The sequence below is a fragment of the Bos mutus genome, chromosome 21 (assembly GCF_027580195.1).
Source record: "Bos mutus isolate GX-2022 chromosome 21, NWIPB_WYAK_1.1, whole genome shotgun sequence".
NCBI lineage: Eukaryota > Metazoa > Chordata > Mammalia > Artiodactyla > Bovidae > Bos > Bos mutus.
The window spans coordinates 20,210,342-20,489,910 of record NC_091637.1 but is presented as its reverse complement, the minus strand read 5'-3'; the positions used below and the strand labels follow the sequence as shown (position 1 = coordinate 20,489,910).

At 49.0% G+C, this 279,569-nt stretch overlaps 11 protein-coding genes and 4 non-coding genes across 50 annotated transcripts in view; 8 read left to right on the top strand and 7 right to left on the bottom strand.

Annotated features, from left to right (window-relative positions):
* MAN2A2 (mannosidase alpha class 2A member 2) overlaps positions 1–15,958 on the top strand; it is a 22,990-nt gene extending 7,032 nt beyond the window's left edge. For 6 of the 9 annotated variants that reach the window (XM_070358303.1, XM_070358304.1, XM_070358300.1 and 3 more), the window contains 17 exons: positions 310–496; positions 2,546–2,723; positions 3,029–3,231; positions 3,419–3,601; positions 3,774–3,888; positions 4,117–4,184; positions 4,310–4,475; positions 4,965–5,201; positions 5,429–5,551; positions 5,794–5,908; positions 6,111–6,268; positions 6,444–6,585; positions 8,087–8,220; positions 8,530–8,604; positions 10,007–10,201; positions 10,402–10,512; positions 11,245–15,958. In XM_070358303.1, the coding sequence (XP_070214404.1) occupies positions 310–496; positions 2,546–2,723; positions 3,029–3,231; positions 3,419–3,601; positions 3,774–3,888; positions 4,117–4,184; positions 4,310–4,475; positions 4,965–5,201; positions 5,429–5,551; positions 5,794–5,908; positions 6,111–6,268; positions 6,444–6,585; positions 8,087–8,220; positions 8,530–8,604; positions 10,007–10,201; positions 10,402–10,512; positions 11,245–11,397 (2,543 nt within the window). In that variant the 3' untranslated portion in view covers positions 11,398–15,958. The remainder of the gene's footprint in view (positions 1–309; positions 497–2,545; positions 2,724–3,028; positions 3,232–3,418; positions 3,602–3,773; positions 3,889–4,116; positions 4,185–4,309; positions 4,476–4,964; positions 5,202–5,428; positions 5,552–5,793; positions 5,909–6,110; positions 6,269–6,443; positions 6,586–8,086; positions 8,221–8,529; positions 8,605–10,006; positions 10,202–10,401; positions 10,513–11,244) is intronic. The other 3 variants (XM_070358306.1, XM_070358307.1, XM_070358308.1) reach the window with 3 other exon arrangements.
* Positions 10,607–21,436, bottom strand: HDDC3 (HD domain containing 3). Of its 3 annotated transcripts, none has more exons than XM_070358313.1 (4): positions 21,273–21,436; positions 20,897–20,952; positions 20,488–20,790; positions 10,607–10,748 (listed from the first exon to the last, which is right to left on the bottom strand). In XM_070358313.1, the coding sequence occupies exons 1-4, from the start codon at positions 21,382–21,384 to the stop codon at positions 10,671–10,673; spliced, it is 549 nt and encodes a 182-aa protein (XP_070214414.1). In that variant the 5' UTR covers positions 21,385–21,436; the 3' UTR covers positions 10,607–10,670. The 3 variants fall into 3 exon arrangements, with proteins under 3 accessions (XP_070214414.1, XP_014333540.1, XP_005895226.1); XM_014478054.2 differs by lacking the exon at positions 10,607–10,748 and adding an exon at positions 19,796–20,252; XM_005895164.2 differs by lacking the exon at positions 10,607–10,748 and adding an exon at positions 19,796–20,252 and having other exon boundaries at positions 20,550–20,790; positions 21,273–21,430.
* A 3,274-nt stretch (positions 21,437–24,710) lies between these two features.
* UNC45A (unc-45 myosin chaperone A) lies at positions 24,711–39,498 on the top strand. Of its 5 annotated transcripts, none has more exons than XM_070358310.1 (20): positions 24,711–24,846; positions 25,081–25,242; positions 25,429–25,465; positions 25,748–25,923; positions 27,862–27,954; positions 28,440–28,607; positions 29,748–29,916; positions 30,174–30,344; positions 31,407–31,578; positions 32,859–33,159; positions 34,346–34,440; positions 34,678–34,819; positions 35,195–35,335; positions 35,825–35,952; positions 36,143–36,209; positions 36,622–36,735; positions 36,936–37,051; positions 38,348–38,465; positions 38,570–38,630; positions 38,881–39,498. In XM_070358310.1, exons 1-20 carry the CDS (start codon positions 24,841–24,843, stop codon positions 39,243–39,245), a joined length of 2,802 nt encoding a protein of 933 aa, XP_070214411.1. In that variant the 5' UTR covers positions 24,711–24,840; the 3' UTR covers positions 39,246–39,498. The 5 variants fall into 5 exon arrangements, with proteins under 5 accessions (XP_070214411.1, XP_070214410.1, XP_070214412.1 ...); XM_070358309.1 differs by having other exon boundaries at positions 24,795–24,891; XM_005895165.3 differs by having other exon boundaries at positions 24,796–24,891; positions 38,570–38,725.
* Positions 39,499–41,140: 1,642 nt separating this feature from the next.
* On the top strand, positions 41,141–53,091 carry RCCD1 (RCC1 domain containing 1). 8 transcript variants are annotated; one of them, XM_070358291.1, is made up of 9 exons: positions 41,141–41,466; positions 42,826–43,117; positions 43,200–43,584; positions 43,764–43,885; positions 46,251–46,346; positions 47,012–47,182; positions 47,812–47,841; positions 48,359–48,444; positions 52,286–53,091. In XM_070358291.1, the coding sequence occupies exons 2-9, from the start codon at positions 42,943–42,945 to the stop codon at positions 52,409–52,411; spliced, it is 1,191 nt and encodes a 396-aa protein (XP_070214392.1). In that variant the 5' UTR covers positions 41,141–41,466; positions 42,826–42,942; the 3' UTR covers positions 52,412–53,091. The 8 variants fall into 8 exon arrangements, with proteins under 8 accessions (XP_070214392.1, XP_070214397.1, XP_070214394.1 ...); XM_070358296.1 differs by having other exon boundaries at positions 47,012–47,196; positions 52,286–52,403; XM_070358293.1 differs by lacking the exon at positions 48,359–48,444 and having other exon boundaries at positions 47,012–47,196.
* Positions 53,092–55,872: 2,781 nt separating this feature from the next.
* PRC1 (protein regulator of cytokinesis 1) lies at positions 55,873–78,892 on the bottom strand. 11 transcript variants are annotated; one of them, XM_005895160.3, is made up of 15 exons: positions 78,734–78,892; positions 71,521–71,653; positions 71,055–71,177; positions 69,140–69,373; positions 68,377–68,547; positions 67,778–67,927; positions 66,735–66,882; positions 65,810–65,946; positions 63,156–63,251; positions 61,889–62,035; positions 61,583–61,690; positions 60,239–60,349; positions 58,990–59,166; positions 58,623–58,664; positions 55,873–56,894 (listed from the first exon to the last, which is right to left on the bottom strand). In XM_005895160.3, the coding sequence occupies exons 1-15, from the start codon at positions 78,742–78,744 to the stop codon at positions 56,823–56,825; spliced, it is 1,860 nt and encodes a 619-aa protein (XP_005895222.1). In that variant the 5' UTR covers positions 78,745–78,892; the 3' UTR covers positions 55,873–56,822. The 11 variants fall into 11 exon arrangements, with proteins under 11 accessions (XP_005895222.1, XP_070214383.1, XP_070214382.1 ...); XM_070358282.1 differs by having other exon boundaries at positions 55,873–56,340; XM_070358281.1 differs by having other exon boundaries at positions 58,623–58,661.
* Positions 64,843–64,947, bottom strand: LOC138984540 (U6 spliceosomal RNA). Its single transcript, XR_011461825.1, has one exon. It is a non-coding gene; the product is annotated as a U6 spliceosomal RNA (small nuclear RNA).
* On the top strand, positions 67,326–67,398 carry TRNAG-CCC (transfer RNA glycine (anticodon CCC)). The gene has a single exon. It is a non-coding gene; the product is annotated as a tRNA-Gly (tRNA).
* Positions 78,893–82,311: 3,419 nt separating the features above from the next.
* On the bottom strand, positions 82,312–108,510 carry VPS33B (VPS33B late endosome and lysosome associated). 2 transcript variants are annotated; one of them, XM_070358280.1, is made up of 24 exons: positions 108,439–108,503; positions 108,028–108,329; positions 105,622–105,702; positions 105,196–105,257; positions 103,491–103,540; positions 103,229–103,296; positions 92,561–92,606; positions 91,417–91,511; positions 91,019–91,123; positions 90,573–90,669; positions 90,269–90,346; positions 89,543–89,616; positions 89,166–89,252; positions 88,904–88,994; positions 88,417–88,491; positions 88,121–88,185; positions 87,951–88,005; positions 85,601–85,647; positions 84,868–85,000; positions 84,170–84,243; positions 83,429–83,530; positions 83,201–83,276; positions 82,969–83,085; positions 82,312–82,674 (listed from the first exon to the last, which is right to left on the bottom strand). In XM_070358280.1, the coding sequence occupies exons 2-24, from the start codon at positions 108,121–108,123 to the stop codon at positions 82,595–82,597; spliced, it is 1,854 nt and encodes a 617-aa protein (XP_070214381.1). In that variant the 5' UTR covers positions 108,124–108,329; positions 108,439–108,503; the 3' UTR covers positions 82,312–82,594. The 2 variants fall into 2 exon arrangements, with proteins under 2 accessions (XP_070214381.1, XP_005895218.1); XM_005895156.3 differs by having other exon boundaries at positions 108,028–108,510.
* Positions 108,511–114,182: 5,672 nt separating this feature from the next.
* NGRN (neugrin, neurite outgrowth associated) lies at positions 114,183–120,599 on the bottom strand. Its single transcript, XM_005895155.3, has 3 exons — positions 120,013–120,599; positions 119,524–119,634; positions 114,183–115,235 (listed from the first exon to the last, which is right to left on the bottom strand). The coding sequence occupies exons 1-3, from the start codon at positions 120,450–120,452 to the stop codon at positions 114,647–114,649; spliced, it is 1,140 nt and encodes a 379-aa protein (XP_005895217.2). The 5' UTR covers positions 120,453–120,599; the 3' UTR covers positions 114,183–114,646.
* A 629-nt stretch (positions 120,600–121,228) lies between these two features.
* GDPGP1 (GDP-D-glucose phosphorylase 1) lies at positions 121,229–133,713 on the bottom strand. 3 transcript variants are annotated; one of them, XR_011461632.1, is made up of 5 exons: positions 133,316–133,713; positions 127,154–127,210; positions 124,387–125,668; positions 121,771–122,041; positions 121,229–121,555 (listed from the first exon to the last, which is right to left on the bottom strand). XR_011461632.1 is itself a non-coding variant. In XM_070358278.1 (3 exons), exon 3 carries the CDS (start codon positions 125,657–125,659, stop codon positions 124,502–124,504), a length of 1,158 nt encoding a protein of 385 aa, XP_070214379.1. In that variant the 5' UTR covers positions 125,660–125,668; positions 127,154–127,210; positions 133,316–133,713; the 3' UTR covers positions 123,819–124,501. The 3 variants fall into 3 exon arrangements, 1 of the variants encoding a protein (XP_070214379.1); XR_011461633.1 differs by lacking the exon at positions 121,771–122,041; XM_070358278.1 differs by lacking the exons at positions 121,229–121,555; positions 121,771–122,041 and having other exon boundaries at positions 123,819–125,668.
* Positions 133,714–133,880: 167 nt separating this feature from the next.
* CIB1 (calcium and integrin binding 1) lies at positions 133,881–137,084 on the top strand. The gene is made up of 7 exons (XM_005895153.3): positions 133,881–134,075; positions 134,218–134,252; positions 135,290–135,398; positions 136,023–136,173; positions 136,310–136,428; positions 136,511–136,599; positions 136,830–137,084. Exons 1-7 carry the CDS (start codon positions 134,025–134,027, stop codon positions 136,849–136,851), a joined length of 576 nt encoding a protein of 191 aa, XP_005895215.1. The 5' UTR covers positions 133,881–134,024; the 3' UTR covers positions 136,852–137,084.
* A 995-nt stretch (positions 137,085–138,079) lies between these two features.
* Positions 138,080–236,549, bottom strand: SEMA4B (semaphorin 4B). Of its 2 annotated transcripts, XM_070358276.1 has the most exons (20): positions 234,732–236,549; positions 231,085–231,452; positions 219,011–221,915; positions 218,543–218,793; positions 203,048–217,037; positions 202,359–202,466; positions 165,519–165,792; positions 149,837–150,000; positions 149,522–149,584; positions 147,450–147,548; positions 146,676–146,787; positions 146,340–146,453; positions 146,046–146,197; positions 144,459–144,640; positions 144,200–144,350; positions 142,722–142,932; positions 142,520–142,635; positions 142,125–142,291; positions 140,135–140,214; positions 138,080–139,860 (listed from the first exon to the last, which is right to left on the bottom strand). In XM_070358276.1, the coding sequence occupies exons 5-20, from the start codon at positions 203,066–203,068 to the stop codon at positions 139,130–139,132; spliced, it is 2,745 nt and encodes a 914-aa protein (XP_070214377.1). In that variant the 5' UTR covers positions 203,069–217,037; positions 218,543–218,793; positions 219,011–221,915; positions 231,085–231,452; positions 234,732–236,549; the 3' UTR covers positions 138,080–139,129. The 2 variants fall into 2 exon arrangements, with proteins under 2 accessions (XP_070214377.1, XP_070214378.1); XM_070358277.1 differs by lacking the exons at positions 202,359–202,466; positions 203,048–217,037; positions 218,543–218,793; ... (1 more) ...; positions 231,085–231,452; positions 234,732–236,549 and adding an exon at positions 182,235–182,393 and having other exon boundaries at positions 138,151–139,860.
* On the top strand, positions 213,768–214,115 carry LOC102287711 (large ribosomal subunit protein eL30). Its single transcript, XR_011461634.1, has one exon. It is a non-coding gene; the product is annotated as a large ribosomal subunit protein eL30 (transcript).
* A 9,743-nt stretch (positions 236,550–246,292) lies between the features above and the next one.
* On the top strand, positions 246,293–246,365 carry TRNAE-CUC (transfer RNA glutamic acid (anticodon CUC)). Its single transcript has one exon. It is a non-coding gene; the product is annotated as a tRNA-Glu (tRNA).
* A 13,510-nt stretch (positions 246,366–259,875) lies between these two features.
* Positions 259,876–276,053, top strand: IDH2 (isocitrate dehydrogenase (NADP(+)) 2). Its single transcript, XM_070358275.1, has 11 exons — positions 259,876–260,098; positions 268,433–268,524; positions 269,915–270,080; positions 270,573–270,733; positions 270,825–270,968; positions 271,820–271,956; positions 272,138–272,289; positions 274,632–274,744; positions 274,917–275,014; positions 275,089–275,181; positions 275,805–276,053. Exons 1-11 carry the CDS (start codon positions 259,984–259,986, stop codon positions 275,890–275,892), a joined length of 1,359 nt encoding a protein of 452 aa, XP_070214376.1. The 5' UTR covers positions 259,876–259,983; the 3' UTR covers positions 275,893–276,053.
* Positions 276,054–279,569: the final 3,516 nt, after the last annotated feature.

Sequence of the window (279,569 nt, the reverse complement as noted above, 5' to 3'; positions counted from 1 at the left end):
AGTTCTCCTGGGGGAAGGTCAGGGGTTTGAGAAATAAGACCCACCAGTCCTTCAGAGCACTGGTGTAGACCATCAGAAGCGCTCGCCTTCAGGTTAGGTAGGGGATTGCATTGATATCTCTGGCCGCTGTGGAGCCTATCTGTCCCACGGAGGAGCCATGGGCTCCCCTACCCTCCTTGGTCCTGACCCTGGCCAGCATATCCTCGCAGCCTTGAGTGTACTTCCTGCCTTTAGCTGGAGTAGTTACCTCCCCCGCCGGCTTCCCTGAGCCCAGCTCCACGACCTGACTCTTTGGCGTGTCTTCTGTAGACTCGGACGCCAGCACAGACATCTTCTGCCACATGATGCCTTTCTACAGCTACGATGTCCCCCATACGTGTGGCCCGGATCCAAAGATCTGCTGCCAGTTCGATTTCAAGCGCTTGCCTGGTGGGCGGATCAGCTGCCCTTGGAAGGTGCCGCCCCGGGCTATCACGGAGGCCAATGTGGCCGAGAGGTACTTGCTCCCTGCCCTGGACTGGGTGTGGTGGTGCCGTTCTCCCTGTGCAGACATGTCTGGGCTGTGCTGCAAGGCAGGCTTCAGGTTTCACATTCATAAAATGGGGGCAGGGTCTGTTGGTGAATTCAGGCCCACAGCCCTTGCAGTGACAATTCTTTTAGTAGTTTTTCCTGAAAAACCAGAGTGGCTGTAAGGTACCACCTTTTCCAGAAGGGTTTTATTTTCCCAAATGAGCGTGTTTTCCAGTGTCCTCATAAACTAATGCTGGAGCCAGTGGACTGCCTCAGAGGCAAATGATTCTCAGATTAGTGCAGCGCCTTCCAACCTTCAGCCTGCTGTGCCTTCGTTAAGCTCAGGCCTCCTGCCTTGGCTTGAAGTCAGCCAGGTTCCTCAGGCTCTGTGCACCTGGAATCTCATTCAGATGCACATTCTGTCCTGCCCCACAGAAAACAGACCCCTTTGAGAAAATCCTTGGGGACCCCTAAAAATGTTGCTGAAATGGCTTCCCTAGGAAAAGGTGGGTTAAGAGAGAGCTAAACAATGATTCAGCCAGAACTGGACTGGCCTTAAGAATGTAACCAGTTGAACTGGTTTTTGTGTTGCAACACTCCAGTTTCCATGACGTCCAAGAGGTGAAACATGTGACCAAAAGCAAAAGAAAGTAGTCTTTTGTTTCTAGAATCCAAAAATCTAAATGCTGCTTCCAAGTAAAACCCTTGGGCTTTTAAGGCACACTTTTTCTTGGAGCAGCAGCTGTGATCTAAGGCTAGGCAAGGTTTACAGAGCAAGTCATGGGAGATAGCCTCATTTTCTCCTTTAACAGGCTTACAGGGCTGATAAATTAGGGGAAGGTGGTATTTGAGGAGTCCTTCCTTGAGAACAAGATGGCAAAGAACAAACTGGACCAAGTACATTAGTGGCTGGTTGAAGTGTGACACCCGTGACATGCCACTCACCAGACTTGTCTGAAAAGAGCGGTGTTAATGCAACAGGGCTGTTTTGCTATTGATTATGTTAGTGATTGGGATGAGAAAGAAAATGACACATTTATATATAGTTACTACTATGTGCCAGGCACTGTTCTAAGTGTTTAACAAATATCAATTCAGTTCATTTTAAATCTCACAGTACTGTGATAGTGGGCACTGATGATAGGCAGTTTCCTCATTTGATGGAAACTGAGGCCCAGGAGAGGTTCAGTGAGTTGCCCGAGGTTGCACAGCTGGCGTTGGTGTCATCCGGCCCCCGGGTCTGGGCTCTTCACTCTGGGGCTGTGCCGCATCACTGACTGGTGACAAAGTAAATCTGGAGTGTCAGATCCCAGAAGATCTCAAGAGGTTGAGATGTGGGCTGAATCCAACCAGATAAGACTTCTGTTAACATTAGATATAACTGTAAGGTTCTACCCTTAGCGTCCGTAAACAGGATAGGAAAGTTCAGGATGAGAAAAGGTCTTGCTGGGCCACACGCACAGAAAACATGATCCCTAACGTCAGCATGGTGGGGTGAGCGTGGGGGCTGCCAAACACGCCTGTGTGAACACACGGCCACTCTGGCCATACCGGGAGTGTGGCCTGCCTTCCCCTGGACGTGCGTGGTCAGTACTGGGCCCTGCACTCCGGGTTCCTGGATGATGGGCTACTCAGAGACCTGCCGGTGAGTGGATTCCCAGCTGCTCTGTAGGAACTAGAGAGACGAAAGAGTGGGGATGGAAGAGCAGGGACTGCAGAGCCTGATGAGGAAGCCCAGGGGAACCCTCGCACATCTTGATTGTCTGAAGGACCGACATGGGCATGGAGGATTGACTTGTTCTGTGCAGTGTCCAGGGCAGAACTGGAGCCAGGGAACTGAAGCCCTGCCTCTGGAAGAACTCTCTAGTTGCCCAGAGAACCCCAGGCTCCCTGGGGCTGGGTTTCCCACCCACGAGCCGAGTGAGTCCGTGATGGGTGTATGAGGGGGCGCCTCTCGGGCGGGCGCCTCTCGGGCTGGCTTCCCTCAGGATCCGGGTGAGGCTCCGCATGAGCCGGTTCCCCTCCCCACCTGCAGGGCAGGCCTGCTCCTGGACCAGTACAGGAAGAAGTCCCGGCTCTTCCGGAGCAATGTGCTCCTGGTGCCGCTGGGCGATGACTTCCGCTACGACAAGCCCCAGGAGTGGGACGCCCAGTTCTTCAACTACCAGCGGCTCTTCGACTTCCTCAACAGCAAGCCTGACCTCCACGTGCAGGTGTGAAGGGACACTGAGCTGGGGAGGGGGCCTTGGCGGGGCTGCAGCCCAGCCCTTCCTGTGAGGTCTCCTGCTCCCCAATACCACTCCAGAGCAGGGGCACATTCGCAATTCTTGGGTGTGTTTTTCCTTTTTTGTCACAATTCTTTCCCAGGCTCCCCAGCTTCTGTGAGGTCCAGGCCAGGTCCAGGGACTGCCCTCTGCATAGACCAGATTGCTCCCCCTCACCCCCAGCTGTGGCACGGGGAGCCAGAATTCCCAATAGACTCTGGAGCTGATGGAAGGGGGTTTTGGGGTCCCCACAGGCCCAGTTTGGCACCCTCTCCGACTATTTTGACGCTCTATACAAGAGGACAGGGGTGGAGCCGGGGGCCCGGCCTCCAGGTTTCCCTGTGCTGAGCGGGGATTTCTTCTCCTACGCGGACCGGGAGGACCACTACTGGACAGGCTATTACACTTCACGGCCTTTCTACAAGAACCTGGACCGCGTCCTGGAAGCACACCTGCGGTGAGACGCCGCTTCCAGGCTGGAGGGAGAAGGGTTCAAGGAGGGGCTGGATTGGCTGAGCAGGGACGCGAAGGGCATGGAGACCAGGACACAGAGAAGGGGAGGAAGGAAGAGGCGTGGGGCTTGCAGAGCGAGGGTGGGCCCAGGCGAGCTGTGTGGCATGAGGCCAACTTGTCTGTCTGGGCAGGGGCGCAGAGATCCTGTACAGCCTGGCTGTGGCTCACGCCCGCCGCTCTGGACTGGCCAGCCAGTTCCCGCTCTCGAACTTCGCCCTTCTGACGGACGCTCGGCGCACACTGGGGCTCTTCCAGCACCACGACGCCATCACAGGCACGGCCAAGGAGGCCGTTGTGGTGGACTATGGGGTCAGGTGGGAGTCCCCTCCTCTTCCCCATCCACTCTGTGCCACTGCCCACCATCCCCAATATGAGGATGCACCCGGTGGTCCGTGGGCTGGCCTGCTGGGGGCTCACCCTGCTGGCTGGTGGACAGTCTCTCGGTGGTCACCTCTCCCCTGGTCCCTCTCCTGCCCATCCTCCCAGGCTTCTGCGCTCCCTTGTCAGCCTGAAGCAGGTCATCATGAACGCAGCTCACTACCTGGTGCTGGGGGACAAGAAGACCTACCACTTTGACCCAGAGGTGCCCTTCCTGCAGATGGTGAGCCCCGCTCCTGCATCTGCCCGAGGGGACCTCTGGTGTGCGGCCTGGGCCGAGAGCTGTGGTGCAAGGGCCTGGCTCTTCTTTTCCCTCCCTGTCCTGGGGTGAAGGATCCCTGCCCAGCACAGCCGCTGGTCCCCATCAGGACAGGTTGGGGCCTGGGGAGGCAAGTCTCTGAGTCAGGTTGAGCCATGCAATGGTTCTCCCCTCCCCCTGACTTAATTCCAGGATGACACCCGCTTAAATCACGACGCCCTTCCAGAGCGCACAGTGATCCAGCTGGAATCTTCACCCAGGTGAGCCTGGCTCTCCACCCCTCCCAGCTGCCGCTGCACTCTGAGGGATTCCTGGCCTGGCCGTGTTCCTGCTCCTGTTCCCCCAGAGCAGGGGCCTCCTGGGTGAGCCTGCCTTCTGCTCACAGGTATGTGGTGCTGTTCAACCCATTGGAGCAGGAGCGGCTCAGCGTGGTGTCCCTGCTGGTGAGCTCACCCCGGGTGCGTGTGCTTTCGGAGGAGGGTCAGCCCCTGGCCGTGCAGGTCAGCGCGCACTGGAGCTCTGCCACCGACATGGTCCCTGACGTCTATCAGGTGAGGGGGGCTCGGCATGTGGGGCCCCGCCACAGCCCTCTCTGCTGATCCTCGGCCTCTCCCCGGGGCCTCAGGCTGTCTCTTAACACTGGCTTCCCAACTTCCTGCTCGCAGCCTTCTTACTCCCCATGTTGGGGGCTGGCGTCTTGAGGAGAGGAGTTGCCTGGAGTTTGGTCACTCCTGGGGTTTGGGTCTGTCCTTGAAAGGAAGGTGACGTTTGCTGTAGTGTGACAGTAGGAAGGACACAGTTACGTTGTCCCATTATTCATTCATTCAGCAGATTTTTCTTGAAATCTTACGTGTGGTTACCATTTTGTGATTTTCCGAGTATCATTGGAGACTCATGAAAGTCTGGATGAGGTGCAAGTCGCCTCACCTGCCCTTTGAGAGGTGACAAAGGCCCCCCGCAGTGGGTGCAGGATTTGCTTGGGCTCTTAGGCCAGAACCTCAGTCCCGTGTCCGAGGCCATCAGCCCTCCCGTGCCCACAGGTATCTGTGCCTGTCCGCCTGCCAGCGCTGGGTCTTGGCGTGCTGCAGCTGCAGCAGGGCCTGGACGGGCCCCGCACGCTGCCCTCCTCCGTGCGCGTCTACCTACACGGGCGGCCGCTGTCTGTCAGCAGGAATGAGGCATTCCCTCTCCGTGTCATTGACTCGGGCACCAGTGACTTCGCCCTCAGCAACCGCTACATGCAGGTCTGGTTCTCAGGCCTTACCGGGCTCCTCAAGGTAAAGGGCCAGGGGCTGGGCGCTGGAGCGGGTCACGCGAGCTGCCTCCGGCCCGTGAGCACTGCCACCTGGCTGGCGGTGGACCTGGGAGGGGGCAGTGCCGGCCCCGAGCCAACAGCACAGGGAAGCAGCGCTGGGCTCCTTGGGGAGGTTCGTCCGTGCCCTCCCAGGGGGCAGGCCTGATGTGCTGGTGTGGGGCCAGGGGTCAGGGCTGTGTTTCTTGGCAGAGTGTCCGAAGGGTGGATGAGGAGCAGGAACAGCGGGTGGACATGGAGTTCCTCGTCTATGGCACCCGCTCGTCCAAAGACAAGAGTGGAGCCTACCTCTTTCTGCCTGACGGCGAGGCCAAGGTACCCTGAGGACACCCCACAAACCCCAGGGGTCCCTGGGAGGCTTCACGAGCCAGGGCACCTCACCCACTGCCCCCATGGGGGGCAGGGGTCCGAGGAGCGCCACCCGGGGCTTGGGCCTGGCTCGGCCGGGGTCTCAGCCCAGAGCCTGCTGGCCACAAGTCCTGCTGCTTGACGCCGGCCGGCTCCTCCCTGTTTTGCTCTCGTGCCGGGGATTCAGCTGCCCCCTGCTCTTTCCTCAGCCCTACGTCCCCAGGGACCCACCCGTGCTGCGCGTCACAGAAGGCCCTTTCTTCTCAGAGGTGGTTGCCTGCTACGAGCACGTTCACCAGGTGGTCCGGCTGTATAACCTGCCGGGTGAGCCCCACAGACGGGGAGCATGGGGAGGAAGGTGTGGCTCCACGGGCTGTGACGCGCTCTTGCTCCTGCCCGCTGTCTGTGTCTGTTCGCACATTTGTCCCCAGAAAGCACGTTGTTTAGCTTTCTTGGAGTAGAGCTTGGCCGCAAGTGCTGGGACTCGCCTGGGGCACCCTCTCTGGCTGTGGCTCACTCCTCTCAGCCTCTCTCTCTGTCCTGCACCCAGGGGTGGAGGGGCTGTCCCTGGATGTGTCGTCCTTGGTGGACATCCGCGACTACGTCAACAAGGAGCTGGCCCTGCGCATTCGCACGGACATCAACAGCCAGGGCATCTTCTTCACGGACCTCAACGGCTTTCAGGTGACACCTCAGGCCTGGGGCCCAGAGACCCCACGGAGCACAGAGCTTGACAGTGTTTAATGGCTGCATCACAGGCCCTGGCGGGCGATCTGCTCTGATAGAGAAGGAGGAATCCGAGCATGGTGGGGGCCCAAAGGGGGCCGGAACGCCCCTGATCGGCTGGCCTCGCCCGCAGGTGCAGCCCCGACGGTATCTGAAGAAGCTGCCCCTGCAGGCCAACTTCTACCCCATGCCCGTCATGGCCTACCTCCAGGACGCCCAGAACCGCCTCACGCTGCACACGGCCCAGGCCCTGGGCGTCTCCAGCCTCCACGATGGTGAGTGGAGCAGGCGCTGTGTGTGTGGTGGGAGAGGTGCAGAGGGCAAGCTTGAGAAGCCCATCCCTGCCCCCGAGGCCTGTCCCCTCGTGGGCCTCTCCCTCTCCCAGTCAGCCACAGGCCCAGTGGGGGGTGACAGGAAGGCAGTTGCCTGCTGTCGCCCCCTCTCCCCGCTGCCGGCAGCTGTTGGGGTGACGGGAGGGGGTGGCCTGTTGGATCCCCTCCAGAAGCAGCAGGCACTGAGGGGGATCGTCAGCTGAAGTGGGTGTGCGCCTTCTCCTGGGAGGGCCAGGGTAGGTACAGGCGGAACAGTGTCTTCAGGGTTAGGATGAATTATTCAGCAGAAGAGAAGAATGTGTCCTGTCTTTCTGCTAGCCGTCATTAAAAGACAATGACCAAAAAGAGAGAAGGGTGGTCTCGAGAATCAGAAGGAGGACTGAGAGGACCGACCTGGAGCCGGCCACCCGGGCAGCGCAGGCGGCTCCTGTGTCCTGGGGTGAAGCGAACAGTCGGCACTTGGGGCCTTCCAAGGCCGTCAGGCTGGCCACCTTTGGGCTGGAACGTTTGGCAGGGCTGAGCCAAGGGGGCTGAGCCAGGGATGCCCGATCCAGGCTCTGCGGGGCCTGCAGCGAGCACGGTGGGGACCTGGCGCCCTGCTGGAAGGCCTGTGCTGCTGCTGCCCCTTTGCCCACGGTCACCCGGGTTGTAAGACTCCTCACTCAGCCGAGTGTCCCGCCTCAGTGCCCCTGCCCTTTTGGAAAACGGTGCGCTCACAGTGGCGGTTTTACATGCAAGGGATCTGTTTTAGGATTGGGGGTGTCTTTCTGTGGTTGCTCAGGGTAAAAACCAAGGAGGCACAGAAGTTAGGAAGGGGATACCGGAGGACAAGTAGAGCTCTGTATGGGCTCCCCTCAAGAGAGTCTTGAAAAAAAAGGTGCTGGAAAAAAATCCTCGTTCCCACATATGTACGCTTTGAGCCCTTCCCCCAGGCATATTTTTAAAGGAAAGGAGAGGTGGTCGATCACCTGCTGTTTGACTGTCCTCTCGCTCCCTCCTTTGACGGATGTGGTGGACAGAGTTGGGGTCTGTCCTGCGTAGAACCACGGTGGGAAGCATGTATTCTAGTCACAGCAAAATCTGCCCAACCTGACAAAGCCTGGCCCGGGGCAGGGTCTCTGCAGCAGCTTCCCCTGGCGGTTGATAGGGTTTTGTGGTTGCTGCTTACTTTGTTGTATGTAGGCAGCCCAGAGACGGGTCCTTGCCTGGGCACCCAGACTGGCCCCACTCCTGGGCCACGGAACACACACAGGCAGCGAGCCGCCAGGGTCACAGCCCTTCCCTCGGCCCCTTCCAGCTCCCAGTTTCTTGGCTGCTTTGTTCCCTGAATGACTCGCCTTCCAGCCAGGCTTTCTCCTTGGGCCTTGGGTGGGCTGCTTCCAGAGGCTGGCATCTGCTTGGGGTCGAGGGAGGTAGGCTGGGGGCTCACAGTGAACTCCCCTAGGCCAGCTAGAGGTGATCTTGGACCGGAGACTGATGCAGGATGACAACCGGGGCCTCGGCCAAGGGCTCAAGGACAACAAGAGAACCTGCAACCACTTCCGCCTCCTGTTAGAACGGCGAACCCCAGGCAGGGAGGTGAGTTCTGGGCCTCCCCCTGGGACCCAGGTCAGGCTAGGCCCGTGGGTGGCTCTGGGTTCCAGCCCCAGCCTGGGAGCCTCCTCGAGGCACGCAGATGTAGCCAGAGTAGGGTCTGATCCCAGGTCGGCGGGAAGTGAGTCTGACGCTCTGCTGCTCCATCTCACGCAGCCTGGCACCTCCCTCTCCATAGCTCCCTGTCGTCTGTGCCTCCTCGTGCTCATCTCTCACCTTCCCACCCGCCCCTGTGTCCTCTTCCCCTCTTTGTTGCTGCCCCAATCATCTCACGGCTTTCTTTGCCCCCACCAGCCTGGCTTTTTCTCCAAACTGGCAGCCATGTTTAGGGGCTTGATCTTTCACAGCAGCAGGAACAGGAACCGAGAGGTAAGGGCCAGTGATGCGGTGTCACACTAGCCTTAGTGATGTGTAGCTGGAGTTGGAATCCCTGGTGGCAGAGCCTGCTGCCCAATCCCCCATCTGGGGCTTGGTCACTCACTCGTCAAATAGCTGCTGGGCTCTCGCTGTGCTGTGAGGGCTGAGAGGGCAGCAAATGCATACAATACTGACTCTGCACTCTAGGAATTGACTCGTGAGTAGGGGTGGGGGATGAGCTGTGTGTGTGCTTATTAAAAGTAGAAAATGGGTATGTCCCCGGGTCCTGAGGAATGAGAGAACATAGTGGAATCCAGGACAGCTTCCTGGAGGAGGTGTCATCCATGAGCATCTCTGATGAGTGGGGGGTCCGCCCTACACATTTGAACCAAGGCACAGGGTGGGAGGCAAGAAAGAATGTGAAGGGTAAGAGCTGTGAATTCACTCAGTTGGATCAGAGCCACCTGTCCGGTGTGACAGCCACTAGCCATGTGCGGCCATTTAAATGTATTCAAAACCAAATATAATAGCAGGTTCAGTTCTTCATTCAGACTAGTCATATTCCAAGGGGTACCTGCTGTGCTAGTGCAGATGTAGCGTATTTCCATGACTGCAAAAAGTTCTAGTGGCCAGTGTGGGCTGCCATGGAGGGTGGTTTGGGGCAGACAAAACAGGCCTGGAGTGCCTGGTGAAGGCTTTGGACTTCCTCCTGGAGGCCAGTAGGCACCTGAGCTGAAGGAATGCTATTCGGACTCTGCTCGAGGCGTATCACTCCCGCAGTGGGGGCCCGGGTGGGTCTTCAGGGTGGCTGCTTCGAGGCTGTTGACACAGGAAGCAGTGTCGTTGGCTTGAACTGAGCCCTGGGAGGGAGGAACCTGGAGGTGGCTGTGAGGGCCCTGCCAAGGGGTAGTGGAGGTCGTGTCTGAGGGAAGGGTGAGATTTGGACAACAGGAAAGAGACGCTAAGAACATGAATTTAGAAAGCTGAGCTCAGGCCTGTGAGTGTGACGTCCCCGTCAGCTGACCAAGGAGTGGGGACCGCTGGGTTCAAGCATCAGGGTGGGTCGAGCTTGAAACTGGGGTCGCCCCAGAGGCTTTCTGCATCAGAGGCCCAGCCTCCATGGTGAAGTGTCCATCTGTCTGTCTTCCCTTCTCCTCTCTACTCTGAGAATCTCCATGGTAGGAGACATTGCTGATGGGAGCATGAGGAAGCAAAAAGCCCCCAGAGTTAGAGGTGCGGTGGCCTAGTGAGGTCACGCGTCCTAAGCTGCGTGAGGCAGGAAGCAACTGTGCTTGAAGGGTTCTGGAGTCAGGCACCCCATGTACCCAGACACGTCAGGGACGCTCTCTGCAAAGGAGCGTCCTTCCCCTCCCCCGGTGCCGCGCCCTCAGCCAGACCTTGGCCCGTCCTGCAGGTCCGCGAGGCCGCCTCTGCAAGCTTCCCGTCCCTCCTCAGCCACCTGACCTCCATGTACCTGAACACCCCTGTGCTCGCCCTGCCCGTGGCCAGGAGGCAGGCCCCTGGCCCCGCTCTGCGCTCTTTTTACCCTCTGGCCTCCTCACTGCCCTGTGACTTCCACCTGCTCAACCTGCGGACGCTCCAGGCCGAGGTGAGTGTCCGGTTCAGCGCTGGATCTTCTGAGTGGACCTTGCCTCTCATCCAGACTCCTCTCCATCCAACCCTGCCTTCCTGGCAGAGGTGCTGCCCCACCTGTGAGCCCTGCAGAGACCCCTCCCCACCCCCACACCCATGCCCCCACACCCACACACACGCGCACACACATGCACTGCCCCGTGTGTCTGTCACCAGGAGGATGGCTTGCCCTCGGCAGAAACCGCGCTCCTCTTACACCGCAAGGGTTTTGACTGTGGCCTTGAGGCCAAGAACTTGGGTTTCAACTGCACCACCAGCCAAGGCAAGGTGAGCAGGGCCCTGGTGTGGGAAGGGAGCAGAGGGCAGGGAAACAGCACCAGGCACAAAGGGCAGAGAGCTCGTTGAGGCAGGCAGCTAGTGGGGAAGTGGGCAGGGTTAACGCTGGGACTTCATGGAGAGAAGGGGGAGAAGCTGGTGACGTGTTTTCAAAGCCTCTGAGGCCTGGCAGGGGCAGTTCCAGACGAGGTGTCCAGGTAGACAGCTTTGGTTCCATGTGTATGAACCTGCGTTCAGCAAACAGAAACACCAGGAGTTAAAAACCAAAAGCCATCGTACTCTAGTCATTGTTTAAGCCAGCAAAGACTAGCACTGATCAATGCATCTGCATGCTGGTGCCAGTGACTGAGAGGTAAATCAAGACATGGTCCCTGCTGGGATTCCCCTGGCAGTCCAGTAGTTAGGTCTCAGCACTTTCCCTCCTGTGGGCCAGGTTCAACCCCTGGTTGGGAAACTAAGATCCTGCAAAGCCTCGCATGGTATGGGAAGAAAAAGAAAAGATAAAGTCCTTGTCGTCAGAGACCACACAGCTCAGTGCAGCAGTTCCCACCCTGAGGTCCACAGGGGTTCCAGGGTTCCGCAGACTGAGTGCACGTGTAGGCACTTGCTGTGTGTGGAGGGGCCCATGCTGAAGTGAGGGTCACACAGGTCACGCAGAGGAAGAGCAGCAGCACGTGGCGGGTCAGCTCCCAGCACTGCCCTGCGCCTTCTCCCTCCCCACAGGTGGCCCTGGGCAGCCTCTTCCACGGCCTGGACGTGGTTTTCCTGCAGCCAACCTCCTTGACCCTGCTGTACCCTCTGGCCTCGCCCTCCAATAGCACTGACGTCTACGTGGAGCCCATGGAGATCACCACCTTTCGCCTCCGCTTGGGCTAGGTCTCCTTGTGGCCTGAAGGGAAATTTCATCCATGGAGACTGACCTCCTCACATGAGATCGGGTTGGACAAGCCACACCCGGTATCCTGTCCCGATCTACCTCTCAGAACCACGACAGACTGGGCTCTGCCCTCATTTTCCCTTTATTGTTGCTTCTGTGCAGGGGGGCAGCCCGCAGGCCCAGTGTTGGGTGGATAGGTAGGGCAGCGCCGCTGAAATGCAGCGGTGAAGGCCCTTGCTCAGAGGGGCCAGTGCCGGCCTCTGCTTTGGGGGGGTGTGTGTCCACTTCACGGGGCACCGGCTCAGGCACCCACCTTCTCCCCCAAATGGGATGGAAGAGAAGCAGGGGAGGCTGAGTGGGCCAGAGTCTGGCATCAGGCTCACGGTGGCCAGCAGCTGACTCTAGGGGAGTCCCGTAGTTGTGTAAGGATACATGTCCTGATGTGACGAGCAGGAGCAGAGCGACACCAGGAGGAGGGGCTGGGGACCAAGGGGTAGCCGTCGGGTGGAGGAGTAGATGGAATGGCTGTTTGTGTGACGGCTCCTTTCTGAAGTGCTCCCTGAGCCGCACACCCTGGCCAGGGGCTGCCGTGTGGCAGGAAGGACTCATGACTGTCATGGCTGCAGGGCATAAGACACTTCAGGTACCAAAACCCCCATCTCAGACTGGGCACTTGGTCTGCGTGTTGATTTGTGGGGTGAGGGAGGGGCCACTCCGCTTGACTCCTCTTTGGTTCCTGCATGCTGTCTACCACTCTCCCCAGGAGCCACTTCCTATCACAGGGGCGTTTGATCCAGCACATTTCCTTTCCCTGGAAAGAAAGTGAAGCTTCCAACTTGAGAAGGCTTTCAACATCATCCTTGCAGGCCTGAAGCTTCTCCATCACATCCTTCTACAGAAGTCTTTGCGGGGAACTAGGAAGACATAGACTAAATTAGGAAGCACCGTGGCTGCTTGTCAGCTTTCATTGCAGCTTTGATTATTAGAGAAAAATTTATGATAGTTTCTACAGATGCTGAAACAATATTTGGTAAAATTTAAAATCTATCCCTTATTAAACAATATTTGGTAAAATTTAAAATCCATCCCTTGTTAAACTCTTAGTAAGTTAAAGATTAGGAAGAAACATCCTAACCTAGATAAAGGGTGTCTCCATCTGAAACCCACAGTCAGTGGCATTCTAAAGACCCAACCACCACAGACATTCCCAGTGAAGTCAGAGATTCGCCAAGGCCATACAGTTCCTTAGCCGTGTTCTGGCACTACTAACCCCTGCAGTGTGGCAGATAGGAGCGGTGAGCAAAAGTTCCAAAGTAGCCATCCAATACAATCCGAGAGGATCAACTCAAGACCTTAATAGAGCATTCTGTATGTCGACTCAAACGATGCATGTTACATTTCTGTAAAGATTCTGGTTTTCTGCAGATCATCCCATAAATTCGATGCATTCCAGTGAGATTAGATACTTTTTGGAATTTGACAGGTTCCAAAATTGTCAACATCTGTTGGATCATAGAAAAAGCAAGAGAATTCCAGAAAAACATCTGCTTCATTGACTACACTAAAACCTTTGACTGCGTGGATCATAACAAACTGTGGAAAATTCTTAAAGAGATGGGAATACCAGACCACCTTACCTGCCTCCTAAGAAACCTGTATGAAGGTCAAGAAACAACAGTTAGAACCAGACATGGAACAATGGACTGGTTTAAAAATGGGTATATATTGTCCCTGCTTATTTAACTTATATACAGAATACATCATGCAAAATGCCGGGCTGGATGGAGCACAAGCTGGAATCAAGATTTCTGGGAGAAATGTCAGTAACCTCAGATATGCAGATGACACCACCCTTATGGCAGAAAGGGAAGAGGAACTAAAGAGCCTCTTGACAAAGGTGAAAAAGGAGAGTGAAAAAGCCGGCTTAAAACTCAGCATTCAAAAAACTAAGATCATGGCATCCAGCCCCATTGCTTCATGGGAAGTAGATGGGGAAACAATGGAAACAGTGACAGACTTTATTTTCTTGGGCTCCAAAATCACTGTGGATGGTGACTGCAGCCATGAAATTAAAAGATGCTTGCTTCTTGGAAAGAAAAGCTATGACAAACCTAGTCAGCGTATTAAAAAGCAGAGATATTACTTTGCTGACAAAGGTCTGTATAGTCAAAGCTATGGTTTTTCCAGCAGTCATTTATGAATTGTAAGAGTTGGACCATAAAGAAGGCTAAGCGCTGAAGAATTGATGCTTTTGAACTGTGATATTGGAGAAAACTCTTGAGAGTTCCTTGGACAGCAGGGAGATCAAACCAGTCAGTCCTAAAGGAAATCAAACCTTGAATATTCTTTGGAAGGACTGATGCTGAAGCTCCAATACTTTGGCCACCTGATGCAAAGAGCTGATTCATTGGAAAAGACCCTAATGCTAGGAAAGATTGAAGGCAGGAGAAGGGGATGACAGAGGTTGAGATGGTTGACTGGTATCACTGACTCAATGGACATGAGTTTGAGCAAGCTCTGGGAGATGGTGAAGGACAGGGAAGCTGACATGCTGCAGTCCATGGGGTCGCAAAGAGTCGGATATGACTTACCGACTGAACGACAACAGCATTCATTTGGAAGAGTAAATGTGTGAGACTACTAAAAATTCTGAATGATCAGAGGGTGGCTGGGGCAGTGGTGCTGGGTAAAAGGCACTAGATTTCCCCGGGGGGCTCTGGGGTAGGATCAGACCGCTGGAACCAAAGGGAGAGCCCAGCATCAGACCCAGGTGTAAGGGACTCAGTACAGGATAGAGGAGTATTTTAAGTGGGGAAAAAAAGATGGATTATTTAATACAGACTACAATAACTGCCTATCTGTTAAAACAGGAGCTCTCTACCTCACAGTTTACACAAAAAGTAGCACCAGAGGGAAAAAACAAAAAATTGAACTCCGGAATTACTGAGGAAAATATAGGATATTTTTATATTCCAGTGTGGAAAGGTCTTTTCTGAACAGAAAACTTGAAAGCTATAATAAGGGAAAAGATAAACAGATTTTACCACCAAAAATACGTGTAAAGTTTGTTTATGATGGAAACCACCAAGTTAAAACACAAATGACTGGGAGAAAATATTTGCAGCACTTCAAAACTTGGTGTGTACGATCACTTCGGGAGAATAACTTGCTTGGAGCTCCTTAGAGCAAGTCATGGGGCCTACTAAGCAGTGACCAGCTGAGTTTTTCTGGGTCACCCAGGGTCATTGCTGCCCGGCCAGGCCACGTGGCATCCTGTGTCACAGTGAAAGAATGAAGATTATCAGAGAATGTGACACATTCTGTGTCACACAAAGAATGAAGTGCTGAGCAGAGTGCCTGGTACATTTAATACAGTGAAGTCGCTCAGTCGTGTCCAACTCTTTGCGACCCCATGGACTGTGGCCCACCAGGCTCCTCCATCCATGGGATTTTCCAGGCAAGAGTACTGGAGTGGGGTGCCATTTCCTTCTCCAGGAGATTTTCCCAACCAAGGGATTGAACCTGGGTCTCCTGCATTGTAGGCAGACACTTTACTGTCTGAGTCACCAGGGAAGTGCTCAGTAAATATGAGCTACAATCATGTTCATTAAGGATGCTAAGCAATTACATTATAGCTGGTGTCATTTACTAGTATAACTTGTAATCCGGTTTTAAGGGAGAACCTGTGAACCCCCTAGGAAATTAGTAAAATAAAGGCTATTCTCTTTGGAGGTATTAGATGTGCAAAGAGGTTATTCATCTGCCAGGGACTGAAGTGTTCATTCCTACATGCTGGCCTCTTAGAACCCCATAAGGCAGCGTTGCTCAAGGTGTGGTCCACAATCCCCAGAATTACTTGCTGAAAATCCAGCTGCCCGGCCTGTGCTGGCGGGGCTGCTCCTTCAGCCGGCACACTGGAGGGGCATCTCTACAGCAGAGCCACGGGTCCCTGAGACTGACTTGTGACAAGAACAAGAAACAAAACCCTCCCTCAGCGCACAGGAGGAGAAACAGATTCCTTGGCACAGCCTGTTGAACCAATCTCTGGGAGGAGGGACCAAAGAATCCACACTTACAACAAGCTCCCAGGTGAGTCTGCTGCACTTATAACTTGAAAAAGGGCCTGCTCTTTTAAGGCTAGCAGTAACCCTTTCCCATGGAGCTCTGGCCCTGAGGCCTCACAATTCTGAGGGTTACATCAAAACCAGAACCAGATCCCTAATGTATACTTGAGGAAGTGTTTGCAGTTCAGGAAGGTGGATTACTTGTGCTTGATTGAAATTTTTTTAATATACTTTTCAGCTTCCATTTCTTAAAGGATACTAAATTTTACACATACTTTGATCCCATTTGTTTAAAGTATTACCGCTGTATGGACTCATAATTGTACCATCTTTGTTCTGACAGATTTCCCTTTATGGTATGTGGTAGAAAAAAATGATGCCTCTTTTGCCCTTTGTAGTAGAATGCACATTTCCAGTTCAGAAATAGTTAAAATATGTATGTAAGTAATCCAGTTTATAAAATGTGATGTTCAGAATACAACAGCCTTGTTAGAAACCATGGGATTAAGAGTTGGTCTCTTTCCTAGGTTAGATTAATACCTGGACTTTGCTGGTGGTCCAGTGGTTAAAACTTGTGCTTCCACTGCAAGGGGTCCAGGTTTGATCCCTGGTCAGGGAGCCAAGATCCTGTGTGCCATGTAGCACGACAGGAAAAAAGATCAGTGCCTGGAATTATGAATGTAAGGGCATTAACCCATAAATCATACTCTGGAATTGGAAAGAACTTGGAGATCATTGTGTCAATATAATTTGATAACCTAATGTTTAACTTCTAATTAATATTTCTCAGTGTTTTATTTTTTAAAAAATTAACCAGGGACCTTAGGAGTAAGGGAGAATTTGGGAGGAAACAGAGCCCCGGGGGCAGATACCATTTACCCATGAGCCTGCTTTCAATGCAGGATCCTCTGTTAAGGAATACGGGATTTCTCTTCAATTACAAACATGTATGATGTCCCAGAAAGGCATGTAGAGCTCATTTAGTCCAACCCTCTCATTTTACAAATAAGCTGAGCCCCACAGAAGTTACATGAACTCCCCCATGCCAGTGGCAGAGCCAATTCAGTGTTCTTTCCAGTATACAATATCAATGCCAGGCTGTTACACGAATCTATTTTCAGTTAAATAAAACACATTAAAAAAAAAAAAAACAGAGCCAGGACATGAGAGAAACAACTTCAATCACCGGGAATGGATAGGATTCTATTCCTCTCTAACTCTCTACCCATGGAGAACCATTCTGTTTCCAGGAAGAAAGGAGGACTAATGTGGCCAGCTGGAACCATGACGAGAACAGCTGACTTACTGGGTCCCTCCTGCACAGGGTGGGCAGGCCACACTGCACTCTGATTCGGCTTGCCTAGGGGATGAGTTTAACCTGTGTGGAGAGAGTGACATCCTTACCCTGAAATTCACCTGCATACCACACTGTCTGTCACCGTGTTTAACTAATGATGCCCATGCACTCAGGAAGGAAATCATAGTGTGAGTGGTAGGAATGAGGCTTCCCATCCCAAAGAGATCTTTGAACTAAATTTTTGCTTTTCCCTAACAAAAAATGTGTACGAAGAACAAACACTGCAAGGAGCAATTCTCACAGGAAAAAAACATGATAGAGGACAGACTAGATCCTTCTTCACACCAAGCCTCAATTTTACTTAGGGTCAGAGGGAAATTGATCGTAACAGTTGCCAGGACCAAGTGATTCTGCAAAGAGTGTCCATCCATTTTTGGCTCCTGATTTAGACCTTGCTAGTGGAGAACAAACTTGAACTGAAAGAACTCTGAAATTAGGTAGAGTAGGCACAGGAAACAGTGACAGACTTTATTTTCCTGGGCTCCAATATCACTGTGGATGGTGACTGCAGTCATGAAATTAAAAGGTGCTCTTTGGAAGAAAAGCTATGACAAACCTAGACAGCATATTAAAAAGCAGAGACATTACTTGGCCAACCAAGGTTCATATACTTAAAGCTATGGTTTTTTCAGTAGTCATGTACGAATGTGAGAGTTGGACCATAAAGAAGGCTGAGCGCCAAAGAATTGATGCTTTTCAACAGTGGTGTTGGAGAAGATTCTTGAGAGTCCCTTGGACTGCAAGGAGATCAAACCAGTCAATCCTAAAGGAAATCAATCCTGAATATTCATTGGATTGATGTTGAAGCTGAAGCTCCAATACTTTCGCCACCTCATGCAAAAAGCTTACTCATTGAAAAAGACCCTGATGCTGGGAAAGATTGAGAGGAGGAGGAGAAGGGGACGACAGAGGAGGAGATGGATGGCATCACCAGCTCAATGGACATGAGTTTGAGCAAGCTCCGGGAGATGGTGAAGGACAGGGAAGCCTGGCACGCTGCAGTCCGTGGGGTTGCAAAGGCATCTGAGACTAAGCGACTGAACAACAACGAGGCACAGGAAGCCTATGTGGGAGTAGGAATGAGGCTTCCTTGGCATTTGGAACACGACAGGGTTGAAGATGGAAGCAATAGCATTCAGCATGGAGGCCTGAGAGGCTCACTGATGGAGGAAAGACAGGTTTCCTTTGTCAGAATGCCTGGGGATGTGCATTCAAACTGAATGAGTAGACACTTGTCCTGCTACCCCCTCAACTAGTGCCTCAGATTGCTAAATATTAAAAATGTAAAAGCATAGTCATACTCAAAAGGCAATCTTCTTTGACTAAGAATGGAGAGAACAGCTACAGCCATGAACAGAAGATGAGGCCATGCAGATCCAGAGAAATGGAGTCCAGTTAAGGACAGATCCTTGGAGGGGCCAGGAATCTCTGTTGACCTAATTCCAGGCTAGAAGTAAAATTGTTTTTTGTTTTGGCTATGCTGCAAGGCTTATGGGATTTTTAGTTCCCCAACCAGGCATTCAACCCAGGCACTTGGCAATGAGAGCACAGAGTCTTAACCACTGGACTGCGTGGAAGGTCCCCAGACACATTCCTAGCCCAGCAAAAGCCAAAGTAAGCATACAAGTACATCATGAAGCTCTCTATCATCAAAGATTTAAGGTAGTGATGTATTAACATTAATTTCCTGATGTCGATGGTTGTACTTTGGTTTCTATAGACTATTTTTGCTTGCCTTGGGTGTTTGTTGCTGCTCGAAGGCTTTCTCTAGTTGTGGCAAGCAGGGGCTACTGTTCGTTGTAGTGTGCAGGCTTCTCATTGTGGGGGCTTACGGAGCACAGGCTCTAGGCGTGCGCAGGCTTCAGTAGCTGCAATGTGTGAGCTCAGTGGTTGCAGTGTGCAGGCCCTAGGGCGTGGGGATAGTAGTTGCACCACACCTTGTGGAGTCTTCCTGGACCATGGATCGAACCCTTGTACCCTGCCTTGACAGGCAGACTCTTCACCACTGAGCCACCAGGGAAGTCCTAGCATGGTTGGAGTTAACCTCAAATTGTGGTCAATCTTGTTTGGTTAAAAAAGGCCCATGGTGGCAAAAAGAGGGATTCTGGTCTTGATCTTGACACTACTCCTCTGTTTAATCATTAACAGGTCTTCTCACCTCTCTGAGCTTCGTATTTCATCTTTGTAAAATGAGAATAATCCCTACCCTGCCTATCTCATCCAGTTATTATAAAGAACAGATTAGGAAACACATGTGAAAAGAAAACATCGATCACCTTGTGACCACAAAGTGGCCTTTGACCAAGCAACCCTCCTCACTCCCACAAGTGTACCCGTTTAGAGTGGACTAATAACTCTCAGCTGCTCAGCAGCGATCAACACCACTTCACTTGATCCCTTCAGGTGGATGCCTCAAAAAGCTCTGCTCCTTCTCCCAGACCCTGACGGGCTCCAAGGGTTGGTCAGTTCCTGGGGCACCCAGAAGTTCCTGTCGCTTAGCAACGAAAGGAATCAGAGATGGGATGGTGGTGAGACAGGATGGGGTGCCAACCGCAGCAGGTTTCTGTGGCAACCTGGGGTATGAGGGACCCTCCCCCTCACAGGCCCTATCACGTTGCTGCTGGGGACTCTGCTGAGCCCAGCAAGACCTGCCAGTAAGCAGGGTGGCACTTCTTTCCAATACATATGTCAATACACACGTCAACTTCTTTCCCACCCGACTTCCTCAGCGAGGAAGCCTACCAATTTTGGAGCATCTACGTGTCAGGCATGTCACCTAGCTCAACCCTGATAATTATACAACCTATCCCACTGATAAGGAAACCAAGCTCCAAGGGGTTCAGGCCCTCAACCTGAGGGACCTGTCCCGGAGGGCACACAGTTGGAACCCTGCCCTACTGAAGGGCAGATATCTCCTCCCGACACACACACATCGGTTCCCCACTGGGGAGGCTGGAGGAGGAGCAGCAGCAACTCGAAGCTTTATCCAAATGTTTTATTTTGCATAATGACTTTCAGACCAGCGTTTATAGATAAGCCTAAGTCCCTGAGGGGCCAGAGATCCCACCGTGCAAAACAGACAGACCCAAGGCCTGAAGAGGGGCAGTGAATGCATTAGAAATACATGGGGCACATCATCCCACAATCTGGGGCTCAGTTAGTAGATCTTCAGACTCAGAAAAGACACGTGTATTTGGTCTCTAATATCTGTGCTGAGAGAACCAGGGAGGGAGCTTGGGAGGCATGGAAAGGCTGAAGTATGCATCTTCTCTGGCCTGGGAAACGATGGCTCCAAGTACCACTCAGAGTGTCAGCCCCCGCTCCTTAAACAGCTGCCTTAGAGCCTCTTCCAGCTGTCGGTTTGTTCCCTGGAGCCCCTTCACCACCTGTGCCGCCCACTCGAAGTATTCTTGGACTCGGTGTTCAGTCCATCCTGCATAAGAGTGGACAGAAAACCGCTCATGTTGATATCCAGGACTGCCCTGGATTTTGCCCACTTCCTGAGGGGCTTGGCGCAGGGCCTTGAGTTCTGATGGATTTGTGCTGAAAACTTCCCCTTGGCCCAGCTTCTGTATTTCTACTGTATGAAAGATCAGAGGGGTCTACTAAGATTAGTCTAGGGAATTAACAAGAACACTTGGGCTTTTATTCCAGGGGAACTGACCAACCTGTGCCTTCAGAAGATGGATACCCCTCCTTTTTCCCTCAGAGCAGGTGGGGGAGAGCGTACCCTCTGGGGTGCAGCGATTCAGGTCCCTCAGATTGTACAGCTTATCTGCCAGCTTCACCAGTTTAGCTCCGGGGCTGCTCTGGGGTGCGTGCTCCACCTGCAGCCGCTTTCTCTCCAGCTTGGGCAGAGTCTTGTCATCTGTCACCTCCTCCACCAGGCGCCGCACTTGGTCCCCAAAGTGCAGCTCCACCTCATCCAGGGTAGTGTCTGTGTCCTCCACTGTGTCATGGAGCAGGGCTGCCTGTGGACAGGCCCCCACTCAATCCTGGGACGCCTGCCACGGGTGCCCGAAGCTGATTGGGGCCCCTGATCCCCAGCCCAGCCTCCTAGCAGAGGAGGAAAGTTACCTGTAATACCACAATGTCAGTGATCCCCGCCTCGTGGGTCAGGATCCGAGCCACACCTGACGGGGCAAAGCAGGAAGTCAGGAGCGGGTTCAGGGCCGCGTGATGTGGGTTCTGCAGAGCCAGAGGTGGCCGCCCCTCACTAGCGGGGTGACCTTGGGCAAGTCCTTTACTCTTTTTTTTTTTTTTGGATGTCCACTGTACACAGGGAACAGCCATGCCGACCGCCCCAGGTCGCTGTGAGTCTTAAACACGAACTGTGCCTGGCACAAAGCTAGGTACCCACTAGGTGCCCGAGGAGCTGCACGCCCTCCGCGTTCCCTTCCCGGTCCCCAACCCCTGGAGGCTACAGCCGTGGCTCCCCCGGCGGAGCGCCCACCGATAGGGTGGTTGATGTAGGGGGTCCCTTCGGGGTCTTTCCGCCGCTGCCGTTGGTGCTTGCGGGCCGCGAAGTCAGCAGCCTCCAGGAGCTGGGCCACCTCGGAGCCCATCGTGCAGGTGGGGCGGGTACCTTAGGTCCCAGGCGCCCGGGGAGCGTGGACCCAGCGTCCACAGCGCCCCCTGGCGCCGCGGAGGTCCGGGAGGTGGTGGAGTCTGGTCCGACGGGTTCTTCCGGGTCTGATGGGTGGGCCTTGGGTGTAGGAAGCTGCTGCCCACAGCTTCGCAGCTGCTAGTTAAGTGTGCTTTGCGGAGGGTGCATGAAGAATATGGCCTGGCTCTCTGGGAGCCCGCAGCCTAGGCGAAGGAGGAAAACAGACAAGAAGACAGTGGCCTCACTGTGTCCGGAGCAGGAAGGCGCAGAGGACTGTCCTAACTTGGTGGGAGAGCAAATCACTTAGCCTCTGGGCGAGAGACAACTTCTCTGGGGAGGACCCTCTCCCGCCATGAAAAGACAATTTTCAAGCTGCCAATGCTCTGAACATTCTCAAAGTGCTCTAAAAATCGTTCTCCCTGCAAGAATGGCCTGGTTGCTATGGGCAAAGCAGCCTCACACTAGGACCCAGAAGACCCCTGGGGTCTGCTGCTGCTGCTGCTAAGTCGCTTCAGTCGTGTCCGACTCTGTGCGACCCCATAGACAGCCCACCAGGCTCCCCCATCCCTGGGATTCTCCAGGCAAGAACACTGGAGTGGGTTGCTATTTCCTTCTCCAAGGCATGAAAGTGAAAAGTGAAAGTGAAGTCGCTCAGTCGTGTCCGACTCTTAGCCACCCCATGGACCGCAGCCTACCAGGCCCCTCTATCCATGGGATTTTCCAGGCAAGAGTGCTGGAGTGGGGTGCCATCACCTTTTCTGCTGCTGGGGTCTGACCTGGAAATTGGAGCTTACAGTGGAGCCTCGGTGATGGTTTCAGATAGACTCCCAGGCCGCAGTGCTGTTTCTGCAGGAACTGTTTTCTTTGCTCTCAGGTGCCAGGAACAAAATCTGCATGTCTTTCTTGTGCCGCGAGGGTTCCTACTTCAGTCCCCAGGCACTGCTGTGGGCCCTGGGCTTATGAGCGCTGTCACTGTTGTTCTGAGAGCATGACGTTGTCAGGCCTCAGTAGACGCTACAACAACACCGCACTGTGGACTGGTGGCCTCTGGTCTTTTGGAGAAATCCCCTGTCTCAGCAGACAGTATCTATGAAGTATGAGGTTTGCTGAGACCGGAAGACCCTGGAAGAACTGTCCCTGTGAAGTGGAGTTGGCTGATTGCTAAGTTTACTCCAGTTGATTAGCAGCTTTTGTACTTTGGCTGGTAGCTGGGGCCCATGAGGACTCAGGGGACAAGTTAATGAGAGCGCTCGCGCTTGCTTTTCAGCTAGTCTTGGTGGTTGCCACGATGCAGAAGTTAGAGAGGGAAGCCCCAAACGCTGGAAACAAGGTCTCTGGGGCCTGAAATGGAACAAGCTGAATCCCCATAGCTTCCATGGCAGCCTGAAAGTTAAGAGTGGGTGGAGAGAAACATATCTGGCTCTAGGCTAGTGGCTTGACTTGGCTCATTCCTCATTCGGCCCTCCAGCCGTCTGAGCCTTTTCCCCTTCAGCTCAGAGAACCTTAGGCAGCATGGAGCCACAATCCCCATGTTTTTCAACAGAAGATAGAAACTCAAGTCACTTTCATCTCTCGCTAGAGGTCTGTGACAGAGAAGCTTCAGGTTTGTGTTAATGGTGCTTTAATTTTTATTTCCTTACTGTCTGCATCTGTGGCTTAAAAATAGAGCTGTTAGGGTTTCTAGGACCAGGGCCGAGGTGGAAGTGGAGGTGACCTCTCATGGGCTTCCAGAGGCGGTCAGGCTCTCTGCTGACAGGCTTGTCAGCGGGGCTACTGCTGTTCTTCAGCTGGATGATGCCTGCTCAGCCGGCCTCCCTCTCAGGTACAGCGCTCTCCTCTGCCCACCACCCCCTCCGGTACTTACTGTTTTAGCAGGTATAGGCTACTCTGGGGAGCTGGTGAGGAGAGAGAAAGCCTGCCTTTCTGATAATAGTTGGCCCCTTTTACTCTCCAAAAGGGATGAGTGGGATGTGGGTAGATCACTCCTACCTGTCTCCAGCCCCCCTCGCCCGTCCCTTCAGCTTTGGCCCACCACCCCCACCTGTGCCAGACCACCTGGGATGCTGACGGCCATCGCTACCCGGGTTTCTTCTGCCCTCGGCTCTCTGACACTCCGGAGGAAGCCTACTGCTGCCACACGCAGGCTGCAGGGGGCTTCTGCTGCACTCTGGCTGAATTTGAGGCCTTGAACCAGGTCAATCTGTCTGCCCTTCGGCCTCCTCCCATCTTCAGGTGAGAACGCCAACCCCAGAGCCCTGGAACGCTGACAGGGTGTTCCAGTATCTTGGACTCTGTTCCTAATTTCTGGGGTGGGAGGCTTGTAGTTTACAGATCTCAAACATAAAATCACCTAAATACATGATTACAAAACAATCTGTGAAGGAAAAGTTCAGGGGGCTGTGAGAATCGGTAACAGGGAGTCACTGTAGGCGTTGTGTGGTAGGTGGGGTTGGACGGGTGTCAATACTGAAAGGAGTATCTGGAGCAATCATGTATTATCAGTTCAGTCGCTCATTCGTGTCCGACTCTTTGCGACCGCATGGACTGCAGCACGCCAGGCGAGCTTGCTCAAACTCATGTCCATCGATGCCATCCAACCATTTCATCCTCTATTGTCCCCTTCTTATCCTGCCTTCAATCTTTCCCAGCATGAGGGTCTTTTCCAATGAGTCAGTTCTTCGCATCAGGTGGCCAAAGTATTGGGAGTTTCAGCTTCAGCATCAGTCCGTCCAGTGATCAGTCCGTCCAGTGAATATTCAGGACTGATTTCCTTCACGATTGACTGGTTGGATCTCCCTGCAGACGGGGTTTGATCAAACATGTATTATCGTCGGGGTTTTCAATCCTGAATCTGTCCGTGAATGACTTCAGGGTACCTGTGAGCTCCCTGAATTTGTATTTACACGTTCTGCACTTTTCTGGGTAGCTTTCTCCAGACTCTCGGGGGCTCTGTAACGCACATGAAGCGGCGAGAACGACTGGGGCCTGCATCCTGATACCCTCCTATCTCTCACAGGGGTCCGGGCCCGCTCCTAGCGCTGAGCCTTTACAGCCTGCTGCTCGTGGCCCTGATGACTGCAGACCTTGTGCATTTCTGCCGCGTTCGGGGCCGGGGCCGGGGCCAATGCCGAGACCTGAGCCCCAGCAGCGACCGGCGTCCCTCTAGGTCCTCCACCGCGCGCCCCCTGCAGGTCTCGGCGGGAACAGACTAAGCGCGCCCGGGGCTTCTTTGCGTCTGCGGACCGGGGCCGAGCACCGCCCCGCGCCTGGCGCGCCCTCTCCTTGGCCCCGCCCGTTCCCCGCCCCCGGCCTCTGACGCAAGACTGGGGCGGGGCAGCCGGCGGCGGATTCCCGAGCCTCCACCCACCCTACTTCAGAGACTGCGCCTGCGCGCGCCCGGGACGTCTGTGGCGCGATGACTGTGAGTGGTCCAGGGAACCCCGAGCCCCAGTCGGTCGGCCCCGGGGTGCGTACCCATTTACCCATCCCCCTGGGCTATCTCCACTTCTCACCTGCTCGGGCGATTGCCGGGCCGCCTCCTCCCTCTCAGTTTGGCCCTCCATGGGACTCGCCCACGACCCTCAGCGTCCTCTCCCAGTAGCTCCGCGACTCACCCTGAGCCCACCTGCGACGTTTCCACGCGTTCCCTCCACAGGCTAGCTCAGTGGAACAGCTGCGGAAGGATGGCAACGAGCTGTTCAAATGCGGGGACTACGAAGGTGCCTTGACGGCCTACACGCAAGCCCTGGGTCTGGGCGCAACGCCCCAGGACCAGGCCATTCTGCATCGGAACCGGGCGGCCTGCCACCTCAAGCTGGTGAGGGAGCCGGCTGCTCTTCCCCTCGCCTGCCCGGGCCTCTTTTGCCCACCCCGCCGGTGCTCGGGCCCCCACACTTGTCACATGGCCTTTGGGCCTTTAGGTGACTCGAGAACAACCCTGTTGCCCAGTTTTGCCCGAAAAAGGAGATGACCAGCAACTCAAGCCCTGTTCTTTCTGTTTCAGGAAGATTACGAGAAAGCAGAAACAGAGGCAACCAAAGGTAGGGGAATGAGGGCACTTGGGTGGAGCCGTGGGGCTTCTGGGGTGGGCAACCCTCACTTTTTCCTTTTCTTTTCACCCCTAAAACACATCTGCCTCCTTTTTTCTCTTCCACTTCCCTGGGCATCTCCTTTTCTGCAGCTACTCTGACCTTTTCTGAGGCTGAAATACTGAGCCCCACATCCGTACCCCCACCTTCCTCTAGCCCTCGAGATCTTTCCCTACTGCTCTTGCTGGAGATGGTGGCCTCTCGGGTGCTGACAGAGCTCCTGTTTGTGCTCAGCCATCGAAAAGGACGGCGGGGACATCAAAGCACTTTACCGAAGGAGCCAAGCCCTAGAGAAACTGGGCCGCCTCGACCAGGCCGTCCTTGATCTGCAGAGATGTGTGAGCCTGGAGCCCAAGAACAAAGTTTTCCAGGAGGCCCTGCGGAACATCGCGGGCCAGATTCAGGAGAAGGTATGTGAGTAACTGGGAGAGCAAGGCATTGACCAGTGGTAGAGGGGCACTGTAAAGTGGATCTGGAGCAAAGGTATAATCACATATCTCTGAAGAGGGGCTACTGATGGCAAATGACCTTATAGAAGGATGCACAACCTTGTCAGTGGTTGCGAAAAAGCACATTGAAAGAACAGCAAGGTGCTATTCTTTTCAGTGATCTGTTTGGCAAACATTTTTTAACGTTAAAAAAAAAATGTATGTTTATTTTTGGCTGCTTTGGGTTTTAGTTGCCGCACGCAGGATCTTTGATGCATTGTATGGGCTTCTCTCTATTGGTGCGTGGACTCCAGAGTGGGCGGGCTCAGTAGTTGTACGTGGGCTTAATTGCCACTCTGCATGTGAGATCATAGTCCCCTGACTAGGGATCAAATCCATGTCCCCTGCATTGGAAGGCAGATTCTTAACCACTCGCCACTGGGGAAGCCCCATGTGGCAGACATTTTAAAGTTCGTACACATTGCTAGAACGAGGGAGACAGACAGTTATAGGGTGAGGTTGGGGGGATCGTGGGCTTTTTCATGACTGCTTCCAGCTCCTTTGGGAGTCCTTTAGTACATCTGTCAAATTTGAGCATATACTGTGATTCAGTATGTTTTCTTTTTGCTGTCTTCCCTAGAGAAGCTTCGTCCATGTATGCAAGCAGGTGTGTGTATGTTTGTTTCAGCCTCGTTCGTCGTAATGAAAAATTGGAACTTGCCAAAATGCCCAGCAATAGGGGAACGGCTAAACAGATTGAGTCACATCCTTATTACAGATACCTACGTGTAGTTATTGAGAATAGGCAGGTGGTCATGCAAGGACGTGGAAAGCGGACAGTGTGACATCATCTATGTTAAAACAATCCCCCGTATGTGCACCCAAAATAATACCATGTTTTTTTCCATGGGTACACTTGGGTATGTCATTACAAAGGAAAATCTTTTAAAAGAGAGACATCACAGTGATAACAGTGTGACTGCTAGGGAGAGGAACGGGCTTGCAGGGGCTTTTCAAAAGAGATTTTGCTTCACCTGTTCATTTTTTAAAATAAAGAGACGATGTTTGTATGATTCACATATTTAAAAATTGAGAAGAGAATCTAAAGAGCATCATTAACTATTTTCAAGTTGGAATTAGCCTGACAATTAGGTGTTAATATGCTGACCCAGTGGAAGCAAGTAATATGACGGCAGACACCTTATCAAAAGATTGAGACCTGGGGAAGCAAATTATTTTCCTCTCAGCGTCAGCTCTGTTTGATCTGCAGGGGCTGCCTGGAGCTCTGTGTTGAGAAGGATTAGGAAGCAGGTTGCCTGGGCCTAGGAGGGGACGGATCGGTGGTGTCTGCCATGGATGCAGGAGGGGCAGTGGGACACACGGGTTAGGCATGTGCGCTATCCACGCCCAGAACCCCGGGGAAGGAAAAGGCCTAGGATGAGGTTGGTCATCAGGTTATTTTAAAAATCCATCAAAAAGAGAGTCCTTGACCTAAACAGAGTATCAGCAACTTCATCATGACTTGCTGGCTCCCTTGCAGGAGGTATAAATGCCGATTCAGTGCCATGGGCTGTGCACCCGGACTGCCACACAATGCATGGCCCCCTGGGAGTGGGTTTTCTTGTGGCTAACAGGACGCCACCCTTCTGAATGGCACTGCCTTCAGCATCGGCACCACTCCCTGCTGCCCAAGGAGGAAACAGCTCAGAGAAGGAAATAGCCCAGGGAAATTTGGGAGAGGCTGCCAGGCGAGTCTCTTCCTGCCCAAGGTAGCTGGGTGCGAGACCTGGGCCCAGACATCCATACTGTGCCCTCTGGAGTCAGGAGCCAGGCCTGGGGAGGAGCTGGAGAGAACAAAGAGGAAATGAGTTATCTGGGCCCAAGAGGCATTTGCTCCCATGCTTTGCTGGTTTGTCGTAGGTGAGATACATGTCCTCAACGGATGCCAAAGTGGAGCAGATGTTTCAGATACTATTGGACCCACAAGAAAAGGGCACCGAGAAAAAGCAAAAGGTAGAGATCTGGGCGAGTGGGGCGGAACTCCCCTAGTGCTGCCCAGCCCTCCCTGTGTGTGTGTGATGGCCAGGAGCCCCTGCTGGCCTGGTCTGCTGGCACGTCACTCCTTAGGTGGTGCCGCTGGGCTCCCAGAGCCTGAGTGGGGGCGCAGAGGGCCTGGGGCCTCAGTGTGGGCCACGGAGAGGGAGCCGGTGTCCCTGGAGCACCTACTGGTGCTCAGGTCTCATACCAAGAGCCAGGTGCACAGAGGCGTCTGAGTCACAGACTCTGCCTTTCAGGCTTTGCCAGGGACTTAAGACTCCATTTATGCTAACCATCAACTCCCAGAGCGAGCTCTTCCCTCTGCCTCCAGAGGGGGAAGCTGATGTTCAGAGTGGTGAAGTTCATGGCCAAGGCCCCCGAGCTCAGGGGCAGCAGTGAGGTTCAGGTGGTCTTTTCTCTCCGTGCCGTGTTTGTGTCATGATGTGCTTCCTTTGACGCAGGCATCTCAGAACCTCGTGGTGCTGGCCCGGGAGGATGCTGGAGCCGAGAAGATCTTCCGGAGCAACGGGGTTCAGCTCTTGCAGCGCCTGCTGGACATGGGAGAGCCCGATCTGATGCTGGCAGCCCTGCGTACCCTAGTCGGCATTTGCTCTGAGCACCAGTCACGGGTGGGTGTGGCGGAGGGTCTAGCTACTGTCTCTGACAGTCTGTCTGTCCATCCACTCACGTGGGCTCTTAGTTCCCTGACCAGGGATTGAAGCTGTGCCCCCTGCATTGGAACCACAGAGTCTTAACCACTGGACCCCCAGGGAAGTCCCATAGCTCTCAACTTACAAGGCAAAGTATAAGGAGACACATAACAAGAGAGACAACATTAAAATGACAAAAAGACCAACATGATTTGGGACAAAGTGAGGCCAAGAAAGAGTGTAAGCAGCCCGGGGACACCCTGAACATGTGCATCAGAAGGCTCACAAGTGTCGCCCTCGGCTCTTCTCAGAGGTGCCTGGTCACTGATGCCCTCCTTGTCCGTGTGGTAAAAGCACGCTGCTTGCAAAGAACAGGGCACCTGTCCTTCCCTCGCCACCAGGCTGGCATTTTGCTTGGACAGGGGTCCTCACAGTGTGTGACGTGGTGGGTCATGTGACCCACAGCGTCTTCACCATCGAGTCAGTGACCGGATATGCAGGGCAGGACCCTGAGATGGTTCTTCGTGGAGACTGTGGGTGTCCCACACACATGGTTCAGCCAGCACAGCCCTGTCCCAGGCTGGTGTCAGCAAGTCCCTGCTCTGGCTCTTGCCTGCACCAGCTGGACTCGGGGAACAAGGACTTGACCCTCAGTAAATTTTAGAGGAGCCCACAGTTCTAGATCAGGGGTGGAAATGTGAAACATTCTGTGAAAACTAGTCAGGCCAAGATCGGGCTCTGTTTCTGGGTCTCCCAGAACTAAAACTGGTAAAAGCACGTGAATTCTGCCCACCTCCTGCAGCCTTCCTGGGATCCCTTTGGGATCTTAGTTTCCCGATCAGGGATTGAACCAATACCCCTTGCAGTGGATACTCGGAGTCTCAACCACTGGACCGCCAGGGAGGTCCCTGGAGTGTTTTCTTTAGGAAGCCCTCCCAACAAGAGAATCCGGGTGTCACCCAGGTCTCACCCTCAGGCAGACCCACTGTGCCTTCTCGGGGAGCTGCTCTTTCCACTCACGTTTTCTCCCCTCTGACCACCCTCTGCGACCCCCAGTTAGGAATCACTGAAGCTGCCCTTTGCCAACTGGAAGCTCTGTCCACCTCTCTCCCCCACCAGACAGTGGCCACCCTGAGCGTGCTGGGAACCCGGCGGGTGGTCTCCATGCTGGGCGTGGAAAACCAGGCCGTGTCCCTGGCTGCCTGCCACCTGCTGCAGGTTATGTTCGATGCCCTCAAGGAAGGTGTCAAGAAGGGCTTCCGCGGCAAAGAAGGCGCCATCATCGTGGGTGAGTCAGTGGAAGCCGGTCTGTGTCCTGTGGGTATTGATGTCTTTGGGGGGAGCAGCCAAGCTGGCTGCACCTGCAGTTTGTTCGGGAGAAAGGCTTGTTGACGGTATCTCACTCTAGGTTCTAAGGACCTGGGGCACCTCTGGGGTAGGCTAGAAACCAGCACCCAGCTGCAGGTCCCCTCGCCCTACCAGGGAAGTTCAGAGTCAGACGGGGCTGGGCCACTGCAGAGCCAGTGAATGTCTTCCTGTTGCCAGATCCCGCCCGGGAGCTGAAGGTCCTCATCAGTAACCTCCTGGAGCTCCTGACGGAGGTGGGGGTCTCGGGCCAAGGCCGAGACAATGCCCTGACCCTCCTGATTAAAGTGGTGCCCCGGAAGTCTCCCAAGGACCCCAACAACAGCCTTACCCTCTGGGTTATCGACCAAGGTAGGTGACAGAGTTTGAAAAAGAGAAAGGTACTTCCCTGGCAGTCCCATGGTTAGGACTCTGCACTTTTACTGCCGAGGGCCTGGGTTTAATCCGTGGTTGGGCAACAATGATCCCATGTGGATCCCACGTGGCACAGCATATACATAAGTAAATAAATAGAAATACAGATAGATAGGGCTTCCCTGGTGGCTCAGATGGTAAAGAATCCTCTTGCCGATGCAGGAGACATGGTTCAGTCTCTGGGTTGGGAAGATCCCCTGGAGAAGGGAATGGCAACCCACTCCAGTATTCTTGCCTGGAGAATCTCATGCACAGAGGAGCCTAGTGGGCTACAGTCCTTGGTCCTTAAGAGTTGGACACGACTGAGCAACTCACAGTTATTGGCCATATGCTTATAGGTAGGTAAATAAATAGACCAAGCATATGTGTGGCATGCTGCTCGGATGGCTGGGCCTGCGCGACCCCAGGAACGACTGCACCCAGCACGTGTGTCTGCGCCGAAGCCACATGTGCCCCGTGCTGGACGCTTCAGCCGTGTGCGTGTGTACCCGCCCACACGTTGAGCAGGCCCGTGAGCAAGTTAACAGGGAGGCTGGGCCAGCTTTCTGTGTCAAGTTCTTTTCATTGCGTGTGTGTTACTTCTGTACACGGGGGGAAAATTCTTACAGTTTAATATAGAAGTTCACACTTCTCCTTTCCCTAAAGAAGTATAAGGAAAGGTTGGCAGAGTCCCAGTGTGAGCATGCCTGTTGGGGGCTCATCTTTGCTTGTTATCCCAATGATCCTATGAGGCATGAGGTTATTTTCCCTGCAGTTTTGCAGCTGTGAGGAACCTCCCAGCTCCAGAGCATCCAGCTCCACAGGCAGGGCCAGCCCACAGGCCTTAAGTTCTGAGGTCCTTTGCTGACCCCAGACCTGCCCTCCCGCAGACAGCGGGTCTGCCAGCCCGATTCTGTGAGCCTGCCTGTACCCTGTGAGCTCGTGCGAGCCGAGACCTCTTCCCTTTGCCCATTGGGATTGGAACTCGTGTTCTGCTGTCTGAATAGGGTGTCTTTTCAGGTCTGAAGAAGATCCTGGAGGTGGGGGGCTCTGTGCAGGACCCTCCTGGGGAGCTCACAGTGACGGCAAACAGCCGCATGAGTGCCTCCATTCTGCTCAGCAAGCTTTTCGATGACCTGAAGTGTGATGCCGAGAGGGAGAATTTCCACCGACTCTGTGAAAACTACATCAAGTAAGGGAGCCCTCCTGTAGCCAGGGCTCCCTCGAGAGCGCTGACTCTTTGGGGAGAAACAGCAGTGAAAGGTTTCCCATCAGAGAAACGGCCTTGGGGAGGACTTGTGAGAGTCAGAGCGGTCCCAAGGGTCACTTGTTGTTTCAGAGTCCCTCTGTAGGGATGTTCTTTCTTATTTATTTATACACTGCTTAGCGTATCAGATGGAGAAGGCAATGGCACCCAAGTCCAGTACTCTTGCCTGGAAAATCCCATGGATGGAGGACCCTGGTAGACTGCAGTCCATGGGGTCGTGAAGAGTCGGACACGACTGAGCGACTTCACTTTCACTTTTCACTTTCATGCATTGGAGAAGGAAATGGCAACCCACTCCAGTGTTCTTGCCTGGAGAATCCCAGGGATGGGGGAGCCTGGGGGGCTGCCGTCTCTGGGGTCGCACTCTTAGCACTCACGCAGAGTCCGACACGACTGAAGCAAGTTAGCAGCAGTAGCAGTAGCGTATCAGATCTATTCACCGACCAGGGCTCAAACCCATTCCCCTTGCTGTGGAAGCACAGTCTTAATTACTGGACCGCCAGAGAAGTCCCCAAGGATATTCTTTCTTATGTCAGTTCTCCTCCAGTGCAGCTGGCTCATTGCTAAAGAATCTGCCGGCCAGTGCAAGAGATGAAAGAGACACAGGTTCAATCCCTGGGTCAGGCAGATCTCCTGGAATAGGGAATGGCAGCCCACTCCAGTATTCTTGTCTGGAGAATCCCATGCACAGAGGAGCCTGGCGGGCTAGGTCCATGGGGTCACAGAGAGTTGGACACGACTGAACACACACAAGCTCTCAAGCTGTCTAGTGCAGCTGGTGTCCTCTAGCACGTGGCGTGCACTGAGCACACGCTGTGTGTCCATCCTGACACACCGGTGCTGCTTCACAGTCCTCACCCTTAAGGGCTGACAGCTAGGAGCAGACTGATGGTGACAAGTTATGGAGCGAGTGGCCCAAGTTCGGACCTCAGTGACCACAGGGAAGGAGACAGGGTGGCGTGGGTGACAGCCACCTGCGTTAGATGGCAGGTCATTGGGGGTGGGGATGGGGCTCAAATGAAAGCCTGGATGAAGAACCCCGGTGGCTGCCGTCCAGAGGGGTGGTGTCCTGGTCTTCCCGCTGGCAGCTTTTCTTGCTGTTGTTGCCCACATCCTGCAGATGCCTGGCCAGTGGAGGAGGCGGAGGGAAGGGCAGTCTCTTTGTGCTGGCTGTGATGCAACAGCTGCCACCCTGTGCCCCGCAGGAGCTGGTTTGAGGGCCACGGGCTGGCCGGGAAGCTTCGGGCCATCCAGACAGTGTCCTGCCTCCTGCAGGGCCCATGTGACGCCGGCAACCGGGCCCTGGAGCTGAATGGCGTCATGGAGAGTGTGATCGCCCTGTGCGCCTCGGAGCAGGAGGAGGAGCAGCTGGTGGCCGTGGAGACCCTGATCCACGCAGCCGGCAAGGCCAAGCGGGCCTCATTCATCACAGCCAACGGCGTCTCACTGCTGAAAGATCTGTACAAGCGCAGCGAGAAGGACAGCATCCGCATCCGGGCACTGGTGGTGAGACGGGCAGGCCTGGGCTGAGCCAGCAGGCAGCCAGGCAGGGGGCCCTGGCTGGCCCGTGTCTCACAGTACAGCCTCAGCACATGCTTGGCGAAAATGGGGGATGTGCAGGGCCTTGTCAAAGGGCCTCCCTGATCACTCACGACAGTAAAAAAATCTGCCTGCAATGTGGGAGATCTGGGTTCCACCCCTGGGTTGAGAAAGTCCCATGGAGAAGGGAATGGCAACCCACTCCAGTATTCTTGCTTGGAGAATCCCATGGACAGAGGAGCCTGGTGGGCTACAGTCCATGGAGTTGCAGAGTTGGACACAACTGAGCAATTTTCACTTTCAGGGCCTTGTCAAGGCCAGAGCAGGGCCCTGGCTTCTCCTGGGGAGGAGGAGGAGGTGAGGCTTGGACAGAGAGGACCTCTAAGAATGCAGGGCAGCCTGGGCTGCCCACTGTGGGCGGTGGGAGCGGCTCTAGGAGGAGTTTGGAGGACACTCTAGGCCAGGCAGGTCCGGGGTCTGTGTGAACAGGCTGGGCTTCCAGGCAGCCCCCAGAGCTGGTGGTCTAGGGAACACCTGACCCCTGTGTGCCTGTTGCAGCCCTGCCCCTGGAGGAAGCCGGTCCTCCTCTTTGGGGCACCTCGTCCTGGGTTTCTCCCTCCCATGGGGGTCCTGGCCTTGGCTGAGGCACCTGTCTTCTCCCCACACATATCTTAGCTCTGCCCGTCAAGAGCTTCCTTGGTGTGAGGTGGGAAGGAATAGAGCAAGGCGGGGGTGGGGCCCGGGCCAGCATGTGGTCAGCATGTCAGTCTCTCCCAGATGCTCTCACGTGGCCACCCTAGCAGCTGGTTCTGTGGCTTCCCAGGTGGCACTAGTGGTGAAGAATCCGCCTGCCAGTGCAGGAGACATAAGATACGTGGGTTCAGTCCCTGGGCTGGGAGGATCCCCTGGAGGAGGGCGTGGCAACCAACTCCAGTATTCTTGCTTGGAGAGTCCCATGGACAGAGGAGCCTGGCAGGTTGCAGTCCATAGGGTCGCAGAGGGTCAGACACGACTGAAGCGACAGCACAGCACAGTCCAGCTGGTAGCCTGGTGGGGGTGTGCCTGGCCTCCAGGGAGCCTGGCAGAGTGCTGGGGGGAGCCCTGCCCTGCCTCCGTCCCTTGGCCAACAGCTGGTTCTCAACCTCTCTTGCAGGGGCTCTGTAAGCTCGGCTCGGCCGGAGGGACTGACTTTAGCATGAAGCAGTTTGCCGAAGGCTCCACTCTCAAGCTGGCCAAGCAGTGTCGAAAGTGAGTGATTTAGCATGGCCGTGGCTCCGTGCCTCCTGGCCAGACCTCAAGAGAAGAGGGGAATCCTCACTGCCCTGTCCTCCCCAGGCAGACCCTCCATGTGAACTGCTTCCACATGTGGTGGGGATGCCCCAACCACTGGCTTTTCCTCCCTGGGTCCTGGGGTGCCCCTCCTACCACTCCCCCCGCCACCCCCCTGCCCGTTCTGGTAGTCATCAGTGCCCTGCATGCCCCCAGGTGGCTGTGCAATGACCAGATGGACGTGGGCACGCGGCGCTGGGCAGTGGAGGGCCTGGCCTACCTCACCTTCGATGCTGATGTGAAGGAAGAGTTTGTGGAGGATGCAGCTGCTCTGAAGGCTCTGTTCCAGCTCAGCAAGGTAGCCCCTGGGTTCCTGCAGTCGTCCAGGGATGCTGACTAGGATTAGAGCCCAAAGGGCTTTCTTGGCAGGTGTGGCCAGCGGCGTTTGTGACAGGGGGCTGGTAGCCCGAGTGACTGCCCTGTGTGGCCTGGGTCTTCTGACCTGCACCAGTGGTTCAGCAAGGGAGCTCTCTTAGGAGGAGTCGGGGAGGTCAAGTGCATGAGCTCCCAAAGTCAGGGCCACCCTGGGGCCGGGGAGGTGCCCGGATTCATCCTGGTGCCCAGGGGGCCCAGCCGAGGGTAGAACTGGGAGCCTGGGCAGCGCTGACCCCGGTCCTGCTCTGCCCCTGGGCTGGCCGCTGACGGCCCGTCTGCCCCCCGCCCCCCCCGGCAGTCCGAGGAGAGGTCGGTGCTCTTCGCGGTGGCCTCGGCGCTGGTGAATTGCACCAACAGCTATGACTACGAGGAGCCGGACCCCAAGATGGTGGAGCTGGCCAAGTATGCCAAGCAGCACGTGCCCGAGCAGCACCCCAAGGTGAGGGGGCCCCAGCGGTATGGGGGCCCGTTGACCTGAGGCATCCACAGCAGATGCACTTCTGTTTAAGCAGGTTTCTTTCTCTTTTAATCTTTTTTTAACTTAATTTATGTATTTATGTTTGGCAGCACTGGGTCTTTGTCGCTGCCCGGGCTTTTCTCTAGCTGCGGTGAGCAGGGGCTACTCTCGAGTTGCCGTGTGCAGGCTTCTCGCTGCGGTGGCTTCTCTTATTGCAGAGCACCGGCTCCAGAGCTCAGGCTCGGTAGTTGCGGCGCACGGGCTTAGTTTCCTGCAGCATGTGGGATCTTCCCAGACCAGGGATTGAACCTGTGTCCCTTGCATCGGCAGGTGGCTTCTTAACCACCAGACCGCCAGGGAAGTCCTCTTTCCCTTTGTTGTCATGCCCATCAACATGTGTCGTGAGAAGGGTTCCCCCTTTCCCCTGCCTGATCGGCTGAGGTCCCTCTGATCAGCTGCCTCCTTCCCCAGGACAAGCCGAGTTTCGTGCGGGCTCGGGTGAAGAAGCTGCTGGCGGCCGGTGTGGTGTCGGCCATGACGTGCATGGTGAAGACCGAGAGCCCTGTGCTGACCAGTTCCTGCAGGGAGCTGCTCTCCAGGTGAGCCTGCCCCCTGCCCGTCAGCCTCCCCGCTGCCGATGAAACTACAGAGGGAGCCTTCGCTGGTGCAGTGGGCTCCTGGAGCCAGAGGGGCCACCCACCTGGCAGTCCGCCTTTGCTGCTCCCGGGAGTGGAAGGTCTGCCCGCCAGAGCCGCGGCCCGCCCGCCCAGCCCGGCACTCTCCCCGCAGGGTCTTCCTGGCTTTGGTGGAAGAGGTCGAGGACCGTGGCACTGTGGTTGCTCAGGGAGGGGGCAAGGTAAGCTGGCTCAGACTCCTTCAGGATGGGCCGTAAAACATGACTCAGTGGCTGCCACAGCAGAGCTCGGTGTTGGATGGGGACAGAGAAGTGTCATTAGCAGCCAGCAGGAATGTCTTCCTGACACGTGAGTGATGCTGAAGGGCCCTGGACTTTGTGCCTACAAGGCTCTGAGGGCTCCTGTGTCATTGACCTTCATGGCCCCGTGCCTGGCACAGTCCATGTCTAGCCCTTAATAAGTGTTTCCAGAAGCGTCTGGGTAGCTTGCTGGGAGGCCTAGGAAGTGAGAGGGTGTGAGTGGGCGTGTGGTCAAGCCCCGGGAGAGAGACGGGAGAGGCGAGGGCGGCACAGTCAGGGCCTCGGGCCTCACGGTCCTGGCTGCACCCTGGGTGCTGATGGGCCCGTCCCACAGGCTCTGCTCCCACTGGCTCTGGAAGGCACCGACGTGGGGCAGACGAAAGCAGCCCAGGCTCTCGCCAAGCTCACCATCACCTCCAACCCAGAGATGACCTTTCCGGGCGAGCGGGTGCGTGTCTTCCTGCCCCAGCCCCGGCCTGTCCTCCACCCCCTCAGTGGGCCCTCCTAGCCTTTGAGTCGGGCTGTGGCTCCTCCGCGGGGCCTTGGGGGGGGTGTGGGCGACCTCTCGGGGACTGGACTCCCATTTGCAGGGCCGGTGGGGTCGGGAGAGCCGGGGCAGGTAGCCCTGATGCATGGGTGCATATGCAGATCTACGAGGTGGTCCGGCCCCTCATCTCCCTGTTGCACCTCAACTGCTCCGGCCTGCAGAACTTCGAGGCGCTCATGGCTCTAACAAACCTGGCGGGGATCAGCGAGAGGCTCCGGTGAGGTCCACGGGGATGCGGGACCTGGGCAGGGCACCGTGGTTTAGACCATTTACAGTTTTTTTTTTTGTTATTGTTATTCATTTACTTACTTTGTTTTTGGCTGTACTGGGCCTAGTTGCTGCACACTGGCTTTCTGTAGTTGCGGTCAGTGGGGCCACTCCTCATTTCGGTGCACAGGCCTCTCTTTGTGTTAGCTTCTCTTGTAGCAGAGCACAGGCCCTAGGGGCCCTGGCACAGGCTTCAGTAGTTGTGGCACGTGGGCTTATAGTTGCTTCTCAGCATGTGGGATCTTCCCGGACCAGGGATCAAACCCATGTCCCCAGCATGGCAGGCAGATTCTTATCCACTGGACCACCAGGGAAGTCCAGCACTTTAGTTTGGAGAGTACTCCTCAGCTACTTATTTTCCAGACAGGCCGAGAGGCATGACTTGTACAGTGTTCTGCGAGAGGGCAAGGACCTAGGCCGTAAGAGTGCAGGCCCTGGTGTCAGACCAGCTGGGTTCAAATCCTGGCTTTACTGGTTGTTAGTGTGTAACCTCTCAAGTAACTTAATCCCCCTGTGCCTTAGTTTCCCCCTCTGTGAAATGGAATGGTTATATACCTATCTCATGGAGTAGCAGTGGGGAGGATTAAATGAGAAAATACAGGTAAAAGCATTGACTACCTAGATGCCTGACTCCCAGCAGTGTGTCCAAGCAATACGTATTAGCCACGTCACTAATGGTGAGACTATTCAGTCTCAGTCTCCTCTTCTGCAAAATAGTGGTGATAATCACACGAGCACCTTTACCATAGGACTGTGGTGAGGATTTCTTTTTAAATATTTATTATTTGGCTGCGCCAGGTCGTAGTTGCAGCATGCAGGATCTTAAGTTATGGCATAGGAGATCTAGTTCCCTGACCAGGGATGGAGCCTGGACCTCCTGCATTGGGAGCATGGAGTCTTAGCCACTGGACTGCCAGGGAAGTCCCTGCGGTGAGGATTAAGTAAGATCGTCCAAGTGCTGGGTCAGGGTGAGTGCTCAAACGTTAGATGTTAGCATCGCCATCATCACCCCCAGGTCTCCTAACTCCTAGTTAAGAGCATTTTTCCAAGGTCCCGCGTGCTGTCTCCTCGGCCAGGTTAGAAGACTGGAAACCACTGCCCGGTGGCTTCAAACCTGCACAGGGCAGTCTCTGCATATTGCCTAGGGAGATCCTTGGCCCGAGTCTTGTTGTATGGGGAAGCGGGGCTGGGAGTGACGGATGCAAACGCTCTGGTGATGCCGACGCTTCCGCCCTTGGCCCCGCAGGCAGAAGATCCTGAAGGAGAAGGCCGTGCCCATGATCGAGGGCTACATGTTTGAGGAGCACGAGATGCTCCGCCGGGCGGCCACGGAGTGCATGTGTAACTTGGCCATGAGCAAGGAGGTGAGGGCTGGTCCAGGCGGTCACACCAGGCAGGCATGCAGGAGTATCTGGCCCGGCTGGGCTCTGCCCCATCTGACTTGGTCCCTCCCCGCTTCTGGCCACAGGTGCAGGATCTCTTTGAAGCCACGGGAAACGACCGGCTGAAGCTGCTGGTGCTGTACAGCGGTGAGGATGACGAGCTGCTGCGGCGGGCGGCCGCCGGGGGCCTGGCTATGCTCACCTCCATGCGGCCCTCGCTCTGCAGCCGCATCCCCCAAGTGGTCAGTGCCTCTTCTTGGTGGAGCCGGGGGAGGTGGGCCAGGAACCCCCAGCCTGCTGGTGGTTGGTTGGTGAAAGGCAGCCCCAGGGTGTGTGGGTAGTGTTCGCTGCCGGGGTTCCCTACTGCTCCGTGGTCACACTGCCCTGTTTCTGGCAGACCACACACTGGCTGGAGATCCTGCAGGCTCTGCTTCTGAGCCCCAGCCAGGAGTTGCAGCACCGGGGTGCTGTGGTGGTGCTGAACATGGTGGAGGCCTCGAGGGAGATCGCCAGCACCCTGATGGAGAGCGAGGTGCTGGAGATCCTGTCGGTGCTAGCCAAGGACGAGGAGACCCCGGTCACCAGGGCGGCCACAGCTTGTCTGGGGAAAGCTGTGGAATATGGGCTTATCAAACCCAGCCAGGACGGAAAATGAGGGCCTGCCTCAAGCACACGCTACCCATTGCCGCACAAGGAGCAGGACAGACTGGCTGGTGGGGCTGGGATGCAAACGCCTGGCCTCTCCTCCCGGCTGCCCTTTGATGTCCTCTGTTCTGAGTCAGGGAGCATGTTCACAGCCCTGCGCTCCCAGCACAGCCTCCGGGCGCACGCAGCAGGACACTTTTTCCTGTACTACTAAGACAGCTGGGAATGGGGACGGCTTGTCCTAATTCACCCTGTGGGTTCCTGGCATTGGGAAGGACACAGCAAGCAGCCTCACCAGCTACAAGCATCACCCGAACCTGCTAGCAAGACTACTTCTGATCCTCTAATAAAAGCTTGTGGAGGGATTTCATTGTTGTCCAGTGGTTAAGACTCTTGTGTTTTCAATGCAGGTTCGATCCCTGGTCAGAGAACTAAGGTCCCATGTGCCAGTGTGGCCAAAAAAATAAAAGTGCATGGAACTCAAGTATGTGCTCTGTCAGCGGGCAGGGATGGCTGGCAGTGGGCCAGAGTATGGAGCAGGAGCTGGGCATGACTGAGTAGTATGGGCAGCTTTACAGCAGCACAGCCACCTTTAGGGAAGGGATCAAATGGATTCCTACCCCAGGTCCACTGAGTTGCTTATCCCTGTTAGAGGGTCAAAGGGTAAACACTGGGGGAGCAAATCAGTATTTAGTCACATGGATATAAATGCATTCAGTTCAGTCGCTCAGTCTTGTCCACCTCTTTGTGATCCCATGGACTACAGCACACCAGGCCTCCCTGTCCATCACCAACTCCCAGAGTTTACTCAAATTCGTCCATTGAGTCAGTGATGCCATCCAACCATCTCATTCTCTGTCCCCTTCTCCTCCTCCCTTCAATCTTTCCCAGCGTCAGGGTCTTTTCCAGTGAGTCAAATTTTTGCATCAGGTGGCCAGAGTGTCGGAGTTTCAGCTTCAGCATCAGTCCTTGCAATGAATATTCAGGACTGATTTCCTTTTGGATGGACTGGTTGGATCTCCTTGCAGTCCAGGTCTCTCCAAGAGTCTTCTCCAGCACCACAGTTCAAAAGCATCAATTCTTCGGTGGTCAGGTTTTTTTTATAGTTCAACACTCACATCCATACATGACTACTGGAAAAACCGTAGCTTGGACTAGACGGACCTTTGTTGGCAAAGTAATGTCTCTGCTTTTTAATACGCTGTCTAGGTTGGTCACAGCTTTTCTTCTAAGGAGCAAGGCTTTCATGGCTGCAGTCACCGTCTGCAGTGATTTTGGAGCCCCCCAAAATAGTCTTGTCACTGTTTCCATTGCTTCCCCATCTGTTCGCCATGAAGTGATGGGACGGGATGCCATGATGTTAGTTTTCTGAATGTTGAGTTTTAAACCAACTTTTTCACTCCTCTTTCACTTTCATCAAGAGGCTCTTTAGTTATTTGCTTTCTTGGAGAGGGTGTGGAGAAAAGGGAACCCTCTTACACTGTTGGTGGGAATGCAAACTAGTACAGCCACTATGGAGAACAGTGTGGAGATTCCTTAAAAAACTGGAAATAGAACTGCCTTATGATCCAGCAATCCCACTGCTGGGCATACACACTGAGGAAATTCTTCACAGAGCTAGAACAAATAATTTCACAATTTGTATGGAAATACAAAAAACCTCAAATAGTTATTTGCTTTCTGCCAGTGGGTGGTGTCATCCACATATCTGAGCTAATAGGCCTTTCAATACTTCTGCCTTTGTACTGAGAGTTCTCAACGGCCTCCAGTCAGGGAGAACTCGGGATCTAGGGTTGGGAAAACCCTGAAGAGAATCCCCGTAGCTGAGCCGGGTTGGAGCTGGCCACCGCAGGTACCCCTACCTGGCTGGACGGATGGTCCCAGAGCGCCTGCTTCCGCTCTGCGGGCCAAGCCCAGCTTGACTCTCATTGGCTCATGGAGGTAAGTGACAGACTCCAGAGCCAATGGCTGGTAAAAGCTGCCCGCCGCCCGCCTAGTACGACCGAGGCACGTTGGACAGCAGACCCACGCGAGTTAGAAGCGAGCTACCGCCCGCCCCAGACTAAAAAAAAGGGCTGGCAGCACTCGTCCCTCGGGTCGCTCGTAGCCGACCCCTTAGTTCTTTGTGAGTGTCCCCCAGATGCTTCTAATACGGGCTCCGCGGCCCCTGCGAGCTTGCGGGGGGCGGGACCATCTGGTCCAAGCTCCGTTTCGAGCCACGCCCACCGGCGGTTTGGCCCACTCCCCGCCCGGGGCCGCCTCGGCGTAGCGGAGGCCTCGGGACCGGTTCGACCGAGTTAGGACTGAACAGGCCGCGGCCGGAGTTGCCCGAACCCAGGTGAGCACGTCCAAGGCCGCCCGCCCTGCGCGGGGAGGTCACGCCGCTCTCCGGCGATTGGCCCCGGGGAGGCTTCCGAAGCCAATGGGCGCTTGGCTCAGGGCGCGGCTCTTCAAACCTTTCCTCCGGCTGCCAGCCGAGTCCTGGTCCGGCTGTCGACCGGTTCCTGGTGGCTGCCCTGCCTCCCGGCCTTTCCTCCCTCTAGACGACCCATCGGATCGAGCTGCCTGAGGGGGTGGAGGACACAGGGTCGGGATTAAGGTCAGAGGCCTTCTTGGGGTGGGATTGGCCCAGAAGGGGTAGGAGCCCAGGCCTGGGTCAAGGAGAGACTGCAGGATCTGGCTTCAAAGAGTTAAAAATGCCAACGATATTCTGATTAAGCCGAACATGCTGTACGCAGAAAGGGCATCACCGTGTCACTTGACTCTGTCTCCCCATTTATGCGTGAGGGCCTTGAAAGCAGACAGCGGTGCTTCTCATTGACTTAGAATAAGGGATCAATGCAGTCCATGGGGTCCATAGGGTCGCAGAGTCTGACATGACTTAGCGACTGAACGACGACAAAAAGGATCAATAAATGCGTGTGAGATGAATAAATGAGTAGACAAGGTCCAGTTGAAATTGTGTTTACATAGGTCCCTAAAAATCCAGTGACCATTTTTAAAAAACTTTTATCCACTCTCAGATACTGGATTTAATAAGCTGACACTGTGTGCTTACCACGCTGTGTGCCAGCATTTTAAACTTTTATTTGTATCTGTTCATAGCAATTCCAAGGGTAGGTACAAACATCACCCTCCCCTGCTGCCCAGCTTTGTACAACTGAAGAAACTGAACTGGACTGAGAAGAGCTCAAGTCAATTGGCTAAGGACACAGGCGCTGCTAGCTGCAGAGGCAAACTTGTGAGCCCTGGAACCGGTCCTGCCCCTTCCAGGGCATTGCCTTTGCCTTTCACTGGTGGGAAATGATGCATCTTGAGTTCAGCCTTCTGCCCCTCTCGGTGCTGTTACCTGCTTGTGTAAGGGTCAGTTTCTCTGAGTCTCCACTGTCAAACGGAGACAATTCTAGTTCCCAGGATTACATGGGATAATGTGTCTGACATTGGGAATTTGGAGTGGGAGGGACTCAGATTCCTAGTCCGATGCCTAAAGGAGAGGCTATTTAACTACCTAGTGCCCACTTTGTGGGACAGTGAATATGCTTGAGTCAAAAGGGAGGGACAGGGAAAGGGCCCCACTTACACAGCTCCGAATCGTTCTAAGTCTGGTAAGGACGCCCGCTCAGCGAACGTCGGTGGAATGCACGTCGTGTGCCTCTGTGGTTAGGAGGGTGGTTTTCCCCCCTTTTTCCCCCGTAAGGCAGCTGCAGCGTCTCGCAAGGGCTCGTCTGGAACAATCTCTCCGGATTCTTGCCCTAACCCTCCGTCTCGCCGGCCGCGCCAGCCAGGTCGCAGCCAGCCGAGGGCGCTGCGGGGCATGGACGAGGAGCGTCGCGGGACCTGGTTCGGCTTCGGTTTCTGCGGCTTCGGGCAGGCGCTGGGCTCGGGGCTGGGGCGGCAGGTACACAGCCCCGAGCCGCTGAGGACGCCGGGCGGCAGCCTCGACGTCTGCCGCGTGAGCGCGAGCTGGAGCTACACAGCCTTCGTGACCCGTGAGCGCCCCCTCCGTCCCCGCCCCCGGCCACCGGCGCATGCCGCCCCCTCCGTCCCCAGCCCGCTCTCCGCCCTCCGCAGGTGGAGGCCGGGTGCAGCTGTCGGGCGCAGCGGGCGGCACGGCGGACGGATGCACGGATGCGTGGGCGTCGGAGGAGCTCCTGGTGCTGCTGCGCGCGGGGCCGGGAGCCGGGGCGGAACTGCAGGCCTGGGCGCCCGGTTCGGCAATGCGTGGGGACCCCCTCTGGTCCCAGGCCGTGCAGGAGGCGGAACACGGACCCAGCCGTGATGAGACCCAGGCGGGGCTGCTGCCGCTGCTGCCCTGCGCTCGTGCCTACGTGAGCCCGCGGCCGCCCTTCTACCGGCCTCTGGCCCCCACGCTGCGGGCGCGTCGGCTGGAGCTGGGCGCCGAGCACGCGTTGCTGCTGGACGCCGCGGGCCAGGTATTCTCCTGGGGCGCAGGCAGGTGAGTGGGGTTGGCCAGGTGGGCCTGCTGGACTTTTGCTGGGATGCCGGGGTTGAGGGTTCGGTAAATGTGACCTCGGAGTGGGAGGTCAGCATACAGGTGGCTGGAGGGAGTGATTGGGCAAGGACAGGGAGGAGACCTCTTGGTGTGACTAGCTGACTGGGACCTCCTTTGCTCAGGCATGGACAGCTGGGCCACGGGACCCTGGAGGCAGAGCCAGAGCCCAGGCTGTTGGAGGCGCTGCAAGGCTTACGCATGGCTGAAGTCGCCGCAGGTGGCTGGCATTCTGTGTGCCTGAGTGGTGAGTGACCTAGGGCTTTTCCAAAACCAGCTCAGGGTCTCGCAGGTGCCAAACCTTCCTCCTCCTCTCCCCATCTGATGGGTGGCCTAGCCAGGCCTCCTTCCAAGCTCATCCCGCATCCATCAGCCCAGTCATTCCTGACTCCCAAATGCCTCAGATTCAGCACCTGCCCCCCGCCCCCTCATCACCACCCTCATAATCTGGACTGTTGGCAGTTGTTTCCCGTCTTCTGGTCTCACTACCCCTCCCATCCATCTGCCTCCATCCAGGGCTGTCATTTTGGTCCCCAAGGGAGAATGGGGGCGTGAGGGGCAGCCGAGACAAGGAGGATGGAGAAGAAAGGTAGCAGCTGCCCAGGTGGCCGTAATGCATGGCACAGGGTGGACACTGGGAGGCCCACCCGGAAGAGGATGGTGGTCAGTGTGAGCTCTGGTGGTGTCGTGGCTGGTCACCCAGGATGGGAATGAGCGTCCCTTGAGACTGTGTTCACCCCTCTGGCAGGAGATCCAAGTGCAGCTGATAGCTAGGCTGTGGGATGGGGCTGGTGGCAGATGATTTTTACAAGGATCTGCATCAGGGGCTCTGGCCACTACTTAATATTGTTACTGACCAGGTCGGGCCGCACAGCCAGCCAAACACTGAGACACCAAGGTTGATAGCCAAGAGTTTATTCACAAGGCAGCCAAGCGAGGAGACAGGAGAATAAGCCCCCAGTCTGCCACCTTGAAGGGTTTGGGTTATTTATGGCATAAGCCAGGTGGTCTTAGGCATGGAGAAAGGTGATTGGAGGTAGGGAAGAAGGTGAGGTAATCAGTGTTATGAGCAGACATACCTGAGTCAACATGGTTCTGCAGATTTCAAAGTGGAGGCGCTTTGGGACTTCCCTGGCAGTCCAGTGGTTAGGACACGGAGCTTTCACTGCTGGGTTCAATCCCTGGTCAGGGAACTAAGATCCCACAAGCCATGCAGGCAGCGGGAAAAAAAAGGAGGCAATTAGCATGATCTGAGGGTGGAGTTTTCCAGCCTTCTGATATCAGAATTCCACTCACTGGCCATGTGCACAGGCCCAGTTTTAGGGTCAGTGGTCCCATTTAGTCTCCAGCTGGCTTTTGCTGGGCAGGCGCTGACTCCAAGTTCCTGTGAGACAGCTGGGTTGCATGAAACTGTATGCAATTAAAGGGAAAAATAGAAAAATAGCCAAAGTGAACTTAATGAAGGCACTTTACAAGCAAAGGGGTTTTAATAGTGTGTTCCTCATCTGTTCTCCAAGGAAAGTTCAAGAATTTCTCCTTAGTTATCACCTTCTGTTAACTCCGTGGGGCATGGTTTCACTCGGGATCTTTAAAAATGACTTAGGCCTGCATTCTCCCCTGCCTGTGCTAATGGGCCTGGGTTGGCAGCCAGGCTTGAGAACTGCTGGGCAGGAGGAAAGAGACGAGAGGATCGGAAAGTGAGTGCAATGGGAGTCTCACACTGAGATCCAAAAGGAGTCTGAGGCCTCGGTGTCGTGTGGTTGGAGCACTGACGCTTCAGACCAGACCTCCTAGGTTGACACCAGCATCACTCTGCCCCTCGTGATCTTGGGCAAAACACCTCACCGCTCAAGCTTCTCTGGAGTAAAGTGGGGACGTGCTGCTTCAAACACTGGCACGGATTAAACACTTGAAAAAATCAGCTACTGCAGTTAGTGAGTTTTTAGCGTTAGGGCTCCTGCTCCAGCCAGCAAACTGTACGGTGTTGTGGGAGGGGGCAGGCGATGTTGAGAGCTTCTAGAGGCCTTCAGGGTGGGGCAGGGTGAAATGGGTCAGCTGTGCGGCGACAGATGGAAACCGACCTTTTGGTGATAAGCGAACTGTAGTGCATACAGATGTCAAAATACACGCAGTGTTGTGTACATGAAACTTATACAGAAAGTTTCATGCTGTGTCAGTTAAATCAGTGCTGTGTCAATTTAAAAAACACATTTTTTTAAAAAGGTCTTCAGGACCGGTGATGGGTAGGATTGAAGAAAGGAGCCTGGGCTCACTGGATGTGAAAGATACTAAGGAACTTCCAGGGACTCATTTCCAAATTGCATGTTGGGGGTGGGGGCTGGGAATTAACAACAAAGGGGAAAAGTGACCCTGGAGAGGAAAGCCTAGTAAGAGGTGTCCTTTAAGAATAGGGTGACCGGATGCACTCAAGGGGGAAAGGCCCTGCTGAGACAAGGAAGCTGCTGGGCCCTGGGGAGGTACTTAATCTGGAACGCTGACCTGGGTGCGACAGGCAAGTGTTGTCTCTCGGGAGCCGCACTCCTACAGGGAATGTGGATGGATGCAGGGGTGATCTGAGTCTGTTTAATGGGACCCTATTCTCTCTGTCTCAGAGACAGGAGATATTTATATCTGGGGCTGGAATGAATCAGGGCAGCTGGCCCTGCCTACTAAGAGCCTGGCAGAAGATGGAAAGACAACTGCAGAAGGTGAGGGTCAGTTTTGTTAAAAATTTATTTTACTGAAGTACAGTTGATTTGCAGTGTTGTGTTACCTTGTGCTGTATGGCCACGTGATTCAGTTATACCTACGCATACATTTTTTTAATATTCAGTTTATCACAGGATATTGAGTATAGTTCCCTGTGCTATAGATTAGGACCTTATTGTATTTTCCATTCAATATATAATAGTTTGCATCTGCTAACTCCAAACTCCCAGTCCATCCCTCCCCTACCCCCTCCTCCTTGGCAACCACAAATCTGTTGGTGAGAGTCAGTTGTTGATTTCCACACATTTCTGTCATTCCTGCCTCCTGGCCATAGGCCGGCTTGAGAGCTACAGGGCTCAGAAGGGGTATGTGATATCCTTGGGACCCCAGGACACACTGAAGGACTCTGAGCCCCTTATGAGAGGGAGCACGGCAAGGCTGATGCCAGTGTCCTCACGGCTCACCCCACAAGCCTGTCAGCTCCAGCACTTCCCAGGGAATTCGGAGTTGAAAGGGACAGCTTTGGAGCTAGAGTAGGGGCTTCAGCTATTCTGTGTATGAATGAGGTTTATTATTTTGATTACTTTTTACAATCGAGGTGTAGATCAGGTCTCAGTGAGTGTTCACCATCATCATCATCATAACTCTTACTGCTTCTCTGAAGCCTCAGGACTGGAAGAAGATGGTTCCGAAGTGAAGAGAGGCTCTGCGGGTGAGGATGGAGCCCCCGCCCCCTTCATAGCGGTCCAGCCATTCCCAGCTTTACTGGACCTCAGCCCGGGCTCAGAAGCAGTCAAGGTCAGCTGCGGATCCCGGCACACAGCAGTGCTGACAAGTGAGTGGGGCCAGGTAGGCTGGTTCAGGATGGAGCAGGAAGCCCCCTCCGCCCACTGTCTAGCTGGCGGCTGCAGGAAAGGGTGTGGTCACTTAAAAGACTAGCAGCCTCACTCCCTGGGGCCTTTCACAGAGGCTACCCAGCCTGTCAGGCCCCCAAGGTTCTTCTGGAGGGAGGCTAGTGTTTGCCAGCCTTGCATCGGATGAGGGTCTGCCCAACCCTGCTCCTGAGACTCCAAATTTAGCTGTGAGTCATAGCCGTTGGGCATATAGGAAGGTGAACTTTTTCAGTCTGGATCCTTTACCACCCCAAACGCGACCAGCCCGTGTGCATGCCGCGTGCTAAGTCGCTTCAGCTGTGTCCGACTCTTTTGCGACTCTCTTTGAGACTGTAGCCTGCCAGGCTACTCTGTCCATGGGATTCTCTGGACAGAGGAGTGGGTTGCCATGCCCTTCTCCAGGGGATCTTCCTGACATGTGACTATTGTTAAAAAATGAGAGGGAATGTGTTGGTCTGCCAAGCAAATTGCACGACGACCACAGTGAGCTGGCTGTGGGTTGTGGCAGGCTGAGCTGGACTCATGCCCTGTCAGCGTGGCAACAGCCCCTTTACTGTCCTTTCGGTTGCAGGAACGGGGGAGCTCTACACCTGGGGCTGGGGTAAGTAAAGGGTCTGCTTTTGTGATGCTTAAACTAAGGGGAGGAAAAGACCTGCAGGTAGCGGGCAGGTGACAACAGCAGTGAAGCGAAGCGGAAGCAGGGGTCTCAGTCTCAGCACGCCCGCTGGACTGAAAAGCCATCTGTTCCCTTCTCTGGAACAGATCTAGGCACACTCAGGGCAGAGCTCAGAGAACCAGGAGGTATCAGCATTTCCCATCTACCTTTCTGAAAAAGTATGTATCCCCAGGGAATGTTTCGCCAGCATCTCTGAGACCTATTTTGCTCTGGCCCTGGGAAGAGAAAAAGGTAGAATGGAAATCTCTGGGCATCTGAGCTTAGGAGCAGGGAGCCTGGAGGATTTGCCTGGCTGTATGGTGCTGGTCTGAACTCACGGAGCAGACAGCAGCAGAGTCGTGGCCTAAGCCCAGCCCTTCGGTCGATGGGCTGATTTTCCTTCCTGGAGGGGAGAAGTCACAGGGCCCAGCAGAAGATGGCAAAGAGGCTCATTTCACTTTAGGTAAATATGGACAGCTTGGCCACAAGGACACAACCACTTTGGACCGGCCCTGCCGTGTGGAGTACTTTGTAGATAAGCAACTCCAAGTAAGAACTGTGAGCTGTGGGCCCTGGAATACCTACGTGTATGCTGTGGAGAAAGAGAAGAGCTGACCTATGGATAAGGGCATAAAAGAACAGTAGAGTGGAAAATTATTCAGCCAACACCTGTGAAACTCGCCACAGGGCAAGGAAAACCACTGCCACACCCAGAGGCCTCTGCTTTGCCCCTCCCGCTCATAGCCCTCTTGCTCCACCTTAGAGCAGGCAGCATCTTCAACTGTCCCCCCATTAGAAACACCTGGAGGGAACTCCCTGGTGGTCCAGTGGTTAGGACTCTGCGTTTTTCACTGCTGAGGGAGTAGATTCAGTCCCTGGTCAGAGAACTAAGATTCCACAGGCTGCAGGGTTTGGTGTGCCCCACACTCCCAGAAAAAAAAACACCTGGAGATTTGTAACTGGATGCCTAGAGATGCATCATGAAGAGAAAGTGAAAGTCGCTCAGTCATGTCCAACTCTTTCAACCCCATGGACTATACAGTCCATGGAACTCTCTAGGCCTAAATACTGGAGTGGGTAGCCTTTCCCTTCTCCAGGGGATCGTCCCAACCCAGGGATCGAACCCAGGTCTCCCACATTGCAGGCAGATTCGTTACCAGCTGAGCCAGGGCCGGGATCATAGACATGATGAAATCGTGAACTTAAGGGTGTGGAACATAGACGTGGGTAGATTTTTAAAGGGCTTCCCTAGTGGCTAAGACAGTAAAGAGTCTGCCTGCAATGCAGGAGACCTGGGTTGAATCCCTCCCTGGGTCAGGAAGATTCCCTTGAGAAGGGATGGCAACACGCTCCAGTATTCTTGCCAAGCTGCCCCATCCCAGATGATTTTTGAGGTAGTGCTAAGACTGGGAACCGCTAGAGGTCATCTTTTGTTATTCATTTGAACTGTTTTCCCTTTGAATCTTACCATTCCATGTATACCTCTTTATACAGTAAAATTTGTCTGCTTTTGAACTTTAGGTAAATAGTCACTCTGTGTATATTCTTTTATGTCTTTTTTCATCAGCACTGTAAGATTCATCTGTGGTACCCTACAGCTCATTCACTTTCACTCCGTTACATGAATTATACCTCAAGTTTATATATTCTCTTGTTGATACTAATTTCTTTTTTCTTACTGAGTTAAAACACAAATAACAAAAAATTTATTATCTTAATCATTTGCAGCCGTCAACACCATCCAGTCCCATCTCTCCTCATCTTTTAAGTCTGAAACTCTACAGCTATTAAATAACTCCTCGTTCTCCGCAACCCCTGACAACTATCGTTATACCTTTTGTCTCTCTTTGTGATCTTGACTACTCTACCTAATGTAAGTGGAATCATAACAGTATTTGTCTTTTTGTGACTGGCTTATTATCAGTTAGCATAATGCCCTCAGGGATCATCCATGTTGTAGCATACTGCACAATTTCCTTCCTTTCTAGGCCTTATTAATGTTCCATTGTATGTATAGGCACTACTTTATCCAGTCATTGGTTGATGGACACTTGGGTGGCTTTCATATTTTAACTGTTGCGAATAATGCTACTCTAAACATGGATTTACAAATACCTCTTTAAGACTCTGCCTTTAATTCTTTTGGATATATACCCTAAAGTGGAATCACTGAGTCATATGGTAATTCCATTTTTAATTTTTTGAGGAGCCTGCATTATTGTTTTACACAGTGGCTTTTAACATTTTACAACCCCACCAATAAATAGTGCACAAGGGTTCCAATTTCTCCATATCCTTACCCAATACTTTTTTTGCTTTTTTAAAAAAATGTGTTATGTACTTTTGGCTGCGCTGGGTCTTCATCGCTGTATGTGGGTTTGCTCCAGTTGTGGTGAGCAGGGACCGCTCTCGTTACGGCGTGTGGGCTTGTTGCCGTGGTTTCTCTTGTACAGGTTGGGCTCAGCAGCTGTGGCGCAGGGGCTTAGTTGCTCCTCAGCATGTGGAATCTTCCCAGACCAGGGATCCAACTGTGTCCCCTGTGTTGGTAGGTGAATCCTCATCTATTGGACCACCAGGGAAGTCCAATTTTTTGCTTTTTTGACAGTAGCCATCCTAATGAGTATAAAGTTATCTCATTGTAATTTTGATTGGCTATTTCCCTAAAGATTAGTGATGTTAAGTATCTTTTCATGTGCTTATTGACTATTTACATATCTTTTTTGGAGAAATGTCTATTCAGGTCCTTTGCCCATTTTGAATCAGGTTTTGGGTGTGTGTTGTTTTAGGAGTTCTCTATATATTCTAGGTATTAATACCTATCAGACTGATTTGGAAATATTTTCTCCCATTCTGTTGGTTGCTTTTTCACTCTGTTGATAGTGTCTCTTTTGCGTAAATATTTGTTTTTCGGTTGCATCGGGTCTTAGTTGTGGCTGCTGGGCTCAGTAGTTCGGTGCATGGGCTCCAGTTGTCTTGACACATGGGCTTAGCTGCTCTGTGACATGTGGGATCTCAGTTCCCAGACCAGGGATCAAACCTGTGTCCTCTGCATTGCTTTAAATTTTCATGAAGTCCAATTTATGTTTTTTTTTGTTGCTTATGCCTTTGGTGTCATGTCTAAGAAATTATTGCCAAATTCAGGGTCTTGAAGCTTTTGTTCTATGTTTTTCTAATACTTTAATTTTTTAGGTCTTATATTTAGGTCCTTGATCCATTTTGAGTTAAATTTTTATATACGGTGACAGGTAAGGGTCAAACTTCATCCTTTTGTATGTGGATATCCAGTTTTCCCAGCACCATTTATTGAAAAGACTGTCCATTCTCCAGTGAATGGCCTTGGCACCCTTGTCAAAAATCATCTGCTTATATATTCAAGGGTTTATTTCTGGGCTTTCTATTCTATTCCTTTGATCTATATGTCTGTCTCTTTTATGTCAACACTGGCTTGATTACTATAACTTTGCAGTAGGTTTTGAATCTAGAATGTGTGAGTCCTATAGTTTTGTTCTTTTTCAAAGTTGTTTTGCCTGTTTGGGGTTCCTTGAGATCCCATGAGTTATAGGGCTTTTCTATTTCTGCATAAAGGTTCTTGAGATTTTAGGGATTGCTAGAATCTATAGATTGTTTTGGGTGCTACTGATATTTTAACAATATTAAGTCTTACTGATGCTGAAGCTGAAACTCCAATACTTTGGCCATCTCATGCAAAGAGTTGACACATTGGAAAAGACCCTGATGCTGGGAGGGATTGGGGGCAGGAGGAGAAGGGCACGACAGAGGATGAGATGGCTGGATGGCATCACCGAATGGATGCACATGAGTTTGGGTGAACTCCAGGAGTTGGTGATGGACAGGGAGGCCTGGCGTGCTGTGATTCATGGGGTCGCAAAGAGTAGGACACGACTGAGCGACTGAACTGAATCCATGATCATGGGATGTGTTTCCATTTATTTATGTCTATAACTTCTTTCAGCAGTGTTTTGTACTGGGTTGGCCAAAAAGTTTTTTTTTTTTTTTTGTAACATCTTATGGAAAAACTCAAATGTGCTTTTTGGCTAACCCAACAGTCTTCATCATACATGTCTTTCACCTCCTTGGTCAATTCAGTTCAGTCACTCAGTCGTGTCCAATTTTTTGTGACCCTATGGACTGCAGCACGCCAGTTCTCCCTGTCTATCACCAACTCCCGGAGCCAGCTCAAACTCATGTCCATCAAGTCGGTAATGCCATTCCACCATCTCATCCTCTGTCGTCCCCTTCTCCTCTCACCTTCAATCTTTCCCAGCATCAGGGTCTTTTCAAATGAGTCAGTTCTTCGCATCAGGTGGCCAAAGTATTGGAGTCTCAGCATCAGTCCTTCCAGTGAATATTCAGGACTGATTTCCTTTAGGATGAACTGGATGGATCTCCTTGCAGTCCAAGGAACTCTCAAGAGTCTTCTCCAACACCAGTTCAAAAGCATCAATTCTTCAGCGCTCATCTTTCTTTACAGTCCAACTCTCACATCCATACATGACTACTGGAAAAACCATAGCTTCGACTAGATGGACCTTTGTTGGCAAGGTAATGTCTCTGCTTTTTAATATGTTGTCTAGGTTGGCCATAGCTTTTTTTCCAACGACCAAGTGTCTTTTAATTTCATAGCTGTAGTCACCGTCTGTAGTGATTTTGGAACTCCCCCAAAATAAAGTCTGTCACTGTTTCCCCATCTATTTGCCATGAAGTGGTGGGACCAGATGCCATGATCTTAGTTTTCTGAATGTTGAGTTTTAAGCCAACTTTTTTACTTTCCTCTTTCACTTTGATCAAGAGGCTCTTTAGTTCTTCGCTTTCTGCCATAAGGGTGGTGTCATCTGTATATCTGAGGTTATTGATATTTCTCCCAGCAGTCTTGATTCCAACTTGTGCTTCATCCAGTCCAGCATTTCTCATAATGTACTCTGCATATAATTAAATAAGCAGGGTGAGAATATACAGCTTTGATGCACTCCTTTCCTGATTTAGAACTAGTCTGTTGTTCCATGTCCATTTCTTTTTTTTTTTTTTTTTTTATTTATCACATCAAGAGTTTTATTGCAAAATGGGACCTTTGTTCTTATCTAGTAAATCCATGTCAAAGGATAAGCCAGGATTTAGATACATATGTAAGCCATCTCTTTAAGCATCTCTTTCACTTCACATTAGAACATATATCTGGAATTTACTGTTGCAAGTCTCAACTGTGCTTATCATGATAGTGATTAAAACTGGAAGACAAAAAAACCCCCAAACCCTGATGTCATACCGATACCTGCTATTTATATTCAGTCTTCTTGTTTGGAACAAAAGGTAAAGAATTCACAAATATCACCATCAAAGCATCTGTTTCAAACCAGACATCAGCCTTCAGCTTTTGAAATATCTTTCTGATTGAGCAAAGAGCAGCTGAAGATATATGTCAGTCGCTTCTCTTCCAGGAGAATCTGGCGGAATGACTCTACCCCAGGGCTTCTCTGTGCTGAATTTGAGTGGGCAGCAAAAAGAAGAGCAGCCTTTCCAGTCCAAGTCATGGAGGCAAAGTATAGAGAAGAGACATCCACATTTCAACAGGGAAGGTGACCAGATAAGAGAAGTAGGACTACCCCACTCCAGGAGACAATGCAGAAATACTTGCCAAATCCCGAGTTCAGCATTTTGTTTTCTTTTTGAGATGAATATAAAAGCACCTAAATGGCAAGGAAACTGTTCTTCCTCGCACGGGCCGGCAGAAGCACTCCAGCGCCCGGGGGCCGGCCTGCCCCCTGGCCCAAAGGCCAGATAGCCTCAAAGAGCCTCACTCCGCCATCTTCGCTCCTTCTCAAGTCCGCCAACTCTGCCTCCATGTCCATTTCTAACTGTTGCTTTCTTGACCTGCAAGAGGCAGGTAAGATGGTCTGGTATTCCCATCTCTTGAAGATTTTTCCACAGTTTGTTGTGATCCACACAGTCAAAGGCTTTGGCATAGTCAATAAAGCAGAAATAGATGTTTTTCTGGAACTCTTTTTTTCAGTGATCCAACAGATATTGGCAATTTGATCTCTGGTTCCTCTGCCTTTTCTAAATCCAGCTTGAACATTAGGAAGTTCACGGTTAAAATACTGTTGAAGCCTGACTTGGAGAATGTTGAGCATTACTTTGTTAGCATGTGACACGAGTGCAATTGTGCGGTAGTTTGAGCATTCTCTGGCATTGGAATGAAAACTGACCTTTTCCAGCCCTGGCCACTGCTGAGTTTTTCAGATTTGCTGGCATATTGAGTGCAGCACTTGGACAACATCATCTTTTAGGATTTGAAATAGCTCAACTCAAATTCTAATCACCTCCACTAGATTTGTTCGTAGTGATGCTTCCCAAGGCCCACTTGACTTCGCATTCTAGGATGTCTGGCTCTAGGAGAGTGATCACACCATTGTGATTATCTGGGTCATGAAGATCTTTTTTGTATAGTTCTTCTGTGTATTCTTGCCACCTCTTAATATCTTCTGCTTCTGTTAGGTCCATACCATTTCTGTCTTTCCCTGAGCCCATCTTTGCATGAAATGTTCCCTTGGTATCTCTATAATTTTCTTGAAGAGATCTCTAGTCTTTCCCAGTCTATTGTTTTCCTCTGTTTCTTTGCACTGATCACTGAGGAAGGCTTTTTTATCTCTCCTTGCTATTCTTTGGAACTCTGCAATTAACCTCCTTGGTTAATTGCCAAGTATTTTAGTCTTTTTGACTAAATTTTCCTCATTTTTTCCCTCATTTTTCTTTAGTGAGTTTAGCAAGTTGTAGGATACAAGAGCAATATACAAAAATCAACTATATATGTAGCCAAGTAACAACCAGAAATTCGAATTAAAAGATACCATTTACAATAGCATCAAGATATGAAATACTTAGGGATAAATCTGACAAAGATGTGAAATATTTGTACGCATGACCTATAAAATACTGCTGAGAGAAATTAAAGAAAACAGAAATAAATGGAGAGAGATGCCTTGTTTGTGGGTTATTAGTTCTCCCCAAGTTGGTCTACAGGTTCAATGCAATGCCAGTAAAAATTCTACCAGATTTTTCTGTAGAAATTGACAAGCTTTTTCCCCTAAAACTCATACAAAAATGCAAAGGACCTATAACAGAGAAAATGATGTTAAAAAACACAAAGTTGGAAAGTTAACTTTACCTGATTTTAAGAATTCATATAAATCCTCGTAGTCATTAGAACAGACAGATCAGTGGAACAGAAACTTACAGGAGAAAGTTTAGCTTTTCAGCTAATGGTGCTGGACAACTGGGTACTGTATGAAAAAGAATGAACTCAATAGGTACTTCACCAGAGAAGGTAAGAATGATCACAGAGAAGCATGTGAAAAGATGTTAAACAGAATTTTTTTTTAAAAAATGTTAAACACCATCATTAGGAAAATGCACATTACAACCACATTGAGATACCATTTCACAGCTACTAAAATGGCTAAAATCATAAAGACCATACCAAGTGTCACAGAAGATGTGAAGAAACTGGAACCTTAATACATCATGAGAATGTGAAATAAGCCAACCACTTTGGAAATCAGACTGGCAGTTTCTTAAAAAGTTAAACATACACCTACCATATGTAAGATCCAGCCATTTCACTCCTAGGTATTTACCCAAAGGAAAATACAGCTGTACACAGAGACTAGCAATGAAAACTTGGGAGTTAGGCTTTTTATTTCTCTCAGGAAACTTTTTCTCAGGACAAGAGATGCTCTTAATTTAGAAACACTCAAAGTAAAAATCATGCTCCTGACTAAAAATTTCTTGTATGTTCTTTTAGTTGTTTTTCAGACAAAAACCAACCAAAAAGTGATTGGGAAACAATGAAAACACCACTACAATATATGTTTCTGAAATATAAGTATACATTTTAATTTAAGAATATATTTTAAAATCAGTACATGTATACGCATGACTAACAGACCAAATCCACACCTGTAAGCTTCCAAGAACCATTTACTGTGCTGACAGTAGTAGGGTACAGGCAGAGGGAGAATAAATAATAGTGCTTCGGGGAGCGCAGTAGTGATCAATAGGGTAGGTGAAGAAGGAGCCTCATCGTGGACGCTACGGCAGGAATAACTCCCCAGGACTGACGTGCAAAGTTCCAGGTCTCCACGACAGGAACAGGAACAGCCCAACCCACCAAACAGCCTCCCTACTTGGCTATGAAGTGCAGAGAGTGGAGGGACTCAGGCACAGGGGCGCAGGGATGGGGGAACTGGACCCAGAAGTTCAGACAAGCATGTGTGTTCACACACCACCCCCGACCCACAGCATCACCCCACATGACAAAACTACACGACTGAACAAAGGCGCTCCCAGCCTCCCTGTCACCTCTTTGGCAGTGAGTCAGGCCATCCCAACTTCTGACACACAGACATCTTCATCAGGAGGAAGGCTGTCCTGTGTGGTGGGGACAGGCCTTTAGGTGAGAGCAAAGCTATTGAAGCTGTAGCGTTAATTGAACATCCCTAAACAAAAAAGATGTTAATTGCTAATTGTAAGTGTACAGACAAAAAACTGCTTCATGTCCCATACCCCAAGGATGGACACAGTCATTTTCCTACTCAAAGGTGAAATATAACAAGCCCTTGATCATGCTTCAGCAAGTACAGTTATGGGGCAGGAAAAGAAATTAAGTTCCATATGCTAAAATTTACACTTACTGCTATGAACTAAGTTTTAATGTATTTCTTGAGTCAAAACCAAATGTCTGAAGACGCACTAAGCTTATGACTTTCACCTGTAACTCATTCACTTCTCTAAGTTAGACTCATGGTAATGGAACATGTCCAGGCTTTCAAGCATCTAAACTGAAGAAATATTAAAGCCACCCTGTATAATTAGGCACAGAAAACTTCAGAGGGGTGACTGATCAGGGCTTCTCAGGACTGGATGTTGGTTGAATTGAGGATTCGGGAAGCAGCATCAGATTTGGAAGCCTTTGAAAGTTCGCGCTGTTGAAAAATAAATAACATCAATGGCAGTACTGCCCCCTCTCATGCATGCCCTGCCCTGGTGAGTAAGCACGAGTGAATGTCAGCACACAGCCCTCTGAGGGCGTTTCTCTAAGATGGTGGGCCCTAGCCCAGCACAGGCTGTGTTAGGAATCCAAGGGAAGGGAATGCTTAGTCACAGACTAAGCAGGTGCGTATTTGCCCCTTGATCGCTTTCCTCAGCCAGTCCATTTTGTTAAAACCTCACAGGAGAGAAATCCCTTAGACTTCACCAAGTACCCTGAGTTGTCAAGCTAGATAGGCAACAAATTTTGTTCTTTTGAGCCCTTTATGAAACAACGGGCCAGAGTGTATATCTACCAATCCCTGGGGCTGAGGGCCTGTTAACCTGCTGGTGATTTCATCTCGTGCTGGAGCACATGGTACTAAAGCAGAAGACAAAGCATGGCTGGCCAGTGAGAAAGGACAGGTGTTAGTAGAGGTTAGTCTACTGGCTTCAGTGCTGCCTGGTGGAGCCCACAGCCACACCAGCCCAAACCAGGAGAGCCTGCCTGACTGAGCCAAAGACAGCTATGTGTAAGCACCAAGTGGATGAAGCGGGGCTGGCTGAGCAAACAGGAAGGAGAAAGCTGGACTTTGTGGCCCGCAGTCAGCTACCCACAGTGACAAGTACCCACTTCTGTAGGTAGAACCACAACAGTCAAGTACTTGATAGGGACTTCTCTGGTAGATCAGTGGTGAAGACAGCTTGAGGTTCAATCCCTGGTTGGGGAACTAAGATCCTACATGCCACACAGCATAGCCAAAATAATAATAAAACAACTCTTAAAAAAAAAAAATAACTTGACAAAAGTGAAAGAATATAAAGTGAGCTTCAGAGCTCAAAATGAGCTGTAGCCTTGGGCAGCTGTCACATTCTCTATTACTGCAGTAAGACAGTTGATGCCCTAGGCTTTCACTCAATATCCCCCACAATGGTGAAGGACAGCCTCGCCTCTCAATAGTTAGATACTCAGGGAAAAAAGAACACATCACTAAGGAGAGGGCACTGCAGTTAAGTGTTGGTAAAAGTGAAGTAAGTTACTAGGAGCTGAAGAGCATTGTGGAGGAAAAATAACTTTCTTCCAGTGCCTCCTATGTGCTTTAGCAGCTCAGTGTGGTAGAAATAGGCAAAGGCAAAGAAATGAGCATGGGCTAGCTCAGAGCAGACAGAAAGTTGGCAGTGCAGCTCTGAGGGGTTAGTAAGACATACTCCAGGAAATAATCAGCACACAGGCCAAAAACCTTGTAGGCAGCACACAGCTGGGGCTCCCCTCCCCACGTGATAGGGCCTTTCCTTTCTAGCACACTGGAGGCCCTTAATGTCACAACTGGGGAGGGTGGAAATTCTCTGTTGTGAAATAACAGGATAAAAAAACTTTGCCTAACTTTAGATGGGGCTGAGAATCCAAGTCTGAACAAGTTAATCAGCAGGTTAGTCTGTTTAGTCAGTCTGTTGGGAACTTAACCCAGATATTTACTATTTTTAGTATTAGGGATTTAGTATTAGTATTTAGTATTTGTATTAGGGATTCCTGCTTCCTTTGTTAAAAAAAAAAAAAAAATCTTATGATAATACAGCTGAGATTATTGGTTAGTGCAGCCCTGTGCCCACATGGGAATGAAGCCAGCAGATGACAGATCAGCTTGGAAAAGGGACATGGGACATGCAGGGGTTGCCATACAGACCTGAAGCCCAACAGTGGAGCTGTCAGAGAGGGACGGATCCTTCTAAGAACAAAGAATTAAGACAATTACCAAGACTCCACCAAGAGAGCACCAGGGCAGTGATTAGAAAGGTTACCTCCTGCAGCCAGGGAATGGTATTTCTTAAGCAGAAGGATCCAGGTTAAATGTCTGGTTGCTGCTGCCATCTTTCTTCCTGTATACCACCCTTAAACCACCCCCACTTCATGCCATGGTCATGTCAGGAAAGGGATTCTCAGCCTCCAAAGATCTGTCCGAACTAACAGCCTGGGTGCCCCTGGGGAGATACCCCCTCTGCCCCAACTGTGTGCTCCCCAGGGACTGGTAGATACTAGAAAAGGTGAATTACCGCAAACTCAGAATAGGTGCTGGCAACAGAATTAATGCTGAAGTTGCGCCGTGGGGGGGCCGAGTCAGGGTACCCACCGCTGAGGATGCTGCCATTGAGCTCCAGGTTCTCCTTGTTGGCTCCATGCTTGACGGCACGGGGTGTTTTTTTCCCCGAACAGGTGGAAGTGATGACTGGCTGTAGAGAAAAGAAAGATCCTTCAATGTATCACCCTTATAATGACTACACATACACAAATTATCAAAGGCTGACAGACACTGTCTTTATTCATGTGTCTGTAATCCTATTCTTCTGGTTTAACAAATACAGATTCCCAATGATCTGCAGAACCCTTATCTTGAGCATAGTCTGTAGAATACTTGAAAGACTGAACACGTTTTAGCACACACTCCTCACCCCTCTCCTGGGGTGAGAGTTCCTGTCTGCACCTAGTCATCCAATGTCACTGGGCTGGAACCCACATGCAGGGACCTCACACAGGATCACTGAAGACCAGGCTTTCAATGGAAATTTCAGTTTCTCAGCCATCCCAGTGCTTCCCACAACATTAGTCAGGGCTCAGGATGACCATTCTCTCCTCTTCTCTCATTTAGTCTTTGAGAGACTAGTTAGCTTCCATCTGTTAACTCTCAGCATCTCAATGATAATTGGATACAAGGACCTTAGAAACTGGAACAAGTAGGTGGGGCCTTGTGTGGCTGACCCACACTGACTCCTTTATGTCAGCTCCACCTTAGGCCTGCAGTCCCACCCTCTCCCGGTCCTGCATGACTGACCTTCAACCTACACACAAGGAATGTGCCCAAGCCAGACAAAGTCCCTATCAAGTCTGACCCTTGCCTTCACCTGATACGAAAACTGAAGAATGCCTTTTGTTGAGGCAGGTGATTGGTGGTCTCGAGACCCTGGGAGAAGGAAGACTGCACAGTGCCTATCAGTACAGACGCGCTGCTCCTAGATGTGTCCTACAGATGTGTCTACATCTTAAGCTTTGGCCTCTGTACCCCTTTCAGTGCTTGAGTGCAGATGCAAATGCCTCTGGGTCACTGTCCTCAGATCCTGCCTGTATGTAAATTACCCATAGTAAACTTCATAATTGCACTTTATGAAGCTACCTGCTTTGTTTTTCGGTCTCAAAGCTCCTTCTCAGTCCAGAGGAAAGTATTCAGTATCTCTGCCTCCCAACAGACCCTGGAGTGCATAGGTCGGGCCGGTGTTGCAGATGTGCTTGTACACAGAGCATACTGACCTTGCTGCCAGAAGGTGGAAGTCGAGACACAGGAGAGCGGTAGACTGTCCCCGAAAAGACAGGCCGAATGCTGCTGTTGGCCGTAGCATTGGACATGGTGGTAGTGTTCAGCTAGAACAAGACACAAGATTACTGACGTGAGACAACGTGCTGAGTAACCCATCCTTACACTACAGAGGAGTGAGGACGGGAAGCAGTCTAGAAAAGTGTTCAGTGTTGCATCCAGCAGGTGGAACTATAAAATGGGACAACCATTTTGTTTCGAAAAGTTAAACAGGCAACTATCCTAAGACCCAGCCATGTCACTCTTGGGTATTTACCCAAGAGAAATAAAAGCATATATCCATACAAAGACTTACACATAAATATTTACAGGAGCTTTATTTGTAGTAGCCAGAAAACTAGAAATAAGCTAAATATCCATCAACACAGGCAACTAGATAAGCAAACTGTGGTATATACATCCAGTGGAATACTGTTCAACAATAAAAAGAGTAACCTACTGACATAACACAGATGAAAAAAATCAGACACAGAAGTATACACACTGTGTGAATCTATTTCTACAAAATGTTAGAAAATGCAAATTAATCAATAGTACTGAGCGAACAAAGCTGTAGTTGCCAGGAGCTGTGGGGGATGGGTACAAAAAGCAGAGAATATAAAAGGGCAAAAGGAAACTTTGGGTGTGATGGGTAAAAATTTATAATATGTTCTAAAAATTTCATCACATTATTTTCCTAATAAAAAATTAAGTACCTAATATCAAACAATAGGGAACTAGTTTAATAAATGACAGAATGTCAAAAAAATAGAATATACCAGCTAATAATGAGCATATTTATAGAAAGTTTAATTCTCTGAAAAAGAAATCAAAATTATATATTCTGTGATCTCTGTTTTATGAAAATACACTATTTTAAAAACCTTTTTATAAAAGCAGGAAAACCACCAAATATTCTCATTGGTGCTTCTGGAGTTACACACTATAGGTGATTTTTTAAAAAACATTTTATATGTTATAAAGTATGAGTTGAGGAGCAAAGAGGAAAATAGCACTCCATTTATTAAAGAAAAGGTTTAAAAAAAAGAAGGATGGAAGGAAGGAAAGGACGGACTCCCTGGTTTCCTGCTCTAGAGGTTAAGGAACATTAGCTATTCTATTTGCCAAGCATGAAAGTCTTACTTCACACAGTGCCATGGTCACTTGTTGGAATTACAGAATGAACCTCTGAAGGTTTTCATCATTACAGACTGTTGGCAGCTGCCGGCACCCTGAGTTTAATCCGGGACTCAACATCTGACACACATTAGAGCCCAGCAGCTCAGGCAGCTCCGCGTTACCTTGCGCACTTTGCCTGGAGTGCTGGGTGTCGGTCCTCGCCGCTTGGGTGTTCGCGGAGTACTGCCGTAGAGCATCTCTGTCTCTGTCTGCTTCTTGTTCTTTAGTTGCTATGTGAAAGTCAGGGGCAAGAGTGATAAATCCCAGAAGGAAAACAGCTCTGGGATGGGAGCAGAGGAAGGGCCAAAAGTACAACGCTAAAAGAGCTGCCACGAGCTGCGACTTCTTTAGCCAACCTAGAGCCCTGGCAGAGACTGTGGGCCGCTCCCTCATTGCTCTTCCCCAATTCCCAAGTTGGGTTCACTTACTCGTTCCTGCTTGGCTCTCTCTTTCTCCAATTGGTGCATCTCCCACTGTTCTGTTACATACTCCATGAATTTCTGCCCATTCACCACAAATGCCTTTGAATGCTCTCGTTCCCACATTTCAATCCTTGCTTTCAACTCCTCTTCCAACTGAGACCAGAAACAAGGACATGTTAATTACATCAAATCTTTGGTGTGAAACCTAAAAGAAATGATTCTCCCAAAGAACGCCTCTTACCCACTCAGAGTATCATTAGCCTGACTTCAGGTAGCTGGACCCATATGGGAACAGGCCAGAGTGGCCAGAAATCAGTCCGAGCATGGTTCATTCATAATACACTTGAAGGTGGGAAAAAGTGAGAACCCAGAGCCTGCCCACTAAAGTTCTGGTGCTGGAAGCTGGAGGCAGCACTGGGGGAACCTGCAACATTAAGCAGGCAGTGTTCACAGAGCAGCACTAGCTAGGCTGCAGCCTGGGATCCACCCTTTACTGGCTCGGAAGAGGTGGGCCAGGTACTTAAGTGCTTAGTCCCTCAGTTTGCTCATCTGTAAAAATGGAAATAATAATACCAACCTCTTAAGGATGTTGTGACAATTAAGTGAATTAATAAATGGAAAGCACTCTAAGACAGTATCTGGCACTTAATTCAATAAATGTTAACTATTATTATTAAAATAGAGAACAGTAATGAAGTCCAAAGCACTTTCTCAAAAGGTCACCTTGTGTTATGGGCTCAATTGTGCCCCCTGCCAAATTCATATGCTGATGTCCTAATCCCCAGTACCTCAGAACATGACTTTATTTTAACACAGATGTAATTAAGTTAAAATGAGGTCATAAGGGCGAGTCCTAATCCAACATGACTGCAGCTTTGTAAGAAAATTTAAACATACACACATACAGTAGGAGGACTGTGTGGAGATACAGGGAGAAGATAACTGTGTGGAGGCAGGAAAGAAGCCTCGGAAAACCAGCCCTGCTGACACCTTGATCTCAGACTTCTAGCCTCCAGGACTGAGAAGATGAATTTCTGTTGTTTAAGCCACCTAGTCTCTGGTACTCTGTTGTGGCAGTCCTAAAAACATAATAAAACTTGATATTCAGTTATCAAGGAATACTTGAAACTAGCAGAGCCAGCACGTACTTACTATCCTTGCCTAACCTTTGGAAGAGAATACAGTTTGGGGGCAAAATGATTCAAAGCAAGGGATATACAAAAAGTGAGATATTTTGTAGCCACGCACCAAACATTCTCAGCAACAGTATTACCTTAGGGAGTGTTTTTTGGAGCTTGGCTCTCTGCTTTTCCTCTTTTAGAAGATTTCCTCCACGATTTGTAAATCGACTTGGATCTGAAGCTTTTCTCTGTGAAAAACACATTTTAATTAGACTAAATGCCTGACAGTCAGTCACTTCTGCTAGAATCCATGCTCTCATAAATGGATGCATACTTGTAAGGAGACTTCCGAGTTTTCATCCCCACCCACTCTGAGCAGTGAGACATGGTGGCTTTCTAAGGCAGGGAGTGGGGTGTGACTACTCCCGGGGAGATGCAAGGTCAAACACTGGGGTGCAGGAAAACTACTGTTTCCTTTTCCATCTAAAAAGTAAGACAGGCTTTCATATTTACTGCACAATGTCACTGGCTCCTTTCCTTGGTTCAGAGGTCACCAAAGGGAAATGGGGGGTGCGGGGGGACAAGCAGGAGGTCTACACTCAGAGGGCTTGCTGGTGACTCCCCAACTTGCCCACTCCCACTGTATTAAGACAACACAGCTTAAATGTGCTCAGTGAAAGGGTTTACAGATCATGTGATTTTTATTAAATTAACCCTCACAAAATGGACAAAAAATATAAAATGTTAGGCTTCTTATTCTTTTTAACTTTTCTGTTTTTAGTTACGTTCTACAATATATCAGAATAGTAATGTAAGTTTATAATTTATAAATACAAATTAGGTGAATACACTAAAAAACAGGGCAGATAATCAAAAAAGTTTAGAAACAGTCTTGACAATTTGGGGACCAAACTGATAAATTCTATTTCCTTTCCAGGCTGTTTGATTAGTGACTTTCTATAAGCATATCTAAAAGGAATGGTAATTAGTTTCTTATTTTTCCTTAAACATTGCCATGTAAACAAGGGTTGCATATTTGGTTCTTTACTAGCTTTATATATATATATTTAAATTATATACTTGATTTACAATATTGTATAAGTTTCAGGTGTACAACACAGTGATTCACAATTTGTAAAGGTCATACTCCATTTATAGTTATTATAAAATATTGGCTATGCTCTACAGTGTTCCATGCTGTACAATGTATCCCAGTGGCTTAGTTATTTTATACATAGTAGTTGTACTTCTTAATCCCCTACTCCTGAATAGTCCCAGTTTCCCCCTCCCCACTGGTAACCATTAGTTTGTTTCTATGTCTGTGAGTCTGTTTTTTTGTTATATTATATGTATTAGTTTATTTTCTAGATTCCACATATGAGTGGTATCTTACAATAGTCATCTTTTTCTCTGAGTTATTTTACTAAGTGTAATACCCTATAGGTCCATCCAAGTTGTTGCCAGTGGCAAAATATTCTTTTTTATGGTTGAGCTCTTGACTTTCACTCCTCCTCCTCCTTGCTTTCTACCAGAAGTAAGGAGGAATGGAGGCCTAGAACACCTGCTTTTAAACAGCTGTGTGATCTCACGCAGTTTTCTCTACTTTTTTTTTGGGGGGGGGGTTGGTAAATGGTTTTAATGTTTAACAGCAGGCCAGCTGTGGAGGACAAGATCCCCCAAGGCCCCAGCCCTTCTCCCATGATGGCCTGGGACCTGTGTGTGCTGGCCAGCCCCGTGCCTGCCCTGACCCTGCGGCCCACCAGTCCTAGGGAGGGTGGGAGAGGAAAGTGGGGAGCCGGGAGTTCAGCCTGGAAAGTTCAGGGAAGCAAACACAGGGGCAAAAATATGGAACGCTTCATGAATTTGCGTGTCATCCTTGCGCAGGGGCCATGCTAATCTTCTTTGTCGTTCCAATTTTAGTATATGTGCTGCCGAAGCAAGCACAGTTTTCTCTACTTCTGAGTCCTACTTTCCTGCCTATAAACTTGGAGTTAAACTCCGGATTTGCTAAAGGGCTGTTCCAGCTCTATCAGGACTGGTTGGACCTGAGAATAAATCTCATGAATTTCATGCCTGAGGTGTCTCACTTGCCTCAACCCGATCCCAGCTCTGAACTCTAAATGCTCTAAGGGAACCTATTCATGCTGTCTATCAGAACAAAAGGAATACAGAGTACACAAATGTGCCCCAATAACCAGGCAATTTTCTAAGATAATAGCAAAAGTTTGAACAGTACAGAATGTTAGTTACCCGCCCCTACATCCACTCTTCTCTCCTTCCTTAGAAACAGACCCTGGATTTACCTACGGTAGCAGTTCTCCCAGCCTCGCCAGTAGCTGGTGTGGCATTTAAGTGGCGGTGCTATGAAGAGAGCCTGGGAAAGGCTCTCAGAGGGTGGGAGCAGTGCCTTTTGCGCTCCCGCCTTCACACGCTGTGTGAAACGCTGTGGTGGGAGCTCCAGAACCACCGTGGACCTGAGCTTAGACCCACCCCTCAGCAGTGGAGGAGCTATGAACTGGAGAAGCCTGGGACCCCACAGACTATAGAACGGCTATACCTGCCTTGCACTGCCTACCTCTAGACTTCCTTTATGCAAGAAACTTCAGCCTTATTGAAGGAATTAATTTGGGGTTTTTCTCTTACATGTTTCTAAGCTTGACAAATACAGATGGATTAGCAGTAAATTACAGATGTAATGATAAAACCTGGTAAACAGCAAAGGAAACAGGCTCTGACTCCACGCAGAGGATGCTTTCTTAACACTACACTGTACTCTAAGGAAAACAGACAAAAAGTAGGGCAGTACCTCAAACTCTAAGAAAAGCCTCCAACTCTCTTCCCACTTCTGGACACCTTCAAAGAGTTCTTTGTGAACCTCATAGTAGTTTCTTAACCGCACGATCTCGGCATCATGGAGCTGGAGCAGATTTTCTGTGTAGTCCTCTGCAAGATACAGGCCCAGTAGTTTTAAGAAATCCCTCCAGTGTTTAGTATCCCAATTCACTAATCCCTCATCCCCCTAAAATGGAAGCAGAGTTTTCCCCCTGACAGTAAAAGTGATACACGAGTAATTGTATGCTATAGATAATAAAAGCCAGGTTTGTCACCATCAGCCGGAAGGACTGGAGACTGACTAAGGTGTAGAATAATATGACTAAGATTCTCAAAACTTCTGTCATCTTTTGCCTTGTCTTACGTTTCTTTCATATTCTTTCTTTTCATGCTGCCCAATAGAGGGCTGAGTCACAGAAAATGTCCAGAAATGTGGAATTCAGTAAAGACAGCAGCATCTTTATATTCAGTTCAGACCAGAATTCCGTTGGGCTCTTGGGGGCATACTCCTGGGCTCAAAAGTGGGCTCTGCCGTTGACCTGCTGTGTGTCTCTGGGTTAAGCTGTGCAACATTTATGTGCCTCAGTGTCCTTCCTCATCCCTTAACATGAGTATTAAGTGAGATAATCCTGTTAAGAGTCTGACTTTGCACCTGGCAGCAGAGTAAGCACCTGATAAACCTGAGCTTCACACCTACAGGCAGTCCACAGAGTTATGCTGCTTCAGAGATCCCTCATTTCCCAATAGCATTTGCAAATGCTTATTTGAACAGGAATGGCAATTTATGCTGAATGGCTTGGAAATGTATGCCTCTGTTCCAGAGGAAATACTTCCCAGTGAATGTCTGCATGTAAAACACAAGTGAGCAGCCACATGAAGAGCGACACTTCTATACGAACCAGAGTAGTAAGCAGCGAAAGCCTGTCTCTGCTCCTGGCTATAAAAACACCTGTCCCAGTACTGAGCCACCTCCACTCGGATTGCCTCAATCACTTTCTTCATGTTTTGCATTTTCAGTTCTTCCAACCGATCCACTTCTAATTGCAGCTAAAACAAAAAGACCTGTTAAAAGTGCTTGTCATATTTGTATATTTATGTAAATTTGCAAAATATTTTCCCCCTTTTTAATAAAGTGAAGTGAAAGTTGCTCAGTTGCGTCCAACTCTTTGCGACCCCATGGACTACAGTCCATGGAATTCTCCAGGCCAGAATACTGGAGTGGGTAGCCTTTCCCTTTTCCAGGGGATCTTCCCAACCCAGGGATAGAACCCAGGTCTCCCACATTGTAGGCAGATTCTTTACCAGCTGAGCCATAAGGAAAGCCCTTTTTAATAAAATTACAACACAAAACCACAGTGGCAAGTCAACACTCTATAACAATGATATCCTAGGAGCCAGAAATCTAAGAAACATACACAAAAAATAACAGATGATCAGGCTACTGCCACCCTTTTCTGATGCTTGTCTTAAAAACAGGCTCACTCAGGATTTCCTTGATGGTCTAGTGGCTAAGACTCTGCGCTCCCAATGCAGGGGGCCCAGGTTCAATCCCTGGTCAGGGAACTAGATCCTGCATGAAACTAAGACCTGATGCAGCCAAATAAATAAATGTTAAAAAAAGAAAGAAAAAAACAGGTTCACGCAAGGCAGAAGCTGGTCAAGACATCAGTGAGTGCTCATGCTCAGTCGCTCAGTTGTCTGTAACTCTTTGCGACTCCATGGACTACGTAGCCCACCAGGCTCCTCTGTCCATGGGATTTCCCAGGCAAGAATACCAGACTGGGTTGCCACTTCCTATTCCAAGGGATCTTCCTGACCCAGGGATTGAACCCACATCTCCTGCACTGGCAGGTGGATTCTTTACCACTGAGCCACTAGGGAAGCCCCAGAGATATCACACTTGACACCAAAAAGCTGACCCAGTGCCCTTAGGGTTCCTTACCGCTTTCCGGACCTTGGCCTTCGACCCAGTCATAACCGTGGCCACAGCTTCTCTTTCTTCTGCAGGTATTTGCAACCTATCCCAGAGCTCTCGTATCTGAGCACGCAGCCCCTCACACACTGCTTCATTTTGTGATTTTCGCACTTCCAGCTGTAGCAAGGAAAGCCAGTGGTTACAGCAATGACAGCAGCAGAGAGAAAGCCCTCTGGCTTCCCACAAAGATACATCTTTACCCCCATGGAGAAGTCCTTTCACAAGACTGTGAAGAGCTTTTTCATGACTTCTGAAAACAAACTATAAGGCTGTCATTATGGTAGTAGGGTCTCAGATCTCCAAAATTAGGATTTAAATTTTAACTAAAAAAAAAAAATTTTTTTTTCAGTCAAACACTAATTCAAATATCTTAGTTTTTCACCCAAATCCTGAATTTCATATTCTTAGAACTACATATAAATTAAGGTTTTTGTTTAAAAAAAAATATTCAAGGTTGTATTTCATATAATACTCTCTTTATCTTAAAGGAAAAAACCGCAAGTTTTTTTTTTCCCCAAATTGCTGGATACTGTGGAGATCCCAGGCCATAATCTGAGCAACATTACCTGCCGGAGCAACTTCTGTAGTGTTGCAATATTTTCCAGAGATAAACAGAAGGCTTCTTCATCTTCACACACCACGTCTCTTTCAAAGCTTGTGTCTGGCGTGTGCTCTAATTCCTCCATACACAGTATGATCTGTCTCTTTATGTTAACAAACTCCTCACGCCTAGATGCCTATGAAAGAAGATGATTATAAGATACCTGGAGGAAAGTCAAATGACTTCTAGGACATATGAATGTTGACATAAAGCTATGACAAACCTAGACAGAATATTAAAAAACAAAGATATCACTTTGTTGACAAAGGTCCATATAATCAAAGCTATGGTCTTTCCAGTAGTCATGTACGGGTATGAGAGTTGGACTATAAAGGATGAGAACCGAAGAATTGATGCTTTTACACTGTGGTGCTGGAGAAGACTCTTGGGACTGCAAGATCAAACTACTCAATCCTAAAGGATATCAGTCCTGAATATTCATTGGAAGGACTGATGCTGAAACTGAAGCTCCTAATATTTTGGCCACTTGATGCAAAGAGCCGATTCATTGGAAAAGACCCTGATGCTGGGAAAAATTGAAGGCAGGAGGAGAAGGGGGCGACAGAGGATGAGATGGTTACACAGCATCACTGACTCAATGAACATGAATTTGAACAAACTGCAGGAGATACTGCAGGACAGGGAAGCCTGGTGTGCTGCAGTCCATGGGGTCACAAAGAGTTACACGCTACTTGGCAAACTGAACAGAAACACCAATGTTAGCATACTTTTGTTTCCCTCAAAGTTGCCACGTGTTGTCTAAACTGGTTCAGCTCTTCTAAGCTGGGAACTGAGGTGCTGTCGATTTCATAATGGGGCATGCAAAGAATTTCACACAGTTCTTGATCTTGTTCTTGAAGAATTTTCAGTTCTTGTTTTCTTTCCTTTTTCTGTTTCCTCCTCAGTTCCACCTGAGTGCGCAAATCCTTTTCTAGTTGCAAGATGGTTGTCTCTCCTTCTTCCTGTAGGAGACAATGTACCACTGTTAAGGTGCCAAGTGGATTTCTTCAGAGGAGGAGAAAGACGATGAAAAAAAAAGACTAGGATGACAGACTTTTAGTTAAACTTACAAATAAGTTAACTTATTTGTTAACCTAACAGAATATGGCACAGAGAGGGCCCCCTAACAAGGTTCCCCAATAAGGGAAGGTGCCAGGGCAATTTTACCAGAGGTAAAAATGGTTGAAAACCTTGCTTTGAGTTAGCTATGGTTATTTAGCTCCTAACTAAATGTTTATCCCAATAGTCCTAAGAACATCATTTAACCATCCCAATAATCAAAGGTTATCACTTAACCAATAAAAATCCATTTGTACTCCTTGCTCTACTCCTGATAAGCAGAAGAAAAAAGTGGCAGTTATATGTCCTATAAATTTTATTCAACATTAAACTAGGAATTGTCATATAATTTAAGGGAGATGTACTACTGAATACCTAACTTCTCATCCAATTTCATATCAAAAGTTAAAAAAAAAAAAAAAGACTAAAGAAGGAATCTCAAAAAACAACAAAATTCTGTACAGCAATTATCCTTCAATTAAAAAATAAAAAGGACTCTCTGTTCAAAATCAATGTATTTATGCCATTTGTGTTGATATCCAAGTCTGCCTGATTGCTCACGGCTACAAGATATTAATTATCCTTAACTCTTTAAACACAGTGTCCTCCTCCGAGGCTGCCTCCATCTAGATCCCCAAGCAGTTCTTTCTGTAACAGGGAGAGGGGCCTGAGACCTTACTGGCACCACATCAGCCCCCTGTGTGCTGTCCCTGCACCCACCTCTATTCCAGTTACCTTCCCAACCCTCACATTTGTCTTCACTTTCATGATCCCAACACTGATTTTACTGGTTCTAACCAGGGCAATGTTTCGGGGTCCCTCTGTCATTGACGTCATGCTTGCTGGTGTCTGCGTTCATGTCTGACTCGTGCTGGAGCACGGGACAGCAAACTCTCAGCAAGAAACACAGATGAGCATCCCTGGGTTTGACCTCACTCTCCTGATATTCCTACTATGGAAATACTTCTTCTCACGTGGCCACTCTAGCTGGTTCAGTGGTGTGCAGCTTTCAAGTATGAAAAAATCCACAAAGGCAGGTTTTGGGGGTAACTTTCCCTTATATCACTCATCACTTTTGTTTCTTAAGTAGCTCTTCACCTTCATGCATTGGAGAAGGAAATGGCAACCCACTCCAGTGTTCTTGCCTGGAGAATCCCAGGGACGGGGGAGCGTGGTGGGCTGCCGTCTATGGGGTCGCACAGTCAGACACGACTGAAGCGACTTAGCAGCAGCAGCAGCTCTTTTCATTTTCTTTCAAAGAAAGAATGGAATGATATCATCTATTCCTCTTTTAACTAAGCTCAGAGTTAAAAAAATTTTTATGTCCTACTAATTGATAGGAATAGGAAATTTGTTTTTGACTAAAACATTGCAACACTTAGGTGTTTCACCTCTCAACAGGGCAACTTATTTATATAAGTGAAAAAATGGCTTTGCTGGAACCAAGTAACTAGGCAACATGTTCCACCCATTTCTTATGTCCAGTATCAGCCCTACAAGGAAACTTTCCACCTGGAGCTCCAAATCAAAGTTTTTCCCTAAGTCTCAGACCCAAACAGGATCCCCTGACACCCTGCCACATACATGAAAAGGCTCGACATTTAACTCGCTGCACAGAGTATTCAGCTCTTTTTGACAGACGGCTATGCTTTTGATAAGTCTCTCCTTCAGGCTTTCCTCTTCAGCAATCATCATATCCAGGAGGTCCTATGAGAGAGAAAACAGTCCTATAAAAGTTTTGGGTTTTCCCCCATTAACGTCAAACAACACTAAAAACCTCACAGTTTCAAAATTTTAAGAAAGGACTTAAAAAAAACCAGGACTTCCCTGGTGGTCCGGTGGTTAAGACTCCATACTCCCAGTGCAGAGGACCCAGGTTCAATCCTTGGTCCGGGAACTAGGATCCCCATGGCTTGGCCAAAACAAACATGCAAACAAAACCACGAGGAGCCTGTGACACCCTAGCGTTGCTTCTATATGCTATTTTAGATGAGACACCAATGTCCTTACCCCCGTCCCACTGCAGAGAGGCCAGTGCTACTAAACTCACCTTGATGTGCTTCTTTACAACCTCAGTTCTTTGTAACCGCTGGTCCTCTGGAATGCCAATCAATTCCCATATTTCCCGAAGGTGATTCAGGGCTTTCTGGAGACATACTATGGACTCCTCTGCCAGCACCTCACTAAAAAGCAAAAGAGAAGCCAGCTACCTGAGCCACTGCCTCCAGTCTAAAAACTGTATTTACAGAAACTAAAACTAGTTTCTCAGTGGGCTCAAGGCTAAAAAAATTGGAAATAAGCATTCAACTTAATTCATCTTTAACTAGTCCCCTATCCTTCCCCCCACAAACACCACAACCCTGGAAAAGCAAAATCCAGTATCATGTTACATTGTAGAAATCCAGTCTTACACTGTGTAAATTCAATCTTTTGAATAATATTCAGAATCTGGACTTCAATCGATGATTCTATCTACGGCAGTATAGTATGGAAAAACAGACAAAAATGTCAGCTCCTATAAAACAGCTGGAAGTTTATTGCAAATTTGTTATTCATCTTTTTCCCTTCCAGTTTTATTAAGCTATAATTAATATACAGCACTGTATAAGTTTAAGGTATACAGCACAATGACTTGATTTATATACATCATGAAGTGTTACCATAATAAGTTTAGTAAACATCTATCATTTCATATAGGTAAAATATTAAAGAAATTTAAAAATTATTTTTCTTACGACTAGAACTCAGTATTACTCTTTAACAACTTTAATAAATAACACACAGTGGTGCCAATTATATTGATCATGTACATTACATCCCTATTACTTATCTTAAAACTGATTTATCTGGACTTCTGTGGTGGTCCATTGGTTAAAAATGTGATTGCCAATACAGGGGAGATGGGTTTGGTCCCTGCTCTGGAAGGATTCCACATGCCATGGGGCAACTTAGTCTGTGCACCACAACTACTGAGCCCATGCACCCCAGAGCCCGCACTTTGCAACAGAGAAGCCACTGCAATGAGAAGTCTGTGCACTGCAATTAGAGAGTAGCCCCAGCTCACAGCAACTAGAGAAAGCCCACGTAGCAACAAAGACCCAATATAGCCAAAAATACATTAATGAAATACAAATTTTTTAAAATCCTGACTTATCTTATAACCTTCTGACTGCCCTCATCCAATTCTTCCTTCCCCCTACCCCCAGACTGGTAAGATAAAACTAATCTCTTTTTCTCTGAACTTGCTTGTTTCTGAAATATAATTGACCTATCAGTTCAGTTCAGTTGCTCAGTCGTGTCCAACTCTTTGCGACTCCATGAATTGCAGCACACCAGGCCTCCCTGAACATAACCCCCGGAGTTCACTCAGACTCACGTCCATTGAGTCAGTGATGCCATCCAGCCGTCTCATCCTCTGTCGTCTCCTTCTCCTCCTGCCCCCAATCCCTCCCAGCATCAAGTCTTTTCCAATGAGTCAACTCTTCGCATGAGGTGGCCAAAGTACTGGAGTTTCAGTTTTAGCATCATTCCTTCCAAAGAAATCCCAAGACTGATCTCCTTCAGAATGGACTGGTTGGATCTCCTTGCAGTCCAAGGGACTCTCAAGAGTCTTCTCCAACACCACAGTTCAAAAGCATCCATTCTTCAGCACTCAGCCTTCTTCACAGTCCAACTCTCACATCCATACATGACCACTGGAAAAACCATAGCCTTGACTAAACGGACCTTTGTTGGTAAAGTAATGTCTCTTCTTTTGAGTATGCTATCTAGGTTGGTCATAACTTTCCTTCCAAGGAGTAAACGTCTTTTAATTTCATGTCTGCAGTCACCATCTGCAGTGATTTTGGAGCCCCCAAAAATAAAGTCTGACACTGTTTCCACTGTTTCCCCATCTATTTCCCATGAAGTGATGGGACCGGATGCCATGATCTTCGTTTTCTGAATGTTGAGCTTTAAGCCAACTTTTTCACTCTCCACTTTCACTTTTCATCAAGAGGCTTTTTAGTTCCTCTTCACTTTCTGCCATAAGGGTGGTGTCATCTGCATATCTGAGGTTATTGATATTTCTCCCAGCAATCTTGATTCCAGCTTGTGTTTCTTCTAGTCCAGCGTTTCTCATGATGTACTCTGCATATAAGTTAAATAAGCAGGGTGACAATATACAGCCTTGACGTACTCCTTTTCCTATTTGGAACCAGTCTGTTGTTCCATGTCCGGTTCTAACTGTTGCTTCCTGACCTGCATACAGATTTCTCAAGAGGCAGGTCAGGTGGTCTGGTATTCCCATCTCTTTCAGAATTTTCCACAGTTTATTGTGATCCACACAGTCAAAGGCTTTGGCATAGTCAACAAAGCAGAAATAGATGTTTTTCTGGAACTCTCTGGCTTTTCCCATGATCCAGTGGATGTTGGCAATTTGATCTCTGGTTCCTCTGCCTTTTCTAAAACCAGCTTGAACATCGGGTAGTTCACGGTTCACGTATTGCTGAAACCTGGCTTGGAGAATTTTGAGCATTACTTTACTAGCATTACTTTACTAGTGAGATGAGAGCAATTGTGCGGTAGTTTGAGCATTCTTTGGCATTGCCTTTCTTTGGGATTGGAATGAAAACTGACCTTTTCCAGTCCTGTGGCCACTGCTGAGTTTTCCAAATTTGCTGGCATATTGAGTGCAGCACTTTCAAAGCATCATCTTTCAGGACTACTGGAATCTGGAATTCCATCACCATCTACTGGAATTCCATCACCTCCACTAGCTTTGTTCGTAATGATGCTTTCTAAGGCCCACCTGACTTCACATTCCAGGATGTCTGGCTCTAGCACTATGTTAGTTGCTGCTAGAGCACAGAGTGAATATTAGTGAACACATTTCTATACATTTCAAACTTATCACCAGAATAAGTCTAGCTACAATAGGTCACCATACAAGATATTACCTAATTCTTGACTACATTCTGCACACTATCCATCTCATACCTGTAACTCATTTATTTTGTAACTGGAAGTTTGTATTTTTCTTTTTTTTAATTTGGCTGCACTGGGTCTGTGTTGCTGTGGGATCTTCATTGCTGCCTGCAGGATCTTTTCATTGTGGCATATGGGATCTCAGTTCCCTGACCAGGAATCAAACCCACATCCCCTGAATTGCAAGGCAGATTCTTAACCACTGGACGGCCAGGGAAGTCCCTGATAGTTCTATATTTAATTTTTTGAGAGATCGCCAACTGTTTTCCATAGTGGCTACTCCATTTACATCCCCACCAACAGTGCACAAGGGTTCCCTTTTCCCAGTATCCTTGCCAATTCATGTTATCTGTTATCTTTAATAAAAGTGATTCTGACAGTTGTGAGGTGAATATTTCATTGTGGTTCTGATCTGCATTTCCCTTTTGATTAGTGATGTTAAGCATCTTTTCATGTGCCCATTGACCATCTGTATGTCTTCCTTGGAAAAATGTCTATTCAGATCCTCTACCCGTTTTTAGTTAAGGGTGTTTGTTTTCTTAATGTTGAGTTGTGTACATTCTTTATATATTTTGGATATTAACCCCTGATCAGTGTTGATGAGTATATAGAAAAGCCAGAACTTTTACACACTACTGGTTGGAGTGAATTAGTACACCACCTTGAGACTGTTGGCAGTATCTGCTACAGTTAAACTCTGGATGTGCTTTGCTACCAATCAGCCAGGAGGCCTGGAACAAGTCACTGAAGCTTTTCTGTGCAAGAAATGAGGCTAGAGGCTCTCACTGGCCCCCTCTCTGTTACAGCATATTCAGGGTTTCTAAATCACCAGCCTAGATCTCCAGGAACATCAGTTTCTCCATAGTTTTAATATACTTATTTCCAAGACATTTTTCTAGCCAAGAAATCCCAATGTAAAGGTTTCCTGTTCTAGTTGCAGAAAAGCTTTTGCACAGATACTAGCTGCCTATACCAGATGGCAATATCAATAACACACATAATAAAGAGTGTTTAAAAGAATTTATTGGGACTTCCTTGGTGGTCCAGTGGTTAAGAATCTGCCTGCCAATGCAGGAGACATGGGTTCAATTCCTGCTCTGGGAAGATTCCACATGCCTGGGGCAACTAAGCCTATGCGTCACCACCACTGAGCTCATACTCTAGAGCCTGTGCTCTGCAACAAGAGAAGACACTGCAATAAGAAGTCCAGGCACTGTGTACACCGCAACTAGAGAAACAGCCACAAAGACCCAGCACAGCCAAAAATTAATTAATAAAAAAAAAATGAAAAGAAAACCTACAGAATGGGAGAAAATATTTGCAAATGATGTGACAGACAAGGGCTTAATCTCCAAAATACACAAACAGCTCATACAACAATAAAAAAAAGAGGAACAACCCAATCAAAAAATGCACAGAAGACCTTAATAGACATTTACCCAAAGAAGACATACAGATGGCCAGTAGGCACATGAAAAGATTCTCAGCATCACTAATTAGTAGAGAAATGCAAATCAAAACCATAATGAGGTACCACCTCATAACTGGTCAGAACAGCCATCATTAAAAGTCTACAAACAACAAACGCTGGAGAAGATGTGAAGAGAACCCTCCTACCCCACTGGAGGGAATGTAAGTTGGTGCTGCCTCTATGGAGAACAGTTTGGAGGTTCCTCAAAAAAAAAAAAATGGAGTTGCCATATGATCCAGCAATTCTACTCCTGGGCACATACCCAGACTAAACTATAATTTGAAAATACATGCATCCCTAGTGTTCACAGCACTGCTATTTACAATAGTGGGAAACAACCTAAATGTCCATCAACAGACGAATGGATAAAGAAGGTGTGGTGTGTATATATATTATATACATATATATATGTGTGTGTATATATATATATATATATACACATTGTCTATATATACAATGGAATATTACTCAGCCATAAGAAAGAAAATAATGCCATTTGCAGCAACACAAATGGACCTAGAGAGATTATCATAAGTGAAGTAAATCAGAAAGACAGACAAATACCACATGCTATCAAGAATCTCGGAGAAGGCAGTGGCACCCCACTCCAGCCTGGAAAATCCCATGGATGGAGGAGCCTGGTAGGCTGCAGGCCATGGGGTCGCTAAGAGTCAGAAACGACTGAGCGACTTCACTTTCACTTTTCACTTTCATGCACTGGAGAAGGAAATGGCAGCCCACTCCAGTGTTCTTGCCTGGAGAATCCCAGGGACAGGGGAGCCTGGTGGGCTGCCGTCTATGGGGCCGCACAGAGTCGGACATGACTGAAGCGACTTAGCAGCAGCATCAAGAATCTAAAATGTGACACACGACAGACTCAAAGATATAGAGAACCTATTTGCGGTTGCCAAGGGAGAAGGAAGGATTGGGAGTTTGGGATTAGCAGATTCAAATTATATAGCACACAGAACTATATTCAATACCCTGGGAATAAACCATAATGGAAAAGAATATATTTATAACTGAATCACTTTGCTATACAGCAGAAATTAACACAACATTGTAAATCAATTGTATTTCAATAAAACTTTAAAAGTAAATTAAAAGCATAAAAAATGTAAAAAAAATTATCATGGTACAATTATGTACTGCCTTGCTAATTGGATTCAGGTAATTCCTGAAAAGGTGCAAATTTGAGATTTTTTTCTTATACTACATCATTTGAAAAACTGAGGGTGCTTACAAGAATATCATTCAAGAATACAGAGGTTGAACGGGGCCAATTTTTCCAGTCTGGAGACTCTTAAGTCACTAGCCCAGAAGATATCCTACATGGCCCTTTAAATGATTTCCTACCTTCTGGCAGCGTTCCACTGATCTACCTCCTATTTTTTTTTTTCTAAATAGCCCTCTAGAAAAGCTTGTTAAGCTCCTCTGTACAATCTGCTTCAGAAATCAAGCCAATAGTTAATTCAGTGACCATTCTGATAACCATATTTTTCAGGCGTATTTCTCATAGTCTTCTTTAAATATGAATACTTGAAACCAGATTACCTGAAATTCTGGTTTTGTTAGCATAGTAATTCCAGTTGTTAGATCTGTCAGGCTGGAACCAAAGTTAATTGATAACTTTTCCTTCCCCATCATTCACTTTCTTGAAAGCAGTAGATGCCTGAACAATCCAAAAACTGCTAATGGACTGGGGAGTAAGAGTCTTCTGTAAAATGTCGTTTAAAATTTTACCAGTCTTCAGAATGTGTCATTAGCTGAAACACAGAGCAGCTTAACTGTGCTCTCTTTTAAATAAGAAGTTATTTGTCATCCACAACCTGACACCCAATATTTGTCTTCCAGTGGTACCAGTGATTTGTACTCCATTCCCATTCTCCCAAGGACAAGTATTTGAAAAAGAACCTTCAGAATCAGTAACCATGGAAGGAAGAGCCTTACAAAGCCATACATTAACCAGTTTGACCAATAACTACGAATTATTTAATAATGAATTATCACAATGGTTCATTCACTACTTTCAGAAAATAAGGTTAACATCTGTATCACTTTTAACACAAAAATCCTAGCCCTGGCATTGTTTTCATTTTAGTGATGAGCAAACTGACATTCAACATCATTGCCCAAAGTTACAAGGCAGGTAAGAGGCGGAGTGATGAGTCTGGTCGCAATTTCAATTCGGACACCCCTTCCCGCCCACCCCCCTTCTCCCTCAATGCCTGAAAAGTTGCTAAAACGACCGGACAAGTATTCCTTAATTGGGAGTTTTCTGAACTTGCAAGAAAACCAAGCTATGTTTCCAATTCGAGTAAAGTATTAACACTGCAACCCTGAGACACTGAAATGCAACGCTAAATTTAAAACTTGACAGCTTTATTGAAACCCTAACCACAAAAAACTCAGGACATACATAAAACAAGCCGTCGGTTCCAATAAGCAGCACCTGAGACGCTAGGCGGGCGGAGAGGGTGGGGCTCCCGGACTCCAGCTCCGACGCCGCGGGCCCGACCGCCCTCCCCACCTCGCCGCTGATCCCGGGCCCCTGCGCTCGGCCCACTCGGGGCGGCTGGACCTGCGGGGGCCGGAGGCCGCCGGGGAAAGGGTGCGTCAGGTCTGGCCTCCCCGCCGCCAGCGGCCCGCGGCCCTTGCCCTGGCTCACAGCTTCCCAGCGGAGCCCGGCCGCTCCCGGCCTCACTCGGGCGCGGCTGACAGGACGCCCCGACCCCGGGTGGAGGGTGGCCCCTCGGACCCCGCACCGCCCCGCACCCAGAAGGGGAGTCGCTCCCTCCCGCGCCCCCTCGACGCCCCCCACATGCACCTTCTCCTCATGACGGACGCTCCAAGCGGGCGGGCGTCTAGGCCCCCGACCTTCTCCACGCGGGCCGATCGCAGCAACCCCCAGCAAGCACCAGCGGCGTCTCCAGCTCGCAGCTGCGCGAGCCGTTAGCCCTCGGCAGAATTTCAAACCGAACCGGAGGCGGTATAAGCCCCGCGATTGGTGCCCCGTCCCGTCGCTCCTCGAGAAGCCCCGCCCTCACCCCGCCCACCGGCGCGCCGCGGTTTGGGGCGGGGGGGCCTGCGCACAGGGCGCGGTTTTCAAAGGGCGCGTCTCTGCCTAGAGACCGCCGAGTCTCCCGGTCTCCCTGGCTTGGTGCGTTTAAAACGCCTTGCCGCCCTCGGCCGGCCGGGTGACGACAGCAGGAGTCACAGAAAAGCCTGGCGCCTTAATATCTTTCCCTCGCTCTTTCAGGCAGCAGTCCTGAAGACCGAGCTTTGGTGGCCGTTTCCCCAGATAGAGGAAAGCAGGACCTAAAGGGGAGAGGGAGGGACGTTGGACCTTGCTCTCCGGCCGGTGCTTTTCTAGTGATCTCATTTAATCTTCTCAACCATCCTGCTTTTGTTGTTCATTGGAGAAGGAAATGGCAACCCACTCCAGTGTTCTTGCCTGGAGAATCCCAGGGACAGGGGAGCCTGGTGGGCTGCCGTCTATGGGGTCGCCCAGAGTCGGACATGACTGAAGCGACTTAGCAGCAGCAGCAGTCGCTAAGTAGTGTACGACTCTGCGACCCCAATGGACTGTGGCCTGCCAGGCTTCTCTGTCCATGGGATCCAACCTGCCTCTCCAGCACTGGCAGGCGGATCCGTTACCACTGAACCACCTGGGAAGCCCAACCATCCTGCTAGGTAAACACCGCCGTTCTACAGAAGGAAGTATCTCTAAAAGGTTTGTGATTTCCCAGGTAACGATTGGTATATAAATGAGATTACCTGGATCGTGGTTTTCTTTAAAACTACATGGGTTTATATAATTGTCCCGTGAAAAATTAAAGACTCAAAACTCGACAAAGTTGCTTGCAGCTGTGTGCTGTGCTCACTTGAGTGTGTCCGACTCCCTGCTACCACATGGAATGTAGCCTGCTAGGCTCCTCTGTCTGTAGGGATTCTCCAGGCAAGAATACTGTAGTGGGTTTCCATGCCCTCCTCCAGGGGATCTTCCCAGCTCAGGGATCGAACCCAGTTCTCCAGCATTGAAGGCAGATTCTTTACTATCTGAGCCACCAGGGAAGCACTTAATGCTTACATATCACTTTTTCATGGTTGTGTAATATATGGTCATGTAGATTCATGAAATTCAACTCTTTTACAGTTGATGAATATTTAGGTGTCATTTGTATAAATAAATGTTTTCATACCTCAATCTCAGCATCTTGCATTCTTTCTTAGGGTTAGTTCCTAGAAGTGTAATTACTTTATGCTCCCTCTTCAGACAGGTTGTATTTATTAATTTGCCCTCACCACCAAGGCATCCTCGCTGGAAGAATACCTTCCTTAAACTCAGCAGCATGGAGTACTGCTGTCATTGTGACATTGCTTTGCTTGATAAGAATAGTTGCTTGCTTGATAATAACGGAAATTGCACATTTCCCCCATGTTTATTGGCCAACAGTGGTGTCTGTGAATTCTCTTCATTTGCCTTTTCCCTGAAAGAAAAGTAAAGGATGCTTGTTTGCTTAACCTTCATGACTGTTTTTTTTTCACTTTCAGAAGAACTTCACTGCCGTTTTCAACGTCCTTTAACTTGTTAGCCGTGCGCCAAACATTCGCACCACTGGGTGGCCTACAGGCACCACTCTTGCTCTCTTTGTTGATCAAGTTGAGAGTTTTCCAGAAAGCATCAAAAACTTGTGATCTTCAGACAGGTGGCCAGGGTTGTAAGTTTCCAGAGATAAGACCATTTTGCTATCATGTGCTTTACACTAGTTCTGAAGCTAACAAAGTCATAGAACCGTTGGAAGATAATTCAGGGCATATACTCAGCATGTAAAATGCTTTGAAATGTATGTATACAGAAGGATCATATTATAGTCCTAGTGAACTGCACTGTCCTAGAATTTAAGTGCAATGCACTGCCACCGTTTATTCACTTGGCCATAGTTTGTTTTTCTGACTGTGTAATTCTTTTTACAAACTAACAGTCCTGTCAGCAGTGTCTTTGATCTTGCACACTAGTTTGGTGTAACACTGTCAAGCTTCTAGCTGGATACTTGAGGTATGCATTTTCCTTGGAATTTCAACATAGCATTGTCATTTTCCTGTGGAAAGAATACTTTTGATGACCTAACAACACAGGTTTGGGTCTTCTTCTTTTTTTTTTTAATATTTATTTATTTGGCTGCGTTGGGTTTCAGTTGACAGACACGGGATCTTTCATTCTGGCATAACTCTAGTTATGCGCATTTAGTTGCTCTGAGGTATGTAGGATCTTGGTTCCCTGACCAAGGATTGAACCTGTATCCCCTGCATTGCAGGGCGGACTCTTAACCACTGGACCACCAGGGAAGTCCCTGGATCTTTCTTTTAAGAAGTGGCAGCACTGTGGATTGGGGAACAGACTGGAGGCGAAGTAAATGGCAGGGACAGTTTTGCAAAAAGCCCGGGTCAAAACAAGTACATCTGCCATGGGGATGGTGAAGAGAAATGATCTAGAAGCATTTAGAAATAATAGGTAGGGGGACCAGCTGAATGTGGTGGATAAAAAGAAAAAAAAAAATCTAAGGTCAAGGATATAATTTCTTGCATGAACAAAACTAGGGCAGATGATGAGAATGTCAATTAGGGAAACAGGAAGAGGGGCAGGTTTAGGGGCCCCACGTGGAGACATGAAGCTCAGCTTGAGAGTTTATTTTAGATGTGCTGAATTTCAACTGCCCATGGAATGGTCATGTTGGAAATAATAGCGTGAAGTTCAGCAGTGAGACAAAAGCTTGGGATGGGCAAGCGGATAACAACAAAAGACAGTGAAGGAGATGGCAACAAAGGAGGATCCACAGACAGAGGAAACAAAAGAGATGGAAATACAGCCTAGGAGACTCAGGAGGACAAAATTATCATGGAAGCCTTACAAGAAGGAAAAGCGGATTAACAGTGAGATCAAGTTAGAAGACAACCACTAATAGATGGTGGTTAGAGTTCACCATTTTCAAAGGGTGAAGGGAAAGAGAGGCCCTTAGAATTAGCACTTACAGGGGCACTAGTGGCCTTTAGAGGAGCACAGTGCCTAAAACTGCTCTAAAGGGGGACACAATCTTTCCTTCTGCAATAAGAAACCGAAGGCTTAAAATTCAAGCGCCTCCTTATGTTGAAACAACAGCAAACTCATTTTTCCTAAAATACAATGAGTCACAGAATTTTAGAATTGGAAGGGTGCTTACTGATCATCTAATCCCTGTTTTATGATTGAGGAAAGTGAATTACAGGGCAAGTTTCAAGGAAGAAACAGAACAGGCCCAGAGAAACTACCCAGTCCCAGCCGTGGAGCACGCGAAGCTGCTATATAAAGCCCCCTCTACCTCCCCCCGATAAACTGTGGAAGTGCCTGTCCAGAACTAAACATAATACATTGAGAGTAGAGGCTTTATTTACAGTGATACTCAAAGAGGATTTAGAAAAAGATCCTCCTTATCTTATTAGCAGGGGCTGTACTTCATGAACAAAAAAAAACATCCTGGGGGCAGGAGGTGAACTCTCTCCTCAGGTTCTCTAGATCCCAAGTGAGTTCCCTGCCCCCCAGCTCTTAGGAGGGTGGTTGGTAGACATCTTCTTAGCAGCTGCGAGTCAGACTCCTGCATCCCACTGAGGAACACGTCCAGGGAAGACATCAACACTGGCAGGGAAAATTTCAGGCTTTCACCTCGCTCATGGCCTCCATGAGGCGGGCACTGTTGGTGACTGCTGTCGTCAGAAAAATGAACCTGTACCCTAAGGAGTAAAAGCGCCACGAAACGTGACCGAGGGCAGATTTGAGCCCCCGACACCAGCCATGTGGGGCCCCTCCAGTTCCACAGCCGGGCTGGGTCAGAGCACCAGTCTGTAGTCACAGGTGCACCAGCACCACACTCTCGGGCCCAGCAACTTGCCATGCTGGGTGGAACAGGGCTCCCTGCTGTTCGGCCCCCAGCAAGACGGCAGCAGGTGGTACCCAGAGGCCTGTAAAGAAGCCTTTCTGACGTCTCTGCCCTTGGCCCCCCAGATCCCATGGAGGCCTGTTCTCACCTTTCTCTCTGCCCAGGAACCGGAGGGCTGAGATCTCAGAGAACGTGCAGCCACCCAAGAACACCACCAAGATGAGGCGCAGGGACTCGCTGGAGGCCTTGTCGTCCTTGGTCATGTCTGCAAAGACCGGACCAGCCTCGGCTCTTCACTGGCCACGCAGGCTCGTACTGGGTGGTGCCTCGCACCCTCCCCTTGTCTCACCCGCCCCCACTGGGCAAGGAAGGCCATGCACCTGTGAAGGCCAGCTCACTGCAGTTGAGCAGCCGCACCACTTCGTCCAGGCCCTGCCAGCCCCGCCGCTCCAGCACCTGGGAAGGCACAAGCGCTAGTTTCAAGTCCAGCGGCAGCCAGACTGTCACGTTTCTTGCTAGCTGCTCGGGTAGTTACAAGCTGGGCCAGGCCAGGGACGAAGAGAAAGCAGAGAGCATGAAGTATGAATGGGAGGGGGCCACGTTCTCACCTGCTCGATGATTCGGCAGCTGAGGGGCACGTACGCACCGCTGAACACGTACGCCATGTCACGCGGCACTTTCAGGTCATACTCGCCATCCACGCGTGGGATCTGGAGGGTAAAGGGGAACACAGGAGGCGAATGGCAACTCGGCCTTCCAGTCCTTTACCGAGTCAGAGCAAAGTGGTGTACCCCTAAGAGCAGTTCTTACTTCAACTAAAGGGAGAAGCAGCAATAGCCTTGCGGGGGCGGGGAAAGACTCCATAGTCAAAGATGGAAGCTGTTCAGTACCTGCCAGTTCTGCTGAATGAGGGCCCGTGTGCCCTGGCAAGAGTGCCCCTTTGTGACCCTCCAGCAGCGACATGGGACACGCCTGTCACTGAAGCGGCACTTGGCACATTCTCTGATACTCACAGGTATGTGTTACATGTTTACTAAATGAATGAACCTTTGTGTCTTGTCTCATTATTAAACTCATGCTATAATGCTACCAAACAAAAGAATCTTCTTCCTTTAATTTTTAGTTTTTGGCTGCATTTTGGTAGCATGTGGGAACTTAGCTCTCTGACCAGGGACTGAACCCACACCTCTGCTTTAGAAGCATGGAGTCTGAACCACTGAACCACCAGGGAAGTTCCCAAACAAAAGGATCTTTATAAAAACAAAGTAACAGAAAGGGTTTTGTGGGCTCAAAGTACTCCACAAAGGACTGAACCCACTGCCTCCCCTAGCCACTCCTGATCCACATACCAAATTCAGCTTCTTACTGATGGCTCGGAAATTGCTTCTCTTGGCCAGGGAACTGAAGGCATCAGTAATCTTTCCTGGGAAAGAAATCTGTGCTGGGTTTTATCTAAGGTTTATGGATTAAATTTATGCTGCCGTGGGTGATACCATTCAGGAAGTGACAGGACCGCCTCTCCTCAAAGAGCAGGACCTATCACACCTCCTCAAAGCAGATCACCTACAGTTCCCTGAAACCCATCAAGACATGCAAGACCTTTCTCTCCCCACCCACAGTCTTCCTCCTTCTATAGGGCACCAACCCTCTACTAAATGCAATCTACAGGGTGAGCTACAGTTTACTGGTTAAGGGTGTGGCCTTTGGAGTCAAACCTGACTGACTGAGGGGCCCTGAACAAGTCACTTAACCTCCCTCTGCCTCAGTTTCCACATGTGTAAAATGGAGATAATACAACTTACCATGGAGAAGGTTTGGGAGGATTACATGAAAAAGTGTATCTAAAAGGCTTAGCACATCAGTGTTTACTAACTGGAAGCTGTTCTAACGGGAAAGCAGGAGGAGTGGCGGTAAGGGCAGTGACAGTAAGGAATTGCCTTCTCCTCCCTCAGCTCATTCTCTCCTTGGCCAGCATGCTCCGCATGTTGAGAGAAGAGGCACCAAGGGCCAGTGGGGGCAGAAGGGGCTACCTGCGCTCCCTGCTCACCTGCGGCCTTGTCCGTCACCAGCTTGCTCACTTTACTCTCCACGGCCGTGAGGGTGTCTCCCGGGGCCTGCTCTGTTAGGAGCCCAGCTCGCCGCAGGTTGGAGAAGGTCAGCAGGTGCTCGGGGCCATAGCTCTGAACAAAATGCAATTCAGCTCTCTACCAAGCATCCACCAAGGGCCTAGCCCTGTGAGGTGATACGGAGGTGGGCGAGAGGAGGATTATGTGTTCTGTGTCCTGAGAAGCCCACACTTGTTTGTGGGGAAGAATTTTTTTTTTTTTTCAGTTGGGGGATAACTGCTTTACAGTGCTGTGCTGGGGAAGTCACATCGGAAATAACCAAATACCAAACAGACAATAAAAGCAGCACGAAACAATTAAAGAACACAGAAAATTATGGATGGGAGGAGGTGGGGAAGGCTTCACAGAGGAGGCAGGACTTCAGAAGGACCTGGAAGGAAAGCTGTATAGATGCCTCATAAGGAGCTGAAGTGAGAGTCCAAGGCCAAGAACTCACCACTGGTTCCAACAGCTGAACTGTTCAAATTCCCTCCCGCACTAGCCACATAAAGCGGGGAGCAGAGTGAAATGAGGGCAGTGGGAAGGGTGTCTGTGCTGGGAGGGAGGCCGCATGGGAACAGAAGGGTAACCAGGACCGGAAAGGGGCTATTTCTTCTTCAACTCTTTCAAAAATGTCCATCGAATTCCCTCAAGAACACATTCTCCTGGCCTTACCTGCAGGTACTGGGTTTTCAGGGATCGGTAATCCTTGGGGATCAAACCTGAGGGTAAGAAAGGTAAAGGTTCAGGAGCCAGTTGAGGTGTCCTAACGTGTACAGCCAAACCCACCAATCAACAAACCCTCCTCCCCGCAGGAAAAAAACACAAACCCTAATGAGAAGGATGTTCAAGCTGGTTTTAGAAAAGGCAGAGGAACCAGAGATCAAATTGCCAACATCCTCTGGATCATGGGAAAAGCAAGAGAGTTCCAGAAAAACATCTATTTCTGCTTTGTTGACTATGCCAAAGCCTTTGACTGTGTGGATCACAATAAACTGTGGAAAATTCTGAAAGAGATGGGAATACCAGACCACCTGACCTGCCTCTTGAGAAATCTGTATACAGGTCAGGAAGCAACAGTTAGAACCGGACATGGAACAACAGACTGGTTCCAAGTAGGAAAAGGAGTACGTCAAGGCTGTATATTGTCACCCTGCTTGTTTAACTTATATGCAGAGTACATCATGAGAAACGCTGGGCTGGAAGAAGCACAAGCTGGAATCAAGATTGCCGGGAGAAATATTAATCACCTCAGATATGCAGATGACACCACCCTTCTGGCAGAAAGTGAAGAGGAACTAAAAAGCCTCTTGATGAAAGTGAAACAGGAGAGTGAAAAAGTTGGCTTAAAGCTCAACAGTCAGAAAACGAAGATCATGGCATCCGGTCCCATCACTTCATGGGAAATAGATGGGGAAACAGTGGAAACAGTGTCAGACTTTATTTTTTTAGGCTCCAAAATCACTGCAGGTGGTGATTGCATCCATGAAATTAAAAGATGCTTACTCCTTGGAAGGAAAGTTATGACCAACCTAGATAGCATATTCAAAAGCAGAGACATTACTTTGCCAACAAAAGTCCATATAGTCAAGGCTATGGTTTTTCCAGTGGTCATGTGTGAATGTGAGAGTTGGACTGTGAAGAAAGCTGAGCACTGAAGAATTGATGCTGTTGAACTGTGGTGTTGGAGAAGACTCTTGAGAGTCCCTTGGACTGCAAGGAGATCCAACCAGTCCATCCTAAAGGAGATCAGTCCTGGGTGTTCATTGGAAGGACTGATGCTGAAGCTGAAACTCCAATACTTTGGCCACCTCATGAGAAGAGCTGACTCACTGGAAAAGACCCTGATACTGGGAGGGACTGGGGGCAGGAGGAGAAGGGGATGACAGAGGATGAGATGGCTGGATGGCATCACCGACTCTATTGGCATGAGTTTGGGTGAACTCCAGGAGTTGGTGATGGACAGGGAGGCCTGCCGTGCTGCGATTCATGGGGTCACAAAGAGTCGGACATGACTGCACAACCGAACTGAACTGAGTGAGAAGGAAGGAGTTGGACTTGATATTAACTTTGCATCCTGTGTAGTCAATTCTAAATTGACTCCTCAACTGAAGCCTGCTTTTTGAAAGATAAAGCCTGGATCTGAGGGTTCCAAGAAAGAGCCCTGGAGAAGGGATACTGACAAATGCCAATTTCATCCATGGGGGTCGGGGAGGGGAATGCAAGCACAGGGAGAAGGGCCTTCCTGTGTGTGTTTCCCTGGCTAGGGGCCAGTCCTCCCAGGAATTGCTTAACAGCAAGTGAGGAATGGGAGAAGTGTCCACATGGGTTCCCAAAGTGCAACAGGGAACTCTTAGATGTAAGAGGAAATGGGCTTCCAACTACAATAAGGGGATTTAGAATAAGCAAATGACTTCTTTGGGTAAAAGCAACCTTAAAGAATATTTGCTGAGACTTCGCTGGTGGTCCAGTGGTTAGGAACGCACCTGCCAATGCAGGGGGCACACGCTGTGAAGCAAGTAAGCCCGTGTGCCACAACAAGAGCACCCTGCGGCAACAAAGACCCAGTGCAGCCAAAAATAAACAAATTTTAAAAATATTTGTAAACTGGAAGACTTCAAAACTCAGAACAATTTGCCATGAAAAGCTGCAGAATCCGAGCTTCTAAAATGCTTATGAAATTGGTTTTTCCTGAACTGTATCTTGATTATGAAATCGTGTTGAGGGTAGGAGGCCAGATGGAATAATGAGAGACATGCTGCTCAGCTCTGCCCTTGACAGTCCTACGATGGGACAGGCCTTATTGCAGAGAAGAGGACGAGATGCAGACCTCCTTAGGGCCGGAACAATAAATCACCTTAATGACCTGGGGATGTTTCACCCCAAACAAAAACCTGCTTTATTACAGGGGATAGAATCCATGAGATTACAGGGGAATGTTGTCTGCTAGGACATTTCTTTCTTTCAAAATGACTTTTTCTGTCCCTAAGGTACAGCTTTTCAACCTATGGTCCCTGGGACTCACCATTCTCCGTGATGGACAAAAGGCACATAAGACGGAGGCTTTCTATGGGTGACACCTGCACAGGAAGAAAGAGTCAGGGGGAATTCGAGTTTTGTAACACGCGTTCTCTCTTCTTCCTCTGCTTGGGCCCCACCGCTCCCTGCTCCCTGCTCCGCGCCGCCCCGCCTCACCTGCCGGTCTATGTGCTCTTCAATGTAGCTGGTGCTCTCCCGGATGTTGAACCCCTCCAGCAGCGCTGCAAGGAATCAGAGGAGAGCCTGTTACTGGGGGAGTGGCTCAGCTTGTTGCCATCTATGCTAACGGGCATCTGTCTCTCCATCTCTTTCTCCATCCTTTTTGGGGTGGGTTAAGGGGCCCCCAGAACTTCTAGCAGGAGCCAGCATTGGACAGTGCCAAAGAGCATCTTTTCAGGGTGGGCTGGGGCTGGGAGTCCAGGAAGCGGAAGCAGGAGAGGTAGCCAAGTCACCATGCTCAGTCTTGATGAGCTCCTGGAAGTCCTGCTTGGTTTTCTTCTTCATGATGGATTCACAGGCCCCGATATCTGCAGACGGGACAAAAGGGGAGCTGACACATTCCTGTTTCTGGAAGGAGGTCTCTTTACTGTTCAGGAGAATAAAAACTTCTTCAGGCAAAGTGCAGGAGCACTTCTTCCCATTTCGGGGCAAATAAGAGCACTATTCGGGACTTCCTTGGTGGACCAGTGGCTAACACTCCCAACACAGGGGAGCCCAGGCTCGACCCTTGGTCAGGGAACTAGATCCCACATGCCGCCATAAGGTCAGTACAGCCAAATAAATAAATAATTTTTTAAAAAAGCAACCAGAAACACTGATATTATTAAAATAATTTTTTTTTTTAAAAAAAGCACTATTTGATACATGAATGGGATCTCCTCCCAGAGGCAGAGCTCCTCTGCAGCCCTCCCCTCACCCTGGCCTCAAGCTGAAACATACGGAGGCTCAGCAGGCGGTGCTCCTGTTTCAGCCCCTTGAGCTCCTGGGACACAAAGTTCTTCATCTGCTTGATGTCCATGCCTCTCCGGCGCTGTGGGGACATGCCGGAGAGGTCAGGCCTTCTGCCCTCACACAGGAGTGACCACTGCCCACCCGCAGGTCCCCCCGCAACCCCCGCCCCATAGTAGCATCAGGGGCGTCAGCAGCAGCAGCCTGGGGAGCCACCGAGGGAACAGACAGAGGCCCCAGGTGGGAGCCTCACATCATACTGGGCCTGCAGGTTCCGGGCCTTCTGGCTCAGGAAGCCGAAGACATTGGAGAAGTGCTCGTTCCGGATCTCATTAAACACCTGTGAGGGGAATGCGACAGGAACAGATGACTGCACAGACTCAGACCTCCCGTCTTCCTGCCTCCTCCGCGCAGTGACAGCACAGGGCGCGCGCTCAGCGGTTCTAGCAGAGAAAGCTGAGCCGGTTTCGATGAGGATGTGTCAGATCCCTGCTGTGTGCCCTGGGGTGCCCTCTCAGCTGGCGGGATGGCCCTCCCTCCAGGGACTCGGCCTCCCCTCCCAGCACGGGGGCCCGCAGCCTCGTGGTGGCAGCAGCCCGGGAAATCGTCTGCGGGCATCTGCGTCCTCACCTTGTCCTCAGCATTGAGCAGCACCTTCAGGCTCTTGTCAGAGGACGTGACTTCCGGGCCAAAGTCAACACTCCCTTTAAGAACAGAGGGGACAGCTCTGAGGATCTCCAAGGAGCCTTCCTTCCCCACCCTTTCCTGAACTGCCATGAAAGGTGTCCCCAGGACTTCCCTGGCAGTCCAGTGGTTAGAGCTCTGGTTGGGTCCACTGCCAGGGCCTGGGTTCGATCTCTGGTCAGGCAACTAAGATCCCACAAGCAAGGCAAAAAAAAAATGAGTTAAAGGTCCCCCAAACTATCTGGGGACTTCCCTGGTGGCCCATGGAGTAGGAAATGGCTACCCACTCCAGTATCCTTGCCTGGAAAATTGCATGGACAGAGGAGCCTGGCAGGCTACAGCCCATGGGGTTGCAAAGAGTCGGACATGACTGAGCACACACTGGTGGCTCAGTGGTAAAGAATCCACCTGCTGGTGCAGGAGATACGGGTTCGATCCCTGATCCAGGAGGATTCCCTAGAAGAGGAAATGGCAACCCACTCCAGAATTCTTGCTTGGGAAATCCCATAGACAGAGAAGTCTGGTGGGCTACAGTCCACGTGGTCATAAAGGAGTCGGACTTTGCAACAAAACCACAACAAACCATTTGGAAGCCAGCACTTCACTCTGAGTCCTCCCCAGGGGAGGCCCAAGGAGTCGAGCACACCCCTGTCTCGCCGAGATGCCACTTACCACACTTGATGCGGAAGGTGTCATCCACCAGGCCCTCGTAAACCACCTGGGAGCAAAGTGCCGTCACGAAGTCCACGTCTGGAATCGAGATCCCCGACCGTGAGGGTCTTCCTCGACTCAGCCTACCACCCAGTTAGCTCAGTGTCCGTGGGGCCCAAGTGCCCACGCCCTCCCTCCCCCAGGTCAATGCTGGCATTCACAGCCACCGCTGGAGGATTCCAACTGTGCCACCGTGTCTGCTATATTTCCGATATTCCCATGTCTTCTCGGGTCCATGAAGAGAGGAGCGCTGAGCACAGCTCACCTCTGTCCAGGAGAAAGATATGTCCAATTTCTGGCCTTCGGCCCTTGGTTTCACCATCCTCCTCCTCTTCCAGTCTCTTCCACAGTTCATACGACATCTGCTAGGGCCCAACACGTCCTCAGTCTTGAGTCCAGGTCCCTTCTGCAGCCCCACACTTATAGAACCCAACCCGTTCCATGCAATCCTTCTCCTTGACCCCAAGGAACATCTGTTCCCATCCCTCCCCATCCTTCCCCACAGCAGTGAAAGAATCTCACTGCCCCCAAATATTTAGGAATGCTACCCAGGGGTGTCCTGCTGTTCTGTTAGCCACATGAGTTCTCTGCTCTGGGGACCTCTTCTGGGGCAACAAAAGCCTATACATCACATCACAGATGCCCTCAAATAATCCTTAGTGGGCAGAAAGTGGGTGAAATATGGGCTATCTGGGCAACAGAACTGCTCACCTTGGCACACCTGCCAATTCCATAGCAGTTGGGGAAGGGTCCATACAGGGTGCTGAGGAGGTGCAAAGCTTGCGCCAGAGTGTTGATCCAACGCTGATCTCCTTCCTGCAGGGACCACGTGGGCCACAAAGCTATAGACAACCTGACAGATTCATGTGGAAAGGGGCGAGGCCTAGAAGCCCCGGAGCAGAAGGGCAGGGTCTCGGCAATGCTTCAGAAGGTTCATTTTCATTGGCCCCAAAGGAAGCCTTGTGAATATCAGTCAGCAGCATTCCACCTCCAAATCAGTATCACTCATGATACATGAGATGAGCTGGAAGAAGGTTGAATCCATAGCCCAGAGGACCCCATGTTTGTCCCCACTCACTGATGCCAAGACCCGAGTGCCCTGCACTCACCAGGAAGTAGTCCCTAAAAAACTCTGGTAGTTCCATGCTCAACAGATCCACATCAAGAGGCAAGAGAGAGAAGGCCCATTCATCACAGCTCACATCTGTGGGTACAGAGAGCATCAGCCTTCCTGCCAAAGGCACGAGGCTCCACATGAAGAGGGAAGGCCCACCACAGTCGTGGGAGACTTCCCGAGGGCCTGCCCCACTGCCTCAGGTACTGCACTAAGCACGGGATGCTCAGAGATGAGTAAGATACAGTCTCTGCCCGGAAGGGGCTCACAGGCTGATAAGGAGAGGACGTGTGTGTGTAACAGCCTGTAATACAATGTGATAAGTGGTGTGTTTCCATTAGAGTGCCGACCAAGAGTGCCGATGAAACACTTATTTATCTATGCATCATCTGACAGCACTGACTGAAAGCTGCGCACGTACAGGCACTAGGCTAGGGGATACTGGGGACACGCTCCTAACTTCTGCAGCTTACAGTCAAGTGGGAGGGTGCACAGCCGATAAACAGGATTCCAGGTGCAGGCTCCAAAGAGGAAACAGCAACCTAAGAGTGCAAACAGCTCAAGGATCTAACCCCAACTACGGATATAAGACTTCCCTAAAGTGACATTTAGGCTTAGAATTCAAGTATGATTCAGGTAAGCAAAGAAGCTGTAGGGTGAGGAATATTCTAGGCAACGGGAACAGATGTGTGAAGTCCCCATGGCTGGAGGGCGGTGACTCAGGAGAGAGGAGCACAGGTGATGAGTCTAAAGGGCAGGAAGGGGCCAGACCGCGGAGGTGCAGGAGGCCACACTGAGGGCGCTGGGCTTTATTCCGAGCAGGATTTCCTGCAGGAAGGACTGGGGACCAGGTCTGTGTTGCACACAGAGGAGGGAAGGCACACGGTTTCCTTGTGGGGGTCTTGGGAGGGAAGGAAGAGAGCACGGGTGATTTCCAACCACACCCCTCAGGATCCCTTCCATACTCTCCCACTCGTGGTCTAAGCTGGGGTCCTTCTTCCCACTCTAAGGACACTCTCCTCCTGCCAGGCCAATGGGAATGAGACAGCGAGCGAAAAGGAGGAGATACGGCAGGGGGCAACCCTCAGGGCCTTCTCCCACACATCCTCCCCCTTCCACTCACACCCATCTCCTCTCACCTCCATAGACGCCCTCTTCCTCAAGCACCATCTCACACGCATAAAACTGAAAGACAAGGGGAGCTGATTAGTAACCCCCTTCTCTGTTCTTTCCATTTCTCTGGATTCCTCTGTGGTCACTGATGAGGACCACAGTTACTGAATCCAGTGAAAAAGACAGGAGAACCCAGACTTTTAGATCTAGAAAGGACCACTGGAATCATCCGGCCTAACATTGTTTCCTTTCCATCCATTTTATCTATTTATTAAGTCAATTGCTCTTTTCTCCTTGATTGACTGGAAAAGCTTTACAAAGGAGAGAGTATTCAGCTGTCATGGAAGGGTGAGTGCCGCAGGTGGAGCTCAGAAAAGGGTGTGACAGTACTATAGATACAGAGGGGGAGGAGCAGGTGGAGGTAAAGAGCAGTGGGGCGGAGAGGGGAAGGAAGGAGCTCTGCTTAGGACATGTCCATGGGACCTCTGCAGACACCAGGGGGAGGTCTGGACAGACAGCCTTGGGGTTCACGGCACATACATTACATTTAAACTAGGTAGTTTGTTCAAAAGAACACAAAGAAGAGAGCTAAGGACAAGACTCTAGGGCACAAAAATTCAGAGTACACAGTCCAGGACCTTCCAGAGAAGACCAAGACAGAATCCACAGAGGCGGGAACAGAGAAACTAGCGCCTCTAAATAGCACCTCTAAAGGCAGAGGTTCAAGGAAGAATGGGCAGCCATCTCCAACACCAGAGATGTTAGGCAGAAGAGCCCGACACAGACATCACTGGGTTTGTGAAGAATTATCCGCTACCACTGCTTCTGCTTCCTCACACCCACCTTCATCTTTTTATCTAGATGCCCTAGATCTCTGTGGTCAAATCCAGTGATGTCTGTGTCAGGCTCCCAATGCAGGGGGCCCAGGTTCGATCCCTGGTCAAGGATCTGGATCCCACACGCATCAACTACAGATGCAGCATGCCACAACCAAGACCCTGCCCAGCCAGATAAATAAAAACTGAAATCGGGGGCGGTCCTAAGATGGCAGAGGAATAGCATGGGGAGACCACTTTCTCCCCCACAAATTCATCAAAAGAACATTTCAATGCTGAGTAAATTCCACAAAACAACTTCTGAATGCAGGCAGAGGACATCAGGCACCCGGAAAAGCAGCCCATTGTCTTTGAAAGGAGGTAGGAAAAAATATAAAACATAAAAAGAGAGACAAAAGAGGTAGGGATGGAGATTCATCCCGGGAAGGGAGTCTTAAAATAGAGAGAAGTTTCCAAACACCAGAAAACACTCTCACTGGCGAGTCTGTGGCGAGCCTTGGAACCTCAGAAGGCAACATAACTGAGAGGAAAAATAAATAAATAATTAAAACCACAGATTACGTGCCCATTGGTAACTCCCAGTGGAGAAGCAGCGCAGACACCAGCATCCGCCACTAGCAAGCAGGGGCTGGGCAGGGAGGCACTGGCTGCATTGCTTAGAGTAAGGATGGGGCCTGAATGCCCCGAGGACAATCTGAAGGAACTAACTTGAGATAGCAAACCAGACTGTGGGATAGCTATCCTGCAAAAAGCCCTAACCTAAGACACCTGGCAGGCCCGCTCATAGAACAAAGGACTGAGCAGAGCAAGCTGGCTGTTGACTGGGCCATCCCCCGCCGGAGACAGGCAGGCGAGGGCAGCCAGAGCCGGAAGGGGGCAATTGCGGCCCGAGAGAGGCATCCTCTACCAAACTGCAAGCACGCTTCATTGCTAAGCAAGACTTCTCTGGATTCTGGACATCCGCCTGGGAAGGTGCACCCAGAAAACCAAGCAGCAGGGACAGGGGAGGCAATACGTCGCAGCGACCGTGCTCGCCAAGCACCTGGGCACAAAACGCAAGCCCAGCAGACTGCGCCTCTGAGGACTACCCGAGTACCTGAACCCCAGCGGCTTAGATCTGGGAAGTGCATGAAACCCAGGGCCGGCCTCAGACAGTTCCCGGCAGAGCAACCTACAGCCTAAGCGGTGTAGACAGGGAAAGCACACACGCCATGAGCGGGGGCAGGCCCTGTGTGGCCGAGACACTGCTAGACGCGCCAGTGTTATTTGTTTGCAGTGTCCCTCCCTCCCCACAGCACGACTGAACAAGTGAGCCTACAAAAGTGTCCACCACCGCCCCGCTGTGCCAGGGCGGAAATTAGACACGGAAGAGACCAGCAAACAGAAGAAGCTAAAACAGAGAGACCCTCCTTGGGAGTGACAGGTACAATAGATTAAAACCCTGTAGTTAGCACTGACTACATAGGAAGGGGCCTATAGACCTTGAGAAGTATAAGCCAGATCAAGGAACTATCTGAAAATGAACTGACCCCACACTGTCCACAACAACACCAGAGAAAGTCCTAGATATATTTTTACTATTATCATTCTTTAAATTAAAAAAAAAAAAATTTTTTTATTTTTAAGTCCTCCATTACTCCTTTAATTTTCACTTTTATAACCTATTACTTTGAAAAAAAAAAGACCCTATTTTTTTAAAGCAAACTTCATATATATATATTTTATAATTTTTTGACTTTGTTTTTTTCTTTAACATTATATTTTTGAGACTCCAACCTCTAATCTAGATTTTTAATGTTTGCTTTTTGGTATATGTTATCAATTTTGTACCTTTAAGAACCCAACCTTCAGTACTCATTTTTACTTGGGAGCGAGATTACTGGCTTGACTGTTCTCTCCTGCTTTGGACTCTCCTTTTTCTCCACCAGGTCGCCTCCATCTCCTCCCTCCCCTTTCTCTTCTCTACCCAACTCTGTGAATCTCTTTGTGTGTTCCAGGCTGTGGAGAACACTTAGGGAACTGATTACTGGCTGGATCTCTCTCCTTTTGAATTCCCCTTTTATCCTCCTGGCCACCTCTGTCTCCTTCCTTCCTCTTCTCTTCTATATGTAACTCCATGAACATCTCTGAGGATCCAGACTGTGGAGACCACATAGGGAAGTGATTACTGGCCAGCTTGCTCTCTCCCCTTTTGATTCTCCCTCTTCTCCTGGCCACCTCTATCTCCCTCCTCCCTCTTCTCTTCTCCATGTAACTCTGTGAACCTCTCTGGGTGTCCCTCACTGTGGAGAAACTTTTCATCTTTAACCTAGATGTTTTATCATCAGTGCTGTATAGATGGAGAAGTCTTGAGGCTACTGTAAGAATAATACTGAAAACCAGAGGCAGGAGGCTTAAGTCCCAATCCTGAGAACACCAGAGAACTCCTGACTCCAGGGAACATTAATCAATAGGAGCTCATCAAACGCCTCCATACCTACACTGAAACCAAGCACCTCCCAAGGGCCAACAAGTTCCAGAGCAAGACATACCATGCAAATTCTCCAGCAACACAGGAACATAGCCCTGAGCTTCAATATACAGGCTGCCCAAAGTCACACCAAACCCACTGACATCTCATAACTCATTACTGGACACTTCATTGCACTCCAGAGAGAAGAAATCCAGCTCCACCCACCAGAACACCGACACAAGCTTCCCTAACCAGAAAACCTTGACAAGCCACCCGTCCAACCCCACCCACAGCAAGGAAAAGAGAACTCCACAAACTGCCAGAATACAGAAAGGCCACCCCAAACATAGCAATATAAACAAGATGAAAAGGCAGAGAAATACCCAGCAGGTAAAGGAACAGGATAAATGCCCAGCAAACCAAACAAAAGAGGAAGAGACAGGGAATCTACCTGATAAAGAATTCTGAATAATGATAGTGAGAATGATCCAAAATCTTGGAAACAAAATGGAGTTACAGATAAATAGCCTGGAGACAAGGATCAATGCAAAAGGTTTAACAAGGACCTAGAAGAAATAAAAAAGAGTCAATATATAATGAATAATGCAATAAATGACATAAAAAACACTCTGGAGGGAACCAACAGTAGAATAACAGAAGCAGAAGATGGGATAAGTGAGGTAGAAGATAGAATGGTAGAAATAAATGAAGCAGAGAGGAAAAAAGAAAAATGAATTAAAAGAAATGAGGACAATCTCAGAGACCTCTGGGACAATGTTAAATGCCCCAACACATGAATCATAGGAGTCCCAGAAGAAGACAAAAAGAAAGACCATGAGAAAATACTTGAGGAGATAATAGTTGAAAACTTCCCTAAAATGGGGGAGGAAATAATCACCCAAGTCCAAGAAACCCAGAGAGTCCCAAACAGGATAAACCCTAGGCAAAACACCCCAAGACAATATTAATCAAATTAACAAAGATCAAACACAAAGAATAAATATTAAAAGCAGCAAGGGAAAAACAACAAATAACACACAAGGGGATTCCCATAAGGATAACATCTGATCTTTCAGTAGAAACTCTTCAGGCCAGGAGGGAATGGCAGGACATACTTAAAGTGATGAAAGAAAATAACCTACAGCCCAGATTACTGTACCCAGTGAGGATCTCATTCAAATATGAAGGAGAAATCAAAAGCTTTACAGACAAGCAAAAGCTGAGAGAATTTAGCACCACCAAACCAGCTCTCCAACAAATGCTAAAGGATCTTCTCTACACAGGAAACACAGAAAGGGTGTATAAACTCGAACCCAAAACAATAAAGTAAATGGCAATGGGATCACACTTATCAATAATTACCTTACATGTAAATGGGTTGAATGCCCCAACCAAAAGACAAAGACTGCCTGAATGGATACAAAAACAAGACCCCTATATATGCTGTCTACAAGAGACCCACCTCAAAACAGGGGACACATACAGATGGAAAGTAAAGGGCTGGAAAAAGATATTCCACGCAAATAGAGACCAAAAGAAAGCAGGCGTAGCAATACTCATATCAGATAAAATAGACTTTAAAACAAAGGCTGTGAAAAGAGACAAAGAAGGACACTACATAATAATCAAAGGATTTATCCAATAAGATATAACAATTTAAATAAATATGCACCCAACATAGGAGCACCACAATATATAAAGCAAATGCTAACAAGTATGAAAGGGGAAATTAACAATAACACAATAATAGTGGGAGACTTTAATACCCCATTCACACCTATGGATAGATCAACTAAACAGAAAATTAACAAGGAAACAAACTTTAAATGATACAATAGACCAGTTAGACCTAATTGATATCTATAGGACATTTCACCCCAAAACAATGAATTTCACCTTTTTCTCAAGTGCACATGGAGCCTTCTCCAGGATAGATCACATCCTGGGCCATAAATCTAGCCTTGGTAAATTCAAATAAATTGAAATCCTTGCAAGCATCTTTTCTGACCACAATGCAGTAAGATTAGTTGTCAATTACAGGAGAAACACTACTAAAAATGCCAACATATGGAGGCTGAACAACACGCTGCTGAATAACCAACAAATCACAGAAGAAATCAAAATATGCATAGAAATGAATGAAAATGAAAACACAACAACCCAAAACCTGTGGGACACTGTAAAAAGCAGTGCTAAGGGGAAGGTTCATAGGAATACAGGCATACCTCAAGAAACAAGAAAAAAGTCAAATAAATAACTCTACACCTAAAGCAACTAGAAACAGAAGAAATGAAGAACCCCAGGGTTAGTAGAAGGAAAGATCTTAAAAATTAGGGCAGAAATAAATGCAAAAGAAACAAAAGAGACCATAGCAAAAATCAACAAAGCCAAAAGCTGGTTCTTTGAGAAGATAAATAAAATTAACAAACCATTAGCCAGACTCATCAAGAAACAAAGGGAGAAAAATCAAATCAATAAAATTAGAAATGAAAATGGAGAGATCACAACAGACAACATAGAAATACAAAGGATCATAAGAGACTACTATCAGCAACTATATGCCAATAAAATGGACAACTTGGAAGAAATGGACAAATTCTTAGAAAAGTACAACTTTCCAAAACTGAACCAGGAAGAAATAGAAAATCTTAACAGACCCATCACAAGCACAGAAATTGAAACTGTAATCAGAAATCTTCCATCAAACAAAAGCCCAGGACCAGGCGGCTTCACAACTGAATTCTACCAAAAATTTAGAGAAGAGCTAACACCTATCCTACTCAAACTCCTGCAGAAAATTGCAGAGGAAGGTAAACTTCCAAACTCATTCTATGAGGCCACCATCACCCTAATACCAAAACCTGACAAAGATCCCACAAAAAAAGAAAACTACAGGCCAATACCACTGATGAACATAGATGCAAAAATCCTTAACAAAATTCTAGCAAACAGAATCCAACAGAATCCAACAATACATTTAAAAGATCATACATCATGACCAGGTGGGCTTTATCCCAGGGATGCAAGGATTCTTCAATATCTGCAAATCAATCAATGTAATACACCACATTAACAAATTGAAAAATAAAAGCCATATGATTCTCTCAATAGATGCAGAGAAAGCCTTTGACAAAATTCAACATCCATTTATGATAAAAACCCTCCAGAAAGCAGGAATAGAAGGAACATACCTCAACATAATAAAAGCTATATACGACAAACCCACAGCAAACATTATCCTCAATGGTGAAAAATTGAAAGCATTTCCCCTAAAGTCAGGAACAAGACAAGTGTGTCCACTCTCACTACTACTATTTAACATAGTTTTGGAAGTTTTGGCGACAGCAATCAGAGCAGAAAAAGAAATAAAAGGAATCCAGATTGGAAAAGAAGAAGTAAAACTCTCACTGTTTGCAGATGACATGATCCTTTACATAGAAAACCCTAAAGACTCCACCAGAAAATTACTAGAGCTAATCAATGAATATAGTAAAGTTGCATGATATAAAATCAACACACAGAAATCCCTTGCATTCCTATACACTAATAATGAGAAAATAGAAAGAGAAATTAAGGAAACAATTCCATTCACCATTGCAACGGAAAGAATAAAATACTTAGGAATATATCTACCTAAAGAAACTAAAGACCTATATATAGAAAACTATAAAACACTGGTGAAAGAAATCAAAGAGGACACTAATAGATGGAGAAATATACCATGTTCATGGATCGGAAGAATCAATATAGTGAAAATGAGTATACTACCCAGAGCAATCTATAGATTCAATGCAATCCCTATCAAGCTACCAACGGTATTTTTCACAGAGCTAGAACAAATAATTTCACAATTTGTATGGAAATACAAAAAACCTCGAATAGCCAAGGCAATCTTGAGAAAGAAGAATGGAACTGGAGGAATCAACCTGCCTGACTTCAGGCTCTACTACAAAGCCACAGTCATCAAGAGAGTATGGTATTGGCACAAAGACAGAAATATAGATCAATGGAACAAAATAGAAAGCCCAGAGATAAATCCACGCACCTATGGACACCTTATCTTTGACAAAGGAGGCAAGAGTATACAATGGAGAAAAGACAATCTCTTTAACAAGTGGTGCTGGGAAAACTGGTCAACCACTTGTAAAAGAATGAAACTAGAATATTTTCTAACACCATACACAAAAATAAACTCAAAATGGATTAAAGATCTAAATGTAAGACCAGAAACTATAAAACTCCAAGAAGAGAACACAGGCAATACACTCTCCAACATAAATCACAGCAGGATCCTCTATGACCCACCTCCCAGAATATTGGAAATGAAAGCAAAAATAAACAAATGGGACCTAATTAAAATTAAAAGCTTCTGCACAACAAAGGAAACTATAAGTAAGGTGAAAAGACAGCCTTCAGAATGGGAGAAAATATTAGCTAATGAAGCAACTGACAAAGAATTACTCTCAAAGATATACAAGCAACTCCTGCAGCTCAATTCCAGAAAAATAAATGACCCAATCAAAAAATGGGCCAAAGAACTAAACAGACATTTCTCCAAAGGCATACAGATGGCTAACAAACACAGGAAAAGATGCTAAACATCACTCATTATCAGAGAAATGCAAATCAAAACCACAATGAGGTACCATTTCACACCAGTCAAAATGGCTGCTATCCAAAAGTCTACAAGCAATAAATGCTGGAGAGGGTGTGGAGAAAAGGGAACCCTCTTACACTGTTGGTGGGAATGCAAATTAGTACAGCCACTATGGAGAATAGTGTGGAGATTCCTTAAAAAACTGGAAACAGAACTGCCATATGACCCAGCAATACCACTGCTGGGCATACACACTGAGGAAACCAGAAGGGAAAGAGACACGTGTACCCCAATGTTCATCACAGCACTGTTTATAATAGCCAGGACATGGAAGCAACCTAGATGTCCATCAGCAGATGAATGGATAAGAAAGCCATGGTACATATACACAATGGAGTATTACTCAGCCATTAAAAAGAATACATTTGAATCAGTTCTAATGAGGTGGATGAAACTGGAGCCTATTATACAGAGTGAAGTAAGCCAGAAAGAAAAACACCAATACAGTATACTAACGCATATATATGGAATTTAGAAAGATGGTAACAATAACCCTGTATACGAGACAGCAAAAGAGACACAGATGTATAAAAGTCTTTTGGACTCTGCGGGAGAGGGCGAGGGTGGGATGATTTGGGAGAATGGCATTGAAACATGTATATTATCATATGTGAAACGAATTGCCAGTCCAAGTTCGATGCATGATACAGGATGCTCTGGGCTGGTGCACTGGGATGACCCAGAGGGATGGCATGGGGAGGGAGGTGGGAGTGGGGGTTCAGGATGGGGAACACATGCACACCCGTGGTAGATCCATGTCAATGTATGGCAAAACCAATACAATATTGTAAAGTAATTAGCCTCCAATTAAAATAAACAAATTTTTATTAAAAAATAAAAATGTATATAATTGACATATTAAAAAAAAAGGCAAAATGAGAGAAAAAAGTCTTTATTAATAGGTCCAAAAAAAAGTTAAATCTATTAATCAGCATTGTTTTATTAATGAGGCTGACTTTTCCAAATGTTTCTAAGCCATTCCTTTTGTAATTAAAATAATGTTCTTGCTAATTCATTTATTAGAATCAAAGTTTTCTTATGGGTGTATGTGAGTTTTCTGTATAGCAATACTTATAAATATTTTCCCAATTTGGTTTAGCTTTCATAATTTTTATGTTGGTGGTTTATGTCAATTTTTAACCTTTGTGTAGGTTATTTTCCTTTACTAAGTGGCATATTATCCAGTACTTTGTTAGCATCTCCTATGACTGTTTATTGTATAAAATTATTCTGCCTACTTTTGTGTGCTATGTAAATTGACATCTTTTATATGTAACTCATGTATGGATGTGAGAGTTGGACTGTGAAGAAGGCTGAGTGCTGAAGGATTGATGCTTTTGAACTGTGGTGTTGGAGAAGATCTTGAGAGTCCCTTGGACTGCAAGGAGACCCAACCAGTCGATTCTGAAGGAGATCAGCCCTGGGATTTCTTTGTAAGGAATGATGCTAAAGCTGAAACTCCAGTACTTTGGCCACCTCATGCAAAGAGTTGACTCATTGGAAAAGACTCTGATGCTGGGAGGGATTGGGGGCAGGAGGAGAAGGGGACGACAGAGGATGAGATGGCTGGATGGCATCACTGACTCGATGGACATGAGTCTGAGTGAACTCCAGGAGTTGGTGATGGATAGGGAGGCCTGGCGTGCTGTGATTTATGGGGTCGCAAAGAGTCGGACACGACTGAGCGACTGATCTGATCTGATCTGATTATTATTATTTCCCATATTTTTCCTTTTAAAGATCAAACTGATTGATTCACAAAACTCAAATCTTATTTTTACTTTTGTAAATAAAATATCTAATTATTTTACTGCCAAAAAAATAAATAAAAACTGAAATCTTATAGGCCTATTTTTAATTCTAACTAATGGGATTCCTTTGCCCACTTGGAAAACTGCCAATCTTCATAATTAACAGAGGGAGCTCAGGAAGAAAGAGAGATCTCCTCTTCCCTACAGCCACTACAGAGACCGTCCTGTGATGGAAAATCAGGTCAAAGAATTTGATTTGATAGGTTGTTAGAAAGAAAAAAATTCATTAAAATCTCAGTTTCGTTTTTCTGTGTGTTATGGAGGCTTGAAGCATTATTTGAAACTGTTACCAACTTGTTCTGTTCCCTTTTTAAACAAATATGTCCTTAGAAGTATAACTGGAAAAAAAGGGTTCTGTAAGACTACAAAAACTAGAAATTAACTGCTATAGCTCCTTTAAATAACATTAAAAAGTATCTTGTAATTCTGATTGGTTATTTTACTCAATAATATTCTTGCCATAGTCACAATGTTATACTTCATATATTTATATTCCTAAGCAGGATAGCTTCCTAGGTGGCACAGTGGTAAAAGGATCCATCTGAAATGCAAAAGACATAGGAGATTCAAGTTCGATCCCTGGGTCGGGAAGATCCTCTGGAGGAAGGCATGGCAACCCACTCCAGTATTCTTGCCTGGAGAATGCCATGGTCAGAGGAGCCTGGAGGGCTACAGTCAGTCCATGGGGTCAAAAAGAGTCAGACACAACCGAGCACACACACGCTCACATGTAGAGGCCACCTCTCACCACTGTACAGTCTGTATTTGGGGTAATTTGATAGGAGACTCTCTGCTACATTAATAAAAAGACAATGGCAGGTATTTTGTTCAGTCACACAGAATTCGCTTAGAGGGAGACACAGCTGCTAGCCCTTTACCCCGTCCCAGTCCCTCATGCTCTTCTACCTTATCTCACTCCCACATGGGTCCAAACTCACCTTCTGAGGACTGAAGATCACTTTGTATTTCCGAGTTCGGCCAGCCATTTTGTCAGCATTGACGAGACCTAAAGACAGAAGGGATGCAGCCCAGAAAGCCATGGGCCTTATGTTAGACTAGAAGCAAGAAAGCGACGAGCCTTGATGAGGGGCACCGCCAACCTGAACAATTCTTTTCTTCTGAAAGGGTCCTAGTGGCCGTGCCCTCAGACGTTCCCGTCCACCCCCAGGTCTTAGTGACGGTGAACGCTGTGACACTCACTGGCAATGTACCGCATATTCTTGATGCGAGGTCTGACCAGGAAGCACAGCCTATGGGAGAGAAGGGGGGGAAATCCTAGTGAAGAAAAATCATGAAGTTGGTGATAGTCATGGCAACTCTCCCACCATGTGCTACAGTTCTCACCCAGCCAAAGCCACGCCAGCGTTCTCGGCTGACTCACCACGGAAGACTCCCCTCAGTAAAGCAGGTATAGGTACAGAAGAACCCATTTGCAGGGCAGGAATAGAGATGCAGATGTGGAGAACAGACTTGTGGCCACAGCAGGGGACGTAGAGGGTGGGAAAAACTAAGAGGAGCATCGACACATATCCACTACCACATGCGAAAGAGATAGCTAGTGGGAAGCCGCTGTATAACACAGGGAGCTCAGTCCGGTGATCTGTGACAACCTAGAGGGCTGGGATGGGGTGGGGGACAGGAGGGAGGTTCAAGAGGGAGGGGACATATGTATACTTGTGGCTGATTCACACTGTTGTATGGCAGAAACCAAAACAACATTGTAAAGCAATTATCCTTCAATTAAAAGTAAATTAAAAAACATAAAGCAGGTATATTGTGATGAGCTGGGGGTACTTATTGGCCTCATGGTGGACCCAGAAGTTTCTGCTCTCAAATAATTTACAGTTTATTGGGCAAAATAAGATGCATGTATGCATGAAGTATATTAACCATCAAGTATTCAAAAATAATGCAAGGAAGTATATGACATGTTTTTCAAACTGGGGTTCGTGGATGTATTCTCCATGTATCTAGGAGGGTTTGTTCCTCTAAGGGAGGGTGTACATGACTTAAGTTGAGAAATACTGAAAATAAAAACAAACACCAGACAACAGGCAGCATGTGACTGAGTGCCAGGTGAACAGGACAAACTGATCTCCATGCAAATCCAGGGGAGGAGACAATCACCCTGGGGTGGCCACCCTGGGATGGCTTCGTGGAGGAGTGGGGCTGGGCTCTGAAGGCTGGGTGTCTGTCACGAGAACAGTAAGGAGAGGAGAGAAGGTCAGGCAGAATGGGTGGAGTGGCCAGAAGCACGGAGGTTTGTGTGTAGAGTGGGGAAACACATGAAAGTGTACCAGGTAAGAGAGTATGTGCAAGAGGCCAGGCTGGAAAGAGGGCGCAAGGCCTTCTGGGAGGCAGCTTTGGAATCTATGATGAGCAATGCAGACTGTAGTGGGTAAGTAAGGGAAGGCCTGAAGGTTCTGGAGGAGATCACAAGGAAATTATTTGTGAAAGATTAATCAATGTGGTGGGGGAGTGCTTCCCTGATAGCTCAGTTGGTAAAGAATCCACCTGCAATGCAGGAGACCCTGGTTCAACTCCTGGGTTGGGAAGATCCCCTGGGGAAGGGAAAGGCTACCCACTCCAGTATTCTGGCCTGGAGAATTCCATGGACTGTATAGTCCATGGGGTCACAAAGAGTCAGACACAACTGAGCGACTTTTTCACTTTCTTTCAATCAATGTGGTTAGAGCTGGTAGATTGGGTTAGAGAGAGAGGAGGACAAGGGAGGGAGAAACTGCAGACGAGGAGACCAATTAGGAGGATAAATCATAACCTAGGGATGAAACTGTAAAAGTGCAGGGAAGTGAATGCTTTGATATCACATATGTCATGGGGCTAGATCTCAGCCAAGGACTGATCACAGGCTAATGTGCAGGGACCGAGGCTCCCGGACACTCACTGTTCACTGGAGCTGAGGGCTGGTTTGTTCTCCACTTTGTACAGCTTGTCTACCTCGTGTTGCTACAGACAAGAATCAAACAAAACAATGGACGTTAAGTGTGATTGGGAACCTGAAGCCTGGTACAAAGACTGGGGTCTTCTGAAAGGGCTTCCTCCTACTTACACTAACTCTAGGAGTCAAAATGCCTCCCTAACAACCATTCCACTGAACCTTCCTCAAACTGTCAGTAGAAAAATCAACATTTAAATAATTCAAAAACAATACAAAGAGGATCAATCCCTCCCAGTCCACTCAACTCTGCTATCCTGTATTTACCCTAGAAGGGTAGTAATTACTCCTCAGTAATTTGTACCATTCATCAAAAGAAAAACTGCTTAATGAGGAAAGAGGGGCCTGATCCACCTGGGAATGGGGGCAAGGTACCTTTAGAATGGAGACATTGGCGATTCGATCCAAAGGGCTCATGAGATCCGCCTCAATGAACAAGTCTTTCTTTCCGGGAAGCTGAAGGAGACACAGCATGTTGGATCACTCTCAGGTCATACAAGCCCCTCAGTTGAGAGTTCACTCAGTCATCCATTTAATAGAAGTCTCTGAGCTGGGGACTTCCCTGGTGGCACAGTGGACAGGAATCCACCTGCCAACACAGGGTACATGGGTTTGATCCCTGGTCCAGGAAGATCCCACATGCCATGGAACAACTAAGCCCGTGTGCCACAACTACTGAAGCTTGCGTGCCTTAAAGCCCATGATCTGCAACAAATATGTCACCACGATGAGAAGCCCATGCACTGCAATGAGGAGTAGTTCCCGCTCACCACAACTAGAGAAAGCCCAGGAGCAGCAACTAAGACCCCACACAGACATAAGTCAATAAAGAAAATTACTAAAAAAAAAAAAGTCTCTGAGTTCCTTGAGTTCCTTGGAAAGGCACTAGACCTCATCTAACCCAGCATCTTATTTATTATCTATATCCACAGTTGCCATTTCTTTACATATTCACCTATTTTTGTCTTCTATTCATTATTAGTTCCAGTGGAAAGATATTTCATCTTTTTTTATGGCCATGCAGCATGTGGGATCCTAGTTCCCTGCTCAGGGATCCAATCCATGCCCCCTGCACTGAAGCTTGGATCTTAACCACTGGACTGCCTGGGAAGTCCCTCACCTTCTTTCTAAGGTCACATCCTTGTCACACAACCCTCCTGCTCGCCTGTGACCCTGTTCTACATCACTGCTCCTCTGCTCCACTGCCTCCTCCTCCATACCTCCTGATAAACCAATTGATCTGCTGAACGCAGCCAAACAAAACAAAACTGCACCGTGTATCCTGCAACCCCACAACTAACTGCCAAATATCTCTTCAAATGGCATTTTACTTCTAATTACAAAAAGAACCAATGTTCAAGGCAGAAAACTTAACCCACGACAGTCCTCACCCTCCCACCCACTTCCTGCTTCACCATTCCCGACGCTGCTCTCTCATCTGTCCAGAGGAAGGACAGGTCACACTGAGCAGAAGAGAGGGTGAAGTCGTTGAAAGCTTCCTCTCAACATGACTTTGACAAATGGGTAGGCTGTGGGCAGTGACAGATCGAGATGGCAATTAAGCCAAGGCCAGGGAAAGCCAAAGGCTGAATGGTAAGGGCAGAACAGCAGTTCAGTTCGCCTGATGGCTAAGATGCATGTAGGCAGTGGTCCTCAACCAGAACTGATTTTGCCCTTCAGGGGATATCTGGCAAAGTCTGGAGACATTTAGGTTGTCTCATCTTGGGCCAGGGTGTGTTAACGACATCTGGTGTTACTGGTAGAGGTTAGGGATGCTGCTAAATATCCTACACTACACAGGACAGTCCCACGACAAAGAATTAACCAGCCCAAAATGTCAGTGTCACCAAGGTTGAGAAATCTTGGGTGTTGGGGAATGGTGGGAAACAAGGCTGAAACATTCACAGGAATCGGGGATAAACCTTCAGTAGCTACCTAATGCCTGCTGCTGCTGCTGCTGCTAAGTCGCTTCAGTCGTGTCAGACTCTGTGCGACCCCATAGACGGCAGCCCACCAGGCTCCTCTGTCCCCGGGATTCTCCAGGCAAGAACACTGGAGTCGGTTGCCATTTCCTTCTCCAATGCATGAAGGTGAAAAGTGAAAGTGAAGTCGCTCAGTCGTGTCCGACTCTTAGCGACCCCATGGACTGTAGCCCACCAGGCCCCTCCGTCCATGGGATTTTCCAGGCAAGAGTACTAATTTTTCATCCCTCTCTTCCATGTATTACATGCCTTGTCCTTTCCTGGTTCCTCAACTTTGCTCCCACCAGTACATCTGCCTGGAATACCCTCTCCCATCTCCAAGGAAAGTATGCTTATCTTCACACTCCAGTCCTCGAAACTCCTAGATTACTCCAGCTAGAAATGACTGTTTCATGAACTCTAGCTGTCACTCATTTACCCCAGGATACCCTATTTGTGCTAATTTGTGCTTCATAGGCTCCCAGTAATGCCTATGAATAGATCAGGAAGTAAGATCCCTAAGGACAAATTTGTTTTAACCATATTTCCATCTCCAGTGATGCCTGACATTAGTGGTGTCTCCCTTGCCCGTATTATAACAAACAAACAAAAAAAAGGATTTCCAATAACTCTGGCCAGGTCGTCTCAAGAAGCTCTTAACTGCTCTCTGATTTTTCTCCCTGAGTGCTTCATTTTGGACCTGCCACAGAAGCTCCAAGGACCAAGGCAAGATCAAGGGAACTCAGTAAGAAAGAACTAGGCATCCAGAGAGTGCTAAACTGTTGACGCAGTAAAGGCCCCCGACGTGGAGGGCACTGACCTGCTCCAGCAGGTAGATGAGCTGGTCTCTGGCCAGCCTCTTGAGCATGGAGAAGTCAGGCAGCTCTGGGGCGTCCGGTCGATGAGGAAAAGCCATGGCGGCGGTCGCAGGGTGGAAAAGCCGCAGGGTGGAAGAAGGGGGACGCCTCCTCCTCCGCTCCGAGGAGGCCGGCAGCGGCCCGGGTACGCGCAGGATGTCTCTCCTTCAGGTAAGGGCACGGAACCCGAAAAAGCCCCCCAAGGGGCCCTCGCTCGTCAGCCACACTGGAGGAATGAATGGCCGGCCACCTCTCGGCCAGACAGCTGCAGCCAAAGAGACCTTGCTTCAGGCCTGCAGCCACTGTATCCCGCCCCGCCCCTCCCGGTCCACTCCGCCCGTCCGCAGGATGCGGGTCTACACCTGCAGAGATACCAAAGAGAGGGGCGGCTTCCTAGACCTCCCGGAAGTCCCGTACTCTCGAGCACCGCTCAGGGTACGCGGAAAAGGACGGCGTCCTGGAAGGGACATTTGAAAACGCGCGGCAACGCATCAGCGTTCCAGTTTCTTCCCGGACCAGAGGCGAGTGTTCCTGTGATAAAAGGATTTTACCTTAAACTAACTTTGAAGGGAACACCCAATTCTCCTAGCTCACGCAAGGAAGCGTTGGGCACTTGCTCTATTTTCAGAACTTGGTGAAATGGGCGAAACCAACTCGGAATCCGTAGGGCACTGATCACCGGGGATCTTGGCTGTCGATCACATCTACTCCACAAAGTTAGCGGCGAGCTCTGAGCTCTCCCGCTTCTGACTTGCGCAAGGCTAGATGCCCGAGATGGAGGCGGGTGTGCAGTGAGAGAAGAACGCGTTAGGAGCCAATGGAAGCTGAGTCTCACCACCTATGACCTTTCAATATCAGAGTCCTGACTCATTAATGCTTTTCGTGGGAAAACGGATAAACTGTGACATATTCATACAATAAAAATAACTGAATAAATGAAAGATCAGATCAGTCGTTCAGTCGTGTCCAACTCTTTGCGACCCCATGAATCGCAGCACGCCAGGCCACCCTGTCCATCACCAACTCCCGGAGTTCACTGAGACTCACGTCCATCGAGTCAGTGATGCCATCCAGCCATCTCATCCTCTGTCGTCCCCTTCTCCTCTTGCCCCCAATCCCTCCCAGCATCAGAGTCTTTTCCAATGAGTCAACTCTTCGCATGAGGTGGCCAAAGGACTGGAGTTTCAGCTTCAGCATCATTCCTTCCAAAGAAATTCCAGGGCTGATCTCCTTCAGAATGGACTGGTTGGATCTCCTTGCAGTCCAAGGGACTCTCAAGAGCCTTCTCCAACACTACAGTTCAAAAGCATCAATCCTTCGGCGCTCAGCCTTTTCACAGTCCAACTCTCACATCCATCCATGACCACAGGAAAAACCATAGCCTTGACTAGACAGACCTTTGTTGGCAAAGTAATGTCTCTGCTTTTGAATATGCTATCTAGGTTGGTCATAACTTTCCTTCCAAGGAGTAAGCGTCTTTTCATGGCTGCAGTCACCATCTGCAGTGATTTTGGAGCCCCCCAAAATAAAGTCTGACACTGTTTCCACATCTATTTCCCATGAAGTGATGGGACCAGATGCCATGATCTTCGTTTTTTGAATGTTGAGCTTTAAGCCAACTTTTTCACTCTCCTCTTCCACTTTCATCAAGAGGCTTTTTAGTTCCTCTTCACTTTCTGCCATAAGGGTGGTGTCATCTGCATATCTGAGGTGATTGATATATCTCCTGGCAATCTTGATTCCAGCTTGTGTTTCTTCCAGTCCAGCGTTTCTCATGATGTACTCTGCATATAAGTTAAATAAGCAGGGTGACAATATACAGCCTTGACATACTCCTTTTCCTATTTGGAACCAGTCTGTTTTTCCATGTCCAGTTCTAACTGTTGCTTTCTGACCTGCATACAAATTTCTCAAGAGGCAGATCAGGTGGTCTGGTATTCCCATCTCTTTCAGAATTTTCCACAGTTTATTGTGATCCACACAGTCAAAGGCTTTGGCATAGTCAATAAAACAGAAATAGATGTTTTTCTGGAACTCTCTTGCTTTTTCCATGATCCAGCAGATGTTGGCAATTTGATCTCTGGTTCCTCTGCCTTTTCTAAAACCAGCCTCAGCATCAGGAAGTTCACGGTTCACATATTGCTGAAGCCTGGCTTGGAGAATTTTGAGCATTACTTTACTAGCGTGTGAGATGAGTGCAATTGTGCAGTAGTTTGAGCATTCTTTGGCATTGCCTTTCTTTGGGATTGGAATGAAAACTGACCTTTTCCACTCCTGTGGCCACTGCTGAGTTTTCCAAATTTGCTGGCATATTGAGTGAAGAAGCCAGACACAAAAGTGCCTTCTATACTATTTACAACAGGTTCTTGAACAGGAAAAACTATAGTGAAAATTTCAGAAAAGTGATTGAATTGGGGAAGCTTAGGGAATTTCAGGGGTGATGATAAAGATCTATATCTACCTTGTTTGGGTTTTTGTTTGTTTGTTTTTAAAAAGCTCATGAGAGACATTATAAGGGACAGGTCTGGCTAACAATACCTGAACTCACTAATCAGTCGTGACATCACAAACTCATCTCCTGGTGAGATGCATAGGAAGTACAAATTGAACCTGATCAAGCCTCAAGATCTAACTGCCGGTTCATAGGAAATACAGAAGGTAGTGGAAACGTGATAAAAGACATCATAAGAATAAAATCAAGCATATCCAAAATGCACAAAATTTTATGGGTCAAATAACCTGTCAAATGACAAAGAGAAGAAAGTGGAAGGGGAAATCCCTTTAAAATCAAAAGACTTCTGGGACATGACACAATGCAATATTGCAATGTGTGGACTTTGTGTGGATCCTAATTCAAAGAAATCAACCAGAATATTAGCTGATAATAAGGAATTACTAAAACTTTCAAGGTATAGAAATGGTTCATATGTCTTGTGTTAAAAAGGAGTTCCTATCTCTGAGACACATACTGAATGAAGTACTTACAGATGAAATAATACAATGTCTCAGATTTGCTATTTTTAATATTTATTTTTATTTATTTGATTGCACTGGCTCTCAGTTGCAGCATGTGGGGTCTCTGACCTTTGATGAGGCATGCAGGATCTTTAGCTGTGGCATGTGGCATCTTTTTTTTTTTGTCGCGGCTGAGAACTCTAGTTGCAGCATGCATGTTAACAAAGAAAGTTTGGCCATTTGTTAAATGCTAAAGCTGGGTGATGGGTACACAGGGGTTCATTGCATTACAATATTCTGCTTTCAAATATTTGAAAACTTAAAAAACAATACAACAATACAAAGCTTTTATGCTCATTGAGTGTTTTTTACTGAGCTTCCTCTCACCCCCTCCCCTTTAGTTAGATCAAATCTCAGCTGCACAGAAAGGAAGAAGCTGCCCTTCACAGATGAGTGACACATACACTCTCCAGGTCACAGGGACTTTAGTCCCTTCTATCATAAGTTTGCTAGCCTCTTGAATCTGGCCCCAAAGTTGCTCTGAGTTGCCCACTCCGCCCAGTCTGTTTCACTCCAGCTTGCGGAGCTTGTCTTCTGTTGCCTCCTCCACAGATGCCCCACCTGTGCCCCCTAATGCAGCTCCCCCTCATCCAGTGTGATGTGAAAGTCCTTTGTGTCCAGAACTAGGACTGACTGGGGATAGGGCATCATGGAGTCCTCTGACCCCTGCCCAAGAATCCCCATTCCCCTGTCCAGCCTCCCAGCTTGGGCTGGGGCAGTGGGGGACCAAGGAGGAGAGGACGACAGTATCCCCAAACACCTCAGTGCCAGTGGATGAAGATCCGAGGCTCTGACCGTATAGAGAAGGGACGGGTCGACCTGTAGGAAGTGTAGGCCTTCTTGACAGGCAAAGGTAAAAGGCTGGACTTTCTGTCATTGTGGATTGGCTGATGGATTGGGTTTCCCAGGTAGGGCTAGTGGTAAAGAACCCATCTGCCAATGCAGGAGACCTAAGAGGCTTGGGTTGGATTCCTGGGTCAGGAAGATCCCCTGGAGGAGGGCTTGGCAACCCACTCCAGTATTCTTGCCTGGAGAATCCCCCCTGGACAGAGGAGCCTGGTGGGCTACAGTCTACAAGGTCGCAAAGAGTTGGACGCTGAAGCAACTGAGTACATGTGTAAGGTTTCCCAGCCATTTTTTCATTCACTCAACCAATATTGAAATCTATGTTAGGGGAAGTCCCTGGAGGTACAGTAGTTAGGATTCTGTGCTTCCCCTGAAGGGGACGAGTTCAGTCCCTAGTCATGGAACTAAAATAAAATACCACTTGCCGTTCTGCAAAAAAAAAAAAAAAATTTACGTCCGGTTGGAACTACAGCAATGAACACAGACAGGTCTCCTGCCCTTATGGGATCTACTTGCTAATGGGGCAAGGAAGGTGATGACAAATAATACATTACTGCTGCTGCCAAGTCTCGTCAGTCATGTCCAACTCTGTGCAACCCCATAGACGGCAGCCCACCAGGCTCCTCTGTCCCTGGGATTCTCCAGACAAGAATACTGGAGTGGGTTGCCATTTCCTTCTCCAATGCATGAAAGTGAAAAGTGAAAGTGAAGTTGCTCAGTCGTGTCCAACTCTTCAAGACCCCATGGACTGTAGCCTACCAGGCTCCTCCATCCATGGGATTTTCCAGGCAAGAGTACTGGAGTGGGTTGCCATTGCCTTCTCCAATACATTACTAATACATTTCAAATACTGGGAAAAATTAAAGGGTGTGCTGATAGCTAGACCATGAAGGAAGTTGTTTTAGACTAGAGTGATTAGGGAAGGCCTACGAAAGTAACATTTGACCTGAGACCTGAATGGTAAGGACCCAACCAAATAAAAATCTGGCCACAATGAACTAGTAAGCGCAAAAGCCTAAGATTAGCATTTATAATGGAGAACAAAAGATTTGAGCTAGTGAGCATTAAGATGCTAGGGGATGAGGTAAATTTAAAACGTATCTAAGCTAGTAGTAAAAGCTTCTATTTTATTTATAGTCCCCTGGGGAAAGAGCGTCGTCAAATGGTGTGCAGGGTTAGAAATGCCTGTTGAAGCAGTCAAATAGCATCTTGCTGCTCGAATATTCTCATGGCAAATTATTTTTAAAATCATGAAAATACTTATGTTTGTAAATTACTTGAAAGTGGCAGAGCAGTGACAAGGGCCTTGTGTGTCCACTGCTCTATTACCAGAACCTGGATTCCCTAACTTTGACTGGCATGTGATAGGGTCTTGCCCATTTATACCGAGCGAATGCTCCAGTTAACAGCAATCAGTGATATTATAATTGCTATTAATGACATCTGAAATGGCAACAAGATACATGAACAGACTATCAATGACAGGGTTGGGATATCTACGTCTCCATTAGAAAAACATTCTGCATACAGGTAAATTCTGACTAGCCTACTTTTGCTGGTAAATTGTTAAAGTGAGACACTGTTGAGAACTATCACTGGACTCTTAGGTTGCCTGAATATCTGTCTTTTGATAATCACTTTCTGGTGATTATCTGATTCATCAGATATTTCTCAAAGAATCAGTGAATTAACAGGAATCGTGCCAGGCAGTGCTGGACTCCAGGAATTTAAGAAGACTTAAGAGTGAGACCTGGGTTCAAGTCCCAGTGCTGCGCTGTCACGCACAGCAACAAGGCTGTGGGTAGATCCAAACACCCTGGATACCGAATTTGTAAAAGTCGTCTACTATCTGTTCTTTTCTAGATCACAAGAGCCTTGTAAAAATCTGATAAAAACTGTAAAATAAGATTCTATTTAAGCTTTTGGAAGTGGCTGGAGATCATGTTGCGAGCCTGTAAAGCCTGTGCCTGCCCTGTATTTTTTGTTTGGACAGACCCCCACATCCCGATCTTCAGGGCCCCAGCAACTGTAAGAGCAACTTAAGACTTACAGTGTTTAGGGTGTTTAGGGGAGGCTTAATGTCCAGTTTTTAAGTGTCAAAGTTTGTAACTAAGCAGGGCTGGTCAGCACAGAGCCCTCTGCTGGCGATACCTCTGGCTACATTTCTCTCCCAACATTTAGAGGCTCTGTTTTTCTTCCCTTCCCTTCCCAGGTAAGCAAACCCTCCCATTCCCACAGAGCACCAATTGAAACAGACTGCTTCATTTTGCTTTATTTTGCACATAATGAGGACAACCAATTGACTAAGCAGTTCCAGAACCGTTAAGTGTTCATTAATCAAGAAGTAAATGAGGTGAGAAAACAAACTTAATCTCCTCCCAAATATACTGCAAGTATCACAGAAACTTGTAACAACACATGCAATACAGGTTTTTCAGCACACACACAGCCCAAGGGAGAAGGGTGAATCCTGACGATGCATGTGGGTCAGAGCAGGGGCTGTGCTCCAGGAAGCTGGACTCTACCTGGCGGGTCACTGCCCTGCTCCCGGACACATCTGCCCTGTGAAGTCCTCTGCCCTTTGTCAGATTCAAACCTTTCATCCCACATTCCAGGCTCATGGTTCCCCCCCACTTCCAAGGTGGAAATCCACACACAGAAATCCAGGCTTCAGAACCAAATATACTCGCCCAGCTGTGTGTCACATGGCACATCTCCGGCTCAGATTCTGTACAGGAAGTTCCCATTGCTGTCAAAGAACTCTCGTCCCCTCTGCACGACTCTCTTGCTGAAGATCTGGTCACCTGCCTCCCCTGCCTTCAGCTCTTCCAGCCTCTTGTCACTGGGTAATCCATCACTGTCAATTCCTCTGGCGCCCCTACAAGTGCTGGTAGGGTGACCTGCAGCAACAGGCACAAAGTCCTTCCCCTCCTCCAGGCCCTGGACTCCTTTATTCCTTTCCGTCTGTCTCGTTGTTATATTTGTACTCTGAGTATTCAATTCAATAGCTTTCAAAGCTGTGCTGTGACCATGGCCTCTGGATGAGGCTTCATCCCCAGGAATCAGCAAAGAACCTGATACAGACTGGCCTGCAGAAAGCGGTTTGGAGGAATCTCCAGGGCCTGGGAGCTCCGGGATCGAACGGGCAAGTCCGATTTTCTTAAGCACTTTTTGATCCTGTTTCAGTTTCTGTTCCAATGTGGGTATGAACTTGCTTTTTAAAACCCTTCGGATCACATCAGTGCTGACATCAAAGCCTTCAGCCAATCTGGGAACTGACCAAGACTCTGAAAATTCCCTGTGTAAATACCTGTGAAAAAAAAGAAGCAAATTTTCCATCTGTGAAGATTCTCCTATTAGAACAGTTAACAGATTATGTAACACTAGTGATAAATACATGAAAAGGAGGCTTGGAAAAACTGCAAACACAGTCTCTGTCTTGCACCACTAAATGTCTACAGCCAATTCTTCTGTGCTTACAGCAACACCCAACTACTTCTAGTCATTTAATGTCAACTGGATTCCTCTCACTGCATGACAGGCCCCAGTAAGATCCAGGGGATGCAAGACAGTCTTTCCCTTCAAAGAACATACAATCCAGACATGCCTGACAGTGCAGTGATGAAGACTCCGTGCTTCCAATGCAGGGAGCTTGAAGACGCAATGCAGGCAGGTGTGAACCCTGGTTAGGGAAGTAAGATCCTGCATGCCCCAATAATGCAGCTAAAAAACAAAACAAAAAAAGACCGCTGTGTTGATTAATAAATTGATTATTCAATTGGCTACTAATAAATTAATTGATTGTATAATAAATACCCAGCCCAGGGCCTACCCCTAAACAGACATTCATTTAAAAAAAACAAACAAACATACAATCTGGTGGTGGAGACAAATGTATTAACACCCAGCAAAACCAGCAACACTATGAAAAGGATCTCAGCAGAGGATGCTGAGAGAACCAGGGAGGGTGAGGCAGGGACAGGCTAGCACCACACCTGTTGGGCAGGCAGCCTAAGAATTCTTCAGGAAGTCCACCCTAGAGCTGGTCTGAAAACATGAGCAGTTGTAACAAGCTGGGAGAGAGGAGGAGAACAGGGGGTCAAAGGAACTGATGGTAGAACAGGCAGCAGGTGAAATACAAAGAAGCATACCACCTTTGTTGGGAAGAGTGCTATCTGTGTGACAGTGGGAGAAGGACAAAGACCATGTCTTGCTTAGGGATTCTGGAGTTTATCTCAGAGCAACAGTGAACAAAGGAAGAATTTTAAGCAGCAGAATGCCATGAGCAAATTTTCATTTTGAAGCTCAATCCAGTGATAATGAAACAGGGTGCAGTCATCAATTAGTATCCTTGAACTATAATCTGTATATTAATGAACAATAACCTGTAACTTGCTTTCAATGACCAAGCATGCTCTAACTGTTCCTGCAAAGTGCATACCCTCCCAGCTTCACAGCCTAGACAGTATCTCACACGATTCCTTTAACTGACCCCTGTAGACAACACTTCTGAACAGGAGTCAGAGTAGTGACAGTTGCTTAAGTTGCTGTTCAGGCCATGGGGCTAGTTTTGCCCAGCTCAAGCCAGTGGAGACCCCTGACCATTCAACTGGGCCTGTATGAGTGTCCAGTGAATGCCCTTTCATTGTCAAGGGGGAAAATCTCCATCCTGAGATTATGCTAATGCTGCCCATCATTTTCTGAATGTGCATTCCATGAAGAACCACATAACTCAGATACCCCTGTGCAGAGCTCCAATTACTTCACCTTTTTCTAACCATCAGCAACTTTTCCTGAAGCTTCAAACCACCCTGCTTCTCTTTTTTTAATATCTATTTATTTGACTACCCTGGGTCTTAGTTGTGGCACGCAGAATCTAGTTCCCCAACCAGGAACTGGACCCGGGTCCTCTGCATTGGGAGCGTGGAGTCTTAGCCACCAGGAAGTCCCCCTTGTTGCTTCTTTACCCCATAAATATTCTAACCCTCTCCTTCAGGGATGCTGATTTGAGATTTGTTCTCGTGTCTCCTTGCTTGGCTGCCTGTGAATAAACCCTTTCTCTGCTGCAGACCTCAAGGTTTCAGCACTGGCTTGCTGTGCATCAGGTAAACGAACATGGTTCAGTTACCTGGTTCAGTAACAGTAAATTTTGGCGCAAGACCAGAGGTGGAAAGACCAGGCAAGAGGCTGTCAGGAATTCAGGCAGTCTGAACTCAGGCAGGGGCAATGAGAGCAGGAGAGAGAGACTTGAGAAATACTTTAAGAAGGCCAAATAGGTGTACTTGGTAAGGAACTAAATACTGGGTTAAGAAATAGGTTGAGAGTCAGTATTTTTTGAGTAGGTGGTTGGTGGGAACATTCAGGGATATAGCAAAAATAGAAGAATGAGATTATCAGGGAACAACGATGAATTCTATTTTGTACATGTTGAGTTTGAGGAACTTGTGCGACAGCTGAACAGCGATGTCTAGTGCACAACTGACTACAGAGTTCAGAAGAACATGGCCTGGACATGAGAGAACTGGTAGTCATAAGCCAACAGCAGGAGGGGCTGAAGCCACCTGGCATCAGGTGGGGAAATATGCAAAATGAGATAAAAGACCCAGGGCACAACTGTAAAACTCTACAATACTTAAGGTATCGCAGGAAGAAGGGAAGCCCAGAGAGGAAACAGAAAACCAGTCCTACAAATAGAGGTGAGTGGTCCCCTGGGTCAAGACCATGTCTCATGTAGGGATTCTGGAGTTTATCTCAGAACAACAGTGAACCAACGAAGAATTTTAAGCAGCAGAACGCCATGAGCACATTATCATTGCTCAAAATTTTGAGGCTCAACCATCAATTAGATTCCTTGAACTATAATCTGTATATTAATGAACAATAATAACCTGTAAGGGTCAAGGGAGAATTTCAAGAATGCAGACAAGGTCAAATGCTGAGAAGTAGTAGACAAGCTAAAGTGTTGAGAGTCAGTTATGCCTAGCACTGAGGAAGTCACTGGTGTATCTGTGAGCAGTTTCATTGTCATGATGAAACAAACAGACAAAAACGAGAGCAGGGAGCCAGGAGGGAACTAGAGGAGGAGGGAGTGTAGAGTCAACTTGACAGTTGGGTTTCCTTTTTGTTTTTGTAATCCAAGTGACTGACTTAAGCTTTGTTTGCCAAGGCATGCACTTTGAAGATGGCTGTTTTCAATAAACACACTGCCAGCCACACAACTAGATAAAAAGCCAGGCTCTAGCCACCCCACTGAGGCACCTTTGTTTTAGAGACCATGGTTGACTTCAATAATTAACCACTTGGGCCACTTGCTTTTTCTCTTCCTGTGCTTTAAATTCCCATTGAATTTGCCAATAATGAGTGAGCCCTCAAAACCCTACCCCCACCCCCCTCCTCAAAAAAAAACTCAGGCCCCAGTGTTCAAACCCAGTAAAAGTAGAACTCCAGGCCCTTGCAACTCTCTCTAGCCATGGCCTTGCTGTGCAGCCTCAGGTGGGCTGTGTAATTTTCAGGCCCTGTAAGTAATAAACGTTCACCCACCCCCAAAGTTGAGGTCACTTAAGGACATGTTGCAATCTTAAGACACAACAGCTGGCCCAGCCACAGCACTGGTTATTGATAGACTGAGCCCAGCACACAACTCGGACAAGTGGACAGAAAAATGTATCTGAGGAATTAGGCAGGGATTTGACCTAGAGCACCCAGAGGACTGGTCCTAGACAAGTGAAGGACTGCCACTTCCCCCTGTGATATGACTAGAGGACAAGACTGAAAGTGGAAGGTAAGAAGCAGTCCAAGAAGCTTTAATAATTTTTACCTAATGGCCTGATTTTTCTCTCAAATAAAAAGATTATTTAATGATCCCCAAAGGGGAGGTGACAGGTAAGAAGATGGAAGGGTTAAAAATGCTGGCACTCAAGACGAGAGGAAGCTGACAGAAGAGAGTTGTTGTAGGCTCATAAAATCTTGATCATCTCTATAAATCCCCCTGATTCTAAGTCTCAACTCCAGAATTATTCTGGTGAGAATGAAAAACGGAACATGACCTTCGGAAGACTATTTAGCAATATTTATCAAAATGCAAATTCATTTAGCTTTGGCTTCAGTAACCCTACTTCTGAGAATGTGTATAATGCTTCTGGCAGATATGCACATTGATGGGTACACAAGGTCATGCACTAGGGCACTATTTGTTACAGTGAGTGGGTGGGAACAATTCAAACGCCCACCATAAAAGACCAGTAATATAAACTACAATTTATTAAGCATCTACAAATGAGAATGAGGCGCTCTCTCTTGGGAAGTTGAAAGATCTTCGGAATATATTAAATGAACAAGTAAAGTGTAGAAAAGTTATTTATAAATTGTTTGAGACTACGAAAGTGAAAATAAAATTCTACATTCACATGGGCTTGCTTCTATGTGCAGAAGGAAACCTAGATAGTGACACAAGAAAACTATTAATATTTTAATAGTATTTCTATCCACAGGAGACTAGGAGGGTTAACACTTCTCAACACATATGCAGTTATACTGCTTTAATTTTGAGCCATATGTAATGCACTACGTATTCAAAACAAAAATCTTAATAGTCTTACCGGATCTGCTCCATGGCTTCCCACGTCAGGGTCCTGGGTGGGGCACCTGACGCCTCCATTTGCCTTCGAATTTTCTGGAACCGGATGGCTTTTTTCTGTCGTTTCAGGGCGCTGGGGGAGAGAACCAATGGCAGAAACCATGCATAGACGCTAGATGGGTGGTTTAAGAGCCTTGGGGTCAGTCACAGAGCGTCCAGCGCACTTCACTTTGTAAACACTACGTGGCCATGTCGGCCAGCCAGAACACCGCCCCAGAAGTCTAACACCAAGAACAGCAGCCCATAAGCTGTTGCTGAATTCTTTAGTCGGGTGATGAAATACGTCCTTGGTGAAAGGACCTGTGGTCCCAAAGGATCTAACACCTGCCCCTGCGCCCCTAAAAACGGGTGAGAAGGGCTGCTGCAGGACGCCCAGCGCCAAGCGGGCGCGGACAAGGGCGCCCAGACAGAGGCCCTGCTTCAGGCTGAGGGCCCGGGAAGGAGCCGGTACCTCTCCACCTCCTGCAGTTCTCGCTCCTCCGGTTCCCAGTCGAAATCGGGGTCCGGCTCTCGGCTGGTAGAGCCCGGGATGGTCACCCCCCGGGTAGCAAACCCACAGCGAGCAACCGCTGCGCAGACACGCCCGCCCAGCAAAACGTTCAGGGAAAACGCCATGTTTACAAAAACCCCCTTCACGACCCACGGACTGGCAGCACCGGAAGCCAGGGACTGAACCGGAAGTACGCAGGGGGGAAAGCTCTGGGAGGTCGCGGTTCTTTCCGGCTTCAGGCTGAGGGCGTGGCTTTTGGGTTTAAACCGCTCGGTGGCCCAGCCCTCCCGATAATAACTACGGGGCGCGGGGAGGGCGAGTGTTTTCCCTGCAACTCCAGGAACCGGAATGAGGTAGAGGACGCTCCTGCCAAACGCGATAAATTTTAAACACGAGCTCATTGGCCAAGAGACGCCCCTTTACCCTAAGGGCTGCCCAGGCCGGCTTGTCTCCGCCACGGTCACAGGAAGGGCGTCCCCTCAGCGGTTCTCTGATGGCGACAGCCCCGAGCTATGGGAACTGGACTCCTCTGGGAAACGGATTTCTTGTCGCCTGGATGACCTCTAGCCCAGGGCTGCACCCAGAGTACAGATTTAGCGGTAAATCCAGGCTAAGGTTTGAAGGACGGAGAAGACAAGTTGTTAAGTCAGCCTAACGAATTGATCCTTTTGAACTGTGGTGTTGGAGAAGACTCTTGCGAGTTCCTTGGACTGCAAGGAGATCAAACCAGTTAACCCTAAAGGAAATCAGCCCTGAATATTCATTGGAAGGACTGATCTTGAAGCTGAAACTCCAATACTTGGGCCACCTGATTCAAAAGACTGACTCACTGGAAAAGGCCCTGATGCTGGGAAAGATTGAAGGCGGGAGAAGAAGGGGACAACAGAAGATGAGATGGTTGGATGGCATCACTGACTCGATGGACATGAGTCTGAGTAAGCTCCAGAAGTTGGTGATAGACAGGGAAGCCTGGCATGCTGCAGTCCACTGAGTCACAAAGAGTCGGACTTGACTGAGTGACTGAACTGAACTGAACGAGATCCAGGGGCTGGGAGCAAATTGCGAGAACCATCGTCAGAGTGAAAACTGCAACCCTAAATATCCTCTGATGCCCAGTCATTTGAGGGATGAGCTGGTGCTTCACTCTCATACTTGCAGTTGGTCAGACTGATGGCCAGGGTTCTGGAATGGAGGAAGAGCAGAAATCAGGGAGAGAGAGAAAAGGACCCTGCGGTACCAGACACCCAGATGAAGAGACAGCCCACAGATACATTTTCTCTAGAAGCCACTTAAAGGAAAGACCGTGCATGCTAAGTGGCTTCAGTCGTGTCCAACTTTTTTGCAACATTATGGACTGTAGCCCTCCAGGCTCCTCTTTCGTTGGGATTCTCCAGGCAAGAATACTGGCATGGGTTGCCATGTCCTCCTCCAATGGATGTTCCCGACTCAGGATCAAACCCATGTTTCCTGCATTGGCAGGCTGGTTCATTACCAGTAGCACCACCTGGGAAAGACCAGAATGATATAAATGTGCTGAAATTCTAAATTAAGCCAGCCCAAATGGTTCCGGATTTTATTGTACCAAAAGGCTAGCGATCTCTTGTATTTCCTGTCCTCTTTCCCAGGCTAAAGGGAAAACTTTGGATTCCCCGCCCAACTGCAGAAGGGCAGAGGGTTACTCTCGAGCTGGGCAAGTGAGGGGGTCCAGGGGACAGTTACCTGTGTTTCTGCCTTCTCTTTCTCCTCCCAACTTCTAAGACATCTGGCTCAGCTGGGGTTACAATTTTCTTTGGTATTTTCTTGCGTACAGTGTATAAAGGAACTCCATTCCTAAATGTATTGTAGTCAGTCTTAGAGAGTGCCTGCAGAAAAGCATTAGAAGGGATGGCAGCTTCCCCTTTTACACACTCCTCCTCAGATTCCTCTTCTTCACTGTAGCCTTCCTCTGATTCACTGGTCTTCCAAGTATTCAGCTCCATCCTCTTAGATTCTGAGGGGAGAAGGATGGGGTAAGGACCTTCGTGGTGTTCTAAGGGGATGTTCCTTAAGGACAGAACAGTCCACTACAGAATGGGATGTTTTCCACTAGGTTTGGGATCTGTGGCGGGGGGGCCTGTGCAATGTTAGATTTGCTGACAAGCCCCACTCATCCAGCATCACTCCATACAGCACTCTGGGGTGCAGGAGCTGAGCTGAGCTGGCCGTGACCTGAGCTTTCTTTGTGATGGGCGATTGCTGGGAGCACTAGGGATACCTTCACTTTGAAAAATAGAGCTGAAGACCTATGAGCCCTATCGGTGCTAGACTCAGCTGGTGGCTCATGATGGCCCTTTGGCAGGCTCCTGCTCTTTCCCAGGTTTTATTGGGCCTCTGGGACCTCCTCCTTGCTCCTGGAGCTGGCAGTGGAAGTGCAATCAAGTGCACTGCACTCTAAAGTGGATTCTTGCCACAGCTGACCCAGTGCATGACAGGGCTTATCCTTCTTTTTTCACACCAGTTCACACAAGTCCCACTCCCATCCTTTCCTGAACCCGCAGGCCAAGCCCCTGGAATTAGGCCACCTCAGTGTTCAGGACGAATATCTGCTTGCCTTCCTTCAGTGTTTCTAGTAACCACATCTTGGACGGTCTCGGCACTTGGGAGGGACAGCTGTGATTAGCACACATGCCCTTCATGTGCTCATCAGACTGCTCCTTCACCATCGCCATCTCTTCCTGAGGTGCGCCCACTCTGACTTCTACCAAACTCAGCCCAAATTTGTCACTTTAAGATTTTACCATGTGCCTACATCTAAAGGTCACTTACAATTTTTCTGTCCTTTAAAAAGACATGGACATTTCCTGATTCCTAGATTTCTGGATCCTCCTTCAGGATATGATACTCTATTACCTCCTCCTTAAAATGTTTTGGAGTCCCTTGCCTTGCAGGACGCACACTTTTCTCACTATTTAGACAAACATTTTGTTCTAGTACCTAAACTATCATCATTGCTTGCCTGAATTGCCAGCATTCAGCAGGATCTTAATTGGATTCCCTGTCTTCCCTCCTTGATCCATCCATCCATCCATCACGGCTAAAATGCAAATTTGTTACCCCTCAATTTAAAACTCTCCAAGGTTTCCCATTAGCTCAAGTCCAACACCCCTTAGGACAAGAGACCCTCCATCAAAAAACAAGAAACAAACATACAAACAAAAAGCAAGCAAAGAGGTGGAGAGGCCCTGAGCTGGATCACCCCTTCTTACATTCCTACTGTGCTCAAAGCCCAGGGCCCTGGGTACAAAGCAGCTCCTAAGTGTTCCATATTTAAGCTTAGAAAAGGCTTCCATAAATCCCTTTCTTGACAATTGACAAAGTATACATGGCTAAGAAGTACCATCATAAAGAAAACCTATCTTTTAATTTTTATGTAAAGATTTGGGGCCAGAAGAAGGCTTTCCTCTGAATATCAGCCCTAAGGGAAAGCTGGGGAAATCCTGGTATTTGGACTCACCACCTTAGGCACTCAAAGTCCACTTTGCTATAATGGTCACTGCATTCCCTTCAGAGAGTAAGAAAGCAAAATAAGTGGTGTTTCTAGAGCCTGTATTTGCAAAGGCTTGTAGAGAGAGGCACTGAGCTAAAATTACTGCAATTGCCAAAAACAGGCATGTTGAGGGTGACCAAAATGTTGAGGAATTTCGAGGTTAAACTTTCTTATGAAATGGGTTGTGATGCATATTCTGCCTCATCTCAAGACTTTATTAACATGATGGTCACAGGTGCACAGCCCCAGCTCAGCTTCATGGTGTCTTGACTGCCTGTGTTGCCGTCCTGACTCCACTACTTTTGAGCTACCTGACCTTGGGTTACTGAACTTCTGTCAGCCTCCATCTCATCTGCTAAATGTGGCTATTCAAAGGACCTGCAACGCTCAAGTTGTGAGGACACCTTGTTCTCACATGAAATAATGTATGTGAAGAACACTTAGCTCAGCATTGGGGCTGGAGGAAAATTCGAGGTGCCCAGGTAGGCAAAATATGTCCTACAAATACAGTATATGGATGGAGGGGATGAATACAGGAGCAGAATGAAGAAACAACTCAGTGGTGGGCAGAGGCAGAACCAGCAGAGTCAAGAATAGAACAAGTGATAAACTATCACTTTGCTAACACTTAAAGAAAAGTCAGCATAGAGTCAGGAGCCTGTAACTCCTGCACATACTCCCTTCTTAGTAACAGGTTTGACATCCCTGGGGCTTGTCCAAGAAGCAAGGTGAAAAGCAGCAGATACATCCAAGAGGGCTCATTCATGCCATTTATTCCAACAATCACCCTCTTTAAACAGACAACTTACCAGTTCTTTATCCCTCCCCTTATACTGAAACCAGTTAGAAGGCATTCATGAATGTGCCCCCAACACCACGATGGACAGTTCTCCGGATCAGTTAGAATAAATACTGCTGGGAGGATTACTCTTCCTCCCGGGCTATCAAGGCCACCAGTGCCGCCCGCACGTCTTCTGCCTGGGCTGGGGGCAGCAGACATTCTCTGATGAGGGCCAGAGCTGCCGCCTCAGTCAGGCTGCTGAAGTCTTGGGCCGTTTTGACCGGGAGGTGCCCAGCCAGCTCACAGAGGGCAACGTTGAATGCCTCACCTTCCTTTATCCCAAAGCTGGGCTTCCGGGGCCACAGAATGACCCGGACTCCCGAGAGAGCTGAGGAAGATGTCGCCTTTCCAGGTGGGGCCCCCCGAGTGACAAACAAGTTATGCGCAATCTCACAGTCAGTCAGGTAGTCAGTGGCACGACACACCCTGCTTATCAAGGCTTCCAAGTCAGATCCTGGCCTACTGGTGTAAAAGAGGAAGCCAGGAGCTGGGAGGGCCTGGAGCACATGCAGACGGCCCCGAGGGTCCAGGGGTTCACTGGGGGCCCCCTCCACGGGTAGCCGGTGGGCCAGGTAGTAGCCATGCAGGTGGAGGTGGTTCACTGAGGCCAGGCCACCCAGGCTGTTGAAGCCCACACGGAAGCCTGGGTGTGAGCTCAGCAGTACAGCCTCGACCCCGGCCCGCAGCGCCCCAGGCAGCAGGCGCTGGGGGAGCCCTCGGGCGGGTTCGGGCACCAGCAGCACGTGGCCCCACTCCAAGGGGCTGACGTTGATCACCACCAGGATGTCCTCTTGCTGGACAGTGCCGGGGCAATCCTGCTTCCGGTGCAGACGAAAAAGGACCTCTCCTGGCCGGATCTGGTTGAAGTTAAACTGTTCGGGGTCAAACTCCTGCCTCACGCTCTTGATGTTTTGGGGGCACCTTCTCTGCACACCTCGCTCCACGTTCAGCTGAGCCACAAAACCCACGGTCCCAGGGAGGGTTTGGGTCGGCAGCTCCCCCAGTGGGTAGCGGAACAGCCCCAGCTCCATCCGCTGCCTCCAGGCTGAGCAGAGGGCAGAGTCAAAGTGAGACAGTGGCGGCGTGTTCAGGAGGCTGAGCGCGCCCCTTGGCCACTGAACCCCTTCCATCATGAGTTCCTCCTGCTCATAGACAAAGTCAGGAATGCCCTGCCCTTCCCAGTCCTCCTTGTTTGGAGGCAGCAAATAGGAAGTTTCATTTGAAGCATGTGGAATAGCCATGCGGCTGACCTGAAACAATCATAAGGTGAAAAATACATGATGCCATCCCATTTCTAAAGATTTTTTAATAATAAATTCACTACTTTTTACTTATGTATTTTTATTTTTTTAAATCTTTTTTGGGGGTTTCCCTGGTGGCTCAGATGGTGAAGAATCTGCCTGCAATGCAGGAAACCTGGGTTCCATCCCTGGGACAGGAAGATATCTTGGAGAAGGAAATGGCAACCCACTCCAGTATGCTTGCCTGAGAATTCCATGGACAGGAGAGCCTGGTGGGCTACAGTCCATGGGGTTGCAAAGAGTCGGACACACTGAGCGACTAACACACACACAAAGTACTTTTATTTATTTATTTGGCCGTGTGGGGTCCTAGCTGCAGCACAAGCGGTTTTCCATCTTAGTTGTGGCGTGCGGGATCTTTAGTTGCAGCATGTGAGATTTTTATTTGTGCTATTTATTAATGTATTTGGCTGTGCCACTCAGCTTGCAGGATCAGTTAGTTCCTCGAGCAGGGACTGAACCTGGGCCATGGCGGTGAAAGCCCAGAATCCTAACCACTAGCCCACCAGGGAACTCCCCTATTTTAATTTTTAAATAAACTTTACTCTTTGTTCTAATTACAAAAGTAATATATGCTTTTGGTAAAATATTTTGAAAACACAGAAATCACTCATAATTCTATCACCTGCAGGTTAGCATACATTTTTGCTGAATTAAAGATATAAATTACATTCTTTCTCTTTCTAAAAATTACACATAATGAATAAATTTTCCTAATGGAGAAAAGAAATACAGATAAATTACAACACTTATTCCAATGCCCAGGGAAAAATCACAATTTATATATGTAGCCTCATATTCATATGTAGATAGATCTTGATTTTTTTTTTTTGGCCATGCCATGAGGCATGCAGGATCTTAGTTCCCCAACCAGGGATCAAACTCATGCCCCCTGCATTGGGAGCACAGTCTTAACCACTGGATTACCCGGGAAGTCCTGGAACTTGTTTTTTTTTTTAACTGATCTTTAACTCTTGTACATTTAGGTTTTTCTGGCTTCTTACTACCATATACAGTGTTGTGATGGATATCCTGTGTATCTATCTTTGCAGATGCTTTTATTTTCATTTAAAATAAAATCTTAGTTGACCATGGGTTCAGAAGAGGCTCGTGGCTCAGGCTTTCAATACACAGTCTGGCAAACTGCCCTCCAGAAAACGGCACCAGTGCCCAGTGCCTGAGAGTGGCCATGGCTTCAAAGCTTACTACTCCTTTCATGGGAAGAGCATTTCCACTGTTGTCCAGTAATTCCAAATGGCCATACATACACCCACCTGGGTGAGGATGGCCAATCATAAGTGCCCAGGGCCAATCCTTTAAGGTGGAAACAGGTGTCAGTCTTCATCTCCACTGGGTCCCTGAAGCCCAGGGGACCAAAGGGGTCAGGGACATGACCTGCTGTTAGCCCACAGGGGACTTCAGAAGGAAGCTTACCTCAGTTGAGTCGCCTCAGCACAAGCTTGGGTACCCTCAGCTCTGCTGGTCCAGAAACTTTACATTAATAAAACAGAAAAACATGCAAAACAATGTTTTGTTAAAAGTCAAGCTGAGTTTAATGGGTATAGAATTTCAGTTTTGTAAGGTAAAAATATTCCAGAGATTGGCAACACAATAATGTGAATATACTTAATACTACTAAACTGTACACTCAGAGATGTTTAAGATGGTAACAGTACTGTACACTTAAGAGATGGTTAAGATGGTAACACGACTGAACTGCACACTTAGAGATGGTTAAGATGGTAAAACTTTTGCATTTTTTACCACAGTAAACATTTTTTTTAAACTTGAGCTTAAATTTTATACTTTAATTTACTAAGCATAAAAATTTATGCATAATTTACTAAGCATAAGTAAAATATAAAGTCTTAAATTATTTTATTAAAAGTGAGTCTAGGACACTTCTCCAAAGATATACAAATGGCCAACAAGCATATGAAAAGATGCTCAACATCACTAAGTAAGGAAATAAAATCAAAATCACAATAAGATACCACTTGACATTCTTTAGGATGGCTACTATCAAAAACAGAAAATAACAGGTGTTGGCAAGGATATGCAGAAATTGGACCCCTTAGACACTACTGGTGGGAATGTAAAGTGATACAGTTGCTATGGAAAACAGTAGAGCAGCTCCTCAAAAAAATAAAAATAAAATCACTATGTGATGCAGCAGTTCCACTTCTGGGGGTATATCCAAAACAACTGAAAGCAGGGTCTCAAAGAGGTATTTATACACCCGTGTTCAGAGCAACAGTAGCCAAGAGGTGGAAGCAACTTAAGTATCCATCAATAGATAAATGGATAAACAAGAGGTGGCCTATACAGGCAATGGAATGTTATTCAGCCTTAAAAAGAAGGCAATGCCAACACAGGCTACAACATGGATGAACCTTGAGGACTTTGTGCTAACTGAAATAAGCCAGGCACCAAAGGACAAGTTATTTATGATTTCACTTATACAAGGGACCTAAAGTGCTCAAATTCTGGGATTTCCCTGGTGGTCCAGGGGCTGCAACACTGCGCTCCCAATGCAGGGTGCCCAGGCTGGATCCCTGGTTGGGGAACTAGATCCCACATGCCACAGCTAAGACACAGTGCAACCAAATAAATTAACTTAAAAAAAAAAAAAGCTCAAATTCATAGAGACAGAAAGTAGAATGGTGGTTTCCAAGGGCTGGGGGGAGGGGGAAAGGAGAAACTGTTGTTTAACGTGCGCAGAGTTTCAGTTTTGCAAGAAAAAAGTTCTGGAGACTGGGCTACCAAATAATGTGAATATACTTAATACTCCTGAACTATACACTCAGAAATGGTTAAGGTTTTAAAGTTTATGCTACACTTTTTTTTAAACTGAATTTTTAAAATGTCAGGATGGGAAATTTCATGTTATGTGTATTTTGCCACAATTCAAAACAATTTAAGTGATTCTCAAAATAGATTTAAGAAATCCAACAATTTGCTGAATTAAACCTAAGTAGGATGTCATCACTGACTCAATGGACATGCATTTAAAAAAACTCCAGGAGATAGTGAAGGACAGGGAAGCCTGGCATGCTGCAGTCCACAGGGTCACAAAGAATTGGACACGACTGAGCGACTCAACAACATTCACTTAAGTGTCTCTCATTCATTCATTCAGAATCAACCCATTTCAATTCCACTGTTGACATTCTAGGGCATCTCTTCTGTGCACCCTGGTCCATGTTCTGCTGAGCCACAAAATCAAAGTATTTAGGATGTAACTGCTGTGTATGAGGCAATGAAGACATGGTAGCAAATAAGGAGAACCAAGTCCATATCCTTAGGGAACTTACATCCTGGGATGAAGTTAGATGATAAGCAAAAGGAAAACATTAACTACCTGTGGTGAAAGCATTTTGTGGGAAACAAGTCATAAAACAGGGGGTGACTAAGCGGTGGGGTCAGGGCATCCCACTTCCATAAGAGGGATGTGACAGCTGAGCTAAGACAGGAAGGATAAGAAGAGGCCTACAATGAAGAGCTGAGTGTACTCCAGGCAAAAGAAACCCGAAGTCCAAGGCCACGAATCTTGCAGGCAGCTGGTTGGCCTGTTCTAGGAACAGAAAGGAGGCAATGTTACTGGGGTATGGCCGGCAAAGGGGAGAGGGCTGTAGCATAAACTTTAAAACCTTAACCATTTCTGAGTGTATAGTTCAGGAGTATTAAGTATATTCACATTATTTGGTAGCCCAGTCTCCAACCAGTGAAGCTGGAGAGGAAAGCGGAGGCCAGATTAGCTGCAGGGCCTTATGCATCATGGACAGGAACTTGGATTCTATTCTAAATGGAGTAAGAAATCACTGGTAGGTTCTAAACAGAAGGATCATTTGGTATTTTACTTTTTGGCCACACCACACAGCATTCTGTGGAACTTCTCTGACCAAGGATTGAACCCAGGAAGTCCAGGACTGTCTGATATTTTATAAACTTTTTTCTGTTATGCGGAAAATGGATCGTAGGGGAGCAAAGGGGAAGCAGAGACCACTGTGGAGGCCACTCTGGTGGCCAAGTGAGCAGTGAGGTGACTGGACAACAAAGATGGCAACAGAGTTAGGAGGAGGTGGGGATATGGGTCATGTTTTAAAGACAGAACCAACAGGGCCTGCTGACAGGCTGACTACAAGACTAAGGGAAAAGGAAGAACTGGGAGTGACTCAGCTTCAGGAACCAGGCCCTGCAGTGGCATTTACAGAGATGGAGAGGGTGGAGATGGGGTGTGGGCAGGAACAGGTGACTAAAGGAAGGGAGAGATCAAAAGATCAGTTTTCATTACTGAATTTGAGATGTCGCCTGCGCATTCAAGAGAAGTGGTGCAGGCAGCTGGACAGTCAAACCTGGAGGTCAAGGTTGAAGTCTGGGCTAGAAATTTAGAATAACATTAAGTAAGACCCAGGGGCTAGGACCAAGGATCCAGAGCCAAGATGGTACCAAAAGACTAAAAATATGAGTAAAGATATATCAGTCAACAGAATCAATAGGAAGTGGGTATGGCTGTACTGATAGTCAAGTGAAAGAATAGAAAGAAAGAATTGAAGTCGCTCAGTCGTGTTTGACTCTTTGCGACCCCATGGACTGTAGCCGGCCAGGATCCTGAGTCCTTGGGATTCTCCAGGCTCCAAGAAAACTGGAGTGGGTTTCCATTTCCTTCTCCAGGGGATCTTCCCAACCCAGGGATGGAACCCAGGTCTCCCACACTGCAGGCAGACTCTACCATCTGAGCCACCAGGGAAGATATTCAAGTGAACTAAGAGGCAAAAAAAAAAAAAAAAACACTAGAAATAAAGAGGAATATTTGAGAATAACAAATCATAGTGACCAGGTGACAGGACTGAATCTTCATAGGAAAACCAGGAGGAAGGGAACACAGGTCCCAGGTCTCTACTATGCCAGGCATGGGCTGGGGATTTTCCAAGTTTAATTAGGTGACCCTCACAACAAGCCTGTGTGGTGGGTATCATCCTGGCAGGAAGGTGAGAGATCTGATTTTGGAGGCTAACAAGATATTTGAATTCTGACTCTTCCATTCACTAGGGATGATGTGACCTTGAGCCCCTAGAACAAAACCCATTTCCACAGCATGGGCTCTGGGCTCTCAAGGCTTAGCTGTGCCTCCCCTCACCTCCTCTCAGACCACTCTTCCCCACACCTACTCTGCTCCTCACTCTTCCTAAACCTGTTCCTGCTCAAGGCTTTGGTGCTTTCTGTTCTTTCAGTCTAAAATACCCTTCTCCCAGAGTGTCTTCACACTCCTGTCTCATTTAAGCCTCACAGCAAACAGTACCACCTCAGACATGGGCTTCCCCGGTGGCTTAGGGAAGCAAACAGGAAACTGAGGTTCTATCCCTGGGTCAGGAAGATCCCCCGAAGGAAACAGCAACCCACTCCAGTATTCTTGCCTGGGATATCCCATGGACAGAGGAGCCTGGCAGGCTACAGTTCATGGGGTCACAAAGAGTCGGACCTGACTTAGCAATTAAACCACCACCACCTCAGACACACCTTGGTGGCCACACCATCTAATGTCTCAAGGGAAAGAGGAAGAGGGAAATAATACGACAAGCAGGGAAAGAAATGTCTTGGAAAACAAACACCAGGAGCTATTTTTAAATCAGCCACTCAGTTTTATCACTGTTATCAAGGGTTCATTGAACACAGAAGGACAATATGTTAAGCAAGCTCACCAGGGACTGCTAAATGACTCAGAATGCTGATTTAATAATTTATAATGAGAAACATGGCAAAGAGCACAAAATGTTCTTGGTGGCTGGTTATTATAGGCCTTCCTCCATACAAAAATTTACCAGGAAGCAAAATTATAATCAAAAGATTGTTCAATGAAGAAGGGTTCAAAGTCAAGTGAGGTGGCTGAGCAATCTTCATGACAGCTGGCCACTATGGCGGGGCAGTGTCAAGTCCCACACCTTCACCATGAAAAGATGCAGTCTCACCCTGAAGTCCAAGGATGTGCACTCACTGGTTGGTGTTCTGTCTTCTTAGCCTAGCACAGGAGACACTGTGACAGCTTCTTGTTCGTTGAAAGTGCGACTTGCGATCCCATGGACTATCCAGTCAATGGAATTCTCCAGGCCAGAATATTGGAGTGGGTAGCCATTCCCTTCTCCAGGGGATCTTCCCAGCCCAGGGCTCAAATCCACGTCTCCTGCATTGCAGGCGGATTCTTTACCAGCTGAGTCACCAGGGAAGCCCAAGAATACTGGATTGAGTAGCCTGTCCCTTCTCCGGGGGATCATCCGACAGAAATCAAACCGGGGTCTCCTGCATTGCAGGCAGATTCTTGTTTGTTGCCTTTTATTAAATGAAGACCAACTCTTTCTTGGACAGGAGTCTACTGTCAAGAGACTACACTCCAGTCGCTTTGACTGGCTTTGGTGTTCCCACTGCTCTGTAGCCTCTACTTTCTGGAAGGTAATATTTCCACAGTGGTGGGACTCACAGGTTGATACAATGAGTCTTACTAAGTCATTCTCCAATGATCACCTTATCATTATTGAGTGCTGGGAAAATTAAAGTTACTCAGCAAAAGCATTCACTCAACAACTGCCACACCTTGTGTCTGAAAATCATGATTCCCACCGCTCCTCATGGAGCTTGCAGTCTAGCGGGAGAAAAAGACATTAATCCAATCATCACACGTGTAAATATAGATGGCAAACATGACAGACGCTGTCAAGGAAAGCACTGGATCCTCTGTGAGTGTAATATAGATCCTTAATCTAGTCTAGGAAATCAGGGAAGGATTCCCTGAGGATAAGATGGAAGAAGAATGGAGAACCCATAATGGCTGAAACCCAGAAAGCCTGAGGAGACTGGCAGAGAGAGAAAGAGAGGTTGAACTCGAATTATAGGGGGTTGGTTTCGGTATTTAACTCCTTAATGGTTTTAAACTGACATGCTCATATTTAGACTTTACAAAGATCAGCTAGTGGAATGAATTAAAAGAATCAAGAACTATATTTTGTCTGTTATACCGTATTAAAGTAGAAAACAACAATAAAAAATAATGAATCTCACTATCTCCTCCACTCGGTAGCTTGTAACCCCTATCTTTCGGAATACTCATTCATGCATGCATCCAATACAAACTGAGAGCGAACCGTGCATATGCCAAGCATTGTCTTAGGGGTTGAGAGGAGACAAGAGCAAATAGTTCGTTTCAATTCCTACTCCCCCAGTATGCAGTCTGGGAGCAGGTCACAGGGCAGCATGCAGGCTGGGGAGAGGAGTACAGCAGTGGGGATCCTTGAAAAGAGCCTTAGAATGGAGCCACCGCTTTTTAAAAGCTCGAGTCTAGACAAGTCTCTAGACTTGGTGGGTTCCATACCTAGGCTGGAAGATCCCCTGGAGGAGGGTATGGTAACCCACTCCAGTATTCTTGCCTAGAGAATCCCCATGGACAGAGGAGCCTGGCAGGCTACAGTCCATGGGGCCGCAAAGAGTCGGACACGACTAAGCACGGAGGAGGGTATGGTAACACACACAAACACACACCCCACCCCCCCCACCCCCCACCCCCGTGAGCCTTTGTATTTCCCCCTTTGGAAAACGGTAACTCACCTTGCAGAGATTTAAGAATTGAAGCTAATTATGCACAGCGCTTGGGACCTGGTGGGCCCTCAATAAACAGCCTCAGCAGGCAGCAAGGTTATGGTTATTTCTGCAGACGTGACATGAGGGTTCCAAATAGTACGGCAGGTGACGAATGGCAACGTCCGGGTGGAAAAGCCCTCGATGGGCAGAGATGGCAGCCGACCGCCTCGGGCCACTCAGCGAGCCACGAGGTTTCTCGGTTATCCCGGCTCCAAACACTCTCCGGGCTCCGACCAAGGCCGCCACCCCCGACACCCCCGACACCTACTGCAGGTGAGGCGGACACACCGCGCGACTACCCCCAAACTCCTACCGGGGCCATCGCGGGGTCGTGGCGCCCTCAACGCATGCGCGGCCTGCACGCCAGCGCGCGAAGACGGCCCGGCCCGGCCCGCCCACCCTGGAGGCGGGGCCGTGAGGCCTGGGCCCCGCCCCGGAGCGTCCGGCCCCGCCCCGGGCCCCGCCTCCAGCTTGCCAGGGACCGCCCGGAGCCAGGAGCCAACCGGCTGAACCGGGCTGGGAACGCCTGGGAGCCTTAAGGAGGGGGCGGGCCCGGGGGCGGTGGCCCCAGGAGCGGTTGCCGCGGGCACCGGGTGGTGACGCGACCCGAGGGCGGAAGTGAGAAAGTTGCCAGCGTCCCGAGACAAGTTGGCGGAGCTGTGTGCGAGCGGCAGCGATGGGGGGTTCGGGCAGTCGCCTATCCAAGGAGCTGCTGGCCGAGTACCAGGTGCGCGAGACGCCGGTCCCCAGGGAGTTTGCGCGCGGCCTGCGCTCGGGAGAGGACGGTCCCCGAGCCGCGGCCGGGCGGGTGGGCGCGGCCTCTGGCCCCGGGCGGCCTGCTGACCCTCCTCTCTTGTTTTGCCTTCCAGGACTTGACGTTCCTGACCAAACAGGAGATCCTTCTGTAAGTGCTGTTTCGAACCTCACCTCCGGGATGCTCTCGGAACGGCTTCGGGAACGGGGAGGCTCCGTCTTACTGATGGGCAAACCGAGGTCCCGCCAGCGGGAGGGGCAGGGGCCTGCATGAGGCCAGCAGCTGAGCCGGAACTGGAGGCCGGAGCCCCGGGCCCTCGGCTGTGCCCTCTTGCCGGCACGCCCTCCCGTCTCGCGCCGGCGGCCCCAGCGGTGCACCGCGGAGCAGCCTCCAGCCAGAGTTGGGTGCTCTTTGACCCCGCTCCCCTGGCTTCTGCAAAACGGAACTTCCTGCCCCAGTCCGGCCGAGACTGCTGTAGTTCTGGGCTGCTTTGTCTGCTGGAAAAGCCAGAGAAACCTTGGGGAGCCCTTTGGCTCCTCCTTTATCTGAATACTACCGTAACCGTTAACGCTTACTGAGCATTTCCCATGCTCTGCTGAAGGGTTGTCTACGTTTCCTTTGTAACCCTCACGAGGGAGGTATGGGGACAGTGAAACAGTCGGATGACTTGCCTAAGACGACATTCTTGAGTAAGAGGATTTGAACTGGGGCTGGAACCGCTTTCCTAGCCAGTTTTATGTGGCTGCACACCTGAGCAAGAAGGTTCCTAGGCTTCTCCTGGCAAAAAAGAATGCCAGTGGGAATGAGGTGGGGCCTAAGGGGTAGAAAGTTCAGGGTAGCTGCTTTGAGGAGCAGCGGGAGATTCCTGAAATGAAATGAGATTTCAATTTAGCTCTTTTTCACTTGCTCTTAATTTAAGACCAATTTCTGGCCCCTTCTCGGACCTCTCCACACCTGGGAGAGTCTTGAATCAGGGCCAAGCACAGTGCCTGGGACATGGGGTCCCACAGTAAACCTGCAAGGATGGACTCCCAGACTCCCTTTACTGTCTTGTGATGTATCTCCTCTTGCCTTAGATGTCCTGAGGGCTTAGCTCCTCAGCTGGTTCCTGATGGGTATTCAAGGCCAGGAGGGGGGATGTGATACACTTAGGGAAGCACACTAACAGGTTCTCTTCCTTCTGCCAGAGCCCACAGACGGTTCTGTGAGCTGCTTCCCCAGGAGCACCGGAGTGTGGAGGAGTCACTGCAGGCTCGAGTGTCCTTGGAGCAGATCCTCAGCCTTCCAGAGCTCAAGGTGCCAGCCCCCCCAGCCTCCCTCTGCTACTCCTTCTGAGGTCACATGGTCACTGCTCCCCATTCCAGTCTTCTCTCTGTTTCACCCTAAGTTCCTGGGTGCTTTATCAAGGTCATGCGGGGGAGTTATATAGTAATAGAAGGATGTTTTGCACACTGGGATCCTCAGACATATTCTTGGAGGTTCAAAGTTGTGTCCTTTAAGAGGAGTTGAATTACCTTATTGAAGTTTGAGAAAGTCTATTCCAGAGGCTGATTGCCTCTCCATAGGGCTGCTGTGAAAATTTTTATGCAAAGGCCCTGGCCTATAACACAGTAATTGCTCAATTCAATATTTGTGTTTTAAAATAACCAGCTCATCTTGTTCTCTTTGCTTAGGATGCCTTCCTCTTCCTTACTTCTCTGCTCCCGGGCCTGCCTTTATTAGGTTAAGCTCTGATGCCCAGAAAGCCATTTCTGTCTCTTCCCCATTGGGGTCATGGGTCCTCCTGACTTCTATACTGGCCCAAGTGGTGATGGTTCTCCCCTGAGAGGCTGAACTGCTCCCTCCAGTTTCCTGGTGGCGTTTGAATATGTGATTTGGGGTGCTTCGTGTGTGGCGTTCACAGAAGGCTTTCTTGCTTAGGCCAACCCCTTCAAGGAGCGAATCTGCAAGGTCTTCTCCACTTCCCCGAGCAGAGACAGCCTGAGCTTTGAGGACTTCTTGGACCTCCTCAGTGTGTTTAGTGACACAGCCACCCCAGACATCAAGTCCCACTATGCCTTCCGCATCTTCGGTAAGGAGCAGGGGGTCGGGTGGAACACCAGCCTCTCTGACGTGGTCTTTGTGGAGATGCCTGAGGGCTCAGGGAGTCACGAGCTGGGTGCTCATCCCGACCACCTCCTTTTGGGCTTCCTGTGTCTGCTTTCTAGACTTTGATGATGATGGAACCTTGAACAGAGAAGACCTGAGCCAGCTCGTGAACTGCCTCACAGGAGAGAGCGAAGACACACGGCTCAGTGCTTCAGAGATGAAGCAGCTCATCGACAACGTGAGCAGTAGCGGCGGGTGGGCTGGGCTGGGGAGCAGGTGGGGAAGGCTTGGGCTTTGGCCTTGAAGCTTCCCCTTTCCAGATCCTAGAGGAGTCTGACATAGATAGGGATGGGACCATCAACCTCTCCGAGTTCCAGCATGTCATCTCCCGCTCACCAGATTTTGCCAGGTATGACTGTGGTCTTCACCTGCTGCACCAGGTCTGGGATGTTATTTCTGGAGGTGGTCCCTGGGGTAGGAAAAGGCCTCCTGTTTCCTCTGAATATATTAGAAGGGGACTCACTTCTAGAAAGGACTCACTGCCCATTCCAAGGGGTCTTGGGGGAGGGGTAAACTTAAGGTTTAGTCCCTACCCTCCTCTTTCAGCAGAAAGCCCTAACACACTCTTCTCTTGTTCAGTTCCTTTAAGATTGTCCTGTGACGGGAGCCACAGCATGTGCAGCAGCACCCTGTTGAAGAATGTCCACTGCTGAGCTGTGGTCATGGTTACCCCTGTGTTGTCAGCACCGGCCAAGCTGGCCCAGCCTGGAGCTGGCACTGAGCAGTCTTGCCCGGGGCTGTGGAGGGCCTTCCACGTCAGGGCCTTTCCCCTTCTCACTGTCATCGCTCTATTTGTGTTTCTACTAATCAATAATAAAGGTTTAGAAATTTTGAGCCTTTGTGCAACACTAGAATTACTGATGTGAAGGAGTGGACTTATATATATATATATGAGCCCTCGGTCACCCTGGGGATAAGTAGGATTTGAAGGGGATGGCTGATGGCTCATATGGTGAAGAATCTGCCTGTAACGCAGGAGACCCAGGTTCAATCCTTGGATCAGGAAGATCCCCTGGAGTAGGAAATGGCAACCCACTCTAGTATTCTTGCCTGGAGAATCCCACGGCCAGAGGAGCCTGGTGGATTACGGCCCATGGGATTGCAAAGATTTGGACACAACTGAGCGACTAAGCATGCAGGCAAAGAAGGAGACAGCAGGAAGTCAGACTATCTGCCCGTCCCACCCTCCCTTGTGAGGGGATATGAAGAGGAGCATGAGGGGTGGAACTCTTGTATTCTGATAGTGGTGGTGGGTACATGAACTTCTACATGTGTTAAAACTCGTAGACCTGTGTACTAAAAGAAAAAAGGTCAGTTTCACTGTGTGATCATTTGAAAAATAAAAATGCTTTTCAAGTCAAAACAAGAAAAGCCAAGACCTTTTCCCCTGTACCCCATCCCTGAACCGAACCAGGGGTGCAGAGTAAAGGGACTGAAGTAAACAAATCCTCTCCCCTACCCACTTTACAAACCTGGCTTGGGCTTCCCTGGTGGCTCAGTGGTAAAGAATCTGCCTGCCAATGCAGGAGACATGTGTTTGATCCCTGATCCTGCAAGATCCCACATGATGCGGAGCAACTAAGCCCATGCACACAGCTCCTGAGCCCGTGCTCTAAAGCCCACGACCATGAGCCCTAGAGCCCACGCTCTGCAACAAAAGAAGTCACTGCACTGAGAAGCCCGCGTACCACATCTAGAGTAGCCCCCGCTTGCCGCAGCTAGAGAAAAGCCTGTACAGCAAGGAAGACCCAGCATAGCCAAAAATAAGAGAAAAAAAAACCTGGCTCCGTGGGGAGATGTGGTCAGCCAGGCTGGGCTGGTGTTAGCCCACTAGCACCTGAAAGAGGCGGCCTAGAACCTCCCAGAACTCAGAGAACTGGACCAACCTCAAAAAGCAACAGTCCTTTAAGAGGAAGGGCCCAGGATTCAATTTCAATTCTTTAGATTTTATTAAAAAAAAAAAAAAAGTAAAGTGCATTTTTATTAAAAAAAATATATATATAAAACCCACATAAACTCAACGGTCCCTGTGCTGGGCAGTTATCAGTGGTGCACGGGCTTAGTTGTCCCTTAAGAGTAGAGGTTGTAAGGTGTAGGATGAACTAGGGGCTGGGTTTGAAGGCCAGGGCAGGTGTGGGAAAAGGGGACACAGGTTTGTAGGCTGGAGGAAGGCAGGCAACAGTCTCTTCCTAGAATTCTGAGGGATGATGTTCATCGTCATAGACTCTTCTGGACTGGCACTGCCCTGTCGCTCTAACGTGGCTGCAGCCTGATACAGGCTGGAAAAGTCCAGGAGGAGGTGGGCCTGAGCCCAGGGCCTCAGAAGGGCTGCCGGGCCAGTGTGGCCCTCTGGTCCCTGAGGTGACAGGATGATGGCTGCAAGGACGTGGCCAGCGGGGGAGGCTGGACCCCTTGGAGCCCAAGCTGGGCCCGTCTCTGCAGTGAGCAGGGGCAGCCTGTGACAGCAGGGGAAGGCGGAAGAGGCCGGCTGGTGCGCCGTTTCCAGCTCTGTCTCACACAGCCACTTTGGATGCATCCTTCCAATCTGGAAGCTGGGAGCCGGGCACTGGGCTGGCCACATGTGTGGCGTCATCTTGCCTCTCTTTTCCTGTTTCACATTTTCGACTGTTTTTAAACAAAGGGCTCAGTTCACTTAAGGAGCATCTGCTCACTTGGGCAGGCCCCCATCTTCAGCTAGGACCCACAGGGACATGACCATCTGGGGTGGAGGATGGGGGGGCCTTGCTACTTGGCAGCGGGCTCTGTCGCTCCTGAGGGCTGGACACCGCGGCTTCTTCCACAAGGAGGAGCAGAGGTCCAGCCAACCGGCTCTGAGCACTCGGGGGCCCCAGAGGGAGGCCGCCTCCAGAAGTCTGCTCTCACACTACCGAGTCCCGGATCTCAGAGCCCAGGCGGACCCGGGGCCGGGGACATGTCGGGGATACCTCCACAAAGCTGTCCTGGACGCTCAGTGGCCTCTTCTCTGACTCCGTGAAGACGCGGGACCTCTGGAAGCTGTCCAACAGGGCCTGGTAGCCTTGGTGGTCCAGCGGGGTGCTAGGGGGGCCCACGCCGTTGAGCGGCTGGGTCTCAGGCGGCAGCACCACTGGGCGGGTCTTGGGGTGCACACTGGCACACTCCCCCTGCTTCAGGAAGACCTTCATGCCGCCGCGATGCCGGTAGAGGAAGAATAAGATGAGGAGCACCACGGCGAACACGAAGAGCACACACATCACCAGGAACTCCGTCCAGTACGACTTGTCCATGCGCCAGCTGGCCTTGCCGCCCGCCGGTGCGCTCACCCGAGACGTGTTGATGATGATGCTCCGATCCTCACTGCCAGCCGCCTCATCCTCCACCACCTTCGGGCAGTAGCTGGCCTCCAGCTGCTGGATGCCTCCCTCCAGCGACCAGCACTGGAACAGCCCCAGCTCCTGCTGGCTGCCCACCAGCAGCAGGTCCCCGGTGGCCAGCACGCGGAAGGAGGCCGAGGCATTGATGGGGGCCCCATTGTGCAGCCAGAACCGGGTCGCCAGGTTGGACAGGAGCGGGCAGGCCAAGGTGTTCACCGTGTGGGGCTGGAAATGAACCTGCTCACAGGGCTTCTCACCTGCAGGCAGAAGAGGCACAGTTCCCGGTCAAGGGGGCTGGTGTCTCCGCTCGCCCCAGGCTCACTCACCCACCTCCCTCCAGGCTGTGCACCTCGTGGCTATAAGGGCAGCTTGGGGACTTTGGGGACTGTGGGTCTCACTTGCCAGGACCCTGCTTCCGGAGCCAGAGGGATGAGCAAGTGAGGAAAGGCATTTACGCCCATCAGTGGCTGGAGGAGCCTGCCAGGCAGACTTGGCCCTTGCCTTTCCGCCACCTTTTGGTGGGGACCTTACCCTTTGGTACAAACGCCCGGATCTTGGAAGGGCTGCAGGCGTTCTTGGCACTGACCCCCTCGATGTCCTGGATCCATGGCCTGGGGACCAAAGAGAGTCTGGGATGGGCCAGGAAACCCCAACAGCCTGCATCTGCCCCCATCCTCCTCCGTGCAGTACGCACTGTCACACAGCCCTGCAGATGTAGGCCTGGGGAAGGGCTCAGGGACAACCAGGACCAAGGCAGGGGTGAAAGGCAGGCGGCCTCCCTTCGCAACTCCCCAGCCCACAGGCTCTGTAGACAGAGCTGGCATCTCCTCTGTCTACACAGTATTTACTTCATATTAAAGTTGCTGTGATAATTCCTTAATCACAAAAGCAGAGTGAGTCCCTAGAGAACGTCTGGAAGGGCAGCCAAATCTGTACGTATTAACATATATCTGTCTCTTTTAAAGCAAAGCACAGGCACTGATTTAATTTTGGAAAACACAGAACTCAATCAAGCACAAACTCAACCGAATATTACAAAAGTCACAATCAGAGGCTTCCCTGGTAGTCCAATGGCTAAGAGTCCGAGCTCCCAATGCAGGGAGCCCAGGTTCCATCCCCGGTCAGGGTATTAGATCCCACATGCTGCAACTAAGACTCAGAATAACCAAATAAATACATAAGTATTAAAAACAAAACAAAACTTTATGGAGCTAAAATATAATTAAAAAAAACGCAATTACCTATTCAACAATAAAGGTGGTATTTTTTGGAGTGTCCCTTCAGGTATACATATGTGTACACACACACACGTGATGTTTTAAAATATAAAACTGGAAACAGGTATGCCCTTGAGTGAAGTATAGACACTACAAATAGGACAGATCCAATTTTTACTTAAAATGTATGTATTTGGGACTTCCCTCATACTCCAGTGGTTAAGACCCTGAGCTTCCAATGCAGGGGGCCTGGGCTTGATCCCTGGTCTGGAAACTAGATCCCACATGTCACAACAAAGATCAAAGACCAACTGCAGCCAAACTTTTTTTTTTTAGTTTTAAAAAAAAAAAGTATTTTTGTTCATATTACACATATTTGGAAAAATCTGGGAGGATATATATTAAATCTAAGTCTCTCTAGGTTGTAAAATTTGGATAGTTTTTATTTTGTTTGTGCTTATCTCTATTGTCTAAGTTTTCTTAGACAAAATAAGTTATTCTGAAAACAATTTTTAATTGGTTTGTTTTTGGCCACGCCACTTTCGGGATCTTAGTTTCCTGGTCGGAATAAACCCTCGTCCCCTTCAGTGGACGAGCAGAGTTCTAACCACTGGACCACCAGGAAGTCCCTTAATGGGTCTGTTAATGGATTGTTATGGAGCCCTTATTTTCTGTTATTTAACTACATTCATGTGCCAATTCACATTCTCCAGCAAATCTTTTCACAGCTATGACATTTTATACTAACTACCCAATCCTGTCCCTGCTTTACAGATGGGTAAGACAAACATAATTTACTGTCTGAGTTACAACTCTTTTGAGAGTCAGGAAGGGAGCTGATTAATAATTATCCCCAGGGCTTCCCTGGTGGCTGGCTCAGTGGTGAAGAATCCACCTGCCGATGCAGGAGATATCGGCTTCAATCCCTGATCCAGGAACGTCTCACCTACTGCGAAGCAACCTGTGCACCACAACTCCTGAGCCTGTGCTCTAGAGCCTGAGAGCTGTACTGAAGCCCACACTCTAGAGCCCATGCTCCCCAGCAAGAGAAGCCACTGCAAGGAGAAGCCTGTGCACTGCAATTAGAGTAGCCCCCACTCGCCACAACTAGGGCAAAGCCTGCATAGCAACAAAGACCCAGCATAGTCAAAAATAAATAAATACAATGATTAAAAAAAAAATGATGCCCAGACAGCGGACACAAATGAGGCTGTGTGGTGATTCCACAGAGGGTCTAAAGCAGAGACACTTGGAGGCAGGTGCGCCAGGAGGGACAAGGGGAAGGGGCCCGAACGAGCTCTTACCTGACGGCCACCTCTGGTTGGTAGAGGCTGACGGACGCACACCTCCAGCCGCTCCAAGCGCAGTAGGGGTCCCGGGCCAGGAGGCAGTCCCTGCAGCTCTGGTACAGGCTGCAGTTGGCCACAGGCACCTTGACTACGCTCGAGTGTGAGGCAGCGTACAGCAATTGCTGCAAGAGACACGGAGCATGGGAGGCAGGCCCCGGCTCCCACAGCTACACCCGGCTCCAGTGCCCCACAAAGCCACCTCCTGGGAGCCGCTTCTCAAGCACCTGCCCCTCCCCCCACATTCCGACAGCTCCTGTCGGAGCCTGGATCTTTCCACCCGACTGGGGCAGGAGGGCAGGGCACCCCAAGCCCACTGCCCAGACTCCCCTCTGTACTCCCTCTCTGCTCACCCTGTCGGCGTCCAGTTGCAGGTTCCGCACGGGCTGTCCTGCCGGGAAGACCTGGAGCTCTTCAATGATGTGCACCGTGGTGCCCACGCTCACCGCCTTGTGCACCCAGCCGTCACCTGCGATAAGGACATTGCTCAGGCCCTGTGAAGAGCCTGCCGCCCATGCCCCCTCGACCCCCGGCCCGCCTGCAGTGGGCACGCACCAGTGCCCAGGAAGAGGACGTCGTAGGTGCGGTTCAGGGCCAGCACGCGGTGGACAGTCACATGCTGGTAGCGAGCCTGGGGCTGCAGCAGCAACATGCGGCCGCGGACCTGTCCGTCCATCAGGAAGTGGTCCTTGAGGAAGTTCAGCACGCGGTCAGGGAGCTGCAGTGACGAATTGATCTTCCTCTCCCGGGCACTATTGGTGATGCACTGAAGGAGAAGGCGTTGGTTTGAGATGGGCGGCATTGGGGTGGCCAGCAGGATGGGTGTTCTACAGATCCCGCTGGGATTGCCACGCCCTGCCTCCCCAGTGGACAGCAGGGACTCCCCCACCCTCAGAAGCCAGGCCACAGCATGGCTCTCCAGTTCTGTGGAGCCGACACGCTTCTCTGCAGGTCTAAGGCTGTGGGGCCGTGGGCCCTGGCTGCCAGGGTTTCCCCATCTCTGCCCACCAACCACCTCTCCTTCCTGCCCATCCTTCCCCCACCCCCTCCCCTGGGCATGACCGCACTTTCTGCTCCTGTAGCATCCTTTCAGCAGGAAGTGACAGAGTTCCTTTCTCAAGAAGCCCTGGCTGAGCAAGGTGTCCCAGTGTAGGGGCCACAAGGGCGTCTGCAGTTAGTCTGCCATATCGCCAGAGGCTTCCTGGGCTTCCCTGATAGCTCAGGTGTTAAAGAATCCGCCTGCAATGCAGGAGACCCCAGTTCAAGTCGTTGGGTCAGGAAGATCCCCTGGAAGAGGGCATGGCAACCCACTCCAGTATTCTTGCCTGGAGAATCCCCATGGACAGAGGAGTCTGGCAGGCTACAGTCCATGGGGTCACAAAGAGTTGGACACGACTGAGTGACGGCACAAGGGTTCCTGATTCTCTCTGCCCTGGGGCATTCTCTGTAGCAGCTCCAAGAATTAACATCCCAGAGTGACCCTCAATCACTGAGGCCCAGCAGTTGGTAACAAACACCCCAGTGGGACAACGCTGAGATATACTCCACATAGCCTCCCAGGGCCCCGGGGCCTCAGCTCCAGGCACCCACAGCAGCAGCAATGTGGCGAGCCCCGCTTTCTTGGCTCCGCCCCTCCCTCCACAATCCTGTCCCCTCTTTGCTGCTTCCGGGGAGTAGCTCCCCTAGAAACTGCCAGCACCCATATCCTTGTCTCAAGGTCTGCTTTGTGAGAAGCCCATGAGGCTGGAGGGAAAGAAGAGAGGACCATTTGCCCATGGCCAGCCACTCAACAAGGAGCTCACGGTGGAGTGGGAGAGAGACATGCTGCAGGCAGCGCTCTGATGGGACCGCCCTGCCCAGCCCACTGCCATCCTGATGTCCACGGTCACGTCGAACTTGCAAAGACAAGCAGCCCTGGGTTCTGCCCCCACTTTCAAGATGAGACAACAGGCTTAGAGAAAGCAAGCAAGCCCAGCACGGGGTGTGGACCCGTCCTCCCAGCACGCTGCCCTGCGGCAGGGAGCAGCACTCACCGCGCCCGGCCGGGGCGAGGGTACTGGGTGGGTCACTGTGTACCACTGCTGCGTCTCGCGGTTCACCTCCTTGTAGAAGCCGTTGAAGGTGGACTGCACGTCCTTCATGGTGAAGACACAGACGGCAGAGCCCTCCGTGGTCCCCCCGTTCCTACCGAGGAAGTTGGCTGAATGAGCCCCAGGAGCCTTGGGGTTCACAGTGAGGCCAGCCACGCACCCCTCACCCTGCCTGTTCCCAGCTAGGTCCCGGGGGGCGCACCACTGGGATGTGAAGACCCCGTAGAAGAGGGTGTCGGGCCAGTCCTCGGGGCGGGGCGTCAGCGTGAACATGTCCTGTAGCACGTTGAACGGGAAGCCGTCGTCGGGCCGCAGGCACAGCAGCTGTGCCTTCAGGAAGGACGTCCAGCGCTGCTGCAGGACGCGCCCGCCCCCTTCGTCGCCCTGCACCAGGGAGAGGGGCTGGGCTCAGGGACGGCTCCTCGCTTCCCCTCCCCAGACACCAGGAAGGGCCCGATGGACACAACACCAGGCCTGAGCTCATCTCAAATCAAGAAGACAGGGCTTCGTCGCCCTGCACCAGGGGGAGAGGGGCTGGGCTCAGGGACGGCTCCTCGCTTCCCCTCCCCAGACACCAGGACGGGCCCGACGGACACGACACCAGGCCTGAGCTCATCTCAAATCAAGAAGACAGGGGACTTCCCTGGTGGTCCAGTGGTTAAGACCCTATGCTTCCAGTGCAGGGGACGCTGGTTCAATCCCTGATGAGGGAACTAAGATCCCACATGTTGCATCCCATGGCCAATATATGTGTGTGTTTATGTGTATATATACATAGAGAGAGAGAGAGAGAGAGCACGCCTCCGGCTAGATCTAAATTTCACATAAACAATAAATTAAAAAAAAAAAGACTTGAAGTGGCAGCCTTCAGTCCCCCCTTGCCAGAAGGCTGGCCAGGTAAATGACAGTGCTTCCCTAACTGCAAGGAGCCAGAAAAAGGACGAAGGGAATCTGTCTACAAACATGAAAAGACGTCACGATTTACTGCTGAGCAGAAAGGGAGGCTAAAGAGTTGCATTACAGTGTCTCTTTGTTTGCACATGGTTTTACACAAGACAAATATGTAAGTCTTTACATATGGGCAAAAGTATAAAGATTAGCAAGGAACATTCTAAATTGTTAACAGTGGTCACTTCTTGTGGAAGGATGAGATTTTAACACCGACAGTCACCATCTAGTGGTTGCTCAGCACATTTCCAAGCACCCTACATGCTGAACAGAGGCGGGAACTGAAACAGATTTCTCAGCAAGGAAATTGCCCAAGATCACACGACCTGCAGGGTTTGAACCCAGGCAGCTGGGCTCCAGCGTCGACACTCTTAATCACCATACCAAGCTGTCTCTTTATCTTGTGATTTTTGTGTATACTTTGCTATGTTTTCACGTTTCTTTTAAATAAGAAAAAAACAGACATTTTAACTTAAGAGAAGACTTCTCTGGTGGTCCAGTGGTTATGAATCTGCCAGCCAATGTAAGGGACACGGATTTGATCCCTGGTCCAGGAAGGTCCCACAGGTCGCAGGGCAACTAAGCCCGTGCACCACAACTACCGAGCTGCACGTTCAGCCTGGGCTCCGCAACAAGAGAAGCCACTCAGTGAGAAGCCCGTGCACCTCAACTAGAGAAAAAGCTGCCGCTCAGCACAACTGGAGAAGAGCCCGGGAAGCACTGAAGGTGTAGCTCAGCCAAAAATTCAAGAAAAACAGAGAAATGCCAGTAGCCAAGCCGTTCCTTCTGGAGGACAGAAGGCCACAGACGTGGGGCCTCTAGGGTGGCCCAGCCCCCTCACCTTGCAGATACGGGCGATGCGGGACACCATGGTATTCTCAAAGAATTCCAACTCCTGGCCAATCTCTCTGAAGAAGAAGTAGATCTTGTCATCGTCCCCTTCCGAGCTGCCCAGGCTCTCGGGAATGTAGGCTGAGGCCATAAACGCTGGGTCTGTGGGGGGGCCGGTGGGGAGCACCATCAGCCCAGCGATCCCAGACAGGCGAGACTCTGCTCTCTGGCCCTGCTGGGGGGACAGGGCCCCCTCCCTGGGGCCTGGGGACTGCCCACTGGGTGGGCGGCGGGAGGATTTCACCTTGCAGCCAGTTGAGGGAGGTCTCAGTCTTGATGGGGCGGAGGCTTTGGCTCCTGGAGATGGTCGGGTCACTCCCCTGGAAGCTGCTGACTGTTCCCGTGTACAGCTCGCCATCTGCCAAGAGAACATTTCCCACGGGAATGGGCCCTGGGCACAGCCCCTTCCCGCTCAGGGCCCACAGTGACCTGAGTGAGGCCCTTCTTGGTTGAGGAGAACCGCGGAGGGAATAAGAACTAAGAAGAGCCAAACTGAAAGCCGCCTAGGGTCGCCGCACCCCTGGGAGCCAGCACGGCACCAACGACCCGGGCCCCCCTGCCTGCCCCGCCCCTCACTCACCAATCACTAGGGCCGTGGACTTGAAATTGGGGTCAAAAGGACAACGGCCCTTGCCATCTTCCAGGAGGATGTTGCCCTGCTTGTCCTGTGCGAGCGTGAAGTTCTCCACGTCCTGCAGGGGAGCAGAGCAGGGAGGTCAGGGCCACACCGGGGAGTGAGCGAGCTTGGCGGAAGAGCAGGGAGGTGTCCAGAGCGAGGGCAGTGGTCCAAGGGCCTCCTCCCGATCCTGGCCTCTGGGGCACAGTCCCTGCAGTGCCTTGCCATGACCCCTCACAGTGGCTGGCCCACGGGGCAGAGAAGAGGCTCAGACAGGCAACGTGAGCCAGGAAAGGACAGTGATGTGGTTCAAACCCAGGAACATCTGACTCGGAACCTGGCTGCTCCGACTCACGCCCTGAAAATGCCACCCTCCACAAAGTTGTGCAAAGGGCAGAAACACAAGGGCGTGTGTGTGATGAGGAGGGTGGATGAGGTGGGCTGGCCAGGACTAAGCCAGAGCTGGAGGAAGTGAGAGGGTGTGATCGTGGGTCAGCCAGGATCTTGTGCCCAGGGAATCCTATAGGTCCGTCTTCTCCCCGCACCCTGCAGGGAGACCCACCCATCAGGGCTGGGCAGGGTCGCCAGGCTCTCAGGGCCCTTGACCTCCCAGAAGCCTCCCACCAGGGCCCTGCCCTTCACCAGGGGTCAGTGCTACAGACCAATTCCCTGGGGGCAGAAAGAGGGCTACTTCCTGGGCCAGCCGGGGGCCGGCCCGGGGTGCAGAAGGGCACTCACAATGTAGGTGCATGCAGGGCTGAAGGCCTCCGTGCCGCAGGCGATCAAGTGGCTGCTGTTGAGTGGCAGGAGAATCTTGATGTAGTTTTGACAGTCCCGCTGGAGGAAGGAGGAGGATGTAAGGCACAGACAGGCCACCAGGGGGGGCCACTGAGCCCCCCCAACCAGACCCAAGGGGCAGTGCCTCCTGGAGCAGAGGAGACGGAGGACCGTGCCCATGTGTGCATATGTGTGTGTAGGAGGGGACCTTGGGGCTCAGCTAGCTCTGTGACTAGGAAACTTCACTTCAGTCTGGGGTGAAGGCACAAAGCATCTCCCCTTTGAGCTGTCTTATCCCAACTTGGTGAGGAAGTTGAGCCCAGAACAGAAGGAAACACACAGCCCTGAACCCTGGACTCCAGACTCGCGGATTGCCTCTGAGAGGGTGTCCTAACAGGCATCTCCTGAGCTTCTGACTGTTCCCCCAAAACTCCCTCCTCTGGGGTCTCCCCGCTTTCATAGACGCCAACTCCATCTTCTCAGGCCCCAGACCTCACAGCATCCTCGACCCCCCTCTTATACCACCCCCACCCTGGTTCTCCCATCCGGAAATCCTGGTGGCTCCGTCTTCAAGATACATCCAGGATCTGACCGAGACGTCCCGCTCCCTTTCTTGGTCCAACGCTGGTCCGGGCCACCATCCCCTTTCGCTCCTCACTGGTCTCCCTCTAACCTTGCCCCAGGAGCCCGCTCCCCACCACGGTAGTTAGAGCGACTTTCTGAAAACCCACACTGGACCACGCCACTGCTCTGCTCAGCCTGCCAGTGGTTCCCCAAATACCTCACTCAGAGTGACATCCACAGTCCTGTTCTTTCTCCACATCAAACCCCTCACCCCTCCTCTTAATCTTGGCTCAAATGTCACTTTTTCTAAAGGAAGTGTAACCTGACCACCCTTAAAACAAGACTGATTTCTTCTTTTTCACAATGATATAATAATCAGGAGATCAAACCAGTCAATCCTAAAGGAAATCAACCCTGAATATTCATTGAAAGGACTGATGCTGAAGCTCCAATACTTTGGTCACCTGATGTGACGAGTCAATCCACTGGAAAAGACCCTGATGCTAGGAAAGACTGAGGGCAAGAGGAGAAGGGGGCGACAGAGGATGAGATGGTTGGATGTTATCACTGTCTCAGTGGACATGAATTTGAGGAAACTCAGGGAGACAGTGATGGACAGAGAAGCCTGGTGTGCAGCAGTTCATAGGGTTGCAAAGAGTCGGACACAACTTTGTGATTCAACAACAACAACAACAACGATAATAACCAGTGTCTCAAAGCACCCAGGCACAGAGTAAGTACTTAACACATTTCTTCTGAATAAAAGAAATCAAAACCAGTCAGGGCTTGAACCTGTGTCTTAAAAAGAAATTTGGTGTGTGTGTGTGTGTGTGTGTCGGGGGTGGGTCACGCCACTTGGCTTATGGGATTTTAGTTACCCGACCAGGGATTAGGAGTCCTAACCACTGGACCCCATGAAATTCCCTGAACTTGTGTCTTGACCCCAAGATTGGTGTCTTTTGCCTTCACCTTAGCTGCCCCCCACTGCACTCAGGACCAGGAGGCCTCTGGGAATGGTGGGGAGTCTTCCCAAAGAACTCTGGGCTGACCGGTCCCCACTCATTGGTCTGGCCAAAACCAAGCTAGGGTATGTCAGGCCTGCCACATCAAGCACCATCCTCAAAGGGACAGACTCCCACCCCCACCCAATCACTGCTCCTGCTGGAAGCTGACCTCTGTTTGGCCCTTATCATATGTATTAGCTCACTGAATCCTCGTGGTAAGTCCAGTGAGACATCCATCCTTACCCCCATTTTACTAAGGCTTGGAGAGGCAAATCCATTTGTCCGAGGTCACAGAGATAATACGTACAGGGTCGAGACACAAACACAGGTCTGGCCATCTCAGAAGCCCATGTCCTTTCCACCACAGCTGGCAGCATCTGCTCCCACCTCCGGCCTCCATCCTGGGCCCAGACCTACCACCTCCAGCCCTCCTTCAGCCCAGGTCACCTCCAGGTGCTGGCTCACCTCTGGGTTTTTGCCCTTGAAACTGCACTGCTTCTTTCTCTCTGCATCTGCGCGCCACAGCAGCTGGGGAACCAGAAAGGGGAAGGTCAGTGTGCACCTAGGAGCAGAGGCTCCGCCTCCCATGTCTTCGCCCCTCCCCCTGGGAGCAGAGGCTCCGCCTCCCGTGTCTTCGCCCCTCCCCCTGGGAGCAGAGGCTCCGCCTCCCGTTTCTTCACCCCTCCCCCATTTGCATCATCCTGGGGCCCAGAAGTTCCACCCCCCACCCAGCCACCCACCGGCACCGTCCACCCAGCCTAGCCCTGGGCATCATCTGACCTCCTGGTACTCCCCGCCTGGCAGGAAGCTGACGCTGCTGTTGAGTGCCAAGAGGGCCTCTCGAGCGCCCACGTACACAGTCCTGCCATCTTTGCTCAGCAGGAAGGATGTGTAGTTGAAGACGTTTTCAGCTTCAAATCTGAGGAATGGTCGCTTTTCAGAGCCTGGAGAGAGGATGATGGACATTACCTGGGGGCCACTCCTCCCCTGAGAACGCTCTTGCATCAACCTCTAGAACAGACTGATGCGGTTGAAGGTAGATCAGCAAGGCAGTGGGTGCATAGGACCGGCAGTCAGATTTAGGGGAAGCAGCACTCCCGGATTCTCAAACATTATGTATGAAACAAACGCACAATGATGAATGTCAAAGAACATTAGTTACAGCACCATTCATGTTAATGAAAGACTGAAATCACCTCAAATCCAACCACAGGGGGCTGGGTGAAAATAAATCTCAACACTTTCTATGCCGGAATACTATGCAGCTGGTAAAATGCTGTTGTATTAGCAACTCCGGACAAATAAGCAAAGTTATCTAAGAAAGGCATGGTCAAAATATTAAGTGAACTGAAATAGAAAGTGATGGATTTTGAGCATCTAACAGAATGTAAGAAACGAAAGTCTCTTTAACATTCTCCTTTGAGTGCCATTAGACCCAAAGAGAAGGACTTGTAAGCACAGCCCACTCCCGTGGGCAGCAGCGATCACGAGTCACAGAGGAATGCAAACACGGGGAGCCAAACTTCAGGTCTCGGCACTGCTTCGTGTCACTCACGGGCGATTTATGGTTATTAAACCGAATGTAAATGCTAATAACCTTGACCTCAGAAACTTGAATGTACACCAGACAAGCACTGTGATGCTGGGGGTGAAAGGAAATCAAGGAAAATGCCATCTCCGTATCTTCCTCTGAGAGGAAGGGCCTCTGAGAATAAGGGCCACAAGAGACTATGGTTTGTAGAACAAGAACTTGAGGCTTAAGCATATTACTTACATTTTAAATTGCAAAGGTAACCAAATATAGAGGCAGACAATGCTTGGAGGAAGTAGGGAAGGGTGATGGAAGTGATGGAAACCTTTACTTTTCTTAGGGGCAAGTCAGTAAATCCAATAAACCAAGAAATCGTGGAGTAAACATTTTATTTAAGTGGAGGGAACCACTCTGTAACAAGAAGTCTAAATGATTAAAATTGCCCCTTTTACCCAGGCCTGCGGCTGGGGAAGACTGAGGCAATTACTGCTTTTCACAATAAGTCTTTCTATGCTTAAAAAAAAAAAAAATACTATGTGCATGTATATATCATATAAATTTCAAGTATCTTTCATTGTTGTAGAATATATAATAACAAGGAAAGATACTAGTTATCTACTATTAAATGAAAATGAAAAAACACTATACATAGTTAGATTCTATTTTTTGGGGGGAAAACATAAACATGGGGAAAAACAGTCAAGAAGGATGAATCACAAAATACTGAAAAGTGGTATCCTGGTAGAATTCTAGGTTATTTTTTTCCCTTTGCATTGGTTATCATTTTTTGATTCTATAGGTTACACTTGTGCAATGTTAAAGAAATAAATTAGAAGGAAAGGAAGAAGATAAACACACATATCTATCCACCAGGGTACCGCCTATGCCCTCAGTGACTGGTGGATTTGGAGGGAAATCATTTAAAAAATTCTAAGCAGCTGATAAGAAAAGAAAAACAAGCAAAAAGCAGCCACCGTGCCCAATCCCAAGCATCTCGTAACTGACCAGTCGACTGCAATCACTCTAACAGTTTCATGAAGCTGAGGAAGCAAAAAAAAAAAAAAAAAAAAAAGCATGCCAACGAAGCAGTTGTGAAGACAGCTTCATGTGTGTTTACAGGGTGAGCATTTTTACATACCCCTAGCCTGGTTCCACAAAGGGCAAGGAAACATGAAGAAAAGAAGGTAGTGAAATATAAATGCTAAAAATCAGGAGCAGAGGGGGAAAAAAAGTCTGAAGAAAGCATCTAAACCAGATAGGAAGGACGGGTTCACATCAACAGGTCATAAGGTCCTCAGGCAGCTACCAGACATGGGCTCTGCATTTAATGTTGAGCCTCCCAGTGGCCAAAAAGAAAAGGAAAATCAGGTTACTTTGTCCTCACTGTTCAAGAGGAAGAACACATACCAGCCTTTTTTGGGGGAGCCAGGCTTTTTACCTGGCTGTTCATGCTGAAGGAAGCCCTTCAGTAGGACTCCCCAGCACATCTAATGGGAAATCCCTCTAGCAAATAGGAATGATGGAGTTCCCAAGGCTGTTGTTTCGTCACAAGGTCTCCTGATGCGAGAAGGCAGTATTACCAGGTACCAGTGTGGGAATCTATGAGGGAATCTGCAGCTAGGAGGCCTGTCAGTCTAGAACCAGAGCAGAAACACAGGCTGCAGTGGCAACTCACAGGGCAGAGTCCTGCCCACTGTCCAGAGCCTGAACTCTGCTGCAGGAGCCACAGAGGGCAGCTGGCAACTCACAGGGCAGAGTCCTGCCCACTGTCCAGAGCCTGAACTCTGCTGCAGGAACCACAGAGGGCAGCTGTGGTCTGGAGAAGTTAAGGCCTCTCTCAACTCTTACATTCAGATTGGAATCACACTAGATTCCAAGTCTTTTGCCTCAAATTCCCAACTCCTCCCCACTTCTCTTAGCACTCTACGCACCGGAAGGGGGACTTCTCTGGTAGTCCAGTCGTTAAGACTTCGAGTTCCCAATGCAGGGGGTGTGGGTTCGATCCCTGGTCAGGGAACTAAGATTCCACATACTGCCTGGCGCAGTGCGTGCGCTCATACACACACACACACACAAGGATATGCTGGCAGGCCCAAGGAAAGTTTCCAGCACTAACCCCCTACTTTTCCCAACCATAAAACCCAACACATAATTGAGGCCCAATTATGTTGCTTGTACTTTGAGCTGATGAGCTGGTCAGCCTTTTGGAACAAACAGCCTGGTCATTTTGCATTCTGCTCTGGGAAGAACCATCCCCCTCCCCTTCCCCTCAACCAAGAGACCCCTCTGCTTGGCCACCACAGATGCCCCAAGGAAAGTGTTGGGTCAACATGTTGTACTTATTAAGTCCCTGGGTACCCATGACGGTCCTGTGAGATAGAAACTGCTGCTAGCCCCAGGTTACAAATGAGGAAATTGAAACTCAGGATCAGTAAGCAATTTACACAAAGCCCCGCAGCAAGAGTCTGTCATACGGAGTGAAGAAAAGAGAAAAATATAACGTACTAACACATACATGTGGAGTCTAGAAAAAATGGTACAGATGTACCTATTTGCAGGGCTGTAACAGAGAGGCAAACAAATGTGTTGACAGGGGTAGGGTGGTGGGATAGACGGGCAAACAATGGAAACAGTGACAGACGATTTTCTTGGGCTCCAAAATCACTGCAGATGGTGACTGCAGCCATGAAATTAAAAGACACTTGTTCCTTGGAAGAAAAGCTATGACCAACCTAGACAGCATATTAAAAAGCAGAGACATTACTGTGCCAACAAAGGTCCATCTAGTCAAGGCTATGGTTTTTCCAGTGGTCATGTATGGATGTGAGACCTGGACTATAAAGAAAGCTGAGCGCCGAAGAATTCATGCTTTTGAACTGTCATGTTGGAAACGACTCTTGAGAGTTCCTCGGACTGCAAGGAGATCAAACCAGTTAATCCTAAAGGAAATCAGTCTTGAATATTCATTGGAAGGGCTGAAGCTGAAGCTCCAATACTCTGGCCACCTGATGTGAAGAACTGACTCATTGGAAAAGACGCTGATGCTGGGAAAGATTGAAGGCAAGAAGGGGACGATAGAGGATGAGATGGTTGGATGGCATCACCGACTCGATGGACATGAGTTTGAGCAAGCTCCGGGAGTTGGTGATGGACAGAGAAGTCTGGCGTGCTGCAGTCCATGAGGTGGCAAAGAGTCAGACACGACTGAGCTGAAATGACTGAACTGAGGGTGGTGGGATGACTCGGGAGATTGGGACTGACATATATACACTACCATGTATAAAACAGATAGCCATGGGAAGCTGCTGTGTAGCACAAGGAGCCCAGCTCAGTGCTCAGCGATGACTTCCAGGGGTGGGACTGGAGGTGGGTGGGAGGTCCAAGAGGGAAGGGTCTGTGTACACATATAGCTGATTGACTTTGTTGTACAGCAGAAATTAACAACACTGTAAAGCAACTATACTCCAATTTAAAAGAAAAAAAAAAAAGGAAGTGTGATGGAAGGCCAACTCAGGAGGTCTCCTCCCTGGACTCCTGTCTACAAACTGCAGCAAAACTACCTGGAAGACCTACACTCTAGATCCACGAGCTGACCCCGAAGACTCTGACGATGCTGGCCCGTGATGGGGCCTGAGAACATGCAAGGTTTTGAATCTCCCAGGGGATTCTGAAGTAGGAGGCTCACGGAGCACACTTTGAGAAGCACCATGTTTGTAGGGCAGGGTAGATGCCATCTCACCAAACTGGAGTTTTCTCATAATGGGGATAATGAAAAGAAAACTCACAGCGGGCTCACAAGGAGTCAGTGAGGCCAGAGCAAATGGCCACTGCAGTCCCGCGTCTTTTTAGTATTTTTTATTTATTTTTAATTAATTAGTTTCCGGCTGCACTGGGTCTTCGCTGCCGTGTGGGCTTTCTCCAGGTGCAGTGAGCGGGGGTATTCTCTAGTTGCAATGCACAGGCTTCTCACAGACCAAGATTTCTTGCTGCAGAGCACAGGCTCTTAGAGCGCACGGGCTTCAGTAGTCCTGCGCACAGGCTCAGTTGCCCCGAGCCATGTGGAATTTTTACAGACCAGGGATCGAACCCATGTCCCCTGCACTGGCAGGCAGATTCTTAACCAGTAGACCACCAGGGAAGCCCCCTCCTCATCCTTTCACAGCGCTCCAGTTTCCTGACAGTGAGGGCTTATCTGCCTACAGAGGAGGCGCATTTCTACCGAGGCGGCAGGTCCCCGTAAGCCTGGGCAGAGGCTGCTCTTGGAATCTGTCCACACACAGGAATGCCAAAGGTCAGAGATAAGCTTTAGTCCAGGTGGCAGCTCAGCCTTGCTCAGGCCTGGGGGCATGGGGGGCGGGGAGACTTGCCAAGGGTCACAGCCAGGTGGGAGGGGCAGCCGAGTCGCCAGCTGCCCAGCCCTGGTCCAGCCCCGCCCTCCAAACTCACCAGCTGCCCAGGAGCCCCCACACCTCCTTCGTCATACTGGGAGTCAATGCAAGCGCCACGGGACAGAAAACACCTTGAAGAAGCAGGTGAGGGGTCCTCTCACATGCATTCCCATTCTGGGGATCCTGTCCCTCACTCCCTCCGCCCCACGTCTCTCAAAGCACCACGGTATCCTGAAGGCCTGCCCATCCACAATCCCTCTTGCCCTGTGGCCTTCACCAGGGTCAGTCAGTGGGGCTCGCTTGCCAGCTGAGAGTGTCAGTAAGCCAGAAGTTAAAAGCACAGACTCAGAAGGACTTCGCAGGTGGTCCGTGGCTAAGACTCCGTGCTTCCAATGCAGGGGGCCTGGGTTCGATCCCTGGTCAGAGGACTAGATTCCTACATGCTGCAACTGAAACCCAGCACTGCCAAATAAATAAACAGCACAGACTCAGAGACCTGGGCTCAACTCCTGCCTCTGTTACTTACTGTCTGTGTGCCACTAGGACCAGCCACTTCAAATCTGCTGCCGCTTTTGCTAAGTCGCTTCAGTCGTGTCCGACTCTGTGCGACCCCACAGACGGCAGCCCACCAGGCTCCCCTGTCCCTGGGATTCTCCGGGCAAGAATACTGGAGTGGGTTGCCATTTCCTTCCAATGCATGAAAGTGAAAAGTGAAAGGGAAGTCGCTCAGTCGTGTCCGACTCTTAGCGACCCCATGGACTGCAGCCTACCAGGCTCCTCCATCCATGGGATTTTCCAGGCAAGAGCACTGGAGTGGGGTGCCATTGCCTTCTCCACACTTCAAATCTAGGCACCCTGTTTTCTTTATCTGTGAAATGAGGATAATAGCACCTTGCCTCTCAGGGTAGTTACAAGAAATGAGATTAGACACGTAAATAGTAATACATGTAATAACCCACATTTACTGAAAGCTTCGCTCAAAACAACTTTGCACACGTTATCACGGTGTTGGCACGGTGTCTGGCGCATGATCAACACTCCAGCAGATCAAAAACAAAATCAGAAAGCCCTGCAGGAAAATCCAGCCCGGCGAGAGCTGCCAGAGAAGCAGGGCTGTTTGGAAGAGCTGGGCTTCCCTGGTCCTCACCCTGGGCGCCTCTAACCTCGGCCTGTGCCGAGCCAGCGAGGGTCTCACAGCCAAGCAGAGGGCGTGGGCTCAGACAGGGCCTGGGGTCACAGGCCCGTGTGGTGTGTGTGTGTGTGTGCGTGCGCGCGCTCTGGTTCCTACTCAGTGGTGTTCTGAGTGGAGTTCCTGCCTGAGCTTGCCTCTGTGTGTGTATGCGTATGTCTGTGTGTGTATACACCCTACTGCAGGGCTTGTCCGTGCTTGAGCGTTCGCTCCGGGGTGCCATCTGCAGAGGTGACTGAAGCGGGGAGGGTGTTTATGCACTCAGCTTCCCGAGTGCTGGGGCACAGGGTCAGTCTTAGCGTCTGCCCTGCCCTGTGTGTGGCAGAGAGTGTCCTGTGCTGCTCAGACACCCTCCACGTCCTCTGCCCAGCGGGTTAGTCCGGTGCAGAGAAGGTCGGGCTGCCTGAAGCTGTGGCTGGTTCTCCCAGGTGGGATGAAACCTTCCCATCCAGCCTAGGGCCGGCCTGAGCCAGTGGCTTCTCCAGGGCTCCAAGATGGTGAGATGGGGGCTGGCCTGGGCGGGGGAGTGCAGCTTGGGCTTGTCAGGGCTACCTGAAGGGCCCCCACTTCCACACCCTCGGGACTGGCGCTCTCAGCCGGAAGTGATGCGGTGACAGCTCAGCCCCCAGCCTCAACTGGAGTTCCTACCCTGGGCCGTGACTCAGCCGGAAGCCTGGAGCTGTCCGGGGTGAGCCGGGAACAGGGCTCAGCTCCGTCCCCACCCCGGGGCAGTCCCCACCCTGCCAGTCAGGCGCTGCGGCAGGCCCCCGTGACTCAGAGCCCCACCCCACCTTTCCCTGCACTGTGGCTGCAGGGTGGGGGGGCCACAGCGGACGCTGACCTGGCCTCAGCAGTCTGCCCTCCACAGGCCCCAGCAGGACTGAGCCAGAAGACATCAGCTTCCCTGTGGAGTCAGAGCCTGGAAGTTGCCCCCAGCAGGCAAGGGGGGGGGGCGGTGGGCGGCTGGCTACCCGTCAGCTTGAATCCCAAGGTCCCCAGAGAGGGGTCTGTCTGGGCCCCAGGCAAGAGAGCCCCTGAGAGAGGCTCTGCTGGAGCACCTCTTCCGCAGGGAGTCACACGAGAGGGACCCTTGGACCCACCTGCGCCAGCCGGAGCACCGCCCTCCTGGCCGGGAGCGCTGACTCAGCACCGACCTGCATGTAGTGTCCTCCTTTCACACCACCCAGCGCCGCGCAGGCCCGACGGGCTGCGGGCGGCGTGCCAACTCTGCTGTCACCAGCCCCGGTGCCAGGGCAGAGTCCCCAGACCAGACAGGGCAGGGTCACTCGTGGTGGGGGAAGGGGGCTACGTGCCGGAAGTGCTTCCTACAGACTGAAGTCACCGAGAAAGACAGAAAGAAATCGAGGGAACCCAGCCTGGAAGGGGCAGGCACACTCAGGAAAAGCCTGGCTCCTGGCTCGCTGCTGCTCCAAGCCGGCCAACTGCTCCTGCCACCCCTAGGCGGCCCCCAGCCCCTTACAGACACCCCCTCCTTCTGTTCATCTGGCCAGCACAGTCTTAACCCAGGACCTGTCATGAGCAGCCATCGTCTTGAGAGCCTGACCCCCACCTACCCCACCCAGGACCAAGGTCAGCTCCTGCAGCCCTCTGCTTAAGGGGCTGGCTGTCCCCTCTCTGCTGAGGCCCATACCCCCACTCTCCTCCTCTCAGAGCCCCCCCTTTTCTGAGGAAGCTGGGGCTTTCAGGCATAAACAGCCTCAACTTCCCACCGTTCACCCCAGTGCCCCTCATCTCCTCAGAAACCAAGTCCTGGGTCATCAACCTCCATCTCTCATCCCAGAAGCCTGTGTGCTTCCCTCCTCGCCTTCTCAGACCAACTCCTGAGAAGAGCCACCCAGAGCCGTCTCCACTCCTCACCTCCCACTTACTCCCTGACCGGAGTCAGACCTTAACCAGCCCCACACTCACCGGGCCTGGGCATTGCCTCCCTGCCAAACCCCGGTGCCAAGGGGCAGGGCCTGGAGGGGGTCCCTGAGTGTCTGCCACGCCGGCCTTGGCTGGGGAGGCTGGGGGCCGGGGGTGGGGGGGCGGTGGTCTCCTCATGTCTCCCTCATCCTCCTCCTGGGCTTCATCCCTCAAGCGCTGACTCAGCACTCTGAATAAAAGGGCTGCTGCCGGGCATCCTGGCCGGGTCGCTGTGAGGTAGGAATTACCATCTGCTTTTTGCAAGGGAGAGAACCAAAGCGCACGTGAACTGACATGCCCTTAGTAATGCAGTTAGGAAGAGTGGTGGAGCTGAGATTCGAACTTGGGCCACTGGCTCGAGTCAGTGTTACAGATCACCTCCAGCCTCTCCAGCCTTTCTGCTCTTGAACCTTCTTGTTCCCTGGGGTTGGGCCTTTGGACCTTGGGCCACACATTCATTCTGTTTCAATGTCCTGGACACTGGTGACTCCCCAGCTTCTTCATCCAGGGCAAGCCAGACCCCATGATGCGGAGACCCTCCATGGGCGCCTTCCCGCCTCCACCCCTTCCCAGACCACTCCTCGACTTGGGATCTTGTGTGTCTGTGGGGCATCGCTCAGCAGGCTGAAAAGCCAGGAGGCGCACTTCCTGTCTCCCTTTCTCTCATCATGGACAAAACCACGGTCACATCCTGAGAAGTCCCCTCCTCAACGCCATCAAGGTCTGTTCCCCTCACCACCCCCACTACCTCAGGCCTACACCGGCCGCCCCCCTCTCTCACCTGGGCCACTGGGGCAGCTGCCAGCTGGCCCCTGCCCCCTGCCCTGCTGCTGGGAACTGTCACTGTCCTGTGACCCAAAGCCTCGGCCCCTAACTCACCAGTTCATGCCACGTCCCCCTCCCATTTCAGGAGAGCTAACTGCAACTCAGGGTCCTATTTCTCCTCCCCAGCCTTCACCCAGGCAGTCCCCCTACCTGGAATGCTCTTCCTTTTGACTAACTCCTACTCATCCTCTGAGACTCAGCCCGGTTTCACCTCCTCCAGGAGGCCTTCCTGAATCCCCGGCTGGGCAAGGGCCCTTCTCTGTGCACCCATCACTTCCTGTTCACACTTCTGGCTCTGCACTGGCCACACTGTCTGACAACGATGGGCCTCTGATGCCTGTCTCCCTCACCAAGCTTGGATCCTTGAGGATCAAAACTGTCTTACTGGGACTTCCCTGGTGGTACAGTGGCTGAGAATCCGCCTTGTGATGCAGGGAACTCGGGTTCGATCCCTGGTCCGGGAAGATTCCACAGGCCGCAGGGTAACCGAGCCCATGTGCTACAACAAGACAGCCCTCATGCCACAACAAGGACCTAGCACACCAAAATAAACAAATAAATAAAAACAAAGTGGCCCTAAAAAAAAAAAAAAGGGCTATCTTATTATTTGTATCCAGTATCTGTATCACCAGGTGAGTTCCAAGGAGTTGTTCAATAAACATTTGTTGATTGAATGAACGATTCACAGTGTCCCAAGTCCCAGTTTGGGGTGCTCTGGGCAAGGGATGGACATCAGATTCAAAAGGGGCAGTCCAGAGGTCCTGAAGCCTCACATTCTCGAGAGTATGTCTGAGGAGCACAGCCCCTCCCTGTCCCCTCCCCAAAAGCTCAGTCCTGGGATCCCAGGGTCCAGAGGGAAGCATGACAGCTGAAAGCACTGCAGAGAGGGAGGGAAGGCCACGGACTAGAAACGAGTCAGAAGACATGTGTGAGTCCTGACTTTTATCACTGACCAGCCAGACAAGATAACCTGCCTTTTCTGGGACGAAGCCCCTTTGCAGGGTTGCTGAGAAGACCAAAAAAAAAAAAATGTAGTCCATGGAAGTGACAAGCTCCCAGATTAGGAGCCACCAACAATTAGGATCAGCCTTACCCATGCCTCTCCCCCACGTCCTCACCTTTGCCCCTGGCCACCTTGAAGCCCACTAAGGGGACAAGGGGGAAGGATGGGGGTGCAGCTTCCTACAGGCAGGCACCCCTCTGAAGGGGTAGCTGCTGCTTCACCCAGACCCTCACTGCTTAATGGAACAAGGACCAAGTCTCAACAGGTCTTCAGATGAGCTGGAAATCTGGACTTTTATAAAAAATTTCCTGAGTTTTAAATACCGCTGACTAAATAAAAATTTTCTAAAACACCTGGAGGCCAGACAAAGATCTATCTCCAAGCTGGCTCTAACCTGTTGCACAAACATCTGGCTGAGACATTTGCCCTAGTCTCCAGGGAACCACATTCCTGGCCAAATCTGCTCCTTGCTTGCTTGCTAAGTCACCTCAGTCATGTCTGACTCTTTGCAACCCTGTGGACTGTAGCCCGCCAGACTCCTCTGTACACAGGATTCTCCAGGCAAGAATACAGGAGTGGGTTGCCATGCCCTCCTCCAGGGGATCTTTCTGATCATGGATTTGATCATCATCAAATCCATGTCTCCTGCATTGGCAGGTAGGTTCTTTACCACTAGCACCACCTGGGAATCCCCTAGGAGTCTGCTGAGTGTACCCTATTTCCTGATGGCTGGGCCATCAGGGCATCAGTTGGCTCCTTTGTCCAATCCAAGCAGTGACCTCAGTAGTTTTTTCACCGATGGAAACACACAACCTATTGCTTATTCAAGGACCACATGAGAAGCTGCTCTTCCAATCCTAAGCACCCAGGGATGGGGGAGTGGGCTTATAAGTCCTAAGAAGCGGACAAAGGAAAGAGTGACAGACGTGCCCCGAGTCCAGCTTTCTCTCCAGGCCCCGAGCCATCCCCCCCTTCCATGTGGGAGATGAACATGCAGGTGTATCCAGCTGTGGCCCAAGTTACGCAACCTCAGAGTTGTTTTTTTTTTGCTGGGCTGGCACACGGGCATTTCAACACCCAGAAAAATATGGGTTATTCAGAGGGCAGAGTGGAAGCACCGAGGGGCAGGGAGGAGGGAGAGGTATGGTCCAGCCCCAGGCAGACCAGGTTTTGGGGCAGAGGAGGACTTTGAAAGAGCTGAACCAGGAGCACTTGAAAAGTGGACTGAGTTAAGCAGGACCCTGCGGGATGGCCTCCGATCAGCCCTAGGGTGGTGGTGGGGGGAGGTGTGTGGAAAGGATGGACTTGCTTATTCTCCTACCCCCGGGGAAAGCAGGGGGTCTGCACTATTTCATTCCCAGGCCAGATCATCTTAGCAGCAAGCAGAGGGCCTGTAGACAGCCAGCGCTCAGACTGTATCGACCAAACTGATGCAAATAACCTCACCCAGCAAGGCGGGCAGAGATTGTCACCACAGAGAACAGAAGCCGCTACCTCTTACTGAGGACGGAGCACGTGCCAGGCACCAGGCCAAACACTTTACATACATTATTTCACGTAATCCTCTCAGAACCAAGAGAGGTGGGTCCTGCTATTATTATTCCCATCTTGTCAGTGTGAAATCAGGCCTGCGGAAGGCAGGCGCTGGCCCCAGCTTGTGCAGTCAGTTGGCTGTTAGCCCCACAGTTACAGCTGGGCGCAGAGGGGCCACGGAGACGCCAGCCCACCAGACAGAGCTGAAGACAAATGTTCACCTTCAAGTTGAGGCCACCTCAAGGAGGGAGGCCAGGAACCAGCCAGGAAAAAAAACTTTGAAAGCAGCTTGGGGAATTTCCTGGTGGTGCAGTGGTTAGGACTCTATGCTCTCATTGCTGAGGGCCTGGGTTCAATTCCTGGTCAGGGAACTAAGGGTCCCCGAAGCCAAGTGGCCTGGCCAAAAAGAAAGAAAGCAAGCGGCTTTCATGGGACTTCTCAGGGCAGCCATGACCTCGGGTGCCCGCTTGAGGTCAGAGGACAAACAGCTGATTCAGGCCACTGCCATGTCCTCTCTGCTCAATGGGGTTTTGTTGACTGAAGTTTGCAGACTTATGGGTTTCTGTGCAATCTAGATTGGAAACACTGTGTCCAGAGTTTTCCAGCCAGGCACTTCTGAGGCCGCTGGGGAGGGGGCGGTGGGGGGGATTCATAGCTCCTTTAATTGCCCAAATAAGGGGACCCAATGTGACTTTCACAAGCAGAGGAGCAGGTTGTTTTGTTTCTGCCCACATGGCCAGGCTGGATGGCACTGCACACCCGGGGCCCTGTTTCCAGTCTGCATCTCTCCTGTTCATGATCACTGCAAAGCCTCTCTCCTGACCACACAGTCTCTGATGCAATAGAACCAAGTTTCCACACTTTTCTTTGAAGCATTCCTTTCACACGGACAAGAGACTTCCTCTTGAGGCCTCTGCGGCCCGAGCTGACCCTGGAGCCCCCAGCCCTCCTCCCCCACCTCCTGTTCACGGGGTGAGACAAGTGGGGCACCCCCTTCTGATGGCCCCAGGCATTTGCTGCTGATCAACAGCAATGAGGGCTCCATACAGAGGGCACAGACACAGACTTGTAAGGATTTTGCTTTAAACCAGACACAGGCCATTCGCCCTAGGCACCCCAGGCCTTTGGGGAGTTTCGGTAGGAATTCAGAATAGGAGGGCAGGTGGCAGGAAGAAGGGTGTGTTCTCCATGAGGGAGGGGCCTGGGGCTCCAAGTCCCATGGTCACCCCAGGCCTGCCCAGCATGGGCTCACTGCCAGGAATATCTAATGAGCCCCCAGGGATGAGACAGGAAACCGCTTCAGGCCACGCTCTGAGGGTGCACCCGCTCGGTCCCCAGGGCATTCCCCTCTGGGGCTCCCAGCAGCTGGGAGACCTGCATGTAGACTGCAGCGGGGCAGTGGGGATTCAGGACCTGGAGCGAAGCCAGGGAGATGAACACTCTGGGTGCAGTGCAGCTCAGCAAAGTGTAGATACTCACACTCACGTGCTCAGGTGCTGCCAAACGATGCCAGAGCTTTGGTGGGACTGCCCTGGTGGCCCGGGGGCTAAGACTGCATGCTCCCAATGCTGGGGATCTGGGTTCCCCACCTGGTCAGGGAACTAGATCCCACAAGCTGCGACTAAAGACCCTGCATGCCACAACAAAGACTGAAGACCCTGCATGCTGCAGCTGAGACCTGGTGCAGCCTATTAAATAAACTAATTAAAAGAAAAAAAGAAAAAGAGGACCCCTGTGCATAGACCCAGCTTCAAGCACACAGTGGAAAACCTCTTTCTCGAGGCTCCACAGCTTGGAAAGCAGAGTCTATGAACGGCATCTCAGGCCCTCGGCCCCTCAGCTGGCCGCCTCTGTGCCTCACCAAACGCGCGTGCCTGCACAGTCCTCACAGGTGAGCCTGAGTGTCTTCTTTTAGGGGGGTTAGGATTTTACCACACGACTTGTGGGAGTACACAGACTTCCACACCACAGCACCAAACTGACCTGTGCAAGGGGTGCTGGCATGTGACACAAGCCTGCACTACAGCCTGGCCACGGTGCCGGACGTGCGGAAGTGGGCCAGGCCTTCGGTGTGGGTAGTTAACAACCAAGTGTTCCAGCCGCTCTCAGGAAGCAGGCCCTCTCAGTTCCTCCTCACAGCTCCCCTCTCTGCCTTGCCTTCCCTCTCTGTCTGTCATCCTATGAGTGGTCCCCGGCCAGCTTCAGAGGTGGACACAATACCTGCTACAGTTGACACACCCCCTGAGCCAGCCCAGCTTTCCCAGGGCCAGAAGTAGCCCATCAGAGCCTTTGGGCCCCTCCTCATCTCACCATCTCGCAAAGCTGAGAGAGTTTGAGGGCAAAGGGAGTGGTAGCCTCAAGAGTGAGAGCAGCGAGGCAGCGGGCCTGGATCCGGATACACCTGTGAGCCTCAGTCACCCAGCTGGAGCGTTCAACAGACTGTGGTCAAACTAACGCCCCAGCACTGCCACCCCCCACCTCGGGGGCAGAATCACCCGGGCTCTGGGCAGGATGTGTCGAAGCCCATGCTAACGCGTGGCAATCAATATGATAGCTAACACTGATGGAGCAGGTTTTATGTACCAAGCCCTGTCCTAAGGACTTTTCAAACAGAAGCTGATTTAATCGTCTCAATTCTGAGGTGGGTGTTATCATTATCCCTGTTTTACAGATGAGGAAATGAAGCCCCAAAGAGGTTAAGCAGCTTGCTCAAGGTCACACGGTTACTTAGTGGCAGAGGCAGGATTTGAACTCAGGGCATCATCTCAGTACTATCCTGCAATGTTTCAGACAGGGTTTCCCCAGTGGCCCGGACTTACTTTAAGGACCGATTCTGCTCCTCTTTCTTATTGTAAATGGAATGCTTTTTAAAAAAAAATTTTTTTTTTTTGGCCACACTGAAAGGCATGTGGGATCTTACTTCCCTGACCAGGGATCGAACCCGCCCCTGCCCCCACCCGCATTGGAAACTCTTGAGTCTTACCCACTGGACAACCAGGGAAGTCCCAGTAAATGAAATGCTTTTAGAAGTGGAGACGCTGTAAAAACAAGGAAGCCTGGTACAGTTTTGATTTGTAAACTCTATTTTATACATCCTTTATCTGAATTCACTCAGTATGACAACCAACAAGTTGAACAGCTTGGAGAAACAACATCTGTTGGGCACCTATATATGTTGCCTAGTCTCATGAAATCTCCAAGATAGCCACGCAAAAAATCCAGTAACAGTGCCCATTTTATGGATGAGCAAACAGGGGCATGGGAAGAAGTGGCAGTAGCAGAAATGGGATTGGAATCCAGGTGCCTCTGATTTCAAAGAGTTGGAACAGCAACCAGACGAAAGGGGAAGTAAGGATCAGGGGAAGTAAGGATCGCGAAGAGTGGAGGGCGCCACAGAAGCAGATGTGAGCACCAGACAGGGGACCTGGCCAAGGAGGATGGTGCTCCCGGGTGACTCCGGGGAGGGGGTCCTACGGTGGCTTCCAGGCCCTGGGGGTATCCCACCACGTCTGGGCAGGGGGTGCAAGCTGAGCCAGCCCGCTAGAATGAACAGGCGGAGGGAGAATGGGGCACCCGCCGCGGTTCCCGAGTCCTGCTCTGACTTGCTGTAACACCAGAACCCCAGTGTTTACCGGACGGCATCAAGGGCCCCTCCACCCCAAGCCGCCCTCCGGGGGCGGCACCGCGGCTGGCTCTGGTCAGCATCAAAGACAAGCAGATGTACAGGCGGACCAGCGGGCAGCCAGCACCGGGGGTGGGCGACATGGGGGCAGCGTCACCGCCGAAAGGGCGCCGTACCAGGGGGCGAAGGAGGGGCCCAAAGACCCCCTCCCTGCCCATTAAAAGAATGGAAGAAAGAGACCTGCGGCTCCACAGCTCCCCTCTCCTCCCTCCCTCCCGGCAGCGTGCTGGAAGGAGGAGGGCTCCTCATGGACCCCAAGCCTCCGACAGACCCCCTCCCCTTCCCTCTCCTTTGTCACCACCACCTCCGCCAGAGCCACCTCTCCGGCCCCCTCCCCTCCTCCAGACCCCCGCCCGCGTCCTCCGCGGGGTCGCCCAGCACTCACCGAGAGGCAGGCTGATCCGAGGGGTGAGCGCCCGAGAGGGAGACGGCGGTAGCAGCAGCAGCGGCGGCAGCAGCAGCAGCGGCAGCGGCAGCGCGCCCAGCAGGGCGGACGCTCGGCTCCCCCGGCCCATCGCGGCGCGCCGGACTCGGACCGCGGGGAGCGACGGCGTCCTCCGGGCTCGGCTCAGGTGGCTCTCCGGCACTCGCGGGCGGCAGCCCCGCCCCGAAGTCCGGCCCCGGATTGGATCGGCCGCCCCCGCCTCCGGACCTGGGGGCTGGAGCAGGGTGGGAAGTGGGGTCACGTGGGCTGCGCGCACGCTCGCCCCGCCGCCCGCCCCCTCCCCGGCACCGCGGTCCTCCGCCAGCGCCGCTCGACCGAAGCTCGCCCGCGAGCACGGCAGGGAGGGGCCCAAGGAGGAAGTTGAGCGGTTGGTCCAGCCCCTCCCGGCTCAGCTCCCGGCCCGACCCGTCCCTTTTCCCTTCCTCCTTCCTGGGCGCTGGAGGCTCCAGGGGCGCCAGCGGGAGTGCACCTAGCTCGGTGCGCGCCAGGCAGGAGCCGAGCCAGGCCATTAGCAGCAGCAGAGGCCGCGGGAGCGCGGGGGCGCGGAGGAAAGCAGACCTCTGGTTCCCCGCCCCTACCTCTCAGACCCTCCCACCGCAGCCCCGGCCCCTTCCGGCTCCTCAGGGACCCTCAGCGCGTTTGTTTGGGAAAACGTGTGGTTCTCTCCACTGTGAGCGCGTGTCTTCTCCCTTTATCTCTGCCGGCCCCCTCCCCCGTGCGCCCTCCCCCTCCAGTGCTCCTGGCACCCACATGTCGGTAACCAAATGAACTCCGCCGAGCTGCTGCAGACTCCGGGGCTAGCTGCTTCTGCACCTAATTTTTGCATGGGTCAGTCCACTTTAGGTCTTGGCTGAGGGTTCACTCCAGGCTTGACACTTAATCTAGATGCCCGCGTGGTCATCCACGCTTGGAATTCTGTCCACACGAAGCCAGACTTCGGATGGGGGGAATCCGGGCAAAATTAGCTTAAGTGGGATAATAGGATTTAATGTACTGCCAAGGACGTGAGACTTTCTCCACAACTGCACGTGGCCTGGCAGCGGATAGTACTCCCTAAGGCTGGAATCCCAGAGCCACCACCCCACCCCCCACCCCGGTCCTCCTGCGTCCCCAGGGGTGGAGTTCAGTAGGGCTGAGACCAGGGGTTTCAAACTGCGCACAGGATCCCTTAGGTGGATCCTGAAATCAAGTTAGTGAATCCCTATCAACATTAAAAACAAAGAAACTGAATGGAAGATACCAAAGTGCAATGATCATAGAAAAGATAAGGAAAATTTAGGAAGCCCAGTTCAGCTTTTCTCAAGTGAGCTCAGGATCACGTGCATGCATCGGGTGGTGCTATTGCTTGGGTCATTTCTGACTCTGCAACACCATGGACTGTAGCCCACCAGGCCCTTCTGTCCATGGGATTCTCCAGGCAAGAATACTGGAGTGGGTTGCCATGCCCTCCTCCAGGGGATCTTCCCAACTCAGGGATCAAACCCGTGTCTCTTATGTCTCCTGCACTGGCAGGAGGGTTCTTTACTAATAGCACCATCCGGGAAGCCCTTGCACAGCATCACAGTAAAATATAATTCTTCCTGTAGTCCAAGTCAAAAGGACTTGGAAAACCTCTGCCAGTCATTTCCATGGCAGTAGGGACAGTTTCTCCAGGAATTAGCCGCAGTGGCTGGAAAGTTCCTCTTCACCCCCAGCCCGCAATGAGCTTTCTCAGAGCCAGCACCATTGGCTCTTGCCCTACTCCCAGGGCCTCCCACAGGGTGACTGACAAGGGGTGGGCACAGTGCTAACATGGTCCCAGATCTCCTCACGCACAGCCAAGCTTCCATGATCTCTGTATCTCCACCTTCTAGACTGGTGGCACCCTTTTTAAAGGGTCGTCCAGCACTGGACACAGAATTCCACCTGGCACGTGGCCAGCAACACTTACCCACAGTTCTAGCATTGCCCAGGCCTGGGAATGCCGTATCAATGGTGTCAAAACATCTTTAGTCAGTGACGTCCATGCTTCTATCTGTAGCTAGGTGTGTGCTCAGTCAGTCATGTTGGACTCTTTGTGACCCCATAAACTGTAGCCCACCAGGCTCCTCTGTCCATGGGATTTTCCCCAGCAAGAATACTGGAGTGGGTTGCCATTTCCTCCTCCAGGGGATCTTCTCAACCCAGGGATCGAACCTGAGCCTCCTGCATTGGCAAGTGGATGCTTTACCACTGTGCCACCCGAGAAACCCTGTACCTAGGACCTTTGTCCTAAATTCCAAATGGCCTTGACATTTCTACAAGGCTGTCTTATCTGATAGGTATCTGAAATTCAATGTGGTTCCAGAACATACTCCATCAGTGTGAGCCTCTCCATCCCATTTAATGGCAAGTCTGTCTTTGAATTGCTCAGATTAAAAACCTTAATTCCTTTCTCTTCTCTTGCTCCTCATACTCAATCCACTAGCAAATCTATAATCTGACCACTTACCACCTCCTGGGGTCCCAGTTACTGCCCGCTTCTCGTGTCCGACTCTTTGTGTGACCCCATTGACTGTAGCCCACCAGGTTTCTCTGTCCGTGGAGTTTTCCAGGCAAGACTACTGGACTGTGTTGCCATTTCTTACCCCAGGGGTCTTCCCAACCCAGGGATCGAACCCACATCTCTGGCATCTCCTGCGTTCAGGCAGGTTCTTTACCACTAGCACCACCTCAGAAGTTTCTACCCTTGTTGTTCAATCGCTCAGTCGTGTCTGACTCTTTGCAACTCATGGAGTGCAGCATGCCAGGCTTCTCTGTCCATTACCAACTCCCTGAGTTTGCTCAAACTCACGTCCATCGAGTCCGTGATACCATCCAACCATCTCATCCTCTGTCATCCCCTTCTCCTCCTGCCTTCAGTCTTTCCCAGCATCAGGGTCTTTTCTAATGTGTCAGCTCTTCGAATCAGGTGGCCAAAGTATTGGAGCTTCAACTTCAGCATCAGTCCTTTCAATGAATATTCAGGGTTGATTTCCTTTAGGATTGACTTGTTTGATCTCCTTGCTGTCCAAGGGACTCTCAAGAGTCTTTTCCAGCACCACAATTCGAAAGCATTGAATCTTCAGTGCTCAGCCTTTTTTATTGTCCAGCTCCCACATCCATATATGACTACTGGATTCCAAACCATAGCTTTGACTACCCTTGGGCTTTCCTGGTGCCTCAGCTGGTAAAGAATCTGCCTGCAAACCGGGAGACCTGGGTTCGATCCCTGAGTTGGGAAGATCCCCTGGAGAAGGGAACAGCTACCCACTCCAATATTCTGGCCTGGAGAATTCCATGGACTGTAGTCTATGTGGTCACAAATGGTCGGACACGACTGAGTGACTTTCACTTTGACTACCCTTGAGCTGTTCTCAAACTGTTCTCAACTCAGGAGCCAGAGTGAGCTTTTCAAAACCAAAGTCAGGTCATGGCACTCCTGTGCTCAAAACCCTCCAGTGGTTCCTTACAGTGGTGTGCAAGGCTCCAGGTTACCTCGCCCCCACGCCCACTGCATCATCCATTGCTCTCCCCACCCCTCACTCACTCTACCCCAGGCACTCATGAGGACGAACACGCTTGTGCTAAGACCTTTGCCCTGGCTCCTCCCTCTGCCTGGAGTTCTCTACCCAGAAAGTGATTGAGTCCCTCGTTTCCTTCAAATCTTTCCTCAAAGATCACCTTCTTAGTCATAAAAAAAGAACAAAATAATGCCATTTGCATCAATATGGATGCACCTAGAGATTATCATACTGAGTGAAGTTAAGTCAGACAGAAAGACAAATATCACATGATATTGTTTATGTGTGGAATCTAAAAAAAGGCTACAACAGACTTGTGGACACAGCTGGGAAGGAGAGGGTGGAATGAACTGAAACCTATACATTACCATATGTAAAACAGATAGTTAAAAGGAAGTTGCCCTGTAACACTGGGAGCTCAACCCAGCGCTCTGTGACAGCTTAGAGGGGTGAGACGGAGGTTCCAGAGGGAAGGGATATAGGTATACTTGAGGCTGATTTACTTTGTTGTACAGCAGAAACCAATACAACATTTAAAGCAATTATCTTCCAACTAAAAATAAATTTAAAAAATAAATATAAAAAGGCTACAAATGAACTTATCTGCAAAACTGAAATAGAGCTACAGATGTAGAAAATTAACTTATGGTTGCAGGGTAGAGGGGAAGGGGGGATAAACTGGAAGATTGGGGCCGACACATACACACCACTATGCACAAAACAGATAACTAGTGAGGACTTCTGCAGGGCACTGGCAGTTCCACTCAACACTCTGTACTGACCTATATGGGAAAAATCTAAAAAAGAGTGGATGAATGATTTTGTATAAAAGGTTCACTTTTCTGTGCTCTTGAAACTAAAACAACATTGTAAATCAATTATACTCTAATTAAAAAAAAGAAAAAAGATCACCTTCTTGAAGAATCTGAAGTTCCCCCAATATTCCCTTCCCTGAGATGTTTTTCCCACATGCTCATCATCTTCTAATATACTAAATGATTTGCTTATTTGTTGTGGTTTTTCTTTATTGTCTGAACCTCCCACCTGCCTTCTCACCCCCAAGAAATGTTGACTGAGGAGGGCAAGTATTTTTGCTCCTTTGGCTTGTTAAATAAGCTATCCATAGCCTCTAGAACAGTGCCTGGCATATGGTTAACCCTCAGTCAGTACTGGCTGAGTGAATGAATAAATGAATGCCACCTCAGAGTCAGGGAATACTGTGGGCCCATGTCAACTAACAACTAGAGCTCCTTGTTGATACCAACTTTGGTCTGGAATTCCCTGAAACTAGAAATGACGCAATTAACTTTTTTAACCTACGCACAAGACTTTGTATTGATCTCCTTTAAATCTACTGGTTCTGGTCCAGATCTCATCCTATTGAGGTCATTGTGAATATTGATTCTATCACACAGTTGGCTTCCCCTCCCAGTTTTGAGTCATCTATAAATCTGATAAGCATTCTTGACCATTATTCAAGTCACTGATAAAAATATTAGATGAGCAGACCTAACACCCACTTCTTGGTTTCTAAATATCACTCTTCAATAAAAGGCAACAGAACTCCTTGGAGAAATGAAAAGGAAAGTACAAGGTGATCCTGGGACCTTGTGTTGGGCCAGAAAACAAGGAAGTGACTAAAGACTAATGGGGTCATGTCAAAAGGATATAGGGCCAGCTTGATGACCAAACTTGGGACAATTCGAGCATCAGAAAGCATAATGAAGTAATGGATTCTAATGCATAAAAGTAAAACAATCCATTAGTCTACAGTAAAACTCAGCAAAGCAGAGAGAGAAAGAAAAGGGCTGGAAAGAATAACTTTCTCTATAGAAAAGTGCTGCTGCCTGATAGACGTAGAGGAAATGATAGACTTAGAAAATCTAGATTCAAGCAAGCAGAAGGTATTAAGACGAGGCGGCAAGAATACACAGAAGAACCGGACAAAAAGATCTTCACGACCCAGATAATCACGATGATGTGATCACTGACCTAGAGCCAGACATCCTGGAATGTGAAGTCAAGTGGGCCTTAGAACGCATCACTACAAACAAAGCTAGTGGAGGTGATGGAACTCCAGTTGAGCTATTCCAAATCCTGAAAGATGATGCTGTGAAAGTGCTGCACTCAATATGCCAGCAAATTTGGAAAACTCAGCAGTGGCCACAGGACTGGAAAAGGTCAGTTTTCATTCCAATCCCAAAGGAAGGCAATGCCAAAGAATGCTCAAACTACCGCACAATTGCACTCATCTCACACGCTAGTAAAGTAATGCTCAAAATTCTCCAAGCCAGGCTTCAGCAATACATGAACTGTGAACTTCCTGATGTTCAAGCTGGTTTTAGAAAAGGCAGAGGAACCAGAGATCAAATTGCCAACATCCGCTGGATCATGGAAAAAGCAAGAGAGTTCCAGAAAAACATCTATTTCTGTTTTATTGACTATGCCAAAGCCTTTGACTGTGTGGATCACAATAAACTGTGGAAAATTCTGAAAGAGATGGGCATACCAGACCACCTGACCTGCCTCTTGAGAAATCTGTATGCAGGTCAGGAAGCAACAGTTAGAACTGGACATGGAACAACAGACTGGTTCCAAATAAGAAAAGGAGTACGTCAAGGCTGTATATTGTCACCCTGCTTATTTAACTTATATTCAGAGTACATCATGAGAAACGCTGGACTGGAAGAAGCACAAGCTGGAATCAAGATTGCCGGGAGAAATATCAATAACCTCAGATATGCAGATGACACTACCCTTATGGCAGAAAGTGAAGAGGAACTAAAAAGCTTCTTGATGAAAGTGAAAATAGAGAGTGAAAAAGTTGGCTTAAAGCTTAACATTCAGAAAACGAAGATCATGGCATCCGGTCCCATCACTTCATGGGAAATAGATGGGGAAACAGTGGAAACAGTGTCAGACTTTATTTTGGGGGACTCCAAAATCACTGCAGATGGTGACTGCAGCCATGAAATTAAAAGACACTTACTCCTTGGAAGGCAAGTTATGACCAACCTAGATAGCATATTCAAAAGCAGAGACATTACTTTGCCAACAAAGGTCTGTCTAGTCAAGGCTATGGTTTTTCCTGTGGTCATGTATGGATGTGAGAGTTGGACTGTGAAGAAGGCTGAGCACCGAAGAACTGATGCTTTTGAACTGTGGTGTTAGAGAAGACTCTTGAGAGTCCCTTGGACTGCAAGGAGATCCAACCAGTCCATTCTGAAGGAGATCAGCCCTGGGATTTCTTTGGAAGGAATGATGCTGAAGCTGAAACTCCAGTACTTTGGCCACCTCGTGCGAAGAGTTGACTCATTGGAAAAGACTCTGATGCTGGAGGGACTGGGGGCAGGAGGAGAAGGGGACGACAGAGGATGAGATGGCTGGATGGCATCACTGACTCAATGGACATGAGTCTGGGTGAATTCCAGGAGTTGGTGATGGACAGGGTGGCCTGGTGTGCTGCGATTCATGGGGTCGCAAAGAGTCGGACACGACTGAGCAACTGAACTGAACTGAAGGATAACTAATGGTTGCTAAACCTTTGGGTGGAAGATTGTTAGGAAACTACGTTAACAAGATCTCTGAGATTTCCCAGGTTGTCCAGTGGCTGAGATTCAAAGCTTCCACTGTAGGAAGCGTGGGTTCCATCCTTGGTTGGAGAACTAAAGTCCTACATGCTTCGTGGTACAGCCAAAAAAACCCAAAAAGGAAGCACAGTCTCAAAGTCTGACCCACTGATGACTTACTAATGACCAGTGGGAAAATGTTTCTCTAAGGGAGCACTGGTGGCCACTATCTTTTTTGCCCCCAGTGGCCACCATATTAATCAAGTGGCCAAAAGTAACATCATTGGTAGTGGGACTACCTGATATCATTCACCTCCTAATATGAGTCAATAAAAAATGCACAACTCATCAACAATTGTATCAAAAGTATGTAACCCAGATCTAATAGTGAGGACACAATAGGAAACATTCAGCTTCTATAAGACAAAGAGCTTGGACTCTTCAAAAAGGTCAAACTGATGAAAGGACAAAAAGGACAAGAGAACTGTTTTAGGATAGAAAATTAAAAAGACATGCAATATGTGAACCTTGATTGAAATCCTGAAGGGGAAAAATAAAAAGCCACAGAGCAATTGAGAAATTGCTAATACACATGCACTCTGTATGAGATGATATTATGGCATTATTCGGAGAAGGCGATGGCACCCCATGCCAGTACTCTTGCCTGGAAAATCCCATGGACGGAGGAGCCTGGTAGGCTGCAGTCCATGGGGTCGCTAAGAGTCGGACACGACTGAGCAACTTCGCTTTCACTTTTTACTTTCATGCACTGGAGAAGGAAATGGCAACCCATTCCAGTGTTCTTGCCTGGAGAATCCCAGGGACGGGGGAGCCTGGTGGGCTGCCGTCTATGGGGTTGCACAGAGTCGGACACGACTGAAGTGACTTAGCAGCAGCAGCAGCAGCAGCAGCAGCAGCATGGCATTATTGTTCATTTTCTTAGGTACAATATGGTACTGTGTTCTTAGGAGAATGTCATTGTTCTTTGGAGACGCCTGCTGAGGTCTGTCGACATGAAGTATCATGATATCTACAACTTACTTTCATACGATTAAGCCAAAACAAGTGGGTTGTGAGTGTGCATTTGTGTATGAGAAAGAGTGTGAGTGCTACTGTGGCAGAGTTTTGACAACTGGTTAATATAGAAAGTTATGGGTGTTTTTATATCATGTTTTATAAATTTTAGGGGAAAATTGAGGGAGGCATTTCCAAAAACAGAGCCTACTGGAGACCTCCATCCAGGTTGAAACTGATCGACATCCTTTGTAGGCTAAATCATGTGTTAGCTATGGTGTCTTCCTTACTGCACCATTCACCCACATTTCTTCATATTATCCATAAGAATCATATGAGGGCCTTCCCTGGCAGTCCAGTGGTTAGGACTCCGCAGTCTTGCTGGGTCCAATCCCTGGTCAGGGAACTAAGATCCAACAAGCCACATAGCGTGGCCAAAAAAATAATAACAACAATAACAATAATATGAAAAAATTATAAGAAATCTTATTGAAATCAAGGTCCTAGCTATAACTATAGCACTGACTCATTGGAAAAGACCCTGATACTGGCAAAGACTGAAGGCAAAAGAAGTGGGTGGCAGAGGATGAGATGGTTACATGGCATCACTGACTTAATGGACATGAATCTGAGCAAACTCTGAGAGATAGTGGAGGACAGAGGAACCCGGTGTGCTGCAGTCCATGGGGTCAAAGTCTGACACCACTTAGCTACTGAATGACGACAACTAACTATAGCGTTTCCTTCTATCTTCTGCTTACTGCTGTTACCTAGAACAGGGCCTGATGAGTGGCATCTGTTTGATTAGAATTTGTTGAGTGCCAGAATCTCCACATCAGGTCTCCCCTCAAGCAGCAACCAGGCTGGTTTGCCCGAGTGTCTTGGCAACACATGGGTGCTCCTCTCTGAGAGGAGGCAGGGGCTGATGTAGTCTCACTTGGCAGTTAATTATATCCCACTCAAACACTTCAAGTGTGTCTTCTGCCAACTCGGTGCAAGCCCCTTGAAGACAGTGATGGGTCTTGCCTCTCGAACCCCCCCTGCCTCACATGGCACTCCAGTAGGACCTCCACTGTTAAGTCGCTTCAGTCGTGTCCGACTCTGTGTGACCCCATAGACAGCAGCCCACCAGGCACCGCCGTCCCTGGGATTCTCCAGACAGGAACACTGGAGTGGGTTGCCATTTCCCGGACAAAATGCAGGCCCCACCTGTTGGCCTGGAGAGGAGCCCTCTAACTCATGCCCCAGCATGGCAGCCTTGGGCCTTGTGGGCTCCCCTGTCTCCCCCTGGCATGCTAATTTGTTCTCCCCAGGGTAAAAAACAAAACAAAACAAAACAGGAGGATGACTGACAGAGAAAAACTTCATTTGAGCTGACTTCCTGTGGGCTGAAGAGCGGTTCCCAGGCCAACACCGTGTCTCCTGTTCCCCTTTGCCACCCTTGGATGTAGGCAAGTCTTTCTCAGCCAGAACGCTGGTGTTTATAAAGAGCTCAGGGCGCCACTTGGAAAGAGTATAGAAAGAGACAAAGCGAAAACCAACGGTTCCTCTGTGCCCCCGGCCAGCAAGATGCAGTCAAGTCTGGCTTCCTTTCTCTGTCCACACTCACACAACTCATTCCCCATCCATCCTCTCTCTCTCTGAGGGTCTCTCTCTCCTGTACACACAAGCACACACATAAGAAGGATAAAAATGCGAGAAGGAGAGGTGAAATGTGCACGGGGACGGAACCCAGGCCTCCCGCATTGCAGGCAGATTCTTTTCCAGCTGAGCCACTAGGAAAGCCCAAAATATGCACAGGAATACATGCAAAGAGGCCAGACAAAATGGGGCCACATGTCTGAAGGCAGCCAAGGAAACTTCAGGGATGACAAGTGTATTTTGTATCTTAATTAGGATGTTGGTTTCCCAAGTGTAAACAGATTAAAATTTTTTGATCTGTACACTGAAGATCTATGCATTTTCCTGTATGAAATTTCTACCTTATACCTGTTATTGTGGGATGGGGGTGGGGGTAAGCAAGGAGACCAAAAGGTAAAAATATAATAATAATCATCATCATAATAATAAAATACCTCACCTGCAGGATCAGGTGAAAGAAGAAAATGAGACTAGCTATGGGCTGGAGTCGGGAGTGGGCGTGGGAGGGGAGCTTTTCCAGGTTTTCTAGGTGGTAAAGAACCCACCTGCCAAAGCAGGAAACATAAGAGGTGCAGGTTATATCCCTGTGTTGGGAAAATCCCTGGAATATGAAATGGCAACCCACTCCAGTATTCTTGCCTGGAGAATCCCAGGGACAGAGGAACCTGGCAGGCTACAGTCTGTGGGGTCGCAAAAAGCTGGACAAGACTGAAGCAATTTAGCATGCACATATCAGAGGGAGAAGGTGAAGAGAAATAGGAAAGGCTACAAGAGAAAATGGGGCTTTCTAGGTGGTGCTAGTGGTAAAGAACCCACCTGCCAATGCAGGAAACACAAGAGACATGGATTTGATCCCTGGGTGAGAAAGATCCCCTGGAGGAGGGCATGGCAACCCACTCCAGTATTCTTGCCTGGAGAATCCCATGGACAGAGGAACCTGGCAGGCTACAGTCCATGGAGTTGCAAAAAGTCGGACACAACTGAAGCGACCTGGCATGCACACATACAAGAGAAAATAAAGCAAAGTGTGGCTAAAAATATAAGGCCTCTGTAACCTGCTCAGTTACAAAGGAATAAGGCAGTGTGGGCTCAGGGCAAGTGCTGGCCGTGCAATGGTCCATCCAGACCACAGTCAGCCTCTTGAGCCGTCAGTACTCATTAACCATCTATACGTACAGCCTCCGCCCAGGCATAGGCCAGCCCTGACCTGGGGCACGGATGGCTCCTGCCAGCCTGCCCCCAGCCCGGCCTGCCGGCTCTCATTTCCACCCAGGGGATCCTGGCTCTCACACAGTCCTACTCTGGGAGTCATGGCTTTGCTTTGTTTCCCGGCCGTGGAGGAGGGGCCTCTTGCCAAGCCCAGTGGAGCTTGAACCCAAGGTCTCACCCGCCCCGTCCTGGAGTAGCACTCAAGCTCCTCCCATCTCTGGGTTCTGGCTGGCAGGCTGCCCAGCAAGGCCTCGCAGACACGCACTGGCGGTAGCCCAGCTCCCTGGGCCTTGGCCCCCTGCCACCATCCCCTCGTCGCCCTGAGCCCTCCTCTCATGCCAACCTGCAGCTGCAGCTCCCCTCCCTGCCCAGCTGGGCACAATGCTGCTGTTTCCTCCCCAGGGGCTGGGCTGCAGCATCAATACATTTTGATGAGAAAGCGACACCAGCTGGCACACCCTGTGTGTGCTTTTAAATCCGCCAATGACTTCCAGATGCCGGGGGCTGGGAGTGTCCCTGGGGCAGTACCCTCTGCAGTGGGGGGCACTCACGGGGCCAGCACGGCCCCCACCTTTGAGTCTCACCAGCGACTTTAACCAGGGTCTAGCAATGAATGTAAATGAGCCTCATCTCTCTTCTGCAAACTGTGCTCCTCTTCACTGGTCCCTTATGTCTCTTTCTTTTTCAAAAATGTTTATTTACTTATTTGGCTCTCCCAGGTCTTAGTTGCAGCATGTGGGATCTAGTTCTCCGACCAGGGATTGAACCCAGGCCGCCTGCATTGGGAGCACGGAGTCTTAGCCACTGGGCCACCAGGGAAGTCCCGGTCCCTAATGTTTCTTGCTCTGTGAAGTGGTTCGAATCCAGGGATGAGGCACACCAGTTCTTCCATAAGAAGTAGAATTTCAGCACTATCTGTTATTTTGGGGACTGTAGCAAGCCACGGGATCTCTCAGAACCTCAGCTTCCCCATCTGTGAGATGGGAATGCTAACAGTACTGCCTGCGCTGTCAGGAGAGCTGAGGAGACAGGGCTTACAAGGCGACGGGCAGCCCCGGTGCGTGGTGAAAGCCGAGCACGTTATATTATGGGTTCGCCTCATTTACCTAAACGTGGCCACAGCCATCCTAAGATGTCCAAGCTAGAGGACCCTCTTCTGGGCTCTCTGCTCAGGTTCGGCCACCTCCTACCAACCCAGTGCTGAGGCTGCAAGTCTCACGGGGAGAAGGAACCGGCCCGCCCAGCCCAGGCCCTGGGTGCGCCCGCTGCGGTGAAGAGCTCGCTGCCCGCCCCAGCCACCCCCACCAGGGCCTGTCGGGGCCTGAGCTGGCCACTCCCTGGGAGGGACCCCCCTGCCCCACAGGGCTGTGGTGCAACCAGCCGGGCTCAGCTTGTCCCTGACTCGACATGGTAGAACACGGTAGAACACGGTAGGTTGCCACCATCGTGCCCAGGCTCCCGATGCAAGTTCCGAGGGGCTGTCTGCCTGGGCCCCCAGGTCTGTCCTCCAGGGGGCCTGGAGAGCCTGGCTGATGCGTGGCACCTGTCACCCCAAAGGGGCACAATTACTGTCCGGTGACTCTCTTTCCCCTGAAACCTCATACCTGCAGCCACTCAGAGGTATGAGGCAGACATCCTAGGCCGGGTGAGGATGGGAAGCAAGGAGCATAAGCCTCTAGGACAGTCTGGTTTCAAGTCTGGCTTATGAGACCCTTGCAGTCCCAAGATCTTGAGAAACCAGCAATCTACCTCTCCATTTGTCCCCAGTTCTTCCTCTTTAAGTCCCTCTCTGAGCCCTAGGCCCCTGGCCATTGCTTCATGGAGGGAGAGCAGACCTAGCCAAGGCCTTTCGTCACTCCCGAGAAGGAACCTTCCTATCAGAGGACCAAAGCTCTCTCATCCCAAAGAGGTGGGGCCCTCCAAGCCCCCATGGTTCCCTGTCACCTTAGGTCACCTGGTGGCTCCGGCTCTTACTCCAAGAGAGCCTTGCTGTTGGTTCCAGCACTGCCTTCGAAGAGTGGGCCTAGACAGCTGAGCCCATTGGGTGGGGGATGGATGGGTGGGTTCCATTGATTTCCTGTGGCTCCAAAGACTACTCTGATAGAATGGAAGGAAGAATATATCACTGCCACAGTGTGCCCACCTGCCGGCCTAGACCATGGCACCAGAACAAGATGCTCACAAAAAGCCGGTACGTGGGTAGCACCTCAGATCCATGCTCAGACAGGGATCTTACACAGCAGCTCTCCAGGCCTGAGACTCCTGGGATGCCTGGCAGCACCCCAGTACTGAGCACCAGGCTGGAGGACACCATAAGGCTCTGAGTGGGTGCAGCTCAGCTCTAGCAAAGGAGTCAGAGGAAGACTTGCCTGGTGGTTCAGTGGCTACTGATCTCCCAATGCAGGGGGCCCAGGTTTGATCCCAGGTCAGGGAACTAGATCTTACATGCCACAACTAAAGATCACATATGCCAGCACTAAGATTGAAGATCCCACATGTCACAAGTAGGACCTGCCACAGCCAAATAAATAAACAAAAATATTTTTTTAAAAAAGGAGGGGCTCTAAGGGGCCTGGACCCAGGGCCTGATCCACCCAGTCCACTCTGCAAGGGAGCAGACCCACCTTGCTCCTCTCAGGCTCTTCCTCTATGAACACAGCCTTCACTCTTTCCTTACAGCCTGTGAGCAGTGGAGCAGAGCAGGGGGTCCTTTAACCAATAGAGTCGGCCTCAGTGAGATGTGAACCCCAAGAATGATGACAGTAATCAGAGCTTTTATTTGATTTCAAAGAGATTGTTGCCCTCCTCCCCTCCCCAACCCCAAAAAAGTAAAGATAATTTCTTTGGGGTGTTTTCGTCTGAAGACACAGGAACTTTCAGAATTAGTCTTTATTAGGTAAAAAGAAATACCAGAATTAAGAGTTATTATATACCTTAACATGAATTATTAGGCAAATTATGCCCACCTAAGGGCTTCCCCAATGGCTCAGCCAGTAAAGAATCTGCCTGTAATGCAGAAGACACAGGAAACTTGGGTTCGATCCCTGGGTTGGGAAGATCCCCTGGAGGAGGAAATGGCAACTCACTGCAGTGTTCTTGCCCGAAAAATCCCATGAACAGAGGAGCCTGGTGGGCTATAGTCCATGGGGTCTCAAAGAGTCAGACTTGACGAAGCATGCATGCCCACCTAAAGCAAAACTGACGTTTACAAGGCTAACATTTATTGAGTACTTTCTATAAGCAAGCCACTGAGCTGAGCTTTTTTACATCCAATCATTTACTTACATCTCACAAGGTGAAACAGGAATTATGATATTCCCACTTTATAGTTGAGAAATGGGGGCACAGAGAGGTTCAGGGACTTGCTAAGGTCACATACGTGGCAAGTCAGTACTAGGACCAGAAACTGGATTGGACTCCAGAACCCTGTGGAGATGCTCTACATACGGGAGAATTTCAACCAGGGTTTTGTCTCAAGCTATAACCATCTCCCTCTTGATAACATAAGCTACTGTATTTTCCTCCCTCTCTCCCTACCCCTTTTTTCCCCTTCTTCTTTCACTCATTCAGTATTTCTTGTGCACTTGCTGCCTTCTAAGCATCGCTGAAGTTGAAGAAACTGACATGGTTCTGCCTTCACAGAGCTTCCAGTTCATCAAGATTCCTTAAATTCTTCTTCCCATAGAATAACCATTCTTGTCCACATTTCTTTAGACACTTTCACTCACTTATTCCTTTGTCTCCAACAAAGGGCCAGCCTGGCAGAGCTCCAGACGTGCTGCCAGGCTTCGAAGGCTAGAATCGTGCCATTTTCAACTGCCATTTCTGGAATGGCTCCTCTGAGCTGCCTCTGCACTCTGCTCAGATTTCCATTAAGGCACTCATGATTCTGTAGTGAAATACTCATTTACACATCTCATCCCTATCTTCTACTACAAGCTCCTTGAGTGCAGGAACTAGGCCTGCCTAACTCAGGTTTTTAATCTCTATCCCCAGTGAAGAGTTTGGAAATAGCAGGCATCCAGGTGGCTGAGACAGTAAAGAATCAGCCTGCAATGCAATGTTCGATCCTTGGGTAGGGAAGATGCCCTGGAAAAGGTAATGTCTACCTACTACTGGAATGACTACCCACTCCAGTATTCTTGCCTGGAGAATCCCATGGACAGAGTAGTCTGGTGGGCGACAGTTCATGGGGTTGCAGAGAGCTGGACATGACTGAGCGACTTTCATTTTCAGTAAATGTTTGCTAAAGTGAATAAGTGAGTTTTCTGTTCTAGCTGACTGTCTCAAATCATTTCCAGATGATTCATTTAAGTGTTCCTTCCTGGATCTTTTTTTCCACCTTCCTCTTAACCTTTTCAAAGGAAAGGCACCTCTCTGATGTGGGAAGTCCCACTTCCCTGCTTTAGGGCAGCCAAAGGATTTCTTGCTCACACAGTCTCAACAGATTTGTTGGCTTCACAAGAGACAGTATTTTGGAAAGCCGAATGCTTGTTTCCTGGGGTTTTTTTAGGGCAATTCCATCAGATAATACATTAAAGCAAGAGCTCCAAGGTATAGGACCAGGGAGAGAGACTCTCTGTCTTCCCCAAGGTGTCAGCCTCCATTCCCCACCTTCAGTTCACCAGCTGCCAACGTCCTCATCTTTAGACCGCCTGTCTCCAAAAGTCTGAGCCCCAATTGCAAAGAGACATACCCCAGATTTCCCTGTTGTTGTTCAGTTGCTAAGCTGTGTCTGACTCTTTGAGACCCCATGGACTGCAGCACACCAGGCTCCCCTGTCCTACACTATCTCCCAGAGTTTGCTCCAATTCATGTTCATTGAGTCAGTGATGCTATCTACCCATCTCATCCTCTGCCACCTCCTTCTTCTCAGATTTCCCTGAACTTTAGTAATAATAAGCACCAGTACAAAGAATCGCACAGCCTGGAAGTCAGGAGACTGGGTTCAAATCCTGACCTTGCCAACTCATTATCATCTTGGGAAGTAATTTAATTTCTCTGCATTCCGTTTCTTCTATGAAAATAAGGAGTGGGACTGGGTAGATTTCTAAACCAAAGGCTAAACCATCTCTGGGCAAAAAAATTTCTTAATTGTGCACTTCCCAGTCCTTATGGCATTCGACCCTTATAAGAAACTTGCAATTCATAAGCCAAACAACATACATTACTAGTGAGGAAATGTGAGCAGAGGTCGATGACCTTACTCAGGTGACCCAGGCCCCTGACTCTTGCCAGACCAAGATGGTTCCAGAGAGCCCACTGGGGCAGCCTCAGTTTCCAAGACCCCAACTTCCTTTCCCTCCTAACCCCTACATCCACGTTGTCACTCAGAGAGTAGAAGCTATGACAAAGAACCTGATTCAAGGGTCATAGCCAGGGCCATATGAGGAGGCGCCCAGGCCTTTCTCAAATTCCGAATGATCTGCCTCCAGGAGGACCACTGCCTCTCAGTTGCAGTTTTGGCTCAGAGGCCCAGGATGGCCACGGGAACGTGGGCCCAGCCTCCCGCGTTCCCATGACAACAGGTTCCCCCAGTGGCGGTGCGGGTGCCCATCAGAGCGTGCAGGTGGCGCCCTTTGGGAGAGGGGCCCGGCGGGAAGTAGGGGGCCGGGGCGGCGCCTGCCGCGGGGTGGCCTCCCCACTTCCGATCTCCTCCTCCCGGGGCCGCAGTTCCCGCCCGCCCTGTGCCCTTCGCCTACCTGAGAGTCACGGCCCGCGCGTGACCACCGCCCACTACAGGGTCACCTCTGCGCGGCGGGGCGGCCCTTCTTCTCGGTGTTCCCAGACTCGGCCCTGCTTCCAGGCCCCGCCCGACGCACTCACTTCCCGGGTACCCGGGATGTCCCTGCAAATACCCTCGGTCTGGCGCCGAGTCCCCGGAAATGCAGGGCAGCCGCCAAGCCCCGCCCCTGCCCATGTTGATGGAATTGTCCGGAGGCGCCCCCCGGGGCTTGCTCGCTGTCCAGCGGGCTCCCGCCTCTGCCCCCAGGCACTGATGGCGACATAAGTCTCGCTGCTAGTGCCAGTCGGACACGTCCCCGAGACTGCTTGGCTGCCCTTAGGCCGTGGGGCCTATAGCCCCCCAGTACCACCTCCATCTTCGGAGCCTCTGCCTGGCCTCACTTATGCCCTGCAGGCAGCAATCTCACTAGCTGGAATTCGGAGGCCGGGGGTTGTTATCCTAGATCTGTTATTGAAACAGAGTTGGGTTGCCTTATCTGCACAGGCTTGGTAAAGCCAAATCACTGACATCTACCACTACCCCGGGTTCCCTGGTGGCTCAGTGGTAAAGAACCCACCTGCCAATGCAGGAGATGCAGGTTTGATACCTCGCTGGGGAAGATCCCCTGGAGGAGGGCATGGCAACCCACTCCAGTATTCTTGCCTGGAAAATCCCACAGACAGAGGAGCCTGAAGGGCTGCAGCCCATGGGGTCACAAAGAGTCAGACACAGACTTAGCCACTTAAGCAACACTACGACCGAACACCGAACTGGCTGTGTTACCTAGGGGGAATTCCTTAACCTCTCTGAGCCTTGAGTTCTTCATCTGGAAGGTAGGCCTGAGAGCAGCAAGGGACCTCACAGGGTTGCGGTGAGAAGCGCAATTATGTAGGCACACACCTGGCACATGGTCAGCTCTTTATAATGGTAGCATTGTTTACAGTCAGAAGCAAGGGCGAGCAGGCTACAGAGCCACCTGCGTGAAACCACTCACTTCTCCACCCAGAAATTCTGCTCACCGCGTCCCCTAACCTGCCATGGGCTGGGCTGTGGGAGTGAAACAAAAGGAGGAGATCTGCGGGAGGGGTGAGAGATAGTTATAAATAGTATCTAGCATTTATCAAGTGACCTTGGCTCGTCCCTCTCCAGCCCTTGCCTCCTAGCTTTGCTGTCTCAGGGTGGTTCCAGAAACAGCCAGTTCTGGGCGTGTAAGTAGCTGAGCTGGCCAGAGCTGGCCAGTCAAGGAGCTGGTGAAACCAGAGGCCAAGAGCCAGCTTTTTCCTAGGCCAGGCTAGGCTTAGGTGCTTTCTGTGGCCTCTCCTCTGGACAGAGGGGCTTGGGACTTCCCTGGGGGTCCAGGTGGTAAGGCTTCTGTGCTTCCAATGCTGGGGACGTGGGTTCCCCCTCTGGTGGCAAGGTCCCACATGTTCTGTTGTTCGGGCAAAAAAAAATAGAGAGGGGTAAGGGACTACCAGACTCCGCACAGAATGCTCTTCCACACATGGTTATTCTGTTGTCCATCAACAAACGTTTGTGTGTGTGCGTGTATTAGTTGTTCAGTCGTGTCTGACTCTTTTTGACTCCATGGACTGTAGCCCCGCTAGGCTCTTCTCCATGGAATTCTCCAGGCAAGAATACTAGAGTGGGTTGCCATTCCCTTCACCAGGGGATCTTCCCTACCCAGGGATGGAACCCGGGTCTTCTGCATTGCAGGCAGATTCTTTACTGTCTGAGCCACCAGGGAGGCCCACAAACATGTTTACTACCATAAAATTTGAAACACAGAAAAACACAATGAAAAATATCACCCTACCCAGAGACCACCACTGTTAATATTTTCTACCACTTTTTTGGAGGTACAATCTACATACTGCAAAGTGCACAGATCTTAAGTGGACTGGTATTAATATGTTGGTGACGATCCTCCTGGCTCTTTTCTATACAGAATTATACATTTACATTGTTTAGAAAAGGTACTATTCAGTGCATAATCTTTTGTGACTTTCCCCTAGGTGTGTGTGCTGGTAGCTCAGTTGTGTCCGACTCTTGGAGACTCCTCAGGTTCTAGCCCACCAGGCTCCTCTGTCCATGGGGATTCTCCAGGCAAGAATACTGGAGTGGGTTGCCATGCCCTCCTCCAGGGGATCGTCCCAACCCAGGGATTGAACCTGGGTCTCTTGCATTGCAGGTTGGTTCTTTACCATCTGAGCCGATTTCCCCTAGGACAGACATATATCACAGAGGTTTTCCTGTAGCATTAGAAATTCTCTCATACCTTCATTTTTAGTGCGTTCTGTCATAGGGATGTGGCACATATTTTTAAGTAAATCTCTACTACTGGACATTGAAATTGTTCCTAACTGTTCATTATCATAAGTAAGAGTTCCACAATCATTTTCTTTTTAAAACTATTTATTTGCTTTTTGGCTGTGTTGGGGCTTAGTTGCAGCACTCCGGCATGGGGGCTTAGTTGCTCTGAGGCATGTGGGATCCTAGTTCCCGACCAGGGATCGAACCCAAGTCCCTTGCATTGGAAGGCAGATTCTTATCTACTGGACTACCAGGGAAGTCCTCTCAATCTTTCTTTTTTTTCCTTGTATTTTTCTTTCCTGCTCATACTCTCCAATTAGTAGTAGCTGTGTTTATAGCTAAGGTGGTGGGCTTCATTTGTGCAAATGGCTTTAAAAATAGTCCAATCAGATTCCCTTGGTGGTACAGTGAATAAGAACCCAGGGCACACGAATTTGACCCCTGGTCCAGGAAGATTCCACTTGCTGAGGATCAGCTAAGCCCAGGCCCCACAAATACTGAGCCAGTGCTCTAAAGCCCCACAAGCTGCAACGACTGAGCCCACCCACCCTAGAGCCTGTGCTGTGCAACCAGAGAAGCAACCACAATGAAAAGCCCGTGCACCACAACCAAGAGTAGCCCCCGTTCACCACAACTAGAGGAGGCCCGCATGGAGCAACGAAGACACAGTGCAACCAAAAATTAACTCATTAATTAAAACAATTAGTCCAATGGCTTTACTAAGTCTGCCTTCCAAACACTGCTGAGGGTGGGAGGGAACAGGAAGAGATGCAAAACATCAACCCTGCCAAGTTTCAGGCGAGGAGGAGCACGCTGTGTCCTGCTGAGCCCGGGCTCTTCAGAGGAGCTCCTGGAATCTAGGCCCCCTCCCCCATGGGGCCTCAGAGCTCCAGAGGGCTTGAGGCAACCCTGAGCTTTCCGTGTCCAGCCCAGCCCAGAGCCTCCAGGAAAGAATGCTGTCCACCTCCACATCACTCGCATGGCCTTTGGCTCTCCCTCGTGTTTTCTTCCTTCTCCCTCCTCCCTTTTCTGCCCCTTCTGCCCACTCCCTTTTCCTGTCTGTCTTCCTCCTCCAACCTTGCTCCAGCTTTTTATGGAAAAAAGGGAAATATCTTTGATGCACTTTAGAAAGGCCTTATCTTTAACATTATTGATCCCCCTCCACCCACCCCTTTCCTGGCTGTGGGACCTCAGGTGCAGAGAGGCTTGAGTTAATCGCCTTCACAGTTCACAGCCTTATCACCATGGTCGGCACAGGGTCGCTTGATTAATGTGGCTGTTCATTTCCTTTTATCTTTCCACACCTCCTCCCACCCCTCCCCCCACAGGCTACCATTTTAAGGTGTGTAATATATGCTTTTGTTTGTGGGCATTCTTGCAAGATATACTATAGAATTGTATACGTGTACTTAAAAAAATTTTTTTTTTAATTTTGAAATAATTATAGACTAACAGAAAGTTACCAAAAAATAGTACATAGTGTCCCGTGAGCTTTTTATCCAGCTTCCCCCATCGGTGACATTCTACAACTGTGTGTATGTGCTCAATCCTCAGTCCTGTCGGACTTTTTTTATGACCGCATGGACTGTAGCCCTCCAGGCTCCTCTATCATTGACATTTCCCAGGCAAGAATATTGAAGTCAATTGCCGTTTCCTATTCCAAGGGATCTGCCTGACCCAGGGACACCCAGGGATGGAACCCGTGTCTTTTGTTCTCCTGCATTGTCAGGAGGATTCTTTACCACTCAACCACCTGGGAAGCCCTAGAATTGTAAAACTGTAGTACGATAGCAAAACCAAGAGATTGACATTGGGATCATACTGTTAAATAGAGACTGTATTATTCAGTTTTCTCTTGCAGTTATGTGTGTGTGTGTGTAGAATTCTATGCTATTTTGACCCCATGAATAAATTAGTGTAACCGTCACCACAGTCAAGATACAGAAGGTCCCGTCTCCACGGGGACCTCCTGGTGGTGTCCCTTTATAGTCACGCTCCTCCACTGAGTTCCCTGGACTTGGCAACCGCTAATCTCTTCTCCATCCCTATATTTCTGTCATTTTGAGAATGTTATGTAAGTGGAAGCTTTTTTTTTTTTTAATTTTTATTGGAGAATAGTTGATTTACAATGTTGTGTTAGTTTCTGCTGTAGAACAAAGTGAATCTGTTATATATATACACTTATATTCACTCTTTTTTATTTATTTTAAAAATATTTTATTTATTTACTTACTTGTGTGGCTGCATCAGGTCTTAGTCGCAGCACTTGGGGTCTTCATTTCTTCTTGCAGGATATTTCGTTTTGTGACAACGGACTCTATTTGCGGTGCTCAGTAGTCGTGGCACATGGGCTGAGTTGCCCCAGGCATGTGGGGTCTTAGTTCTTGGACCAGGGATCAAACCCCGTCCCCTGCATTGGTAGGCGGATTCTTAACCACTGGACTACCAAAGAAGTCCCTATCCACCCTACGTAGATTCTTTTCACATATAGATTATAACAGATTATTGAGTAGAGTTCCCTGTGCTATACAGTAGGTGCAAATAGACTGGTTTTGAGACTGGCTTCTCCCTCATTATATTGCCCTTGAGATACATCTGTGTTTTTGTAACCTATGGGCAGTTCTTTCCTTTTTATTACTGTTTTGTATTCCATGGTATGGATGTACCAGAGTTTAACTATTCACCCACTGAAGGAGATTCGGGTTGTTTCCAGTTTGGGGCTATTACAGATAAAGCTGATTAATGTCCAGGTTTTTGTATGGATGTAAGTTTTCATTTCTTTGGGATATAGGTCAAATTTGGGATTACTGCCTTTTTTTTTAAAGGCATTTTATTTATTTGTTTATGACTGCACTACGTCTTCCTTGCTGTGCTTGGGCTTTCTCTAGTTGTGGCAAGCATGGGCTTCTCTTCTTTGCAGAACACGTGTTCTAGGCGTGTGGACTCCGTAGTTGTGGCACACGGGCTTAGTTGCTCCACGGCATGTGGAATCTTCCTGGACCAGGGATCAAACCCATGTCCCCTGCATCAGCAGGCAGATTCTTATCCACTGTACCACCAGGGAAGTCCTGGATTGCTGGGTCTTACGGTAAATGCAGCTACAGTTTTATAAGAAACTTCCACACTATTTACCACGATGGATATACATTTTATAAGAGATCCAGTTTCTCCCCCTCCTTGCCAGCAGTTGTTGTTATCACGGTTTTCTATTATGGCTTCCTAATAATTGCAAAGCAAGGCCTCATTGCGGTTTTAATTTGCATTTGCCTGATGGCTAATGATGACGAACATCTTTTCAGGTGCTTATTTGCCATCCCTATCTCCTCCTTAGCGAAACGTCTGTGTCCCATTTTCTAATTGGACTGTTTTGTATTTTTAATTTATATAAACAGCATTTAGTCATATACCTCATTCCGTTTTTTTTGTTTGTTTGTTTGTTTGTTTATTCCACAGACCCATCCATACTGCTCTGGACACATCTTTTAAAAGCATTTTTTGGGGCTGCGCTAGGTGGGTCTTTGTTGCTGCTTGGGCTTTTCTCTAGTTACGGCGAGCAGGGGCTACTCTCCAGTTGTGGTGCACGGGCTTCTCACTGGTGGCTTCTCTCGTTGCGGAGCACAGCCTCCAGGGCACGTGGGCTCGGCGGCTGTGGTTCCCCGGTTCAGTAATCATACTGCCCTTAGTTGCTCCACTACCTGTGGGATCCTCCCAGATCAGGGATTGAACCCGTGGCTCCTGCATTGGCAGGCGGGTTCTTTACCACTGAGCCACCAGGGAAGCCCTGGACACATCTCATCTGCTGCTTCTAGCTGCTGCAGGGTATTCCAAAGTGTGGCTCTACCACACTTTATCTATCTACTCCCCGAACTGCCTACAACCTCCCACCCCCATAAAGAAGACTGCAGTGACTGTCTTCTTCCCTCTTTACCATATGGGCCATGTGAGATCTCTTGCAGATTCTTCTAAGGGTATGACTTGCTGTGGGTCACAGGGTACCCTGCCCACATGCCCACATGCCTACATGCCCACATGCCTACATGCCCACATGCCCACCAGCATGGACCCCTGCCCTCTGTCAACTCCTAGCATTATCCAGCTGCCTAACTTTTCCAGTCTAAATGATATGAAGTTTTAACATTGCATTTTTAATCTCTTTATTATTTCTTTTATTTAAATAAAAATTATTTATTTATTTTTGGCTGCACTGGGTCTTCGCCTTGCTCGGGCTTTGTCTAGTTGTGGTGAACAGGGGTTTCTATTCGCTGTGGTACTCAGGCTTCTCATTTCGGTGGCTTCTCTTGGCTTGGAGCATAGGCTCTAGGCACACAGGCTTCAGTAGTTGTGGCTTAGTTACTCCGAGCCACGTGGAATCCTCCTGGATCAGGGACTGAACTTGTGTCTCCTGCATTGGCAGGTGGATTCTTTACCACTGAGTCACCAGGGAAACCCCAACATTTTATTTTTAAAATTAAGTTTGCATGTATGCATGGGTGCTAAATCCCTTCAGTGGTCTTTCTGACTCTTTGTGACCCTCTGGGCTGTAGCCCACCAGGCTCCTCTGTCCATGGGATTCTCCAGGCAAGAACACCGGAGTGGGTTGCCATGCCCCCTCCAAGTTTACCAAGGCATAATTTACACACAATGATAGTGACACATTTTACACTCATTTCCTTGAATTTTGACAAGTGGACATACCTGTAAACACAAATCAGTCCCATCAACCCTAAGCGCTCCCTATGCCCTTTGTCGTCAGTCTACCCTCTCCATCTTCCACAACCAGTGATCTGATTTTTATCACTAAATTTTTCTGCCTCTTCTAGAACTCCATACAAATAGAAGCATACAGTATGTACTCTTGTGTCCGACTGCTTTCACTAACATAATGCTTTTGAGAGATGTATCAGTAGTCCATTCTTTTTTTCTTAATCATTGAGTGGTATTTATTGTATGAATATCAGTTTGGTTTACCTACTAATGGACTTTTGGGTTGTTTCCTCTTTGGCAAGTTTGGGGCTATTATAACTAAAACTGCTAACAGCTACTGCTTTAATTTATATTTCTCTGATTTCTAATACATCTTAACATCTCCTACTGTATTTGTTAACTTTTAAATTTCTCCTGTAAATCACCTTTTTATCTTTGCCCATTTTCCCGCCATTTGACTTGCAAGAAGATTGTCTTATTGACTTGCAGAAATTCCTAGTATATTCTGAATCTAGATATTAGTTCTTTGTTGGCTTTAGATATCACAAATTCTCCCAATTTTGCCATTTGTTAACCTTGTCAATGAACTCATACTTGGGCAGTAATCAAATCAATCGATTTTTTTTCTTTCTGCCTTATGTTTTATGCTTCTGAAATTTTGCTTAATAAGTTAATTCCTACCCCAAGGTCACAAAGATATTCTTCAATATTTTATATTATTAACTTCACAGTCTTCTGGATACATTTAGGTCTTTAACCCAAAATTCACTTTTTCATGTGGTGGTAGATTTCATGAGATTCATTTTCTTTTTTTTCATAAAGTGAATCACTTTTCCCATTACCATATTCCTGTAGCTCTCAAACTTGAACATGTATAAAAATCACCAAAAAGCTTGTTAAAAGCACAGATTGCATCTCACTCTTGGGCATATACCCAGTGTTCAGTCGCTCAGTTGTGTCCAACTCCTTATGACCTGATGGACTGCAGCCAGACAGGTTCTTCTGTCTGTGGAATTTTCCAGGCAAGAATACTGGAGTGGGTTGCCATTTCCTATGCCAGGGGGCATATACCCAGACAAAACTATAATTCAAAAAGATACATGAACCATTATGTTCATAGAAACACTACTTACATTAGCCAAGATATGGAAACAACCTAAATGCCCATGGACAGATGAGTGGATAAAAAAGATGTGATACACACATGCAACACACACACAAAGACACACACACAACGAGCTATAAAAAGCATGAAGTAATGCCACTGGAAGCAACATGGACCTAGAGATTTTCATACTAAGCAAAGTAAGTCAAAAAGAGAAAGACAAATGCCATATGATATCATGTATATCAACATAAAATATGACACAAATGAACATATTCACAAAACAGAAACAGATTCACAGACATAGAGAACAGACTTGTCATTGCCAAAGGGGAAGGGGGTGGGGGAGGAAGAACTGGGAGTTTGGGATTAGCATATTCGAACTACTGTATATAGGATGGCTAAACAACAAGGTCCTCCTGTACAGCACAGGATACTGTATATTCAATACCCTGTGATATACCACAGTGGAGAAGAATACAAAAAAGAATGTATAGGTAAAACTGAGTCACTTTACTGTATAGCAGAAATTAACACAACATCGTAAATCCACTATACTTCGGTAGAATTGCTTTTTAAAAAGCACAGATTTCAGGTTTCTCTGGTGGTCCAGTGGTTAAGAATCCACCTGCCAGCAGGGGACACGGGTTTGACCCCTAGTCTGGGAAGATCCCACATGCCATAGGGAACTAAATCTGTGCACCACAATTACTGACCCCAAGCTCTAGAGCCCACGAGCCTCAACTACTGAAGTCCCTGCACACCACGGCCCGTGCTCCACAAGAGAAGTCACCACATTAAGGAGGTCACGCACCACAACTAGAGAGTATCCCCCACTCACTGCAACTAGAGAAAGCCTTCGGAACAAAGTCCGAGCCATAAATAAATAAAAAGTAGCACAGATTTCTGGGCCCCACCCAGCTGATACAGGTGGGACCCTAAAGTTTATATATCTAATAAGTTTCCAAGTGATGAGATGATACCACTGCTACAGGTGGAGAAAGCAAACTGCCAAAGAAAAAAGAAAAAAAAGTAAGAAAAATACATTTAAAATAGAAAAAAGAAAGAAGAAAGAGAAAGAAACAAATTTAAAAAAAAAATGAGAACAGCTGCTATATACTTAAAACCTTTACCTCTCCGGGTTTTTTCCCTGCCTCACTGGCATCCTCCATAATACCAGGCACTTCTTGGCTCTCCTCCATCCTACACACCACCCCCATCTCCCCTGGGTCTCTTGGAACATGAATCCACATCCACACATTTTACGATCACATCCCCATGGCTCTCCTGAACCACACTCTTCCATCCTCTGGTAAATGCCCTGAGGTTGTCCACCCACCTCCCGGCCACTCCCCTGTCGTCACTGGAGACTTAGGCACGTGGCTCCCCATTTTTATCTCCAGCTAAAGCCCTGTCATTGTCCTTGATGACTTCAGCATCCACGTGGAAGACACATCCTAAATCTGGTTTCTCAGGTCTCCAATGACCTCTCTCACTCACCTCAGCCACCACTCCCATTTACTGGAAGTAATTGGCTCCATTACCAAGGTCCTCAGTTCAGGAATCACTTTCTCTGGCATAGTCTCTTTTCCTTCCAGCTTTCTTCTTTAGCATACTCCCTCTGAGCCTCCTTGGCTTCCCAGGTGGCTCAGGGTTAAAGAATCCGCCTGCCAATGCAGGAGACACAGGAGACACAAGAGTCACAGGTTCAATCCCTGGGTCAGAAAGATCCCCTGGAGAAGGAAATGGCAACCCACAGCAGTATAGTTGCCTGGAGAATTCCATGGACAGAGAAGCTACCTGGATTGGTGTGCTATAGTCCATGAGGTTGAAGAGTCAGACACAATTTAGGGATTAAATGACAATGACAATCCATGGTTCTATATCCCCATATTCAACCAACCACAGATTATGTAGTATTGTACATATTTATTGGAAAAAAAGTGCATATAAGCAGACCTTCACATTTCAAACTCTTGTTGTTGTTCCTGGGTCCACTGTACATACATACAATAATAGCCTTTGACTCCCATCCCTCCCATCCCACTGCCTGCTCCTTCCCACCCCAGAGCTCTTACCTGGAAGGTTCTCCTCCAGTTTCAAGCTATACCCAGACTGGGAACTCCTAGTTCAACCCTTAGCAACGCTTCTCAAACTTTCATATATAGCCGGGTCACCTGGATACATGCATCAGTGTTAAGCTGCTTCAGTCATGTCCAACATTTTGCAACCCCATGGACTGTAGCCCTCCAGGCTCGTCTGTCCACGGGATTCTCAAGAATATTGGAGTGAGCAGCCATCTCCAGGGGATCTTCCTGACCCAGGGATCACCTGGGAGATCTGATTAAAATGCAGATTTAGATTCTGAAGATCTGGAATGGGGACTGAGATCCTGCATTTTAACAAGCTTCTGTGTGCTGCCTGCGGGGGTTGTGCTCAATCATCAAGCTGTAACCCTTTGGACCCCTGCTCCCAGGTCTCCTCAGCAAAGCCTCCTCTGACCTTCCCAGATTATATCTCCACCATCAGACACTCAGCACCGTTTGTCTCCTTCCTAGCACTTTACCCTATTGTCATTTGACATTTGAGCTTATGATTATTTTTTAACTCTTTTTTTAAATAAAAAATATATTTTTTAAATTTTTTTAATATTTTGACCACATGGCATGTGGGATCTTAGATCCCTAGCCAGGGACTGCACTGGAAGGTGGATTCTTAACCACTGGACTACCAGGGAGGTCTCTGTGCTTGTGATTATTTTATCACAGCCCACTCCCTCAGAGGGCTTCCCAGGTGGCACAATAGTAAAGAATCCGCTTGCCAACAGCAGATGCAAGAGAAGTGGGTTCGATCCCTGGATTGGGAAGATTCCCTGGAGAAGGAAATGGCAACCCACTCCAGGATTCTTGCCTGGGGAATCTCATGGACAGAGGAGCCTGGCAGGCTATAGTCCATGGGGTCCCAAAGAGTCGGACACGACTGAGTGACTGAGCACACACACACGCACACTCTCTCCCAGAAAATGAACCTTTCAGAAGGCATGGAACATTTCTTTCTGGGTTTGTTTGCCATTGTGCTGGCCTCGAATCACCTCACACACTGCCTGATACCCAGCAGGTGCCCGGCTTGTACACAAATGTAAACCTTTGCAGGACATATGAAGGAATACGCTGTTCGGTCAGTCAGAGGAGCAGTTCCCACTCCCACCCTGAAGTCCCAGGTCTCCTGAGACCAGGAACTGAGCAAGTGATGCAGGAGACATCTGGGCTCAAAATCTCTTCTCTGCCCCTCAGACAATCCAAAGGAGAGAGACCCAACGAGCCTTCCATGTTCCTTGGAAACTGATCTCCTTTTTTATTGTGGTTGTTGGGATGTTGTCCGGAGAAGGCGATGGCACCCCACTCCAGTACTCTTGCCTGGAAAATCCCATGGACAGAGGGGCCTGGTAGGCTGCAGTCCATGGGGTCGCTAGGAGTCGGACACGACTGAGCGACTTCACTTTCACTTTTCACTTTCATGCATTGGAGAAGGAAATGGCAACCCACTTCAGTGTTCCTGCCTGGAGAATCCCAGGGATGGGGGAGCCTGGCGGGCTGCCGTCTACAGGGTCGCACAGAGTTGGACACGACTGAAGCGACTTAGCAGCAGCAGCAGCAGGATGTTGTCCAGGATTGTGTGGAAAGGGTTAAAGCACTTACAGAAAGGGAAGGACCGCCCTCCAGCCCTGCCTGAGATGCTCTGCGAAAGGTCAGATGTTTCCAGAATCTTAACAGACAGCCTGTGTCTGTTTAAAGGGAAAGACAACAAGTTCTTGGGCTCCCAGCCAGCCCTCGTGGGCAATTTTCGCCCAATTCTGCAGGCACCCAGCCAGACGCCTGGCCAGAGAGCACACCCACCCACCCCCTGCCCCCTCTAGATGGCCCTAGGCAGGCCAAGAGCTCTCTCCAACTCCCAGCCTGGAGCCCTTCCCCTGGGGAAGGCTGGCATCTGACGAACAGGGCATGCATACCAACTCTGGGGCCTGTGATACACCAGGAATGATGGGGGAGGGGTGACTTCCTGCGGACATTGAATCTTTTCAGCTGAAAGGGACTGTATTCTGACCCTGTCATTTTAGAGATGAGACTCAGAGAGGGTGGCTGTGATGCAATATAAGAATATCCTGACCCAGAATCAGGAAAACCCCGGGTTCAAAATGCAGTTCAGGGGCCATGAGCTATGGGATCTCAGGTACAAGCCTTTCTATGTGTCTGTATCTATTTGTAAAAGTTCGTACAAATGCTTCCCATCCCAGGTAGCTTGCCCAAGGTCACACACAGCACACACACACCAAGGTTTTCTGACTCCCAGACAAGGGCCAAGTCCCCTCCAGAGGTGAGCAGCTTACATTAAATGTTGATTGATCATAAAATATAGCTGGAGACACAGTTAATTTAACTTGGCCTTTTACTACTTAATCATGTTCTTTGTGCGAAGAAAAAAATTCCTACTCCCTGGAGGAAATAACTGCTAATATTCTGGCTTTCCTGGTGGCTCAGATGGTAAACAGTCTGCCTGCAATGCAGGAGACCTGACTTTGATCCCTGGGTCTGGAAGATCCCTTGCAGAAGGGAATGGCTACCCACTCCAGTATTCTTGCCTGGAGAATTCCATGGACAAAGGAACCTGGTGGGCTACCGTCCATGGGGTCACAAAGAGACATAACTGAAGGACTTTAACTTTCACTTTCTTACCCCCTGCAGGAAATAATTGCTAATATTCTGACATTTATCCTTTCGGAATGTCAAAGCATATATAAGGTATATATCCAAATACTTTTTTTTTTTTCCCCTAGCTAAGCAGTTTGTGAGATTGAATCTGAAATAGGAATTGAACCTGGGCCCTCAGCAGTGAAAGCATAGTCATCACCACCAGGAAATCACCAGGGAATTCCCTATATATTCTTTTCAACAATGAGATCAGAGGAGATCTATCTATCTACGTATTCATCCATCCACAGTTTTACATATATATTGCTCTTTCTCATGTAATTTTTCAATGGACAATTGACATCCTTTCATGTCTGGATATAGTTGGATCAACAAAGCATTCTATAGTTTGTTTCATCCCCTATGTCAAGACATTCAGGTTTTCGATTTTCCATTATGAGTAATACAGATCCACCTTTACTCACTTGTTCTGTCATTTTCTTAGGATAAACTCCTCACTGAGGGCTGCTGGATCAAAGGGTCTGATACATGCTGCACAACTGTCCCCTACAAATGCTGTGATGATCATTATTTCCTCAAACAACAGATTTAATACGAAGGCTGGTCCTCCTTTAAATAGAAAGTGTTCTCCCTCACCAGCACACTCAGCTTCAGATGGGACGAAGCAGAACCCAGGTGGGCTGAATGGGGCCGGTTGATGCAGGGCAGATGCTTTGCACCCGACCCTTGGCTGCATCTACGCAGGCAGTAGCCTGGCTAATAAGATGCTCCCATCTGCAAGCCCACAGCATGTCTGGGGCCATGGGAGACACAAGCAACTGATCCAGATACTTTCCATCTGATAGATGGAAAGGGGCTTTCTTTCCCCGTATTTCCTTGTCCACGTGACCTCCAGCCCACTAAACAACCACCCTCCAGCACTCTTTATTTCCTAGTTAGATAGCACCACTTGTGTAAGATACTGTTTATTACAGGTGTCATTTCCACTATTACGTTTCATCTCTACGTTGGCCCAGAAAGCAGGTGCATGCGTGTTTGGTCATGTCCGACTCTTTGCAACATCATGGACTGTAGCCTGCCAGGCTCCTCTGTCCATGAAATTCTCCAGGTGGAAATACTGGGGTGGGAAGCCATTTCCTTCTCCAAGGAAGCAGGTACAGGTGGGAAAGCTGAGTCTTGAGCAGATCAAGATCTTGTCTAAAGGAACACAGCAGATAACTAACCTATTTGGGATTCAAACCTAGGTCTGTCTTACTACCAAACCTGTGTTTTTCTTTAAAATTACTGTAGAACTAGTATGTATATCAGTGTAAACACAAAAGCCTCAAAAGATGCAGCTGGTTTGTGGTGCGCAGTAGACATTACCCGGGCTCACCAGTATTTCTAGCCTCCTTTTTCTGGATACATAGGAGGACTGTACTCTCTGGAAGTCAGGTGCAGCCGCATGAGTCGCTCTGGCCAGTGAAATGTGAGGGGAAAGTGACACATGTCCCTTTGGGGGGTTTGAGAACCCCTGTGCGGTTCTCATGCCTTCTTCCATGGCAGTGGTGAATCCTGAAGCCTCTTGTGCGGGTGGTGCCTTCATGAAAGTCTAATGCTGACGAAAGTGCTGACCACAAAGTCCTGAGCCTATGCAAGCCACATTGGATTCACGCATGGGCAAGAAACAAATCTTGGTTGTTTTAGCCAAAGATGTTTAGAGGTGTTTGTTACCACATCATAACCTAGTCTATCCTGACTGCTGCAAGTGGTGATGGGGAGTTTCATGTCTTGGTCTAAATTCTTCTGTAGTCTTTATCCTTTAAGAAGATATCTATTTATAATTTTAAAAAATGAGTCATAAATGGATACCAGCACGAACCTACTGTCTAGCACAGGGAACTCTGCGCAATGTTATATGGCAGCCTGGATGGGAGGGGAGTTTGGGGAAGAATGGATACATGTATACATGGCTGAGTCTCTTCAACGTTCATCTGAAACTATCACAACATTGTTAATCATCTATACCCCAATACAAAATGAAAAGTTAAAAAAAAAGTCATAATACACATTCACACAATTGGGAGCATAATACACACCCTGCTATGCAACTTCTTTTATTCTTTTTCTATTTTTTGATTTATTTTTTGCAGCACTTGGTCTTCCTTGCTGTTCTCGGGCTTTCTCTAGTTGTGGCAAGTGGGAGTTACTCAAGTTACAGCAGGTGGGCTTCTCCTTGCAGGGGCTTCTCTTATTGTGGAACACTGGCTTAGTTGCTCCGAGGCCTGTGGGATCCTCCGGGACCAGGGATCAAACCTGTGTCCCCTGCACTGGGAGGTGGACTCTTATCCACTGTGCCACTAGGGAAGTCCCTATTTCATTAATTTTAACAGCTTCATAGTATTCTATTCTCTGAATATACCATAATGTTTTACAGCTGACAACTATTGACAGATATGTTGGTTGTTTCTGGTTATTCTCGAAATACATGCTCCAAGCTACAGCTAGACTGTTGCAACATTTATGGGAAAAGAAGGATTACTATTTACTTTCTCTTTTTTTGGTTCAGATCTTGCGGTTAGTTTCCAGCCTGAGCTCAGCCCTCTTAAGACGGCTGAGGGCACCTCCTGAAGAGAGATGAATAAGCCAAGCTGCCTGCACCCCTCCCAGGATGTACGGAGGAGGCTGAAGGGCACCTGTCCATGTGCATGCGTGAAGGCTGGGTGCTGGCCCGGAAGAACAGGGCAGGGAAGCACGTACCTGTACAACCTGGGCTGAACTGACCCTGACTCATATGTTCAGGAAGATAAGTTAACGGCCTGGAAACTCCAGAGCTCTGTGTGAGTTCTGACTCACTGACAATTATCCATAAACAAGTCACCTCACTTCTCAGTGTTTTTCTGAGCGCCACCACACGATCTTTGGGGAAGGGCTGTGCCATTCATCCTTAGGAGCTTGAGAAAGATGAGAGCCGTTCAAAGAGCGCCAAGAGGACTAGAATTGTTGGTCTCATTCGTTGGAAGGTGTTGAATGACTCATCACATTCGTAATTTTGAATGGCCCCCCCAGTGGAGGGTCTATGAGTGGCTGACGCAGGTTTTACCTGCATCACATTCCCAGAGTGATTTGACTCACGACAATGGTCACATGCCTATCAAGACCTCTTTCCATCCTTTCTTTTCAGTGCGTGCGTGCTAAGTTGCTTCAGCCATGTTCGACTCTTTGAGACCCTGTGGACTGTAGCTCACCAGGCTCCTCTGTCCATGGATTCTTCAGGCAAGAATACTGGAGTGGGTTGCCATGCCCTCCTCCAGGGGATCTTCCCAACCCAAGTCTTTCATGCCTTTTGCAGTAGCAGGCGGATTCTTTACCATTAGCACCACCTGGGAAGCCTGTACTATTTAGAGGCACTGCTGTGATTCCATGGTAGGGAAGAAACTGGGGTTTCTCAGCCAAGAAAGAGGGCGTACTTTAGAGTTTCCCAGGATGTGACTCAAGGGTTACATATAGATCACAGAGCTTAAGAAGAACTTAGAATCAGCTATACTTCAATTGGAGAAGGCGATGGCACCCCATTCCAGTACTCTTGCCTGGAAAACCCCATGGACGGAGGAGCCTGGTGGGCTGCAGTCCATGGGGTCGTGAAGAGTCGGACACGACTGAGCGATTTCACTTTCACTTTTCACTTTCATGCACTGGAGAAGGAAATGGCAACCCACTCCAGGGTTCTTGTCTGGAGAATCCCAGGGATGGGGGAGCCTGGTGGGCTGCCGTCTATGGGGTCGCACAGAGTTGGACGTGACTGAAGCAACTTAGCAGCAGTAGCAGTAGCAGCATACTTCAATTAAAAAAGAATTTTTTAAAAAATAAAATGAGAAAAGGAATGTTGGAGATCAGAGTACTACCCCCTCATACAGTAATTCTGAGTATGTGCTTATCTGTAAGACAACCTAAGGGAAAAATAGGTTTGGAATGTGGATTTTTCTCTTTTAAGACATTCTCACATCTGGTCTGGAGTCCTGAAAAGAGTTTCTGACGTCTCTAGTCCTGGTTTGGCACCTATGACGCATATGACCTTAGGCATGTTCCTTAAGCCTCTGGGCACCTCAATTTTCTCATCTATAAAACGGGGCTTCTGATCTTGCCTGACCTGTCTTACAGGTCGGTGTGACATGCGGTTTAGATGAGGCACCGCGTATGAAAGTGTTTTGGAAATCCAAAGCAACTGCATACCTGCAGAGCTCCCTCACTACAGCTCCGGTCCACTGCTCAGACCGCAGAGGCATGAGGGACACCAAGACCTTCATTCAAAAGTGGGTCTTGGGACCTCCCTGGTGGCCCAGTGGCTAAGATGCTGTGCTCCCAGTGCAGGGGGCCTGGGTTCTATCCCTGGTCCAGGAACTAGATCCCATATGCTACAATTAAAATATCCCTTGAGCAGCCAAATAAATAATAATGATAAAAAATTTTAAGTGAGTCTTATATAGGACTTCCCTGGTGGTCCAGTGGCTAACAGTCCACCCTCCCAGTGCAGGGAGCCTGAGTTTAATCCTTGGGCAGGGAACTAGATCCCACTTGCTGCAACTAAAGATCCTACATGCTGCAACTAAGACCCAGCCAAATAAATAAATATATTTTTTTAAGTGAGTTTTACAGAGCGGGTATCTAGAGAGAGTCCCTGAGCACCAGGGACTGTTCTAGAGCTGGGGAGGCAGCAAAAAGAAATAAAGACAAGGCCCTTCCCTCTTGGAGTTTATATTCCAGCGGAGTGGCAGACAACTGAAAGGGAGACAAATTAAAAACAAGGACAGAAGAGCCTGGCAGGCTACAGTCCATGGGGTCGCAAAGAAGTCAGGCACGACTGAGTGGCCAAGACACACACACACACACACACACACACAGCTTCAGAGAGAGGTGAGTGCTTCGAGTGAATGAAACAGGGTGAGGTTGTTAGGGAGGGATGAGACAGGGGCTAGGTTAGAGGGTGACCAAAGAGGGCTTCCCTGAGGAGGTGACACCTGAGAACTAGGATCCAAGTGACAAGGACAGCCCCGAGAAGACCCAGAGCACGAAGTGTCCCAGCGCAAAGGGACAGCCAGCGCAAAAGCCCCGAAGCAGGAAGAGACTCCTGTTCACAGAACCTGGAGAAGCTGATGGCTTGGAGCTGCAGTGGGATAGGACGGCGGTGGGGGGGCCCACAAGCCAGGGCTTGCAGCGTGTTTTCTGGAGAGGGGAATGACACAGGATCTCCTTTTGTGTTGTACTAAGATCAGCCTCCAAAGGGTTGGAAGTTCTGTCTCTCACAGGCCATGTTGGGGGCCCCAAGAAATGTTTAGGGCCTTCAAGGGCTTTATCCAGGAACCACCCCAACCTCCTGAACAGTCCATGGGGTCCCTAGTTCCTACTAGGGAAACTGAGAGGTAGAGAGAAAGTCACTTGCCTAGGGGGACCCACAATTTCCTTCCCAGGCTGGCATTCAATCCCAGATCTCAGATCCTGCCCCCCAGGCCCAGCCTCTCTCCGCCCCACGGGGCCACCCCATAGATGGAGGATGGGAAGGGAGCCGGAAGATGGGCCCAGTGCCCCAAACCTTCCTGCTTCAGGCAGTGAGATCCCTGGGCTGGGCTCCAGAAAGGAAGGGCCTTGTCCAGCTGGGCCCTGTCCTGCATCACCCGGCCCAGCCCTCAGCCTTCAGCTGGCAGGGATGAGGGGGCGAGGTAGGGCGGTCAGCTCCAGGAGCTGGGCCAGCCGAGAGCAACCTGATCGAGCAGGAAACAGGCCTGCCGCCAGACAAAGCATCACCCGGCACCTGGAGCCTTTGTTTCCTGGCTGCCCGTTGCAAACTTTCCCAGGCACCTGCAGCCGGGCCTCAGGAGCACCTGGGCCAGGAAGGGCCTCCCATGGGATCTGGTTTTTCTGAAAAAGGGAGTGGCCTGACTTGTGACCCAGAGGGAGGTCTTGTGACATAATAATAACAACAATAACAATAGGTCCTCTACGTGTAAGAGGCAATTCATCAAACCCTCCCAACAAACCCAGGAGGTCTCTACTAATTATTCACGTACTACAGATTACGAAATGGAAGCACACGGAGATAAAGTGACCTGCGCCAGGTCACACAGTATAAGGAAGAGAAAACAATATGGGCTTTTGAATCAATGAATTCCAGCCCTACCTGTGCCTGTGCAAGGCATTTAAAATTTTCCAAGCTTGTCATCTTGTTCTGGTCTCAGAGGACTGCGGTGTAGATTAAATGATATGAGATATACAAGGCCTCTGGCACATGGCTCCCCATCCAGACAGGTTTTGCTCCCCACCTCCTAGAGCTCTGTGATCATGTTACCATCACTGGGCCTCAGTTTCCTCTTCAAAAAAAATAGGTACAATAACATTACCCAATAGGGCTATTGAAAGCCTCATGCTCTTCTGATAGGAGTGCCTCATCTTTTGAAAGGATGCGACAGAGGATGAGATGGCTGGATGGCATCACCAACTCAAAGGACATGAGTTTGGGAGATGGTGAAGGGCAGGAAAGCCTGGCATGCTGCAGTTCGTGGGGGTGGCAAAGAGTCGCGCACTAAGCAACTGAACAATATGTTTTCAAAAGGCCCCATTCCTGGGACCGTCCTAGCAAGACTCCATTTTACAAAATTGCCATCTCTGCTTTCTACCAAAACAAAGAAACACAAATAGAAAAACCAATCTTAGAGCCATTCTCCTTTTTGAGACAAAAAGCCAATATTATTCACACTGCTCGGCTTGGAAGATTTTCTCAGAAGGAAAACCAGAAGTGACAGCTCAAGGCATAACACGGGTTCCAGGATTCTCTCCAGCTTCACACTCCGAGACCGACGACCCACCCACAGCAGCTGTGACAGGACAGACAGCTCGTGCAAAGCGCAGGGGGGATCCACCGGGGATTTCAGCCCAAAGCAAAACAAGACACTAAACTCCTTTACCTGTAAATGAGCCAACACTGATCAAGCTTTTGTTATCAGCAAAGGCACTATGTGGACATATGTTTCCCCAGTATCAAGGAATATACTGATACATGAGAACACAGTACCACCGCTGCTGTGGATACTCATCAGGGCGGTGGCCTCAGCTCTTCCCAAAGGCCACGTCTGTTTTTCTCAATCAACTTTTGGGGGATCAACTGCCCTTTTTCTAGTCCAACTCAGCCAATCATGTAAGGGCTGCCAATCAACCCACATCACCACCCCTGGTTACAGTGACTGGTCCAAGAGAAAGGTAGAGAATAAAAAAAAAAACAAAAGTCTAGCAGAGTTTTTACCAGAATTTCAAAATTGGAGCTGGAGAGGAAAATCCTATTCTTCTTGGATTTGGTGAGCTTGAAAGATGTAAGTTCGGACCACTGAGCCATCTTCTGGATGGAGAAAGTCTGTTTGCAAAAGCAAGGGATGAAGATATCAAAGAGAAAAGCCATCATGAACAGCAGGGTATCCTGATACAGCCCCAGATTGCTGTTGTCCCCTAAGAAAGTGAAAGTGAAAGTCACTCAGTCATGTCTGACTCTTTATGACCCCTTGGACTATACAGTCCATGGAGTTCTCCAGGCCAGAATACTGGAGTGCGGTAGCCTTTCCCTTCTTGAGAGGATCTTCTCGACCTAGGAATCAAACCAGGGTCTCCTGCACTGCAGGTGGATTCTTTACCAACTGAGCTCTCAGGGAAACCAGGTCATCTCGTAAGGTAGGCTCAACCCTTCCTGCCCATCTCCTAGTATGTGTTTAAATGAGCCAATAAATTCTTTCCCATCCCTTGCTAGTTAAAGAGACCTTCCTAACCCAGCCACAAAGCATTGGGTGTAATAAACACAGCAGTTGAGTAGGAGAGATGTCACAGGCAGGACCTGATGACTTGCCAAGTGAAAGTTTTAGGCAATCTGGACTGTGAAATCTGAGACAGACAAGATCACCTGATTCATTAAAATCAACAAACACGTGCTGAGCCCCTGCTTACACCAGGGATGGTATTAGGCATTCAGGATGTAACGGCGAGTGGGACAAGCCAGGTGCTTTTCCTCCCTTTGGAGTGATCAGAAGGGACCTCCTGGAGCTGCTGAGGTTTGAGGAAGTCTTCAAGAGATGGTGAAACCTGGTCAGACTGAGGGCGATAGGGAAAAGTGTGAATAAAAATATGGAATATGGAGACATAGGACTTGCCTGGTGGTCCAGTGGCTAAAACTCTGAGCTCCCAATGCAGGGGGCCCAGCTTCAACCCTTCGTCAGGGAGCTAGACCCCCCATGCCATAACTAAAAGATCCCGTGTGATGCAACGAAGACTTGGTGCCACCAAATAAGTATTTTTTTAAAAGAATGAAAAAAAAAAAAAAGATATTGTGGCACAACATACGTGTCCGTGAGGGCCCACAGTCTTGTATTTCCATGGTGCCTGGCTATAGGTCACACTCAGTACAGGTTGATGGCCTGGTATGAGTAAGTGAATGAATACGTGAATGGAGCAAAGTGCAAGTCATTTGGAGGAAGACCAGCTATTCAGCTTGACTGCAGAAGAGCTACTTTTAGAGAAGGTAATGCCAGACCATAGAGGACCTCAATGAAAACCGTGGTCTCTGCCTGGACCACAGCACACAAGCCCAGTTCCGTCTGGGCTGGGCAGGGCTGGCAGGGCAGCACAGTGGATCCCACAGGCCCCTTGGGGCCCCCATCTCTATTGTGGTTGCCACACCCACACGCTCTCAGCGTCACCAGCCAGGCTCTGCCCAACACTAACCAGCACCCCAGCCACCCAAGGTCATGCCCCAGACACCACCGCCCTCCTGGCTCCTGGGCGAAGCTGCCAACACAGCACTCCTGCCACAGTCTGTAATTTGAACAGGACCTCCTCCCAGCCCGACCGCTCCTGGCCTTCTGCACCCGAGACGTACCCACTGTGGGAGCTGCCCAGAGAGGAGTGGTCTGTTGTCCATCAAACCCCTGCACCTGGGCTGCCTGCAGGAGAGGACTGAAGTCCCCGCTAGGCTGAGCCTGGGCACCATGGGGGCATCAGAGGCCTCTACTTAGCCCAGAACTAGGGAGACTGCGCCCCCTTGTGGCCAGGAGCCACCCAGCACCTTGGTCTTCCCAGTTCAGTTCAGTTCAGTTGCTCAGTTGTGTTCGACTCTTTGCAACCCCATGGACTGCAGCACGCCAGGCCTCCCTGTCCATCACCATCTCCCGGGGCTTACTCAAACTCATGTCCATCCAGTCGGTGATGCCATCCAACCATCTCATCCTCTGTCGTCCCCTTCTCTTCTTGCCTTCAATCTTTTCCAGCATCAGGGGCTTTTCCAATGAGTCGGTTCTTCACATCAGGTAGCCAAAATACTGGAGTTTCAGCTTCATCATCAGTCCTTCCAATGAATATTCAGGACTGATTTCCTTTAGGATGGACTGGTTTGATCTCCTTGCAGTCCAAGAGACTATCAAGAGTCTTCTCCAAACCCACAGTTCAAAAGCATCAATTATTCAGCACTCAGCTTTCTTTATAGTCCAACTCTCACATCCATACATGACTACTGGAAAAACCATAGCTTTGACTAGATGGACCTTTGTTGGCAAACTGATGTCTCTGCTTTTTAATATGCTGTCTAGGTTTCTTCCAAGGAGCAAGCATCTTTTAATTTCATGGCTGCAGTCACCATCTGCAGTGATTTTGGATCTCAAGAAAATAGTCTGTCACTGTTTCCATTGTCTCTCCATCTATTTGCCATGAAGTGATGGGACCGGATGCCATGATCTTAGTTTTCTGAATGTTGAGTTTTAAGTCAGCTTTTTCACTCTCCCCTTTCACTTTCATCAAGAGCCTCTTTAGTTTCTCTTCGTTTTCTGCCATAAGGGTGGTGTTATCTGCATATCTGCAGTTTTGATATTTCTCCCAGCAATCTTGATTCTAGCTTGTGCTTCATCCAGCCTGACATTTCACATGATGTACTCTGCATATAAGTTAAATAAGCAAAGTGACAATATGTAGCCTTGAGGTATTCCTTTCCCAACTTGGAACCAGTCTGTTTTTCCATGTACAGTTCTAACTGTTGCTTCTTGACCTGCATACAGATTTCTCAGGAGGTGGGTCAGGTGGTCTGGTATTCCTGTCTCTTGAAGAATTTTTCAGTTTGTTGTGATCCACACAGTCATGTCTTCCCAGACTATGAAAATTTGCACTGTTAATTGGGGGGGGGTGGTGGTGGTGTGTGTGTATGTGTGTGTGAGCTCAGTTGTGACCAACTTTTGCGACCCCATGGACTGTAGCCCGCCAGGTTTCTCTGTTTATAGAATTTTCCAGGCAAGGATACTGGAGTACGCTGCCATTTCCTTCTCCAGGAATCTTCCCAACCCAGGGATCAAACTCATGTCTCTTAAGTGGTCCTAACTAGCAGATGGGCTCTTTACCACTAGTGCCACCTGGGAACTTTTATTTTTATTTTTTGGCCCAGTCACATGGCATTCAGAGCTTCCCTGCCCAGGATCAAACCCACATCCCCTGCATTGGAAGCTCAGAGTTCTAACCACTATACCACCAGGGAAGTCCAGGGAAGTTTTTAAAAAGGAAATAACAATTTTGAAAAGCTGAGAACACAAATCACTTAAGTGGGTATCTCAAGGAAACTTGTGGTAAAGACTTTGGGGAAAAAAATAAAGCAGACTCTTGGAAAAAACTATTTAGAATTTCCAATGCCAAAGTAAATTTTTCTGACTGTAATTTCTTTTACATTTATCTGCTAAGGCAGGAAGATGTGATGTCTGAAAATTGTTGTTTTAGGTGCTTTCCAGTTCTATGCAGTCTTCTCATGTTCCGTGTTCTTATGGAACATGCCTCCCACTTCTGTGATTCTTAACAGCCCTGTCAGGCCAGATGGATAGTAAAGAGCTCCTCTTCCCCACATTCCTCAGCTTTGAAAACTCAGTTTTTCACCTACATAGTGTTTGTTTGCAACGGGGGCAAACCTCTGAGCATCTTTACAAGCATTTTTGTCTATGATACGTAATACCCTGTATAGATGCTCATTGTTATTGCTGGTAGTGTTTGTGGGGGAGGAGAATGGCGATTAAAAAACAAAACAAAACTAGGAGACAGATCCTGATCTCAGGGGCCTGTCTACCTTAGGCACAACACACACACACGACACAACTTGCAAACAGTCAGAAATTAACAGCAGGGTATCAACTAAACATAGGAGTGCTGAGAGCAGTCATCAGAGTGAGTGGAAGGCTGAAGGCAGGGCACTTGCTGGAGATATAGTGTGAGGGGAGTCTGGAAGAATGCCAGGCCCGCAGACTGAGGCTGTCTGGGCTTGGATAGATGTTAAGGAGGCCAGCATGGACTTTCGTAGTGGTTCAGTGGTTAAGAATCTGCCCACCAACACAGTGGACATGGGTTTGATCACTGGTTGGGGGACTAAGATCCAACCTGTTACAGGACAACTAAGCCTGTGTGCCCCAACTACTGATCCAGGGCCCGGCAGCAGCAACTACTGAAACCTGTGTGCCCTAGAGCCTGTGATCTGAAACAAGAGAAGCCACCGCAGAGAGAAATCTATGCACTGCAACTGGGGAGTGGCCCTCACTCCCTACAACTAGAGAAAAGCCCTTGCAGCAACAAAGACCCAGCACAGCAAACAAAAAAATAAAAAGAAGACAGTCAGATGAACCAAATAGCTGAAGACATCAGGCCGAGAAAGCCCTAGTGGTCTAGTGGTAGGAGAGACTCCATGCTCCCAATGTAGGGGCCTGGGTTCGATCCCTACTCAAGGAACTAGATCCATGCATGCAACAACTGAGAGCTGGCCAGCTGCAGCTAAAAGGCCCTGCGGCCGCAACCAAAACAGCACAGCTAAGTAAGTAAGTGAACAATATTAAGGAAGCCCAAGGCAGTCATCCTACCACCCCAAGTTCCAACTTTGTAGGACCATCTCTACATTTGGATTCCACCAGGCTTCTTAACCACTCAGGAGGCAGCCTCTGCTCACGACCAGAAGGATTGTCTATTACCCTAGGCAGTTGCCCACCCACTGCTTTTGAAACAGCTCCCAGTTCATTCTCTGGGCGAGATTTTGCTGTCAGCGATGATCTCAGCATTTGGACCTATACCTGTCTGGATCTGGCTAGTCCCTGGATGACCCAGTGAGATTCTGTGATCTGGCTTCTGGACAGACCCAACTTTGCTCCTGGCCTCAGGGTGGGGGGCAGGGCATGATTCGGGATATTTTTGGCTCTTGGTAACAGACACCCTACTCGAGCCGGTTGAATCAGTGAGGACGGTTATTGTGTCACTTAATAGGAAGTCCCACAGGAGGGTGGTCTCCAGGTAAGCTGATACAGCCTCTCAGTGAGGACGGAAAGACCAAATTCATGCGCCTCTTTGTTTACTCCTTCCCTGACATTGGAGTTTGTGCCATTCTGACCTTCATGCATGGAAACACCTGCTTGCTCACAGCCTTACCAACAGAATGTATTGTCAAACATTTGGAATTCTGCCAATCTGATAGGGGAAGAGTGGTGTAACAGTGTCATTTTAATTTTAAGTGCTCTTACGATGAGCGAATTGAGCTTTTTTTCATATACTTAAGGGCTACCTGTTTTTTCTTTTCTGTGACCTTTGTCTACACTCCCTTGCTCATTTTCCATTCAGGTTGTTGACCTTGGATGGAGATTTTTTTCCATCTCTCTGCTCTGGCTTTTTCAGGGCTTGCTTCCTGCTCAGGGTGGAACCAAGAGGGCAGCAGCAGCTTCCTGACCTTGAAATGTTGGGAAGTGTCACTTTCTGTTTGTACCTAACCCAATTCTATTTCCCAACCCCCGTCTCCCTTTTCTGTTTCTTCTTTGTTTTCTTTTTTGTTGTTGTTTTTTGTTTTTGTGGCTGCACCAAGCGATTTGCAGGATCTTAGTTCCCTGACCAGGGCTGGAAACAGGGTCCTCTGCCGTGGAAGCTCCGAGTCCTAACCGCTAGACTGCCAGGGAAGTCCCATCCTGTTTTTCCTTTGGATAAGAAGAGACTGACTTGCCTACTTTGCTTTGCAGTGAGGAGTGGCCATGAGACACAGTCCTGCCCAATGAGATGAAGGTGGGAACATGTGAGGGACTTTTGGGGAAAGATGTGGTTAGAAAAAGCACAGGTGTCGGGCCTCCCTGCTGGTCCAGTGCTTATGAATCGCCTGCCAACGCAGGCGGACATGGGTTTGAAGACCCCGCATGCCATGGAGGAGCTAAGCCCATGAGCTACAACTACAGAGCCCACGCTCTAGAGCCCTCAAGCCAAAACTACTGAAGCCGGTGTGCCTAGAGCCTGTGCTCCACAACAAGAGAAGCCCCTGCAGTGAGAAGCCTGTTCTCTGCCAGCTAGAGAGTAGCCAGAGAAAGCAACGAAGACCCAGCACAGCCAAAAATAAGCTAAAAAAACACAGGTGTCATGGGCATAGCCCCTTTCTTCCTGTTTTAATACGGACAGAATGGCTGGAGTGGCAGCCTTCTTGACACCATAAACAAAGACAAAGACAGTCACAGGAATGTTGATCCTTGTATTACTAGAACCACCAAACCAATGCCAGGAGCCACCTACCTCCAGACTTTGTATATAGCTCACTGAGTATCTTCACTCCTAAACTATATTTGTTGGCGCGTAGGTGGAAGGAGGTATGTTCTGTTACCTGCTGATGAAAACATCTCTAACCAGTGCATTGTGGCTTTCTCTTAGCAGAAAAAACTTCCCAGAAGTTCACCCTTCCTCATTCCCTGGACTTTTCCTCAGGATATTGGTCACACTGGTCCCGAACCAACCAACTCAAGGGGCATAGGATTTCCCTTAGGCTGATGGGGTCACTCATCACTCCTGGGCTGGGGGCAACATTCCCTGAGGCATATGAATGCAGGGAAGAGAGGTGAAAACCAGAGGCGAGAGGCTTGCGGCATTTTCAGAAACCAAGGGGGTGAGAAATGGCTGCTCGGTAGCCAGGCACGGGGTCTCCTGCAGTGAGGGAGACAGTGGCCTCAGCTCGGGACTGTGCCTGGGGGAGCGACTTGTGTGTTGCCTCCGTGGACCCGCTGCCCTGTCATCCTGCTCTAGGGCACCGCTGGGCTCCACCTGTGAGCAGAGGTTTGCAACCTGTCCCACCTGTCCGGCAATCAGGTCTTGTAAACCAAGAATGCACAGTTACATGAGCTACATACACTTCTCTCAGTGAGGTCAAAGAAATAGCTGTATTCCTTTAAGACAAAAACTTTCCTTGATAAATGAATAGATTATATTAGTTTATAAAGTCCGTGAGGACAGGGGTGTATCTTTCTTGTTTTCTGCTATACCTCTAATCCCCAGCAATTGGTTAAAATTGTTGAACAGAACAGAGTTTTTGGACATAGTTTTTTTTTGGGGGGGTGGGGGGTGCCAAGCGGCATGCAGGATCTTAGTTCCCTAACCAGGGATCGAGCCCATGCCCCTTGCATTGGGAGTTTGAGTCTTATTTTTAAAATATTTGTATTTATTTATTTGGCTGCACCAGGTCTTCGTTGCGCACGAGCAATCTTAGCTGTGCATTGTGAGATCTAGTTTCCTGACCAGGGATTGAAACTGAATCTCCTGCATTGGCAGCACAGAGTCTTAGGCCAGTCTTAGATCACCAGGGAAGTCGCCAACATAGACATTGACATCAATCAACCCACTAATTTGGGGGCTCTGATAATTCAATCTGCTACCATCTGACTGAATTATACTGGTATCTGCTCTGTACTTCAGCCTCTCCACCACCAGACAACAATAAGAAGTCTGTTTGGAGACCTACTAAATCCAGGATATCTGCTTTTAGCATTTCAAGCCAAGGGTGCTATGGAGCTGGGGATGATGAACACATTCTGGCTCCCAGGAATCATCGTTTCCTTTTCCGGGCCTTCCCAAATCACCCCTTTATACCTGTTCAGCCTTCTGGCTCAATGTTTGAAGTCCCCATTTTCTTCCCTTTTAAAATCAAGAATGGCCTTTCCACTCTCTCCAACCCTCCAGCTCATTTTCTGTTGGAATATTTCCAAGACCACAGGCACTGACTCAGCGTCCCATTTCTCAGTGGGAGGGATATAATTAGTCCAGGCCAAAGGACCTTGGGGGCTTCCCTGGTAGCTCAGCTGGTAAAGAATCTGCCTGCAATGCAGGAGACCCCAGTTCGATTCCTCGGCCGAATCCCAAGATGCCTGGCGGGCTACAGTCTGCTGCTGCTGCTGCTGCTAAGTCGCTTCAGTCATGTCCGACTCTGTGCGACCCCATGGATGGCAGCCCACCAGGTTCCCCCGTCCCTGGGATTCTCCAGGCAAGAACACTGGAGTGGGCTGCCATTTCCTTCTCCAATGCTACATTCTATGGGGTCGCAAATAGTTGGACACGACTGAGCAACTAAGCACAGCTCGCAGCACAACAGACCTTGTTTCAAGGAGCTAGAGGTTCATTTACAAACTCTCCAACCCACCTTGGGGATAGCTAAGAGCTAGTTCCTCCCTGAGTTGCTCGCACACTTCTCCAGGTCTGAAAGGCAAAGGTCCCATTGCTGACAGGTTCTGACCTTCCAAGATTCCGCTCCCAGCATCAAACGCAGGTCTGCTCTTCCTTTCATCTCTTTGCTCTAAACAAAAGCTCCTTTTCATTGTCCTCTCTGGCAATGTTCTATTGCATTTGTTTATTTCCTCCATTATAAAAAATAATATAAGCTCAGGGACCAGTGGTTAAGACTCCAGTGGTCCAGTGGTTAAGACCGTGCTGTGCTTCCAGTACAGAGGGCAAGGGTTTGATCCCTGGTCAGGGTACTAAGATCCCACATGCTGCACAGCATGGCCCAGAAAAATAAATAAATTAATTAATTAAAAGGTAACTTAAAAAAAAAAAAAAGGTAATATAAGCTTATAAGCTCATTTAAGAAAATGTAGGAAATCTAGCTGGGCTTCCCTAATAGCTTAGTTGGTAAAGAATCTGCTTGCAATGCAGGAGACCCCGGTTCGATTCCTGGGTCGGGAAGATTCCCTGAAAAAGGGATAGGCTACCCACTGCAGTATTCTTGGGCTTTCCTTGTGGCTCAGCTGGTAAAGAATCCACCTGCAATGCAGGAGACCTGGGTTTGATCCCTGGGCTGGGAAGATCCCCTGGAGAAGAGAAAGGCTACCCACTCCAGTATCCTGGCCTGGAGAATTCCATGGACTGTAGAGTCCATGGAGTCGCAAGAGACTTTCACTTTCAGAAAATCCAGCTAAGTAGGAAGATGTAAGGAAAACATACTTCCCCTTTTACCTAAAGTCAAGCACAGTCAGTGACAAGCTGTTGAGGCAAGGAATATTGTCGTGGTCTGGGCGCGGGTTGGAAAAGAATTTCCAGACGTGAGACAGAATGAGAGGGAGACGTTGTTAGAACACTGGACCAGTTCAAGGGATAACTGATATTGAACAGCGGTCCTTAGTCCACTTTTATACCCAGGGTACAAGGAGTGGGATGGGGTCTTGCGGGTCATTTGCTGATTGGATGAGGGATGTATACTGGGTGGGGGAAGAGTAAGGCAAATACCTTCTCCCTGTAGGGTAAGAGGGGAGACAGGTTATATTGCTCAGGAGGACCCGAAATCTGTTAATAGTTACAATGTGGGGGACGGAAGGACGATAAGGGTTGGTTTTTCTGTTCCTGCATTCTAAGACCCTCCTTGGTTTTATCTGCTCTTTAGTCCTTGGGTTACCACAAATATGGCTTTATTTGGAAAGCCCACAGATGGAGAAGATGGCAGACTAAAGTCTCAAAATAACCATCTAGTTGAGGTCTGGATGCCTGATTCTTTTATAGAACCAGAGAAAGAAACGATGAGGAACTAAAATCCAAAGGCAGAATAAAGATGGAGAGGCAATGAGGAAGTAAATAAAAAGGGCTATCAGTCTTGCAAAACATCTCCAAGAATGGCCAGCTTTGGGGACGGGTGTGTTAATCTCTTCTTTCATGCAGCCAGTCACAGGTGGGCAGGGTCAGATTGAGAAACCTATATGCAGGTCTGGAAGCAAGTTAGAACTGAATGTGGAACAACAGACTGGTTCCAAATAGGAAAAGGAGTACGTCAAGGCTGTATATTGTCACCCTGCTTATTTAACTTCTATGCAGAGTACATCATGAGAAACGCTGGGCTGGAGGAAGCACAAGCTGGAATCAAGATTGCCGGGAGAAATATCAATAACCTCAGATATGCAGAGGACACCACCCTTATGGCAGAAAGTGAAGAGGAACTAAAAAGCTTCTTGATGAAAGTGAAAGAGGAGACTGAAAAAGTTGGCTTAAAACTCAACATTCAGAAAACTAAGATCATGGCATCTGGTCCCATTGCTTCATGGGAAATAGATGGGGAAACAGTGGAAACAGTGTCAGACTTTATTTTTTTAGGCTCCAAAATCACTGCAGATGGTGATTGCAGCCATGAAATTAAAAAACGCTTACTCCTTGGAAGGCAAGTTATGACCAACCTAGATAGCATATTCAAAAGCAGAGACATTACTTTGCCAACAAAGGTCTGTCTAGTCAAGGCTATGGTTTTTCCAGTGGTCATGTATGGATGTGAGAGTTGGACTGTGAAGAAAGCTGAGCACCGAAGAATTGATGCTTTTGAACTGTGGTGTTGGAGAAGACTCTTGAAAGTCCCTTGGACTGCAAGGAGATCCAACCAGTCCATCCTGAGGGAGACCAGTCCTGGATGTTCATTGGAAGGACTGATGCTGAGGCTGAAACTCCAGTACTTTGGCCACCTCATGCGAAGAGTTGACTCACTGTAAAAGACTCTGATGCTGGGAGGGATTGGGGGCAGGAGGAGAAGGGGACGACAGAGGATGAGATGGCTGGATGGCATCACTGACTCGATGCACATGAGTTTGGGTGAACTCTGGGAGTTGGTGATGGACAGGGAGGCCTGGCGTGCTGCGATTCATGGGATTGCAAAGAGTTGGATGCGACTGAGAGATTGAACTGACTGACTGAGCTCAACAAAGTCACTTTTAGACCAACAGTCAGGCTGAGGGGCTGGGTTTTCTGAGGCAGGCCATTATGTATGATGATAATAACAACAGCCGCAAAAAGCAAGTCAAAGAAACAGTTCCAACATGAAGTCAGAATTAGTTTTTCTCTGCATTGGGAGCACAGAGTCTTAGCCATGGTAAAATAGGAGGGAAGGGGGACAGGGGGCAGAATTTTCGAAAGAATGACATAGCCCAAGGACACAACATAGACCGATTGGAATCAAATGGGTCCAAGATGGCAGACAAGTCAACTTTGACTAGACCCTGATCCTCAATCAGCAAGCTAAATGACACACTCAGAGGTGCCATGATGGTTCCAAAGTTGACCATCAAAGACCAAAAAGCAGACAGTAGTTCAACCCCTGGAAATCCCCTCCCTTTCCCCAAAATAGTTGGAATAATCCTCCCACTCATTAGCCTATGAAATTATCCAGCCCATAAAAGCTAACCACAACCCCTTTCGAAGCCACTGTATTCACCCTCTGTGATGGCCCATGCTCTGTGGAGTGTGTTTCTCTCTGAATAAATTCACTTGTTACCTATCACTTTGTCTCTCACTGAATTCTTTCTGCTATGAGACATCAAGAACCTGAGCCTGGCCTTTCTCACTCCCTGGCCGTCTTGGTGGCTGCTCTTGGTTGGAGGCATCCCGCACCTAAGGCAGGGAGATGGTGGCCACCAAGAAGATGAAAAAGTCACTGGAGTCAATCAACTCTAGGCTCCAACTGGTTATGAAAAGTGGAAAGTACGTGCTGGGGTACAAGCAGACTCTGAAAAGGATCAGAAAAAGCAAAGTGGAACCGGTTATCCTCACCAAAACCTGCTCAGCCTTGAGGAAATCTGAAATAGAATATTATGCCATGTTGGCCAAAACTGGTGTCCATCTCTACCATGGCAATAATATTGAATTGGGCACAGATGTGAAAAGTACTACAGAGGTATGCACACTGGCTATGATTGATCCAGATGATTCTGATATCATTAGAAGCATGCCAGAACAGACTGGTGAAAAGTGACTCATGTACAATTTTTCTTTAATAAAACTGGCAAGAAAGAGCTTGTTTAAAAAAAAAAAAAAAAAGAACCTGAGCCTGTAACCAGGTCTGTGATCTCAGTTTGAAGACTGTGGGTTTTGGCTCAGTTCAAGTTCCAGTCTGGGTTTTGGCTGGGTTTGAGTCCCGGCACATGGGTTCAAGTCTCAATCTAAGGTAAACAGCTTCAGTTGGACCACCGGAGAAGTCCCTTACAGAGATTCTCACCTTAGTTTCTTCACCTCTGGAAATTTTCTAAGGTGAACATATGTTGCTTTTGTAATCACAGAAATGTAACATTTGTTACAGGCTGAACCATGCCCCTCAAATTCACATGCTGAGGTGCTAACCCCCAGTACCTCAGTATGTGGCTGGATTAGGTATTTAAGTGAAAAGGGGGGTCATTAGGGTGGGCCCTACTCCGATATGGACCCTACTCCACACTTCCCAGGTGGCATTAGTGGTAAAGAACCTGCCTGCCGATGCAGGAGACATAAGAGACATGGTTTGACCACTGGGTAGGGAAGATGCCCTGGAGGAGGGCATGGCAACCCACTCCAGTATTCTTGCCAGGAGAATCCCATGGACAGAGGAGTCTGGGGGCTACAGCCTAAGGGGTTGCAAAGAGTCACACAGGACTGAAGCGACTTAGCAGGCATGAAGCACTACTCCAATGTGGCCACTGTCCTTCTAAGAAGAGGGGATTAGGACACAGATACTCATAGAAGGAGGCCCAGGGAGAAGATGTTGTTGTTCAGTCATTCAGTCGTATCCAACTCTTTGTCACCCCATGGACTGCAGCATGCCAGGCTTCCCTGTCCTTCACCAACTCCCAGAGCTTGTTCAAACTCATGTCCATTGAGTTGGTGATACCATACAACCATTTCATCCTCTGTCGTCCCCTTCTCCGCCTGCCTTCAATATTTCCCAGCATCAGGGTCTTTTCCAGTGAGTTAGTTCTTCACATCAGGTGGCCAATGTATTGGAGCTTCAGCTTCAGCATCAGTCCTTTCAATGAACATTCAGGACTGATTTTCTTTAGGATTGACTGGTTGGATCTCCTTGTAGTCCAAAGGACTCTGAAGAGTCTTCTCCAACATCACAGTTTGAAACCATCAATTCTTCGGCACTCAGCCTTCTTTATGGTCCAACTCACATCTATACATGACTCCTGGAAAATGCCACTTTGAGTATAATGACCTTTGTTGGCAAAATAATGTCTCTGCTTTTTAATACGCTGTTTAGGTTTTCCATGGCTGCAATCACTGTCCACAGTGATTTTGAAGCCCGAGAAAATAAAGTCAATCATTGTTTCCCCATCTATTTGCCATGAAGTGATGGGATTGGATGTCATGATCTTTGTTTTTTGAATGTTGAGTTTTAAGCCAGTTTTTCACTCTCCACTTTCACTTTCATCAAAAGGCTCTTTAGTTTCTCTTTGCTTTCTGCCATATGAATGGTGTCATCTGCATATCTTAGGTTATTGATATTTCTCTCTCGGCAATCTTAATTCCAGCTTGTGCTTCATCCAACCCAGCATTTAGCATGATGTACTCTGTAAGTTAAATAAGCAGGGAGACAATATACAGCCTTGACGTACTCCTTTCCCAGTTTTGAACCAGTCCGTTGTTCCATGTCCGGTTCTAACTGTTGTTTCTTGACCTGCATACAGGTTCCTCAGGAGGCAGGTAAGGTGGTCTGGTATACCCATCTCTTGAAGAATTTTCCACAGTTTGTTGTGATCCACAGAGTCAAAGGCTTTAGAGTAGTCAATGAAGCAGAAGTAGATGTTTTTCTGGAGTTCTCTTGCTTTTTCTAATATCCAACAGATGTTGGCAATTTGATCTCTTGTTCCTATACTGTTTCTAAATCCAGCTTGAACATCTGAAAGTTCTTGGTTCATGTACTGTTGAAACCTAGCATGGAGGATTTTGAGCATGACCTTGCTAGCATGTGAAATGAGTACAATTGTGAGGTAATTTAAACATTCTTTGGCATTGCCCTTCTTTGGGATTGGAATGAAAAGTGACCTTTTCCAGTCCTGTGGCCACTGCTGAGTTTTCCAAATTTGCTGGCATGTGTGAAAGTTCAGCACTTTCACAGCGTCATCTTTTAGGATTTGAAATAGCTCAACTGGAATTCCATCACCACCACTGGCTTTGTTCATAGTGATGCTTCCTAAGGCCCCCTTGACTTCGCACTCCAGGATGTCTGGCTCTAGGTGAGCGATCACACCATCGTGGTTACCTGGGTCATTAAGATCTTTTTTGTATAGTCCTGTGTATTCTTGCCACCTCTTCTTAATATCTTCTGCTTCTGTTAGGTCCATACCGTTTCTGTCCTTTATTGTGCCCATGTTTGCATGAAATGTTCCCTTGGTATTCTTGGTTTCCTTGGTATTCTTGGTATCTTGAAGAGATCTCTAATCTTTCCCATTCTATTGTTTTCTTCTATTTCTTTGCATTGTTCACACAGGAAGGCTTTCTTATCTCTGCTTGCTACTCTTTGGAACTCTGCATTCAGATGGGTATACCTTTCCATTACTTCTTTGCCTTTTGCTTCTCTTCTTTTCTCAGCTATTTGTAAGGCCTCCTCAGTCAACCATCTTACCTTTTGCATTTCTTTTTCTTGGGGATGATTTTGATCACTGCTTCCTGTACAATGTTACAAACCTCTGTCCAGAGTTCTTCACGCACTCTGTCTATCAGATCTAATGCCTTGAATCTATTTGTCACTTTCACTGTATATGCATAAGGGATTTGATTTCGGTCATACCTGAATAGCCTAGTGGTTTTCCCTACTTTATTCAATTTAAGTCTGAATTTTGTAATAAGGAGTTCATAACCTGAGCCATAGTCAGCTCCCAGTCTTGCTTCTGATGACTGTACAGAACTTCTCTGTCTTCAGCTGCAAAGAATATAATCAATCTGATTTCAGTGTTGTAGCCACGCATTCCAGGAAACAAACTCACTCAGAAGGACAATGCAGATAGTAGAGTGCAATTTATTACACCTGCGGGCCCAAGGCAGAGTCTCCTCTTAGCCAAGGACCCTGACCAGTTTTTGTGAAAAACCTTATAAACCTCAAGTGTACTTACTCAAACCCACCTCCCCAAATTCCTTGAAACTAGTCTGGACAAGGTAAAAGAGGGGTACGATCAAATTTAACCCATGATTCATGTGTCACAAGACTAGATAAACAGTGGATATTTATCAATAGGCCTGTGGTCATATCCCAATAAACATAATGGAATTTACCACTTTGTTCTGTTACAGAGAGATTAGCGTATTATTTTAGGCAACGGAGAGTCCAAGTACAAGTCCTGATGCTCTTTTATCAGGGGGTCTGGTTTTCCATGGGTATACCATTTCTATAGACACTGGGCACCAAGTTCAGAGTCCATTGGGAGGGTGACCATGCGTGTAGCCTAATGTTCACAGCCTGGCCTAAGATGGAGTCCAGCTCTGTCTGTTTCCTCCTTCATTCCCCACTCTTGATGCTCTTAACTCATATTATGAGCATCATTCATAGGAATATATCGAATACATTGTAAAATTCAGGGTCCACAAAGCAGAACTATCAAGGCAACTACAACAATGGTAAGTATAGTTTTCCACCAGTCGCCCTTCACCGAAGATAGGACCGAAGTCCAGAAAGGAATGTTTTCATTTGACATTGCTTTTACCTGGTTTTTCATGTCATCTAAAGCAGTTGATACATTGCCAGATAAGTCAGGAATGCATACACACATTCAACCTCAATTATAGCACAGGTCCCACCAATCGCCCTTCACCCAAGATAGGACCGAAGTCCAAAAAGGAATGTTTTCATTTGACATTGCTTTTACCTGGTTTTTCATGTCATCTAAAGCAGTTGATACATTGCCAGATAAGTCAGGAATGCATATACAACATTCAACCTTAATTACAGCACAGGTCCCTCCTTGAGCAGCTGTATGTCCAAAACCATTCTATGTTGAATTACCACTTTTCTCATTTGGATTTGCTCTTCATTTAAGGCTAGGATAGCTTTTGTTCTATCTAGGAGGGCCTGTTTTGTGAAATTAGTCAAGGCCTCTACTTTAATCATAATATCTGTTGTCCCTATAGAGGGCATGAATAAGGCAGCAATATACTCATACCATTGAAACACAGATCTTGTCCACCTAGCGTGTAAATAAGGTAGATTTACCTGGGCTTGTTGTAGGTTAGGCTTTTGTTACACTGGCATTTATATCAAATGTAACCCCATGACCCGAGTCTATTGACTGTAGGTCTGGCTTACACCCAGAGACCAGGGAGAGATTATGATTGTGTCCCAGAAAAAGCAGAATGCTTTAAAATTTCCTTGGCAGAGTGGTGCACCCACCAGGGAACTCCATCCATCACAGACAGAGGCATAGCCCCACATACCCAACAGTTGGAGATATTGTGGAAGTCCACGTAGGAATGAGCACGTTGATGAGACCAAGCAGCAGGAGTTGATTATGTGGCTTCATCCTCAAGGGGCTCGTCCAGGATCTTCTTTTCTTTCTTCTTAAGGATGATCTTGTTCTATCAATGGTCAGCGGGGTCCGTCTGTGCAGTCCACTCAGCGTTTTCTGGGTCTGCGTGGTATGTTCTCTTCACCCTCATATGATGGCTCCAAGGGGCAATACCTGCAACTTAAATGCAGTAGGGGTAGTTAGAGTAACAGTATAGGCCCTCCCACCGAGGGGCTAGTGAATCATGTTTCCAATCTTTGACCCATACTTGGCCACCAGGCGTAAACCCATGAATCTGTTCCCCAAGGGGAATCGGCACCCTTTCTTGTACAAACTTAGTTACCCGATTTATTACCTTACCCAGTTCCATCTGCTGAGAAATCCTGTCCCCACTTACCTGAGGCAAATTTGTTGATACCTGTTTTATTATGGGAGGCGGCCTCCCATACACAATTTCGTATGGAGAATAGTCTTGGGACTGTGGGGTCATCCTGAGTCTGAGCAGAGCCGTCGGAAGCAAGTCCACCCAGGAGCAGTCAGTCTCTGTGATCCACTTGGAGAGTCTCTTTAAGTGTCCGGTTGGTTCATTCCACCATCCCAGAACTCTGGGCCTATATGCAGTGTGCAGTTTCCATTTGATGTTTAAAGTTTTGTTTACTTGTTGTACTAAATCAGCTACAAAAGCTGGGCCATTGTCTGATCCGATGCTGGTAGGAAATCCAAGTCTGGGAACTATTTCCCTAAGCAGGCATGGGGCTACTTCTGATGCTCTTTCAGTCCAGGTAGGAAAAGCTTCAACCCACCCCGTGAACGTACAGACCATGACCAGCGGGTAATGGTAGTGTCGATGAGGTTTCATTTCAGTGAAGTCCACTCCCAGGTGTTCAAAGGGCAGCATGCCTTTCAGCTGAATACCTGGAGGGTTTTGTCTGTGCCGAGAGGCAGCATTAACTTGTGGGCAGGCAGCATGGCCTAGGTGGGTCGCTTTGGTGTGTTTGGCTTACCAGAGTGTGTACCAGCTCCTCCGGTACCAATAATTTGCCACTTGGCGATTCCCACCATCCCTTTTCAGTCTTGATGGCCCCTTCCTCTTTGGCTAACCTGACAGCCGTTGTTCTTGTTTTATCAGGCTAGTGCCATCAGTATACAGGACCCAACTAGGGTCTGGAACCTTGTGCCCTTCTTTAAAACAAACCCCAGATACCTTACCTCCTCCTTGCAGATCTGGGCCTTCTTCTTTGACACCCGGTAACCTGCTTCCATCAGCAGCTGGAGCAGTGCTTTTGTCCCTTCCCAACATTCTTCCTTGGTTTCAGCAGCCAGCAGCAGGTCACCCATGTATTGTAGGAGCCAACATCCATACTCTCGGATGGAATGAGTCCAGGTCAGAAGCCAAGGCTTCCCCAAAGATGGTTGGGGAATTCTTAAACCCTTGTGGAGGAGTCCAGATGAGCTGTTGCTTGGTGCCCCCAAGTGGATCTTCCCATTCAAAGGCAAAGATGGGCTGTGACGCTGGGACAAGGTGTACGCAGAAGGCATCCTTGAGATCTAGGCGAGTATAAACTTTAGTCCTCAGCTGGACGAGGCTAACTAAGGTATGGGGTTTGGAACAGTGGGGTGTAAAGTCACAGTAGCCTGGTTGACTAGCCTGAGATCTTGCACAGGCCTATAGTCCCGTTCTTCTTCGTTTTTGACTGGCAGGATCGGCGTATTCCAAGCTGACTGCACTCTACTAGAATGCCCGCTTGTTTTAATCTATTGATGTGGGGCAGTATGCCGGCCCAGACCTCTATCGGTAGCGGTACTGGCGCTTTCTAACCGTGATGGTGCCTGGTTTGAGTTCTATTATCACTGGGGCTTGATGTTTAGCTAGCCTGGGGGAAGGCAGGGTTGTCTTCCGCCCAGACCTCAGGGAATAATTGAGTTAGCTCTCTCTCATGCTCTTCCGGCCCACCCGGTTCCTCCTTCGGAGGCTCATGCAACCTGCACTCATCTTGGGGTGGTATTGAGAGAGACAGCAAATAAGTCATAGTGTCCGTCTGGAAGGTGGGCCTCTCCTCAGGGGAGAAAGTCACTTGTGCTCCTAGTTTGGAGAGCAAGTCTCTTCCCAACAGGGGTACTGGGCACTCAAGAATGTAGAGGAATTCATGAATCACTCGGTGCCCCCCATCTGACATTTTCTGGGCTGGCAAAACGATTTAATCATCTCTTCTCCCGATTCCCCAGTTACAGCGGTAGTCTTTTTGGATAATGGTGCCACAGGTTTTGTTACTACTGACAGTTCTGTTCCCGTATCCACCATGAAGTCAATGTTTTGGCCCCCCAGTTTTAAGGTTACCATGGGCCCTCGGGGACCTGGTATCTCTGAGCCCCGGCAGCCCTATTTAATTTCCAAGTCAGCAAGCCCCACAACTGCGGGAGCTTCCTCTTCCTTCCTTGCCTTAAGGCATTTATTCTTCCAGTGGCCAAAACCTTGGCACTGGGCACACTGGTTTGGCTGTAACGGGGCCCGGGGCCTCGGTTGGGACCGGTTGAAGGACTGTCCTGTCCCTGGGGCAGAGGAGGTTTTCCGGAAAGCCCAAGATAGACTTTCCCAGAGCAGCAGCTAGCATTGCAAATCTCTTGTCTGTTCTCTTTCGGTCCCTCCGGCTCTCTGGCAGAGTGCTGCTGCTGCTGCTAAGTCACTTCAGTCGTGTCCAACTCTGTGTGACTCTATAGACGGCAGCCCACCAGTCTCTGCTTAATTTCAATGTCTCCCTCCCCTTCCTGTCAGTGCTCAGCGGGACAGACGAGTATAGCTTGGGCGGTTGGGCTGGAGCCGAATCCTGGAAGTGTCGGCCAGAGGCTTCTGCCACTGGGATTGGAGCCTGCGGAGGTGGCGCCTCTATGACCTCTGGGAGAGCTGGCAGAGGAGCTGCGGCTGCTGCAGGAACTTCACCTGGCCCTGGATCAGGCATTAAAGCGGCCTCCGGTCCTGGTGGGGCACTGGGCCTGTGGGCGCATCGTCATGCAGTATGGGGGAGGGGTGGGTCATCCTCGTCCAAATCCTGCCAGATCCCAGAGGGAGAAGGGGGATCTGCGTGTCTTCACCTGCTGGTCAGCAAGGCTGAACCAGAGCACCACGTGGTCCAAGACTGTTTCTCCCTTAAAGTCCATTCTGCCTTGGTGGGCTTGATCAGGTGCGGATGAAAACACAGATGGGTTAAATATCCCATGTCCCAGGCATACTCACTTACGTATCCCCCTCCTTCTAGCCCGACAATTCCGAGGGGTCAAGAATTTCACAGCAGACGGGACACCTCCTGGGGGAGGGCAGAATATGAGCATACGAGGACCAGTTTCCTATCCTAAAAATCCCCTGGCAATTGCTGGTAATAATTTTCCCTGAGACCGCATGGACATACCTCCTAAAGACCTTGCAAATTCCCTTCCTAAGCCCTAGCACGCTCGTTGACCTGTGTACTAAGCAATTGCCGCCTGCCTATTCCAGGCTCCTGTGGGTCCGTGCCCCGTTTAGTCCCTCCCAGGAGGGTGATCAGGCACCCTCTTCCACCCTGCTGGGTGGGTTCCTCATCACCTGAGCACTCAGTTCCCCTGCTTGTCCACTACCTGCTGACGTGAGACGTCCGGGCGTTGAGATGCAGAATCCTTCCAGAAGGGCGAGGCTCCTTCCCCCTTCAAGAAGATTCAAGCCGCAAGGCCTCGGAGTAGTCCCAAATGGGACTTGTCTCCTCAAGGTGAGGAGTTTCCCGTCCAATGCACCAAATGTAGCCACGCGTTCCGGGAAACAAACTCACTCAGAAAGACAATGTGGATAGTGGAGTGCCGTTTATTATTACACCTGCGGGCCCAAGGTAGAGTCTCCTCTTAGCCAAGGACCCCAACCAGTTTTTGTGAAAACTTTATGAACCCTAAGTGTACTTGCTCAAACCCACCTCCCCAAATTCCTTGAAGCTAGTCTGGACAAGGTAAAAGAGAGATACAATAAAAGTTAACCCATGATTCATGTGTCACAAGACTAGATAGACAGTGGATATTTATCAATAGGCCTATGGTCATATCCCAATAAACATAATGGAATTTATGATTTTGTTCTGTTACAGAGATAATTAGCATATTCTTTTAGGCAATGGAGAGTCCAAGTACAAGTCCTGAGGCTCTTTTATCAGGGGGTCTGGTTTTCCATTGGTATGCCATTTCTATAGACACTGGGCACCAAGTTCAGAGTCCATTGGGAGGGTGACCATGCATGTACCCTAATGTTCACAGCCTGGCCTAAGATGGAGTCCAGCTCTGTCTGTTTCCTCCTTCATCAGTACTGACCATCTGGTGATGTCCATGTGTAGAGTCATCTCTTGTGTTGTTGGAAGAGGGTGTTTGCTATGACCAGTGCGTAGCACTGGAGAAGATGGCCATCTGCAAATGGAAGCCTCAGAAGGAGCCAACATCTTGATCTTGGACTTCTAAGCTTCAGAAGTGTAAGAAAATAAATTCCTGTTGTTGAACCACCCGGTCTCTGGTATTTGTTACAGTAACACTAGCAGATGAATATACCATGTCATTAAAAAGAGGGAGAAGGCAATCAATACAATAAGTTCTTGGCGTTTCAGATGTTCACACTGGAGGTTACTGCTGGTAATGAGAAAGGCATGGGGTTAGGAAGTAATTTGTAACTTTTTTTTTTCCTAGCTGAAATTTGAGCTTCAGCCTGTGGGGCAAGCAGAGGATCCAGCAGAGCCAAGATGAGGCATCTTTACTACAAGCTGCCACTGGCATCCACCTACACAGGCACTGGAGAGTATTCACAGAGCTCTAAAGGCGGGTCTCTTCCTGATGAGTGGTCCTGAGTAGAAAGTCTGCCCCTGGGGCAGGGAAGAGAAAGGGAGGAACAAAGAGAAGGGTGGTTCTTTTGAAAAAGTCTTCAAAAGAGCAGACAGTGCAAGGTCCAATCTGGTGATCACTCAGGCCCACCTCATCCTCCAGGCATAGTTCTGATTTTCCGGTGGGTCCCCGTTGTTGTTGTTGTTCAGTCACTAAGTCATGTCCGACTCTTTGCGACCCCATGGACTGCAGCATGCCAGGCTTCCCTGTCCTTCACCATCTCCCAGACTTTGCTGAGATTCATATCCATCGAGTCAGTGATGCCATCCAACCATCTCATCTTCTTTTGTGCCCTTCTGCCCTTCTCCTCCTGCCTTCAATCTTTCCCAGCATCAGGGTCTTTTCCAGGGAGTTGATTCTTTCCATCAGGTAGCCAAAGTACTGCAGCTTCAGCTTCAGCATCAGTTCTTCCAATGAATATTCAGGGTTGAATGGGCCCCAGACCCTTTTAGAAATTGAGCAAAAGTAAGAGAAAGATGCCTGGGCATAAATGGGGCAGGGGTTGTATCTTCCCTTTCCAATATTCAGGTACCCTAATTGAATTTCCTTTCTAGGTAAAAACATAGAAAGGCAATTAATGGCACTGTTTCAATTGAGATCCTGTCAGCAAACAAAGTGCCCATCGAGTAAGAGATAAAACCTGACTGAAGGGTAAAAGGGCAGTCAGATGGAAACTGGGAAGAAGCCAGGAACCAGAACAAACATTTCCACGAAACAGGAGGCAAAGGCTACATGGAGGTCTATCCTGATTCTCCAGAGAGCAAGGTGGAATGGAGGACCTGCAGAAGTATCTTTTTTGCATAACGCGCCCTAGGAGAGGGGCTTCCCAGGTGGAGCTAATGGTAAAGAATCCCTCTGCCAATGTAGAAGTCACAGGAGACATGGGTTCCATCCCTGGGTTGGGAATATTTCCTGGAGGAGGAACTGGCAACCCACTCCAGTATTCTTGCATGGGAAATTCCATGAACAGAGGAGGCTGGTGGGCCACAGTCCACGGGGTTGCAAAGAGTCAGACACGTCTGAGCAACTGAGCATGCACACCGTAGCGGGGGCATCCTGGGCTGACCTTGTGGCCCAGAAATGTTTCCTCTTGAGCAGAAGCACATCAGAGAGCAGGAAGCTAGGTGGAACCAAGTGTTGGACACAGGTGAAACGAGCCTGTGCGATGACAAAGTGAAGTTACGAACATACAGGTAAGTGGCCAAGCTCAGGGATTCTTCTATGCATGGGGACATGTGAGGCTTGCTGAGTTCACTGGACTCCCTCCTATACACCCTGAATGCCAGACAATGAACAAAGCAGTGGAGAGTAAAATCTTTTTGCCTTACTGGCAAACTGGAAAGTATAAGAATGTTCATCACAGAGCTACTCATATTTGTGAAAAATTGTCCTCAACTAGGGGCTGCTGAAATAGATGATGGTGCATTGTTTGAATGACTTTCAGGCAGCCATCTAAAATGATGGTGTAGAAAATGGTCTAAAGAGCTTTTTCACTCCTACTTTGAGCCATGGGGTCATTTTTCCTTTGAACTTTTTTTTTGGGGGGGGGTGGGGCCAAGCAGCAGCTCATGGGATCTTAGTTCCTTGTCCAAGAATCGAACCTGTGCCCTCCGCAATGGAAGGGCAGCATATTAAACACTGGACCACCAAGAAAGTCCTTCCATTGAACGTTTCAAAGCAGATTTAGCCTTCAGGGTGGGATGCAAATAGCCACACCCTTTCCTTCCTTGACACTCACTGCAGTGTGAAATGATGTCTCCCAAGTGTTTGCTCCACGTAGGTTCAGATCACACTGGGACCACCTACAGGGCAAGACCCTTTAGCCTCTCTTATGCTCAGTTCTGGGCTTCCTTGAATCCACCTGCAATGCTGGAGACTTGGGTTCAGTCCCTGGGTTGGGAAGATTCCCCTGGAGAAGGAAATGGCAACCCACTCCAGTATTCTTGTCTGGAAAAATCGCATTCTGGACAGAGGAGCCAGGCGGGCTACAGTCCACGGGGTCGCAAGAGTCAGACATGATTTAGCGAGTAAACCACCAGCAGCAGCCTCTGTTCTGCTCTGTAAAGCAGAGGGAGTAAGAGCAGACCGCCTTTCACTTTATGTCCTAAGGGAGAGGAGACACATAGCGGTGACAGCCAGAGTGCTTATTACAGGAGACCAGGTCTCCATCCCTCGCTTGCTGAGCTTGGTGGCTCAGATCCCGACTTAGCTACCTTCCTCCTGGGTGGCCTTGGACAAAGAACTTCTGCCCTCTGTAAAATGAGGATAACAAAACATGAGGATGGGGGTTAAGTGCATTAACGTAGCTAAAGTGCTTATATTGAGAATTAATATTAATATATCTAAACGATTCTGTCCAGTAGAGTAACCATCAGCTACCTGCATCCATGGAGCACTTGAAAATGTGGCTCCTTCATACTGAGGTGTGCCCTAAGTATAAATGCACGTTGGATTTTGAAGACTTAATAAGAAAAGAGAATGCAAAATATCTCACAGATAATTAATATTTTACATCTTTTAGGTTAAATAGAATATATTTTAGAGTTAATTTCACTTTTAAAAAAACTTTTAATAATACCGAGCAGTTACTAATTTTCCCCTGGATATCTTCCATATACTCATTAGGTGTACATGTTTGTTACTTGGAGAAGGGAATGGCTACCCACTCCGGTATTCTTGCCTAGAGAATCCCATGGACAGAGGAGCCTGGTGGGCTACAATCCATGGGGTCACAAAGAGTTGAACACGATTGAGCAACTAACACTTTCACTTTTCTTCTTCATACATGCTTGTATTAACATACATGTCTGTTTGTATTTCTTCCTATCTAAAATTTTTTTGGTCATGCCAAACAGCATGTGGGATCCTAGTTCCCTGAACAGGAATTGAACCTGTGACCCTTGCATTGGAAGCTCGGAGTTTAACCAATGCAATGGACCACCAGCAAAGTCCCCAGATACCTTTTTTTTTTTTTTTTTGAGGGGGTTAGGGTTAGGGCTCTTACTTCCCTGATTAGGGATCGAATTTGAATCCCCTGAAGTGGAATGTAGCGTCCCAACCACTGGACCACCGGGGAAGTCCCCTGTTTGTATTTCTTAAACAATAAATAAAATAACATGCAGCTACTAGACTATTTTAAATCACCTAATTGGCTGGCACTGCAGGTTTATTAGCTGGCTTAGAACACAGCCAACCTGGCATGTAGCGGGAATAGTTGAAGCTACTATCAGACAGTAAAGAATCCGCCTGCAATGTGGGAGACCTGGGTTCAATCCCTGGGTTGGAAAGATCCCTTGGAGGAGGGCATGGCAACCCACTCCAGTATTCTTGCCTGGAGAATCCCCATGGACAGAGGAGCCTGATGGGCTATGGTCCATGGGGTTGCAAAGAGTCGGACATAACTAGTGACTAAGCACGTTAGTGTTTAGCGCTTGGCACTTGGTAAGCACTTATCAAGTGGAAGTTTTTGTTCTGAAGACTTCTCAGGGGCCCTCTCTTGCCTCTGCTTTGGAGATCTATGCCTGGGAGGCACTGTCTGTTTCCCTGCGGGATTTGTCATAATCATCCAGGGGGAGAGCTTCCCCATTTTTCCTTTAATCTTCCCCACCCCCAAGACCTCTCCAGGGATGTCTACACACACACACACACACACACACACACAGGTGCAGACTTTCTTGATGTGCAGTCCTCCAACACCTCCTGTCACTCCTGTGGTTCCGGTCCCCAGTCACTTTGTCCCACGCTGAGTTCACCTGGCCTGGGCTTGGGGATTCCTCATTCTCTGCTTTATGCCCAGGCCCTGCGCTTCTGAGGCTTGATCCCCGATGCTCAGACAGATGGAATGTTGCCAGCAGGGCCTGTTTGCAAGCTGCCAAAAGGATGCCCAGAGAGGCCTTTACTCTGACAAATTCACTCCTGGGGCCCCCAGGTCTATCCTCAGCCTGGCAGCTGGTGGAGAGAAGATGGCATCTCAATTGTGGACTTGGACGACTCAATTCTTCAGGGGCCCAAAGTACACACCAGATGCCACGTTTCCACGGCCTTTAGCAGCGTGAGAACTGTTATTCTTTCAGTAAGTATCTGGATCAGTCACTTCGGCTGAGGAAGGGGAGGTGCCAGGGACATGGTTAAACATTGGAGGAACTGAACAGCTTTACTGGGGTCTTAACAGGAACTTGGGGGAAAGGGACCCCCCATCAGAGAGAAGAAGACAGGGGAGAAGATCAGAAAAATGAAAAGGGGCCAGAACAAAATAGCAGGAGCCTCTGCCTGGGAGGTGTGTGTCCAGTGAGAAATCCCCAGTGGCAGGGACAAAGGACCTTTTTTAAAACAAGTGTGGTAAAATATACATGGTTTCCCTGATGGCTCATCAGGTAGACACAGGAGATGTGGGTTCAATCCCTGGATCAGGAAGATTCCCCTGGAGGAGGAAATGGCAACCCACATAATACACATAACATAAAATTTATGTTTTTAACCATTTCTAGGTGTACATCCTCCTTGTTCAGAGCCATCACCCCATTCCATCTTCAGAATTCTTTTCATCTTCCCCACACAAAATTCTGTACCAATTAAACTATAACTTTCCATTCCTCCAGCCTCTGGCAACCACCATTCTATTTTCTGTCTGTGTGACCATTCTCAGTACCTCATATAAGTGGAAACATACTGTACTATGTTTGGCTCATTTCACTTAGCACACTGTCCTCGAGGTTAATCCATGGTGCAGCACGCGTCAGAATATTCTTCCTTTTTAAGGCTGATAACATTCCATTGTGTTGTTGTTGTTGTTCAGTGACTAAGTTGTGTGCGACTCCTTGCGACCCCACAAACTGAAGCACACCACGCTTCCCAGCCCTTCACCAGTATAACCACATTTTGTTCATCCATTCACCCATCGGTAAACACTTGGGCTGCTTCCATCTTTTGGCTGTTACGATTAATGCTGCTATGAACATGGGTATACAAACATCTCTTTGAAACCCTGCTTCCAATTCTTTCAGGTATCCACCTAGAAGTGGAATCGCTGCATCATATGGTAATTCTACTTTTAATTTTTGAGGACTGGTATACTATTGTCTTGGAGAAGGCGATGGCACCCCACTCCAGTACTCTTGCCTGGAAAATCCCATGGACGGAGGAGCCTGGTAGGCTGCAGTCCACGGGATCGCTAAGAGTCGGACACGACTGAGTGATTTCACTTTCACTTTTCACTTTCATGCATTGGAGAAGGAAATGGCAACCCACTCCAGTGTTCTTGCCTGGAGAAGTCCAGGGATGGGGGAGCCTGGACTGCCGTCTATGGGGTCGCACAGAGTCGGATACGACTAAAGCAACTTATCAGGGTAGCAGGTAGCATACTATTGTCTACAGTGGCTGTGTTAGGGGAAGCACACTGACTGAAACTGCCCCCCCTGGCCAGGCACCCTGTAACCATTTTCATGCGTTGTTTTATGACAGGAGGTCCTGGTAAGGAACATAGAACTAATAAGCCACCAGCAACCGGAAGAGTTCAGGAAAGGTCAAAAGGAGACACTACGTGTCTGACTACCTCCCTGAATCCTTCTCACTGGCATCCATCTTGGCTGAGCGATGCATGTGCCACCAGGAAGGACTCTGATTCAGAATGATTGGCTAAAGACAACCTGGAAACTAATGCCATCAACATAAAATCCGAGATTGCGAGCCACATGGCAAAGCAGTCCTCCTGGGCTTCCTTACCCCACTGCTTTCTGCCCAGGCGCCCCTTCCCAATAAAATCTCTTGCTTTGTCAGCGCATGTGTCTCTTCAGACAATTCATTTCCGAGTGTTAGACAAGAGCCCACTTTCGGGCCCTGGAAGGGGTCCCCTCCTGCAACAGCTGTATCATTTTACATTCTCACCAACAGTGTGTTAAAGTTCCGATTTCTGAAAAGACAACCTACTAAATGGGAGAAAATATTTGCAAATGATATAACAAATAATAGTTAATATTAAATGTACATAAAGAGCTCATACACCTCAACATAAAAAACTCCCAAACAACCCCATTGAAATATGGGTGGAAGATCTGAATAGACATTTTTCCAAAGAAGACTTACAGATGGCCAACAAGCACATGAAAAGATGCCCAACATTGTTAATCATCAGAGAAATGCAAATTAAAGCCACAATAAGAGATCACCAAACATCTGTTAGAATGGTTATCATCAAAAAGACACAAGTAAATGGTGAGGATGTGGAGAAAAGGGAATCCTCATACACCAGTGGTGGGCATATAAATTAGTGTAGTCACTGTAGAAAACCACACTGAGGTTTCTCAGAAAACTAAAAATAGAACTGCCAAACGACCCAGCAATCCCACTCCTAGGTATACCTCCCCCCAAAATTAAAACACTAATCTGAAAAAGTACACACACCACAATGTTCACAGCAGCATTATTTATAATTGCCGAGATATAGAAGCAACCTAAGCGTCCATCAACAGATGAATGGATAAAGAAGATGTAGGATAAAACAACAACAACATAATGAATATTACTCAGCCATAAAAAGGAAAGAATTTGCCAGTTGCAACAACATGGTTGGATCTATAGGGTATTATGCTCGGTGAAATAAGTCAGACGATATCACTTATATGTGTAATCTAAAAAATAAACTAGCGAATATAACAAAAAGAGACTCATAGATATAGAGAATAATCTAGTAGGTTAACTATGGGAAGAGGAGACAGGGGAGGGAAAAGATAGGGGCAGAGAATTAAGAGGCACAAACTTCTACGTATAAAATAAATAAACTGCAAGAATATATTGTAGGAAACAGGGAATACAGCCAATATTTTGAAATAACTATAAATGGACTTGGAGAAGGCAATGGCACCCCACTCCAGTGGAATTGGAGAAGGCAATGGCACTCCACTCCAGTACTCTTGCCTGGAAAATCCCATGGATGGAGGAGCCTGATGGGCTACAGTCCATGGGGTCGCTGGGAGGCGGGCAGGACTGAGCGACTTCGCTTTCACTTTTCACTTTCATGCATTGGAGAAGGAAATGGCAACCCACTCCAGTATTCTTGCCTGGAGGATCCCAGGGACGGGGGAGCCTGGTGGGCTGCCATCTGTGGGGTCTCACAGAGTCAGACACGACTGAATCGACTTAGCAGCAGTATAAGTGGAATACCACCTTTAAAAATTGTGAATCATGGCCTTCCCTGGTGGCTGAGTGGTAAAGAATCCTCCTGCCAATGAAGAAGACACAAGTTCAATCTGGGAAGGTCCCACATGACACAGAGAATCTAAGCCAGTGTGCCACGACTATAGAGCCTGTGCATACCAAGCCCGGTAGCTGCAACTACCAAGCCCATGTGCCACAGCTGCTGAAGCCTACATGCTCTAGAGCCCGTGCTCTGCAATAAGAGGAGCTACTGCAATGAGGAGTTTGCCAGCACAACTAGTGAGTAGCACCCACTCGCTGAAACTAGAGAAAACCCCTCACAGCAAGGAAGACCCAGCACTGCCAAAAATAAATAAATAAATAAAATTTATTTAAAAAAATTGTGAATCACTATGTTGGACAACTGAAGCTTATCTAATATTTTACATCAAGTCATACCTCAGTAAAACACAAAAGAGTTGTGGGAATTCCCTGGTGGTCCAGTGGTTAGGACTCAGCGCTTTCACTGCTGTGGCCCACATTCAATCCCTGATTGAACTAAGATCCCTCAAGCACACGGTGCACCAAAGAGGGGGAAAATGTTCCAGTTACTCCGCATCCTCACCCACGTTTGTCATTCTCTTGTTCTTCTTCCCTGACTCTGAGTCCAGGACGGGTGGACAGCAGAGGAGAGAGAGGATGGAGAAGGGAGAGGAAGGGGCTTGGGAGGCAGTGGTGCTAGACTCCGGCCATCGGGGCCTGGAACACAAGGCGTCTTGACGCTTGAGCCCGGGGAACGGTGAGGAAGATGCCAGGGGTCCCACTTCCTGTGACGGGAGTGAGAGGAGATTCTGTTTAGATCTCAAGGGTCAGGGCCATCCCAGCTGGCACACAGCTCACGGCCTGGGCACTTGGTCCCTGCCTGAATTTACCTCGTGGGCAGACCATCTCCAGGCCAAGGGAGGAAGGCCTGGAGGGCTGGGATCAGCGCAAGGGGCCGTAAGGGGCTGCACGCCTGGGTGGCTCTGCCTGTGGGCGGGCCCACCGCCCCTCCCTGAGTAGACACTGCCACCTTCTGGCCTTTGTTGACCAACTGCCCCACCCCATCCCAGGAGGAGCTTTGTCTTAAGAAAGGGAACTGAAATGAGGTTTCCTTTACGTAAGTGAACCTGTGTGTGTGTGTGTGTGTGTTTAGTCACTGACTATGACCCCCACGGACTGTAGCCCACCAGGCTCCTCTGTCCATGGGATTCTCCAGACAAGAACACTACAGCGGATTGGCATGCCCTCCTCCAGGGGATCTTCCCACCCAGGGACCAAACCTGTCTCCTGTAATGGCAGGCGGGTTCTTCACCACTGAGCCACCTGGGAAGCCTGAGGTTTCCTCTACCTGTTTACAATCCTGTCTTCCTGGGGCCCACCCAGGTTGCCTGCCTCAGAGCCTTTTCAACCTGTTGGTCTCCCCACTAAGAGCTTAACGCAAGGGCTGCTGCTATACTGCTCCAGAGATAGGCTTTGTCTGCCTTGATTTTCTGTTGACTGGGGGCAGGGTCTCACTGTGGACTGCCGTCATTGCTGGGGTAAAGGGTCCAGTCACAAGCGCTGTTTCCAGGGTCTCTCCATTGTTTCTTTGTTTGCTGGTTGGTTGGTTGGTGTTTTGGTTTTGGTTTTGGTTTTTTGGAGGGGGCGGAAATCCTCAACTATTGTTCCCTCTTAGGCAGGCCCGCTGGGATTCCATGACTAGTTAACCAGTTTCTCAAGTTTCTGAAGGTGTTTCTCTCTCTTTTTTTTTTAAAAACAGTTTAACTTCCCCCCTCCCCCCGCGCCCCCCCACCTTTTGTCTCATTACTTGAAGTGTGGACAAACACTTTCCTCCAGGCCCCATAAGAACCACTGTAACTTGGCCCCAAGCCCTTTGGGGGACATCCCTGGTGGTCCAGTGGCTAAGTCGCTGAGCTTCCAATGCAGGGTGCCAGGGGTTAGAGCCTTGGTCATGGAAATAGTAATAGCTCCCACATGTTGCAACTAAAGATCTTAAATGCCACAACTAAGACCTGGCACAGCCAAATAAATACACACTAAAAAAAATTTTTTTTTAGGAAGCCCTTTGTTTGGCTGTCTCAAACTCAGTGTTAAAACCCAAATCCTCTCCAGCAGCAGACCCCACTGGAAGACCACTCTTCAATCTTCACCAAGACCAGTTCCTGGGTCTTCCCATTCCCAAGTCCCAAATCGCTAGACTACCATGTTGACTGGTTTCTTGTCTTAGACTCCAGGATGTCCAATAATGTTGTCCTGGCCTTGTCCAGGGAGGCCCTGAGTCCCTGGGGATTCGGTGGGGGGGAAGGAGGAACCTGGCGGAGGGGCCAAGGCTTCCCCGGTATACACCGCATCCACCGATGGTCCACCCCCCATTGCCCACCTCCTTCCCTGACTTGAAGATTCTCTTCCCACTCCACATTTCCTCCCTCCTCGCCGCAGGGCAGATCCATTCATTAGCCACCTGCAACAATGCAATTCCTTCTTCCTCTTCCCCTAGGCGGCATGTTTCAGAGGTTCCTATGGAGATTGGCCTTCTGGAGGTTGAGAGGTCATGGCCAGACCACACGTCCCAGCCAGATCGCAGCCAGTTGTTCAGAGGGCGTCCTTCGCTACTACCCAAAGGTGGTGGCTGTCAGATATTCTGGAAACAAGGATGCTCACTCCTAGAGTCCTCAGGGATTGCTAAGGGGAGCTTGGGGCTTCCCAGGCGGTGCTACTGGTAAAGAATCTGCCTGCCAAAGCAGGAGATATAAGAGATGTGGGTTCTGTCTCTGAGTTGGAAAGATCCCATGGAAGAGGGCATGGTAACCCACTCCAGTATTCTTACCTGGAAAATTCCATGGACAGAAGAGCCTGGAGGGCTACTACAGTCCATAGGGTTGCACAAAGTCAGATGTAACTGAAGCGACTTTGCATGCACACATACAAGGGCACTCTGAGGTTGTCTCTATTCCGCAGGTTCGACCCAGGGCTTCAGAAGCTGTCCAGACTGTGACGTCTGGCAGGGCAGACACACATCAGCCCTTTTGCTCCCCAAGGGCCCCGTGGGGTGACCGTGAGTGACAGTAACAGGGAAAGAGACATGGTAGGAGATGGGAGGAACTACCCCTCTGTTCCTGGGGAGTGTTCCTGGGGGCTGTGCCTCTGACCATCAGACCTAAAAGGACCAGGTCCTGCTGACACACCCCCAACCCCACTGGCCATCCTCTTTCTGGAATTTTCTGCAAATCATTTTTTTTTTAATGGTCTTTCAGCCATGTCTGACTGTTTGTGACCCCATGGACTGTAGCCCACCAGGCTCTTCTGGCCATGGGATTCTCCAGGCAAGAATACTGGAGTGGGGTTGTCATACCCTCCTCCAGGGGATCTTCCCAACCAAGGGAAAGGTCTCAGGTCTCCTGCAGTACAGGTGGATTATTTACTGTCTGAGCCACCAGGAAACACCACTATGAAGCTCTTTGAAAAAAAAAAAAATATATATTTCATACCTAAGTACGTGGGACTGGAATTGGGTTTATAAAGTTTCCTTAGTTTATTTATTTTATTTTTTGGCTGTGCCTTGGGGCATGAGGGGTCATAGTTTCTGGACCAGGGATTGAACCCTTGCCCCATGCATTGAAGTCTTAACCACTGGACCACCAGGAAAGTCCCTATAATGTTGATTTTATATTTAGTCTCACATAAAAGTTTTCAATAGCCTCCCGCAGATCCTGGAATAACGAAGTCCTTACCAAGTCTGGAACATCCCATGGACGGAGGATCCAGGTGGGCTGCAGTCCATGGGGTCGCTAAGAGTCGGACACGACTGAGCGACTTCACTTTCACTTTTCACTTTCATGCATTGGAGAAGGAAATGGCAACCCACTCCAGTGTTCTTGCCTGGAGAATCCCAGGGATGGGGGAGCCTGGTGGGCTGCCGTCTATGGGGTCGCACAGAGTCGGACACGACTGAAGCAACTTAGCAGCAGCAGCAGCAGCAGCAGTACCAAGTCTTGAAGGCCCACGAGGAACCAGCCCCTGCCCCGTCCCCTGAACTCACCACCCAGCCCTCTCCCCTGGCTCACCACACTCATCTTCTCGCGGTCCCACCATTCCAGGCCTGATCCAGCCCCAGGGACTTTGCACTGACTGTTCTTCTGCTCAGAATGTTCTTCACACCGGTGGCCTCATGGCCGGCTCCTTGTTGTTTGGTTTGTAGCTTAGACGTCAGCCTCCCCTGACTACTCCAGTCTAGAGTAGCCTCCCCTTCCATAAGCTCTATCTCCTCATCCTATTTCACTTTCTTCTCCATACATAACTCTCTCTGAAGCTTACACTTCAGGATCCCTCACTCACATAGGCCCCTTCCAAGGGTCTCCCTAATTTTGTATTATTTTCTCAGAAAGGATCCCTTCCTCGGCCAATCCAACTGTGTAAGCTCCAGGCCCCTCAGAATCTAGACTCATCTGTACCCAGAGCAAAGGACCAGGCTGTATTTGGAACATCCTGTGCCTGCCATTGGCAGGAAGACAGACTCAGCATTCCTCCTGCCAGGCTATTTCAACACTCGTGGCCTCCCTGATCTCTTTGGGTCTGGATGCCAAGAGGAAACCTTGCCCAGGAATCTGGGTAACTGCCCTGCTCACTGTACCCAGGATTCAAGGTTGAGGTGGGGGGCAGAGTGGGAGTGGTGGTGGGGGAGAGAATGAGGGATGTCCAAACTCCAAAGGCGGCTCTCTGTGCATCTCCCTTCTGGACACCCCTGCCCTGACTCCCCGAAACAGACATAAACATTCTCGATCAGCAGCCATACCACTCTCTATTTAGCGAGGAGACTGAAAAATCTACACTTCTGTAGAATCTTTAATCTCTTTCTTTTCTAAGATATTTTGGCAAAGCTAATCCTAAAGTCTATCACTGACTCCTCTCACCAGCTTGAGCATATATTCAGTGCGCAGGTTTTAACCCTCCTGCTGCCTTGCGACCTGGCTAAGTGATCACACAACTTTTCCATTGGGCCTTCTGCATAACCACCACCGAGTAATCGGAGAGGAAACTTAATTACCTCCTAATGAAGTTCAGGTCTAAATGATTGAAGAAGGACTTTCCTGGTGGTCTGGAGGCTAAGACTCTGTGCTCCCAATGCAGGGGGTCTGGGTTCAATCCCTGGTCGGGGAACTAGATCCCACATGCCACAACTAAAGATCCTGCATGCCCCACCTAAGATCTGGTGCAGCCAGATAAATAAAAATAAATAGTCATAAAATTTTTTAAATGACTGAAGAGGTAACTCTGGTTCAAAGGAAAAGAGCTAATGCTTCCAATAAATTTCTATATCTACGCTGAATTCAGGGAGGCAGGTTCCAAAGACATATTTTCTATTTAATTAAGTGAGGGGAGACTTGGGGAGACCACAACACCCTGTGGTACATCCCATGACACAGTGGAAAACTCACTAACCTGCCGTTGAAAGTCCTGCTCTGTTCTGGGCAAAATGATTACCTTCTTCACGGAGTTACTATGCACGTTGTCCCAGTCAGCTCAGGCTGCTGTAACAGATCACCCCAGACAGGTGGCTGAAACAGGTAACTTGTACTTCTCACATTTCTGGAGGCTGGGGCTCCAAGAACAAGATGCCGGCTGATTCCATGTCTGATGAGAACCCATTTCCAAGCTGCAGGCACCTGGCTTCCCCTTGTAACCTTCCCTGGTGGAAAGAAATCCAGAGACACCCTCAAGCCATTACTGGGAGCCACGGTGAGCTGTCCTTAGGATCCAGGCAGACTGCCACCTCCTGGTGGCCAAAGCAGTAAGAAAGTTGATGGTGAATGAACTTATTGAGCTTAAGGACTGCAGACACACAACATTCACAAAGACTCCCGTCTGTGATGTTGGGCAGTGACTCCTGCGAGGACTGTGCCTGACCCCACCCCATACACGTGTTACTTCTGACTTCAGCTCATCTCTTTTTAACTTCCACTGACCAACTGGTTGTCACAAACTCCGCCAGTCTCCTGCATGTTCCCAACTGTTCACCCCCTCACTCTCTGCCTCCCACTTGTCAGAGGAAATAGATGCCATCAGGCAGCCACGTCCTCCCCAGGAAAGAAGGGGGAGACTCTCCCATCTGCCGTCGGGGTCTCAGAGCCCTCAGGGTCTGGGGTCTCAGCCACCTCTCGCCTTTACCCTTCTCTCTCACTGGCATATTCAGCCTCACCTCTGCCAGCTCCTTTTCCTGAGCATTTAAATTCGCCAAAGGTTGGGAACTCTCTGGAGGTCCGTTAGTTAGGACTCTGAACTCTCACGGCTGAGGGGCCAGGGTTCAGTCCACGTTGCTGTTGTCCAGTGGCTAAGTCGTGTCTAACTGTCTTAAAAGCCAAATTCCCAAAGCCCTCCTTCCGCCTCGGCTCTCCCTTCTGATTCCTTTTCCCTGAAAGAGAGGTCTACACTGGCTGACCCACTTTGCTAACTCCTAGCCTTTCCTCAAGCCATCGCTGGGAAAGCACCTGCTTTCCCTGCGGCAGCCGCCGTGCCACCCAGCAGAGAAACAGGAGTGCCCACTGCCAAGGTCAGAGATGGCCTCTGGTTTGTCTTTTTGGTTGAGCTACGTCTTTGTTGCAGCACACAGGCTTTTCTCTAGTTTCAGTGCGTGGGCTCAGCAGTTGTGGCACTGGAGCCTAGTTGGCATGCAGCATTTGGCATCTTAGCTCTATGACCAGGGATTGAACCTGTGTCCCCTGGATTGGAAGGCAGATTCTTAACCACTGGACCCCCAGGGAAGCCCCACAGATGGTCTCTGGATGGCTAAACTCAGGGAACACCTCTCAGTGCTCCATTTCTTGTCTGTTCTGTAGTTTTCCCACTTCGGTCCATCCTTTGGGAATCTCACACTTTCTGTGACAGCCCTTCTGGGTCTCCTCTTCCTCCAGGGCCCTCGGGTGTTGGTGCCCCACAGGGTTTCATCCACCCTCCCGCCTCCTCTCATCTCCTCCATCCTCACAGCACACTGTCTTCCTGAGCAATCTTTTCAGACCCAAGGCTTCCACCACTATCTCTAGGCTGAGAACATTTAGGAGGAAGTAACATGTTGAAGGTGCTTCCCAGGTGGTGTAGCGGTCAAGAATCCATCTGCCGATGCAGGAGACGTGGGTTCTATCCCTGGGTCAGGAAACTCCCTTGGAGGAGGAAATGACAACCTTCTTCAGTATTCTTGCCTGGGATATCCCATGGACAGAGGAGCCTTGTGGGCTACAGTCCATGGGGTCACAAAGACTTGGACATGATTAGAGACCAAACACACTCACAACATGCTGAAGAATGCAAAATAAGCATATATGGGAGGTCTAGTGGTTAAGATTCCATGCTTCCAATGCAGGGGGCACAAGTTTGATCCCTGGTTGGGGAACTAAGATCCCACATGCTACATGGCTCAGTCAAAAATGGAAAAAAAAAGCACATATGAACCGAGACTACCGTATGAAGGAAGACAGTTGAGGGAGAAAGGAAAAACACTGGGTCCTTCCCTTATGACTATGGGCAGATGAGCACACCACCCTACGTCCTGGATTTCTCACAGAACTGGAATAAAAATAGTACACACTTCATAGGGTTGTTATGAGGCTTAAGCGGGATAATTCTAGAATAAGCACCCAGTGTCTGTACTTGTCAACATCATGACTCTGTTATTTGCAAGGGTAGAGAAGCAATAGGGAGAAGAGAGGTTAAGCTGAGACATGGTAGCTTGGATCCAGGTTTTGAAATATATGAAAGCGGTAGACTGATGGGGTCTCTTTGCCAAGGGCATTCCTAACCCAACAACACAGACACCATGGGGCTCAGAGCCAAGCTGGAAGCTCCTTCCCAGGCCTGCTGCTCTCCTTCTGGCCATCTGGTTGACCTTGTGAGCCCCTGACGTGGGTTCAGCAAGTGGTTGGCTACAATGCCCTACGTGCATGTCCCAGGCATTCCCAAGACAGTCTGTTCTGAAGCAGGGGGAGGTGCCGGTGGCTGGGAATGATAAACTGTTTAGAGTCAGGGAAGGAAAGGTCACCTTTGGGCTGTGACCTGGGCGAAGGGACACTTGTCCCAGAGGAACAAGCACTAGTCCTTAAGAAGTACATTGAACCTGCCCTTGGCACTTGTCCAGTTGCCAGGTCTTAAACACAAATGCTACTTGTTGGTGACACAGGCTTCAAATGAAGGCTCGTAGGCTAATTTGTGATAAGTGTGCTAAGTCGCTTCAGTTGTGTCTGACTCTTTGCAATCCTATGGACCATAGCCCACCAGTTTCCTCTGTCCATGGGATTCTCCAGGCAAGAATACTGGAGTAGGTTGCCATGCCCTCCTCCAGGGAATCTTCCCCACCCAGGGTTTGAACGCGAGTCTCTTATATTGCCTGCATTGGTAGGTGGGTTCTTTAACACTAGCTCCACCATCAGCCTGCAATGCAGGAGATCTGGATTCAATCCCTGGGTTGGGAAGATCCCCTGGAGGAGAATAAGGCAACCCACTAACAGTATTCTTGCCTAGAGAATCCCCATGGACGAGCCTGGGTCAGCAGGGTTGCAAAAAGTCAGATACAACTGAGTAACTAAGCACCACACACAGGCCACCAATTCCGTGATGGCTGCAGCCAACTTACACAAGCTCAAGAGGGCCAACTGTTAAATTTTCAGGAATTTTGTAAGCCAATTATTAAACATAGGCACTATCAAAAATTAAGTTATGTAAACTCACAATGAAATAAACCATATTGAATGACTCTAAACTCATTGATTCCTATTTTATGGTATTTTACTAGTATCTCCTCTTCAGGATATTTACATGTATTGTATCTATCTGACGGAAAACTCTAACGTGGAAATACTATACAACTCTGTGTTCAGTGATGTTATGTTAGTAGTTCAAAATTGGCCATGGTGGAAGTATCTATAGTACAGAAATGCTACAAATCAACATACAGACACACCCTCCATAGAGTTGGTGGTTAACATTTACTGGGGACTTTCCTGGTGGTCTAGTTGTTAAGAATCTGCCTTGCAATACAGGGGACACAGGTTTGATCCCTGGTGGGGGAATTAAGATCCCACATGCCTTGGAGCAACTAAGCCTGTGATCCGTTGCAACTACTGAGCTCATGCACACCAGAGCCCACACATCACAGCTAGAGAGTCTGTGCACTGCAACGCAGAGCCTATGTGCTGCAACTAAGACCCGATGCAGCCAAATCAATTAATTAAAAAACCAAAACATTTACCAGCACCCCCCTGGGTAAACTGATGTCTAGAAAAAAAAATTTTTTTTGGCCCTGTGACTTGTGGGATCTCAGTTCTCAGACCAAGGATTGAGCCAGGGCCGTGGCAGTGAAAGCCCATTATCCCAACCACCAGGCCACCAGGGAACTCCTACTGAAATTTTGCCTTTAGCCACTTCTTATGGGCTCAGCTGGTAAAGAATCTGCCTGCAAAGCGGGAGACCTGGGTTTGATCCCTGGATTGGGAAGATTCCCTGGAGAAGGGAACAGCTATCCACTCCAGTATTCTGGCCTGGAGAATTCCATGGATTGTATTGTCCATGGGGTCCCAAAGAGTCAGACGTGACTGAACGACTTTTACTTCTTATGAGTTTCAGCAGTCTCCATCAGCTCCACAGAAACTGGACCTTCTAGTTTTGGTAGTGTAGTAGTGTTAGTTGCTCAGTCATGTCTGACTGTTTGCGACCCCATGGATTGTAGCTTGCCATGCTACTTTGTCCATGGGACTCTCCAGGCAAGAATCCTGGAGTGGGTTGCCATTTCCTCCTCCAGGGGATCTTCCCGACCTAGGGACCGAACCTGGGTCTCCTCCATTGCAGGCAGATCATTTACCGTCTGAGCCACCAGGTAATCTCACTGGACTATATCCCACAGAATGTGAATGTCACTGTGTTCAGTCGCTAAGTCATATCCAACTCTTTGGAACTGCAAAGAGTTGCAAATGGACTGCAGTATGCCAGGCTTCCCTGTCTTTCACTGTCTCCTGAAGTTTGCTCAAACTCATGTCCATTGAGTTGGTGATGCCATCCAACCATCTCATCTTCTGTCACCCCCTTCTCCTCCTGCCCTCAATCTGTCCCAGCATCATGGTCTTTTCCAGTGACTCAGCGTTTCATATCAGGTGGCCACAGTATTGGAGCTTCAGCTTCAGCATCAGTCCTTCCAGTGAAAATAATGGTGGCCATTACTGATCACTTAACACTTGTCTCACCCTCCTTTGGGTTGCCCTTACAACATCACCATGAGCTTGGTATTAAATTTTACTCTACCATTTTACAATGATAAAGTGAGCCACAGAGAAAGTAAGTAATTCTCTCTCAAGGTAACCAGGAAAAAAAAAGAAAGTAACCAGAAAAAATAAGGTGGAATCCTCTCCTAAGCACTACAGATAAAGAATAATCTGATAAGGAAATGTGATTAAGTGGCACAACTGCCACACCTTTAAGGCGCCAGCCCTGACTTTAATTTTCCCTACCAAAGGGCATTCATCTTGATGTTATTTTATTGTTCTTAGTCACATTAAATAAAACAGAATATGTCCTATCCCAGAACTTTAGACTTTAATGAATAAGTAAGACTGTTCTGGAGTTAACTGATCCACTCTTTCAGTTGGCGTGTTATCATTCAGTCTCTCAGTCGTGTCCAGCTCTCTTCGACCCCATGGACTTGCAGCACACCAGGCTTCCCTGTCCTTCAGCATCTCCTAGAGTTTGCTCAAACTCACATCCATTGAGTTGGTAATGCCACCCAACCATCTCGTCCTCTGTCATCCCCTTCTCCTCCTGCCTTCAATCTTTCCCAGCATCAGAGTCTTTTCCAATGAGTTGGCTCTTTGCATCAGGTGGCCAAAGTATTGGAGCTTCAGCTTCAGCATCAGCCCTTCCAATAAATATTCAGGGTTGATTTCCTTTAGAATTGACTGGTTTGATCTCCTTTCAGTTGATGTAGTACTTCTAAACAATCAATCATTAATTAGGAACTGAGATCCAGCTATGAAACCAACTCAGTTCAAGACCTGCACACCTCTCATGAAAGCTAAAGACCAGAGTCTTTAAAGTTCCCACAACTTGTAAAAGGTTACAGAGCTTGTAAGAGATGAAGACAAGATATTAACTAGGCCTGCCTGGATTCCAGAGTCCCTGCTCCAATAAGAGGCATATGATGACTGGGTTAAAAAGCAAAATTCAACTAAGTAAATTTAAAGGTTTAATTGTCCTTATTTAATGATTCATGAATTGAGCAGCAGTCCATCTGGCAAAGGAGCTCTGAGGAACTATTCAAAAGGGAAGACTTTATAGGCAGAAGGCAGTACAAGGAAGTTATTCTAGCTGAGAGTGGATTGTTTCAGGCAAGGTCACCTTCCTTTAAGGGGAGGCTGGTACTATCAGGCAGGTAACCCTTACTAGTGCTGACCAGGTAATTCCAGATTGGCTGATTAAAGATCACGTTCCTGGGAGAGGCTGAAAATGCCAAGAGGTTAGGGCTTTTTGTTTTTTTATTTTATTGAAGTATAGTTGATTTGCAGTGTTGTGTTAGGGGCTTCCCTGGTAGCCCAGCTGGTAAAGAATCTGCCTGCAAAGCAGGAGACCCTGGTTTAATTCCTGGGTTGGGAAGATCCCCTGGAGAAGGGATAGGCTACCCACTCCAGCATTCTTGGGCTTCCCTGGTGGCTCAGTTGGTAAAGAATCAGCCTGCAATGGCTACCCACTCCAGTATTCTGGTGTGGAGAATTCCATGGGCTGTAGTTTTGGAGAAGAAAATGGCAACCTACTCCAATATTCTAGCCTGGATAATCACATGGACAGAGGAGCCTGGTGGGTACAGTCCATGGGGTCACAGAGTCGGACACGACTGAGTGACTAATTTTCATTTTCAGTGTCGTGTTATAGGTTAGTTATTAAGTCTTGACTTGCTGATATGGGGTTTAGCACAAGGGAATTCATTTGGAGTCTGTTGTTTCTTTTTCAACACTATTAGGCATTTACTTTAAAAAGCCTTGTAGAGGCATATTTGTGCTAGGTTGCTTCAGTCATGTCTGACTTTTTGCAACCCTATGACCATAGCCCACCAGACTCCTCTGTCCATGGGTTTCTCCTGGCAAGATACTGGAGTGGATTGCCATGCCCTCCTCTGGGGGATCTTCCCAGAAGAATATTTAATGGTAAAGAAAAAAGCCTGTTAAGTATTAAATTAAGGGACTTACCTGGTGGTCCAGAGGCTGAGATTCTGAACTCCCAACACAAGGGGTCCCAGTTTCATCCCTGGTCAGGGAACTAGATCCCAAATGCTGCAACCTGCATGCCACAACTAAGACCCAGTGCAGCCAAATAAATAAAATACATTTTCAAAAGTATTAAATTAAAAATGGACGCTAAAAAGAATCTGAATTTTATCAATTCTTGGGTACATATTGTTTTTCACATTTAACATGTCTGGAATAGGGTGCATCAAAAACCAATTCCAGGGGAATTATAGATATCAATGTGAAAGGTAAAACAATAAAGCTTCTAGAAGATATTACAGGGCTAAGAAAAGATTTATCAAACAGGAAATAAGACATAAACATAAAAGGCTAATAAGTTGGACTAAATTAAAATTAAGATTTTTTTTTTTGCATCAAAAGACATTTTAAGTGAATGAGAAGGTGAGCCAGTGAATGGGGGAGAAAACTTTTGCAATACATATATCTGAAAAGGGGACTCATATCAGAATGTATATTGAACTCCTACAAATCACAAACTGGCGAACAATCCAATGGAAAAAAAATAAGCAAAAAGCTTGAAACAGGCACTTCACAAAAGAGAATATTCAAATAGACAATAAGGATATGAAAAGAAGCTCAATCTCATTAGTCTCCAGGGACATTCAACTTGTTAGTCTAACACGCTGACCAATTGCTCCCCAGAGAACATGGGAAATGCAATTTAAAACCACCATGAGAACCACAATACACCCACAAGAATGCCTAAAACTGAAAAGAATGAGAATGTCGACTGTTAGCATGAGATGCAGAGAAACCAAAGCTCTCTTAACGTTGCAGGAAGAATATAAATTAGACACTCAGAAAATTGTTTGGCAGTGTCTGTTAAAGTCAAAGGCTTGTCAGTATCATCCAACAGAATTTCATACAAATGTGCAGCAAAAGATGAGAACCAGAATATTCATAGAAGCATCATTAATAATAGCCCCTACCTGGAAACCACCCAAATGCCATCTGTAGTAGAATGGACGCATTGCGGCAGATTCATGAACAGAATTTTATATAGAAGCAGAACTAATAAATTACAGCTACATGCAAAAACATGGATGAATTTCACAAACAGCATTGAGAACAAGTAAGACACAACGGAGTACATACAGTATGATTCCATTTACAGAAAAACAAAAATAGGCAAAAGCAGTCTATTTCAGTAGAAGTTAGGATAGCAAATGGGAAGTTGGGAAAGGTAGTGCCTAGAAGGTGGTTTAAGGAGGGTTTGGGGGACCCTGGTGATGTTATGTTTCCTGATATGGGTAGTGATTCAGTCAACATTTGTAAGTTGTACACTAATAATTTGTGTACTTTCTGTATATGTGTGTTAGTCGCTCAGTAGTGTCCAACTTTTTGCAACCCCATGGACTGTAGCCCACCAGGCTCCTCTGTCCCTGGGATTCTCCAGGCAAGAATACTAGAGTGGGTTGCCATTTCGTCCTCCAGGGGATCTTCCTGACGCACGGTCTCCTGCATCGGCAGGCAGATTGTTTACCGTCTGAGCCACCATATGTGTGTATAGATATATATTATACTTCAGTAAAAAGTATACCAAATAAAGATAAAATCAAACAATTTGAGACCGAGAAGGTTAATTACTCACAGATCTTTGTTGAAAGACCTGTTCAATGATGTCATCCAGTTATCAGGAAATTGAACTCAGCAGGTAGGAGTGGAATGTAAGAACCACTGCAGAGCCAAGAAACAGGCAAACACGTAGATAAATCTATTTGGAAAAAAAATGGAGGGGCTCAGAAAACCCAGTGGAACCTAAAATGCTATGGAATAATAACATGGAAAATAGGAGAGGAGAAATTGGACAGAAATTATCTAATTTTACATATTTCTAAGAAGGATAAAGACAATGAGTTGTAAACTTTTTACAGTCAAGTCAAGAATTTAATTTCTAAGCAAGTAAAAATATAATGCACAATTTTGAAACCAGTGAAAGGATGAGAAAGAATAAAGAAGTCTGCATTGTTATAGTAGAAAACTAAAAAAGGGGGGGCTTTCCTGGCAGTCCAGCAGTTAAGACTCCGTGCTCCCAGTGCTGGGGACAACGGGTTCAATCCCTGGCTAGAGAACAGGATCTTGCATGCTGCGTGGCGAAGCCAAAAATAAAAAAGAAGAAGAAGCACTTAAAGACAAGCATGGAAAATAGAAAATGCAAAATAAAGTGACAGGCATAAGTTTACAATTTTCAGTAATCCCTATACATGTAAATAGTTTAAATGTGTCTGTTAAAAGACAGGGGCTTTTAAATTTGTTACAAAAACAAAATTCAACTACATGTGATTACATGTAAAACCTAATGACAGAAAAGAGGAGAGTAAGAAGCATGAAAAATACATATATATACCAGGCAAATACCAATGAAAATAAAGCTGATGTTGCAATATAAGATAAATCTTAAAGAAAAAAGCAGCATTAAGTATAAGGATGATCATAGGTCAATGATGAAAGGAAAAATTCACTAGAAAAATATCGCACATACACCTACACTTTACAACATAGCTTCAAAATATATAAACCACACATGGATGGAATTACAAAGAGAAACGAACACGTTCACAACCATCCTGGGAGAGCTTACCATCTCTCTCAGAAACTAAGAGATTCAGCTTAAAAAATGTGTAAGAATATAGACTGGAAGAACACAATGACAAGAATGTTCTAACGTGCAGTCACAGAATGCTGTATCTTACAATTCACGTGTATGTTCAGTGGCTCAGTCATCTCCGACTGTTTGCAAACCCATGGACTGTAGCCTGCCAGGCTCCTCTGTTCATGGGATTTTCCAGGCAAGAATACTGGAGTGGGTTGACATTTCTTCCTCTGGGGGATCTTTCAAACCCAGCAATCAAACCTGAGTCTCCTGGGTCTCCTGCATTGGCAGGCAGATTTTTACCACTAGTGCCACCTGGGAAGTCTTAGGGAGCTACATTTTTTTGTCTTCAAGAACACACAGAAGTTACAAATGTGGCTACACATGGGACCACAAAGGAGGAGTCAATAAGTGCCGAAGAAGCGTGAAACCTTGTGCGATAAAATATAACATCACTATCAAGCAGAAAGTCCCCAAACCTACTCTGGCACAACAAAAATAGGACAAACTAACATCGGGGCCTTCCCAATGCAATGGGAAGGACACACTTTACATAAAATTTTGGTTATATTTTTTTTAAGCTTGAATCTAACGATAAGGAAACCATCAGACAAAAGAAACAAAGCAATTGTGAAGGACAGTCTACAAAACAGCTGCCCTGGAATTCTTCAAAAATAGCAAAAGTATACACCTCCCACTGATTCTCCCACGAAAGAAGAAGGTACTGCTTTAGATTAGAGAAAGCTAATGAAGGACTTCCCTGGTGGTCCAGTGGTTAAGACTCTGAACTCTCAATGCAGAGGGCCTGGGTTTGATCCCGGGTCAGGGAACTAAATCCCACATGCCACAACTAAGACTTAGTGCAGCCAAATAAATAAATATTAAAAAAAAAGAATCTAATGAGATGTGACAACCAAATGCCATGCCTGAGCCTTGATTCTGGATCACAGACCATCTTCCCAAATTTAAAGGAATGACTGGGACAGTCTTGGGACAATTTAATACAGACTATAGATTATATAGCATTACCGTATAAATGTTAAATTTCTTGTGTGCGATAACGTGTCCCCCCGCCCTTTTTTTTTTTTTTTTTTACGCTCTTAGTGCTTTCCTCTAGGGTAATTCTCCAACCTCTTGGTCTTAGGCTCCCTTTACAGATGGTGATTGCAGCCATGAAATTAAAAGACGCTTACTCCTTGGAAGGAAAGTTATGACCAACCTAGATAGCATATTCAAAAGCAGAGACATTACTTTGCCAACAAAGGTCCGTTTAGTCAAGGCTATGATTTTTACAGTGGTCATGTATGGATGTGAGAGTTGGACTGTGAAGAAGGCTGAGCACCGAAGAATTGATGCTTTTGAACTGTGGTGTTGGAGAAGACTCTTTCGAGTCCTTTGGACTGCAAGGACATCCAACCAGTCCATTCTGAAGGAGATCAGTCCTGGGTGTTCTTTGGAAGGAATGATGCTGAAGCTGAAACTCCAGTACTTTGGTCACCTCATGTGAACAGTTGACTCATTGGAAAATACCCTGATGCTGGGAGGGATTGGGGGCAGGAGGAGAAGGGGACAACAGAGGATGAGATGGCTGGATGGCATCACCCACTTGATGGATGTGAGTCTGAGTGAACTCCAGGAGTTGGTGATGGACAAGGAGGCCTGGCGTGCTGCAATTCATGGGGTCGCAAAGAGTTGGATACGACTGAGCGACTGCACTGAACTGAACTGAAATGAACACCCTGAGAAGTTGTTGAGAACTCCAAAGGGTGTTTGTTTACACAGATTATATAAAACCCTATCTGGGGCTTCCCAGGCGGTGCAATGGTAAGGAATTCGCCTGCCAATGCAGGAGACTCAGATTCAATCTCTGGTCTGGGAAGATGCCCTGGAGGAGGAAATGGCAACCCACTCCAGTATTTTGCCTGGGAAATCCCATGGACAGAGGAGCCTGGCAGGCTACAGTTCATTGGATCACAAAGAGTTGGACGTGACTGAGCACACACACGAAAAGCTATTTACTAAATTAAAAGTTAAAACAAAATTTGAAATATGTTTATATATTCACTTAAAAATAACTACATTTTCCAAAATAAAAGAGTTAGTGAGGAGAGCTGTTTTGTGTACATTTTGCAACGCTCTTCATATCTGACTTCTCAGAAGTATTAGTAGCTGGATTCTCACACCCGCTTCAGCATTCAGTCTGTTGCTGTATTTTGTTTTGGTTGAAGTGTTTGAAGAAAATCCAGCCTCACGCAGATATGCAGTTGGAAAAAAAGAGGAGTGTTTCAATAGCTTTTTCAGATGTTAGGATTCTTCTCCCCTCCTCCATGCTCTCATTATCAAACACCATTTGATTTTTAAAGATCAACAATACCAAAAACACAAAGTAGAATAAAAGAAAAGTTTTTTATAAATATAATTTAATTAAAGCTGTTTACAACTATTATCTCCCACAGGAGTTACACATGAATTTTAAAAGTATAAGAGGAGTGGTCCAGCGGTTAAGACTCTGTGCTTCCACTGCAGAGGGCACGGGATTAGTCCCTGGTCCAGAAAGTTCCACTTGCCTCACAGAATGGCCAAGAGAAAAAGAGAGAGAGATGAGAGAGGCAGCAAAAGCGGCACACAGGGTTAGACGAGCCAGCAGGGGTCTGTGGAACTTGAGGGTTCACTGCCACAGGAAGGAGGACCAGGCGTGAGTGGGGTTTTTTTAAGATTTACTTTGAATGAGAAAGTGGTAAGTAGCACAAGCAACTGAGAGTGTGCCCCTAACATGAGAGCTCTTCCCCTTCCCACTTCTCTCTCTCTGTGCTGTGCTCAGTTGTATCCCACTCTTTGCGACCCCACTGACTGTAGCCCGCCATGCTCCTCTGTCCATGGGATTCTCCAGGCAAGAATCCTGGAGTGGGTTTCCATGCCCTCCTTCAGGGGATCTTCCCGATCCAGGAATTGAACCCACGTCCCTTGAGTCTCCTGCATTGGCAGATGGGTTCTTTGTCACCAGCACCACCTGGGAAGCCCTCCTACTCCTCACTCCAAGGTATAATTTTTTGGGGAAAACAAAATGTCCTATATCTAGTTAGTTGTGTTACCTACTATTACATCTCTAGTCTGTTTTCCTGCTGTTGCTGCTGCTAAGTCGCTTCAGTCGTGTCCGACCCTGTGCGACCCCACAGACGGCAGCCCAGCAGGCTGCCCCATCCCTGGGATTCTCCAGGCAAGAACACTGGAGTGGGTTGCCATTTCCTTCTCCAATGCATGAAAGTGAAAAGTGAAAGTGAAGTCGCTCAGTCGTGTCCGACTCTTAGCGACCCCATGGACTGCAGCCTACCAGGCTCCTCCGTCCATGGGATTTTCCAGGCAAGAGTACTGGAGTGGGGTGCCATTGCTTTCTCCGAGTCTGTTTTCCTACACTAAGCAATTCAGCAGGACCGAATGTCCTACAGTTTAACTAATTCTGACACGATCTACTTGCTGAAAGCATTAGATCCTTCAGATTAAGAGCTCACATCTACAACACTGGTGCTTATCACCAGCCAGGGACATTTCAGTTGCATTTCTGACTCACCCACTAAAAACTGGGGATTTACATGACCCCTTCCTTGGGCCCCATAATTTCCTAGGACAACTCACAAAACACTGGAAAGGTTGATTCACAGTTCTCAGTTTATTTTAAAGGATGTATAAAGGCCTCAGATAAACAGCCAGATGAAGAGGTAATAGGGTGAGGTCCAAAGGGGTCCTGGGCACAGGAGATTCTGTCTCAGTGGACCTGAGATGCTCAAAAAGGATTACCTATGAATAACAGAAGGAAACTCCTATCTCTTAGGAAATTTCAACAGTTTTGTGAGCTCTGTGCCAGGAACTAGGGGCAAAGACCAAATATATTCTCTACAACAACTTTCTTATAAGGCAGGCATGGCATTGACTGATACCTGGCTTAAAGTCTAAAAATCATGCCCAGATAACACATGTAAGCATTTATAGTTTAGCAGATAAAACTTTCATTTCAGTTAAAATTGAACACGTGTCTGAACCATTGATCTTGATCAAGTTAGGGCCAATGACTGTGATTTGTTCACATCCCCACAGTCGTGGATCAGAAAATATTCTGATCAAATAATCTGCAAAGGAGATAACCTAGCTTCGAATCTATACTATAAAAGCAAAGAGACAATGATTTTCTGCTCAGTTATCACGTTTAGGATCTTTCCAAGGAATGTAATAGGACCCAGGAAGCACCTCTTGCTGTCTGTGCCAAAAGTTTCATGCACTGTCCTTGAGCACGGAAATGGTCAGCTGACCGGCTGTATGCAGTCCACAGTGGTTCTCCCACAAACATCCACACAGCTGTCACACAGCTCTTTTCATCCAGTGTGAAGCCATGATAAATGACTGCAAGAAGCATTATCACCTTTCGTTTCTTCATAAAAATCTGAATCCCTGTTATTGTTGTTCAGTTGCTAAGTTGTGTCCGATGCTTTTCAACCCCACGGATTGCCTCATGCCAGGCTTCTGTGTCCTCCACTATCTCCCGGAGTTTGCTCAAATTCATGTCCATTGAGTCCATGATGCAATCTAACCATCTCATTCTCTGCCATCCCCTTTTTATTTTGCCCTCAATCTTTTCCAGCATGAGGGTCTTTTCCAATGAGTCGATTCTTCGCATCCAGTGGCCAAAGTACTGGAGCTTCAGCTTCAGCATCAGGCCTTCCAATGAATACTCAGGCTTGATTTCCTATAAAATTGACTGGTTTGACCTCCTTGCAGTCCAAGGGACTCTCAAGAGTCTTCAGCACCACAATTCAAAAGCATCAAGTCTTCAGCACTCAGCCTTCTTTATGGTTCAACTCTCACATCTGTAAATGACTTGTGGAAAAAACCCACAGCTTTGACTATACAGACCTTTGTCAGCAAAACGATGTCTCTGCTTTTTTAATATACTGTCTAGGTTTGTCATAGCTTTCTTTCCAAGGAGCAAGCATCTTTTAATTTCAAGGCTTATAGTCACCATCTGAATCCATGAGTCCTCTTTATCTCTTTCATAGTAGTATCCACTGCCATCCAAACTGTAGCAAATTTTACATCCTAGTGCAAATGCTCCCAGAAAAACATCTTTTCTTTTCACTATTTTAAAATGCATTGAAAAGTAGGCTTTTAATTTATTTGTCTTTTAATTTGATTTAAATTTATTTGGCTATGCAGGGTCTTAGTTGTGGCAGGTGGGCTCTTAGTTGGAGCATACAGAATCTAGTTCCCTAACCAGGCGTCGAACCCAGGCCCCCCGGGCTGGGAGCGAAGAGTCTTAAAAACTTGACCACCAAGGAAGTCCCAAAACATCTTAACCTTTTCTTCATAATCTGGAAGTTTACTTTTATGTATGGTTATTATGTCTATCTAGGAGTAGTTTCTCTTTATGATTTTTTTTTCTAATTCTGGATCATTCTCATATTTGTCAACTTCCAGTAAAGGACTCCAAGCTGGCACAGCTGCTGCAGGCTGGGCTCCAGGCCACAGGGATACCTCAGGTCATCTTGGGACTTGTCCATGTGCCAGATGTGCACCATGGTCTGGGCCTGGGGGGCAGCGGGGCTGTGCTTCCCACCATAGTGGGCATTGCAAGCACCAGGCGCTCTGTGACCTGCGTGGGCTGAGCTGGGCAGAGTCCCTGGTGGCCTCTTTTAGGGGGCATCCCAGTTTGGGCCACTGCCCAATCCTGGTTTGCCAGTCACTGAGACTGTGTAAGACCTGACCCAGGGTATTCACTTACAATAACAAAATGTATGAGTGATACTTTCTCAAAGGTTAATTGCAATGTGGATTCTGAAACCACACAAATGTGCTTTTCTCCTCTGTTACATTCAGACCTCTCACATTCAAATCCATTCTCTTTACCCATGCATGACTTTTTAACATCACGCATTGGTCATTTGGAAAATACTGGCTCAGTGAGTTATGCAGATCTTCCCAAAGTGGACACAGTTCCTTATACAACATGAAAAAAAAATCACATTTGTTAATATCACTAATCTCACTAGAAACATTATTAAGAATTGGAAAGCTCTCAAGCTCAGGGTATCCACAAGTTTTCCAAAATTTAAGTTTTCCCTTGAAGGCTCCAGTTTAAAAAAATCATTGGTAACAGACACTATAAGCTATTTTCTTGAAGTGACTGGTTCATTTCATTCATTTTTGAGAAAATACCTACCAGATACTTGTGTCTGAATGGCTTCTCTATCAGTTGTTCTTTCTAGTTAAAATGATGTTCTGTGAAGAAAGCAGCTGGTGCAGCTCACAACTTAAATAAAGCATTCCAGTTCTTTCTAAGTTCTTTTCTAGGAGACAACCATCTTACATGGGTCTGCAGCCCAAGTGCTTCGTATGCATTTCCATTTGTATTATTATGTATATTATATAGGACATTAGAAAGATGTATACCCAAGAGTTATGATCTAATCAAATAATTAATTTTTACTGCTTTATTAAGATCTTATTAATGGACTTAAAAAAAAAAAAGAGTGCAAGGTGGTGAGAAATAAAATCATCATGGTTTGGTGCCTTTGTCATGACTCAGGCTAAGTTGTAAGCAGTTATCCCCACCGTTGCTTTTGCATCATTTGGGCAAATGTTAGCACAGTGAGAAATATAACTGACTTACTACTATGATCATAATTTAGATCTCGTGGTCCCCCCCTTCCTCAGGGTCTGCGGACCATACCCTGAGAACCGTTGGCTGCTGCTAGGTTGCACCGTCTTATTTTAACCTCCACCTAACTTTACATTCATTGAGTTCTGAGCTTTCCTTCTCGGGTGTCCCCAGGAAGAGCCCAGCACCTGAGCTGGCGGCTTCCAGTTGGAGCCAGATCCGAGGGGGAGGTGAGGGGGCAGGTGGGGTGTGTGGGTGTGTGTAGGGGGGAGGGGTGGGGGTGGGGGGGCAGGGGAGGGATGGGGGGCAGGGGGGGTTGGGGTGGGGGGCCCCCCCGCAGGGCACTGCAGCTGTACCCGAGCTGCCCTCGCCCCTCTTTCCCTTACCTCACTTCCTCTTTCCCTCCCCTAGCCCCCTTAACTCTTTGCTTTCCCCCAAGTACGGAGGAAAAGCTTCAATTTAAAGAAAGCTGCCAGAGTGAATAATTCTGGGATAAGAGGCCCGCTGCACAGCACAATAAACTACTGTGACAATTTGTTTCAAAATTAAAAAGGCTCTAATTATCCATATCCATAGATATCTTTTTTAAAAAAAACAACAATTTATTATTTATTTATTTGGGCTGTGCTGGGTCTTGCGTGGGGCTTCTATTGTTGTGGAGCACAGGCTCTAGGCACTCTGGCTTAGCTGCTTTGCAGCCTGTGGGCTCTTCCCAAGAACAGAGATCCATGGCGCCTCCCCGCATGGCCCCTGGACCACCAGGGAAGCTCTATCTATAGATATCTTGATTGTTCTTTTTCTGGTTTCATATTTTCTTGTTATGTAATTGTCAACCACCATAGAATTGTATAAAGTAAAAACTAAGAGTCTCTGACTATACCCCTCTCCCAGGCTGTCTTTGGTATCTGTGCCTCTAATTTTTCCCACATATGTATGTATAAGATAGGATGCATGTGTGTGTGCTAAGTTACTTTAGTCGTAGCCTGTCAGGCTCCTCTGTCCATGGGATATACCAGGCAAGAATACTGGAATGGGTTGCTGTACCTTCCTCCAGGGGATCTTCCCAACCCAGGGACTGAACCAGTACCACCTCAGTTCAGTTCAGTAGTTCAGTCCTGTCTGACTCTTTGCGACCCCATGGGCTGCAGCACGCCAGGCCTCCCTGTCCATCACCAACTCCTGGAGCTTACTCAAACTCATGTCCATTGAGTCGGTGATGCCATCCAACCATCTCATCCTCTGTCGTCCCCTTTTCCTCCAGTACCATCTGGGAAGCCATAAAATAGGATATTTATCTGCAACTTTCTATTTTCACTTAATATGTCACAGTGCATTTTTCTATATCAGCAAATATCTACTTCATTCTTTCTTATTTGTTCATTTATTTATTCGGCTGTGAGGGTTTTAGTTGCAGTACTCGAGATCTTTAGTTGCGGCATGTGGGATCTTTTCATTCTTTTTTTTTAGTTGCAGCATGTGGGATCCAGTTCCCTCACCAGGGACTGAACCTTGGCCCCCTGCATTGGGAATAAGGAGTCTCAGCCTCTGGACCAGCAGGGAAGTTCCCATTCTAAGCGTTTTATCTGCATGAATTTATTTAATCTTAAGAATCTGCCTACAATGCAGGAGACACCCTGTAATGCAGAAGACCTGGGTTCAATCCTTGGGTCAGGAACATCCCCTGGAGAAGGAAATGGCAACCCACTCCAGTATTCTTGCCTGGTATATCCCATGGATAGAGGAGCTGGGAGGGCTACAGTCCATGGGGTAGCATGCTAAGTCGGACACGACTTAGTGACTAAACCACCCATAACTGCTGGGAGTAGGTACTGTTATTATCCCCATTTGCAGTTGAAGCAACTGAGGCTCAGATTTGAACAGGCAATGAGAGAATTATAACAAAAGATTTCTACAAACGGAGAAAACTTTATGCTCTGGGACTCTGTTACCAATAGAGTAATGAAGCCTCTGATTCTTTTTAATGCCTTTCAATCATTTCACCTTCCTTCAACTTTGGATCTCTGGTTTTATTAGGAATTTTGAGGATCAACGTAAGTAATCTAAGAGAAAATTTCATGAAATTAGTGTTTTTAAATCTTCCAAATTTGTTTCTGGACTCCGCCTGTTACTGTCCATAGATTTATTTTACAAAGCTAAGATCAGGGTAGTAGTTCCTGTTCTTTTTTTAGGAGGAGGGGTCTGTTTACCTTTCAATATGATTAAAGTGTAAATGAATGTTGTGCCCCTCCCCCTTATCCCCAAGGGACAGTGCAGGCTTGAGAAGTTGAACTTGTACTTGGCCAACAAGGATGAGTTGAGTCTGTCTATTGAGAGGGGGTGGTGGTGGTGGTGGTGGTGGCAGTGGAAAGAACCCACTTGATGGAAGGAAGGGACAGTACAACTGCTCAGAGCCAAGGACTACTCAGGGGAATGGCTAAATCTAGGGTTTGTGTGGAGAGGGAATAGTAGAAGAGAAGGGTGGAGAGGTAAGTGAAGGTTATGAATTGCTATAAGCCCTTCAGATTTTATTGTATCAGGCGTGAAGAGCTACTTCCCTAATTTGAGTGGAGTGACTGCTCAGGCCTGTGCTTCAGGATGACGAGGCTGGAAGTGGCTGGCGGCGAGGGCAGATGGGAGGGGGAGTGAGCACAGACTACTGGCAGGGAAATCACTTTAGAGATGACCATAAATAGCTCTGCTATCAACACCTCCCCCACAACCCTCCCCCTTCCCATTTTCTGACTTCTAATAATGGCCTCACCATTCTCCCAGTGCCAGGGATGGAAGTCTGAGTCACTGTGCCTCCGCCCCCGTCCAGCAAGCTGCAATTCCTGCAGATGCCATCTCTAAACCGCCTCTGGTCTTGCTCCTTCTTGAGGGTCCTCCCTGGACCCCGAGTCGGGCCTGTCTCTGGTTCAGGCCTCCCTTCCCTAGGCCTGCTCCCCTACTCTCTGACATCCCCTCACTGCTGGGCCAGATGTTCCCAGATGTTACCCTTCTGCCAACAAACAGAACATGAAACAAACATAGGGTGAAACGAAACCCCTGTGGTGTCCACCTGGAGGAAGTACAAGGCCCTCACTCTCCTTGTCTGCCTGGTCAGCTTCCTCCCCGTCTTTTTTTCCTTCTTAATTTACTATTTATTTTGACTGTGATGGGTCTTTGTTGGTGCCTGGGCTTTTCCGCTAGTTGCAGAGAGCAGGGGCTACTCTGTAGTTGTAGTGCGTGGGCTTCTCACTGCGGTGGCTTCCCTTGTTGCAGAGCGCGGGCTCTAGGGCATGTGGGTTTCAGTAGTTGCTACAGGTGGGCGTAGTGGTTTCCGTTCCCAGGCTCTAGAGCACAGGTTCAGTAGTTGTGGCACAAGGGCTTACTTGCTCTGCGGCTTGTGGGATCCTCCCAGACCAGGGATAGACTGGTGTCTTCTGCATTGGCAGGAAGGTTCTTTACTACTGAGCCACCAGAGAAGCCCCTCCCATGTCTTAAGGATCAGTGAGCACACATGTGATGGGTGTTTCTGCCCTGAGCTCACCAGGGTCTCCTCCAGCAGAGGTGATTTTCTGTTTGCCGGATGCCTGGTGTGTCATCCAAACTCCTCTTGGGACACTTTCCTGTTATGTTTGGTTTGTGCTTGATTTGTGGCTTCCTAAGGGTAAAGACTGAGTGACATGCATTTTTGTGCCTCCACCGGGAACTGTGGAGAATAGCAAAGAGATAAGAAAGCCTTCCTCAGTGATCAGTGCAAAGAAATAGAGGAAAACAATAGAATGGGAAAGACTAGCGATCTCTTCAAGAAAATTAGAGATACCAAGGGAACATTTCATGCAAAGATGGGCTCGATAAAGGACAGGAATGGTAGGGACCTAACAGAAGCAGATGATATTAAGAAGAGGTGGCAAGAATACACAGAACTGTGCAAAAAATATCTTCACGATGCAGATAATCACAATGGTGTGATCACTCATGTAGAGCCAGACATTCTGGAATGTGAAGTCAAGTGGGCCTTAGGAAGCATCACTAGGAACAAAGCTAGTGGGGGTGATGGAATTCCAGTTGACCTATTTCAAATCCTAAAAGATGATGCTGTGAAAGTGCTGCACTCAATATACCAGCAAATTTGGAAAACCCAGCAGTGGCCACAGGACTGGAAAAGGTCAGTTTTCATTCCAATCCCTAAGAAAGGCAATGCTAAAGAACACTCAGACTACTGCACAATTGCACTCATCTCACACACTAGTAAAGTAATGCTTTACTAGCTTTACCATAAACTTCCAGATGTTCAAGCTGGTTTTAGAAAAGGCAGAGGAACCAGAGATCAAATTGCCCACATCTGCTGGATCATTGAAAAAGCAAGAGAGTTCCAGAAAAACATCTATTTCTGCTTTATTGACTATGCCAAAGCCTTTGACTGTGTGGATCACAAAATTCTGAAAGAGAAGGGAATACCAGACCACCTGACCTGCCTCTTGAGAAATCTGTATGCAGGTCAGGAAGCAACACTTAGAACTGGACATGGAACAACAGACTGGTTCCAAAAAGGAAAAGGAGTACGTCAAGGCTGTATATTGTCACCCTGCTTATTTAACTTCTATGCAGAGTACATCATGAGAAACGCTGGACTGGAATCAATATGCCGGGAGAAATATCAATAACCTCAGATATGCAGCTGATACCACCCTTATGGCAGAAAATGAACTAAAGAGCCTCTTGATGAAAGTGAAAGAGGAGACTGAAAAAGTTGGCTTAAAGCTCAACATTCAGAAAACTAAGATCATGGCATCCAGTCCCATCATTTCATGCAAATAGATGGGGAAACAGTGGAAACAGTGACAGACTTCATTTTTTTAGGCTCCAAAATCACTGCAGATGGTGACTGCAGCCATGAAATTAAAAGACACTTACTCCTTGGAAGGAAAGTTATGACCAACCTCGACAGCATATTAAAAAGCAGAGACATTCCTTTGCCAACAATGGTCCATCTAGTCAAGGCTATGGTTTTTCTAGTAGTCATGTATGGATGTGAGAATTGGACTACAAAGAAAGCTGAGCACTGAAGAATTGCTTTTGAACTGTGGTGTTGGAAAAGACTCTTGAGAGTCCCTTGGACTGCAAGGAGATCCAACCAGTCCATCCTAAAGGAGATCAGTCCTGAGTGTTCATTGGAAGGACTGATGTTGAAGCTGAAACTCCAATACTTTGGCCACCTGATGCAAAGAGGTGACTCTTTTGAAAAGACCCTGATGCTGGGAAAGATTGAAGGCAGGAGAAGGGGACGACAGAGGATGAGATGGTTGGATGGTATCATTGACTCAATGGACATGAGTTTGAGCAGACTCCGGGAGTTGGTGATGGATAAGGAGGCCTGGTGTGCTGCAGCCCATGGGGTTGCAAAGAGCTGGACGTGACTGTGCAACTGAACTGAACTGAACAGGAAATCTGCACATGACCTAGACTCAACAACTTAGTTGAAGTTGACTGAAAATGTGCAAGGGTGGGAGTTTCCAATTCTGCTGACCCCAAACTGGAGGATCTAAGCACCTTTCCTTGAAACATCATCTTTCTCTGAGGTGGCTTCAAGGCTAGTAGCTATCACCACCAAAAATTCCAAACAAGTTAAATAAATAGGGACTCTGGTTCCTTCTCTTTTTCCTTAAAAGAATGATGGACTCTTAGCCAGGTATATGGATGTGAACTGGCTTCCCTGGTGGTTCAGACAGTAAAGAAGTTACCTGTAATGCGGGAGACCCAGGTTTGATCCCTGAGAAGGAATGACTACCCACTCCAGTATTCTTCCCTGGAGAATTCCATGGACAGAGGAGCCTAGCAAACAAAATACATATCACTCAGTCTTTACCCTCAGGGTCACAAAGAGTCGGACATGACTGACACTTCACTTTCATTCGTATGAACCAGAGTTCTGCTACTTCCCAGCTGTGTCTTTTTGAGCAAGTGTTCTAACCTCTCTGAACCAATGGAGCTGACACCAACCGCCTCACCAAATGATACTGGATGGACAAGGCTGCCATGGAGCTGGAGCCCTGGGAGGTGGGGCAGTGAGAAGAGTTTAATCGGAAGATTTTGCCTTGATTATCCTGGGCTGCTGCTGTGCTTGCAAAGGACCCATATGTTCCCACCCTGATCCCTCTACAGGTAAGGGCCAGACTCTGGAATACGCTGAGACTCTAGTACTGCCTCTTGCCAGGCCTCAATACCCTGGTCCACAATATAAAGAAACAATATGTGGAGGGCAATTTCTTTATAACCATTTCAGATGTGGCAGTACAGGTAAGTTGTACATAACAGAATCTGATCTTTTGAGCCAAAAGGAGGCTGGGGGGGAGGGCATTCTCCCAGTTTATAGGTATAAACAGTGAGGCCTTTGTACCTGATGATACTAGGATGGCATGAAAGCCAAATACCAGAGGCTTCCACGGTCTCTGCTTGTGGGTTTTTGTTTTTTTCTTTTCTTTTTTCTACTTGGGTTTTGAGCAAGAGAATTGGGAACAAAATGAAAGGGATGATGGGTTATTCTGGGACATGCTGGCTCAAGATCAGGCCTCTGAATAAGGCCTTAGACTTTGGGGGGGCCCTCAAACAGCCCCGCTTTGGGCCCAGTCTACTAGATCTCTGGGCCAAAGCGGTAGCTCTGCCTGGCTGAGGCAGGGAGAAGGAAACTTTGAAGTCAGTAATTCAAGGTCACTTTGCTGGCCCAGCTCCATCTGGCAATGTTGACTCTGAGGCAATGAAGGGGAGAGCTGGGAACACAGGGCAGAAAGAGGTGGCTAGCATTGGAGGGAGCTGGTGTAACTGGGAAAGTGGGGGGCTGGCCTCAGATGTTTCTAAATAAAACCCAGCCCCAGCTGAGACTTTGGTTGTTTATGGCAGAACCGACCAGTATTGTCTTTTGTATGAAAGCAGGCAAAAACGTGCCTGGTAGATTATTCAGCCAGGCTGCCTGAGTACTGCCTGATAAGCATCGGTGGTTGTACAGGGTGTGTCAAGGCTTTAACATATGTTTTTTCACCCAAGTCTTCTGGCAGCCCTGTTACTGTTATCGTTCCCCTCTCGGAAGGGAGGGTACAGACTCTGGCTACGCTGAATGACTTCGAGGACTAGCAGCTTGACCTGCTGAAGCAGTGGGACTCCAGTTCTTGAGTCGGGTCAGTCTACCTAACGCGTAGGAGGATCTGAGAGCGAATCTGAGAAGACCCGAGGTGGCCATGATTTTAGTTCAAGAACGCGGAACCCGCACTGGTTTAATGCGCCCGGAAATTTCAGCCCAGCCAATGCGAAAGATGCAGTTGTTTGTTCAAATTTGCCTTTTTGGGCTTAAGCTGATGCGTCAGCAATTGACACTCTGGTTTAAATAGGGCATCCTGGAATGAGAGTTATTCCTCGCTAACGGGTCCCCCAATCCTCCAGCTCCCATCCCCTGCTCCCGAGTGCCAGTCGGTCTCAGCGTGTTCCAGGGTCTGGCCTTTACCTGTAGAGGGATCACGGTCTCACTCGCCTCTCGCTCCCGTGGAGCCGAGCCTCCTCCGGTGCCCAGAGAACCGCGCGGGGTGCGGGGGCGGAGCCTCGGCTGGTGCAGGGCCGGGGGAGGAGTCCCCCAGGCCGGACTCCGCCTCCTCCCGGTGAGGCCCAATAGGGTGGCGGCCCCGGCAGCCCCGCCCCGGCCCTGCCCGCGCGGCCCGCGCTTCGCAGGCCTTCGCAGCCCGCCGCCAGGCATCCGCCGGCGCTCGGATCTCGCCTACCCGGGTTCCTTCGTTCGCTCATCCGCCAGTCCGACCGCCCACCCGCTCGGGATGGCTGGTTACCTGCGGGTCGTACGCTCGCTCTGCAGAGCCTCTGGCTCCGGGTCGGCCTGGGCGCCAGCAGCCTTGACAGCCCCCAACTTGCAAGAGCAGCCGCGGCGCCACTGTGAGTGCCACGAGGAGGGTCCGGGCGGGGTGCGCGCCCGGCACCGCGACGTGGCGGCCTTCCGGGCGGGGACCAGCGAGCGCAACCCGGGACGCCCGCGGGCCGGGGACGGCGGGGTAGAGCACACAAAGAGCCGGCGCACGGGGGCTTGCTCCCTTGCCCCACCTTCCAGGCTGTGCCAGTCGCAGGGGTGGGGACTTGAAGAAAGGTGGCAACTGGTAGCCCGGGGCGATCTCGGCCCTTGCAGCCCTGTGCCCCCAGATTTTCCCGCAGGGGGTTCTGGGGGTATCCCGGGCTCAGAGGGTATCCTGCCCGCCCTGCGCTCCTGGAGGGAGACAAAGCAACCGAGTGGGTGCCGGAGCGCCTGGCCCGTTCCCCAGCGAGAGGGAGGGTCTCGGCGCGGTCCCCGATCAGACAAAGGAGGGGAGGGAGGAGGCAGCCACTTCCCCTTCCTTCTCACCCTGGGCGCTAGGTAACCCCTGCTCGCTGTCAGGCACTCGTCGGCTATTTTTGGAGCCTTTTAGGCTACAGCTGGAGGAGTGTCCTTTTTATTTTCGCTTTGTTTGGACGCCCCCGTTCTCCTTGTCGACGCACTTGAAGCTCCATCCTGGGGCCTGTCCTTGGCTTGACCGGCCTCTTCTCGCCAGCCGGCTCCCGCGCCACTCCTGGGCCCTGCCCAGCTCACCCGACCAGGAGACCTGGCAACCGAACCAAAATGTCACTTTTCCAAATCGTGCGTCATAACTTCTGTGGTACCCTTAGTCCACTGCTTCGGAGAGACGGCAGTAGTCTTTTTTTTTTTTTTTGGCCTTGCCAGGTCTTCGTTTCGGCATATGGGATCTAGTTCCCTTATTCGGGATCGAACTGGGGCCCCCTGTATTTGGAGCACGGAGTCGTAGCCACTGGACCACCAAGGAAGTCCCGAAACGACAGTAGTCTTGATAAGTAGGGCGTCCAGGGACGGGGGAGCCTGGTGGGCGGCCGTCTGTGGGGTCTCACAGAGTCGGACAACACTGAAGTGACTTAGCAGCAGCAGCAGCAGCCTGAACTTCCATTACCAAGGCAGGCTTGCCCCTCTGACATTGGTCTGCCCCCTGGCTGTCCATCGCAGGCTGCAAAAGGCAGGGAACAATGTGGGTCCCTTGGCCCTGGCTACTGCCTGTTGCCATGGAAACCCCTCTCCTGCCTGGCCCGCAGCCCCCTGGAGTGAGGACAAGCGGGTGGGGCCCAGGCAACTTGGTCTTACTGCTGGAGTAGGTAATCTTTAACCTAGTGTGGGAGCAGCTGACCAGAACCCAGAAAGGCCCCGGCCCTCTCCTTTCAAGGAGAAAGGGGCATTTCTGTTTTTGTATACTCATGGAATTTGTCTTTAAGGAGCCAGCCCTGCAACTCAAGGTTCCATGGGTCCCCAGACCCCAGACAAAGTTTCCCATATGGCACCACCTTCAGCAAAATATGGCAGGAGTTAGATACATTCGCCACTTCTCCCTTTTATTTTTTCTTCTGCACATATGGTAAAAAACAAAATTAAATTAAAAAAAAAAAAACCACATAAACAAGAAAACAGAGCCCCTTTGGGGGCCTGAATTTTGGTAACATGTAAAAAGAGCAGCCAGTGGCAGGTCCTTTCAGAAGCCCCTAAGAGGGGTTTAGTTATTAATGAGGAGAAAGCCTGGTGTTTGAGTTGGACATGCATGCGACCGTACAGTTGTGACCTCTGCTAGCTTGTTACTTGGCAACGCTGCTGGAGACAGAATACTTGGCATTCCCCTTGATGACAAGAAAAGAATATGCTTTGGCTAAAATACTCTTGTGTTTTTGCTGCCGGGTAATTCCCACACGTGTCTCTTTCTAGTTTTGCAACTCACAGGCCTCCTGCTGGTGGTGGTTTTGATAAGTTCGCCTGGGGAAGTGAGGGTGGGCTCTTCTCAACCGCTCAGCGGGAACTTTATCTGGCCTTCCTTCGCTCCGCTCCTAGCCTTGGAACTTCTTAATTTCCTCACCCCCCTGTTCCTCAACTTTTCAGATCTCCATGACCTGCTTCAGATCTTGGTGACTTGTTTACCCTTTTAGATTTCAGAGGAAATTATTTAACAATTGTTCGAAGTTGTGCAGACCTATCAGTAGTGTTCTTACGTGTTCTCCACTGAGCCTTGTTTCAGCTGCATCAGATAAGACCATAGCTACCCCATCAGACGTGGCGCTGCTGCTGCTGCTGCTGCTAAGTCGCTTCAGTCGTGTCCAACTCTTAGCGACCCCATGGACTGCGCCCGCCAGGTTCCTCCATCCATGGGATTTTCCAGGCAAGAGTACTGGAGTGGGGTGCCATTGCCTTCTCCGCAGATGTGGCGCTAGGGGTAAAGAAACCGTCTGCCAATGCAGGAGACATAAGAGATGCAGGTTGAGTCCCGAGTTGGGAAGCTCCCCTGGAGAAGGGCATGGCAGCCCACTCCAGTATTCTTCCCTGGAGAATCCCATGGACAGAAGAGCCTGACATCCATAAGGTTGCAAAGAGTTGGACACACTGAAGCGACTTAGCATGCACGTACCCCATCCAGGGTGTTTTGGGTGGTCATGTTTCGGCCCTGTAGGTTTTAAAGAAAAACTTCTGGAAGGGCCTGGGGCCTGTCCCCCAGATCCTTTATGGAAAGCTGAGGCCTCTTTTACTGATTCCAGGATGGGGTGTTGGAAATTGCTCTCTGATTACAGGAAGTCAGCCTTGTGACTTGCTCTGGAGTTTACACTTCTGTAAACCCATGTTTAAAATGCCAACAGATGGCAAATATTAACGCGATAAATTGTGAGCTACTCCAGCCCGTTACCTGGCCACCCAAGTACATTCGTGATGGTCTGGTGCCATTTCGTGGTGAGAACTCACCGGCCTCTGTGTGGTAAGGCATCCCGGGATGGGGGAGGGGATGGAGTAACTTTCTGACCAAAGAGTAGGTTATGACAGGGCAGCCCTGACCAGACTGAACTGACCGTAGCTTGACATTCATTCATGGACTTCAGCAAATATTGTGCTTCTACTATGTGCCAGGCACTGTGCCAGGGACACTCTGGGGACAGAGCTGGGCATAAGGGACAAAGACTTATGGAGCTTAAATCCTAATGTGAGGAAGGACAGTAGACAAGGTCGAAGTTGGCTAGTGTGATGTACGTGACAAGAGCCAAGGAGAACAAATAAGGCAGAAAGATACAGGCGAAGGTCTGGGTAGGGCTGCCAGGTAAGACCCCAGTGAATGAAGGATAGTAAGTCTCCTATACGACCTAGTTCTGTTCCTAAGACCCATTTGTTCGTAAGTCCAACAAAGTTAGCTTAGGTACCCAGCTAACACAATGGGCTATTTAGTACTGTACTGTGATAGGTTTATAATACTTTTCACATGAATGGTCCGTAAAAAAATAAAGAAAACATTTTTAATTGTACAGAACAGTGCCTTGAAAAGTACAGGAGTACAGTACAACACTGGCACACAGGTGCTGGCATCGAGTGAACAGGCACGAAGAGTTACTGAGTGGAGGTGGGAGACGGTAGAGCGGAAGGGTCGTCAGCAACATGAGACGGAGGGCAAGCTGCGGTGTCGCTCACGCCGGATGCTGGTGGCACGGGTTCCGGTTCCTTGCTGGAACCAGATGCATGTTCGAATCTTTGAAAGTCTGCATCTTGAAAGTTCATACGTAGGGGACTTACTGTACTGAGGGAATAAGGGAATGAAAACAGGCCGTTTAGTGTTCAGGGGAAGAGGGAATGCTGATGCCAAGGCCATGATGCAGGAGGGTACCTTTGCTTGTTGGAGAAGCAGAAAGTCAGGCTGGCTCAGAGCGTGCGATGGGAGATGAGATCAGGCTGTGGGGGTTGGGGGGGCTTGTAGGCCACTTTGGAGGATTTTGGCCTTTTCTGAGTGAAAGAGGAGGCTTTTCAGGGCTTTGAGAAGAGTGTAACTTGATTTACATTTTAACAGGACCGTTGCTAGCATCAGGGACCTGGTAGGAGGGTTGCTTGGACCTTGGTGGCAGTTGGATTCTGGGCTTATTTTGTAGGAAGAGCCGGTAGAATGTTTGTGATGGTTTGGACGTGGATGCAAGAGAAAGGCAGGCGTGAAGGAGGACACCAAAGAAAATGCTAGAGCCTCTTCTGGAATTGCTGCCCAGCCTTCTTGAACCCTCAGGAATTGGGGGCTTCCCCCGACATTCTACTAGGTCTCTCTGCTGACAGGAGCGTGGGTGGGAATGTGGTGCAACCAGTTACGTAGACAGAGGCGGGTGAGGGGTGCCTATCACGGGAGGGCCCTTTAGCCCAGAAGCTAGATCTCTTTACTTGAGCAGCAAGTAGATCCTGAAACCCGGGCTGGGTTTTGAAATCCTTACTCCATGTTCCCTGGCTGGGAGTTGGCCTAACGGACCTCTTGGGACTGGTGTAATTCCATCCTACACTCGGCCCAAGAGGATAGTATTTGTGCAGTGGGTCATCTGAAGATTTCATGGTGACTGTTACTTGGATTTCAGGTCACCTGTCACCACCTGTCTCCCAGAGAGAGGCAGATGGTGGGGTTGTCTCCACCATAGTGGCTAAACAATAGGCAAGCTTTCAAACTCAGATGCCTTGGGGTGCTCTGGAGGGCACGTGGCAGGGCTCGGACAGAGGGAGAGGCTACCTCTATCAGCCTGTCCTTCATCCTTGCTGTGGGCGAGCAGGGGCTCAGTGGGATGAAGTGACTCCTTCTTTAAGAGGGACTGGATTTTTATGTATAATCTTTTTTTTTTTTTTAACTGGTTTAAACTGGTTTAAAAAGCATTTTTTAATTTCTTATTTTTTTACGGTGGTAAAACTGCACAAGAAGAACTTCCACCTTAACCATTTTCATGTGTGCAGTTCAGCGGAGTAAAATACACTCACCTTGTTGTTCAGCAGTCTCCACAGCTTTTTCATCTTGCAAAACTGAAGCTCGGTACCCATTAAACAACTCTGCCTCCTTTCCTCCCCGCCCCCGCCCCTGGTAACCACCATTCTACTTTCTGTTTCTGTAATTCTGACCACTCTAGGTACCTCATGTAAGTAGAATCGGACAATATTTGTGTTTTGTGTGACTGTCTTGCTTCACTTAGCAGGATGTCCTCAAGTTTTTTTTCCACGTTTAGCACGTGTCAGCATTCCTTCCTTTTTAAGGCTGAATAGGCTTTCGTTGTCTATATATAGCACATTTTAAAAAATATTCAGATTAAAATGTATTGTTCTTCTGAGTCAGGTATAGGAATTGTGAAAAGCTTGGGTGATATAGTTATTAAATCCTTACATACTTAATACTATTTCTAATTTATTATGAGTTACTTCCCAAAAATGTTAGTCACAGCTGAATTGAAAAAGTATTTGAGTACTACATAAAGTTTCCATGCTATGCTAAGTCACTTCAGTCGTGTCCGACTCTCTGTGACCCCATGGATTGCAGCCTAACAGGCTCCTCTGTCCATGGGATTTTCCAGGCAAGAGTATTGGAGTGGGGTGCCATTGTCTTCTCCGAAAGTTTCCATAGGAGCAGGCATATAAGGCTTTGTCATATACTTATGGAGAATTGTTGTAGTTGTTACAGTTTATGAGGTCCCCAGTTTGACTTAATGGGTTGAATAAGTCTCTGCTACTAGCTGCATTGTAATTTCCAAAAGTAATAATGCATGTAATTAGAAATAAAATAAGAAAAACTTTTTTTTTTAACTTTTTATTTTGTATTGGGATATAGCCGATTGACGGTGTTGTTTAGATTCCACATATAAGGGATGTCATACGATGTTTTTCTTTCTCTGTCTGACTTGCTTCACTCAGTATGACACTGTCTAGGTACATCCATGTTGCTGCAAATTATTTCATTCTTTTTAATGGCTGAGTAATATTCCATTGTATATATGTACCACATCTTCTTTATCCATTCCAATAGAGAAGCTTTTTAAATTAAAGATCTTCTTCTCAAAAACAAATAAGTTATTTGGGAAAGGTGGTGATGTTGTTTATATAAGTATACCACATTGTAAGTCTGATCCAAAGGGAATTTACCATTGTGGAATTTGAAACAAAAGAACAAGTGGCAAAGGCTATTGAGGTAGGGCCAGATCCATCCCTGAAACTTGGAAGCGCTTCCTTTTTTAGTTTGAAAGCAAGTACATCCATGTTTAAGTTGTGTGGGGCTCAGTTTTGGAAAAAACTCAGAATCATGAACATAGTTTAACTTTTTGGCGAAAAGTTTTTTCTTAAACATCCTGGATTAGTTTCCAAAAGGTTCTTTTCTCGTCTTGAATGTTCATATCACACTTTATTTCTCCATTCATCTGTTGATGGACACTTGGGTTGCTTCCACCTCTTGGCTATTGTGAATAATTCTGTTGTAAACATGGTTACACAGATAACTTTTTGAGACCCGGCTTTTAGTTATTTAATCAATTTTTTGAGGAACCGTCATACTGGTTCCCATAGTGGCCCCACCATTTTCTATTCTCACTAGCAATGTACAGGGGTTCCAATTTCCATCCTCATCAACACTTGTTACTTTATGGCTTTTGTTTTTGTTTTGATAGTAGCTGTCTTAAGGGGTGTGAGGTGGTGTCTCATTGTGGTTTTGGTTTGCATTTCCCTAATGATTAGTGATGTTGAACATATTTGTATGAGCTTATTGACGGTTTTTTGAGAAATAGCTATTCAAGTCCTTTGCCCCTTTATTAATCAGGTTTGTTGTTGTTGTTGAAAGGGCCTGTTTTTTTAAGCCTTGGTCACCAAACAGCATTAAAAAAAAAAAAGGAAAAAAAAAAAAAAAGACCCACTACAAAATGACCCACCCCACAAACAAAATGAGCCACAAACAAACAAGAAGACCCACCCCACAAACAAAATAAGCCTCTGCTGCTGTGGCTCACACCTCCGATCCCTGTTCCCAGCTCCTTTGGGCAGTTGCTTTGAGGAAGGCTGACACTTGACTTTGATAATAATGCCTCTTGCTCTCTCTGTTATCAATGGTGATAGTGATAGGGTTAGTCGCTCAGTCGTGTCCGACTCTTTGTGACCCCATGGACTGTAGCCCGCCAGGCTCCTCTGTCCATGGGATTCTCCAGGCAAGAATACTGGAGTGGGTTGCCTTTCCCTTCTCCAGGGGATCTTCCCAACCCAGGGATTGAACCTGGGTCTCCTGTATGACGGGTGGATTCTTTACCATCTGAGTCGGTTTTCCTTCCCCCCCTCATTCTTTAAGGGTGGGCACTGCTGTGTTGAGGTGTTTCAGGAAAGGCCATTTACCCTCGACACCTGGTTGTAAATAAGCGGGCCCTGTGGTCTCTGAGGGTTTGACATTTGCATACACAGCTGGGAGGGCTGCCTGCTGTGGTCTTGACATTGAACTCCCCCACTGAGGTGTGGTGTCCACAGGCTGCTGTGCCTGAAGCTCAGAGCTTGAGTGGAGCCCAAGCTGAGGCTGAAACCTTTAGGACTGGCCCCAAATGGACCTCTCCTTAGGGATTTGGATTATGGTAGCCTTAGTACATTTAAAGGTCTTCCCCTGGTAGCTCAGCGGTGAAGGTTCCACCTGCCAAGAAAGAGACGGGGGTTCGATCCCTGGGTCAGGAAGATCCTCTGGAGAAGGAAATGGCAACCTGTTCCAGTATTCTAGCCTGGAGAATTCCATGCATGGACAAAGGAGCCTGGCAGGCAACAGTCCATGGGGTCCCAAAGTGTTAGACATGACTGGGCAACTTAACAGCAAGTACATTAAAAGAAATTGATGGCTCTCATCACATTAACTCATAGAAGATGCATCTGAAAATTAAGCGAGCTAGCTCTACAACAGCCCAACAGGTCCAACAGGTTTCTGCAGGGCCACTCCTGCTTTAGACCAGACTTGCTGAAGGTCCAAAGTCCCCACTGCACCTTGGGAGGAGCTGGAGCAGTGCCAGCCGTGTTCCATCTTGTTCCCTGGGGGAAGAAATATTTGGAGCCTGTGTTTGCTTTCTGCTTCTCTCCGTCTGGCCCACAGGGGCATCCAGAGGCTATGCTTGAGCCAAGGCCCTGGGATCTATCCTGACCCTGACACAAGCCATGCTCCCTGGGTCTCATTTTTCTTCCTTTTTAGATTAAAAAAAAAAAAATCTGTTTGCACATCTTTGGAGAGTGAGTCATCCGGCTGCACATAATTCACTTGCTGCTTCTGCAGGAGGGGGAGCGAATGCTGGGCAGTGGGACCTGGCTGACACGCCTCCCTGCGTGGTGAAGGGTGGGTCTGGCCAGGAGGAGAAGGGCTCTCCCACCGACCTCCTCTTCTCACGGCTGTGATATGCTGTGCGTGTGTCTGGTTCTAGATGCCGACAAGAGGATCAAGGTGGCGAAGCCAGTGGTGGAGATGGACGGCGATGAGATGACCCGTATTATCTGGCAGTTCATCAAAGAGAAGGTAGTTCCCTCCCAAAGTGGGCGGCCTTGCACGTGGCCGGCTGGGCTCAGTGATCAGTCCCAGCTCCCGTCTCCTGAGCCCTGCTTCAGGTCCCCGGGATTCACCCATCACCCTGGTGGGCAGGAGCAACCCTATTTGTCTCCTTCCACCCACCCTTCTGTCATGTCCAGACCACTCATGGGCCTTGTTATTTTATTTATTTTTAAAATATTTATTTATTTGGCTGCATTGGGTCTTAGTTGTGGCTCTCGGGCTCAGTTCCACAGCATGTGGGATCTTATTTCCCAGACCAGGGATTGAACCCACATCCTCTGAATTGGAAGGCAGGTTCTCAACCACTGGATCACCGGGGGAGTCCCTGCTCTTATTATTTTTTAAAATACTTCTTTTTTTGGCTGTGTCAGGTCTTCACTGTACCATGGGGGACTTTTTCGTTTCGGCCTATGGACTTTAGCCGTGATGCAGTCTCAATAGTGATGGTGCGTGGACTTAGATCAGGCACGGGACTGTCCTCAGCCATCTTTGTCTTGTACCAAGGTTAAAGCATTTTAAAGAATGTGATTAAACATAATCGCATATCATGTCTTTTTTTTTGGCTAAATTAAGCTTTTGTTTTACTCTTCAGATTAATTAACACATATATACAGATACAGGAAATATAAGAAACACACTGGAGGAATTCAATCTATGTTGCAGATTGCATATTTATCTCCTTTCAGAGAGCTGGCACAGGTTGACTTATCCTTTAGGAATTTCTTTTTTGTTTTTAATTTATTTTTTATTGAAGTACAGTTGAGTATGTTGTCTTGATCCACTGCGTTCCGATGCACTCCCTTGAGGGAGTGAAAGATGAGCAGGGATCATGAACCTTTCCTTAGCGGTCTGGGGAGGTCATCGTGAGTCGTGGCGTGGTGTCTGTTGGGGACAGTGATGTGTTTGAGCCACCACTGCAGGTGGTTCCCAGGGTGGCTGCTTGACTGCTCCAGAGTCTCTGTGGGCTGGGTCTGCCCAGGGGAATACACGGTCCATGTGAAGACCCCCGCCTTGTGTGTCTGTCCCCAAGAACAAGGTTGAGAATTGCCGCTTCTGAATGGGGAAGGAGAGGGAACCCACTGTTCGGAGAACTCTAGATGTGTTTGGAGTGGGGTTTGGCTGAGTTGATGGGCCACTGCGGGGGATCGGTGGTGTTTTATGTGGTCCACGCTGGGGAAGAGCCCTCCAAGGGGCTTCAGCCTGATCTGCCAGCTTCTCTCCAGAGCCCCAGCTTCCTGCCAGCTTTGGCCAGCCCTCCAGAAGTCTTTCCTCTTCCCCTTCCACACGGGGTGAACCCAGGTGCCCCTGAATCCCAGTCAATCTGGGCTGATGCCTGGCCCTGGCTGTCTGTTTCTAGCTCATCCTGCCCCACGTGGACGTCCAGCTCAAGTATTTCGACCTGGGGCTCCCGAACCGTGACCAGACCAATGATCAGGTCACCATCGACTCCGCGTTGGCCACCCAGAAGTACAGTGTGGCTGTGAAGTGTGCCACCATCACCCCCGACGAGGCCCGTGTGGAAGGTGCGAGGGGGTGGGGGTGGGGCGGCTGGGACGGTGGGGGTGGGGACAAGGAGTTGGAGGGTCGCTGTCTTAGGCTGAGCCTGGCGGGTGGGGCTGGAAGCACAGCGTCTGGACTGAGGCTGTGTGTTGCCAGGTTCGTCAGGCTGGGCTCTGCCCAGCGTGAAGCGGCAGTGATACGGCTGACAGAGCGCTCACCGTGTGCCAGCTACTGTTCTGGGCACTTTACACACAACATGCATTTAAGTCTCACAACAAGCCAAAAGGCCAGGGGTTTTATCAACGGTTTCGTTTTATGAGCTCTTGCCTGAGGTGACACAGCTGGATCTTGAAGCTAAGAAATCTGATTCAGGAGCGCCCATGGCCACTCTCGACTCTGCTGCTTCCCCAGGGTGGTTTTTAGGAGCCCCCTTCTAGCTACATTCCCGCTTAGGTTTCAAATCCTGGTCGGAAGGTTTGGGCTGCAGTGGGGCCACTTCATCTTTGTCCTCATAGAGTTCAAGCTGAAGAAGATGTGGAAGAGCCCCAATGGAACCATCCGGAACATCCTCGGGGGAACGGTCTTCCGGGAGCCCATCATCTGTAAGAACATCCCGCGTCTCGTCCCTGGCTGGACGAAGCCCATCACCATTGGCAGGCATGCCCACGGCGACCAGGTTGGCCCCGGTGGGAGTGGGGCTCCGAGGGCCTGGGACAACCTGCCCCCAGCTGGAGCCCTGGGCCTGAGCCATCTTCTCGTCTCTGCAGTACAAAGCCACAGACTTTGTGGTTGACCGGGCTGGCACGTTCAAGGTGGTCTTCACCCCGAAGGATGGCAGCGGCCCTAAGGAATGGGAGGTGTACAACTTTCCTGCTGGTGGCGTGGGCATGGGCATGTACAACACGGATGAGGTGAGCAGCGGCTCCTGGGCTCCCTCCCCCTCCTATGTCCTGTCTCCAGCCACATCGGGTTGGGGGTTCTGACTCTTCCTGTGTCGGTGGCCTGAAGGTCTGAGGCCTGAGAGCAAATGCATCTTTAAGTGTATTCAGGGGGCCCTATGGTACGCCTAGCATCCTGTGCTCATTCTCGGGTGCGTCTTGGGGCATATTGGTTGTCAGCTCTTGGTTTACAGCAAACTCGGTAAGTGCTTCTTTCCCTCCCTACCCCCATTTCTTGGCTTTCCTTTCCTCTGTGGTTGGCCTCATTCTTAGGCCGTGAAGAAATGGCCAACACTGGCTCCGGGCTTATCCCTGCCAACTTGGCTATCCTGGCAGAAAAGAGCCTTTTTGGCTCCTGGTTCCAGCAAAAGTAGATGGCTTGGGTCACATGGCCATCTCCCAGCCAATCATGAAGGCCCAGGGGAGGAAGGGCTCTGACTGGATAAACCCGGGACACAGGAAAGACAAGTAGGTGGGCTGAGGGCATGGCCCCACCCTAGCCATATGGTTTTGGAAATGGGGAAGGTGATAGCTTTTCCAAGTAAAGCTGGGGGTCTGCTTTCTCCCAGAAATTGGGAGTAGGGTGCTGGGCCAGCAGCAACAGCAGATGCTCACTCCAGGAAAATAAAAAGTGAAAGTGTTCGTCGCTCAGTCGTGTCTAACTCTCCATGTCTGTAGCCCGCCAGGCTCCTCTGTCCACGGAATCCTCACTCCAGAGGGCTGGGTGAACCCTGACTGCCTGGGTCGAGTGCGGGGAGGGGACTGCTGTTCCCAGGGCTGGGCCTGCCCGGGGGACCACTCCAGGGACCTCTCTCTCCCTGCAGTCCATCTCAGGTTTTGCACACAGCTGCTTCCAGTATGCCATCCAGAAGAAGTGGCCGCTCTACATGAGCACCAAGAACACCATCCTGAAAGCCTACGACGGGCGCTTCAAGGACATCTTCCAGGCCATCTTTGAGAAGTAATGGCTTCTCCCTTTACTGTTTCCCAGGGAGTCCATGACCCTCCTTCCTGGTCCGCTCAGTCTTACCCACCCGGGGAGGCTGTCCTAGTGTGTCTGTCTTGGCCCTGAGACTCAGGGAGGGATTCCCCAACCTGTCAGCCTCCTGCCCTCTCCTCACCACAAGCCCTTTTGCTCCCAGGCACTACAAGACTGAGTTCGACAAACATAAGATCTGGTATGAGCACCGGCTCATTGATGACATGGTGGCTCAGGTCCTCAAGTCCTCAGGCGGCTTTGTGTGGGCCTGCAAGAACTACGATGGAGACGTGCAGTCGGACATCCTGGCCCAGGGTACGCGCCCCGCGGGGATGGGGTGGACCGTCGTTTTTCCCTTGCTGGGAGAGAGGGTGGGCCGGGAGTCGGGGCGCTGGTTTGCACACCCTTTTGGGAGGAAACTGCTCCAGTGGAGCAGCTGGACTGGGGCTTGCCTGCTCATCACAGGGTCTGCTGTAGACACATGGACCAGGCGCTCTCTGGTGTCTGAGTGAGGAAGGGTCATCTGTTATGTTTGGACTGGGGTATTGCTGAGGCTGCTGTTCCAGAGGAAGTAGTCCACAGCAATTTAGGTCCTAAAGGCCAGGCTTGTTAGCCCTGAGGTTGTTCCCATCCGTGAAAGGGCCTATCCATGCAGGAGATGTTCCTGTCCATGCAGGAGACTCAAGAGACACAGGTTCAGTCCCTGGGTTGGGAAGATCCCCTGGAGGAGGGCACGGCAGCCCACTCCAGTATTCTTGCCTGGAGAATCCCATCGAGAGAGGAGGCTGGTGGGCTACAGTCCATGGGGTCACAAGGAGTCAGACATGGCTGAAGTGACTTAGCACAGCACAGCGCATGGAAGGGCCAGGTGACTCTGCTTGGCTCCAGATTTGGACGAGGTTTGGCTGTAGTAGAAAAATGGGAGTAAGTATTCGGTTGACTGAAAAGTTTGTTCAGGTTTTTCTGTAACATCTTTGGCCAAGTTTTTAGCCAACCCAGTACAACCAGATGCTCTTTAAATTGCAAAGAATTTGTTCTGCACAGTAAATCTTGTGGATATAGGAGAATATTGGGGGATGATGGCAAACCCCCCAGCCCTACAGCATCCTAAAAGACAAGCTGAGTTGCAGCAGAAAGCCATTAGGGAGGAGCAGAAAGAAATATTCAGTTGTAATGGGAACGAGGGGCTTCCCAGGTGATTCAGTGGTAAAGAATCTGCCTGCCAATGCAGGAGACGAGGGTTCAATCCCTGGTCCAAGAAGATCCTCTGGAGAAGGAAATGGCAACTCACTTCAGTATTCTTGCCTGAGGATCCCATGGACAGAGGAACCTAGGCTCCAGTTCATGGGGTCGCAGACAATTGAGCAGGCACAGATACAGTCATCTTATTGGGACTGAGAGCAAGAAAGATAATGGGAAGAGGCAACATGTATGCATAGGGAGTGGAAGAGAAACCAGGCTCTGTGAGAGAGGGAGGCGAGGTCTAGCTCCCATGAGGAAAAAGTAAAACCCATGTCAGGCTGCAGTGAAAAGGCAGAGGGTCTCTGTACTTCATAAAAACCTTCGACTTTATTTTGAAAAGTTCAGTGTGACCCTCTCACTAGAACAATTCCTATCTAGGATGGAAGGATGACAAGCCCTAGCACACAAGAGAAAGGCATGAAGTGTATAAGGACTAGTGAGTATGAAGGTCCCACATGAAAATGGAGAAGGGATCCCCCTTTCTCTGCCCCAACAGCAAAAATTCTTAGGCAAATAATTTCCCTCTAGAAGTTGCCCACTTTTTCTTTCTTGGGCATTTATAGTTCTTATTATGGTGCTGTGGGGTGCTTTTGAAGCCCAGGAGACCTTGACCATAGTAAACATTGACATCTGGATTTGAAAAAATTTGGAAGTAGATCACAAAGCTCTTTTTAAATTTTTAAATATTTATTGTTTTTTTGACTGTGCCAGGTCTTTGTTGTGGCATACAGGATCTTTGATCTTTGTTGCCGCCCTTTGGGATCTTTAGTTTCGTCATGTGGGATCTAGGTCCCTGACCGGGGATCGAACCTATGCCCCCTGCTTTGGGAGTGATGAGTTTTATCCACTGGACCACCAGGGATGTCCCAAATCGTAAAACTTTCAAGTGGCCTAAAAGAGCAGAGAGCTTCCTGGGTAGCTCAAACAGTAAAGAATCTGCCTGCATTTTGGAAGACCTGGGTTTGATCCCTGGGTTGGCAAGATCCCCTGGAGGAGGGCATGGCAACCCATTCCAGTATTCTTGCCTGAAGAATTCCATGGACAGAGGAGCCTGGCGAGCTACAGTGTGTGGGGTTGCGAAGAGTCGGACACGACTGAGCAACTAACACACATACTCAAAAGAGCAGATAAAGTGATGACTGTAAAATAGCTGGCCACAGGCTTTATTCTTCCTGCTTGAATGAGCCTCTTGGTCACCTGCCAGGGTAGGTGGGTAGAACTTTGGAGCGGGGGGAGTCTTGCGCCCTGGGGGGCCATAGATTCTGGGGCACGTGGAGGTAGGGGATGTGGGTGTATGCCAGCAGGTGAATGAGAACCACCTCTGAGTGCCACCTGCCCTGTGCTGGGCCCTGGAGACCCAACACAAGTGCCTGAGGAGAGGTGCTGGCACTGAGGGGGGTCTTCCTGCTCTCCAGGCTTTGGCTCCCTTGGTCTGATGACGTCCGTGCTGGTCTGCCCGGATGGGAAGACCATTGAGGCTGAGGCTGCTCATGGCACAGTCACCCGCCACTATCGGGAGCACCAGAAGGTGAGTGCCAGGGCGGTGGCTGCGTGCCCTTCTATCCCTGGAGCCCAAGCCCACTGGCCCTGAGGGCTGGGTGCATGGGCCTGGTCCTGTCAGTCTAGAGGGGGCATCCGTGTCCAAGGGGCCTTTTCATTGGCTGCTTGGCTCTTCATCCCCCTGCGACCTCTTCCTCCAGGGCCGGCCGACCAGCACCAACCCCATCGCCAGCATCTTTGCCTGGACGCGTGGCCTAGAACACCGGGGCAAGTTGGATGGGAACCAGGACCTCATCAGGTGAGTTGGTTCTGGGCAGGTTCTGGGCTCCAGCTCCATACAGCTGGGGTCTCACTCTGCCCCGTGCCCTGCAGGTTCGCCCAGACCCTGGAGAAGGTGTGTGTCGAGACGGTGGAGAGCGGAGCCATGACCAAGGACCTGGCGGGCTGCATCCACGGCCTCAGCAAGTGAGTGGTCTGGGGTCAAGGCAGGGCTGGGCTTCCGGGGGCTCAGGGTCAGGTGGATCGTAGCCCAGGGTCCCTTGTAGAGGCTTCTTCCTAAGTCAGCTTGGCTGCCAGGGGACAGGACAGGTCCATGGCCCTGAGTGATGGTGGCTGGGGCTAGCCTCCCCACACCAGGCTCAGTGAATGGGTCCCTGTCCCTAGGCCGGCTGCTCAGAACCTTCCATCCCCTGCCACAACCACCTCCTGGCTTCTCTCAGAAGAGCTTTACTGAGCTGCCTGTTGTAATCTGGAAAAGCAAAGCCAAGCCTCGCTGGGTTCCTGTTGAGTTTGCTGTGGCCCCCTCCCCCGCTTTTTTTTGCCCACTCCATGCTGTATGTAGGATCTTAGCTCCCCGACCAGGGATTGAACCTGCACCCCCTGCAGTGGAAGTGCAGATTCTTAACCACTGCACCACCAGGGAAGTCCCGTTGTGGCCTCTTGACAGTGCGCTCCAGGTAGCCTCTGGCCTGTAGCCCTCTGCACAACGGCACGAGAAGCCTACTGTCTGGATGCTGCCCTGGATGGGGCGGCAGCGGCGGGGCGGTGTCTGCCAGAACCACTCTCACATGCACATGCTCTCTCGACAGTGTGAAGCTGAACGAACACTTCCTGAACACCTCGGACTTCCTGGACACCATCAAGAGCAACCTGGACAGAGCTCTGGGCCAGCAGTAGCGGGCCAGGGTTGCTGCCAGCTGCCGAGCTGGCCGGGCCGGAGGCGAGCGGGCAGCCAGGGGTCCCCCTGCCCCCCCGACCGACACGCCCCGCGGCGGAGGGTGAGCCTCTTAGCCCCTGTTAGGAGGCCTTTCTAGGGGACGTTTTTTTTTTTTTTATAAGCAAGAAGTTTTTAAAAGTATCTGTGTGTTTCCCCTCATGGTGACGTGAGGCAGAAACAGTGTGTTTTACCTCAGCCGGTGGTATCTTTTGCATACTGTAATTTATATTGCCCTCGGGACACATGGTGCCATATTTAGCTACTAAAAAGTTCTTCACAAAACAGGTCTGCTGTGTTTGTCCCTGAGGGGAAGGAGGCAGCCAGGGCTGAAGAGGCAGACGCCTTCAAAGGGCTGGTGGGTTCCAGCAGGGGCAGATTGGGACGCCCAGGCCGCCGCAGGCCTCTGCGGTCCAGGGGCCGGGTGCGGGGGGTGGGGGTGACCGGGCAGCAGGTCTTCGTGGGGCGTTCACTGGGATTTCCCAGCACGTTCTGGTTTCTATATCCTCTTCTCCTTTTCCCACTTGATTCTGGTTATACTTTTTTGTGTTTTGTTGTTGCTGTTATTGTTGGTTTTAACCAACAATATTTTTTGTCATTGTTGGTTTTAACCTTCTAAATGTCTCCAGACCTCTTGATTTGCCTGTTTCTCAGTCCTCAAAACAGGTCCCACAGAGTCACCGCCTCAGTTCTCTTGCCCACGGTTGCTTAGAGCTTGAGCCTGGTAGTGTGCGTGGGGCTCCCGTGTGGTTGGTCCGGGCCACTGAATCCCAGACTCGGGCTCCTCTTCACTATTCTTTGGCAAAACTAGAACACTAAGATTATAGAGTTGTTTATACATGCTAGTGGTAAAGAACCTGCCTGCCAACGCAGGAGATGTAAGAGATGTGGTTCGATCCCTAGGTTAGGAAGATCCCCTGAAGGAGGGCATGGCCACTCACTTCAGTATTCTCGCCTGGAAAATCCCACGGACAGAGGAGCCTTGCGAGTTACAGTTCATAGGGTCACAGAGTCGGACTGAAGCGACTTGGCAAGCAAGCAAGCAATACAGCTAAACAGATCCAATTTAAAGGGCTGTGCTTTATGCAGGGATTATATTCTACTTTTGGTGTTAAATGTCCTGGGCAAGAGTTGTGACTTTTTTTTTTTTTTTGGCCATCCTGTGTGGCTTATGAGTCTTGGTTCTGTGACCAGGATGGTACCCAGAACCTTTACTGTTAAAGTGCAGTCTTTAAAAAAAAAAAAAAAAGTGCAGTCTTGTGCTCAGTCGTGTCCAACTCTTTGTGACTCCATGGACTATAGCCCGCCAGGTTCCTCTGTCCATGGGATTTCCCAGGAAAGAATATTGGGAGTGGGTTGCCATTTCCTCCTCCTGACCCAGGGATCAAACCCGTGTCTCCTGCATTGGCAGGCAGATTCTTTACTACCACACCACCTGGGAAGCCCATACCTGGTCTCAGGTCTTGACTTGAAAAAAATAAACACTTGGCAACCCGAAGTCCATTTCCCATATTTGGGCGGGCTCTTGTAGGCTCCTGAAACCAGATACCTGGAAGCTTTGAGATGGGCTCCTAGGCGCCCATCTCCATGGAGGTGTTTTAAGCCCATTCTTTCCCAGTCATCACTGGAATCCCAGGGCTGGAGGAGGAAAGGCTGGCATGCTGGCTGTGCCCGGACCAGCTCCTGGGGGAAGCTCAAGGTTTCCAGCCCTTCTTCCCCATCAGTGAACAGCCAAGGGCTGGCAGCTCCCCAGGAGACACAGCCTCTGAAGCCCAGTCTGGCACCAGGAGCTGGCTTCTGTCCTGGAGGCCTGTTGGTGGGAAAGCAGCTTTTCTCTACAAGTGGTAGGAATTCTGGGGTCTTGGCCGGCACCCCTTTCTCATGGGCTCAGAGCCCTGCAGGTGGCCATTCTAGTGGGAAGGACGGTCAGGTGCTCCTCTGGGCCCCCTGGAGAATGAAGTACTCATAGGGGGTTCCTTCCCGGGAAAGGGTGAGAACAGTTCCACCCAGAACCATGGAAAGAAGCACTCGCAGTCACCTCACTAAAGAATATTCATTTATTTATAATTATTGCTAAGTAAACTTCTCTTTGAAACAGGAACATAAAAACACAGTAGGGCTTTGCACGAGTGGAATTTCTAAAACAGTTGGTTCGTATACATGTCAAAATAAGTTAGAATGGAGTTCGTCCAGGAGTTTCCAAGTCACATGAGAGGCCTCAAGAGCCTCTTCTGAACAGGTTGGGGCAGGGCAGGGCAGGGTGAGGACTGGAGCCTTGCTGAGACCGCCGCCCTCGCCCCCCCAGCTCAGATTGTGAGTTGTGCTGCTGCTTCCTTCTCTCAGCCTTGCCCAGGTCCAAGGCACGGGGCAGGGGTGGGGGTGGGGGGTTGTTCAAGTATGGAACCTCTCAGAGGGCTGGTGCTGATGGCGGGGCTGGGGGAAGACAGGAGAGCGCCAGCCTGGGGGCTGGACCTTGTCCTGTGGGCTTCCAAGACCAAGGCCACCGGGTGGCCGGAAAGAGGAGGAGGAGGAGATATGGGTTTTTGTTTTTGGTACCTGGGGTGGGGGGAGAAGACGTGGTGGAAAGAGGTAGTTTGCAGGGGACAACGCTTCTGCTCAGCAGGAGAAAATGTCATCTACAGTGACGGGGTCACTGCCACCTGAGGGTCGTCATGGCGGGCACCTGGGAGGCTGGGGGCCTCGGGGTCTAAAGAGCCACACTTGGGGTGAGTGAGGACCCCCAGTCCTCCCATTTGCTGCTCAGCATGAACTCTAGTGAAGAAGGAAGGGGGACCTGGCTGCCTGATCCTGAGGCTTCTGTGTCCTCCCCTCCCCCCATCCTGATCTCAGCCACCCTGAGGCCTGGCTTGTGTGTGTGTGTGTGTGTGTGTGTTAGTCACCCAGTTGTGTCCAACTCTTTGCCACCCCATGGACTGTGGCCCGCCGGGCTCCTCTGTGCATGGGGATTCTCCAGGCAAGGATACTGGAGTGGGTTGCCACTGGTCCTTCAGGAAGGACACAGCTCTGGGGGCACCTCCTCCCAGCTGCTCCCTGGGGCCCGTGGCCTCACCTCCTGTGCCTTTGCGGATGGCCCTGCCTGCCCCCACTCCCACCCCATCTCACAGTCCTCAGGGTGCGAGTGGGTGGGAGTCTGGGTGCCCTGGCATTCCTCAGTGTGCTCTTTCACCGTCCCGGGGGCCCTGCAGTCTTTTTCAGCTCCGAGGCAGGAGCTGGGGACAGAGAGGCTGAGAGCGGGCAGGCATGGGAGCTCTGGCCGCTGCTCTGAGCGGCATGGAGCGAGTCACTGGCGGGAGGGGCCGGGCAGGGGTGGAGGGCCTGCCAGGCTCTGCCCCTTCCTGCCTCTCGCCCTCGCCTCCTGAGGCTTCCTGCCCACAGCTGCACGCGCCCTCCAGGGCCAGACCAGCAAGTACCCCCTCCATCCCCACCCCGAGTCCCTGGGCTGCTCTTGGTTGGTTGGGGAGCCACAAAGCATGCACAGCACACAAGAAAGCTTCCGCTGGGAAAAAGAAAATGATGTCCATCAGAAAAGAGAATAGGTGACGCAGATTTGGAAAGAAAAAAAAATAAATTACCTTCAAAATACCCCCCTTTGCTCAAAAAAAAAAAAAAAAAAAAAAAA

What these genes read in the sequence shown, in the direction of transcription:
- IDH2 (XM_070358275.1), top strand. Translation starts at nt 259,984, where the DNA reads ATGGCTGGTTACCTGCGGGTCGTACGCTCGCTCTGCAGAGCCTCTGGC. An exon ending in AGAGCAGCCGCGGCGCCACT is followed by an intron (nt 260,099 to 268,432) that starts GTGAGTGCCACG and finishes GTCTGGTTCTAG; the next exon opens with ATGCCGACAAGAGGATCAAG. An exon ending in GGGAACCAGGACCTCATCAG is followed by an intron (nt 275,015 to 275,088) that starts GTGAGTTGGTTC and finishes CGTGCCCTGCAG; the next exon opens with GTTCGCCCAGACCCTGGAGA.
- CIB1 (XM_005895153.3), top strand. Translation starts at nt 134,025, where the DNA reads ATGGGGGGTTCGGGCAGTCGCCTATCCAAGGAGCTGCTGGCCGAGTAC. An exon ending in TGAAGCAGCTCATCGACAAC is followed by an intron (nt 136,429 to 136,510) that starts GTGAGCAGTAGC and finishes TCCCCTTTCCAG; the next exon opens with ATCCTAGAGGAGTCTGACAT. An exon ending in CGCTCACCAGATTTTGCCAG is followed by an intron (nt 136,600 to 136,829) that starts GTATGACTGTGG and finishes TCTCTTGTTCAG; the next exon opens with TTCCTTTAAGATTGTCCTGT.
- GDPGP1 (XM_070358278.1), bottom strand. Translation starts at nt 125,659, where the DNA reads ATGGCTATTCCACATGCTTCAAATGAAACTTCCTATTTGCTGCCTCCA.
- SEMA4B (XM_070358276.1), bottom strand. Translation starts at nt 203,068, where the DNA reads ATGCCTAATACCATCCCTGGT. An exon ending in CCTCGCCCCGGCCGGGCGCG is followed by an intron (nt 142,933 to 144,199) that starts GTGAGTGCTGCT and finishes CTTCTCCTTCAG; the next exon opens with TGCATCACCAATAGTGCCCG. An exon ending in CGTCCTCTTCCTGGGCACTG is followed by an intron (nt 142,636 to 142,721) that starts GTGCGTGCCCAC and finishes TCCTTATCGCAG; the next exon opens with GTGACGGCTGGGTGCACAAG.
- VPS33B (XM_005895156.3), bottom strand. Translation starts at nt 108,123, where the DNA reads ATGGCTTTTCCTCATCGACCGGACGCCCCAGAGCTGCCTGACTTCTCC. An exon ending in TCAGTAAGAAGCTGAATTTG is followed by an intron (nt 83,531 to 84,169) that starts GTATGTGGATCA and finishes TTTACCCTCCAG; the next exon opens with ATCCCACGCGTGGATGGCGA. An exon ending in GTTCCTGGGCAGAGAGAAAG is followed by an intron (nt 82,675 to 82,968) that starts GTGAGAACAGGC and finishes TTTACTCCTTAG; the next exon opens with GGTACAGGTTCATTTTTCTG.
- HDDC3 (XM_070358313.1), bottom strand. Translation starts at nt 21,384, where the DNA reads ATGGGCTCCGAGGTGGCCCAGCTCCTGGAGGCTGCTGACTTCGCGGCC. An exon ending in CTGACATTGTGGTATTACAG is followed by an intron (nt 20,791 to 20,896) that starts GTAACTTTCCTC and finishes GCCTGTCCACAG; the next exon opens with GCAGCCCTGCTCCATGACAC. An exon ending in TCCATCTTCTGAAGGCACAG is followed by an intron (nt 10,749 to 20,487) that starts GTTGGTCAGTTC and finishes TGCTGAACGCAG; the next exon opens with GTTCATACACATGGAACCAA.
- RCCD1 (XM_070358291.1), top strand. Translation starts at nt 42,943, where the DNA reads ATGGACGAGGAGCGTCGCGGGACCTGGTTCGGCTTCGGTTTCTGCGGC. An exon ending in TGGAAAGACAACTGCAGAAG is followed by an intron (nt 46,347 to 47,011) that starts GTGAGGGTCAGT and finishes GCTTCTCTGAAG; the next exon opens with CCTCAGGACTGGAAGAAGAT. An exon ending in GCACACAGCAGTGCTGACAA is followed by an intron (nt 47,183 to 47,811) that starts GTGAGTGGGGCC and finishes TTTCGGTTGCAG; the next exon opens with GAACGGGGGAGCTCTACACC.
- PRC1 (XM_005895160.3), bottom strand. An exon ending in CAACTTTGAGGGAAACAAAA is followed by an intron (nt 68,548 to 69,139) that starts GTATGCTAACAT and finishes CTTCTTTCATAG; the next exon opens with GCATCTAGGCGTGAGGAGTT. An exon ending in CTCCAGGCAAAGTGCGCAAG is followed by an intron (nt 60,350 to 61,582) that starts GTAACGCGGAGC and finishes GTCTTGTTCTAG; the next exon opens with CTGAACACTACCACCATGTC.
- UNC45A (XM_070358309.1), top strand. Translation starts at nt 24,841, where the DNA reads ATGACTGTGAGTGGTCCAGGGAACCCCGAGCCCCAGTCGGTCGGCCCC. An exon ending in CTGGCCAAGCAGTGTCGAAA is followed by an intron (nt 34,441 to 34,677) that starts GTGAGTGATTTA and finishes GCATGCCCCCAG; the next exon opens with GTGGCTGTGCAATGACCAGA. An exon ending in GGGATCAGCGAGAGGCTCCG is followed by an intron (nt 37,052 to 38,347) that starts GTGAGGTCCACG and finishes TTGGCCCCGCAG; the next exon opens with GCAGAAGATCCTGAAGGAGA.
- NGRN (XM_005895155.3), bottom strand. Translation starts at nt 120,452, where the DNA reads ATGAGCTCGTGTTTAAAATTTATCGCGTTTGGCAGGAGCGTCCTCTAC. An exon ending in GAACTGCAGGAGGTGGAGAG is followed by an intron (nt 119,635 to 120,012) that starts GTACCGGCTCCT and finishes TCTCTCCCCCAG; the next exon opens with CGCCCTGAAACGACAGAAAA. An exon ending in GAAGCCATGGAGCAGATCCG is followed by an intron (nt 115,236 to 119,523) that starts GTAAGACTATTA and finishes TTTTTTTCACAG; the next exon opens with GTATTTACACAGGGAATTTT.